Source organism: Diabrotica virgifera, chromosome 5 (assembly GCF_917563875.1).
Source record: "Diabrotica virgifera virgifera chromosome 5, PGI_DIABVI_V3a".
NCBI classification, from domain to species: domain Eukaryota; kingdom Metazoa; phylum Arthropoda; class Insecta; order Coleoptera; family Chrysomelidae; genus Diabrotica; species Diabrotica virgifera.
In genome coordinates this window covers 40370318-40603824 of record NC_065447.1, presented here as the reverse complement: position 1 = coordinate 40603824, position 233507 = coordinate 40370318, and the positions used below count along the sequence as shown (strand labels likewise).

The window sequence follows — 233507 nt, the reverse complement described above, 5'->3', positions numbered from 1 at the left end:
TAATTTAGTAGATTTGATTTTTACACAATATGTTAACATGTAGGTATTTTTTATAAAGGGGAATAAAATTAAAAAGTAAACAATATTGTTAATTAAATTTATAAATATGGAAACATTAAAAAATTACACAAAACTATTCATAAACTGTGTTATTATCTTCTTCTCTAGGTGCTGTCTCCGCTTCAAAAGTTGGCAATCATCAGAGAGATCTTTATTTTTTGAAACCGCGGCTCTAAATAATTCATTGTTATTACATCCAAACCAGTTCCTAAGGTTCTTCAGCCATGAGTTACGTCTCCTTACTATGGATCTTTTTTTTTGCATAATGACCTGGAGTATTAGATATACATCTCTCATCACATGTCCCATATATCTCAGTTTTCTTCTTATTTGTTAGTTCTTCTCGTTCCCTATGCGTAAGTCTCATTACCTCCACGTTGGCTATTCTATCTACTCATGAGATTTTTAGCACTCTTCGGTACATCTCGAATGTCTCTAGTCTCCTCACGCCAATGACTAACTTTTAACGAACTAAATTCTAAACCAAAACACAAAATAATGCACAAAAACGTTGTGAAACACAAGGGAAGTCGAATTCGAATTTCAAAATGACAGGTACACAAAATACTGACCTGAATAATTACCGTCACTTGACTCTTTGACACTTCTAAAAAATGGCCAAAATGGACGAAGTTTTCGTCAAATGTTCGTAATACGAGTATTTGATTGGCTAGAAAAAACGCGCATTCTAAATATCAACGAATCAAACGTAGGTTAGGAATAGACATCTTATGTATATAACCATTGTAATGCTGCATTATTTTTGTGTTTAATCACGGAGCTACCGCTTTTTCCGTCTCATCTAACTTAATGCATTAGAGAGAAATCGAAAAACTGTGACGCACTGAAAAATGATCATGAGAACAAGAATATCACTTTCCGCTTGTAATACATACAACATTTTTTCTACAACCACTTAAATAAATGAAACTATTTTTAAATCATCACCTTTGTTGTAACTATTTTATATCTGTCATTATAATGTCATAACATTAACTTTTATATCTATATCAGTTTGAATTTTCAATGTGTTTGTATTATATGGTTTTACGATTGTTGTGTTATATTAAATTGTGACGGTACTCGGTAAATGTCAACTTTTCGTTGCCATTGACAAGCAAAAAAGTCTTCTTTATCAAGTGATTGTAGAAAAACTAAATTACGCGCTAGATCCCGTTTAGTTACTAAATTATTCGCTAGTCGAAAGAAATACTAGCGTATAGCGAAGTAAAGGTTAGGCTAGGTAAATGAACTTCATCTGAACAAAATTACTGACTGACTATGTCTGAACCTACCCGTGTATGTGAAATTATATTATTTTTATTTTATTTTTAGAGTAACAGTTATTAGATAGAAAATATAAGTACATTTTAAATACATGGAGGAAAAAAGACCAGCTCTATCATTTTTTGATCGTCTGGATCAACTCATTAACCAAAAACACAATCAACTAAAACTTCGTAAAAAGTTCGGAAAAATAGATATTAATTTTAGGTAAGTAAATTATATGTTAATATTTGTTCTGAAGCTATTTTCTTGTTAGTCCTGTCGCCAGGGGGGGTACAACGGCCTCGTTAATTCAGATGGACTTACTCAAGTTTTTTTTATGTATTTTGACCCGTAGAACACGAATTTTTTGGGTAACAGTTGATCCGGATGTCGATAAGATTGTTATAGACCAAGAACTTGAGGAATCAAATAACAGCGATTTTTGGCAAAACAAAACAATATTTTGTATTTTTTGGGCCATTTTAAGTAAAAAATATTTCTACAAGTTTTTTCGTAGGATGCACAGTTTTCGAGATAAACGCGGTTGAACTTTAAAAAAATCGAAAAATTGCAATTTTTGAACCCGAATAACTTTTGATTAAAAAATAAAATAGCAAGTCTGCTTACCGCATTTGAAAGTTTAAGTCAAATTATATCGGTTTTGATTATTTGCATTGGTAAAAATTTATTTTTTTATTGTTTAACAAAGCTATAAACACGTAGGGTTTCCCGTGCTTTTACATGCGTTTTAACGCATGTAACGTAGAAATAGTCTTGATTGCACTAGTACCTATTCTACCTACTCGTTCGATTTTACATGAGAAATCATAGAAACATCACTCACGCACTAGTTGTTTGTAGCTTTGTTTAACAATAACACAATAAATTTTTGGCAAGGCAAGTAATCAAAACCGACATAATTTGACTTGAACTTTCAAAGGCGCTAAGCAGAATTGCTATTTTATTTTTTAATCAAAAGTTATTCGGGTTTAAAAATTGCAGTTTTTCGATTTTTTGAAAGTTCAACCGCGTTTATCTCGAAAACTGTGCATCCTACTAAAAAACTTGTAGAAATATTTTTTGCTTAAAATGACCCAAAAAATACAAAATATTGTTTTGTTTTGCCAAAAATCGCTGTTATTTGATTCCTCAAGTTCTTGGTCTATAACAATCTTATCGACATCCGGATCAACTGTTACCCAAAAAATTCGTGTTCTACGGGTCAAAATACATAAAAAAAACTTGGGTAAGTCCATCTGAATTAACGAGGCCGTTGTACCCCCCCTGGCGACAGGACTATGTGGCATCCTTTTGCAATTTAATATTTTTGGTGGAAATAAGTCACAATTTTACTTTACTTTACTTATGAGCCTCTTGAAGGTATGAAAATTTGTTTACAAAAAGAGCACCGAAATGAAAAGGTAATGGTTCGAAAATTACCATCCTATTGTTTATAACTTCGCGGCAAATGCTGGTTAAATTTGACCGGTTGTATCTCAGGAACCACTCATGTAAATTAAACTTTCTAATACCGTTATCTTAATTTAATGTAATCTAACAGCTAATATTCTATTTGTTTATGAGCCAAAGAAAATGTTGATAACTTTAAAACATTCCTGAGGCTCATCGCCTGATCGTTCATTCATGATTATTATTGAGACCGCAACTTGTTAATTAACAATTTAACTGTTGCTAGTATGTTTGTCTAACCCAAAAAGCTTTTAAATCATCAAGTTCTAATTATTGGCAAATAATTACTTCTTTTAGTTGAAAATTAAAGATTATTCTGGGAAAACCCGGATTTTTCGAGGAAAATATCTCTATGCATAATTAAATTACGGTGGGGTTTTCCCTATTTGGCTCATTTGCATGCGTATAAGTCGAGTTACGATGAAAAAGCTTAGAAAATACTTATTTTTTTAACCATTTTGCACTAATTTTACAATATCTCGAGTTCGAATTATTAGAGTAGTATTTTGTTTTTTTTTTGTTTTTTAAGTAGCAAATTTTATTTGAAAAAATGTTTGTTACCTATTTCTTTGAGTTCACAAGCTAGAGCCTTATAAACAATTAAATTGTTTATTCCACCACTGAAATCCACAGTCGAAATTCGTAATCATTAGCCAAAGATACATAGTGCAGCCGATATGTGAAACAATTGTGCATTTAATTATAGAAGTATATAATTTGGACCACATATACTACACATATAAAAGTTCAAATTTAGATATGAGGCCATCTCAGATTTTGCCTTATACAAAAATGGCGAGTGGCGAGCATTCAAAATGGCGCCTATACATATGTGACTAATAGCACGATAACTTTTGAACGAGACGTCAGATTTCAATCAAATTTAGTACGTAGGTTCTCTTTTTATGTATAAGATCGAGGTCTTAAACCGGAAGAATCGGTTTACCAGAAGATATGTTTTTCCTGGTTTTTATGTAAAAATATGTTGTTTTTTTTTATTCTTTCGCCCTGTATGTATTAATTTTTCAAAAAGCTAATACCGCCATTGGAAATAGCGTAAAAATATTTTTTTCTACGACCGTTTAATAACATGCTCATTATTCGCTATTTTTTCATAGTTAATAGCACCCATTACTGTACCCGTGAGTAATAATTCATTACTCACGGGATGAAGTTACTCACGGGTCATTACTCACGGGCTGAAGTTAGATTCAAGTGACGCATGCCACTTTTAATATTAATCGTATATACATTGCAAATAAAATTACTTCAAGTTGTTTATTTACTACAATAATTATTGTAATTTATATCAATAATTAACTTCGAAAAATTTTTAAACGAATTTTAACTGTAACAATGTCAGAATATTTTTTACGTTTATATCTTGTTTACTAAAAATTTTGACGTTTATCATTTATTTTAGTGACAGTGACATTAGCTCATTTTGTTTATTTTAATTAGAATTTATAACTAATATTGTGTTTATTTTTCAAGTTATATTGTGTTAAATATGTTATAACATATTATGTATAGTTATATTATTATATTATATATAGTTAAATGTAAATATACATTATAACTATTGAAATACGTCCACCGACAACAGACATTTCCTATTTATTAGATTAATTGACAGTAGGTACAAATTTAAGCTTATATTTTTTCGGAAACGAATAGAAATTATATTGACTATTTCTAGTTGTATTTTTACAATAAATAATAATTTGCTAATAGTAGGCAACCAATTATTCAGCCACGTACTAGGGGTAAATAGCATTTAGGTATTCTTGTAAATTATTATAATTTAAATCTCGAGTAGTTGATAATTACATTTTTTACTAATTAAAATAAAATAAAAAAGGTCGTAGAAAAAGTATAGTATTCTACTCGCATGTAATGACGGCTCGTGTCGCAAACTTCATCATCGTGAGTAATAGCCATCATTACATGCTCGTTGAATAATATACTATTTAGGAAATATTTTGAACTTTTTAGTTATATTAATTACCATTTAATAAATGCATAACGACGTATCTTCACATGAACCTATGTGAGACAGATTCGTGCAAATATTATAATAATTATTGTGTATTTAACGGTAGAAGCATATAATGTTTTACAAAAATGGCGGGCATTCAAAATGGAGACTATACATATGTGACTAATAGCACGATAACTTTCGAACTAGACGTCAGATAACAACCAAATTTGGTATATAGGTTCTTTTTTGGATGAGTAAGATCGAGGTATTGAACCGGAAGAACCGGTTTATCAAAAGTTGTGTTTTGACGTTGTGTTTTTTTATTTAAAAATATGTTGTTGCTTTTTCAACACTTTCACCCTGTATATATTAATTTTTCGAAAAAGTATTACCGCCATTGAAAAGAGTGTAAAAATATTTTTTAGGAACTATTTTGAACTTTTTAGTTATGCTGATTAGCATTTAATAAATGCATAACGTATGTTCGCATGTACCTATGGGCGGCAGATTCATTTTCAATGCCCGCCTTTTTGGAAAAGACAAAATCTGAGATGGCCCCGCATACCTAAGTTTGAATCTTTGTATGTGTAGTATGTGTATGTGTGGTCCAAATTATATGCTTCTACCATTAAATGCACAATAATTCTTATATTATTATTTGCACGAATCTGACGCACAGAGGTACCTACATGTGAAGATACGTTATGCATTTATTAAATGATAATTAATATAACTAAAGAGTTCAAAACATTCCCTAAAAAATAAATTTACGCTCTTTTCAACGCCGGATTACGTTTTTGAAAAATTAAAATATACAGGGTAAAAGAATTGAAAAAATAAACAACATATTTTTACAAAAAAATCAGGAAAAGCACAATTTTTGGTAAAGCGACTCTTCCGGTTTATGAGCTAGATCTTATACATCAAAAAATAATCTATATACCATGTTTATTTGAAATCGGACTCTGCGTTAAAAAGTTATCGTGCTGTTAGTCACATATGTATAATCGCCATTTTGAATGCCGCCTTTTTTGTAAAAGGCAAAATCTGAGATGGCATCATATCTAAATTTGAACCTTTGTATATGTAGTATTCTTCTTCAGCCTTCAGTAATCCAACTTTGGACATATGCCTCCCCCAATTCAATCCAGTGTTGTCTATTCTGCGCCACCTGTTTCCAGTTGTGTCCTCCAAACTTCTTTATGTCATCGGCCCATCTCATTTGTGGCCTTCCTCTACTTCTTCTTCCTAACCACGGTCTCCATTGTTGTATTTCGTGATTCCATCTTTTATCCTTCAGTCGCGCATTGTGTCCTGCGAAACTCCATTTTAATTTGGCAGTTTGTTCTCCTGCGTCTTTTACTTTGGTTTTGCTTCAAATCCATGTATTTGTTTTTTTGTCTACGAGCCTCACCCCGAGCATTGATCTTTCCATCGCTCTCTGTGCCTTTACCATTTTATCCATATTGGCCTTCGTGAGTGTCCACGTCTGTGAACCATACGTAAGTATAGGGAGGATACACTGATCGTAAACCCTGGTTCTTAAATATTGTTCTATTTTAGTGTTTTTCAAGATCCAACTCAGTTTTCCAAATCCTGCCCACGCTAACCTTATTCTTCTAGTAACTTCGGCAGTTTGATTTCCTTTGTTAACTTTCATTATCTGTCCCAGGTAGATGTATTCGTTTACTGTTTCTAAATATATGTCATTTAACGTTATTTTTGTAATGTTCGGTGTATTCGTCATTACTTTTGTTGTTTCCAAGTTCATCTTAAGACCTACTTTTTCTGAAGCTTGAAATAGTTGCGTCATCATGATCTGTAATTCTTCGAAACTTGTAGCGAATATTACAATGTCGTCAGCATATCTCAAATGACTCAGTTTTCTTCCATTAACATTTATTCCTTTGTCTACCCAGTTAATGTCTTTGAGCACGTCTTCAAGTCCCAGTGTGAACAGCTTTGGTGAAATAACGTCTCCCTGGCGAACTCCTCTGTTGATTGTTATAGCTTTGGTTTTCTCATCTATTTGTATTTTCATTGCAGCTTTCTTATAAATATTATGTATGAGCATTCTGTATCGACAATCTATCCTGCAGTTTTGTTCATAGCTTTCTCTATTGCCCAAAGTTCTATGGAGTCGAATGCCTTTTCATAATCAACGAAGCCAATGTATAAGTTCAAGTGATATTCATTGGGTTTCTCTATTAGCGTTCTGACTATAAGATGATCCGCTGTACTGTAACCCTTTCGGAATCCTGCCTGCTCTACCGGTTGATAGCTATCAAGCTTCGACGATAGCCTATTAGTTATTACTCTCATAAACAGTTTCTACATTTGAGACAACAGGGAAATTGGCCTGTAGTTCTTCAGATCTCCCCTGTCTCCTTTTTTGAAGAGAATTATTGTCAAGTTTTCTTTCCAATCATCTGAGACTTCTCCTTTGTGAAGGCATTCGTTGAAAAGATTTTTCAATTCTTCGAGAATAATTTCACTCCCCTCCTTTAACATTTCGGCAAGTATTCCATCTGGGCCCGGAGCCTTATTGCTCTTTAGTTGTGCCATAGCTTGTTTTATTTCGAAGGATTCTATATTAGTATATATGTGGTCCAAATTATATGCTTCTACCATTAAATGCACAATAATTATTATAGTATTTGCACGAATCTGTCGCACATAGGTACATGTGAAGATAAGTTATGCATTTATTACATGGTAATTAACATAACTAAAAAGTACAAAATATTTCCTAAAAAATATTTTTTCGCTCTTTTTAATTCCGGTATCACCTTTTTGAAAAAAAAATATATACAGGGCGAAAGAATTGAAAAAAAAAAACAACATATTATTACATTAAAAATCAGTAAAAACACAACTTCTGGTTAACCGATTCATCCGGTTCAGGAACTCGACCTTATACATCAGAAAAAGAACCCATATACCAAATGTGACAGGCTTAATGTTTTCGCTCCATAAGTGATATGAGTACTTATCAAATATTTTTCTGTTCAGACATATGGGCAGGTCCCATATGGGCGTATGTCTATAACTTTAATATAATTTAAGATTGTCATAACTATTTAATATTTGTTTTAGGGATGTCTGGAATAACACTCCGCTGCATAAAGCTGTAAAAAGGGGTGACCGTGAACTGACAAGGTTACTAATAAAGTCAGGAGCATCTGTTAATCATATAAATGATCAAGGTGACACGCCTTTACATGTGGCATCACGATTCAGAACAGTCGTTTCTGCATACATCCTTCTAAAACACGGCTCCGATATTAACAGAAAAAACAATCTTGGATTTACACCTTTGCACGAAGCAATACATGCCGAAATTGTTACAATGGCAAAATGGTCAAAAATAAATTATTATGATGGTATTAAAACTGATGCTAATAACGAGCCTCTAGGCTATCGTGTTCAATCTGATTATGATATTGCTGGTAATGAGTTTCTTGAATACTTTCCACATAATTATCATTTACCTATTGGTGAAATAGATAATACGGTTTTGGTTAGAATTTTAGTCGAAGCAGGAGCAGATGTTAATCAACAGACTGCCGAAGGGTGGACACCATTACATTTTGCTGTTCAAATCGGTCGTACAGATATTGTTGATATACTATTGCAAAAGTAAGTCACTAAGCCCAGAAACAGACGAACCACTCTGCACCGAGGGAACAATTTCTTTCCTCCTAAAACACTGACCGATTTCTTTGAGCTATCTTTTTTAAAAGTTACCATATCATATTAACATAAACATACCGCTTCACATATAAAGAAACGAGTTTTTTAAACACAACTCAATAATTTCTTACAGATAATTTCTTCAATACTAAGAAATGCATTAATGGTTAAATTTTAATTTTCTTATCCTAAAGTTTTTGTTTTTTAAATTGAAAACTACAAATATTTTGCAGTATAAGAAATATATTATGTTAAGTTAATCCATATTTATATTTGTGAACAACAAATTTTGTTGCAATCAAATACATATTTTAAACCACAAGAAATAATTCTTCAGAAATACCTTCTGTAGTAACTGTGATTATTAAATCCACAAGGAAAAGAAAAGGTTTTCCTGTAGTTGGCTGTATACCATCAATCACAAAATTGGAAAGAAATCCTTTGTAAAAGGTATAAATTTTTTTTTTTTTTTTAAATTTTTATACCTTTTACAAAGGATTTCTTTCCAATTTTGTGATTATTAAATAAAAACTTTATCATTAATGCCGAAATGTTACTTGCAAAGAGATTTTCTTCCACAAAAAAATTGCGCAGTAACCATTATTCACTATTTGTGATTTAATCTCAGTGTTTGGCAAGATGGCGTGGAATTAGTTCATTTTTATAGATGGATTTTGCGGATTTGATGGTGTTCTTTAAAATCTAAGGGAAAGTTTGAAGGTAGGTACATATAGGTATTAAATAAAAGTAAATTGATTAATTTAGGTAAGATGTAATAAAAATATTGTTGCATATCCGAATATGTGGTTCTAAAAGCAATATAATACTATCTTTATATGCATTTTAGATATTTATAATGCTGGACAACTCTGAAAAAAAGAATCTTATTCTAACTGGGAAATAAGCCACAATTTAACTTGAAAAATGATTTTATTGACGTTTCGACTTCTACTTCGGAGGGAAATACTACTATAATATTACTTAATCAACTAGGGGCTTCCATAAATGGTAGAACTGTATGCAGGTAAATTCCTTTATAAAAATGTGTATACTTATGTATAAACTATAATATGTTTCCAGAATGTATCGTCTTCTATATACAATCCTACAATTCAACGTTATATCAAACATGGTGTGTGCTTTATTTGTCATAAAGAAATATTAGTTAGTCTAAAAAAACATCTTAACGGTTAAGAAATTTAGTTAATATGTATAAAATAACTTATTTAAACTAATAATACTTTCCTGTAATAAAATTTCTTAATGATGAGGTTTCCTGTCACTTTTAGATTATGTAAATAAATAAAATTACAATATTATGTCTGCTTCAATGTTTTACATGGGTTGTATTTTTCTTCTTGTTTTAGCTAAACAATGTCTATTGTGTGACTTAATATTATACAGATAAAAACTAATATTTCATATACAAATAGAACAAAATTAACAAAGATGGTAGGATAAAAGCCATGTTTGAACTAAATATGATTGATTATTTGTTGAAATGCCAAGAAATTTTTTTGGGATTGTAGACTGTTTTACTGATACCTACCGTTCTTATACCAAAAAATTAACAGTTTTTATGTGGGCCCGTGTATTTTTTTGTATTTCCTTTTGTCTAAATAAGTATGTACCTACTTATATCCCTATCATTTTTTTTTATTAAAATAAGTTTACTCTTTTTACATAACGGATTTGTTTTAGGTAATTGCGGATATACAAAGTGCTATTAACAAAAAGAAGGAAAAATTAAGGGAGTTGGATTTGCCTCTCCATTCTTTTATTATTGTATTGCCAGTGGTTTTTCACCCTCCCACACTATCACAACGAATGTGGATAGGGCGACAAAAGCATTTGCGGCTAGCTTTTAAAACTAACAGTGGTGACGGAGTGGGTCCGTTAGCTAAAACTATTTAAAAATGATGGAATTTAGGGCGCCAGTCAACTCGTACTACAAATGCTACAAAGAATTCACCCGATTTACCAGTTGACCAATAAATCTCGTTATAGGTTTACTTACATCTATTTATTGAACAGTTGCAACACAAATAAGTATGAAAATAAACAAGTACAGTCATTGGTAGTACAAAGTGGCTAAGGAAACGAATATCAAATTAATTTAAATTTACGGACTAGAAATATTATAAATATTGGCGATACTAGTGCCTACTCTATAGTTGCCGCATGAGCTCATGAGTGCCACTAATACAAATCTAATAAGTAATGTACTATATTGACTGATAATAAGTTTTATGTATATAAAGTTGAATGTATGACTATCCCCAATAACTTCTAAAAATAAAAAAAAAATAAGACAAGAGAACACGTTAATTTGTTAACAAAAAAAAACCAAAAATGTTTACTATCATTAGATATATAAATTAAATAGAATAAATGAATTCAACTGTTTTAACATTGTTATAAAAACCAGATATCCTCCATAGTCTGGTATCGAACTACAAATGGTTAGTAGAAAACTTCTTCACCACATATATACTTGTATCCAATGACGACCATTAACATCCAAATATAACCAAAAACATCCACCAAAAATTAAACCAGAAACCAAATACAAAAATCCAAATATCCAACAAAAATCCAAAAACGAAAACTCCAAGTAAAACAAACTCCAAAACTCCAAAGAAAAAAATCTAAGTAAAACTAAAACCCCTAAAATAAAAAAAAAGGTAATTAGACACTTAATACAATGAATTTATTTAATCGTTTATTCTCGGTTGCTAAACCCATTGTCTACTCAATTCCCAATTGACAGTTGCATCCATCGAAGTAATATTGTCATCTCGTACGGTTCTATGAATCACTAAATCTATTCCATATCAATAAATATATTTCAACTAGGTTCTTCTCGTAACACCCTGTTATAATATCATAAATATTTCAATAAGTTTGTTACTGATTTTATTTAAACAGGCTTTTACCACTTATAACATAGCCTAGAAGTTAGCTTGCAATGTCATCTACATTTTAGGAGGCTTAGCAACAAATCAAGAATAAACCCTTAGCCAACGGGCTTCAATAAACACTAAATAAAATTAAGACACTGGTTGTCTGCCTCTCAATACATAAATAATCTAATCATTGCATGAATTACTTACCGCTTAAGTCTATCGGGGTTTTTACTACGGTCAATCACGCTACGATCTCCTATGGAGCTTCTCTAATACAAATAATATTCCCTATATAGACCTCATATATAGCGCTAGAAAAATAGAAGACCCACATAAGTAAACTGGGTTGATAGACCTTAAGATTGAACCAAAATTAATCGAAAATTATTCATACCTGCCTAGCGTGCGAAGTGACCACGTCTTTGAATAAATAATCCCTTTTCGGCTTGGGCTAAATACTAAAATATCCAATACACACTTCACCTATTATCTAGCCCCACTATGTGTAATAGGTAAATTTATCCAGGAAAGCCAGATGCCTCAAAATAATTAGCATACAAATGTTACCTAAATTACACGATCCAAAGACGCGTCCCCATCAAATTCAAAAAGGACGCTCGCCAGTCAGCTATGAGAGACGCCAACTTCCTCCCGAACACAGAAATTCAAAAACATAAGTACTCCCATGAACCATAGAACAACACTGCCTCGGTTTGACACTAGTCGTGACAGAATTTAAAACGACTTCAAAAGTAAAAGAAGCAGATTCTAACTTCTAACCTCAAATGATTAGTAAATAATATAATGAAAGCATAAACTATTTTACATTAAAAGGTGATAAAAAGTGAATAATAATTTCCTGGTTAAAACCGATAATTGAAATTGAAATTTGAAATTACTGAAGGTTTATTTTAACAAATTTATTGCAAGCAAGGATATTTATCTTTCTTATATTGAAATGAGGAAAAAGAAAGAATGCAGTCGGGATAGGAATCTTAAAATTGATCATGTTTAAATATGAAATACTTAAGGCAAGTAGGTTTTTAACATTATTTATTAATCTGTACTAAATGAAGCAGGCTTGCAACACAGGGTTTTCTGGGTAGATTTTTAAACGTAACAGGTTTAAGAGTGGAGAAATTATTTATATGTATTAATATCTAACGTTTTATATCCTGTTTTTATTATCTAATAAAGAACAATTTTACCTTAACAGAATGATTTATTTCGCCATATGTAATATCACTTTATTTTTAAGAAGTGTAACTTAATTTTAAATATACAATTATATCTGCGAAATATATTTCTTAACGTTAAAAACGTGCCAACGTTTTCCATCCCCGCTTAGCATAAACTGGTGAATATGTCTAAATTAGTCCTGTGGGGGAAGGTTATAGTCTAATGTGTGACTGCGCGTTACCGCCTGTTCTCTAATGACGTGCAGTCATCACTGTTGCGATGAGCGAGAGGGTAGTGCCACAGTAGTGCCACGATCGGTTGCACAACGCATTGTTATCAAATTCCTTGCAAAAGGAAACATTGGTACCGCTGAATCTTGGCGAAGATTAAAGGGGAATTAACACTGTCCAGTTCACAAGTGAAATTTTGGCATAGATAAGTTCGTGAAGGACGAGATACCGTGCAAAACAAAATTCATCAACGACGTCCAAAAATTGTTCGAAAAAGGCGAAAACTCGTTTGGCTACAGACAAAGTTTTAGCGACTGTTTTGAGATTATCGTGGCGTTTTGATGCTGGATTTTCTTCATGAGAGATGAACCATTAATGCCGCTTATTACTGTACTCTTTTGGATCGTGTTCGAGCTGAATAAAGAGGTCCAAAATACGGTTGATGTCCTATACGAGATGTGTTGCTCTTACACGACAATGCCCGACCATTTACAGCTGCCCTAATACAAGAAAAAATAGCGGAAATGCATTGGACTCTCATTGAACATCCTGCACACAGTCCTTATCTTTCACCATGTGATAACCACATGTTCAGTTCATTAAAAGATGCACTAGGCGGAGCGCGTTATGATGATGATAATCAAGTGTAGCAATTCGTGCGCAATTGGTTAGATACCCTCCGTCACTCTCTTTATCAAAATAGAATGCAGAAACTCCCTAGCCGCTGGGAACAATGCACACAGAAGGAAGGAATTTATATAGAAAAATGAGGTATTGTTTAATTGTTGTAATTATAATTCAATAAAAAGTTATTAGCAAAGTTATTATAAAAAGTTATTATATTTGATTCACCTCTCGTACATTAATTAATAATGGTAAGATAACAATATTCCTTACTAAGAAATATTATTGCTCAGAAAGAAGAGTTTTGTAATGCCAAGAAAATATATTCTTATGACAAATATAATTTCTTTCTGACAAATGGGTTTGCAGTTTGCAAGAAAGTGATAGTTCAATCATGTTTAAGATAAATTTCTTTGGGTATATTAAAATTTATTTGAAATATTTTAGAAAATTATATCTTACATACAAAGATATATTTCTTAGGTAATATGCCAAGTCGATCATTCTTAAATATTAATAAAGTTTCTTTATGTCAAGAATTTTTTCTCTCGGTTTGCAGCGATAATCTGTGGTGCCACAAGTAGCTTCCGATGATTAGCCGTAAATTATTATATGTATAAAATAAACGTGCCATTCCAGACGAGCGACAGTGGCCAGCCACTGTCGCCGATCCTCGCTGCTAGTGGCGTTCACTACAAAATCGTTGGCGCTACAAAATCGCCTGTCTAAGCCACAGAGTAGTGCTGTAGAGTGGCTCGTCTGTTTCTGGGCTAAGTATATTTTAATAGTAATAATGTATATTATACAATGAAAACAACAATAAAATCCCGTTCACGTGACAAAGCGATTAACGCGCTTTTTGGTAACGGACGAATACAATTATAACAGGTATAATGGATTTTGACAAGAGCTATGGCGTTGAAAATTTCAGATATTTTTGTTAATAAATCGGCATGATTCACAGCTCTTGTTAAAATTCAATACCTTAAAAATATAACTAAATACTAACTGTAAAAGACTTTAAAGAGTCTGAGTAAAAAATATATTTATTTAGCTATATTCTTTGTGACATTTTCAAGGCCATAGATCTGAAAAATTTTGACGTTTTGACGTCACACTATCACGGTCCACTAATTTTAAAGATGATACAAATTTGGAGGCAATTTTTAAAGAAAAAAAAAAGACAAGTCAATATTGAGAATTCTGGAAATTAACACCGAATAACTATAAGTTGCGTTTACTTGCTTTTCTTGTTGTTTGCTTGATCATACCTGTGCGAATCTTCATATTCAAAAATGAAATATGCAAAAAATGTTTAAATTGCTGAATAGAGCATTGAATAACCTTTCAAATGAGCTAGCACACGAACTTTATTCTTATTTAAAAAAATCATTGATTACGTCATCACACTCAGATGGATGACGCCACTAGTAGGTATAACATAAAAGTCAAAAAATCATAATTTAAAAATAAAAAATCGACCTGTTTCGAGATTTTTCCTTATAGTCGCCAATTTACCAAATAACGAATTTATTCCTTTCATTTCTATCATACTGTATATTACTTCACCTAGATTGCGGCCCGCAAGCTGTGGCAATAGCTACTATGTGGCCCAGGAAAAAAAAGGTTGAGTATCGCTGAGCTAGACCATATTATAGGTATTTATTGATGCTTTCTAGTATTTTTAGAAGAATTAACCAACAATAATAATTTATTTTCAGTTCAATTCAGTACTTTTCAGATTATTACTTATTTTAGTGGGGCCAGCGTTACCTTAACCGCGCAGAGCCTACCTGCACGTCTTCTACTCCAAATGCCAAGAAAGATTCGAATGTTATTTAGAATATGTTATAAAGTAATTAATGACGAAACTACAAATGTCCCTACTACTGGTACTACTGTATTGCATGAGGCTGCAAAATTGGATATAACGGATATAGCAAAAGTTATTCTAGATAAGGGTGCTGATATTAATGCACAAAATTCTCAAGGAAAAACTGCCCTTCATATTGCCGTGGAAAATTTTCAATATCATATGGTCATATTTCTAATATTAAATGGGGCCAATATTAATATAAAAGATAACTATGGACATATTCCTTTAGAGAATGTTTTTGTCTTAAGGGATCCTTCAGAATTTCCTTTTGATTTCGATTTTGACTTATATTTGGATTATCAACGAAAATTGGTTAAATACATTGTTTTATGGCAATACCACCAGGAGTATCTATTTATGAAAAGTAAGTATATTATACAACCATTATAACGCTAATATTACGTTATGGATTACAAAATTTTAACATTATTATATTATAGGGGCAAAATTCGAAAAAGTGGGTACATATTAAAACACAACAATTTTATGCGGGGACTTTAATATTAATTATGCTGTTGCTTGTATTACATAAATATCCTTGATCAACATATTTGAATCGTACGATTTAACAATGCACGAGAATTCTCCTACAAGGATTACAAAAACTACATCTCTGTAATTGATTATATTGTCTCAAATTTTTCACCCCTTGATGTCCCCTCTACAATTAACCCTTAACTACAGACAACCGGTATTTTTTACCGGCGGGCATTCCCAAAATGTGGATTTCGTGGTAACCTCACAACTTACAAGTTCATGTGTCTCTGTACCTCTCGGGCAGTTTGTATAACAATGCTAGTCAAAGCGTGTATTGTGTATTGTCAATATTTTCTTTTTTGGTACACATCAAAAATCTTAACCGGTAAAAATTACCGGATGTCTGTGTTAAGGGAGTATTTTTATATGAGTACTATATTTGTAAATCTGAAATGTTTACATTATTTTTTTGTGTTTTTGGGGAAAAAGTAAAGAAATGGACTGTGGAAGACATCCTGGACCTTCAATGAAGGTTAAATTTGAAGATAAAAATTTTGAGGCCACTTTGCCAAAATGGAATTGCCATTTAATTTTATTACAATTTTAGCCCTTGCAGATTTTTTTTCATGGATGTAAAAATTTTTGTGGATGCTATTTTATATTTCCTTTGTGATTCTATGTTACGTTTATTTGTTAAAAAAAGTTTAAATTTTTGTCCATAGCATTTATGGCCGTTTGTTTCAATAGACCAAAAATGTTACCAAAATTCTGGTTTAATAGATTATTCTTCAAAAATCTTGTCATTATATTATTAAAATCACTCACTTTACCATTTTTCCCATATCTAGAGACTCCATAAAAACACATAATGCAAAAAGTTTTTGTTTTTTATTATTAGCTTTATATTTTGACTCTATTTTACAATGACCGGTAAAAAATACCGGGAGTCTGTAGTTACGTGATAATATTGGGATGTCTGTAGTTAAGGGTTAATAATGCTGGATGGGTAAAACCAACTAATATTCAGGAGTTCGAAAAATATATTAATGATACATTGAAAGATACAACAACAACAGACATTAATATACTGAACAAGCAAATAATCACCACAATACAACACGCTCAAACTAAATACTGTCCAACAAACCAAAAAGATGAAAAACTAAGTCAACCTACTAAAACCCTTATAGAACTAAGACGACAGATGAAAGGAGATACACGTTCCAGCAAAGAAGCGCTAAATCAAATAAATAAGACTATCACAAAGTCAATAAGAAAAGACATAAGAAACTACAATGTAGAAAAAAACAAAACAAGCAATAGAGCAAAATAAGAACATGAAAGTTTTGAAGAACGTAAGCGTACAAAAAGGAAAAATAGAAATCAACAAACTAAGAAACAGAACTGGAAAAGAAACTACAAACAGAGATGAAATATTAACAATAGTCGAAGAGTTCTACACAGAGTTATACAAATCAAGAAAAAAAGATGACAATGCGCAACCTCCAATTACAGTAAAAACTGGAGTATTAAATCAAGGATCGGATTTAATGCCCGATATAACAAAATCAGAAATCAAAGAGGCTCTGAAGAAAATGAAAAATAATCGAACCCCAGGTGAAGATGGAATAGTATCAGAAGCACTAAAAATTGGAGGAAATATACTACTTGAAAAAATTAAACAACTTTTCAATATCTGCCTTCACAACGCCAATATTCCAACAGACTGGAACAACGCTACTATGATTCTATTACACAAAGCAGGAGACAAAGCCAATTTAGAGAATTACAGACCGATTAGCCTCCTCAGCCATTTATATAAGTTATTTACGCGAATAATAGTTAAGAGAATGGAAAGAAAGTTAGAGACTTATCAACCAAGAGAACAGGCAGGATTCCGAAAAAATTACGGAACAAATGACCATCTACAAAGTATAAAAACCCTGATAGAGAAAGTAGTGGAATACAATAAACCCCTAGTTCTAGTTTTTATCGATTTTCATAAAGCCTTTGATACAGTTGAACTTAGCAAAATATTACAGGCGCTTAAAGAATGCAGGCTAGATTATAGATATACAAAATTATTACACAAAATATACTTACAGGCAACAACCACTGTCAAATTACATACTAACAGTAATCGCATAAAAATAGAACGGGGGTTAGACAAGGAGACCCAATGTCACCTAAACTTTTTAATACGGTCTTAGAACATGCTTTCAAGAGTTTGGATTGGATGACAAAGGGAATAAAAATAGATGGAGAATACCTAAACAACTTACGTTTCGCCGATGATATAGTCATAGTAGCTGAGGATCTAGGTATGGCAAGAGAGATGGTACAAGAACTCGTTGTAGCTACAGAAAATGTTGGTTTAAATATAAACATCTCAAAAACAAAAATAATGACAAATTTGGTACCCAACCAGAACTCAGTATTGGTGGGAAGGAAATAGAACTCGTAGATAGATATAAATACCTGGGACATGAAATTACGATTGGCAGGGATAACCAGACTCATGAGCTGAAGAGAAGAATCGGTCTTGGGTGGGCAGCATTTGGAAAACTGAGAGAAACTTTTAAAAGTGAGTTACCCACATGTCTAAAGAGAAAGGTATTCGATCAGTGCGTCCTCCCAGTCTTGACGTACGGATCAGAAACACTTACCTTAACTAAAGCCTCGGCTACCAAACTAAGAGTCACGCAGAGAAGAATGGAGCGGTCAATGTTAGGAATAACTCTGCGAGACAAAATCAGAAGCGAAGAAATCAGGAGAAGAACAAAGGTGACTGACGTCATCGAGAGGATAGCCAGGTTGAAGTGGAGATGGGCAGGACACGTAGCCAGAATGACAGATGGGCGATGGACGAAGAGGTTATTGGAATGGAGGCCAAGAGAAGACAAGAGAAGCGTCGGTCGACCGCCTACAAGATGGACTGACGACTTAAGAAAGGTAAATATAAACTGGATGAGGGCGGCGCAGGACAGATGGGGTTGGAAACGAGGGGAGGAGGCCTATGTTCAGCAGTGGACTTTTGAGGCTGGATGATGATGAATGCTGGACTATCTGATCATGAAGCAGTTTATACGAAGTTTAACATCCTCAGCAAACCCTCCTCGAAAACCCGACGTTTAGACAGGATATTTTCCACCCGGAACTTTCGTAAATTCCAAACTTTATGCTTAACCCGTTGATGGACAGCACGTGTATAGACGTCTAATTTCCAGCGTTGTAATGTGACGCAACGTCTATAGACGTAGACGTTCCATTTTTCTTATTCTACTTTGCAAAATACATATAGTGTCACACACTTGCTTATACATTTGACGCACTGTCCGTCAACGTGTTAACCTCTGAGTAGCACTTTCCTTCTATGGACGTGGACTATATTTTCAGTGATTTTTAGTTTGTCTGTATCTTTAATAAAGCATTTCCTTTAATTGCAATTAAGCCGAAACATCGCAAACCCTGGATCACCAAAAGTATCCGAATATCAGCCAAGAATATGCGTTCTCTACTGTAGATCAAGAAATTTACTACGAACGTTTCTGTCACTGAATATATCACCAAGTACCGGGCAACCGATCTAAAACTTATAAAATTGCTAAAAAGGTACTAGGTACTATCAAAATCGTCTGAGAAGCTCTAAAACCCACACAGCTCTCACATTTTCCTTTCCAGACCCTGAAAATCTAAATGAATACTTTTTTAATGTAAGTAAAAATATTATATTAACTATTTTGCTACAACGAGATCCCATTTCCTATCCCCCTAGTTCAGGAAAGGTCTCGAATTCATTCTTTTATAAGACCAGTTGGTAAATCTGATGCGATCCAAACAATCAATAGTCTCAAAAGCAAATATTCCTGTAGTGCTGATGGTCTAGCGTTAAAAATTTTCTTAAATCTTCCAGACAATGTGTTGGAAGTCCTCATCTCACTAATTATTGATTCATTAATTTTATATTTCATTACTACCGGTACTCTCCAAAATTATTAAGAGAATCATAAAACCCCGACTTATGTCCTTTCTCGTTGAAAACAACATTTTTTCACAAAATCAGTTCGGCTTTTTAAATAATAAATGTACCACTGATGCCATGTTTTCTATAATACACGAGGTTTATCCAGCACTGAACAATAATCTTCACACTGCCACCGTTTTTGTCACTATGACAAAGCTTTTAATTGTGTAAATCACATTTTGATAAAAAAAACTAATTTTTTTTTCTCTGATTTTGGCCTTGGTTTAGAATTAGAACCTTTAGCCACGTAATAATGTGTAGTGTATGTGGTGAGTAAGTGTCCTGTTACTTTGCAAAGTCAACGTGATTCTCTTTGCAAAGAGACGCTAATTGTATACGAACGTCTGCGGTCCCTCCGGTGAGTACCGATCCCACAAGGACAGAAACTATTTTCATTTATTAATTTATAATAAATGAAAAAAAAATTTTTCATTTATTAATTTATAAAATACTAAATTTCTACGGAATTCGAGGTATTTCTTTGAATTTCCAATCTTACTTGGATAATCAGAAACAACTGGTTAGAGCAAATTATACCGACTCTAGTCCCAAAAACTTTGTATTTGGGGTACCTAAAGGTTCAGTATTGGGTCCTCTCCTTTTCCTTATCTTTATTAATGACATCACTAGTTTAAAAATCTATGGAAAAATCTTTCTTTTTGCTCATGATACCAGTATCACTTGGAGCAACTCAAATATTGCAACTATTCATGTTATTATACCTTCTGATCTACTTACAATAAAAACCTGGTCTACGTTCAACCCTAATTTACTTTCGTTTAACTTAGATATAACAGTAGCATTATCTTTTAAAAGAGCTCTTCAACCATTACTTCTTAATAACAGCCAGATCAGTACCGTTGATTCTGTAAAATTTCTAGGTATTTTTTAGACAGCAACCTTAAATGGTCCCTTTATATCGATTTGTTAAGGTAATAGGCGCAAAATGTTGCCTGTCAAAATGTTCAATATGATCAACTATTTTTAATGGGAAATAAGCCACAATTTTACCAAAAAAAATGAGTTTATTAACGTTTCGAAGCCCAAATCGGGTTTCGTTGTCAAAATACAAAATACTACTAAAATAAACAAAAATGTTGTTGCTAAGTAAAAAAAATTCTTCTATTTATTTAATCTGACTCGTTTATATTGGCAATTCAGACGTATATTATACATTTTAAAGTAGAAGACTTTAAAATGTGATATCGCCAATATTTATGAGTTGCGTTAATAAAATAATTTTTTTGGTAAAATTGTGGCTTACTTCCCATTAAAAATAGTTGATTATAAAAATGCCACATTATTAATATGTTTTAAATGTTTTCATTTTTGTCGAATCCTGAGAAAACTCATAGGTATTTTTGAAAAATTTAAACGTTGAATACAAGATTACGTTATTACCGAGGACCGAAAGTTCCTGAACACTTCTATAATGTTTATTTTAATAAGTTACAAGGGTAAAAAAAGTAAGAGAAAATTTAGTGTGACTTTAATTTTAAATATCTCATTCAAAAGAATTAGACTACAGGCCCACGTCCAAAATGGATGGGTCATATTAACCACCAGGTGACGTATATAGGACGATATAAGAGCATAAAATAATAAGATTCAGCACTATGCCGTCACTTGTAAGTAAGCAGTCCAACTGAGTGCTGGTGAGAATTCAAAAGTGCAGGTAGAGTGGGTACATTTTGGTCATATACAGGGTGTCCAGAAACTTTACCGACAAACGAAGACAGGAGATTCCTCAGATAATTTTAAGACAATTTAACCCAATTTACCTAGTCCTAAAATGCTTCTTAAGGGAGCTAGAGCTCTTTGAAGATGGCGTCATGAAATTAGTTTTTCTTAAATACCTCCAGAACGCTTAGATTTAGAAAAACGAAAATTGGTATGCCTATTTAGTTTTCAGAGATGAGTCGATTCCATCTATCGCAAAATTCTAGTACCGGTCATGGGCGTCCGTTTTGGGTAGAGCAACGGGTATTTTAACGCATAACTTTTTTGTTCTTTCTTAACTTTTATGAATTTTTGACACCGTATTATTAAATTGTGAGGTATTCTAATACTAAAAGGTACTCTTGCTTTAAGTCGGTAGGACACACCGTTTTCTAGAAAAATCGATTTGAAATTTTTCATTTTTGGAATTTGAAAAAAAAATGAAAAGAACTTTTCAACAAAAAACGAAGTATTTTACCAACATAAAGTAAGAGTAACTTTTAGTACTCGAATACCTCATAATTTAATAATCTAGTGTCAAAAATGCTCAAAAATTCAAGATAAAAAAGTTATGCTATAAAATAACTGTTGACCTACCCAAAACGGACGCCTATGACCAGTACTAGAAATTCGCAATTAATGAAATCGATTTATCTCTGGAATATAAATAAATGTACCAGTTTTGGTCTTTCTAAACAGTTTTTTTTTGAAAAAAATTTTTTTAATTCAAAGAGCGAAAAATTTTCAGATCGATTTTTCTAGAAAACGGTGTGTCCTACAGATTTAAAACAAGAGTACCTTTTAGTACTAGAACACTCCATAATTTAATAATCCAGTATCAGAAATGCATAAAAGTTAAAGATAAAAAAGTTATGTGATAAAATAACCGTTGCCCTACCCAAAACGGACGCCTATGATCGATACTAGAAATTTGTAATGGATGGATTAGATTTATATCTTGAAGATAAATACGCGTACCAACTTTTGTTTTACTAAATGGAAGCGTTCTGGAGGTATTTAAGAAAAACTAATTACAAGACGCCATTTTCAAAGAGCTCTAGCTCCCTTAGGAAGCATTTTCGGACTAAGTGAATTGGGTTAAATTAACTTAAAATTATCTGAGGAATCTCCTGTCTTCGTTTGTCGGTAGAGTTTCTGGACACCCTGTATATTTTTGTACGGCATTTTTACCATAGATAGATCCATGAAAAATAATAAGAAAGCGCGCAGTGCCGTACAAAAATGGCGAGCCAAAAAGTTGGTAAATTTTTTTGATTTCCTGACAATTTCCAGGGTAAATTTGGTCATTTGATTCTGTACGGCATCAGTTTCATACTGTTTTAATACAACTTCTAATCCATTATTCCGCAACGCCGTACAAAAATCATGCGACAAGGGGAAAATCGAGGGTTGCAATCCCCTCTCTTTCCGTGGTCCTGGGGGTGATTTGAAAAAGTACGGCTTCGGTTCCAAAACATTATCTAGCACTCAAAAGTACTGTTAAAAATAATGCCGTCAAAAAATGATTGTTCATTTGAATGTATATTAATACTTATGTTAATTTCATGGTTTACTTGATTTATAAAGCTAAAAAAATCATTTGACTCTGTACGGCAACTTTTTCTTTAACAATATGTTGTAAAATACAATTGTTATGTAGTATTGCCGTTCAAAAGAAACTGTTCTAAAAAAAATTATAGAGAAATACAAAAACAGAAATTTTTTAAAATATTGCCAAAGTTAAAATATTCATAGATTAATAAAATATAGCAATTTTATACATTTATCCTTTGTTTTAAATAGTATTAAGATAAATAAATTAGGAAAAAATGATGCCGTAGATTTTAATGCTTACCATATCTTTCAGGTTGATGATAATGACGCTACCATTTTAAAGGTAGTACTTTATGGTCATTTGATACTGTACGGTACACATATTTTTGAAGAGAACAATTATTATTGATAATATGATAAAATCATTATGACGTCTAACTGAAGTGAAAGGGTATGTAAGTATATAATATCCAAGAATTGAAACTGTAAATCCCAGTATCAACAGTTTTGTATGCTTTTTGGTTTAATATATACTTCAAGCATTATTGTTACATGTATATAATTGATTTGTTTCATTGTAATGATGTGAATAAATAAAACAACTAATATTTTTTAGAAAAATTATTACTAGAAAACGACTACTTAGCACACAGTACAGTATTATAGGCAGGTGTAGATATATGCCTACAAATGCTAAACGTCGTAACATAACGTTGCTCCTTAAGCGATATACAGGGTGTCTGCGTAACTTGGAACCATATGGGAAACTTTTTTAATATCAATTTTACGAAAAAAAGTCATTCTTTATAAAGTGCTCTGCATAGTCTAAAACCTAAGATGCAATCATCAGATATCAAATTTTGTCAACAGTATACGAGGTATGTCAAAAAATATTAATTTCGCTCAAGAGCAAACTACCTTTATATTTCAAAATATCAAAAAAATTTATTATGAAAAGTTATTTGTAATTAAAAACCATATTCAAATAGGCAATAACAGCCTTCTACTTGAAAAAAAAAATCTGAAATTTTCCTAATTACCGATTCCGAACATCATTTTTATCTATTTGACATGTAATAAGTCTTTTATTAATAATTTTAGGAAAAAAAGTTATTCATAAAAATATGTGCATGGTCTAAACCTCAAAATGCAACCATCAGTTATCCAAGTTTGTTAATTTTATACGAGGTGTGACAAATAATATGAATTTAGAAAGAATTTAGAAATTCATATTATTTGACACACCTCGTACAAAATTAATAAACTTGGATAACTGATGGTTGCATCTTGAGGTTTAGACCATGCACAGATTTTTATGAAGAATAACTTTTTTTCCTAAAATTATTAATAAAAGAGTTATGTATACATGTCTAATAAATAAAAATGATGTTCGGAATCGGTAATTTAGGAAAATTTCAGAATTTTTTTTTTCAAGTAGAAGGCTGTTATTGCATATTTGAATATGGTTTTTAATTACAAATAACTTTTCATAATAAAAATTTTTGATATTTTGAAATATAAAAGTAGTTTGCTCTTGTGCGAAATTCATATTTTTTGACATACCTCGTATACTGTTGACAAAATTTGATATCTGATGATTGCATCTTAGGTTTTAGACTATGCAGAGCACTTTATAAAGAATGACTTTGTTTCGTAAAATTGATATTAAAAAAGTGTCCCATATAGTTCCAAGTTAAGCAGACACCCTGTATATGTAAATTATATTTATTTAATATTTTTATTACTTTTTTATCAATATGAACTTTCATATTTGTACGGCGTTAACTTTTTATAAATTATTGCATTAAGTACAAATGAACTATCTAAATGCCGTATAAAAAAATATCGTCATAAACACCTTACATTTCGTTATATGAATTTTTCGTACATTTCATTCTGTGGATTTTTCCTTGAGCTTTTTTTTCCTACAGATCTTTGGACCAACGAAAATGTACGGCATGTAAAATAATGTTATCTATGCATAAAATACTTTCAAAATAAATTAATTTTATGTTGTTTCAAATCACCCCCCGGACCAGGGAAAGAGAGGTGCAACCCTCGATTTTTTCCCCTTGTCGCGTGATTTTTGCACGGCGTTGCGGAATAATGGATTAGAAGTTGTATTGAAACAGTATGAAACTGATGCCGTACAGAATCAAATGAACAAATTTACCCTGGAAATTGTCAGAAGATAAAAAAAATAGCAACTTTGTGGCTCGCCATTTTTGTACGGCACTGCGTGCTTTCTTATTATTGTTCACGGATCTATCGATGGTAAAAATGCCGTACAAAAATATATGACCAAAATGTACCCACTCTATCTGCACTTTTGAATTCTCACCACCACTCAGTTGGACTGCTTACAAGTGACGGCATAGTGCTGAATCTTATTATTGTATGCTCTTATATCGTCCTATATACGTCACCTTGTGGTTCATATGACCCATCCATTTTGGACATGGGCCTGTAGTCTAAATCCTTTAAGCTGTTATTCTAAGAGACATTCGGCCCTCGGTAATAATGCAATATTTCATTTTCGGTTTAAATTAAAAAAAAAATACTTATTAGTTTTCTCAGGATTCGAAAAAATGAATACATTTGAAACACATTGAAATTTTTGACAGGTGACATTTTGCATATATCGCACCTTGAAAACCATATGGCAATAACTGCAATTTTTTCATGAAATGACCTTTGAATGCAGTCTAATAAGAAAAAAAATCTATTTTTTAATGCTATATAGCAGAATCTGCAAAAAAATTTTAAGTTCGGCACCAGAAAGATACATCCCTATGGCTTTTATCAAAAATCGATTCTTCTTTTTATACCATCAGGCATTATCTGCAGTTGATGCTCTACGGTTCTAAAATTTGAAGAAAAACTTAGATCTATATAGCAATATGTGCAAAATGTGGCCCACGCTCGTAAAATAAAAGCGAGATGTACTAAGGAAAAATCTTTTAAATGCAACAAAACATACGAGTGCTGCAGAGAGATTTCATTGCAACACTGGAAATAAGCGACAAGACTATAACAAATTAATATACAACGTCGTACTGCAGATGGGTTTATCCCAAAAGAAAAGCGAGGAACTCATAAGAATGGAAAAAGAATCAACGAAGTCGTGAAACAAAACAAAATGATTTACATTGAGTCCATTCTTAGAGTGAAATCTCACTACCTAAGGAAACAAACTACCAGATAATTCGTCAGCGATGACAAAACTCTTGCTGATATTCATCGCGATTATTATAAAATTTTGCAAAGAAAAAGTTTCGGTGTTCGGAAATTACGCTACGATGATAACCATATTTCACACAGAATTTAATATACACTCCTTTAAGCCCAAAAATATCTTTGCTTGCTGTGAGAAAGTTACAGAAATTAATTAGATAAATCGACATTAGAAACAGTCTATAATACTCACCGTCAGGAAGTGGAACTCAATAGGAAAGAGAAATAAATGACTTAAAATCTTCAAAATCCAACAATTGCATCACTTCTTGTTTTGATTTACAATCATTACTACCGACGCCTTCAGGCGAAGTCTCTTTATTTTATTACAAAAGCAGATTATCAACATTATTTAATTTCACAATTTTTTACCGGACCACAAATGCACGACACTTCTGTCTTTGGTTCAAGCGAATTGCTAATCGTGATTCAAATGAAATAGCGTCGTTCCTGTTACAATTTCTGAGGAACCATGCCAGGGAAAAAGAAATAATATTATACTCAGATAACTACTGTGGGCGAAATAAGAACAAGTATATTGTCTATCTTTATCAATATGGAGTACAGAAATTGAAAACATACCTAAAATTACCCACAAATTTTTGATAACGGGTCACTCCCAAAATACGGTAGATACCGTGCATTCTTTGATTGAGAAACAAAAAGCTTTAAAAGATGACCAATTTACGTGGCTGCGCAATGATTCACAGTAGTTCAAACAGCGAAAAAAACAGGTGAACCTTATATAAAATTAATGAAAGGTGTACATCGGATATATTGGAATTGGACTTTAAAAACGATGTAAGGAAATGGGGAATAATTGGATAGCGCTTATCAAAAAGGTACCAACAGCCATTTTGCAGTTTTGAGTAAATTAAGATTAAAGATTTATCAGTTTTAAAAATCGGCATTTTATCATTTTTTAGGTTTCTCAATTTTTTTAGGGGAAAGATTGAGTTTAGATATTTGTCTTCTATAAAAAAATATAATAAAATAGTTTTTCTCTTTTTTGTAGTATGAAATGGCGCTTGGTTCTTTTTTGATAAAATCTAAATAATGTATTTGGATCTGTTTAAATACTAATTTTAGGATTTGGATCTTTTTATATAAAACTACTGTTTACTTGGATCCTTTTATTAAATAACAGAACATTAATAAGTTGTTCGTACCATTCAATTATAACCTTTTTTTAATAACCTGTCAACATTCATTAAGCGTTCATTACATTTTAATGTACATTTACACTGAAAGTCGATATATGTTTTTGTTCCTTCAATATTCCTTTCAGCGTGTAGTGTTTTTTGTTACCGTCTTTTAATTTTTTTTCTGGATTTAAAAGACTGTCCGGGATATTTTGCAAATCCCCCTTTCTTTAGTCGACCTGTTAGATGAGTGTGGTGTTGTGGTTCGTCTTCTTGTTCGTCATCTTGTTCTTGGTCTGTAGAGTCAAATCAGACTCATCAGCTTCTTTCATCATTTTATATATTTCAGCACTTCTTAAAGATGATGATTATCAGAAGGACTTTACGAAAACACTTTAATCAAAAGAAAACCAAATGATTGAAATGAAGAATGTCAAAAGGAATCCAAGCGACTAGAGCTGTGTAATTCGTGAACGAACTAGTTCAAAAGATCGACTCTCGTAACTGAACTAAAAGATTCAATCACAAATATTAAAAAGATCGAATCATATCGAACTAAACGTACTGACTGCAACACACAAACACAACGCAACGGACAGAGCGAGAGAGGCAACGATGGAACGATGTCGATATTTTCGATTGTCGATCTCGATCTTTCAACGATTTCAATCCATCTCGCCAACCGCAAGCAAACGTTTGTCGAGGTCGAGCTGGATCGAAGTAAATTAATATTTAAACATTATTTAAAGAAAAAGCGTCATAATTTAACCCCACGAGGAAGAGTGAGATGCAAATTCGGTTTACTGTTACTGAGTTTGATTGTTTGATTATTTGATTTGATATTTGATGGATTTAGTTACGACCTACTAGCGAAATAGAAGTAAAGGTTGCGTTAAGTAAGGGTTCTTTTTCTTTTTCAATTTATGAAAATGAGATGCATGGAGATGCGATGGAGGGTTAAAGAAAGAGATGCTGAATAATGTCCTATACTTTTAAATTAAATTTTTTAATAACCGTTATTTTATAAAACCGTTATATTGAAAGATTTATTTCGAGGAAAAACTGAAAACGTGAAAACCCAGATTTTAGTAAACAGTAACAAAACAAATACAATTTTATAGGCTACTTTTTATTTTTTTATATTTACAAAAATATTTAATGTCATGTGTCAAAATAAACGATTCCTGATTGATCTACTTTGAACTAATTTATATTTGATTCTCCCATCTTAAAGTATGTCGTATGAATCATCAGTGAACTAAATGAACTAAACGAACTACTCTTTTGTACTATTCATTTTAATGACCGAGATCGAAAGATCGAAATCCACGTAGTGAACAAAACTTCCCAGCTCTACAAGCGACATGCGACATGATAAAACTTTCGTCGCTTGGATCCGTTTAGAGATAAACAGAGTCCTATAATTCATAACACGCAACTTGGTAACCTTTGCCAAAAGAGGTCTCTGACGTTTAGTTGGTGCTTGGGACTTTTTAGATAAACAAAGTTGTAATATTATCGGCCAGTTAATGTAATTAAGTCAGAAATGGCAATTTGGCGCTTGGTACCTTTTAGATAAGCGCTATCCAATTATAACATTGACGAAGAAGGAAATCAGGTCGTCTGTCGTCTGGAATGACATAAGATGAACTAGGTGGGGAAGACATTTAAAAATAAGTTTCAGGTTAAGGCAAGCTTTAACGATACAGAGTTCAGAACCATTAATATAAGGCAAAAACAACGAAGGATGGTGGCTAAGATGGAACTAAGTAAAGCATATTCGCATCCACCAGGAATATGCAATCTCAAAAAACAAGATGTAGACTCTCACTATGTAAGGCTAATGTTATTCAAGAGCACTATCATAGGTTTTATGCAGATTTACACGTGACCAATGCAACAATAGAAGACGAACAGACAGATTATAATATGCAACACTTTGATTAACTGTTAACACTAAAAATTTGTAATAAATAAGTACAATCTTAAATAAAAAAACTGTTATTTGATATGCATTTTTACTGCGTCATTTGCAAAAATTGATATATTTTTTAAAACCATATGGCCGTATGTGCTAAAATACCTATTAATTTTAGCAAATTTTATGTACTTCTTAATTCATATAAAAATATGCAAAATTAAAGACAATTATACCAAATACCAGGTTTGTAGTTTAATTTTTGGAACTACAGGAAATAAAATTAACTTTACAAAAACTTAAAATGCTCATAACTCGATATTATGATTTTTGCAGTTACTGCCCTATGGTTTTCAAGGTGCGATATGCCCTTAAGGCAGAAACTATCTGTTTCGAAGGAAATCCATTAAGCATCTTCCAAAATAGCATATTTTTCTTTGTTCGAGTCACATCTTCGATATGGTCTTCCTTTTTGGGGTTCTGGTACAGCTGCCCAATCCGGTGTTATTTTCAAATTACAAAAAAAAGCAATAAGATGTCTGTTTGGCCTCAGAAGAACAACACATTGCAGAAGCTACTTCAAAGATCCTGGGATTTTAACACTTTCTTTTTAATTTATTTTAGAAAATGTTTCATTAATTCGTAAACATCTACATGCCTTTCCCCCAAGACCTAACCATGATTATTCCACCAGAAATTCTACCTTTGACGTCTATTTACCGATCCCGTCCTCTGAGTTAGTAAAGGAATCTATATTATATTCCGCAAAAAAAACTATACAACCATCGCCCTCTACAACTTAAATTCTCAAAATCTTTCCCCAAATTCTGTAAAATGATAAAAGCCTACCTTTTGGGTGTCATATGCAGCAGCTTAACTTATTAAACTTATTAATAGTTACTATCGCCCGATTTCATAATAAAGTTAAAGTACAGTGCAGTCACTAAAGGTTTTCACCTCCGATTTCGTTAAACCTTCATCGATTTTCATGAAAATTGGTAAGTAGTTAGAGTTTACCACAAGGAACAAAGGTGACATAACTCCAACTTGCGCTTATACCCTGGGGGTGGATGCCACCCAGGGGCGTAACAGAGGCCCCGCAGCGTGAAGCTTGCGGGGGGGCCCCAGTCGAGCAGGGGCCCCATCTTACCGTTTGATATTATGTAAACATCTGTTATAGGTACATGATTTTACTTTGTGCGTTTATCTTTAAACACGTAAATTTCTAAATAGGCGTATTCGGCAAGTGAATCATCTCATATCTAAAAACTTAATACTTTCCGGTCTCACGAACTTTTATGGATGGCGACAATAAACTATAATGTTTTGTACGCGACTATTAAAAGATTTGAGAATTACAATTTGCCGAATTTTAAAACAATATTTCTAAATTTAGAAATGGGTTTTCTCTTTAATCTTTACCTACGTTTAGTATTTCGATACAATTATCCAGAGGCGTAACAGAGGCCCCCTCAGCATGAAGCTTACGTGGCCCCAATATGTCAAGGGCCTCATCTTGTTGTCTAGTATATGTAAAAATGTGTTATTATATTATTTGCATACATACCTTTTTCAAGCAGTGCAGTATTGAAAATGAAGTTGTGTGCACGAAGAAAGTTGTTCATCTCATAGAATAATACTAATGTAATCATTTAGTAATTTTTGTTCTATTTTATTCTATACCAATAAAGATGAAAAATAAGTCGTCATAAACAATGCATGAATACACCAATAGCTCAGTACATGACAGTTTTGGAGTGAAATTATCAGCGTCACGACGGACGTCTTTGTTTGACAATTTGGATTTAGGTTCTAGTTACATTCCATTTCAAAGTTGGATTTATGCAAAGTTGGAGGGGCTGATACCCCTCCCTGGGGTGAAAAACATACGTTTAAAATAAGTCCGAAAATGTATAAATTAACTAATTATAAGCAACTTTTGTTCCATAGAGTTTCTTTATCTATGTTAATACTTTTCAAGTCATTGGCGAGTGAAAATGTTTATTTTTCAACAAAAAAACAACATTTTCAGACGGGTTTTTCGCAAATAACTCAAAAATAAGTATTTATCGAATTAAATATTAGATATCAAAAAAATATTTGTATCAAAAATGTAGCTTAAAAGATACAAAAAAAAATGTGTACTTATTCATGAAGTCTATCGACACAGTAAAAGCACAGTTGAAGCTCATGAAAAATTATTCTTATTCGTCCAATTCCAAATCGAATATTTCAACCTGAAATAACCAAAAAATGAAACAATTTTCGGGAAAAATTCATTAAAACTTTGTTTAAATGTTTAAAAAAAAGCTTTATTTTAATTTTTTTTAAGCTTCTAGTACCAAAATTAAACAAGTTACGCCCAAAATAAAGTTGCCCCCTTTTTTGGTTAAAAAACTATTTCGCACTCTAAAAAAATTTATCATTAGCGTTTTACCATTTACTTTAAATATTTATTGTTTAGATGATCTGTAAGTTTGACCGGTTGGAAGTTCTTATTTTTGAGAAAAATTGGTTTCATAGTAAAAAAAGTTTTTTTATTTTGGAAAAATGCCTTTTTTCAAAATAACTTAAAAAGTACTAGTGATACGAAAAATCTCACATATTAAAGAAATGTAGGTCTTGCTTTTATAAACATTCTGGCTTTATTTTGTTTTTCTGTAAGACAAAAATTGGTTAAGATATGGTTGTTTAAAATTTGCATATACTTGTGATTAGTGACTCGTTCAAGCCCTTTCAACTAAAATCCTTTTAAAAATAAGCACTTTGAACCGGTGAAACTTACAGGTCATACAAAAAAGTTAAGTAATTTATAAGGCGATAATGTTTAGTTTCATTTGAGGTGCTAAATAGGGGGAGATTTTCACAATTTTTTTAACAAAATATGGAATTAACTGTATTTTGAGCGTAACTGGCCTAGATTTGATGTTACAAATTTTGTAAAAAATAAAGCTTCTTTTAAACACTTTAAAAAGGTCTAATGAGTTTCCCCGAAAAGTATTTCATTTTTTGGTTATTACACCTTGAAATATTTGATTTGGAATTTGACGAATAAGAAGTACTTTTCATGAGCTACAACTTTTCTTTTACTGAGTCGATAGACTTCATTTTTGTTTCATTTTTTTATAAGCTAGATAGGTACATTTTTGCTAACAATATTATTTTCGATCGAATACCTATTATTTGAACTATTTGCGAAAAATCGCCTAAAAACGTGGTTTTTTTGTTGAACAATAAACATTACTCATAAATAACTCGAAAAGTCTTGAGTTGACTAATTCGGTGGTGACATTGAAAATTGCACGGTGTATCGCCATATTTTATGTTGATTTACTGGGCTGTAACACATATAGGTATTTGTTACACATGTCGCATTCTCGCGGGTGAAAATTATTTTAATAAAAATAATACCATAAGTCGATACAGGGACAAATTTTAAGAAATATTTACTATATGTTAACTTGTTAATACAAGTCAATACTTTTTGAGTTATTAAAGATCAAAAATTTTATTTTTTCCTAAAAAAAATGCATGTTTATAGCTATTTTTCACGTATAACTCAAAAACTATAAGCTTTTACAAAAAAGTTGTTATTGTCAAAACTAAGATAATAAAAAATTGAATACACGTCTTACTTATAGAACTAGACGAATGTTAATTAAAAGTGAGTTATGGGTATTACTCCATTAAAATGTTACATTTTTTTAAGCCGTACCTTGCATTTGTTAGAGGAGTCAATTTTATTTCTTTAATGTATAAGTTTTTGGGGTCACCACCCTTGTCCCCCGGCCGCCATCTTGGAAATGGTGTGCAAAGGGGTTTCGCGCTATAAGTCGTAAACTACCAACCCTACGGAAAAACTAATTAAACATAAAATGGAGCAAATTATATTTTCTACAATTTTATTTCTATTACATTTTATCGTAAAGTGAGCAACAAAAAAGATATAAACAAAAATATGTAAAAAATTTTTAGCAAGATTCCTTTTGGAGGTTGTAACTTTTTTTCAGTTCATTTTAAAATAAAATAATATTAAAGCAATTTTGTAGAGGGTATTTCAGCGAACAATTTTCACTATAAATTTGTTTAATTCTATTTATTTATATAGGTGTTACAGCGCTCCAAATTTGACCAGATTCTCGAATGCTCATAGGGATATAATAAAATTGGAAAGAAATCCTTTGTAAAAGGTATAAAAAATTTTTTATTTATTAAAAATCCCTTAAAAGGGCTACATCACAACAAAACGTTTTCGATTTTTATAAAAAATCATCATCAGTGTTCGATAAACTGGATGCTAGCTGAGCCACAAAAGAAAAATATCTGGGTAAAAACCCTTTACATAAAATATAGATGCCTTAAAAGTGCATACTTCAATAAAAAGGCCTGTGATGGTCACATGGCAAACAGGATAATGCCCTAAGGTAAAGTATACAGGTTTCCCAACACGTGGGATCCAAATTGAGTTGATCACATTTCAATGACTTAAAGGCAACTGGGATTTCTTTCCAATTTTGTGATTGATGGTATACAGCCAACTACAGGAAAACTTTTTCTTTTCCTTGTGGATTTTCGATATAATAAAAACAAAAGTTAGGCTTACTTTTCTATCTATATATATTTTTTATTCATACAATTTATTATGATTTTAACATTCCTATGCTATTATTAATCTGTTATTGACCTTTCTCCCCACTATAAAACTTATAACCCGAAGCATATATAGAAACGGCCCAAGAAGTTGTTTGAGGAGAAATTCGGCGTTTCAGAAGAAGAATGACGCAACCGCTTATTGAAAAATTCTTAAGAGGAGCAAAAAACGAATTTTTGGTTATCAAAATCATAAAGTATGATCAAAATTAGCCATTCACCACACCGTGGTCAGGATCTCGAGATATAGGCGTTTTTGGGGTGTGCCGCTTGTTTATGAAGTAACATAACTTTTTTACTATTGTATATTTTGACTTAAAATTTTCCAAAAAACTTCTTCATGAATCATATTTTATTGTTGTGTTGGTTAAAATTATAAACTAAAAAGTTTGTCACTCAACTTTTTTAAGTAAACATGAAACTAACGAAATATGATGACAAAATGTTTAAAAACTAACAACTACTTTTTTAATGTGTTTAAATATTTAGGACAAATCCCATTGTTATCTACACACTTCAGAGATTAAACAGTAAAATTTTCAAAAGCAAATAATATTTACAGCGACCAAAGATACAGCGAGGTAAATTTGAAAAATCATCAAAATTGATTTTCGGCATTTTTGTATAAAATTTGATTTTTGAACATGTTCCACCAAATCTAGATAAAAATAAACTTCATATTCGGATTCAGCGACCTCGAAAACATAAAAATAGATCATAATTGCTCATTCACCTTAAATTTGATTTTCGTGGTCGGCGTATTTTTTTTATTGTATTCCTACGAGAATTCGAGAATCTGGTCAAGATTGGAGCGCTGTAAAACCTAGATAATATATAAAATTAAACAACTTTATAGCGAAAATTGTTCATTGAAAAATCCTCTACAAAATCGCTATGATGTTATTTTATTGTGAAATGAACGGAAAAAAAGTTATAACCTCCAAAAGGAAACTTACAAAATTTTCTCATATTTTTATTTATAACTTTTTTGTTGGTCACTTGACGATAAAAAGTAATAAATATAAAATTGTAGAAAATTTAATTTGCTACATTTTATGTGTAATTAAATTTTCTGTAGGATTGCCAGTTTAGAAGATACAGAGCGAAAACCCTTTGCACCCCTTTTTCCAATATGGCGGCCGGGGGACAAGGGTGGCGACCCCAAAAACTTGAACTTAAGCTTCTACTGAACCCCCCTACATATTAAAAAAATAAAATTGACTCCTCTAATAAATGCAAACCTAAATGTAACATTTTAATGGACTATATAATTATTTAATGTATATTTTTTTCGACGAGTACTTAAATCTAAGTATTCAAGCTTAAATAACGGGAAAACATGCAATTTATAAAATATATCTTCTAAGTACTTGTCAAAGCACTTCGGAATACCTATCAAGGGAGCTCCAGAAGAAGTTAATATCAAAATTAAGCAAGTTATGATGAAAATAAGAGAACCCTTTCGAATTCTTTAGGAAAAAGTGAAAAATAAAACATACCATTTCCACAAAAATTAAAATTTATAGTAGTCGAGGAAATGAAGCTGAAAAAATGTCAAAACCTCGCAATTTCTTCGTCCAGCATCGATTTGTACAAAAATTTGGGATTAGGCTCATTACACCCTCTAGTTCATTTTCTATATTGAATCGTTGTACGCGTTTGGTTTTTTAAGGGCGAAAACTACCCCTAATTGTAAAAAATTATAAAATATCATTTTAAAATTTAATATTTTCAAAATTTGGTTCTTGTTATTTACATAATGATTGTTTTATGTTTTAAGATATACTATCATATTATTTCAACCCTTAAAACCACCCTTTTTGGAGCTATATATAAAAAATTTACTTATCCTAAAAGAATAATTTCGGTTTGCATCGATTTACATAAAAATTTGGGATTAGGATCATCTCACCCTGTAATTCATATTCTATATCATGCTTAAGGGCGTTGATTATTTTTAGGGGTGTAAACTACCTCTTATTGTCAAAAATTATATAAAAACATTGTAAACTTTAATATGGGTAAAACTTGGTTTTGATTGGTTAAATAATGATTGTTTTATACTTTAGGATATAATATCATAATATTTCAACCCTTAAAAACTGCCCTTAATAACATAACAGTTTTTATAAGTAGATATTTTAATAGATCTAAACAGAAAAAAAGTAGAATTAAAGAATTACAAAAACATTTATTTACACAAAAATACGAATTTACAAATATATGTTCAATTACAAATACAAATAGTTTTTTAGTCATTTTCCAGTATACGAACCGGTTTTGTGGTATTATACATACATTGAAAATTATCTATAAGCGGACTATCCGAATTTTTTGAAAAAAAAATCGTTTTATAAACATAGCTCCTTCATTTTTGGCGATGAAAAGTTTTTTCAAAAATGACTTTGTAGGATTTTTAAAGAATTATAAGACTATGTAAACTGAATTCCGTAAGATCCCTTGGTTTTTAATTAGGGTGGGTCTAAAAAGCTCGAATAAGGGGCAGGCGCGGATCCAAGGGGGGGTCAATGGGGTCAATTGCCCCCTCCTTGAGACTTCGCCTGGTATCGCATTTTTTTTAAGAAAGAGATAATTACGATTGAAAATAAATAGTGAGTTTTGTGTCCTGTTGACAACTGAATAACGGAATGAAACATAAAACAGAATTCCTTCTCTAAAGTACGTGTTCTCGGTCTTACTGTATGGTGTCGAGTCTTGGACTGTGAGTAAAGTCGATCTACTTACCTAAATCGGCTTTCGAAATGTGGTTCTATAGAAGAATTTTAAAAGTATCTTGGCTGAAGAAGATTCGAAACTCCATAATACTAGAACGTCTCAGCAAGACGTCTCAGCAATATTTAAAATTATTAACAAGCAAGCTCTTCAATACTTCAATAATTATGTCATTAAAAGATCACTTTTGTTAGGTCAGTATAATTTAAGATTTGATAATTATCATATTGAAAGGTTCAATACAAGTGCCATGGAAAGAACTCTTTTTGTTGAAGGACTAAGAATATAAATAGTCTACCATCTAGCATAAAAGATTCACCAAATGTTAAAGTCTTCAAAAGTAGGTTAAAAAAATTGTATTTTAAGAATTAGTTGATTTTTCGTTTTTAAGTTATAGTTATTTAAATATATGTAAATGTTTATTTGTAATGTAATAGCTAAAAAGCTAAATAAATCCTATTATTATTAAGACTACTGAGATTATAGATGGCATCAATAAGAGAAAAGTGGAGTATTTTGGACATATAATGAAAAGTTTCAAATATAGGTTGCTACAAAATATTATGCAAGTGAAAATAGAAGGCAAACGCAGTCCAGGACGAAAAAGCACTTCGTGGTTGATTTAGGGTGGCAGTGAATAAAATTAAGATAGCTATGATAGTAACCAACGTTCTGAAAGGACATGGTACATGAAGAAAAATAAAGTAACAGCCCATACCGAAAAAGAATCCTGCGTACGCGAGTGACGAGAAAATTTTTATTTCATTGCCCCCTCCTTGCAAGGTTGCTGGATCCGCCGTTGATAAGGGGTGTTTGCTCGTAAATAGAGGTTTTAAACAGCTATATCTCGCTAACTGTTCACTATAATGAAAATCTATGCACAAGAGAATTTTAGTTTATTAAAAAACTACAATTTAGTAGTCTATCATTTTTTTGGCATCTCCAGCATTTTCGGAGATATTTTTTGAAGTATAGGTGAAAAATGGGAAATTCCAAAAAAATTATTTTTCTTTAAACTTCAATTTTTCTAAAAATTAGGCCTTTTAAATAGGTCAAGCTTTTTAGGTGTATTGATAATACAAATGTAAAAGGAATTACAGATAGGTGAAGACCAATTTTTATTTAGGATGATAGTTAGGGGCTTGTTTTCACAGATTTTTTCATAGAGAAAATCAGTTACCGAACTTTTTGGATCATAAGTCGCTTAATCGTCAGGCTAGAAACTTTTTATTATTATTCTTTAAAAGGCGTAACTGTTTACTTGACAAAAAGATTATTTAAGTTTTCCTCGAAAAATGCAAAGTTTTTCCGTTATTTTTCTTTGAATATTTCAAATTATGCATTTGACGAAAAAAGCTAACTTTTAAAATGTCGTTTCTGGGTTTGTATTGGTCTTAAAGATATTACAGAAAAAGAATTTGGTTTATGTTACTAAAAGATACAATTTTGATACCTACAGTTTTTTTTATTAAATGCATATATTTCGAGGTGTTCTCAAAAAACCCTCTCTAAAAAGTCGATTTTTTTATCGAAAAACTATTACTTTCAAGCGCGAATAACTCGAAAAATATTAGTTTTACGAAGAAAATGTAAAAATCATTTTTTTCTTAAAATTACTTTTTACATCGATTTACATAGGTAAAATGTAATAAAAAATTCCCGCCCCCGAGATGGGGTGGCAACCACCCCCAAGGTTTTAGCGTACAGCAGCATGATATAGAAAATGATCCTTGGACTATTCCCTACTTTCTGTGAAAATTCAAGTAAATCCATGCTGGACGAAAAAATTGCGAGCCAAAATTTCCTCGACTATAAAGTAATCCTTACAAGAATGACTTCATATTATCAATAGTAATTATTTCAGTAATTTTGACTGGTTTATAATGAATGTTTTTGAAAAAAAGATGAAATTTAAAAATATCAGAGTTTTTAAAATTATCGTAATTTTGATATTATTTTGATAATAACTCAAAAAATACTCAATATATACGTAAGAACTGATATAAAACCAAATTTTAGTTTTTTCTGAATCAAGAGATAGAAACGCTTGAAGCTTAAATTTTGCTGCGAGAACCATGTAAATTTATTTACATGGTTCTATTTAAATTTATTTAAATTTACCCATTTATTTTTAAAAAAGTAACGGGTTTAAAAGATTAAATATGTGTTTTAGTAGCCCTTGGAATTAGCTTTCAAATAGATTTTAGGTGAATATGATATCATAAAAATTAAAAAAAAAAAACATAACATTTTATGGAAAAATTTTGAAAAGATAAATTTTGAAAAAATTTTGTATCATATAGATACTCATTTGGTAGATATTTATAAGTTCTTTGACAAATAATTAATGAGTTTATGTTATAAAATGCATCATTTTCCCGTTATTTAAGCTTGAATACTTAGATTTAGGTACTCGGAGAAAAAATATATATTCAATTACCCATAACTCACTTCATCAAAAGATACTTCTAGCAAGTAGTTAACATCAAAAGATACTTCTAGCAAGGAGTTTATTTGGTTTGTTATTAGCTTTAATTTTGGTAATAACTTTTTTTTTTAAATGTATAGTTTTTGAGTTACTTGTGAAAAATCGGTTAGAAACATGCATTTTTCTCATGAAAAATTAATATCTTTGATCTTTAATAACTTAAAATGTTTTGATTTATTTAAATAACTTTATATAATAAATTTTGCTTAGAATTTGTCCCTCTATCGAATTATGGGGTTATTCTTAATAAAATAATTTTTTCCCCTTGAGAAGGGGTGGCATCAACCCCCAGGGTAAAAGCGCAAGTCGGCACGATGTCACCTTTGTTTCTTGAGATATCCTCTAACCACTCACCAATTTTTATGCATATCGATGGAGGTTCAACGAATTCGGAGGTAATAGTTCATATCCACCTTCAGTAACTGCACTATAGATTTTAGATTTAAAGTTGCACGGTTAAAGTAAACTTTAAATTTAAAGTATACATTAACTTTATTACGAAATCGGGGTTAAGGTAGTTTACAAAATTTGAAATTTATTTAAATTTTGCAATCGACTGTTTTTGTTTTACTTCATTATTTTTTTAAATTGAGGACTTATGTAATATTAGTAAATTTATTTGTTATTGTTTTGTTTTTATGGTTCTTTGTAAGATTTGTCGATAAAATTGTACAATTTTCAATGATAATAATGCATACTATTCTGTTGTCTTAATTGTTGCTTTCAATTTTGAACTATTAAATTTATCGTTATCATAATATATGTTTTAGATTCTACAATACAATCTTGGTGGGACAATTATGAAGATACTATTCATAAAATGAAAGATTGTGTATTTGAGGGGAGTAATATTTCCTTGTACACAATCATCAGACACATCTTTAATAACCAACTGCTCGCAATATATCTAACAAATAATTCAGTAATCCAGTCATTGCACTGTATTGATAGATATTGTGCAATGTTTCCGGCGTATAAAGAAGTTATAGAGATACTTCCACATAAACTGAAATCTGCAGAAGAAAGAAGATCTTTATTAAATAAACTGATTTTAGTATATAATAGAGTTTTACCTCAATTACCGCTAGAAATTATTCTTCAAATTTGTAGTTACCTGAATAACTCCGATTTGAAAAAATTTGTTCTAGCGCTCTGTGATGTCAGTTGATAAAACTGGTTATACATTATATATTTCTATATTTTAGTATATTTGCAAAAATAAGGACAATAAAAAATTAAATCATAATGAAAACCTTTTATTTCTGTGACATTTCCACCACCCACAATTTTTAAGGGGATAGGCGCAAAATTTCCGCTCCAATGCTATTTAAATGCATTCATTTTCGAGTTCTAAGAAATCTTTAAGTAATAATAAGTATTTTTGAAAAATTTAAACGCCGAATGAACGATTAGATTATTACCGAGGGCCGAAGTTTCCTGAAAACTTCTATACCTAATGTTTATTTTAACAAGTTACAGGGGTGAAAAAGAAAAGAAAATTTAGTGTGATTTTTAATTTCAAATATCTCATTCAAAAGAAACGTTTTGTTTATTGTTTATTTAAGGGACTCTGTAGCCTCAGTAATAATATAGCCTTTCATTGTGCGTTTAAATTTTTCAAAAATATTTATTAGTTTTTTCAGGATTCGTAAAAAATGAACACCATATCCGTGGTGATTATTGTCCAAATCGAATATTCCCTATTTACACACAGAATGTTTAACACTTAATAGTTATTTATGATATAAGTGTTAAAAGTACACGTTTAAGGCACGCATGTGAAAGTTTGCAGAATGAGCGATAGCGAGTTCTGCCATTCACATGAGTGCCTTAAAAATGTATGCAAAGGCATGCAGAGGATCTGTTATACCATTCTCTCAGATTTTTAAGCCATGACGTCCTTCTTCGACCTGGCCCTCTTCTTCCGTCTACCTTGCCTTGTATTATTAAATGGAGTATATTATATTTCTCTGGGTGTCGCATAACATGGCCAAAATATTCAAGTTTTTGTTAACTGTTCTGATGACTGCCGTGACTTTTCCCATCCGGTGCAAAACAACTTCATTACGAACTCTATCCACCCAACATAATAATATAGTTATAATATAGATACACTGAACAATATCATGGAGCCTCAATAGAAAGGATGCGCTAAGGGTTCCATGGGTTGCAAAGAACAACTTATCATCGACTCAGTCATTTCTAATCAAGCATATTCCAAAAAGAGGAACTTATTTACTGCCTTCACTGATTACAAGAGGGCCTTTGACTAAGTGCCGTATGAATGGCTTATAGATACATTGAGAATATATAAAGTCGATGATAATATAGTGACTTTTTTACAGCATATAATGACAGAGTGGAATACTAAAATTCATCTTCAAATACCTGGTGAAAATAACATCGAAACTGAAAATATCGCCATCAGCCGGGGCCTGTTCTAAGGAGATTCCTTAAGTCCACTGTGGTTCTGTCTAGCTATGAACCCACTATCTCAGCTATTGAACTCAACTGACGCAGGTTTTAGCAACAAAAATAACAACAATGTGGTGGCGAAGCTTAATCATCTGTTGTAGAATCCTTTTCAAATGACATTAGTGTGCACTTCGGGCTAGACAAGTGCCGTGTTTTAAATATAGTCAGAGGAAAAGTACAGCCGGAGGATTCGATATGCAAAATGGCCAGAACATCGAGGCCATGGGTGAAAACGATATGTATAAATATCTTGGAGTAAAGCAGGCGCGGAAAATTGACCATAAAAAATGAAAACAGAGATAACTACTGAGTTTATACGAAGGGTAAAACAGCTCCTTCGCTCACACCTTAACAGTAGAAATTTGCTTAAGGCACTAAACACCTACGCATGTTCCGCATGTTGTTAAGTGGACAAAAACGGACATAGAAAATCTTCAGCGAAAAGTAAGAACGCACCTCACAAAGGCACAAAAACACCATCCTAAAAGTGCAGTAGAAAGAACGACATTACCACGAAATCTAGGAGGAAGAGGATTCATGGATACAGGTGAGCAATTAGATAAACAAATTGCTAATTTAAGAACTTATTTTCAGATGCAAACTGAGACATCTAATCTACATCGTGCTATCTGCGCAGTAGATCACACAACAGCGATCAAACTGAGGGAACCAGAAATGCGCATAAACTACCTCACTAAAGACAAAAAAATGCGCACCTGGATGGGTAAACCTCTGCACGGGCGACATCGTAATGAGGTCAGCCAAGACTATGTCGACAATATAGCGTTGAACTATTGGTTGACATCAGGAAAGATGTTCCCTGAAACGGAGGGTTCATTACTGGCCATTCAGGATCAGGTTATACCAACCAGAAATTACCTGAAATATATCGTCAAAGACCCTCAGGTTCAAAACGACAGATGCCGATATGGATGTCAAGCGCAAGAAACCATCCAACATATTACAGGGAGTTGCCAGGCATTTGCTGCAACTCAATACAAGGAACGGCATGACGCAGTGGGAAAAATCCTTCATCAGGAGATAGCTATTAAGCTGGGACTTCTCCAAACGGACCATCTTCCATATTATCAATACGTCCCTGAGAGTATACTTGAGGATGGCAACTACAAGCTATACTGGGACCGCACTGTGCTCACAGACCACAGTGGCACATAATAGACCAGATCTCGTACTAGTTAATAAATTAACCAGACAACTAACAACAATAATCTACGTAGTAAATTTACTGAAAAGATCGCCAAGTACAGAGATCTGGAAATTCAAATACGAAGACAATGGAGAATGCAAAGTACCCAGACGATACCTATTGTTATGTCTACTACTGGAGTCATTCCGAAGAACCTCCTCGAAAGCATAAAACGGCTGGGTCTAAATGAACATATTTTCAATACCATGCAGAAAGGTGTACTACTCGCAACGGCCAGGTGTGTACGAAAATTTTTGGGAGATACACCTGCATACCAAGTCACCTAGGGCTCGATAACATGGAAAGAGTCCCACCAGAGCTCAATCCTTTTGATACCGTAGGTATCTGGAATGACTCAATTTTCCCCTTAGAGGGAGTGAGAGCCGTAGGGCTAATTCTGGATCTAGATAATAATATAGTTATCATAATTGTAATAAAATGATGATAATTGTATATTAAAACATAGTTTTTAATTCCAAACAACTTTTCATAGTAACAGTTTTTGATATTCTGGAACATAAAGGTACTTTACTCTTTAACAAAATTCATATTCAGACTTATAAAATTGGTAAAATTTGCTATCTGACGGTTAAGTTTTAGATTTAAGAACAAGCAGAGCATTTTATGAAGAATAACTTTTTTCGTAAAATTGATAATAATTGTAATGCCATATTCGGATTCAGCATAATCAAAAACAAAATAGAAACATATTTGGTCAAAGTAAAATGATGAATTCAACGATACTTTTAAAATTATTTATACAAAACAATTATTGTTATTGTTTAAACAATTAGCGGCAAAATCTGTGAGTAGAACTTTTTAATATAACATGTATATGAACTAACAAAAAAGTTTTAGAAAGATTTAAGCTTGTTTGAATTTTTCCGAAACAGTGCATGTTTTCGTTCTATATTCATTCCCCTATGTATATATATTTATTATCAATGTATATATATATATATCAATTATTTACTATCCATGTATTCCTTTATTCAGGTATTGCAAAGAATCAAGGAAGGCAGTATTTTAAAATTATCATTATGCAAATTTATGGAATCTGTCAGTTAAATCAAAAGTTCAGTTAAATTACGTACGTACTCTGTATCTGTAGAGTAGGGAGGGTGCGTCAAGTCCCACAGCACTTTGGCCACAATTGACCCATTGTGCATCCTCCCAGGGGTTGTCGTCCTTAGTTCATTATCCATCATGCCATTTCCAGGAAGGCGGACAAATCACCAGGTGACATCTCCCCTATATCGGCAGGCGTAGGCTAAGGCTCGCCGAACGCATACTCTCGTATTGACGATATCTCCGGACATTCACATAGGACGTGCTCGATAGTTTCGTCATCTCGTTCACACCTACTGCATAGAGGTGTGTCTACTAGCCCCAGTGTTTGGAGGTGTTTTCTTAGTTGACAATGGCCAGTTAAAAAACCAACTGTCAAGCGTAGGTTTTTCCTGGTTATTCTCATTCTCAAGTACTTTTCTGATGCTTGGTGTTCCCAGGGCTCCTTAGTGTTACCTTGACAAGTCTACATCTTGGCCCTTCTTCCCATCTTTTCACGGTTTGCGTGTGGGAGTGATATCTGACAATTTTCGCGATTGTTGCAGTTGACCAGCCAAAAAGAGCACCAGGTCCTAAGAGTCTTAGGCCCGCTGCCTTCCTATCTAGCTGGCCAGCAATGCGGTTGCCTTTATTTACGTTCTGTCCTTTAACCCAACTCAATATGATATTACCATTCGAAGCTTGGGCTGGTGATTCATGACACTCCATTACTAGCCCTGATATGACACGTGGTCTTTTCAGGGTTAGTAACACTTGTCTACTCTCTGTGCAGATTATTGTGGTTTTGCCGGCTATATCTTTCCGCGTTATCCCTTTTGCGGCTATGGATATACCAGCCAGTTCAGTCTGAACTACGCTGTCACTTTTGCCATACCCCATTTTATATTAAGGTTCAGTAATCTGGAGTATATTCCACATCCTGAGCCTTCTTCCGTTTTGGAGTCATCGGTGTAGATGTAATATGCATTTGCCATGTTTGACTCCCCATGTTGTCTTGTTTCGATTTTGTATGGTTTGTCGAAGACAAACCTAGGTTTAATTGAGTCGCATCCATGGCCCACGTGTAGCTGGGGCAGCGCCTCCAGCTCACCTCGCCAGAAGCGACATATCAATTCTACCATTCCAAATCAAGGTTTGCGCCCGCTGAGCGTAATCTCATCATCGTCATCAGCGCCACCTGTTTGACATATATGTCTAAAGGGGTGATGCCAATGAGCAACTCCATTGCAGCAGCTGGTGTTGTTTTCATGGCACCTGTTATATTTAGGCAAGCCATCCGTTGAATATGGTTTAGTTTGTTGATCGCTGTTGCCTGTAGCACTTTTGGTACCCAAGTAATGGCTCCGTAAGTTAGCATTGGCCTAATGACAGTAACGTAGATCCAGGCGACCGTTCGCCGACAGTGTTCATAGGCAATATATGTTCTTTTAGCTCTACTATCTAAGTGAGAGTTCCATGTTAACTTCCTATCAAGGGTAATACCAAGGTATTTCACCTCTTCAGAGAAGTTCGGACTGCAGTTTATAATCCTAGGGCATAGGCGTAACCAGGATGATCCTAAGGGGGGGGGGTTACAACTACCTAAAAGGGGGGGGGTTACAACTACTGGAAGGTCTCTGAGGGCTATGGTGTTAAGCGTATAGAGCTCAAAGTACATCCCAATGGGGGGGTTACAACCCCCAAACCCCCCCCGGTTACGCCTATGTCCTAGGGCGTATTAAGCCCGTGATCCTTCTTTTTATGGTGAAGAGGACCATCTCAGACTTTTTTGGATTTATAGACAGTGAGTGTTCCTGACACCATGTTTCTATGGGTCTGAGAGCAACTTGTAATCTCTCACATAGTGTGTTCTCAAACTTATCGCTTTGCAAGACGGTTATATCGTCTGCATAGGCTATTGTGTAGAAACCGTTCTAGCTAAGTTGGTCAACTAGGGTATCCAAAACTATGTTCCACAGGAGTGGGGATAGCACCCCCTGTGGACATCCCCTCGTAACCATCCCTCTAACCAAAAGGTCTTCTACATTTATGCTTATTGCTCTATTGGAGAGTATACTAAATATCCATTCGCTCACGGCCAGGGGGACGCTCCATCAATGTCTATGCATATACCTAGGGTGGATTCTTAATTATCCAGCGATCTTTCAATTCTTCCCACTACCTGATGCAGTGCAGAATCGGTAGATCTTCCCGAAGTATATGCATGTTAATTTGGATGAAATGGGTTATGCACCAGAACTTCATCCCTTATGTACCTCTCGCATAGACTTTCCACCGTTTTCAAGAGAAAATATGTTAGGCTAATTGATCGGAAAGCCTTCGGTAGGGTGGAATCCATCCTACCTGGTTTTGGTATGAAGGCCACACGTACCTCTCTCCACTCTCTAGGAATATATCTCAAAACCAAGAAGGTTCTGAACATTCTCACAAGGTGCGGCAAAAGGATATCCAGTCCCCACCGTAGTAGGGCTGGATATATGCCGTCAGGCCCTGGTGACTTAAAAGGGGCGAAGCACGATTTGGCCCATCTTATCTTTTCCTCACTAATTGATGTTCTGGCCAGATGCCAATCATTTGGTGTGAATATAATTATTTCTTCCATCCAGTTCGGTTCTTTTGAAACACTAGAACCGGGGAAGTGTGTTTTCATCAGGACCCCAGCACTTTCGCAATGGTTGGAAGTTTTGCTTCCATTTTCCTTTGTTAGTATGCTGATATGCCGATGTGGATCTTTTGAAAGCCCTTTTGGTAGCCTGGAAGCTTGTGGAAAACCTTCGATTTCCTCACAGTAGGCTCTCCAAAACACTCTTTGTTTTTGTCTGCAGATTTTCTTAAAGAGGATTGGGATATTTATCAAACAAACCTCAGAGAGTTTGAGTTTGGTGTGTTTTGCTTTATTAAAAGTAGTTTCTGCTGTCTTTCTAGGGTGTTCCTAGAACTTAGCACCAAGAGTTGGTTTTGCGACTTTCCTGGACCATCCTTATCGGATAGGAATTTTTATAAGCGTACCTTATTTTATTTTGTATAGATACCGTGTACCTTTCCAATTCTGTATTAGTTCCCGGAGTTAAAACCTTTTCATTCCGCAGAGCATCTTTTAACCCTTAAACGCCCAAGGGTGGGTAAAAAATGTCCACCTAATGCGTATTCCCTTGTAACATACTTATTGCGTGTTTAAAAATTTTCCAAAAATTATTTATTGTTAAAAAGACAGCTTTTTATCGGATGTTAAATTGTATCTACCGATATTTTTGAAAATAAAAGTAATAGCTTGAGTTAAATATGGGTGGGCATAAAAAGTACACCCTTGGTAAAACTTGTTACTAAAGGTTTCTATATAATTTCTCGTTGGTAGGAACATAATCCATATAATTATCGACGTATAATTACATAATCGACATAATTATTCGCCAATGAGGAGGCAGAAAGGAAGAATATGGAGAAAATCGACAAATTGGAATTACTGGCTTTTACTGGTATGTTAATTTTGATGTACATTGTAATTTTGTTGTAAGGTTTGTAAATTGTTTATGGTTCGTCCACATAAGTAGGAATAACAATTTTTAATTTTCTTGTTTTTGTAAAGAATATTTTAATTCATTTTCTTTTCAATATTATGGGACACCCCGTATATACGAGTAGGCCAATACCTAATTCAGTGAGTATGTATTAATTTTTATCATTATTTTCAAGTAAAAACCTTAAAGTTTTTTGTATGTAATTACCTGCCTACTCGCCTCATTTTAAAAAGACAATTCGCCAACCAACTCTCTTGGTTAACAGTCACTTACAATCATTCCGAAAAGTGTATAGAAACTCAATATAGTCCTCGCGAGTGATTTATACTTTATACTACTCAGCAATAGCAGTACGAAAAATAGCCGGCCTGCTCCAGCTTGTGCAACGAGAAATGACAAGGTAGGAAATATTTTTATTACAATTTACTTTAAGGTCTGGTTTTTTTACTGTTATTTTTTTTATTCTATTTTAAATTCACCCTATGCTAAACAGTCCACTAATAAAGCTCACTGAGTTAGTAATCTCCTCCAAGATGATTTATTGATCCGTTACGAGCCTGATAGATCCATTTTCTATATTTTTTTCTTGCATTTTTCATTTTTCTAAGAGGGTAATATAGTCGGGGAAAGTTTCTTTTAAACCTGAATTGTTTGATTTTATTGTCATACTTTGCTAATTTACAAAGATCAGAATCAAATTCAGGTTATTTAACCGCATTTCCTTTGACTTTATTTTTTGTTATTCTTTAACATAAGGCGATAAAATATTCTTTACAAAATTAAAATCACGTATCAATTAGTACATTGGTTTTTTGTTTGTGCCGATCGTTAGTGGTACCTATACCTCAGTTAATGTTGTTTTTTAAGTAAAAAAGGAACACATTAATGTAAAAGTAATTATTATTAAATTGTCAACGTCGGCCAATAGACAAATTTTGTTATAATAATTATTATACAGGTTGACTCTATTATAGATGAAACTGTGTGTTTATTTTACACAGTAATTTTTATTTAAAGGGTTTATGTTTTATAATTATTTTTTGTCTATAAATATTCAAATAGCAGAGGACATAGTTTTCTATTTTATTAGCACAAAGTTCGGTTGTATTTTATTAATTTTCGTGTGGTGAACCTATTTTATTTCCTAACGCTAATTTCATATTTTTCTAAATTTATTAATTCTACATTTAAATTTACAAAATGGCAGATAAAATTAAAAAATATCAATCTTTAAGACAAGTTGAAGTGCAAAAAATGACTGAAATTCATGATGTTGCTTTAAAGGTAGCTGCTGACGATAAGAATTTTTACCCGGTTTTGGAAGTTATGTATGAAGGATTGGAAAAAATTCGTGACAATTTTTATGATCTTCATAATAAAATAATTATGTTAGTTTCTGAGCAAGATAATGAGGACGCGCTATTTAAAGTCGAAGATGATTGCCGTAGTAATTTTGACAAATTATATTATAAAATTAAATTAACATACGTGCAAGCCTTTAGAAAATCTTCAACATCAAGTCAGCAAACTACATCAACTTCACCGTCTCAAAATCCTTTACCTATAAATTATTTTAATTTACCGAAACCGGAATTGCCATCTTTCAGTGGAAAAATAACTGAATTTAGAAGTTTTATAGATCAGTTTGATGCTCGCGTTCATACTCTTACTTACTTACAACCAATTGACAAATTTAATTTGTTACTATCGTGTTTAAAGGGTGCAGCGCGCGATGCTGTGGATCATATTGACATCACAGCAAACAATTATCCAATTGCCTATGATCTGCTTTGTGAAAGGTTTAATAATGTTAGGGTAATCGGTGCCAATTTATGGAATAACCTTGAAAGTTCACCACAACTGACTTCAGAAGATCCAAAAGAACTACGCAAGTTGTTAGATACATTTTCGAAAAATGTGGCATCTCTAAATAAGCTAGGACTACCCACAGTACATTGGGATTTTATACTTGTTCAAATGATTTTAAAACGATTAACTGTTTCTTTAGTAACACGTTTTGAGCTTTTTCATAATAATTCAACCATCCCAAGCTATAAAAAACTGATTGATTTTTTAAATCAAAGTTGTCTCGCTTTAGATAATATTGATTTTCACACTAAACCAAAATCTAACTTTTCTAAAAAACCTAATTCTTCCAAATCTACATCATTGCTTGCTCAAACAGAACCTGAACCAAAATGTTCTATCTGTAAAACTAATGATACCCATGCCATTTATAAATGCTCCGTTTTTTTGGCAAAATCTCCTGTAGATCGATTTCAATTAATAAAAAAGAACAAGATGTGTATTAACTGTCTTGGATCACATCGTTCTAGCCTATGCAAATCTACATGGACTTGTCACTCGTGCCATAAAAAACATCATACACTCCTTTGCTTCTCCTCTTCTAAGAAAGAAGAGAATGTTCAAGATTCGGCGGCATCCACTTTAAATTCAACGACTGGATCATCCGTTTCTGTGTGTTTTTCTTCCGCTGATAAAAGTACTTTGCTTTCCACTGCATGTATTGAGGTGCTTGATTGTCACGGTAACTACCAACCTGTTAGGTGTCTGTTAGATTCGGGAAGCATGACGTCCTTCATCTGTCAAAAGACCCTTAGGCGTTTAGGTTTACGTCCCATGAAAACTTCAGCTAACATCCAAGGATTAGGTTCTATGCAGTCGACCACTAATTTAGGTGGGGTTACCATTTCTTTTAAACCAGTACGTAAATCTTCTCCTATTTTGACAACCGATGCGTTAGTCTTGACAAAAATATGTGAGGATCAGCCTTTATGTAATTTAGAAGTTAATACTTGGCCCCATATTGCTAATTTAAAGTTAGCAGATGATAACTTCTTTCGTAGAGGATCCATCGACATTCTTTTAGGAGCTGATGTATTCTCTACAATTCTTTTGGATGGACGTATTTACGGCAATCAAGATCAACCTGATGCAATTAATACTATATTTGGCTATGTGCTTATGGGAAAAGTAAATATTTCAAAGGCACCTACTCTTACTTCTTTATTTTGCCAAGTTGAAGATACGGTTTCTTTGGATCAGCAAATAAAGAAATTCTGGGAATTAGAAGCAGTCCCTGAAGTTTTTTGCTTAGCTCCTGATGACGCTAAAGTGGAAAATATGTTTATGAATACTTATACGCGTGAACAATCAGGACGCTTTGTAGTAGATCTACCTTTTAAGGAAGAAAATCCTGTCTTTCCTAATATTAGATCACTTGCTCTTAGTAGGTTTTATTCATTAGAAAGAAGGCTTCAAAAATCTCCTGAACTTTATGACCAATACCGCACCTTTATGAAGGAATTTGTTGAGCTCGGTCACATGGAACCTGTCCCATTGAATAACTTCGATTCACCTTATGTTTACTATTTATCGCATCATTGTGTTTTAAGACCTGAAAGTCTAACAAGTAAATTAAGGGTCGTTTTTAATGGTTCCGGGCATCTTCCAAATCAACCCTCACTCAATGACAAATTATTCACTGGTCCTAAGCTTCAGACTGACATCTGTACAATTTTGATTAATTTTCGATTGCATGGTTATGTAATTACGGCCGATATTTCTAAAATGTATAGGCAAATTTTAATTAATCCTACTCAAACAGATTATCAAAGAGTACTTTGGCGTTCTAATAATTCTGAACCTGTTCGAGATCTTCGTATCAACAGAGTTGTTTATGGTCTCTCTTGTTCTCCTTATCTTGCTATTAGATGTCTACATCAGTTGGCTAATGATGACGGGGATTCGTTTCCTCTAGCAGCCGAGGCACTTAAAACTGGAACCTACGTTGATGATATCATTTCTTCCTGTCCTAGTTTCGAAAATGCCTTAGCACTAAGAGACGAACTTATTGCCTTACTTGCCAAAGGAGGTTTTGAGTTGAAAAAATGGTCCAGTAATGTACCCGATTTATTGAAAGGATTAGCTGTATCAGATTTAGCAATAAAACCTCTTACATTTAATGATGATATTTCGTCCAAAACACTTAAAGTATTAGGGTTGGAATGGGACGCTTCTTCGGATACATTTGCTTTTAAAGTTCAAGTTTTAGACTCTTCTTGTACAAAACGTCATCTTTTGTCCAATTTAGCAAAAATATTTGATCCTCTTGGATTTTTATCTCCAATAACATTTCTAATTAAACACCTTATTCAAAGAATATGGACTCAAAAGATTGGTTGGGATGATGCTCCATCAAAAGAAATTATCCGTTTGTGGAAAAAATACATTGATGATGTAGCATATTTGAGTAAATTAAATTTACCTCGTCGTTTATTAATTGACGATATTTTACGCTTAGAAGTTCACTGTTTTGGTGACGCTAGCGAGAAAGGTTACTGCGCTGTTTTGTACTTTCGATGCTTATCACCTTCAGGCCAACCTTTTGTTTCTTTTGTTATAGCTAAATCTAAGGTCGCACCCATTAATAAGGGACTTACTATTCCCAGATTAGAATTGTCTGCTGCGGTTTTAGTGGCTCGACTAGTCTCCTTTGTTTCTTCTGTTATTAAAGATAAAGTAGAAATCAAGGAAATATACTGTTATTCTGATTCTGCTGTTACATTACGTTGGTTACAATCTTCCCCTCATCAGTGGAAAACTTTTGTGAGCAATAGAGTAGCTTATGTGCAGGAACGAGTAACTTCTTCATGTTGGCACTATGTTCCTTCTGAAGAAAATCCTGCTGACATTGGTTCAAGGGGTTGCTTACCCTCTGAGTTAATTAACTGTTCCAAATGGTGGGCGGGGCCAACCTTCTTACAATCTGATCCGCTAACGTTCTTTGAACTTAATTCAAAGGAGTCTACTAATGTAAATTTGGAAGTGCGGACTGTCGCATTGATTGCTGAAATTCCCAATAATTTTTTAGATATTTTATTGGATCGTCATTCGTCTTTAAATAGGTGTGTTCGATGTTTGTGTTACATTATTCGTTTTTTCCATTATGTAACCAAAAACCGATATGGTAATCTGGAAATAGGTTGTTTAAGTTTATTGGAGCAACATAACTCCTTACTGGTTTTTGTTAAACGAACACAGCAGATCTTTTTTAATACTTTAATAAATTTTATCCAAGATAAACAGCTGCTTCCAAAAAATTTAAGAAAGCTTTCACCTTTTATCGATGCAAAGGGAATTCTACGTGTAGGTAGTCGCCTAGCTAATGCGCCCATTTCGTATGATCGCAAATTTCCGGCATTACTTCCTAACAGTTGTAAATTAACTGATATGATTATTGAATCTACTCATCTGCAATATCTACACGCCGGGCTTCAAACTGTTCAATACCTAATTTCTCAGCGTTTTTGGATTATATCTTCCAAACGAGCCATTCGTAGAGTACTGTCTAAATGTGTTAAATGTTTTAAGGTGAATCCTTTGTCCCCAGTTCCGTTAATGGGAAATCTACCGCTAGCTCGAATATCTCAACTAAAACCTTTCAGTAATGTTGGAGTTGATTTTGCGGGCCCTTTTCCTATAAGAGCTTCCAAACTTCGAAAGTCTCAAACTCTTAAAGCGTATTTGTCGCTTTTTATTTGTTTCTCAACAAAAGCTCTTCATTTAGAGCTCGTATCTGATTTATCCACTGACGCGTTTTTAGCTGCGTTTAAGCGATTTGTCAGTCGTAGAGGCCGATGTCAACATGTTTATAGTGACCATGGCACTAACTTTGTTGGAGCCAGAGCAGAACTTAACAGATTGGCATCACAAGCTGCTTCTCATGAATCTATTCAATGGCATCTCATTCCCCCTTCTTCTCCACACTTTGGAGGTTTATGGGAATCTAATATTAAGACGGTAAAGGGTCATTTAATTCGCACAATTGGAGAACAAGTACTAACTTTTGAAGAGTTATATACTATTTTTTCTCAAATTGAGGCCATCATGAATTCGAGGCCAATATGCCCGTTAAGTTCAGACCCAAACGATCTTAGTGCGTTAACTCCAGGACATTTTTTGACCATGGAGCCTTTGAGTGCTCCGCCCGAAGAAACGTTGCTCGATGTTCCGCACAATCGGTTGAATCGTTGGCAATTATTAAATAAGTTGCACCAACAGATTTGGGAACGGTGGTCTAAGGAGTACCTCCAAACTCTTCATCAAAGGGCTAAATGGAATTCTCCGTCTCCAAACGTCCAACTAGGTACCTTAGTGGTAATCCGCCAAAATAATATTCCCCCGCTACAATGGCCTTTGGGCCGTATAATTGAGGTTCATCCTGGATCTGATGGTATAGTTAGAGTGGCCACAGTGAAAACTAATAGTGGTATATATAAACGCTCTATAGTAAAATTATGTCCTTTGCCTTTTGAGCCGTAACAATACTGCGTATTGTGGTGGGCGGTTGTGGTTCGTCCACATAAGTAGGAATAACAATTTTTAATTTTCTTGTTTTTGTAAAGAATATTTTAATTCATTTTCTTTTCAATATTATGGGACACCCCGTATATACGAGTAGGCCAATACCTAATTCAGTGAGTATGTATTAATTTTTATCATTATTTTCAAGTAAAAACCTTAAAGTTTTTTGTATGTAATTACCTGCCTACTCGCCTCATTTTAAAAAGACAATTCGCCAACCAACTCTCTTGGTTAACAGTCACTTACAATCATTCCGAAAAGTGTATAGAAACTCAATATAGTCCTCGCGAGTGATTTATACTTTATACTACTCAGCAATAGCAGTACGAAAAATAGCCGGCCTGCTCCAGCTTGTGCAACGAGAAATGACAAGGTAGGAAATATTTTTATTACAATTTACTTTAAGGTCTGGTTTTTTTACTGTTATTTTTTTTATTCTATTTTAAATTCACCCTATGCTAAACAGTCCACTAATAAAGCTCACTGAGTTAGTAATCTCCTCCAAGATGATTTAGTTTATATTAATATTTTACAAGATGCTGTGTTTATTAAGCATAAGATCCTTAATTTTAATCCATTTCCAACAACTCTCAATAAATATATTAGCTATTCTCAAGGTGGACATTTTTTACCCACCCTTGGGCGTACATGGAACCTAAAAAAGGTTGGGCGTTTAAGGGTTAAAAGGCGGTTGTAGAGTTCTACATTCGTTCTCCTAGGGTCGCGAGATTTGATAAGGCTTTTTTCCAGACTAATAATATAGGTCAACCACTGGTGATCAGACATAGAGATGTCCTATGAGACCTGCCAGTTCTGAGTTTCATTAGATATTTCTGCTGTTGCTAGCGTGATATCTACGACTGTTTGGCTACGAACATTGATAAATATAGGTTCCGTGCCTCTATTTAAGATATATAAATCTTTACTAATAATATAGTCATAAAGAGACTTACCTCGAGAGTTGTTATCTTTTGCTGCTTCAGCCTAGATGGTGAGAATTTGAATCGAAGCTGATAATAAGTTCTACCTTCTGGCTTAGACAATGGTCTACCAGATCTTCCATCTCCTTTGTTGGTGGTAGGGTGGCAGCATCTGAGGGTAGGTAGACCGATGCTAGTATCTACTCTCTGTTTTTGCCTTTTTCCCATGGGCATTTTACTTTAACAGGAATTACGTTTGAGGTGCAAAAACTACACCAGGGGGAGGTTTTGATTCTTCCGGTTAAGGGCAGGAACTATACGGAGAGGGGGACACGAATAATTAAAAAGTGGTATATTTGACTCAAGTTGCTAATGTCGGTTCTCTTATTTAGTGAACTTGGAAGTATAAAACACATCTCCAAAAGCTGTCTTTTAGTTTATTTTGATTACTTACAAAGAATTTTAACCTCTTTAAATTAGCGCTGAGTTTATATGTGATAGCATGTGGTGCTAAGGCGCAAGAATGTTTGGATAGAGGTCCCGTCATTTGGGATGTCACTAATTTTGCATATTTTTGGTATAAAAGTCAAAATTTCAAGTTTTTCCTAAGCCACGGCTTAGTACTAAACAATTTCAATTCTCAGTAATAAAATTTCAATGTCAGTAACCAATCACCAACTTTAAAGATGATTTTTAGACCACTTTTAGATACGCCATAATATGAAAATTAGTCCTTTGCCAAATGACGGGACTTCTACATTCATATCATCACGATGTGAAGTTAGTCTATCATTAAGTGAACGCACAGTCTGCCCTATGTAACAAGTGTAACATTCTGCACAAGGATTTGTTCAGGGAGGAGGGGGGAAAGAAAACAAGTATTGACAATATTAGCATTCCGGATAATTAGAAAAAACATAGTTCTACTCGTATACATCTACCGGGTGGTGAATTGGAATAGGAAACTCAATGTAAAATTCTAAATTGTTGAATTCCTGCTTCCCTAATTATTTTACATCAAAAGTCATCAAAAACTATTTGTAGAGGATTAAAATCTGTATTAAAAACACAAGTTAAAATTGATCTACGATTTAAACAGAGTCCAAAATTTTGAAAAATGGAATACATTTGCCATACCTAAGGAAGTGCGTAAAAGTAAGGCCAACCGTTACTATTTCTGACAGTACCCAAACTATTGACTGAATAAAACATCTTAATTATTACTACTTTCTCCTCAACTGAGGACATCTTTTCGACTTTATTGTTTCTTAAACATAAAAAACGATAAAATAAAAATACTGACAGTTAAAAATATTGTTAATAACTTTATTGTGACTGAAGGCAACCTTGTACACATTCTTGCACTGTGTGTAGCCTAAATTTGGCAAATACTTTGATAAAATTTATTATATTTTAAAAAATTTTGAAATGTATTTAATTCGTAGAACAATTTTAATAATTGTTTTCAATGAAGATTTCAATCCTCTACAAATAGTTTCTCATGTCTTTTGATGTAGAATAATTAGGGAAGCAGGAATTCAACAGTTGAGAATTTTACATTGAGTTTCCCATGGCCCGTTTTCCAATTCACCACCCTGTATATAAATACACAAGCTATACGCTCCCGAGGAAGCTGAAGCTGTTTTCACTTGAAGATCCTTTTTGTGGGGGATCATCCCATTCTGACTTAGGTTTTACAGTTGCTGGTGTGCCTTCGCTGTTTCCACTACCTTTTTCCATTTTTCTCTCTCTTTGATTTTCCTTCCTATATTTCTAATTTCCATACTTCTTAAGTTTTCTTCCACTTGTTGTCTCCATCTGAGTTTAGGTCTGCCTCTGTTTCTTGTACCTGGTGGTATCCATTCGGTTATAACTCTTAATGGATTTTTCTTCTCTCTTCTCATTAGGTGTCCATACCATCTAATTCTCTGTGCTTTTATTGCTCCAACTATGTTCTCTTGACCCATCCATTCTTGTATTTCATGGTTCATCCATTGTCTTGCATCCTTTTCGTTTTCCCTCTTTGGTCCCAAATTTTTTCTCATAATTTTTCTCTCAAATACTTTCAGCTGCTCTTCTTCTCTTGCTGTTAATGTGAATGTCTCCAAAGCAAATAGCACTATTGGTCTTATGGTCGTTTTGTAGATTTTCATTTTTGTGTTTCGACTTATCTTCTTATCTCTGAAATTTTTTTTATTTCTGTAGAATGCTTTGTTTCCCGCTTGAATTCTTCTTTTCATATCTACACTTTCATTTCTTCTGTTGACTAATACTCCCAAATATTTAAACGTTTCAACCTCTTCGAAGCTGTGTGCGTCTATTGTCATTTATGTCAGGTGTGTCTTCTTTTTCTTGTTTACATTCTTGTATTTTGTTTTATTTTCATTTATTTCTAGTCGTCTTAGTTTGGATTATTTTCTATTTCTTGGAAGGTTTTCTTTAATGCCCTTTTATCTGTTGCTACTATGGTTATATCGTCCCCATATCCAATTATTTGTACTGCATTTTTATTTATAGTTCCTGCGTTTGAAAACTTGGTAGAATAAATAGTACCGTCGAGAGAGCATCTCCTTGTCTTACTCCATTTTTTATTTTTATTATTTCTGTTCTTCCTCTTCCGGTGTCTATAGTTGCTTGGGAATCTCGCATGGTCATTTTTATCATTCTTATAATTTTATTTGGTATTTTGCTCTCTTGTAAGTCTTGGATCATTCTTCTTCTACTTAGTTTGTCAAAGGCCTGTTTAAAGTCTAGGAAAAGTATATGTGCTTCTCCGTTGTACTCGTATGTTTTCTCTATCGCTTATTTTAGTGTATGGATAGCATCTATCGTAGATCTTCCTTTTCTGAAACCGTACTGGTAGTCCCCTATGGTTTGTTATGTGTATATTGTTAGTCTGTCTCTAATTACACCAATCATTACTTTATATGTTACATTGAGCAAATTAATTGCTCGGTAGTTTTTACATATCCTGTGGTCTCCTTGTTTTGAGATTGTCACAATAATTCCTTTCTTCCATTCTTGGGGCATTGTTTCCTTACTCTATATATTCTGTATTAGTTCATAAATCTTTCCGTATAGTGCCTCACCTCCGTATTTTATAAGTCCTGCACATATTCCGTCATCTCCCGCTGTTTTCCCGTTTTTCAATTTGCATATTTTATCTTTTACTTGTGTATAGGTCAATTTTTCTTCTTCACCTTGTTCCGGGTTTTTTATTGTTTCTCTTTCTTCTTCTATATCCGTTTCTTGATACATTTCTTCGAAATAATTCTGCCATGTTTCTGCTTCTATGGCTGCATTAGCTGTCCGTTTTCGACTACCTAGCTTTAAGTATTGTTAAAGTGGTTTTGAATTGTGTCTTTTATTTTCTGTTTCAATCTCGTCCATAATTTCGGCAACTTTTTTATTTTTCTTTGATTTAAAAAATTTCTTTGTCTTTTTCCTTTGATCTTGGTATTTTTCTCGTTCCTCTTCTTTGCCTGTGCTTAGCCATTTCAATCTTGTTTTATTCTTTTCGTCCACTGCTAATTTGCACTCTTCGTCAAACCAATAATTGTTTCTTATTGATTTTTGCATTTTTCTAACCGCTTTCTCTGCTGCTTTGTTTATTCCTTTTTTGATTTTTTCACTGTTCCTCCATTTCTTCTTTTTACTCCTGTCTCTTTATACTCGTATACACCCACCTTTTATTTTATCTTAAGATATTTACATGAAAATGTATTCATTCATATTCAGTCGGGCAAATATAATGTACTATAAACGGATCAAAAGAATCCAAGAAACATTTTCTATAAAACAACAGGTACAGACTGCTCATTTTTAAAGGCTTTTCTTTAGTTCAATCGTTTGGGTCAAATCTTTAGTCGTTAATTTGACTGCCTTTTCTTCAATGCAAATGAATGAAAATTTGCAGACGTATGCCTTCGCGGGAACAATACACGAATAGTCAATAAAAAAATTTGTTTATGTTTAATAATTGTGTAAATAAAAACAACGATTTTAATGGAAAACACTTAAATTCTCTTGTTTTTTACAATGTTGAAACTTGAAACTTTTACAGATTGTAGCTAATTATATGAACTATACATAATTTCACACGACTAATGCTGCCCTTATTATTGTCGTGGGCTTCGACTGTTCATAAAATGCAAGGTTCGACTGTTCACTACGCTGTCGTGAACTTGGGCCCGAAAGGGCTTGCAGAAGAACAGTCTTACGTTGCATTGAGCCGAGTGCGAAGAATTGCATTGCGAGAAATTAACAGGGTCTACACCGTACAATAGTAAAGCATTTGAAGAGATGGAAAGACTGCGAAAACTGTAATAGGTGTAAATAATGATTTTGATTTAAGAAATGTATGAAGAAATTACAGAAAATATATGTATCAACTGTTGAAATAAATGCAAAAAATGTGTCTATCATATACATCCTTTTTTCACATGACGATATATTTTAGTGTTTCAAAAATGTAAGACTAAAAAGTAAAAATTAAAAAAATATGAAAAAAAAAATTTAAGAAACGCTTTTCTTTAGTTACGAGTGACTAAAATTATAAATATTAAAAAAATCAACCAAAAAGCAAAAAATAAAAAATAAATCAAACTCGAAGGAATATTCGAAAAAAACTGTTACGACAGATTAACTATACAAAAATCTCCCACATTCGTTAAAAAATTGAAAAAATGTAACACATTCGTTAACGAAAAGCATGGGACGCTAAAACCGTTTATTCGATGAGTATACCCACGCTTTTTTTTAACGAATGTGTTAGATTTTTTCAATTTTTAACGAATGGGTGAGATTGTTGTATATTTAACGACGTTCTACACCTTCATTGCGGGGTATGCCTCTCAGAGGAAAGGGGGGAAACTTATATGCAAGCGAAAGTTGGTAACAATGCATTTATAGCAGAATATTCAAATCATGTGTTTCAGTATTGAATACTTTATAAAAATAAATTATAATAAATTACGGAAATTACGGAATAAATTACGGAATTAATTATAATAAATAAATTAAAAATAAATGGTACGGTAAACAATCCTCTCATTTTTTAAAATATGTTATTCCTTATAAAAAACGTTTAATTTAAGCACAAATAATTAAAAATCGTAAATTTGGGTCAAACGTTATTAACTTTTTAAGAATTCCCATAAGAGCCCATGTTAAAACTTACTTTGACCCTTAATAGTAATTAAACAGCACGGTAAATCAATTTTTAAAAAATCAAGTTTTAGTTTTTTGAAGTAAACTATAACATACTAAAATTTCATGCAAATCCTTAATTCTTTGCCGAAGGTGTAGAACGTCGTTAATCTGACTAACAGTTTTTTTTGAATAATCCTTCGAGTTTGATTTTTGTTATTTTTTGCTTTTTAGTTGATTTATGTTAATATTTTTAATTTTAGTCACTTGAAACTAAAGAAAAGCGTTCCTTAAAATGTTTTTTTCATATTTTTTTTATTTAGTTGTGTTCCCAACGGTTGGTTCGCAGTTTTGCTCAAGTTAACGTCCACTTTTGGGCAAATTCTTCATCTCAGGCAATATAGATCTATCTATCTTTATTGTGCAAGTAGGTACTGTTGCTACCTGATACAGTATAATTTGTTTTCTACGATATTGTTGACTTAATAATATTTAATGGGACATAATTACCATTTGTTAATACTGCTAGTGGAGTGATGTTTATTCTGTTTAACCGATACTACATACATAAGGAAATCTCTATTAATATTTGGTTTTTGAACGTATTAAGTTTACAGAAGTAAATATGATTGACAAACAAATAAAAGCAGATAGTAATAACCAACGTAATAGTTCATAGTAATTGTTTAACCTTCAAAGTTAAAGACGATATTTTCAATAAATTTAATATGTGCATTATTGTTGTATGGCAACAGTGTACCTGTTTTGATTGCCGTGAATTTTACAATAAAACACTGAAAACTTTTATTTTCAACTTTCACAAAATCTATTACAATTTATTTTCACTGTGCTGTTTAGACAGATTGCCTTTACAGTTTTGGTTAAAGGTTCTACCAGTTTGACCGATGTAAGTTTTTGGACAGTCAACAGTATGTGTTCGCAATTCAGCAATAACTACATGGCAATGTATATAATATAACTTATTGTTGCATTAATATTGGTGACCAAAATGGGTAAACTACAAAATATAACAGTATGATATGTATGTTATCTTAGTGTTACATTATAGAATATGGGTTAAGGGGAATTAAGCTACACAAGGATATGTAGTATTATGAAAAATATTTAACTTTTTACTTATCTTACTGTTACACTCAACAGAAAGCTTTATTTCGAATCATTTGACATGGATATCACAAAAGTCATTTTTCTGCATATCCTACTAGTGTTCTGAGTCGACGATACTACTGTGGGTTAGTTAGTGGGTAATATATGGGTGAGGTAGTAAACTAAAAAATATTGACCGCATTATATTTTTTCGTGTTTAAGTAAGAATATTTCACACATATCACAATTGTTTCTCTCTACATCTTCACCCAATAATATATGAAAAAAGAACGACCCGCCGTCGCACCCCGTTTACCATCTCTCCCCTAGTTACCTTACTGTTTTTAATGTGATTTTAGCGTACCTCGACATGTTTAATTTTGATTGGATTTTGGTAAACATTCGGTAAAAGCTTTTTAACAGGAAGTGACATAAAAAACCGGAAAATACATTCGTTCTCATCTTGTCAAGACGTGTCGAATAATATATCGCTTGTACTATTTCAGCGACTTTAAAACAGTACTTTAGTTTGCAACTCTGGAACCGAAAATCTGACGTCAAACTTCTCAACTCTAATACCATATTTGGGTTATAAGCTCTTATGCTACACCTCATTTTTCATTATATTTGTTTTAATGAGGGAAGAGTTATATTCGTGGATAAACAGACGGACGGACAGACAGGCATGAATACAGAAGTATATATTTGTTCGTCGAATAATATATAGCCTGCAATTTGTAATATTTCGGCAACTTTTAAACCGTACTTCTGATTGAAACTGGAAAACCGCAAGTCCCATGTGAAATTTCTCACCTTAAAAACTTTGATTGCGATATAACCTTTCATTCGACACTTCATTTGTCACTATATCTGTCCTAAATATAACTGATATTTTAAATATAAGCAACAGGAAGGTACGTATACTCAGCATGACTGTGTAGTCCAGGCCGGATCTGTTTTGAGATGGACGTTGAGAGGTGACTCAAATTTTTTTGCAGAAATTGCTTGAAAATAACTCAAATAATAATATTTGAGTTATCCTCCCTCTCAAAAAGGTCCGGAACATTGTTTAAATAATCAAAATGTCAAGAATTGTAGGAAAAATTCGATTTTTTTCTTCGTTTTTGATTATAACTTTAACAGTATGCATTTCCGAGAAAAGTTGTACTGACATAAAAGTTGCGTAATTCAATGTACTATAATATAGAATTGGTTAAAAATTTAAAAAATAGTCACCCTAGTTGCAAAATAGCAATAATTGCGAACAAACCATACAAAAACAAGTATTCGCATTTTACGTTTTTCAACCATTTATGCTAGACTTAGGACCTTCATATTTCTCCCAGAAAAACTTTATGATACAGTAAAACAATACTGTAAATTTCATTAAGATCGGTCTAATAGATTTTGCAAAATACATTTTGCAATACAGCTTTCTCAAAAAAATTCATTTTTTCAAAATGTTACAGGACTGAAAATAAAGCAGATAGCAAGTTGAATTTTTTTTTGCTTATAGAAGTGTACTGTACCTATTATTTGCAATTTTCAAAATTAAAATCGATTAATTACCACGGCGTCAGAAAATTTTTGAAATAAACAATAATTTTTGGTGCTACGCGCAGGACAGCGGTGTTCGATTCACACAGGTTGATTTCCACCAAAATTTCTTCCAATCTTTATCTAATATATTATTTTCTTACTCTATATTTTGTTGTATTTTAATTTTTTAATTCCACAAAAATCAAACTAATTTTATTATTGTTTGTGAAATATTGTTTAAACAATTGCATATGTTTAAAAATAATAAACTTTTATTATTTAAGTTAAAATATATGAACAAAGAAAGTTTTTGCTAATAAAAGTGTTATTTCAAAGGATAGAGTATGTGTTTTTATTTTGCAATAAACAAATTTATTTATTTATATCGAAATGTCATAAAAATTAAAATGTATCAATCATTATCAAAGGTCATTGGAATGATCAATCAGAGCAACCTATCCGCTGTCCTGCGCGTAGCACCAATAATTAATGTATATTTAAAAAAAATCCTGACGCCGTGGTGTTACGCGATTTTAATTTTGCAAAATTGCAAATGAAAGGTACAGTACACTTCTATATGCAAAAAAATTTTCAACTTGCTATCTGCTTTATTTTCAGTCCTGTAACATTTTGAAAAAATGAATTTTTTTTACGAAAGCTGGATTGCAAAATTTATTTTGCAAAATCTATTAAACCGATCTTAATAAAATTTACAGTATTGTTTTACTGTATCATAAAATTTTTCAGCGTGAAATATGAAGGTCCTAAGTGTAGCATAAATGGTTGAAAAACGTAAAATGCGAATACTTGTTTTTGTATGTTTTTTTCACAATTATTGCTATTTTGCAACAAGGGTGACTATTTCTTAAATTTCCAACTGATTCTATATTGTAGGAAATTTAATTACGCAACTTTTATGTTAGTACAACTTTTCTCGGAAATGAATACTTTTAAAGTTATAATCAAAAAACCAAGAAAAAATCGAGTTTTTCCTTAATTTTTTGACATTTTGATTATTTAAACAATGTTCCGGACCTTTTTGAGAGGGAGGATAACTCAAATATTATTATTTGATTTATTTTCAAGCAATTTCTGCAAAAAAATTTGAGTCACCTCTCAACGTCCAAATGTACTAATATTTTTACAGATGCGCCCTGGTCTAGTGAGAGAGATGCGGTATATTATAGGAACACGGCTCACGGCAGAGGGTAATCATTGAACAAGCGCTTGATCAAAAATAAAAAAAAAAGGTTTAAATTAACATTATGAACTAAAGTGCTTCAGGATTTTGTTAATGGATATTTGAAAAGTATTTATGACCTTTGGCAATACAAATTTTCCATTTTTCATATTGTTTTTCGGAGTTGAAAATGGCAATTTTTGCGCTTTACCATAATTTAAATCGTTTATAACTCAAAAACGGCGTGTCTTAGAGAAAAGTTAGTAAAAACCGTTTTTGTTCAGAATGATTTAAAACCTCCAAAAAAACTTTGTCCGAGGCTTATAGACCGATTTTAATAAAAACCATTTTTGTTCAGAATGATTTAAAACCTCCAAAAAAACTTTGTCCGGGACGGAAAGACCGATTTTTGGAATTTGTTTAAAAAAAAATTGTTTAAACAATTTTTGCGCACTTTTAGACCTGACAATATGCAAGTTTGTTAAAAGGGGTCCTTTTTGAGTAACATTGTGCAAAAAAAGTCAATCAGAATATTCTTCCTAGCGGATGTGCAGTGGCTTCCTGGACTACTAAATATTTCTGTTAGTCCAGTGAATAAGTGGTTAAGTCGATTTTTTGCTAAAATCGGTTAAGTGCACTAATTGTTACAGAATGACTTCTCAGATGTTGTGAATAAGTAGTTAAGTTGTAAGCGAACTCTAGCCAAGGTTATACGTATGTGTATTTTTGCCCATCTTTGAAAGTGATGTACTATTTAGATTAAGTCGACTTAAGTAAAAATATAATAAAATAATATCTTGGGAAATAAATGGTTAAATTCACCTGCCAAGTTATGAACAATTATCGTTTACTCTGCTTAACAGGTTAACTCAAGTTGACATCTTTTGTTCCACTGTGTATAACTGGTTAGCTATAATATAGTTACTATTACGCGACATTTCTTCGCTACTTTACGATCTAAAACAAATATCTTCAGATGAGATACAGCGTAGTTTATAATACTAGTCGTTATTGCTGATCCGAATTATTTACCACATCCTGGATATTTAGCTCTTTAGATAAAGGGACCTCCAATCCTATGCGGACGAAAAAAAAAACAAAGGACATCGCACACATCTTATGGAAAATATAATGTCACTCAAATTCAATAAAATTTATACGAATAGATTCGTTTTAAATTAACGGTCAAATCTTATCATTGCGCCAACTCTGTATTTTCAATAATTAGAGCAGAAATTGATATAAATAAATCTGAAATCAAATGAGTACGTACATAAGTTGGAGAGAGAAAAAATATTTTAAAATACCCAGATTATCAGTACTCCATAAATCAGCGGATTAGTTTCACTAATCCGCTTAGGCCCAGCGGGGTTTAAGCTGTTTTGAATAGCACTCAGAGCAATAATGATTGTAACTAACACTTTATGGACTCCTAAAATGTGATTTCGATAAACTTTAATTGCAATTTACACCGTAATTAATCATAATTAAGAGTTGGCGCAATGATAAGAATTGACCGTCATTTTAAAACAAATCTAATCGTATAAATTTTATTGAATTTGAGTGACATTATATTTTCCATAAGATGTGTGCGATGTCCTTTGTGCCAAAAAAAATCAATGAAAGCAATTCTTGTAACACTGAAATTATGGAGGTAAAAACTGATAATGATGAAAATATATTGAAAAATGGAGATCCAGACGTCAGCGGGCTGAAGGTAAAAAAATGAGAAATTTAGGAAAATCATAAATATATAAACAGAAACAGGGAAAATAATGTCTTAAAGAACAATGGGTAATTTAAAACCAAGTAAAATGAAATGCAATCACATTATAACAAATAACAAATAAAAAATCCACTTTCCCAAAAAAATAACAAATAATTATAAAAAATATTGCTTCTGAAACTATTGGAATTGGAAGTAGAAATAGGAGGGCCAGTTTTATTGGTTCTTTGATATAAATAAATGACAAAAAGCCTAAAAAACTTTTATTAATCCCAAAAATATAAGTCATGCAGTTGCTCATACCATTTATTGATAAACAAAAAATAAAAGTATGCAAAGATTGTTTTTCAAAATATATTGTGTAGATTTGTCCAACTATTAATAGAAAAAAAGAACAATTCTGCACGTGGTATAATACAAAAACACCGATAGGTATGGCCTCGCCTTGAAGTAAATGGAGCTTATTTTAAATAGAGCCATATTTTCTCCTTCCCACTTACGAGAGCCACTATTATCGAAATCTAACTAATAAAAACATTTTACCGTCCAGTTTGACTATTTTAAAATTATTTGATTTGTATAAGGAAGGACGAGCATCTTCCGTTTGCCTAACTATTTACACTAAAATCTTTCGAGATTTAGTTTTAGCTTTTAAAAAACCAAAGCAGGACACATCTCATAAATGTGACAATTTTAATATCCAAATTAAATTGTCCTTGGGAGTTTTTTCTACAAGAGACAGCTATAGAGCTTTAACCTCACGGTGTATGACATGGTAACAGACAAAGCAACTTGCTACTTGTGGGATGAAACCATATCTAGCAAGGGACCCAATAATTTTTAACACACTTGTCCTCTGAAAAACGGAAATAACATTTTATTCCGATACGTGTGGTGGTCAGATTAAACATACTGCCATTGCATTCATATTTCTTCATTTTCTGAATCAAAAAGCAAACCTGAAGATAAACCACAAATTTTTGGTTAGTGGTCATATGCATATGGAGTGTGATACTGACCACTGCGTTATTCAGAGGGCCAGGAAAGAAACCAATTTACAAATGAATCATCTTAACGACTGAGCACAGTAGTTAATCAATTGCTAAACTGAAAAATCCCTTTAAAATTATCATGATGTTGAACGAGTAATTCTTCGATATCAATTCACTTGTGAAGAATCATGGTCCTTGCATTATTAAAAAAATTGATGATGGTGAATGGTTTCTGTGGAAACCTGCCCAATGTCATCAATATGAGCAAACTGGCGACCAAATTTCATTTAAATGCTCATTAACCTTTCAATAACATGGCATGATGGTACATAAAAGGTAACGTCGGACTCACAGTCAGCAAATCCAGAAAAGGTCCAAAAAAAATATTTCCGGAAAAACTGTCTGAGATCTTGTCATATATTTAAAATAAACAAAAAACCCATTTACACAAAAATTTAGTATCATTTGTATATAAACTCATGCTTTGAAAATAAAAGTTAACAGATATATCTTTTTCACATTTTGGGTACTATAAAACACAAAAACCCAAATTATACAAATACAAAACAACTATTTCTAAGAAATTACACAGACTTAATAAGAAACAAATGTTTGAGCTGAATAGTAGATACCTATACATGTAATGAAATGTGACACGCTTAGTGGAACATCCAAGGCTTCTGAGATTGGCTCCTTAATTTTTTTCCATGTCGACGACGTGGTCCTATATCTCTTCGAAATCTCCTTACAAACTAGCATCGTCATGGACAAGGTTCAACTTCTGGCTCAGAATCAGAGAGAAATTTCGCATGAAGCTTCACAAGATATGCTTGCTGCTTCTCAAAACTCATATTCAAAAAAACCGTAAAAAAAATAAATTTATAATATCATTCATATAATATACGTAACACATAATCAGTATATCACTCATAATTATAAATTAGATAGATGTTTTTATTTACCCCGGAAATAAAATATTTTCTAAATCGATCTTACCTGAAGATTTGTTACAACTTGTATAACGTGCGGACTTACAGTCCGCAAGTCGATATAACATCAGAACTAAATGCACTAGACAAATCTCACATCCCCCTGAATAAAGTGCCCCCTTACTTGAAGCTATCGTTAACTCTGAAAGGTTAAAACAAGAAGTTTCTTTCAAAACAATAAATTACATAACATTAACAAGGATCACTGCCTAGAGCAATAGAAAAGTAAAAGACTTATTACCTTTATTGCCCTTAATATATTCTTCATTCCACGCATTTTGTCGAAACTTTAAAACGAAAAATGAAGTCGTCAATGATCATGACCTGGAGAAATTGTATCAGACCAAGACACACAAACTAATTCAGAATTAATGTTTTTTTAAACATTATAAAACACAAATGTTAATTTTTTTTTCTTAAATTTTAAATAAGTAATTAAATATTATTTCTTATGTTTAAGGCATTAAATCAAAACATAAAATACGTAGATTAGCTTATTTTCATTAATCATTAACATATTAAGGTGAATAACTGGGTAAGTCGACGGTGAATAAAAATGATTAAGTCTCAGATCTCGTTATACCCCAGGCTGTGGGTGAAAAAACGTGATATAATTCAGGAATTTTTGAAACCGATCAGGTGTTGTAAAGGACGATGCCAGAAATAACTCATACTAAAATGTAACCAGAAATTTTGTGCGGTTTTTTATTTATGACGGTTTTCATTTGTTAAATTTGCAATTTTTAAAGATAATTTTATAGCTTATAATATCCATTTTAGAGAAAAACTTTTAAATAGAAAATTCTAGTAAATCAAAAACCTACAATTTGAGCTATTGCAAGTTTAATTTCGTTAATACATTATTGCAAAACAGCCTACGAAAGGTCCAAAATGGCCGTTTTTTGCAATTGCCTTATTTATTGTAAAAATAACTTTTATGTATTTTTTAGGCTTTAAACTGAAGATCTTTCAATACTAAACATAAAAAAAATCCTATAAAAAGATTCATGAGAATACAGTTCATGGGGTTCAATCTCGAATGAAGGTTCATTCGAGATTGAACCCCATGAACTGTATTCTCATGAATCTTTTTATAGGTTTCTTACTTTTTTCATTCAAAAACCAAATCCTTCGTATCGTAAGGGGTATGTTTAGGATACTGTAATCCATGTCATAAAAAAAATTGTAGTGACCGATTGGTAAACTTGTTGCTTAGATATTATAATTTGTTTATCCCAAGAGGTCAAATGTCCAAGGCTATAACTTTTTGAAAAAAAATCATACAGAGTTAATTCAAGATCCACTCTCCTTCTTAAGACTTATATTTTCATATTCTGATACAAATAAATGCGTATAACATTTTTCAACCTCTTATTTCAGGTTTGAAAATAAGGGGGCAAATTTCGTTATAAACATTTAGAACTGAAGCCGCCCCTGTACATCCTATGAGTTTCTAACTTGCAGGATATTGTTGCAGAAGACAAAATAAAGATTCAAAACCAAATAAAAATTTTTTACTACCAACTGAAGCTGAGATAATTGTTTTTGTTTTTTTAAATCTTAGTGACTTTATTTATAAAAATTAAGAAATTATTTCACAGTCATTCACTAAAGAAAGACTTATATTATCTTAAAATTAATATTATTTTGAACAAAAATTACATTTAATCATTAAAAATGAATTTTAAATTGCAGTGGAGATTTATTTATCGGTACGAATGTGATTTAGTTTGTCGGTTGCCCTTAGCAACGGCTAGCAACTTATAATACATTGAATCACGGTTTTTGCTTTAAATTTTAAAGCACTGCTTGGATTGACATGAAATTTGGTAAACACATATATACCATGTTAAAGAATAAAAATGATATTGGGCCTCTGTGTGTTTTTGTTCTGGGGGTGAGTTTCAACCCTTATAAGGGGTGAAAAAATATATGTTCAAAATAAGTTCGGAAATCGATAAAACGTCTAATTCTAAGCACCTTTTGTTCTATAACATTTTTTCACCAAGTTAATACCTTTCGAGTTATTTTCGAGTAAATACCTTCATTTTTCAACAACAAAAAAAAAACACGTTTTTAGGCGGTTTTTGACAAATAACTCAAAAAGTAAGTATTTTATTGAAAAAAAGTTTTAACAAAATTATAGCAAATTTAAAACTGAAAAAAATGATGTATGCATGAAATCTCTAGACTCAGTAGAAACAAAGTTCTAGCTAATGAAAAATAGGTTCATATCTTTCAAATTTCAAAGTGAATTATTTCAACTTGAAATAAGCAAAAAATCATAGAAAAATCATTACAACTTTTTTAAAGTGTTTTAAAAAATATGTATATCTGTTTTTAAAAAAGTTTATATCATCAAAAGTAAGCAAGTTACTCTGAAACTAAAGTTGATCTCTTTTTTTTTGGTTAAAAGACTCGGGAAAGTCTCCCCCTAATTAGCATCAAAAATGAAATAATCCATTTTACTTCAATGTTGTTTTACTCGTGTATGTGTCGTTTATGTCTGTAAGTTTCGTCGGTTTATTGTGCTTATTTTTTAAGGGGCTGTAGTTAAAAGGACTTGAACTAGTCAATAACCACGAGTGTATGCAAATTTAGAACAGCCATATCTCAACAAATTTTTGCTTTTAAAAAAAAAGCAAAAAAGCCAAAATATTCATAACAGCAAAAACTACATTTTTTTACTCTTTGTGATTTTTGGTCACACTAATAAATTTTAAGTTATTTAAAAAAAACATTTTTTCAAAATTAAAAATTAAAACAGATTTAGTTTAAAACCAAATTTTTTTAATAAGCTTTTTGAACCGATGATACTTACAGATCATATAAACAATATATGAGCAAAGTAACTTGTGAAGCGGTAATGATTAATTTGATTTAAGATGGTAATTAGGGGGTGACTTTCCCGAGTTTTTTGACCAAAAATAAAACGAGATCAACTTTATTTTCAGCGTAACGTGCTTACTTTTTAAACTTTTTAAACTTGCTTACTTTAAAAAAAAACAGATATACATATTTTTTTAAACACTTGTAATACATATTTTGTAAAAAAGTTGTAATGATATTTCTCCAAAAAGTGCATGATTTTTTGGTTGCTTCACGTTGAAATAATTCACTTTGAAATTTGACAGATATGAACCTATTTTTCATTAGCTAGAACTTTGTTTCTACTGGTCTAGAGATTTCATGCATACAACATTTTTTTCAATTTTTTATTTGCTATATTTTTGTTAAAACTCTTCTTTTCAATAAAATACTTACTATTTGAGTTATTTGTCAAAAACCGCCTAAAAACGTGTTTTTTTTGTTGTTGAAAAATAAAGGTATTTACTCGAAAATAACTCGAAAGGGGTGAAAAAATGCTATAGAACAAAAGGTGCTTAGAATTAGACCTTTTATCCATTTCCGAACTTATTTTGAACATATATTTTTTTTCACCCCTTATAAGGGGTGAAACTCACCCCCAGGACAAAAGCACACAGAGGCCCAATATCATTTTTCTTTAACATGTTATCTATGTGTCTGCCAAATTTCATATCAATCCAAGCGGTGCTTTAAAATTTAAAGCAAAAACCGTGATTCAATGTATTATAAGTTGCTAGCCGTTGCTAAGGGCAACCGACACAATAAATCACATTCGTAACGAAAAATAAATCTCCACTACACTTTAAAAATCATTTTTAATAATTAAATGTAATTTTCGGTTAAAATAATTTTTATTTTAAGATAATATAACTCTTTCTTTAGTGAATGACTGTGAAATAATTTCTTAATTTTTATAAATAAAGTCACTACGATTTAAGAAAACAAAAACAATTATCTTGACTTGAGTTCGTCGTAGAATTTTTTTTGGTTTTTAATCTTTATTTTGTCTTCAGAAACAATATCCTGCAAGTTAGAAACTCATATGATGTACAGGGGCGGCTTCAGTTCTAGATGTTTATAACGAAATTTGCCCCCTTATTTTCAAACCCTAAATAAGAGGTTAAAAAATGTTATACGCATTTATTTACATCAGAATATGAAAATATAAGTCTTTAGAAGGAGAGTGAATCTTGGATTAACACTGTACGATTTTTTTTTTTCAAAACGTTATAGCCTTGGACATTTGACCTCTTGGGATAAACAAATTATAGTATCTAAGCAACAAATTCACCAATCGGGCACAACATTATTTTTTTTATGTTTAGTATTAAAAGATCTTCATTTTAAAGCCTTAAAAAATACATAAAAGTTATTTTTACAATAAATAAGGCAATTGCAAAAAACGGCCATTTTGGACATTTCGCAGGCTGTTTTGCAATAACGTATTAACGAAATTAAACTTGCCATAGCTTAAATTGTAGGTTTTTTAATTTACTATAATTTTCTATTTAAAAGTTTTTCTCTAAAATGAATATCGTAAGTTGCAAAATTAAAAATCTTTAAAAATTGCAAATTTAACAAATGAAAATCGTCATAAATAAAAAACCGCACAAAATTTTTGGTTACATTTTATTATAAGTTATTCCCGGCATCGTCCTTTACACCTGATAGGTTTTAAAAATTCCTGAATTATATTCTGAAATCGACCTATTTTTCACCCACAGCTTGGACTATTATCCTAATCACTTAGTAGGTACATAGTTACATAATGAATGAGACCAATAATACGTTTGTATTCTATCTTAATTATTTTTTGTAAAGTTTTAGCATTATATCATATAAAACCCATTTATGACATGTTGCCAAACCTGGTAATTCGCCTCCTGAAAACTATGCAAAATTAAATTAACCACTTGTTCACTGGAGTAACAGATTTTTCCTTAACTCCACGTCAACGAAATAATAGAGATGCAGTTGCACATTACTCACATATCGATTCGCTAGTTTTGTCGCCTCTTTGGCGAGTTCCTATTAATCGCTATCTAATTTTAGTATGTAGTCATATATTTTACAAAAATTACGTTGTGTGCTTCGTTGTTATTAATAACAAAATAGGTTATATTTCCTATTTGTTATAGTGTTTTGTGGCTACAAAATTGCAGGTAAACCACATAATATTCTGTTCTAAGTATGCGTATTTTGTCCTTGCCGGTTTTTAGTAAAATATACAAAACATTGGTATATTTAAATTCACACTATTTACATTTTATCCTTCTCTCATAGTAATTTACTAGTATCTATACTGCCGTTCTCAAATAAAACGCGGTAGGTGCAGCCAACTTAAAACCGAGAAATCGGCTCTCAAAGATTTTTCTCAGGACTATATGTTTTGACAAATTTTTAATGCAAAACATGTTATAATAATAGTTGAACATTATTTAAAAATATATTTAAAACAAGCTGAAAATGCGAGCATTGTTATAACGAAAACTTTGTATATTTACGTATTTTAATTCATAATATGAAAAATTTCTGTTATGAAAAGTAGTTTAGAATTAATAATTCTGTTTTAATGTGCCATTATATCATTCTAATTTCAATGTTATGAACTATAAAGGTAGTTTACTCTTGATCGAAATTTATATTTTTTATATACCTCGTATAAAATATAAAATTTCATATAAGGTGTCCCAAAAGTAGTGGAAGGGTCGAATATTTCGCGAACTAAACATTGGATCGAAAAACTGAAAAATACTTGTTCAATCATTTTCAAAAATCTATCCAATGACACCAAACACCAACCTCCACTACACCCCCTGGAGGTGGGGTGGGGGGTAACTTTAAAATCTCAAATGGAAACCCCTAGATTTTCTTGCAGATTTGGATTCGTTACGTAAAAGTAAGCAACTTTAATTCAAGACATTTTTTCGAACTGTGGATAGATGGCGCTATAATTGGGAAAACCGATTTATCCTGATACCATGGGTAAATTATAGAAACGGTCTAATATCTCGAGAAATACACTTCCAAATAAGAAATCAAACAAAATTTTTTTAATACTTTTCGAAACCCTATCGAATAACACTAAACCTGACCCTCCAACCCACACCCTTGAAGTGGGGTGGGGGGTAACTTTAAAATATTAAATAGCAACCCCCACTTTTTATAACAGATTCGGATTTGTCATGAAAAACTAAGCAACATTTATTCGAAACATTTTTTAGGATTGTTGATAGATGGCGCTTTAATTGGAAAAATACGATTTATTAGCGCCATCTATCAGCATTTTTAAAAAATGTTTCGAATAAATGTTGCTTTATTTTTCACGACTAATTCGAATCTGCACTAAAAAGTGTGGGTTGCTATTTAAGATTTTAAAGTTACCCCCCACCCCACCTCCAGGGGGTGGGTTGGAGGGTCATGTTTATTGTTTATCGATAGGTTTTCAAAAAATATTAAAAACCTGTTTTTTGGTTTCTTATTTGAAAGTGTATTTCTCGAGATATTAGACCGTTTCTATAATTTACCTATGGTATCAGGATAAATCGTTTTTCCCAATTATAGTGCCATCTATCCACAGTTCGAAAAAATGTCTTGGATAAAAGTTGCTTACTTTTACGTAACGAATCCAAATCTGCAAGAAAAACTACGGGTTTCCGTTTAAGATTTTAAAGTTACCCCACCCCATCTCCAGGGGGTGTAGTGGGAGTTGGTGTTTGGTGTCATTGGATAGATTTTTGAAAATGATTGAAACACGTATTTTTCATATTTATTTTTCATATTTATATATTATTATATATATATTATATATTATTTATATATTATTTATATTTATATATTAATTTATATTTAAATTTATATTTATAAGCAATAAATTACAACAAAAAAATTTTGACAGATTTGTGGTTTGAAAGATGTTAGAATTTTTAAATGTCAAAGTTATAAAAATTGTGGAATAGAAATTAATTGCAGTGACGAAGAGTTACAGTTTTTTTATATGTTTATCTTAGATAAAATATTGTATGAAAAATGAAGATATCTCTAAAACTAATAAATTTAGACAAAGGCAATGTTATGCAAAAATTAAAGTACGCTAATAGTACTTTTCGATAGTGATATAAAATACACAGTGTTTTATTTAAAATTACTGAGAAAATAATGTACATGCCTTTTGACTCACCCTGTATCAATATAAAGAAAATTAGCAATATCAATCATTCATGAAAATTTTGACAATAAACAAAAAATATGGTATCAATAAACCATTGCCGTTGTGCTTATTTTTATTTATACAGGGAGTTAAACTTGTTACGATTTTCATATAAAATTGGTTATAACTTTTTAAATACCCTGCAAAACATACTAATAGACCGGTCTAGTTAGACTCAAAAATAGGAGTGAGACTACAATAATTACCATCATGCTGAAAATTGGCAGGATTGTTTAAAATACCATCATAAATTAAATCTAAAAAGTCCTCATAAATCCTACCCGTGCTAAAAAATTTACGCGGTGTCAAAGGTCACCAAATATGGTTTTTAGCGATTTTCAGCGAAACGGTAAGTTTTATCGTAAAATTAGTTCTAACAAAAAATGTAAGTTAGATAATTATCTATAAAAAATATTTTAATAGTTTTTTTCCTAAAAGCCACTGTTTTTGAGATAAAACGATTCAAAGAGTTGAAAGACTTCTAATCGTCATAATGTATGTATTAGTACACCAGGTATACATCACTAAAGCTGTAATACAAGTAAACATAATATTCTATCGGTCAACTTAACTTATATTACACATAATAATATAAGATTATAAATATGATAATGTTTCTACTATACAGCTTGCGGTCTACCGAGGGATGCAATGTATAAGCTGTATTATATTACAGTGCCGACAAAAAAATCTTTACAAAGTTAATGTAACGCGAAAATAATAAGAATTATTTGAATTTTACGGCTTAATCCTAACAAAAATAGTAAATTGATGGGTACGGCGTTATTTTGGTCGCAGAGTTACTGTCGTATTTGATGATTTTACGAGAAATATTAAAGCTGCAGAACAACGTCGCGTAGAACTTCAGCAACATCTTCATCTTCTAATATTTTATTTGATTAATCTATGACAGTATATACCACTCAACATAAATTTTTTGCAAATACTTACAACAAATCTCGGTTTATTTCAATGCTGAAAGATAAGTTTATTGCTGAAAATATATCGGAAAAACAGGCTAATAATGATGCTGACGTAATGATAATTGAAACAGCCATAGAGCAATTAAATTTAACAAATACAACTATTGTTGTAGATGAAGATGTAGACTTGCTAGTATTACTCACTGGTAGAACTCCAATCAAAAAAACTATCTTTTTTTTTAAACCTGAAAAAGCTCAACACCAATCGTAAATATTATATTCATCGAAAAGTTTATCTACTTTTGCAAAATGTCAAAATCATATAATATTTTTATACGCAATAACTGGCTGTGATACGACATCTGTATTTTTCAGGAGGGGTAAAACGACTGTTTTTGAAATATTTGAAAAGCAAGATTTACTTGAATGTGCTGAAGTTTAAAAAAAAACTAATTCAACTCCACAAGAAGTTATTTCCAACGGAATTAGATTTCTTCTCTCTATGTATGGAGCGCCTAAGAAAACTACGTGCTTAGATAAGTTTCGTTATGCATGTTTTTTCTAAAAGTACTCGAAACAAAAAACAAGTGCAGTTATCTTGTCTTCCTCCAACCTCAGCGGCTGCTCATCAACATATTTTTCGGGTATATTACCAAGTTCAAGTGTGGCTTGGTTATCAGCTACATCCAAAAGACTGGGGATGGATATTAGTCGCAGTTCATTAGAACCAATTCAAACTTTACTCCCCCCTACGCCGGAAAAACTCCCGAACACAATTTTTTGCAACTGTAAAAAGGGATGTAGCGCTAAATGTGGTTGCAAAAAAGTTTGACTTTTTTGTTCGGTAGCATGCACTAATTGTCAAAACCTGTCGTGCTCCAATGGTGAATCACCAACAATTGAGGATTCATTTGATTCTATCGAGGAGCCATGCGATGTGTCATTATTGGGACAATTTACTTGCACCCAGGATGAACAAGAAGAAGAAGAAGAAGAAGAAAAAGAAGAAGAAGAACAAGAAGAAGAAGAAGAAGAAGAAGAACACGAAGAAGAAAAAGAAAAACTAGAAGATGAAGAAGAGGAAGAAGAAAAATGAGAAGAAAAACAAGGGAAGCAGAAGTATTAGAAAATTATGAACCAGTTTGATAAATTTCCCTTTTTTTTTTAATTTATACCGCTTTATATATCTTTTATCATTTTTAACCCTTGCCAATATCAATTATTAAATAGCTTTAAATTAAACAGAATCATAACAGATCCGTAGAATAGGTCTACTGGGGAAAACACGTTAAAAAAACGCGCTAAGTACACTACCTCAAAGTTGGTGTGGAAACGTGTGCGCATATTATGACCATTACCACTTTTTGAATCGTTATATCTCAAAAACGGTGGCTCTCAGGAAAAAAAGTAGGAAGACTTTTTATAGATAATTATCTAGTCTACATTTTTTGTTAGAGCTAATTTTACGATAAAACTTATCGTTTCGCTGAAAATCGTTAAAAACCATATTTGTGACCTTTGACCCCGCGTAAAATTTTTAGCAGCGGTCGGATTTATGAGGACTTTTTAGATTTCATTTATGATGGTATTTGGAACAATCCTGCCAATTTTCAGCTTGATGGTAATTTTTGTAGCCTCGGATGCTTAAGTTGACCGGAGTATAAACCATCATATTTTTGTAATAGAGAAGTTAAGAAGATTTCAAATATAAAATAAAATACAGGGTGTTCCATTTAAAAAAACACAACTTTGATCTGCCACTATGTTATCGAACACCCTGTAACATTCTAACTAATTTTGTATTATGAAGTTCAAAGTTAGCTACAATTTTTGTTATTAACTTTTATCGCAATCCATTACTATAACGCTATAACGGACGGATATACGTATCAGTTTTTAGTTTGTGAAAACTGTCATTATAGATAGCAGTGCCTGAAGGATTTAATGTGCGCGTGAAGTCACAATGTATTTTTAATGGGGTTTACTTTTTCGCACTGTATTTTGGCACACGTTCATATAATCAAATATCCGTAACTTTCGCGTTGACATATAAGCAATAAATTACAACAAGAAAATTTTGACAGATTTGTGGTTTGAAAAATGTTATAATTTTTAAATGTCAAAGTTATAAAAATTGTTGAATAGAAATTAATTCCAGTGACGAAGAGTAACAGTTTTTTTATATGTTTATCTTAGATAAAATATTGTATGAAACTGTGCGTGAAGTACTTTTTGCGAACTTACGCGATATATAGCACTCGCTCCGCTGTCGCTCGTGTTCTAAACATCGCGTGCATTTGCATACTTCACGAACTGTTTCATAAATAACTATTATCTACTCTATGTCATATTATGTATAAGTTTTTAGTTTGTGAAAACTGTCATTATAGATAGCAGTGTGTGAAGGATTTAAAGTGTGCGTAAAGTAACAATGTATTTTAAATGGGATTTACTTTTTCGCACTGTTTTTAACTTTGAGTTGTCATGGTGACAATCCTTAACTTTCGCGTTGTTATGGTGATGGCAATATGAACAATGAATTACAACAAAAGTTTTGACAGTTTTGTGGTTGGAAAGTAGTTAAAATTTTTAAATGTCAAAGTTCTAAAAATTGTTAAATAGAAATGAATTCCAGTGACGAAGAGTTGCAGCTTTTTTTATTTGTTTATCGTAGATAAAATATTGTATGAAACTGTACATGAAGTACTCTTTGCGAACGCACGCGATTTTTAGAGCAAGAGCGAGTGCTACAAATCGCGTAAATTCGTGAAGCATACTTCACGAACTGTTTCATAAATAACTATTTTATAATAACACGGTTTTGTTATATACAGGACACAACATGTTTCGAAAGAATAAAATATGAATTTTTAGTAGGTTTATTTACTGTTAAAATTATAATTTCAAAAATTACACTAGTATAAAAAAAGTACTTTTTATAATACCACGGTTAATTAAAATGGTATATATAATATTTATAATATTGTAGCGTTTGAAAAAACTCCAACATTAATTTAATATCCCAATTCCCAAAAAGAATGTCTATTTTTTTAATTTATTTTGTGAAGTTCAATATCATTATAAGATCCCAAGCCGTCCCTGTATACAGCCATGAAGTATTGCACAACATTTCAAATGTGTTACAATTTGTAAGAAGTGCTGACAAAAGTACAGTTCTGATGCGTAGAAGAACTTTCTAGAAGAAATGTTGAACTGAAAGTTGAGTTCTTGTCAACTAAGCATCCCTAAGGATCAAAATCGCTCGGTACTTCCGTCGTATTTTTCCCTATCAGGAGCTTCAGAGCGAAGCGCAAATTAGTCCAGCTTTATGTCCCGAGGTGATAGCGTCTTCTCCTCGGCTGGTACTCGCTTGAAGTAGGGCGTAGTCCCTTTGTTCCCCGCCGGTAAAATGTAGAATGGTCGCTGTGAAGATCTGAATGTGTGGTGAGTGCTCTGAGAGGATTTTTTTCCACATAGTGATGGATTTAATGGAAAATCGAAGCCTCTTGAGAGTCAAATACGCAGTTCTACAAACCGGCATTGTTGCCCATTGTTTCCTGTCTTAAGTATGATGGTCAAGCCCTGATTTCATCGAAGAAATGTCGTTCCTGTTCCGTGATGTTTTGTTTCCAGTTCCCAGAAATGAAGTCTCCAAGTCCCCATTGTCCCGAAATTGAAGATTGAAGCCATGTCCTCCCTTGCCCCAGGTCGATGACCCCGTTTTGTTTTTGTTTGTGTACCCCGTGTGACAGTAAATAAAGGTATGATACATTTGCTAATTTTGTTAAATTTCAAGAGGATAATATACTAAAGTTTATTGGTAAAGAGTTTAAAAGTATAATAGTCGCTTTCAAAATGGAAAAGTTTCTTGTAATAACGTTTGTTGTTAGTTTGATATCTAAAGATCCCGTAATATAATATTTAAAAGTCCTGTTTTGCTATGATAGTTGTTTAAAATTGTTTTGTTTGAATATAAATTTGCATATCATGTAATAAAAATAAAATGACAGTGACTTTGACATTTGACAGCTACGTCAAATCTTGTGTTTGTTTTGAAATCGTTGAAATACACTGCTAAACAAAGTTAAATTTTGTTGTATTCAAGAAAAATAATGTAAAATTGAAGATATTTTGTACGGAATTAATGTAAAAGCTTTGTGGACATTTTGTCCTGTAGTAAAGTCAATAAGTTTGAGGTTTTAAATAAATGTTTGTGAAAGTGTACCTATTTTATTTCTCTTATATAACCCTTTGGAGAAAATTATTAACCAAATGTCTAATGCAACTGTATAAGTTTTAGTACAGAAGAAAGAATATGGCATAGAAGCCAGTAAAAGAAAAGATGTTGCCCAGTCTAACCCCAAAGAGGAATCAATGATGAATGTCCCCCCATTTGGTACCGCGTAAGTGAGAAAAAAGTCTTAGTAAGTACCCATATATGAACCAGAGGATTTGTTTCGAACGGCGTCCTTTTTTTTTAAATAGTCGAAAGATCCTCTAGTCAGAGTAAGTACCCTGTAGTATTTGGTTATGGTAGTTTAGTCATCTTAACACCCCTCCCCTTCCCTAACGAATCTACGACCTAGCTCCCGCACAACAAATGAGCTGCCGTCTTGCAAAGAAGGTTTGCATGTCTGTTCCTTCTACTAGGCCCATTCTGACCCCCCAGTATTTTTATAGTTAGTTCTTTCCTTGTCCCCATATGAGCAGACATGTTAAACGCTTCAAATGTCGCCCAACGTGTGAGGCCGATTCATTTTTCTGTCTCCTTCAGTATCCAGTAGTTGTCTTGTCCAGTTGAACGCTTCAACTGGCACCCAACGTGTGAGGCCGACTCATTTTTAGCCTCCTTTCGGTCTCATTTGTACTACAACTGTTAGGCAGTGCCCGTCTTGGGCAGCCGATCTCAGTTTGTGGTGCAAGTGTTTCCGACAACATGGAAGCTTGACTTCTGTCATATTTTGTGTACGCCCACTGTTACAATTCTAGCTTGTAGACATGTTCAACTAGTAGTTAGCCTATCTACTAGTCCCCAATGTCTTTAGCCACCCCCCACTTAGTGTTACATTTGTAACATACACCCTGAAGTTTGACCCGAGTAAATATCGCCCCAGTCTTCCCATGTAGTTTAGCCCAGATTCCTCTTGTCTTGCCCCCAGAAACTGTTTCATGTCTTTTAGTGCCCCCGAAACTGTTTCAGTCTGTTAGTCCCCATGAAAGAGCCCATTTTTGTAGTTTTTGTTGCAGAAGTTAATAATTTTTCCAAAGAGGTGTAAGTATGTACACATTTTGTTGTGATGTTGATTTGGTCATGCTATTGATTGTATGGGCATGTACCATTTCATACATCATAGTGTATTTAACTTGTAACCCCATATGTATACTGGTATTGTATTGTATTGTAAGTATCGTAGAACAGAATTGTATGTTATTGTAGCGTACTAACTGTATTGTATTGATATTGTACCCATGATGAAAGCATTGATTTGAATTTTTTTGAAAATATTGATGAAATATATAGACAAACAGTTGAATAAAAAAGTAACGTAAAATTTTTTTGAAAATTTTGGTAAAAAGTAACGTTAAATATTTTGAATATTGAATCCACTTATGAAGTATAACAGTATGTTGTATTTTTTAGCATGTATTCCTATAGATCAACAGTTTTTTACAGAATAACCGTTTTTTGTGATTTATTGATTTGGTCATTTGAGTAGATGTGTAATGTTGTTGGTATGGTCCGTGTATGAGCTTAGTCCCGTATTGTCTGTGAAAGTTTTGTCATCCCATTGAGAAGTCATCCCCTTGAGAAGTGGCCCCGTGAAGAAGTGAAGAGGGAAACCGTGGAGAGGCCCCCCACTTGTTCAGGAAGTCACCCCTTGAGAAGTGGCCCCATGAAGAAGTGAAGAGGGAAACCGTGGAGAGGCCCCCCACTTATTCATGAAGAAGTGAAGACGGAAACCGTGGAGAGGCCCCCCACTTATTCAAGAAACCCCCCTCTTGTCTGTGTTGCCCCTTGTTTTTTTGATTAATCTATCTTTGTAGGTGTCAAAAGGATGCCAGAGGTTAGTTGAAAACAGCCCGTGAAGTGAAGTAGAAGAAGTCCCCCCGTGAATGAAGTATGTCTTTTTGTATCTGACATGTCACAAGTGTAATACTCGTGATGAAGGAAGTGTTGTTCAGCTATCTGTGAACACTTTCATTAGTAGTCGGAGCAAGAAATGTCTTATCCCGTGTGAGCTCATATAGGAACCAAATTTCAATATTGTTTGTGTTTGTAAGCCCCTGAGTATATCTAGAAGTCATTGAGTATGTCGTTGCCTGTTTGTTTGTCTATCCCTGTTTTGTCTGGAAATTTTAGAGCCCGTTGTCTGTTGTCCCGTGTTGTCTATTAGCCCGTGTTGTCTATTAGCCCGTGTTGTCTATTAGCCCGTGTTGTCTATTAGCCCGTGTTGTCTATTAGCCCGTGTTGTTTGTTAGCCCGTGTCCGTGCTGGAGTTTGATTTTTTTTGGCGAATAGATAGTTGACCTCTCTTCTGTTTGTTGATTGAAAGTAGGCCAAGAGCAGAAGCTGTGACAAGGCTGGTGAGGTTAGGATCTGGCCGCGTTGAGTACAGGTGAGGCTTGCTTTCGATCGATGAATGGAGGCGGTTGTTTGTCAGAACTGTCATACTTTCTACAGGTCCCTTTGGTCTTCCCCTTGCGTGTTGCTTTCATCCCCTGTTTTGAAAAAGTAGCCCCCCCGTTTTGAAAAATAAAGTCCACCCCCAGTCTTGAGAAATGAAATGCCCCCAGTTTTGAAAAGTAAGTCTATCCCCAGTTTTGAAAAGTAAAGCCCAACCCCCCTGTCTTGAAAAATGAAGTCTATCCCCTGTTTCGAAAAGTGAAGTGTAGCCCTGTTTTGGAAATGAAGTCTTCCCCCAGTTTGTGATTTGTAAATGAGAGAGTTGTCTAGTGAACGTTCATGAAAGGTTCTTATGTCCTAGATTGGACTGTTGACTGAAAAAGTAATGATGTAGTGTTCTCTATATCATGTGTTGCGTTCATTTCCCTTAGTCTTGTTTAAAAAGTTTGATATCCCGTTTGAACCCAGTATACTAGTCTTTTTGGTCTTTTATTGTTGTCACACGTATCCCCTCTCCCCCCTTGTTAATATTGTTTTGATTTTAGTCCTTGTTGTTGTCATATACCCCTTTGTCTAGCCCTGTCTTGTTTGAATGAGTTGTTGAGGTAAGTTGTTGGTGAGATTTTGTCTCACTGAGGTGTTTAGACTGGATTGTCTAAATCCTCATTTTGCAGAACCGTTGCCAAAATGTCCCGTGAAACTCGCTAGGTGTTAGCTGAGTTTGGGCAGATGTATATCTGTCATATTTTTTTAGTTTTTGAGAACCGCTCGCGGTTAGGCAACGAGGTGATAAGGCTGTGTCTGCCCTGGTATGTCACTTGTGTTACTGCTGTGGATGTCAGCGAGGTCCACACAGGGCACAAGTTTAGTTTCTTTCCCAAGGCACAGAAACTCTTGTCACCTACAGTTCTTAGTAGAGTCATAAAACATTTAAGTCTACTCGACTTTAAAGAGTCTGGCGATTGATGGCACGCTAGCCCAATCCCTAACGACCTTTTTGTTTTGTTTAATCCCCACTAGCCATTATCTAAATATTTTGATATTGTTGTCCTGTCACACCTAAGATGTCCATGTTGGATTTTTTTCTGTTTGTTATCGAAAACTGGATAATCTTATCCAGGTTTCTCTTTTGCGCGGAGGCTTTGTAGCGTTTGAAAAAACTCCAACATTAATTTAATATCCCAATTCCCAAAAAGAATGTCTATTTTTTTAATTTATTTTGTGAAGTTCAATATCATTATAAGATCCCAAGCCGTCCCTGTATACAGCCATGAAGTATTGCACAACATTTCAAATGTGTTACAATTTGTAAGAAGTGCTGACAAAAGTACAGTTCTGATGCGTAGAAGAACTTTCTAGAAGAAATGTTGAACTGAAAGTTGAGTTCTTGTCAACTAAGCATCCCTAAGGATCAAAATCGCTCGGTACTTCCGTCGTATTTTTCCCTATCAGTAGCTTCAGAGCGAAGCGCAAATTAGTCCAGCTTTATGTCCCGAGGTGATAGCGTCTTCTCCTCGGCTGGTACTCGCTTGAAGTAGGGCGTAGTCCCTCTGTTCCCCGCCGGTAAAATGTAGAATGGTCGCTGTGAAGATCTGAATGTGTGGTGAGTGCTCTGAGAGGATTTTTTTCCACATAGTGATGGATTTAATGGAAAATCGAAGCCTCTTGAGAGTCAAATACGCAGTTCTACAAACCGGCATTGTTGCCCATTGTTTCCTGTCTTAAGTATGATGGTCAAGCCCTGATTTCATCGAAGAAATGTCGTTCCTGTTCCGTGATGTTTTGTTTCCAGTTCCCAGAAATGAAGTCTCCAAGTCCCCATTGTCCCGAAATTGAAGATTGAAGCCATGTCCTCCCTTGCCCCAGGTCGATGACCCCGTTTTGTTTTTGTTTGTGTACCCCGTGTGACAGTAAATAAAGGTATGATACATTTGCTAATTTTGTTAAATTTCAAGAGGATAATATACTAAAGTTTATTGGTAAAGAGTTTAAAAGTATAATAGTCGCTTTCAAAATGGAAAAGTTTCTTGTAATAACGTTTGTTGTTAGTTTGATATCTAAAGATCCCGTAATATAATATTTAAAAGTCCTGTTTTGCTATGATAGTTGTTTAAAATTGTTTTGTTTGAATATAAATTTGCATATCATGTAATAAAAATAAAATGACAGTGACTTTGACATTTGACAGCTACGTCAAATCTTGTGTTTGTTTTGAAATCGTTGAAATACACTGCTAAACAAAGTTAAATTTTGTTGTATTCAAGAAAAATAATGTAAAATTAAAGATATTTTGTACGGAATTAATGTAAAAGCTTTGTGGACATTTTGTCCTGTAGTAAAGTCAATAAGTTTGAGGTTTTAAATAAATGTTTGTGAAAGTGTACCTATTTTATTTCTCTTATATAACCCTTTGGAGAAAATTATTAACCAAATGTCTAATGCAACTGTATAAGTTTTAGTACAGAAGAAAGAATATGGCATAGAAGCCAGTAAAAGAAAAGATGTTGCCCAGTCTAACCCCAAAGAGGAATCAATGATGAATGTCCCCCCATTTGGTACCCCGTAAGTGAGAAAAAAGTCTTAGTAAGTACCCATATATGAACCAGAGGATTTGTTTCGAACGGCGTCCTTTTTTTTTTAAATAGTAGAAAGATCCTCTAGTCAGAGTAAGTACCCTGTAGTATTTGGTTATGGTAGTTTAGTCATCTTAACACCCCTCCCCTTCCCTAACGAATCTACGACCTAGCTCCCGCACAACAAATGAGCTGCCGTCTTGCAAAGAAGGTTTGCATGTCTGTTCCTTCTACTAGCCCCATTCTGACCCCCCAGTATTTTTATAGTTAGTTCTTTCCTTGTCCCCATATGAGCAGACATGTTAAACGCTTCAATATATAATAATTAACTTATAAAATATGAATTTTAAGTATATCAACTTTTAATTATTTATTAAAAAAATTAAAAAAAGATACGCAACAGCCGTGTTCGAACTAGGGAACTCTCGATCTGCAGTCTAATGCCAATGACTCACCATCAATTTGTAGATATCGATTTATTAAAGTATGTACTTTAAAATATCATTGCATTAGTCATATTTTTAAAATACATAGTTTGAAATAGAAAAAGTAATTCATTAGTGGGGTAAAGCTCCGTAGATGCGTTCTAGTAATAGATAGCATTAAAAGTTAATAACAAAAATTTTAGCCAACTTTGATTACAGATTGATAATCAGTAATCGTAAATAATTGTCAGTTTTCGACAATTCAGTCATGGCTTACTTAAATTTGGATAGATTTAGACCCGTAATTAATAATTTGGTCTGAAAAATGAAAATATCTCGAAAACTAATAAATTTAGACCAATGACCAATGAATGTTGTTGAAATGTTGAATTTATTTCCTATCGTTTTAAGTTTCTCGGATAGTCCTTTTATATATGGTATTGTTATTTTCCTCGTATTATTTCTTGTGAATGTTGTAGGATCCCGTTCTAAGTTGTTCTGTTCCATTCGATCTAATCTTGTCAATTCCTTATTTATAAACGATAAAGGATAATCATTATTTAATAAAACAGATGTTAACAATTGTTTTTCTTCAAAAAATGAATTTTCGTTAGAACAAGTAATTTTGGCTCTATCATATAAGGATTTAATGATTCCCTTTTTAGAATAGAGCCAAAATTACTTGTTCTAACGAAAATTCATTTTTAGAAGAAAAACAATTGTTAACATCTGTTTTATTAAAAAATGATTATCCTTTATCGTTTATAAATAAGGAATTGACAAGATTAGATCGAATGGAACAGAACAACTTAGAACGGGATCCTACAACATTCACAAGAAATTATACGAGGAAAATAACAATACCATATATAAAAGGACTATCCGAGAAACTTAAAACGACAGGAAATAAATTCAACATTTCAACAACATTCAAAACAACAAACACATTGAGATTTATTCTATCTAAAACTAAACCTAACAATGAACAAGAAAGAACAAAGAATTGCATTTATAGAATACCTTGTGAATGCGAACAATTTTATTTAGGTGAAACATCAAGACCATTAAACGGTAGAATAAGTGAACATCAGTCTTATATTAAAAACAGAGAATTTGATAGATCTCAGATATGTCAACACGCATGGGATAATGAACATAGAGTTCAGTGGAGAGATTCAAGTATAGTCCTGAAAGAATCAGATAGTAAAAAGAGAAAAATCAAAGAAGCGGCTCTAATTATACTAAATGAAACCAATTGTGTCGCAAATTCCTCGGTAGAATGCAGTAGGATGTGGTTACCCATACTGAAAGAGGAAGTCAATAGAAAGAAAATACCACGATTAGTAAGTCAATAACATATCGAGTTAGTACAAATTTTATATTTTAGTATTACTTATTGTATATCTATGTAATATTAATATTATTTATAATTTAAACATATTAAAGTCAGAATTTGGTATTAGTTTTTTGAAGGTAGATTAAATGTAAGACCAAATACTTACAATGTCGGGATAGTATCACGAGGTTTTTTCCTGGTTTTCCCTCGTGATTTACTATGGAATCTTTAACGCGAGAATTTTACTGTCATCGTTGCATTTGGTTGTCTTTTTAAAGACAGATCACATGCTATGATTTTTTTGCGACGGATATTCTTGAGTTGGGATTGATTTCATGTAATCGAATGAACTATCTTTTAGTAAAGTCGTCCCAGGAACGCAACTCATATATATTGGCGATATCATTTTAAAATCTTCTACTTTAAAATGTATAATATACGTCTGAATTGCCAATATAAATGAGTCAGATTAAATAAATTATTAGAAGAATTTTTTTACTTAGCAACAACATGTTTGTTTTATTTTAATAGTATTTTGTATTTTGACAACGAAACCCGATTTGGGCTTCGAAACGTTAATAAATTCATTTTTTAGTAAAATTGTGGCTTATTTCTCATAAAAAATACGTAACTGACTACGAGAGGATCCATTTTCGTTGGAACTTTACCGCGCTGAGCAGATGGGACGTGAGTTATAAATTGTAAAATTCTCTCATCTTCTTTAGTCTCAGCATCCGTTATGACTTGCATTGTTAGAAGGCTTCGGAGGTGTAACCAGAAAATGGTCCCAACAGTTTTAATCTGGTGGAAGGTAAAATAATATTTTAAATTTTATTTTATGCGCTATTAGATTAAATCTTAGACTCTTTTCTAGCAGATGTCGCTAGGTAATCCCTGACATTTCGCTCGTTGCAATCTGTGACTGGATGCCGGGGATTATTCTGGTTCAGTCAGAGAGAGCTGCATATGTGCACTTCCTTACCAGAAACTAGTAAGTTAGTAAGTCTAGAAACCGGTAGGGGTGCTTGTCGCAATCTCGAAATTGAAAATGTTGACTCATTTTTTATTTTTTTTTATGTTTTATTTTATTTTTAGAATAATTATTATTAGAAAGTAAGCAAAAACATAAATACATGGAGGAGAAAAGACCGGATCAATCTTTCTTTAAATCCATTAAACAGAAATACAATCAGCTGAAACTTCGTGTGAAGTACGGAAAAATAGATTTCAATCCTGGGTAAGTTACATTATATTTTATTCACATTCGGTTAGTATGTATTATAAAATAGGTATAAAATAGACTTAGTACATTCTTTCACGGTTTTTGCTCTAAATCTTAAAGAACCCCTTGGATTGACATGAAATTTGGCATACGAATAGCTTACATGTCAAACAAAAAAAGTGTTATTTTGCCGATGTGTGCTTTTGCCCTGGGGGTGACTTTCATCCCCTCTTGGGGGTGAAAAAATATATGTCCAAAATAAGTCCGGAAATGAATAAACTGATTAATTTTAAGTAGCTTTTGTTCTATAGAGCTTTTTCGCCAAGTTAACACTTCGAGTTATTTGCGAGTGAATATGTTCATTTTTCAACAAAATAACTACCTTTTTAGACGGATTTTCGCAAATACCTCAACAAGTAAGTATTTTGTCGAAAAAAACATTCTTAGCAAACATATAGCCTGTAAAAAAGTAAAAAAATTGTGTGCGCGTCAGGTCTCTTGACCTCGTAGAACCAGAGTTATAGCCAATGAAAAATAGGTGCATATTCGCCAAATTTCAAATAGAATATTTCGACGTGAAATATCCAAAAAATTAAGCACTTTTTGGGGAAAATCAATTATAACTTTTTGAAAGTTTTTAAAAAAATCTTTATATCTGTTTTTATAGAAAGTTTCTAGCATCAAATTTAAGCAAGTTACGCTCAAAATAAAGTTGGTACCTTTTGTTTTTGCAAAAAAAATCGGGAAGACCACTCTCTAATTAGCAACTTAAATGAAATTAATCGTTACCGCTCCACAAATTATTTTACTTATGTTGTGTTTATAAAATATGTTCTATAAGTTTCATCGATTCAAAGTGCTTATTTTTGAAAAAATTTGGTATTAAAGTAAAATTTTTAAAAATGTTAATTTTGCTAAAAATTATGCTTTTTTTCAAAATAACTTTAAAATTGTTAGTTACCAAAAATCTCTCAAAGCCAAAAGAAGTCAGCATTGCTTTTCTGAATATTCTGCATTTTTTGTTTTACTGTATGACAAAAATTAATTTGGTGTTTCTTAATTTGCATGCATTCGTGATCAGTGACTCATTCAATCCCTTTTAACTATAGCCCTTTCAAAAATAAGGACTTTGAACCGATGAAACCTACAGATCATATAAACAATACATACACGAGTCAAAAAACTTGTGAAGTCGTAACGATTAAGTTCATTTGAGATACTAATTAGGAGGTGATTTTCCCGATTTTTTTATCCAAACAAAAGGACTAGCTTTATTTCAAGCGTAACTTGTTTACTTTTGACGCTAGAAATTTTTTTTATAAAACAAAAATGAAACTTTTTTAAACACATAAGTTTTAATGAGTTTTCCCGGAACTGTTCTTCATTTTTTGTTATTTCATGTTAAAGTATTCCATATATGGAATTTGACGAATATGAACCTATTTTTATTAGATATAACTCTGCTTCTACTAGGTATAAGTACCTGGTATATACACCATTTTTTTAATTTTCTACAGGCTTTTTTTTAATAACAATGTTTTTTTCCACAAAATACTTACTTTTTGAGTTATTTGCGAAAAACCGTCTAAAAGCGTGGTTATTTTGTTGAAAAAATTAACATATTTACTGGAAAATAACTCGAAAAGTATTGACTTAGTGAAAAAACACTATGAAACAAAAGTTACTGAAAATTGGACAGTTTATCCATTTCCGGACTTACTTTGGACATATATTTTTTCACCTCCAAGAGGGGGTGAAAACCACCGCCAGGGCAAAAGCACACATCGGCACAATATCATTTTTTTTTCTTTGACTTGTTAACTATGTGTGTGGCAAATTTCATGTCAATGCAAGCGGTTCTTTAAAATAGGTTTTGCAATATTTTACCGTTAAAGAATGTACTAATATTGTAATAGCTGGGAAATGAACTCCCATGGCCCGATCAGAAGTTTAGCGTCGCATCCACGAGACTATTTTGGCGATTATGATTTAGTGAATAATTACGAAAACAAACACAACAAAAATAATTACGAAACGATTAGAAAATAAATTGGAATTTTATCAGCCCATATAACAGGCGGGTTTTAGGAAAGACTAAGGAACGAACGATCACCTAGTGGTAATAAAAAATCTTATAGAAAAATATTCTAAATCTAATAAACCACTAGCTTTAATATTTGTGGACTATGAAAAGGCCTTTGACACCATCAATCAACACGAAATGTTGAAAGCCTTGACAGAACGCTTTGACTACTGGTATATAAATATAATTAAACAGATATACCAAAACGCAACAGCCAGTGAGTGGATGATGGGCAAACCCAGAAATTTCCGATACAACGTGGAGTACGTCAGGGGGGACACCATATCGCCGTAACTACTCACTACGCTTTTGGAATATATATGTATGTAAAAGGGCCAAACTGACCGAAAAGGACATAAACATAAACTGAGAAAAAAAAACACAAACTCCGCATGACTCCATATTGACATAAAATTCCACATACGATTAAGATATAGAATATCGAATAAGTCAAGGATGAAAAGGTATAAAGCAGCTGAATGGAATTTGGTGGAGTAAAGGACTGCAAAATCATACAGAGAAAATAATCTACCAAACTATCGTGGAAAGAATTGTCCTGTGCTACTCGGAAGTGTGGGAAGTAAGAGACCAACAAAATAGAAGCTTTAGAAATGGACGCGTTTAGAAGAACCTGCAGAATATCTAAACTACAGCATATTATGCCAAACGATGAAATAAATGGAAGAATGCCAGTACATTGAAAGAAGACGTGTCCGGAGAATGAGAAGATGGCCCAAGAAAATGATCCAGTATGCACCACCCGAAAGAAGAAAAAGAGACAGACCGAAGAGATCATGGATACAAGATATAGAGAAAGCAATGAACAGCAGACAAGTTAACGAGGAAGATATTTATTCGTGACAGAAAAGCATGGCGAATAGAAGCTCGATAAGTCGGATTAATTACGACCGTGGCCAACCGGGTTATCGAAAATCCGGATTAGCCTGAGAATATGGTAATAAGTAATAAAATACGGAATACTTGCAGATAAACTCCATTATAATTGCAAAAACATGAAATATATTATGTTTAGGCAATACGTAAAGTATCCTTAACAATAGTAACCTATACTTATTGTACGGTTATAGAGTATATTCCCATAGGTAAGCTGGTTAAGAGTAGATAACGATTTTTCATATGTAATTTAAAGTATTATCTGCATAAATGGCACAAAGAATATTTGCTACGAGAGGTATATGGTTCAAAATGCATACAGTATCACGACTAATAAGTTATGTTCACATACATGTAGAGTACTTACAGTTTTATTCCTTGATGACGTGTCACATCAGAGCTCTGATTGAATTCCATAATCCATTTGGTTCATTTGTAAGGCACTCACTAATACGCTAAATAAATCATCGTCGATAATACTGAGCAGATTGAATTATCTGAGCGGTATAAAACGATAGCAAAAAAAGCCGGTAAAATGCGGCCTTTTTACGAATAGCGGGAGCGTCGATAGATTAGAGATGATTCTCGTTAGGAAGCTTTTGACGATCTGCCCCGGCGAGGGGTTCAAATGCGAGTCTCAACAATAACCTGGAGTTTCCAGAAAGGTTACATAAATACTACTTGAATTTTAAGTAATCAGTAGTACAGGGGCGTAACTAATTATTTTAGTGAGCCGTGTATAATATATTTATTGTACATATTGCCGGGGGCGACAGGCGAGAGAGATGGCCTATATCACCTCGAAGAGAGGGGATTGGCAAAGATGTGCACAACGATAAGAAATGTTTGAAGAAATTAGAGTTTATATACACAAGGGGTAACAACGATAAAATGGAGGAAAACGATAAGTTTTCCCCCTAGGGATAGATTTTAATCTTCCAGGGGAATCACAGCGATTTTCGTAATACCACGAAGAAAATCACCGTGAGTAGTGTGAATCTTGACAGTACGAACTAGACCATCCTTACCAGGCAATACATCTATTACCCTGGCAGTTGGCCATAAGAGTGGAGGAGTACCATCCTCCTTCAACAGAACCAAATCCCCGATCTTGACAGGGTCAGTAGGGTCGGTCCATTTATTTCTTTGCTGCAGGAGGCAAAGATAGTCTTTTTTCCACAATTTCCAAAATTGCTGTTGAATTTTACTAATACGCTGAAAAAGATTCAACCTATTTTCAGGTATCTCTGAAACACTTGGTTCAGGGGGCGCGGTTAAACTTCTTTGAACTAAGAAGTGAGCTGGAGATAGGAAAGCGAAGTCATTGGCGTCAGACGACATCCTAGTGATGGGTCTCGAATTTAGAATAGCCTCGATTTGGCATAATACTGTGTTAAACACTTCAAAGGTGAAGTGGGAATTTCCTATAATTCGATAGAGGTGATACTTCACACTCTTTATTCCTACCTCATGGAGGCCGAATTGATGGGGGTTGCGGGGAACACCCATCTTGAAAGTTATGGAGTTTTGAGTACAGAATTCCTTAATCCGTTCCGAATTATTTTGATTTAAGAAAAAATCATAGAATTCGCGCATTTCATTTTTTGCCCCATGGAAATTTGTGGCATTGTCGCTCCAAATAATACTGGGCGTGGATCTTCTGGCAATAAACCTTTTCAGAGTAAGAATATAGGCTTCTGCGCTTAATCCTGTGACGAGTTCGATATGAACACATTTAGTGCTCATGCAAATGAAATAGGCTACGTATGCTTTGTAAAGCGGTGCCTTCCTCAAATGTGAGGACTTAATTAAGAAGAACCCCCCATAGTCCACTGAGACGACTTGGAAGGGTCTAGTGGGGAGTACACGATCGGGATGCATATCTGCCATCTGTTGAACAGAATTGGGTGTCATGAATCGGAAACAGTTTACACACTTACGAATTAAGCGTTTAATCTGTCTTAATCCGTCAATTGGCCAGTACTTCATTTTGACATACGAAAGTACTGTTTGCGCGCCTGAATGTAATAACTTATGATGAGCTTGAGTCAAGATTAGTTCTACAACTCGACATTTAGAAGGAAGTAGAATGGGGTGTTTTTGATTATACGATATGGGGGCGTGTCGGAGACGTCCTCCCACACGAATCAGCCCATCATTATGTTGTAGGAAGGGGTTGAGTTTACGAATGGCTTTATTGGTCACGAGTTTAGCATTTTTCAATTCAAGAATCTCTTTTTTAAAGTAGATACTTTGGATATACCTGATGATCGCGTGATCAGCGATCTCCATTTCGGGTGGCGTCAATATATCCGTATCTCGTGGAGAGTTATTTATTTTCTTTTTAATATTACTGATGAATCTAAAAAGATAAGCGACAATTCTTTGAATTTTACGAAAAGAAGAAGATTTAGCGAATAGATTTTCAAAGGTGTCGTTGAGTTCGTGATTTGTTGCTATGTTTGAGACAACTAACTTCCTTAATTCAGGAAGATCATCCTGAAAATGAGGAATTTGATGAAGAGAAAAATCGATGGGATTGTCTCTAATAAAGCTAGGTCCGCATAACCAGTCTTCGGTGGTCTGGGGATTATCAAAGACATTTATCCCTCTGGAAGCGGGGTCAGCGATGTTTTCGTGACTTCTGACGAAATGGAAATCACAAGGAAAAGTTTCCAACAAGGAATTGACCTTTTGAATTCTGTTTTGTACAAAAATGTTCCAAATGTGTTTTTTAGAAAGTATCCAAGACAAGGCAATTGTAGAGTCAGCAAAGAGATGAGATGAAGATATACTCAAATTTTTCTTGAAGATGTGAAAAAGTCTATGAGCCAGAGTGACTCCCAACACTATTCCACAAAGTTCCAATTTGGGGATGGTGAGTTTATTTTTTAGCGGAGAAATTTTGTTTTTAGAAGCGATAAGCCGCGACGATACAGAAAAGTCTGAGTATGTCGCTTTGAGATACACACAAGTGCTGTATATTTTTTCCGATGCGTCGGTGAAAATAATTAATTGAACATCAACAACTTTCTTTTGTAAAAGTAAGCATCGAGGTACCTTGACCTCTTCTATAGTTTTGAATGTCGATAAGAGGTTTTGCCAATTTTTCATAATGATGGGTGAGTCAATGGGTTGATCCCAGTCCAATTTCTGGGACCATATTTCCTGTATCAAGAGCTTAGCGTTCACAAGGACAGGGGATAACCATCCTAGCGGGTCATACAAAGTAGCAATGTAGGAGAGAATAGTACGTTTAGTAACAACATTAGCCAATTTGAAGATAGGAGTTTTAAACGAAAAGTGGTCGCGTTCTGAATCCCAGAATATGCCTAAGACTTTATCAGATCCCGTGAAGTTAAGACTGACTTCAGAGACGGGATTTAAATTGTGTTGAGACAGAAATTCTGAAGAACTGCAGTTCCACTTGTGGAGGAGGAAACCATGGGTTTCTAGCAAAGAAGTTAATTGTTCGAAAAGACAACTTAATTCATGAAGACTGTCAGCACCGCTGATCAGGTCATCCATATAGATAGATTCTTGCAGAACACTAGTAGCAAGTTCGTGGGTATGTTTGTTGTTGTCAGCGATGTGCTTGATAACTCTTTGAGCGATAAATGGGCTACTTGGGAGCCCGAAGGGTAATCTTTGAAATTGATAGCACCGTAAAGGCTGCTGAATATTGTCCCTAAAGAGAAAATTTAACAGAAATGTTTCAGTGGGACAAATGGCGATTTGTAGGAACATAGCCTTGATGTCGCCTACTAGTGCGAATTTAAACTGACGAAACTTAGCGAGAATGTCAAAAAGTTCATGTTGGACGACATAACCTTTGTCTATGACGTCACTGAGGGAGATTCCCGTAGACGATTTATTGTTTGGATCGAAAACTATACGAGTGGAAGTAGTAGAGTTGGATTTGAAAACGGGAAAGTGAGGGAGAAAGTAATTAGGTTTACCTGAGTCATTTAGCATTTTTAACGGCACTTGAATTATTTGTCCGTTATTGAGATATTCCGATATAATGTCCTGATATTTTTCCAATAAATCAGGGTTGAGTTGAAAACGTTTCTCGAGACTGAGAAAACGTCTTTTTGCCGAGAGAAACGAATTTCCCATGTCTATATCTTCGATAGGGAGTTTGAGATTGAGTGTGGACTCATATCGTCCATTGGGGAGAACATTAACATGTTTTACAAAATTAATTTCAGCGGGGTGATCATTAATGAGATCGGTGTTCTGAGGAGCGGCTTCTTCCAGCTCCCAGAATTTTTGTAAATGATCGGATAGTTCCTCGTTGGACACTACCGGCTCATTTACGGCGGAAGGAGTGTTATGAGAACAACAAGTAACGAGAGAGTTTGAATAAAATTCCAAAGCCTTTTTAGTATTTTTCGACTTAAGAGCAAAGTCTGGAACTGACCCTGATATCGTGTACCCGAGTAGAGTGCGTTGAAGAACGGGAAGACCTTTTCCCAAACGAATTATTTCAGGTTGAATGATATCGTTATACAGGTCTGCACCGAGCAGGATACCAATTGGGGATGTTACATGGAACATCGGATCACCTAATGGTATCTCTGAGGGTATGTTTAGTTTGCTCGCCGAAATAGAAATTTGAGGAAGCGGATTTGTTATCTTTGGGAGTACAGAGCACGAGATGTCAAAAGGAACGTCGTTAGCGACAGCGAAAATTGTTGTATCTACAATAGATTGAGACGAGGATGAGGTGGAGTTAATTCCATTGATCCGTAATTTTCCATCTCTAGTGGTGAGTGACAGTTCCTTTACGAGGTCAGCACTAATAAATGAAACCTGTGAGGCCGAGTCTAAGAGTGCCTTTGCGAAGACCCTCTTGCCGCTAGGAGCGACAAGATAGACCTGGAGTGTGCTTAATAACACCAAATGATTATCAAGCGAGGCTGCAGATAGAGCCATTGAATGTGGAGTCGAATTTTGAAGATTAACTTCCGTTTCAGGAGCTCTAACATGTGAGGGCCCCTGTTTTGAATTACCCTGTATATGGGAGTTATTTGAGATAGCGGTTTTATTATGATTATTTGAGTTGTGTTGGCCAACAGCCGCGGAAGGGTTACTATGACCCGTTTTGTCGAAATGGAGCAACGTGTGATGACGAAATTTACAAACTATGCAAGAGAATTTGGATTTACACTGATCGAGCATGTGAGACCCAAGACAATTAATACAAAATTTATTTTGTTTGACAAAACTAAAACGTTCTTTAGAATTCAACTGCTTGAACTGAGGACAAGAGTAGATCGAGTGAGAGTCGTGGCAATAGGAACATTTCTTAGGACCTAAGCGAGGCGAAAGGTTACTGGTAGAAGTGTCTGAGGCTAGGTGTAAAGAGTGTCTGGAAGTAGTAGTCGATTTTGGTTTTGATTGAGAGTGAATATTCTCAAGATGAACAACGCGTGTCTCGATTTCCCCTAGAAAATGGACAAAATCAGGGGTAGCTTGGCTACCACCGGATTGGAACTCAAGAGCCCTAATGGTAGGTGCGTCGAGCTTCTGAGTAGCGATATGTATGAGAAGTAAATGCAAGAGATCTGAAGGGGGCCTATTCAAGTTCAATAGGGCCTTAAAATTATTTGACATGACCGTATGAAAACTTCTTAATTGTGAGTGATTTGCGTTTCCAGAAATAGGAGGCGCATCAAGAATTTGAGAGATGAGAGTTTTGATAAGCGATTTAGAGTTGGCGTACCTTTGTGTCAGGTTATCCCGGGCTATTTTGTAATTGTCACCTGTGAGTGGGATATGCTCGAGAAGCGTCAAAGGCTCGGAAGTTAGAAAACTTTTGAGGTAAATGAGTTTTTCCAGATCACTTAATGTAGTATCAGATCCTATTATTGTATCAAAGGTCTCAATGAATGAATTGTATTCAGTAACTAAGCCACTAAATGGTTTTAACTGAATACGAGGGAGGTTTACTGTTCGTTGCCTAGCCATAGACTGTGAGGTTAGAGAAGAATTAGGGTCAAATTGGAGGGAGGGGGTAGCAGTCACATTAGAACTTTCAATGACCTCTAATCTTTCTTCCAATAGAGAAATTGTATCCAAATATTTATCAAAAACCACAGAGGAATCAGTAGAGGGGGTAGGTTCCTCGGGGATCGTCTCCAGCACATTTTGAGCATCGCGGAAAAGTCCGTAAGAATGTTTGAGTTGTGAAATTATTTCACGAATTTTATATTTGTTTAGAGAATTAAGAGTTGTGGGAACCGAATCAGCCAACTTGGTTATATCAAGTTTTGCGGTGAGCCTCTGTCGGTTATATTTTGATCGGTCAGCCATGTTGCGAGAATGTGAGATTAGATAGATTATTTGCAAATGTCTAAACCTATAAATCGATGCGAAAATGAGAGAATATGTACAATATATTATATATTACACGTTTAATAGTGTGAGATTGGCTTAATAGTATCACCCTGTATGAGCGCAGATTAGTATATGAAATGCAAAACTATAAAATTTCAAAATATATGCAATTTTCCAAAATGGGTATTTTTCAGCAAGTGTGAGACACCCTTAACAAGTATTTAAATTAATTAAATTGAAGGAAAAAACAATTATTTATTTTCTATAGTTTTCTAGAAGTGTAAAATGAGCTTAAGCGAAGCTAAATGTAGCAAAAACTTACAATTTATGCAAGAAAACAAAATTATTTTTAATAATTTTTGTAACCTGTGAACCAGGCTTAATCGGATTCAAAATTATAAATTTAATTTAAATCAAAAGGTTGAACAAACAATGTTAAAATTATAACACCCGTACTATCAGCCAAGAAATGAGTACACTTTTTGTATACTATAAACAGAAAAATATATTTACGAAAATAAAATAATGTAATATATGCAAATATTTTTTCATACAAACAAAACGACTCCTTTATTTGAACAAAGCAAGTAGTTTCTGAAATTGCACGTGTAGACCGGGCTTAACAACCTACCAGCTATTGTAGAGACGTGCTGGGTTAAATACTGAGAATTTGAGTGCAGAAAGAGAGGAATATTTTATTTTTGTGCCGGGGCGGCGTGGCTTGGAAATTTCCAAATGCAACAGAAAGACACTATAAATGAAAAACCGTTATTCTCAGAATAGAGATTATCAAAATATGCAAATACGAAGGACCTTGAGGATTTAATTAATAAATAATTAATATGATACGGCTCGATGGAACAGAAATGTTTAGGCAATACGTAAAGTATCCTTAACAATAGTAACCTATACTTATTGTACGGTTATAGAGTATATTCCCATAGGTAAGCTGGTTAAGAGTAGATAACGATTTTTCATATGTAATTTAAAGTATTATCTGCATAAATGGCACAAAGAATATTTGCTACGAGAGGTATATGGTTCAAAATGCATACAGTATCACGACTAATAAGTTATGTTCACATACATGTAGAGTACTTACAGTTTTATTCCTTGATGACGTGTCACATCAGAGCTCTGATTGAATTCCATAATCCATTTGGTTCATTTGTAAGGCACTCACTAATACGCTAAATAAATCATCGTCGATAATACTGAGCAGATTGAATTATCTGAGCGGTATAAAACGATAGCAAAAAAAGCCGGTAAAATGCGGCCTTTTTACGAATAGCGGGAGCGTCGATAGATTAGAGATGATTCTCGTTAGGAAGCTTTTGACGATCTGCCCCGGCGAGGGGTTCAAATGCGAGTCTCAACAATAACCTGGAGTTTCCAGAAAGGTTACATAAATACTACTTGAATTTTAAGTAATCAGTAGTACAGGGGCGTAACTAATTATTTTAGTGAGCCGTGTATAATATATTTATTGTACATATTATATGCACAGTACATATAAATTACGAAGAGTTGTATACAGTATTGTTTATTTCTTGGTAAAAACTCAGTCAAAGTGAAAAAAATGTTTGTTTTGTCTGATGAAAATCGTTTCGGGTTAACCGGACTTCCAGGTTATCGGAGGTCGACTTATCGGAGTTCCACTGTATTATACAGTGTGTCCAGAAACTCTACCAACAAATGAAGACAGGAGATTCCTCAGATAAATTTAAGACATTTTAACTAAATTCTTCTAGTCCGAAAATGCTTCCTAAGCCCGACCGCACATCAAAGAAACATGAAACGTAAATTACGTTTCATGGAGATAAACCACTGCTAAATAAATATACGTCCGGCCATTTATGAAACTCTCCGAAAATAAAAATGTGTCATGAGCATGAATCACACTCGTTTCATCGGTAGGCGGATTTTGAGATTTGTTTAGCAGTGTTTTAGTTTCATGAAACAAGTTTTTTGTTTCATGTTTCATGTTTTTCGTTTCATGTTTCTTTGGTGTGCGGCTTGGCTTAGGGAGCTAGATCTTATTAAGATGGCGTCTTGTTTGTAATTAGTTTTTCTTAAATAACTCCATAACGCGTTTATTTAGAAAAATGAAAATTGGTGCGCATATTTATCTCTTAGAGATAAATCAATTACATTTATTGTGAATTTCTAGTACCGGTCATAGGCATCCGTTTTGGGTAGAACAACGGTTATTTTATGGCATAACTTTTCTGTCTTTCACTTTTTAGCATTTTAGACACTGGATTATTAAATTAGGAGGTATGTTAATACTAAAAGGTACTCTTGCTTTAAGTTGGTAAAACACACCGTTTTCTAGAAAAATCGATTAGAAAATTTTTGAATGCCCAAAAAAAAATTAAAAAAAAAACAATTTAGGAAAACGAAAACTGGTACGTTTATTTATATTCCAGAGACGAATCGGTTTCATTAATTGCGAACTTCTAGTACCGGTCATATGCGTCCTTTTTGGGTAGGTCAAGGGTTATTTAATCTCATAACTTTTTGTCTTTAATTTTTAAGAATTTTTGACATTAGATTATTAAACTGTGAGGTATTCTAGTACTAAAAGTTACTCTTGCTATAAGTTGGTTAAATACACCGTCTTTTTTTGAATTTTTTCAATTTTCTTTTCAAATTCAAAAAACGAAAAATTTTCAAATCGATTTTTCTAGAAAACGGTGTGTCCTACCGACTTAAATCAAGAGTACCTTTTAGTACTGGAATATCTTACATTATAATAATCCAGTATCAAAAATGCTTAGAAGTTAAAGACAACAAAATTATGCGATAAATTAACCGTTACCCTACGCAAAATGGACGACTATGACCGGTACTAGAAATTCACAATGGATGAAATCAATTTACTCTGAAAGATAAATATGTGTACTAATTTTTGTTTTTGTAAATAAAAGCGTTCTGGAGGTATTTAAGAAAAACTAATTACAAGACGCCATCTTCAAAGAGCCCTAGTTCCCTTAGAAAGCATTTTCGGACTAGATGAATTGGGTTAAAAGGTCTTCAAATTATATAAGGAATCTATTGTCTTCGTTTGTCGGTAGAGTTTCTGGTCACCCTGTATAAAGATATACAAACTTTTCAAAAAATCCCACATCGTACACATATTTTTATTTAAATTTAAAAATTGGATGCAATTAATTTAAAGCCCCTTGTTGTCTGTGAACTATCATATAAATAAACGGTTCAAATAGTTGTTCTGGAGCTATTTTCTTGTGACATTTATAAATAGGTTTTTAAATAAATAGGTTCAAATAAGCTTATATTTTAACAATTAACGTTTATTTCTCAGTGGGACACAGAATTAACATGTTGCTGGAAGAAATCCACTGCCATCGGTTTAAGTCAAAGTATTTTACTGTATTTACTATTACCCCAGGCTGTGGGTGAAAAATAGGTCGATTTCAGGATATAATTCAGGAATTTTTGAAACCTATCAGGTGTTGTAAAGGACGAAGCCAGGAATAACTTCTACTGAAATGTAACCAAAAATATTGTGCGCTTTTTTTTTAATTGTGATTTTCATTTGTTAAATTTGCAATTTTTATTGATTTTTAATTTTGTAGCTTAGGATATTGATTTTAGAGAAAAACTTTTTAATAGAAAGTTGTAGTAAATTAAAAAACCTACAATTTGAGGTACGGTAAGTTTAATTTCGTTAATTGGTTATTGCAAAACTGCCTGCTAAAGGTCCAAAATGGCCGTTTTTTAAAATTGCATTATTTATTATACAAATATTTTTTTTATTTTTTAAAGCTTTAAAATGAAGATCTTTCAATTCCAAACATAAAAAAAATTGTAAAGCCAGATTAACGAATTTGTTGCTTAGATATTATAAATTGTTTATCACAAGAGGTCAAATGTCGAAGGCTATAACTTTTTGAAAAAAAAAATCGTAGAAAGTTAGTGAAACATCCAATCTCCTTCGAAAGATTTATATTTTCATATTCTGATGTAAATAAATGCGTAAAACATTTTTAAACCTCTAATTTTTGGGTTTGAAAATAAGGGGGCAAATTTCGTTATAAACATTTAGAGCTGAAGCGGTCCTGTACATCCTATGAGTTTTTAACTTACAGATTATTGTTGCTGAAGATGAAACAAAGATTTATAAAAAAATTAAAAATTTCTACGACCAATTGAAGCCGAGATAATTTTTGGGTTTGCAAATAAGGGGGCAAATTTCGTTATAAAGATTTAGAGCTGTAGCGGCCCTGTACATCCAAGGAGTTTCTAACTTACAGATTATTGTTGCTGAAGGCAAAACGAAGATTTATAAAAAAATAAAAATTTTCTACAACCCACTGAAGCCGAGATAATTGTTTTTTTTTCTTAAGTCGTAGTGCCTTTATTTATAACAATTAAGAAATTATTTTACAGTCATTGACTAAAGAAAGACTTATGTTATCTTAAAATAAAAATTATTATAAAATATAATTACATTTAATTATTAAAAATTATTTTTAAAATCGGTGTTTTGCGAGCGGCCGAATTTTGCAAATCGCCCGGCTCGCTTCAAATCCGCGCGGTCGGAAAATTTTCACGTAACTTGTATTAAATTTTGACAGAAAACAATTTAATAATATTACCGTTATAATATACAATATATTTACCACTGTATTTGTTTTTCTTATTCACATATATACTTTTATATGTGAAATTTTATTTCTGAAGAAATAATATTACAAAAATGATACATATATATGAAATATATAACTATATTTTTAATTTTTTAATTGTTATATAAATATAATAATAATAATGTTACTTCTTACTATAATATACATAAAACTTTTTCTTCTTGTAGTGACTATTCTTTTTGGATTTCACATATAAAAGTTTATAAAGAAAAACAAATGCAGTGGTAAACAGACTGTATATTATAATGGTAATATTATTAAATTGTTTTCTGTCATTTAATACAAGTTACGTAAAAATTTTCCGAGCGCGCGGATTTGAAGCGAGCCGGGCGATTTGCAAAATTCGGCCGCTTGCAAAAGCACCGATTTAAAAAATAATTTTTAATAATTAAATATAATTATATTTTATAATAATTTTTATTTTAAGATAATATAAGTCTTTCTTTAGTCAATGACTTTAAAATAATTTCTTAATTGTTATAAATAAAGGCACTATGATTTAAGAAAAAAAAAACAATTATCTCGGCTTCAGTTGGTTGTAGAAAATTTTAATTTTTCTATAAATCTTCGTTTCGTCTTTAACAACAATAATCTGTAAGTTAGAAACTCATAGGATATACAGGGCCGCTTCAGCTCTAAATGATTATAACGAAATTTGCCCCCTTATTTGTAAACCCAAAAATGATCTCGGCTTCAGTTGGTCGTAGAAATTTTTTATTTTTTTATAAACCTTCGTTTTATCTTCAGCAACAGTAATAAGTAAGTTAAAAACTCATAGGATGTACAGGGCCGCTTCGGCTCTAAATGATTATAACGAAATTTGCCCCCTTATTTTCAAATCCAAAAACTAGAGGTTTAAAAATGTTTTACGCATTTATTTACATCAGAATATGAAAACATAACTCTTTCGAAGGAGATTGGATGTTTCACCAACTTTCTACGATTTTTTTTTTCAAAAAGGTATAGCCTTCGACATTTTACCTCTTGGGATAAACAATTTATAGTATCTAAGCCACAAATTCGTTAATCTGGCTTTACAATTTTTTTTATGTTTGGAATTGAAAGGTCTTCATTTTAAAGCTTTAAAAAAAAATTATTTGTACAATAAATAATGCAATTGTAAAAAACGGCCATTTTGGACCTTTCGCAGGCTGTTTTGCAATAACCAATTAACGAAATTAAACTTACCATAGCTCAAATTGTAGGTTTTTTAATTTACTACAACTTTCTATTTAAAAGTTTTTCTCTAAAATCAATCTTTTCCTAAGCTACAAAATTAAAAATCAATAAAAATTGCAAATTTAACAAATGAAAATCGTAATAGAAAAAAAAGCGCACAATATTTTTGGTTACATTTTAGTAGAAGTTATTCCTGGCATCGTCCTTTACAACACCTGATAGGTTTCAAAAATTCCTGAATTATATCACGTTTTTTCACCCACAGCCTGGGGTATATGTAGTTAGAACTTTTAACCCAACCAGTGGTTGGCATTTTGGCTATTTTGCAAGGACACGGAGTTCACTGATGATGGACTGATAAGTCTGAGAAAGTTCTGAAAACTTCACAAAAAATTTTATACCAACTACAACATAGAGTTTTTACTTCACATTAAGTTAAATTCAATAATATTTGTTTTAGGGAGATCAAGATTAATACCCCCTTGCATAAAGTTGCAGAAAGTGGCGACCGTGAACTAACAAGATTGCTACTAAAGTTATCTCCTGACGCAGAAGCATCTGCTAATCGTGTAAATAATGATGGCGACACTCCATTACATGTTGCTATAAAAAAAATGTGGCAACTAAAACATAGGAATTGTAGAAATAACGATAATGTGGCGCTTTTGCTAATAGAGTCAGGAGCATCTGTTAATTGTGTAGATGCAAATGATGATACGCCACTGCATGCTGTTATAAAACAAATGTGGCAACTAAAATATTGGCATTGCAGGTGTTACGAGAATTTGGCATGTTTGCTAATAAGGTCAGGAGCATCTGTTAACTGTAGAGATGCAAATGCAGACACGCCATTACATGCTGCTATAAAACAAACGTTGCCACAACAACCTATCAGATATATTGTAGCACAAGAGTTAATAATGTCAGGAGCATCTGTAAATTGTGTAAATGCCAAAGGTGATTCTCCATTACATTTGGCAATAAGATTTTTTGTATTACAATTCGAATATGTACCTTGCGGGACAATAAACCTACTTTTGGGACACATGTCCGATGTTAATAGTACAAACAATAGAGGGTTTACACCTCTGCATGAAGCAGTACAAGCAGAAAATGTGAAAATGGCAGATTGGTTAATAATAGAATCTAGAAATGAGAATTTTAATGATTATGAACCATATTATACTAATATATCATTCAGAAAATATAAGCGCCGTGTGCCCTTTCGTATGCAATCTGTTTACGATGATGCTGGTAATAAATTCCTTAACCGGTTTTTTTACTCAGTAGAGTCAGAAGACACTACGTTTTTGGTGGATTTGGTTAGAATGTTATTAGAAGCGGGAGCAAATGTTAATCAACAGACTGCCGAAGGGTGGACACCATTACATTTTGCAGTTCAACGAGGTCTAACAGATATTGTTGATATACTATTGCAAAAGTAAGTCAGTAAGTCTATTTTCATAGTAATAACATGTAATACTGTATACTGTATACTTTACAGTGAACACTATTGTGTAAGAACACTCCACCAGGTTGCTTTATTCTTCTTCTTCTTACGGTACCTTATCGTTAAGGACGCTGACCATTACATTTGCCCATTTAATCCCTTTTGCCGCCGCCGTGAGTATTCCTATGGAGGTTATATTCATCCATTGTCGTAGGTTCTTAAGCCAAGAGTTGTCAAGTCTCCTTCCTGGTCCCTTTTTCTATTGTTTTGCCTTCGATTAAAAGTTGGAGTAGTTCATACTTTTTATTTCTTGCGATGTGACCAAAACATTGTGTTTTCCGTTTTTTTTTATATGCATAAGCTCTAGTTTCTTGTTCATCCTCCGCAGGACTTCCGCATTTGTCGTATGGATTATGTAGGATATTTATTTTTATTTATTAATTTATCGTATGGCATACATACAATATAGTCCAGAAAGCCACTGCGCATCCGCTAGGAAAAATATTCTAATTCGAATTTTTTGCACAATCTTACTCAAAAAGGAGTCCTTTTAACAAATTTGCATGTTGCCAGGACCAAAAGGTGGTCAAAAATTTTTTAAAGGTTTTTTTTTGTTTTTTCCTAAAATTATTTTTTTTGCATGGAACAAAGTTTTTTTTTAGGTTTTTTGGATCATTCCAAACAGAAAAGGTCTTTAGTGACTTTTCTCTAAAAATGATAGTTTTTAACATATAAGCGATTAAAAATTGAAAAACTGCGAAATCGGCCATTTTTAACCCTCAAAAACTATGTGAAAAACTGAAAATTTGAATGTTGCCAAGGCAGGTAGTTATTCTTTAAACATCGATTGATTAAATCCCGAAGAGTTTTTGGCAATATAATATTCAAAACTCCTTTGTTTTTAATTTCTAATCACGCGTGCGCGACAATATTTTCCACCGTTGCATGTGTATACAGTATGGTGCAAATGAAAGGAATAAATTCGTTATTTCGTAAACCGGCTACTTTAAGAAAAAACCCGAAACAGGTCGATTTTTATTTTTAAGCTGTGATATTGTGGCATGTATGGTATACTAGTGACGTCATCCGTCTGGGCGTGATGACGTAATCGATTACTTTTTTAAATAAGAATAGGGGTCGTGTGTTAGCTCATTTAAAAGGTTCTTCAATTCTCTATTCAGTAATGTAAACATTTACATAATTATTTATACAGGGTGTTCAAAAAATTTTTATTAAATTAAATTATTTGACAAGAAAAGAAGTAGAAGGACACCCTGTATAAATAATTATATAAATGTTTATATTACTGAATAGAGAATTGAAGAACCTTTCAAATGAGCTAGTACACGACCCCTATTCGTATTTTAAAAAATCATTGATTACTTCATCACGCCTAGATGGACGACGTCACTAGTATACCATATATGCCATAATATCGTAACTTAAAAATACAAATCGACCTGTTTCGGGATTTTTCCTTAAAGCCGCCGGTTTACGAAATAACGACTTTATTCCTTTCATTTGCACCATACTGTCGGTGGAAAATAGTGTCGCGCACGCTTGATTATCAATTAAAAAACAAAGGAGTTTTGAATACTGTATTGCAAGAAACTCTTGGGGATTTCATGAATCGATCTTTAAAGAATATCTACCTACCTTGGCAACATTCAAATTTTAAGTTTTTCACATAGTTTTTGAGGGTTAAAAATGGCCGATTTTGCAATTTTTCAATTTTTAATCGCTTATATGTCAAAAACTATCATTTTTAGAGAAAAGTCACTAAAGACCTTTTCTGTTTGGAATGATCCAAAAAACCTAAAAAAAACTTTTTTCCATGCAAAAAAATAATTTTAGGAAAAAAACAAAAAAAAAACGTTCAAAAAATGTTTGACCACCTTTTGGTCCTGGCAACATGCAAATTTGCTAAAAGGAGTCCTTTTTGAGTAAGATTGTGCAAAAAATCCGAATTAGAATATTTTTCCTAGCGGATGCGCAGTGGCTTTCTGGACTAATAAGATAATTAAAAAAAAAAGTATATGATTCAATAAAATTGTGTTTTGACTAGGAAAGTTTTGGGGTAGTCCCGATTTCTTTCACTATATATGGATTTTGGGCTGCTGAATCTGAATATGAGGTTTGCGGAAAAAATTTCCTGCCGGAACATTGAAAAAATCGCGAAAAAATCGAAAAATTTTAGCAGTTTTTCGCTTTTTATCCGCTTTTTTGCTCAAATCTCGAAACCTATTAACTTTTAGTAAATGGTCTGTTAACAGAAATTAAAGTACTTAAAATTATCTACAAATATCACTATTTACTTCTTTTTTCGGATGAACCGTTCAAGCTACAGTACAAGTTGAAAATTGCCAATTTTTAACGGTCTCGGCTAAACCCACTTTTTATATTCCAAAACTTTATTTTTTATTAGAATGCTGTTATTTGATAAATTTCTCCTAGTTTTCTGTACAAATAATAAATTTTAGTTCTTAGGTATGGTATGTCTCTTGTGACAGCTTTCATTAGTCCATTCCGTCCTAAGAGACCGGTAATGTCTCTGCTTTTCCCTTAGAGCCACAAAGGATCAGGCACAGATGGAGTCACAGTTTCAGTTGGTGTGAACATTTCCTTCGGATCTGTTATCTTGATTTCTGATAAACCTTGAGGTTTTGTTCTTTTAAAATGAATTATTTGAACAGCTCCCTGAGTTCCATAAACCACAGGCGCGGGTTTCTTTTTATCCCAGGAATGGATTGCTTAGGAGCTACTGCATGTTTTGGCATGTAGATTAAAATCAGCGTTATCGTACACCTGCTGTGTAAACCACGGCAGGTCATCTTTCTGCGGATCGTCTGCGAATGCTGACACTTCCAGGCGAACAGCTTCTGTATAGGATGAACAAAACCCCAAAGAGGAAACTACATCAACCTATTTTCTTGAGCCGTACTTTTTGTAGAGAAAAGGGCCAACCCTGCAAGGAATGGTGAGACCAACTATCTGGGCCTTACTGCCGCTACAAGACTTTAAGCAAGCGTGTTGCTTATCTGGAAGTGTCAGCAATCTCAGGCGATCCGCAGAAAATTGACTGGCCGTGCTTTACAGACGAAAACGCTGATTTTAACCCTTTCTATGCCAGGCCTTAATTTGCATGTTGGTCTCTCAATCTTGAAGGTTTTTTCATGCTTAGAGTCCCATTGCCTTATATATACGTCGAATATAAATAAACAAATAAATGACCAAAACATGTTTTTTAATGAGTTTTTTTTTAACCAACTTAAACGTTTTATTTCAAAAGTATACTCATCAGAGAGCAAAACCAACTTAAAAAAAAACTGTAATGTAAATTCACATTAAAAGTTTTCTTTTGTGTGGTACTCTTCAAAACATGACACTACGCAAAGGCCGACTCCGCATCTTGCACACATGTATTTCGATTCGCTTCTTTTTTTTCTGTTCTTTTCTGTGGCTAAAAACGCTTCACTTCTAGCAGCTACCTATAAGCGTTGCCACCAGTACTACAATATAGCATATATCTAAAATATGTGAACAAATATATACGGCAATGGGTCCGCATGACCTGTCTTAGGTGCCAACATTTTGAGGCTTTGGGAACAATAATCTAACATTTTCGGACATACTTCTACGACATTGGAAGTCCAATGAGTCTAAAATTTTATAAGCAACGCATATTTTCGGCTTTGTTAAATTGAGACCATAACACCTTAAACGTAATATATACGGCGGCTGGGAATACGTACCCACTTTTTCAAAAACATGTATATGCAGCGTTGGGACAGAAAGGATTAACGTACATACAATTGACGGATACCACACTTTTTACGTCATGGATGGCAATCCATTCCTCGGCTAGAAACTAAACCCGCATCTGAGGTTTTGGAAGTCAGAGAGCTGTTCAACTAATACATTTTGAAAGGACAAAACCTCAAGGTTTATCAGATATCAAGATCCGAAGGGAATGATTGTGCCTGATCTTCTGTGGCTCTAAGAGAAAAGCAGAGTCATTCTCGGTATTTTAGGATGGAATGGATTCATGGAAGCTGTGAGAAGAGACATACCATATTCATATTATGAACTAACATTTATTATTTGTACAGAAATCTAGGAGAAATTTATCAAATGACAGCATTCCAATAAAAAATAAAGTTTTGGAATGTAAAAAGTGGGTTTTGCCGAGACCGTTAAAAATTGGAAATTTTCAACTTGCACTTTAGGCCGAACGTTTCGTCTGAAAAAAGAAGTAAATAGTGATATTTGTAGATAATTTTAAGTACTTTAATTTCTGTTAACAGGCCATTTACTAAAAGTTAATAGTTTTCGAGATTTGAGCAACAAAGCGGAAAAAGCTAAAATTTTTCGCTTTTTTCGCGATTTTCTCAATGTTCCGGCAAGAAATTTTGTCCGCAAACCTCATATTCGGATTTAGCAGCCCAAAATCCATACATAATGAAAGAAATCAGAACTACTAAAAAACTATCCCACTATAGGGAGCTCGTAGAGTACAAATTCACTGAATCAATAAAATATTACATGAAGTATCACAAACGAACATCTAATGTATTAATATAATGTAAAACATTTTCGGTCGCATTCAGGAACTCATCGAAAACTCCGGGCTACCGCCTTCGGGGGCATTCCTCAATAATGTGACGGACGATCTGCCATTGCGCACCACACTCACACTCAGGAGTAAGGGCCTTTCCCCATCTATACAAGCTGTCAGCACATCCACCAGTACCTGTTCATATTCTGTTCATCGCCGTCCATGTATTGCTGGGCAGTTCAAAGCCTGGCGGTTTCTGATCGATACAGGCTATTTGATGGGATTCCTGTGGTGAGTCACTCTCCCATTGTCTTCTCCAAACGTTGGTGAGGTCGAAATGTTCCTGATGCAGGGAGGTGGCTCTTAATAATGGGGGATATCTGGAGCGCAGTCTGTTCATTTCGATATCAAGCTTATCATGGTGGATGGCTAGTTGATGGTTAGCCTCGATTTTTCGATATTCTCTGAGAAGGGAATGACTTCTTCTTAGTTTCGGCGGTGGAATGTGACTCAGAATGGGAAGCCAATAGTTCGGTGTTGGTTGAATTGTACCTGAGATCATTGGCATTGTCTGGTTTAATTGGGTGCCAATGATCTTCGTGTGTTTGCTACTGAGCCATACCGGCGAAGCATATTCAGCCGCCAAGTATACGAGTTCGAGAGCGGATGATCTGAGTACGGAGGCTGAGAACCCCATGTGTTGTTACATAGCTTTTGGATTATATTATTTCGCGTCTTCAGTTTTTCTGCCGTTCTTTGTAGGTGTTCCTTAAAACTTAAAGTTCTGTCAAGAGCCACTCCAAGATATTTTGGTGTTGAGTTATGAGTGAGTAGTCTGTTTTCAAAGTGAACGGAGAGTTTTTTGTTGGCTTGGGCATTATTCAGATGGAAACAGCATACTTCAGTTTTCTTTGCGTTGGGCCGTAGCCTCCATTTGCGAAAATATTCACCCATAACAGCAAGGTCATCCGTCAACATTCATGTTATTATGTCTTGCTGCAATGGCCCAATCGTCAGCGTAGCCAAATTTCTGCGAAGCTGTCCTAGGTAGGTCCGCGATGTATAAATTAAAGAGTAAGGGTGCCAAAACAGATCCCTGTGGCAGTCCATTGCTGAGCTTCATTTGGACACTTCTTAAGTTGCCCATTGTGACGTGAAAAGGTCTGTCGGTGAGCATGATATCAATGAGTTTGGTTACTTTTTGGCATGGGATGGCACGGATCAGTTTGCAGATTAGTCCTTGCCTCCAGACGATGTCGTATGCAGCTGATCCGTCAATGAAAGCAACGGACGTTTTTTGCTTTCTTTGAAAACCTGCTTCAATATGTGTTGTTAGGGATAGGATCTGATCTGTGCAGCTGCGGTTAGGTCTAAACTCTGCTTGCTCAATAGGTATCACCCCAAATATGTTGTTACTAATTCTGTTGTGGATTAAGCGTTCCAACAGTATACAGACACAGCTCAGCAGTTCAATCGGTCGGTAGTTTTGGGGTTGATCATTTGCTTTTTTAGGTTTCAATATGGCTATTATGGAGGCCTTTTAAGGGAATGGGGGATTTCTCCTGATTTTAATATATCTGTGTAGAAATCAGCCAGCCATTTCCTAGCATATTTGCCACAATGGAGTAAAAATTGAAGGGTCCGGTCGTAAAACTTGTTAAGTGACAAAATAAAAAAATTCATATATCACACTTTGAATCAAAAAACTAACAAAATAAATTTTCTTGAAATCAGCCGTCATATAAAATATTTTAGAAATATAATGCTCTCATATTAAAATAAAAAGACATTGTTTTTTATCAAATTATATTTTTTTTTTCAAATTTTAACAAGAAGAAATTTGGAAAAAATGCTACTTAACAAGTTTTTATGCGTCTTAGTTAAGGAAATAAACATCTGTTACGAAAATATAAAGACACTTAACATGTTATTAATCACTGGGTCAAGTTAGCATAAAATTGTTTAGTTGATAACTTTATTTGAGCAAAGTTTATAAGAAAACAAGAGATGAACAGAATTTAAACAATAAATGAACATAAAAAATAATTTTAAACTGTTAAATCTTGGGATTTCAGTGAATAGTATAAAGAATGATGTACTGGTGGAATCCATTGAATGAAAAAATGCCAGAACTTAAAAAATATTTTGGATCGCTCATCTGATATTGTCTCAAAACATTTTCTTTCACATGTACATGGAGGCCCAACAGCTCTCTTGGTTACATCACCACCACTTCCTCTGTATTTTTTATATTTCTCTCCAGAATCTTTTAATAGTTTTGCTTTCTTTTGTCTGTTTATCTGTCTCTTTCGTTTTCTTCCCTTCTTTACAATAATATTCTAAAAAAATGTAAATTTAGTATGTTAAATAATGTCAAGTACTAAGTAATATGACTAGCTATTTCTGTATTAAGTAAAACTTGTTATATGTATCATATCACTTAACAGATTTTACTAATATAATAAATAAATATTACTAATGGCAAGTAAAACGTGGTATCTGCCAGCACTTAACATATTTTTCATGCAGTGTTAGAATATTAACCTAAAAACTTACTTTTTCTAAATCGGAACTTTCGATTGAACTTTCTTCGTCACTATAGTTTGGATCCGAATCTGAGCCCTTAAATGGCTCTTTTGCTGAAGAAACATAACTATTTTTCGACATTTTTGAGCGTAAAATAAAATAAAACAGGCAACTTGTTAAGTACACTTATAGCCTGCTCACTGCAGTTCACAGGTTTTACATGCAAATAAAAAAAAATGAAAAAAAAAGTTTTTAAGAAACGCTTTTCTTTAGTTAGGAGTACCTAAAATTAAAAATATTATAAAAAATCAACTAAAAAGCAAAAAATAAAAAAAATTGAAAAAATCTAACACATTCGTTAAAGAAAAACGTGGCGCGTCTTCATCGAATAAACGGTTTTCGCACCACGCTTTTCTTTAACGAATGTGTTAGATTTTTTCAATTTTTTTTTATTTTTTGCTTTTTAGTTGATTTTTTATAATATTTTTAATTTTAGGTACTCCTAACTAAAGAAAAGCGTTTCTTAAAACTTTTTTTTTTCATTTTTTTTATTTTTTACTTTTTAGTCTTACACTTTTCAAACATTAAAATATATCGTCATGTTTATTAAAATATGTATAAAATATATGATCTAGGTACAAACATGAAAAGTAGTCGGAATCGGCAAAAAATTTGAAACCTTATTGCATAACGTAAACAATTAACGTAAAAAGTGAAATTATGTATAGTTCATATAATTAGCTACAATCTGTAAAAGTTTGAAGTTTCTTCATTGTAAAAAACATGAGATTTTAATCATTTTCCGTTAAAATTGTTTTTTATATAGACAATTAATAAACATAAACAATTTTTTTATTGACTATTCGTGTATTGTTTCAGCGAATGCATATGTCTGCAAATTTTTAGTCATTTGCATTGAGCAAAAAGCAGTCAAATTAACGTCCAAAGATTTGATCCAAACGATTGAACTAAAGAAAAGCGTTTAATTAATAAGCCAAAACGAATCCGTTAATGTTAATGTAGCACACCTCTCTACCGGTGGTTTTTCTAAGACTGCGATAAAAACAGGATTTTTTTTAATTCGAAGTTTGGTTGAGCGATAGCTTAGTGTGAAAACCTCGTATCTCATTGTACAGAAAATTTTACATGAGCGACTTTAAACTGAATTTCTGCATACTCTAACCCAAAATATATATGTATGTGTAATGATCTAAATATACCTACTCAGATTCAAAAATATGTAAACATATTTTTTTTAAGTTATAGTATGCAGAAATTAAGTTTAAAGCCTCTCCTGTAAAATTTTCTGTGAAATGAGATACGAGGTTTTCACACTAAGCTGTCGTGAAATTTTGTTTCGTATCATATTGAAATTTGACACGAATAATAGGGGAGCAAAGTATGCCGAATTTGCAGTCATTCGAGCGTTATGGGGACCTATTGGGTTGTGATTATTAGGTCCTAAAACCAAAAAAAGTTAAGTAAAATTTTCCATTTTAGTGGGAACTTTCCACTTTTTTATTTAAAGAATCCAAATCTGTAATAAAAATTTGGGACTTTCGTTTAAGATTTTTAAAGTAACCTCCAACTCCACCTCCGTGGGAGGTCATGTTTGATACCATTCGATAGAGTTTTCAAAAACATAATGAAATTGTATTTTGCAGTTTTTCGATCTGATTTGTGTATCTGTGTATTTCGATCTGTGTATTTTGCGAAATATCGCGGGTTTGAATTTAAAATTTTAAATTTACCCCCCAACCCTATCCGTGGGGGGTCATGTTTGGTACCATTCAATCGATTTTTGAAAAATATTGAAGGTGTATTTTTTAGTTTTTCGATCTGACGTTCAATTCGCGAAATATTCGCTTTTTTTTGTGAAACTTTTTTTGATTCACGCATTTCCTTACGCCCTGCTCAAATCGTCAGATTTTTGAAACATACACTGTTTTGCATGTACTTAACTTTCCTTATGTTGATCTGACAATTTCGAGTATTTTTAAGGATATATTTTTTTTCGGGCCCCCATAACGAACTTCCCTGTGTTAAGAGCCAATATATGGCAGAGGTACATCTGCAGTGTACCAGGTTTCTCCCCATATGATAATCTGACGCGCTCAAGTAACTGCAAAAATCCCCGCTTGGGCTCCAATACCATAAGCGCCTATTTTTATTTAAACAAATATGAGCGTTCAAAATTTGAAACTTCATTGTTTATCTATGAAGCATAGCGTAAAAAATTAACGTAAAAAGTGAAATTATGTATAGTTCATATCATTAGCTACAAAAGGTAAAAGTTTCAAGTTTCTACATTGTAAAAAAAAAGAGAATTTAAGCGTTTTCCATTAAAATCTTTTTTCATATAAACAATTAATAAACATAAAAAAAATTTTGTTGACTATTCGTTATTGTTCTAACGAATACATATGTCTCCAAATTTTCATTCATTTGCATTGAAGAAAAGGCAGTCAAATTGACGTCTAAAGATTTGATGCAAACTATTGAACTAAATAAAAGCGTTTAAAAATCATCGATTACGTCATCGCGCCCAGATGGATGACGTCACTAGTATGACATATATGCTAAAATATCGTAATTTAAAAATAAAAATCGACCTCTTTCGGGATTTTTCCTTAAAGTCGCCTTTTTACGAAATAACGAATTTATTCCTTTCATTTGCATCGTACTGTATAAACAAATATATGAGTGTCCAAATTTAAAACTTTATTGTTTATTTATGACGCATAACGTAAACAATTAACTTAAAAAGTGAAATTATGTATAGGTTATATCATTAGCTACAATCCGTAAAATTTCAAGTTCCTACATTGTAAAAAACAAGAGAATTTAGGCCTTTTTCCATTAAAATCGTTTTTGTTTTATTTAACCCGCCGTTACACGCGTCTTCTATTGTGACGTGGTTGCACGCGTATGAGCGTCGCCCTCACCTACATAAATTCGACTTATTTCGAGGAAAAATGAATGTCAACATGTAAAAATATCAAATAGGCTGTACTCATATATTATAGAAAGTCTCGTAAACCATTTTTTTTTATTAATTTAACAAAACAAAAGTAAAAATAATATAGATCAATAGCAAGTTTTCTTAATTTTCAATTTCAGCAAGCCACTGAAGAAATTAACGTTCTTTACACGAATTCATTTGACTAAAAATACAAATTAAAATTAACAACTGTTCTGAAGCTATTTCTTTGTGGCATTTTTGTAATTAACTATTAATTTTGTATTTTGATAACGACGTCGAGGTGGAATTCGAAACGTCAATAAAATCAATTTTTCAAATTAAATTGTGGCTTATTTACCAATTAGAATAGGTAAATTTAAAAATGGGTTCTTAACCAGCGGCGCACCTAGAATTTTCCTATGGGGGGAGGGGGGTTTGCTTGAGCACCGAAAGTTTTTTGTATTATTTGTGAAAGACAAGTTACATTTTCCTACCTTCTTTTATATATATTTCTATATGCTCTGGGTGGGATTTTAACCCCCAAACCCCCCCTCGCTGTGCCACTGTTCCTAACCTAATCCAAACAATAATATTTTAATTAAACCTACCTAAATATTAAATAAAAACCTAAAAGTTTCTTTGAGATAACAGAAACGTGATTTCACCGTGATTGCACGCGCAGTGAGGAATTCCCTCACTTGAAGAGGGATGTCTCTTCTTTCAACTATCACACAGCACACTGACCGCCTAAAATATTCTATAACTTTTTCATACCCTCTCATGAACCATGCTAAAGGCATTCCTGGGTGCTTAAGGTTATCGTACTAGTTTACACAATTTCATTGGTTATAAACAAATATGGTGAGGGATTCCCTCATAGCGCGTGTAATGGCGGGTTAAACAATTAATAAACATAAGCAAAAATTGTTTGTTGTCTATTCGTGTATTGTTCCCGCGAATGCATATGTCTGCAAATTTTCATTCATTTGCATGGAAGAAAAGGTAGTCAAATTAACATCCAAAGATTTGACGCAATCTATTGAACTAAATAAAAGCGTTTAAAAACATAATATTAGACAGGTAACAGATTTTGACGATGTGAGGTACTGACATCTATGAGTCAAATACCCAATTTTGCAAATTGAAATCTGTAATATGCTTACTTAACAACTTTTTCATGCAAAAACATTTAAATCGTAGGCAATGTTACTTAACATGTTTTACGACCGGACCCTTCAATTCTATTATGGATGTATTTTATCGGAGCCGGGTGCCTTTAGAACAGTGCAAATAGCAAAAAAACAATAAAAAATTAATAGCAGGATGAGACCAATTCCAAATGAAAGTACACATATTAGATAACATGTGAAACATTTTTCACCAAATCTGGATGAGGGGAACATGGGTTGGGGGAGCGCTTTTAGGGGTGAAAACGGTTAATTACGATTTGCGGCAAAAGGCACATCCTATCGAAAAAAGTTAAATCGCAAAGTTGTAGGCTATAAGAAGATCTACAACTTTTGTAAATAAGCATTTTTCACATAACCTCAAAATGTCCGAGAAAATTGGAAAATTCGATGTTTTTGATTTTATTTTTTTTCTCACTGAAAAAAAATTTTTTTTACCAAATGTGGTGGAAACTTACCTCTTTATGTCCCAAACACGCTGTAATTTTTTTGTATAAAAATATTTTTTAAAACTCTTATTATTTATGTTTAAGGGAAAATGTAAGCATTTTTTCAATTGAAAAATCTCCCGAAATTTTTTTAGCTTTTTTAAAGAAGTTGGCATTTTTTTTGTTTATTGAAACCTCTATTTTCTGATGGTGTAAAAAAATATATACGTTACTGTGGAAAATTTTGTCACAAAAGGCAAAAATCGGAAATTTAGTTTCAACCCCTCACCATTTTCAGATTCTCAGACGTAATGTAAGTTGCATAGCGAGAGGGTGCAGCCCAGCCAGACGCCGCGCCGCGCCGCGCCGCGGCCATTATGTGTACCATGTCGAAAAACCTCCAATGTAGAAAAACCATTTTTTTTTTGATATTAATGAATATGATGACATTATGGATGAGAAACCGACGCCAAATGAAGAAAATGTAGACGAAGACCATGATGGTCTAGACTAGAAGATTTAGAGGAAACTGCAGAATCTGTAAGCATTACCGAATGTGATGAATAAATGCCATCAAAGAAGCAAAAACTTAATTAATTGATGAAAAATTGGCCATTAAAATTATAATAATTACTTTCTTTTGTATTAAATAAACTTTTTCGTTAAAAAAGTTGTTGCGACTTTTAATTTGGTTCATGAGAAAAAAGCATAAAAAAATGTAGTTTATAGGTAAGTAGGATTTACTGTAAAGAGACCGAAATCATTAGACCGAAAGCAGTAGACCGAACTCATTAGACCGAAAAGCACTTTACCGAAACCTCACTAGACCGAACAGCAGAAGACCGAAAAGCAGTTCTTTTTACTTGTCGCAGTAAAAGAGATAAGACTAATGTAATTACAACTAAATTTTATTTGGATGGTTATTATAAATAGTTAAAATGGTGTTAACGTCACTCTACCCTTAATTTATTTTTACCTTCACTAATTTGTTTAACAGAGTAACAATTTACACAGCCTATATATAAAATAATACAAAAAAAATACAATAAACAAAAAGACAGATATACAAATTCTTAGCATAATTTACTGCAAACTTTTTAAATTTATTTACCATTTCGGTCTAATGCTGTTCGGTCTAGTGAGGTTTCGGTAAAGTGCTTTTCGGTCTAATGAGTTCGGTCTACTGCTTTCGGTCTAATGATTTCGGTCTAATTGTCGTGTACCGGTAAGTAGGCCGACTTTTAAAAAAAAATATAGTTTAAAAAAAAATAAAAAACACGGTTTTAAAGCACTAAAAATTTAAAAATAAACTTTTAAAATTAAAGCTAGTAATATTTTATTTTTAAATTTTTAGTGCTTTAAAAGCGTGTTTTTTATTTTTTTTAACTATAATTTATACACAAAATTAAAAATCACAGACAACGGCATTAGTGTAGTAAATTTTTAACAGAGGTTTGTTGGTTCCTGATCGCTATGCAACTTATATTACGTCTGAGAATCTGAAAATGGTGAGAGGTTGAAAATAAATTTCCGATTTTTGCCTTTTGTGACAAAATTTTCCACAGTAACGTATATATTTTTTACACCACCAGAAAATAGAGGTTTCAATAAAAAAAAAATGCCAACTTCTTTAAAAAACCTAAAAAAATTTCGGGAGATTTTTCAATTGAAAAAATGCTTACATTTTCCCTTAAACATAAAAAACAAGAGTTTTAAAAAAAATATTTTTATACAGAAAAATTACAGCGTGTTTGGGACAGAAAGAGGTAAGTTTCCACCATATTTTGTAAAAAAAAATTTTTTTTCAGTAAGAAAAAAAATAAAATCAAAAACATCGAATTTTCCGATTTTCTCAGATATTTTGAGGTTATGTGAAAAATGTTTATTTACAAAAGTTGTATATCTTTTTATTGCCTACAACTTTGCGGTTTAACTTTTTTCGATAGGATGTGCCGTTTTGCCGCAAATCGTAATTAACCGTTTTCACCCCTAAAAACGCTCCCCCAACCCATGTTCCCCTCATCCAGATTTGATGAAAAATGTTCCACATGTTATCTAATATGTGTACTTTCATTTGGAATTGGTCTCATCCTGCTATTAATTTTTTATTTTTTTGGTCCATTTTAGAGCTATCTGCACTGGTCTACTTTCCATACTTAATTTCTGATATTGCTAAGGTAATTTCTTCTGGAGTAAACTCGTCAGAGTATTCAGATGTAGGCGGGCATGCAGACTTTAGTATTTTTAGTTTTTGTTTGACTTTGATGGTGTGGTCACGATCTCTAGGTGCCCTTGAGTTTGCTACAATGTGGGAGGCCACTCTGTTGGAATTATTGGTACTTTGTTTCTAGTTGAATGTCTGCTACTACCAAGTTTTCTAAGTAAGGACCACGCTTTTCTGCTTGATTTACTAAAGTCTAGTTTTTCCACAGTTTTCATCCCTTTTTGCCGGCTTGCTGCATCCAAACTGTGCAGCAGTTCGTCCGCAATTTCTCGGTATTGACTTTCGTTGTATTCTTGATACAATTTTTCGCATTTTTCATCCCATCCTGGGACATAATCTCTACGATATCCTCTGGGTATAGTTTTCTTTGCTGTAGATATAACCGCGTGCCAACAAATCTCATATATACTCCGTCTACCCAACAGACGGAGTAACCACGTGAATAAATCACAATATTTCTTCAAAATGCCTTAACGCACGGCCTTCTACACAATACCGATAACAAGGTATAAGGTAATTGGTGTTATCGGTATTGTGTACAAGGCCGTGCGTTAAGGTATTTTGAAGAAATATTATGATTTATTCACTTGATTACTCCGTCTGTTCGGTAGACGGAGTATAGTTTGTACGTGTTGGGGTTATCCATCCGAGACATTTGTCAAATCTCGCAGTGAAAGTCGCCCAATCTGCTTTTTTAAAGTTCCACTTTTTTAAAGATGTTATTATTGGTAGGATTGTAGGATATTAGAGCATTTCACGATAACACCAGCGTTGGAATGCATTGATTCTTTTTTGTGTTACTTCTGTCATTGTTAAGATTTCAACACCATAGGGCGAGGTGGAGAAAACTTAGTACTTATGTATTCTAGTTTTCAATGGGATAGGTACCCTACTGGCGGTTGCATAGAACATTTTGCATTTTATAAAACTCTGTATGTGCCTTTTTCAGACGTGTTTTTATCTCTAGTAAGTGGTCCCAAGTTTCATCAAGATTACTTCCAACTACCGTTATTCTTGTTACTCTTACCAGATCTGTTTCATCAACATTGACTTTCACCCTTCTGTTTTGGAACTTGCTGATGCCCATCGTTTTTGTCTCCTTTATATTTAATTTCATTCCAAATTATCTACAGGCTGACGTTACTCGGTCCATTAGGCGTTGCAGTGCTTCAGCATTATCTGTCAAAATGACCGTGTCATTAGCGTATCGCAAGTTACTTATGCATTGCGCGATTATAATTATTATACCATCAGAACATCTGTTAATAGTATAGATGCAAATGCAGAAACACAATTACATGCTGCTATACAGCAAACGATGCCACAAGAACGTTACAGAGATAAGGTTGCATGGAAGCTAATAATGTCAGGAGCATCTGTAAATTGTGTAAATGCCAAAGGTGATACGCCATTACATTTGGCAATAACATTTTTGTATAACAATTCGAATATGTAACTTGCGGGACAATAAAACTACTGTTGGAACATATGTCCGATGTCAATAGTAAAAACAATAGAGGGTTTACACCTCTGCATGAAGCAGTACAAGCAGAAAATGTGAAAATGGCAGACTGGTTAATAACAGAATCTAGAAATGAGAATTTTAATGATTATGAACCATATTATAATATTATATCATTCAGTAAATATAAGCGCCGTGTGCCCTTTTGTATGCGGCCTGATATCTCAGAAGATAATAGGTTTTTGGTGGATTTGGTAAGAATGTTATTAAAAGCAGAGGCAAATCTCAATCAACAGACTGTCGAAGAGCGGACACCATTACATTTTGCGGTTCAACGAGGTCTAACAAATGTTGTTGGTATACTATTGCAAAAGTAAGTCAGAAGTCGATTTTCATAGTAATAACATCTAATAACGTATATTTTACAGTGAAAACAATTTTGTAGAAACCTTGCTTTCTTCCTCTTCTTACGGTGCCTCATCCTTAAGAGTGTTGGCCATTACATTTGCCCATTTAATCTTATTTAAAGCCGTCCTGAATAGTTCTATGGAGGTCATATTCATCCATCGTCGTAGGTTTTTAAGCCAAGAGTTGCCAAGTCTTGTTCCTGTTATTTTTTGCTATTGATTTTGCCTTCGAATAAAAGTTGGATCAGTTCATATTTTTTATTTCTTACGATGTGACCAAAATATGGTGTTTTCCATTTTTTTTATTATAAGCATAAGCTCCTTTTCCTTGTTCATCCTCCCCAAAAATTTAGCATTTGTCGTATGGCTCATGCAGGATATTCTGAGAATTTTACGGTTACACCAGAGTTCGAATGCTTGGATTCTTTGTTGTGTTGCTTCTGTCATTGTCCAGACTTCAACACCGTCAAGCGAGGTGGAGAAAATATAGCACGTGAGTATTCTAGTTCTGAATGAGATATCCAGCTGGCGGTTGCATAAAACCTTTTTGCATTTGGTAAAACACTGTACATGCCTTTTCCCGACGTGTTCTTATCTCTAGTGAGTGGTCCCAAGTTTCATCAAGATTTCTTCCAAGGTAAAAAATTCTTGTTACCCTTTCTAGATCTGTTTCATCGACATTGACCTTCATATAAGATGTTATGCCCTTCTTAAAGATGCCAACACAACAACAGGGTCCTCATTCAAAAGAAGGTATTAAGTCTAAAACATCTATTGACTTATTATTTAATAAGGAAATTTGGCCACCTGGTGTAAACATTAAATGGTCTACAGAATCCTCATGCTCCGAACCAACAACTTCATCTGAGGCAAATATGAAACCGAAGCACATCAGAAGCCCAGTTAGCTTGGAAAATCCAATTACCATTCCAAGTAAAAACAAAAATGAAGTTCAAAACACAAATATACTTACTGACAAGCAGGCCATCGAAATTTGCAAATCTAAAGATCCGTTCCGTTCCCAAATTAATTTCATTAAGAAAGATACTTTGGAACCATCCATAAATTTGGATCCTTTAACACCACCAAGAGTTAGATTAACCAATAACTCAAACAGTCGATATCTTCTAGCAAGATTAAGGGAACCGGATATATTAAAAGCAATTAAGCTACATCTTGCTTTCCTACACGACCAGGCTGCCTCAGTATTTTGTGATGGATATACCAACACCAGTGTAAAACTATTTTTGGCTTCCGAAGGACTACCTACCAAGACTGAGGAACTAAATAAAAATTTTCTAGAATTTAATGATGCATATGGAATTGGTCCAGCTGAGGTGGAAGCTGATCTTGTTGCTTATATGTCCTTTCTAAGTTCTTTCTAGCTCTCCAAGACGAAATTTTTAAATAACACGACGTGTTCTGAAGAACTAGAAATCTCGAATAATTTTAGTGATGACAACTTTATTATGGTTCTGATTAATATTCGTTCTATAAGAAATAAAACTGACGAATTATTTTTGTTTCTGGAAGAATTAGGATTTCCCCCGATAGTTGCGGTTACAGAGCACTGGCTTGAAGTCAACGAGCCTTTTTTTGTAGAAAAATATACCACAATTGCTAGGTATGATCGTCCAAGTTCAGCTCATGGAGGCACCCTAATTCTTTCTAGAAATAATGATTTTTCCCTGATTACAAAATATGACTTTCTGTTAAATGAAACCTTCTTTGAGTTTTCCCTAGTTTATAATAAAAATCTTAATCTTTACATTATTTTCATCTATAGATCACCTGACTCCCCTGTGAAACTATTTTTTCAGAACCTGCTAAATTTGTTAGATGACTTGCCTCATAGAAGCAGAAAAATTCTATGCGGGGACTTCAACATTAATTATGATGCTGTTGTGCTACCCAAATGTCCTTGGTCAACATATTTGAATCATATGGTCTCTCAATGCACGTTAATTCTCCTACAAGGATTACAAAAACTTCATCTACCATAATTGACTATATTGTCTCAGATTTCTCACCCCTTGATGTCTGCTCTACAATTATTAATGCGGGATTATCAGATCATGAAGCAGTATTTACGAAGTTTAACATCTTCAGCAAACCCTCCTCGAAAACCCGACGTTTAGGTAGGATTTTTTCCGCTCGGAATTTTCATAAATTTCAAAATTTATGCTTAACTTCTGAGTGGCATTTTCTTTCTACGGACGTGGACTATAATTTCAACGATTTTATAGAAAAGCTTGTCTCTATCTTCAATAAGGCATTTCCTTTAATTTCAATTAAGCCAAAACATCACAAACCCTGGGCTACCAAAGGTATCCGCATATCAGCCAGAAATATGCGCTCACTATTGTATATCAAGAAATTTGCTACCTACGTCTCTGTCACTCAATATATCACCAAGTACAGGGTAACCTATCTAAAACTCATCAAATCAGCTAAAAAAGCCTACTATCAAAATCGTATGGAAAGCTCTAAAAGTGTTGCAAAAGAAACTTGGTCCATAATAAACGATCTTCGAAATAGAACTCAGGCAGTTCAAACATTTGCCCTTCCAGCCCCGCAAAATCTAAACGAATATTTCGTTAATGTGAGTAAAAATATAACTTCTACTATTTTGCCACAAAAAGATCCCATTTCCTATCTCCCCAATTCAGGAGTGTTCTCGAATTCATTCTTTTTAAGACCAATCGATATATCTGAACTGATCCAAACTATCAATAGTATCAAAAGCAAATCATCCTGTAGTACTGATGGACTATCCATAAAAATCTTCTCAAATCTCACAGAAAATGTGTTGGAAATCCTCGTCTCACTAATTACTGATTCCTTTGAAAGAGGCAAATTCCCAGAGTGCCTAAAGATAGCCATTATTATTCCCCTTCATAAGGGTGGTGAAAAATCTAATGCTTGCAACTATAGACCTATTGCCTTACTACCGGTACTTTCAAAAATTATTGAGAGACTCATAAAAACCCGTCTTATGTCCTTTCTCATTGATAACATCTTATCCCAAAATCAGTTCGGCTTTTTAACTAATAAATGTACCACTGATGCCTTGTTTTCTGTGCTTTATGAGGTTTACCAAGCACTAAACAATAATCTTTATACTGCCACTGTTTTCTGTGACTGTGCCAAAGCTTTTGATTGTGTAAATCACGACATTTTGATTAAAAAACTAAATTTCTCTGGGATTTGAGGTATTTCTTTGAATTGGTTCCAATCTTACTTGAATAATAGGAAACAACTAGTTGGAGCAAATGATACTGACTCTAGTCTCAAAAACATTGTATGTGGAGTACCACAAGGTTCAGTATTGGGTCCTCTACTGTTCCTTATCTTTATAAATGACATCACTAAATTAAAAATCGATGGAAAAATTTTTCTTTCTGCTGATGATACCAGTATCACTTGGAGCAACTCAACTATTGCATCTCTTCATGCAACTATAACTTCTGATTTGCTTACGATAAAAACCTGGTCTGACTCTAATTTACTCTCTTTTAATGTGGATAAGACAGTAGCATTATCCTATAAAAGTGCTCTTCAACCCCTGCTTGTTAATAACAGCCAGATCTCTACCGTTGATTCTGTAAAATTTCTTGGTATTTTTTTAGACAGCAACCTCAAATGGTCCCTTTATATCGATTTGTCAAGTAAGAAACTCGCCTCAGCCTGCTATGCTATAAGATCTGTTTCGAAAGAACTCCATTTAGCATCTTCTAAACTAACATATTTTTCCTTGTTCGAGTCTCATCTTCGATATGGTCTTCCTTTTTGGGGTTCTAGCACAGCTGCCCAATTAGATGTTATTTTTAAATTACAAAAAAGAGCAATAAGGTATCTGTTTGGCCTCAGAAAAACAACACATTGCAGAAGTTACTTTAAAGATCACAGCATCTTAACCCTTACACCTTTATATATTTTAGAAACTGTTTGCTTAATTCGTAAACACATGCATATCTTTCCAGCAAGGCCCCGTCATGACTACTCCACCAGAAATTCAAATTTTGATGTCTATTTACCGATCCCGTCCTCTGAGTTAGTAAAGAAATCCATATTATATTCCGCAAAAAAACTATACAATCATCTTCCTTTACAACTCAAATCTGCAACATCTTTCCCCAAGTTCCGTAAAATGACAAAAGCTCATCTATCTAAAAGACCATATTATTCAGTAGAAGAGTTTCTTAATGACTAACTAAAAAATTACAGTAATGTACAAATAACCAAACTTATCTATATTTGGGTGTCACATGCAGCAGCTTAAACTTATTAGTTCGTATGTCTATAAATAATTTACTTTGTTGTATATTCACTTTGCAATTTCTATAAATTGTTGCAATATATCGATTTTGTTTTTTTTTCTTTACTTTATTAACTTATTTATGTACTTTATATATTTTGTATTTATGTATATTTTTTTTTATATTGACGATTTATCAAATTTCAGAAAATTATATTTGTTATTGTTATTGTTAGATATTATTTATTTATTTTTTCTGACTTTAATTAAGCTTTGTCCATAAAAGTTGTATAATTTTCAGTGACAATAAAGCATATTTCTATTCTATTCTATACACCCTTCTGTTTTGATGCTTGCTGATGACCATCGTTTTTCGCATAGAATTTTTCTGTTTTTATGAGGCAAGTCATCTTTTCAGATTATTGCTTGTTTTAGAGGGGCCAGCGTTACCTTAACCGCGCAGAATCTGCCAGCACGTATACTACTTAAAGCGCCAATAAAGGTGATGGTAAAGAATGGATTAATGTTTAAAGTAGTTAATGACGGTTATGTAAATTTATACTCTGGTAATACTGTTTTGCATCAAGCTGCAGAATCGGATATAACGGATATAGCAAAACTTATTTTAGATAAAGGTGCTGATATTAATGCACAAAATTCTAGAGGAAAAACTGCTCTACATATTGCGGCAGACAATGCTAAATATCATATGGTCGAATTTCTAATATTAAATGGAGCCAATCTTAGCATAAAAGATAACTATGGATTGGTACCTTTAGAGAATATCTATACAGGTCCTTATGAATTAGTAACTGCTGCTACTAAGAAATACTATGATGGTGATGATGATGATGATGGGTTTGATGATGAGTCGTATTTGGGTTATCGACGAGAATTGCTTAAATATATTGTTTTATGGCAATATAACCAGGAGTATCTATTTGTGAAAAGTAAGTAAATGTTAATTATTATGTGTGTAGTTACAACAATTGTAAATTGCAAAATTTGTTACTCGTCCCAAAGATAGGTTATCCAAAGGATCAAGTTATGGCAAAAAAAATTGACAAATCCGAAAAAGTGGGGAGAGCTTGCCGGTTTATTTTTATACGCAAAGCATCCCTATGAGGTATGCTATCCCAAAATAAGAAAGATAAAAAATTTCAGGAAAGTAGATAAGGGCAACTGCCTTGTTATTTTAGACCAACAACTTTACATCGACAAAGTCACTTCTTTCCTAGGCACCAATAACTTTAATCTTCTTCTTGTTGATCCCTCTAAATCTTTTGTTTCTAAGATAAAAAACAATCTTAAACAGTTCAGTGATTTATTTTCTCAATATACGAAGCTCCATATGGCAAAATTCCATCAAATCACTCAACCCCAGGTTATACGGTTTACCAAAGATACACAAAGTTGACATTCCTATTCGTCCCGTTGTCAGTTTCATCAATACTGCAGTTTCTATTTTATCTAAATTCACTCTTAACAGTATTAAAAACTTCATCAACTTCACCCCACAATTTACTGTTTTGAATTCTCGTCAATTAGTTGAACAACTTCAACTTATCAATCTTAATCCGAATATTGTCACGCTTTCTTTTGATGTTAGCAATTTACTCACTTTAGTGCCCAAACATGAATCTATTAGTCTGGTTAACTCATTCCTTTTTACCTTCCGTGACTAACATTGGGTCTCTGAGACAGACCAGTTAGAGTTTTTACGATTATATCCAAATCATTTGTTATTAATCTTCGCCGCCATCAGTAGCTGCCTGATTTAGGTGCCTGTTTTTAGTGTTGAAGTTTGAGTCTTCAGTGTCAACTAATTATGCAATTATCGGCAAATCTTGTCTCAGAGACCCATGTTGGACCCATGATCTACTCGATGAAAAAATATTTAGATTAACGAAAGACCGTACAAACAAGTGCTGATAATTTAGTAAGCCAATTGCCAGGAGTAAAAAGTGAACCTAGGTACAAGAAAACAGCAATGGAAATATTGAGATTGTTTTTGACAAATCAGATGTTATGTGATTATTTTATTTGCTTTGGTACCTTGCTAATGTTAAAGAGGTTTAATAATTTAAAAATATTTATCATTTATGTTTAATTTTACTCTTTCAGGGAGTAAACACAATCCTAGGCTTGAAAGTGTGTCAATGAAAACATTTGTTTGTCTGTCTCTGAGACCCATTGTTAGCTTTAATGTTTAGAAAACCTATGTTAGTTGCGGAAATATAACAATTCTGTCACTTCCATTAACACTTCGTCTATTATAAACATTCTCGAAATTTGTCTATTTCAAGATTACTTTGTTTTCAACAACAACTTCTATTTAACAACCTGATTTAGCAATGGGTAGTTGCTTATCCCCTTTCTTAGCTGATGTTTTTATGGATTATTTAAAATCCAACCATATCACAAAAAATGCTGAGATTTTACACTGGTTCCGTTATGTTGATGATTGCTTAGTTTTCATATCAGGTGACTTAGATTCAGCTCACAACTTACTTCATAAAATCAATCAAATCCATCCTAGAATCTATTTTACTATGGAACTAGAATCTCTAACTCCATTTACTTTCTGGATTTATTTATTACCAGACTAAGTGACCACTTTAACTTTGGTATCTACCATAAACCCACATAGACAGATCATGTCATCCATTCAAATTCTAGCTACCCTCTCTCACACAAGCTCTCTGCCTTCCGCAGTTTTATGCACCCATTAAATTCTATTCCTATATCTGCAACTGAATTCAACAATGAATTAAACATTATCAAACAAATTGCGCACAATAATGGTTATGACCCAGACATCATCCACAAACTTAAACAAAAAAGAGAACTTAAGTTATTCCAACAATCCACTCGCACTTCATCATCCACAACTACTCCAATTTATGCCTCCTTGCCATTTAATAATTTCAAATTATCAGAAAGAGTCAACCATATCATTTCTAAATCTTGTGACAACATCAAAATATCATTTAAAGTCAATCAAAACAACAACAAAAGCTCATTCAACACCAAAGGCTCAATCCATTTTATGAACCGTAGTGGGGTATATAAACTACCTTGTTCAGACTGCGATGCTACTTACATTGGTAGAACTTACAGATCTCGTTTCACCAGATCTGCAGAACACACTGAGAAAGAAACCACTTTAGCCTTTCCACACCATTTAAAAGTCAATAAACATGAACTTAAGATTCCCGAAGGTGTTGATACAAAATATTCAACAAAAAAATACACTCCTTTAGACTTATATGAGGATTTGGAAATTATCTAAGACCCGATGAAAAGTCCCACCTATGTCAATAGACAAACATACCTTAACCGAAATTTTCTCTTCATCAACGTATTAATCCAGAGATACTTAGATGTGAATTATCCGTATTCATTTAATTTCCTATTTTCTCCCACTCCCAAACTTCGTCTTTCAATTTCTTCCTCATATAGTCCTCGTGGTTGGTATTATATTCCTAACGAAATCAATTAGCTTCTACATGTCCATTTCGTAAACAAAAACAAGTAAAAATAAACAACTGGTAGTGAGTCATGCATGCCACGGCCCACGAAAACTGTACGCCGATGACAAACCTTCCCATATGAGACTTGCGAGTGCATGCACTGATCGTAGGGTGGGTTCAATTTGCTGTATCTCGCCTCTAAGCGTTCTTCACAAAACTGTTTACGCATTTCGCCGGTGCAGGTTGTGTCTCGCTTAGGTTCAATTTGCGCCAGAGCTAAACCGGCCTGTCCAAAGTGCACCTGCGCGCTGACAACTCAATACAAAGGGTTATTCACACATGGACTCAGTGCTGACTCCGGAAACCAGCCTGCACCTTGGACATGCTCCTAGGAATAATAATTGTGGGTTAAGTCTTTGACGATTTTATTATAGAGGTAATGTTTTCGCTTTAAGGTATATGCACATTAAGGTGCATATAGATATGCGCGCCGCGCACTTCGCGCCTTGTGTTCGCCGCGAGTTTTGGCGCCGACAGAAGTTGGATCGTGATGCGCTGTGTGCGCGCCGTTTGTGTGTCCCTTGAAAACGTACTAATCTAACAAAGATCTAAAACAGAACGATTTCATAATCTCAGCCATTTTTTAAATGAATGTATGGGGGTAGTTACATATAAAAATATCGAACTATTAGTTACATTGTAAAAAGTAACAAAAAATTAACATGTTTAATATATTGATGTCTATAATTGCTTTCATTGATTAATTTTAAATTTAGTCCTAGGTTTCATTCTTAGTGGTGGTTTTCGGTGGTTACATTATTAAAAAAAAATAAGTGTCAGATTTCTTACACTCGAAGGAAATAAATTCTCCTATTACGATCCAAAAGAAAAACAAATCATGTTTCTTGACCATATTTAAATAATCTTTGTATAGGGGGTTGTTTTTAAGGGTTGTGAACTGTAAAATATCAAAATATTAAAGTCATGATTCAAAACAATCAATATTTAACGTCTGAACATAATTGTAGCCCATTTCCGCTTTAATTCATTAGTTTTCAATTTATTGGAGTAAGGGGTAGTTTTCGCCCCTTAAAAATAAAAAGCATACTTTGCGACCAAGTCAGTTTTCAAGAGGAAGATAAAATGAACTTTATTCCAAATTTTCAAGAACGCAAGATCGATAAAAGCAATTAGAATTGTGAGTTTTGGATCTATTTTAAACTTGAATGATTGTACTATTATGTTGCCAGAATGTTTCTGGCTCTGGCGCCGACAGCGACAGAACTTGAATCGTGGTGCGCTGTGTACGCGTCATTTGTGTGTCCCTTCAAAACATATACTAATCTAACGAGCAAACCACAGACGCGCAGCGTACACACGACGCGAAGTGCGCGGCGCGCTTATCTATACACATACCCTTACAGAAACAGAAATGTGCTCGCTGAAATTAAAAGCTCATTTTTGACAATTTGTTTTACTCTAAATTGTTGCGTTAACTTTTAAACTGTTAGATTTATTTTATCGTATTTTTTAGATATCCACGATGAAGAATATACTATTTCTAACTGTATGCCATTAATAACAAGTAAGTTTAATGAAAAATTCTTCTTGGTAAACGGTATATTTATTATTTAAAAAGCCCATAAAAGGGATATAACTATTAAAACAAAGCGTTTTCGCTCTGTAACGAGAGCATCATCAGTGTTACCTAAAATAAGTATAACCGTATTAATCATTAAGACAAAAAAATGTTTTTTTAAGTTAAAATGTTGGCCAAGGTAAAAACAAAGTTTGGTTATACTTACAAGAACAAGTTAAGCCACCCAAAAATACTAAGATTAAAACCTTTTAAAATTATACTGTAAAAAAACACTGTATTAAAGGTCGTAAGATATTCCTAGTCGAATTGAAATGAGAAGACAGCATAAGCAGACGGGTACTGATCATGGGTATCGGAGACCAAGATCCGGCAGGAAAGGAGTCAGGGCTTTTCAGGTCATCAACCAGCGAAATCCCTGCCAGAAAAAGAAAAAAGCAGACCGTGAATTTAAAATTGCAACGTGGAATGTAACCAGCATGTTTGAATCAGGAAAAACCCACAATGTAATCCAAGAAATGAAAAGAGTTGACATCAATATTTTTGGAATAAGTAAAACCCGATGGATAGGAAATGGAAAATGTCAAGTTAGAGACCATACGATGTACTATTCTGGTAATAATGACACACAATATCGACATGGCGTAGCAATTATACTGAACAATGAAGTCTCACAACACGTCCAGAATTTTCTACCACTTTCTGAAAGAGTTATGCTACTACAACTAAAAACGACAGACATAAAAATAAACCTAATTCAAGTCTATGCCCCAACGGCCGAAAAAGATGACGAAGAGGTGGAATCGTTGTATGAACAAATTCAAGAGGCATTGTAACTACCAAAGCATGTGACGTCACAGTAATAATGGGTGATCTAAACGCCAAAATTGGAAAGGGTAGCACAAGTAACGTAGTGGGAAATTTTGGATTAGGTGATAGAAATCAAGGAGGAGATAGGTTGATACAATTCTGCCAAGATAATAATATGATTGTTACAAACACGTTCTTTGAATTACCTAATAGACGTTTGTACACGTGGAAATCGCCAAGAGATAATGAACATCAGATAATGAGAAATCAAATAGATTATATAATGATCAAAGAAAGATATCGGAATAGTATTACAGCAGTCAAAACACAACCTGGAGCAATATATCATCTAATCATAATCTCTTAGTAGCTCACATGAAAATTAAAATGAGAAGAATAGAGAAAACAGCAAAAGAAGAATGAACTGATATAAGTGCACTAAGAAATCCAGAAATCAGAGAAAATATCAAAGAAAGAATTAACGAACGTCTAAACACCGTACAGATTGAGGGGGAGTACAATTAGTCCTGTCGCCAGGGGGGGTACAACGGCCTCCTTAATTCAGATGGACTTACCCAAGTTTTTTTATATATTTTGACCCGCAGAATACGAATTTTTTGGGTAACAGTTTATCCGGATGTCGATAAGATTGTAATAGACAAAGAACTTGAGGAATTACCTAACAGTGATTTCTCGCAAAACATCTTTTTGTATTTCTTGGGTCATTTTAAGCAAAAAATATTCCTACAAGTTTTTTCGTAGAATGCATAGTTTTCGAGATAACCGCGGTTGAACTTTCAAAAAATCGAAAAATTGTAATTTTTGAACCCTAATAACTTTTGATTAAAAAATAAAGTAGCAATTCTGCTTACCGCATTTGAAAGTTTAAGTCAAATTATATCGGTTTTGATTATTTGCATTGCTAAAAATTTATTATTTTATTGTTAAACAAAGCTATAAACACCTAGTATGTGAGTAATGTTTACTATGATTTCTCATTTAAAATCGAACGAGTAGATAGAGTAGCTACAAGTGCAAGCGAGGCAATTTCTACGTAGCATGCGTTAAAACCTATGTATTAGGCACGGGAAACACTATGTGTTTATAGATTAGTTTAACAATAAAAAAATTAATTTTTAGTAATGCACATAATCAAAACCGATATAATTTGACTTAAACTTTCAAATGCGGTAAGCAGAATTGCTACTTTAATTTTTAATCAAAAGTTATTCGGGTTCATAAATTGCAATTTTTCGATTTTTTGAAAGTTCAACCGCGGTTATCTCGAAAACTATGCATTCTACGAAAAAACTTGTAGGAATATTTTTTGCTTAAAATAACCCAAAAAATACAAAAAGATGTTTTGTATTGCGAGAAATCACTGTTATGTAATTCCTCAAGTTCTTTGTCTATAACAATCTTATCGACATCCGGATCAACTGTTACCCAAAAAATTCGTATTCTACGGGTCAAAATATATAAAAAAAACTTGGGTAAGTCCATCTGAATTAAGGAGGCCGTTGTACCCCCCCTGGCGACAGGACTAAATGAAGAAAATATCAACAAAAACTGGGAAAAAATAAAGGCTGACTTAATAGAACCTTCAAGAAAGTATCCACGCAAACCCAAAGAAACGAAAAAAGATTGGATGACAGACGAAATACTAAACTTAATGAACAAAAGAAGAGCACATAAGGACAAAAATAAATCGTTATACCAGCAAAAAATTGGTTAGAAGAAAAATGTGATGAAATAGAAGCGCTACAACGGGTCTACCCCAAAATCCCGACAGCCAAAATCCCGACAGCCACAATCCCGACGGCCAAAATCCCGACATGCCAGAATCCCGACAGGCCAAATTCCCGACAGGCCAGAATCCCGACAGGTTTGATAAGTTTTTTTAACATATAATTACATTTAGTTCTTGTTTTTTGTTTATGGCCATCTGTTTTTTAATTTTTGTTACTAAACAAAATGTAGTGGTCGGAATTTTTACTTATGCGAGGATTTTTACATGTCGGGATTCTGGCTGTCGGTATTCTGGCCTGTCGGGATTCTGGCGTGTCGGTGTTTTGGCCGTCGGGATTTTGGTTGTCGGGATTTTGGCTGTCGGGATTTTGGCTGTCGGGATTTTGGGCGGCACCGCGCTACAACATAAACATAACAGCTTTAATGTACACAGGAAAATAAAAGAATTCACTAGAAAACCAGAATACAAACAAAATATACTAGTTGATGAAAATGGTGACATAGTAATGGATACAGAAAACAAATTGATGGTATGGACAAACTATATAGAACAGCTGTTTAACGACAACCGAGACACAATAGATAACGAATATTTCGTTGAAGAGACTGGACCAGAAATAACAGAAAGTGAAGTAAAACACACCATTAAAGAACTGAAAACTGGGAAAGCTGTAGGACCGGACGAAATACCGACAGAAATATTGCAACTTATAGCCGACTGCAATATAAATGTAATTGTCGAATTATTTAATATCATATACAGAACTGGTATATTACCTAAAGAATGGCTTCTATCAACATTCGTGACTATACCGAAAAAGAGAAACGCCAGAAAATGTTGCGAACACCGTACCATCAGTCTATTGTGCCACATACTCAAAGTATTTCTAAAGATTATTCATCGTAGAATATACAAAAAGTTAGAACAAGACAGTTGACAAACTCAGTTCGGATTTAGAAATGCTCAAGGAACCAGAGAAGCATTATTTGCAGTAAATGTGCTAATACAGAGATGTTTAGATGTAAACCAGGACATTTATGTCTCCTTCCTAGATTATAACAAGGCATTCGATACGGTGAAACATAATCCGTTAATAAAACTCTTGAGAACAAAGAACATCGACACACGGGATATAAGAATAATAAATAATCTGTATTATGAACAAGAAGCTGCCATAAGAATAAATAATTTGAACACCAATAAAATAAAAATCAAAAGAGGCGTTAGACAGGGTTGTGTCTTGTCGCTATCACTGTTTAATGCATACTCAGAAGAAATATTCAAAAAAGCATTAGAAGATGAAGTAGCAGGCATAAAAATAAATGGCCTACCCATATGTGAAATTAGATACGCCGATGACACAATACTAATAGCAGACACTAGTACAGATCTACAAAGAATTTAAGATAAGGTTGTTGCAACGAGTGAAGAATTTGGTCTGTCACTAAACATAAAGAAAACGAAATTCATGGTTATATCAAAGAAAAATATTAGAAACATCAATCTACACGTAAATAGTAAGACGATAGAACGAGTTCAGAATTATAACTATTTAGGGACGAACATTAGTGAAACAAACGATTATACCAAAGAAATCCCAATTAGAATAGAAAAGGCTAGAAGTGCATTCACTAATATGAAACAAATATTATGTAGTAGAGACCTCAGCCTAAATCTTAGAAAGCGAGTACTAAAATGTTATGTATTTTCTGTTATTTTGCATGGCGTGGAGACATGGACCCTCACTAAACAATGCCTCAATAGATGGGAAGCATTTGAGATGTGGATGTATCGAAGAATGCTGAGAATCTCCTGGACAGACAGAATAACCAATGAGGAAGTACTAAGGAGAATACAGAACAGCAGGGAGTTACTGGATTCCATCATAATAAGAAAACTTCAATACTTGGGTCATATGACACGTGGTGACAGATATGAACTCCTAAAATTAATTATGCAGGGAAATATTCAAGGAAGGCGCAGTATAAGTAGGAGAAAAATGTCCTGGCTGAATCTCAGAGAATGGTTTGGATGCAGCTCAACTGAACTCTTTCGGGCTGTAGTGTCCAAAGTTAGAATAGCAATGATGATAGCCAACCTTATCAAAGAAAAATGGACTAAATGTCTTTCATAAATTGAAACATTATAAAATCGAAAGGATGGATATAATACCTATGGATATGTCATTAAGGCAACATATGACTCCCACACGTGGTACGTGGGTTGTCTTAATTAATACGGTTATACTTATTTTAGGTAACACTGATGATGCTCTTGTTACAAAGCGAAAACGTTTTTTTTTTAATATTTGTAACCCTTTTATAAAAAAAACCTAGAAGATGCTCTTTCTTTAGACCAAGTAGATAGTGACCCTGAGAGCACTTGGATCTATCTCAAAGATAAGGTAATCGAGGCTGCAAAAAACTGTGAGGCAGCGGTTTTCACTGGCCGTAAGCCATGGATATCCGATAATACGTGGACTGTGATTCAACGCAGAAAAGAACATAAAACTAGATACGGAACAAACGATGAATACAGAGCGTTATCGAGAGAAATCAGAAAACAGTGCCGCAAAGATAAATCTGATTACATCTCTCAAATATGCAGAGAGATAGAGGAACATGCCTGTCGAAATGAACCGAGGGACTTATTTCAGAAGATCAAACTTCTTACCAGAGAATTTAAATCTCAAACGTGGTCTGTAATAGATAAAGAAGGTAATTTAAAGACCGATACTGATGAAATATTGGAAACATGGCGAAACTACTTTGGCGAGCTATATAAAAATAACGAGGTATCAGCAGAAAATCAGTGGCCTTCTGATTACCCTAGAGAACCTACTGTCTTACTCGCTGAAGTCAAAGATGCAATTAAATCACTAAAGAGAAATAAATCCCCAGGCATTGATTCGATACCATGTGAAATACTACAGTTACTAGGTGACAAAGGATTACATATCATCCATTCTATCTGTGTCGCTGTTTGGAATTCAGGAAAATGGCCATCTGATTGGTGTACCTCAATTTATATCCCACTACACAAAAAAGGAAATACTACCAGATGTGAAAACTACCGCACACTGTCACTAATAACACATGCTAGTAAAATCTTGTTGCATATCATCAAAAACAGATTAAAAACCTATCTACATTACCAAATACCTCAGGAACAAGCGGGGTTTGTAAAGGGTAAAGGTACAAGGGAACAAATCCTGAATTTGAGACAACTCATTGAAAAGTCTAGAGAATTTCAAGTACCTATGATTATATGCTTCGTTGACTACCAAAAGGCATTTGATTGTGTAAGCTGGATAAATCTGTGGTCAATTTTAATAGAAATGGGCACACCAATGCACCTGGTGACACTTACTAAAAATCTGTACCAGTCTAATATAGCGACAGTGCGACTAACTCAGAAGTTCTCAAACCAATTCAAGACCGAGAGAGGTGTTAGACAAGGATGCGTGTTGTCACCTGACTTATTTAACATTTATGGTGAACATGTCATGAGGATGGTTTTAGAAGGATGGGCCGGTGGAGTAAGAGTAGCTGGTAGGAAAATCTCCAATTTAAGATTTGCTGATGACACTACACTTATAGCAGCAAATGAGCAAGAAATGTTTGATCTTCTGCGAAGAGTTGAGTATGAAAGCAATAGAGTTGGTCTGAAAATCAATAAAGCTAAGACAAAAATAATGGTGGTCGACAGATTTGACACTATTCAACTGACTAACATGTTACAGGAATACCAGATAGTAAACACCTTTGTCTAGTATATCGGGTCTCGTATAACTAACGATGGTAACTGTGAAGCAGAAGTTCGGAGACGTATTGGTATGGCAAAAAATGCGATGAGTCGCCTAACTAAAGTTTGGAAAGACAGATCTATCTCTCAAAATATCAAGATGAGACTGGTGAATGCCCTTCTATTCTCAATATTTCTATACGGAGCAGAGACTTGGACTCTTCGCGCATGCGAGCGCCAAAAAATTGATGCCTTTGAGATGTGGTGCTGGAGAAGAATGCTGAGCATACCTTGGACAGCTCATAGAACAAACGTTTCCATTCTAAGCCAACTCAATATTAGAAAAAGGATGTCCACAATATGTCTGCAACGAATTCTGCAATTATTTGGTCACGTGGTTCGCAGAGGTGACGACAGTTTGGAGAGATTAATTGTTTCTGGAAACGTTTCGGGGAGAAGATCAAGAGGACGATCACCAACTAGATGGTCTGACCAAATAAAGCATTCAGCTGGAAACTCATTCTGCGAAGCTCTTAGAGCAGCTGAAGATAGAGACCAATGGAGAAACATTGTCAGGAATATTGGAAGAAATCACGATCCTCAGTAATGGAGAAACGAGAGGAGAGAGAGAGAACCCTTTTATGGGCTTTTTAATTAAATATACCTTATACCAAGAAAAATTTTATATTAAATTGAATTGTATTTTTTAGATTTTACAATACAATTTTTGTGGGATAAATATGAAGATACTGTTGATAAAATGAAAGATTGTATATTTGAGGGGAGTAATATTTCCTTGTACACAATCCTCAGACATATCTTTAATGACCAACTGCTCGCAGTATATCTAAGAAAGAAATCAGTAATCCAGTCCTTGCATAGTATTGATAGATATTGTGCAATGTTTCCGGAGTATGAAAAAGTTATAGAGATACTTCCACATAAACTGAAATCTGCAGAAGAAAGAAGTTCTTTATTAAATAAACTGATTATGGAATATAATAAAGTTTTACCTCTAGAAATCGTTCTTCAAATTTGTAGTTACCTGAATAACTCCGACTTGAAAAAATTTGTTGTAGCGCTCTGTGAAGCCAGTTGATAAAACTGGTTATATGTATTTCTTTATTTTACTATATTGGCAAAAATAAGAACAATAAAAAATTTAAGTATATTGAAAATCTTTTATTTCTGTGACATTTTCACCACCTACTATTTTAAAGGAGATAGGTGCAAAATTTCGGCTTCAGAGCTATTTAAATGCATTCATTTTCGAGTTCTGAGAAAACTAAGTATTTTTGAAAAATTTAAACGCAGAATGAAAGATTACATTATTACCGAGGGCCGAAGGTACCTGAACATTTCTATACCTAATGTTGAAAGAGTTAATACAAATGCTTTATATTATACTATTTAAATTTAGATGAGCACACTGATATAAGTTGTACTTATGCAAAACAGCGTAACAGCAAGTTACTTATACAATCTTTACACTTTTTTTTACCACACGGTAGTGATGTTGATTATAGTTACTTTCGAGTATTTTAGTCCAGGAACTGAAGCTTTTCACCTCGCAATTTTTACAGAATGGATCGATTTGCTTGAAAATTTGAGACTAAGTAGTGGATAGTCAAAGGATCAAAATCTATATGATGTCGAAAGGCGCTTTTACCATGGGGTGGTTGCCACCCCATCTCCGGGGTGGAAATTTTTTAATATATTTTGACCGCAAAAGTTGATAAAAATATTCATTCTAAGCAAAAAATGTTCTATACCTTTTTTTGATAAAATTAATAGTTTTCGATTTATTCGCTATCGAAAGTGTTAGTTTTATATCTAAGAAATCAATGTTTTTGGTATAGATACTCATTTACAATTCACTCAATTTGTGCCGCAGAAAAAATTTTTTCAAACCAAGTTCTTGGAAATTAAATAATCTACAATTTCATATTGAATCATTTTTTCGTATCTCTTATGCTAATCTTTCTATTCTGAAGAAAATGACATTTTTTACCAAACTACAAAAATTCGTTATTCACTTTTGACTCCAGTTTTTTAAAAACTAATCATTATAAGCCAGTCAAAAGTCTAGATCCTATTAATAAGAATCTAATAAAGAAGAATGAATAAGGCCAATGATTAAAAACACCGCTAAGTTACATTATTATGCTTCCAATTGGATTTCTCTTGTCTTTTTTTCAAAAAATATATTGATTTTTTAACCGTAACCTTTTAATTTTTTATCTTAAAAAGTTTGGTGAAAAAGAATTTTATAGGTTTTTATGAGATCTATAAGGCTGTTAATATTAAATCTTTTTAAAGTCCTCAGTCTCAAAAAGAGGTGACTTTGAAAGGGTTGGTAAAGGTGGTTTTTGCATGTTATTACAAGCTTTAATTGTCAATAGCTCACTCAATTTTTACCGTAGGAAAATTTTTTGTAAACCATTTTCTTGGGAATTAAATAAACTACAATTTCGTATTTAAACATTTTTTCTTATCTCTGATGCTAATCTTTCTATTCCGAAGAAAAGGGCATTTTTTACCAAACTACAAAAATTAATTATTCGCTTTTAACTCCATTTTATTAAAAACTAATAATTTTAAGCCAGTCAAACTTCTAGAACCTATTAATAATACATAAATAAAGAAGGCAAAATAGGGCCAGTGACTAATGTTAATTAGGCTGGTGATAAGGGGGTTGTTTCCGATAAATTTTTTGCCGAAAAAAATAGGGACTTACATTCTTTTCATTATAAGTTATTTAATTTTTGAGCTAGAGACTTTTTTTATTTCTAGAGATAGATATTTTTAAACACTTTAAATTAGTTTGAATAAGTTATCCTCGAAAAATGCATAGGTTTCCCGTCGTTTGACTTTGAATCTACAATATTTAGCATTTGACGAAGAAGAGCTAACATAAAAAAGTATAGCTCGATTACTATTGGTTTTAAAAAAAATTTAAAAAACCAGATTTGTTTATTTTTTCAAAAGGTACATTTTTATTAAGCAAAGTTGTTTTGATAAAACGAAAACTTTTTGAGTTATTAGCAGAAAACTGATTAAAAACATTTATTTCTTCGATATAAAACTAACACTTTCGATAGCGAATAAATGAAAAAGTATTGATTTTATCAAAAAAATGTATAGAACGTTTTTTGCTTAGAATAAATGTTTTTACCAACTTTTGCGGTCTAATAAAAAATCTCCACCCCGAGATGGGGTGGCAACCACCCCCATGGTAAAAGCGCCTTTCGACATCATATAGATTTTGATCCTTGGACTATCCACTACTTATTCTCAAATTTTCAAGCAAATCCATCCATTCTGTAAAATGTTCTATTCGAAGCTTCATTACTTGGACTATTTATTACAAATCGTTACTTTTGTATAAAGTAATCATTTACAGTATTCGTTACTTTGATTACTATGACTACTTTTGCTACTTTTGTATTTGAGTACCGGTAATCATATCGAGAATCGTATTTCTCAGTAGGTAGGTATTTTGTATAAAGTAATCATTTACAGTATTCATTATTTGATTACTATTATTAATTTTGTTACTTTTGTATTGGAGTACCGGTAATCATATCGAGAATCGTATTTCTCAGTAGGTAGGTATTTTGTATAAAATAATCATTTACAGTATTCGTTACTTTGATTACTATGATTATTTTTGTTACTTTTGTATTTGAGTATCGGTAATCATATCTAGAATCGTATTTCTCAGTAGGTAGCTATTTTGTATAGGTATTCCAAAATAACTACGACCGATCTGTTTAAGGTACAAAAATGATTTGATTACTATGATTACTTTTGTTACTTTTGCATTTGAGTACCGGTAATCATATCGAGAATCGTATTTCTCAGTAGGTAGGTATTTTGTATAGTCATTCCCATATAATAACGTCCTTCACGAAGTACGAAGTAATCAGAGTAATCAAAGTAGATATAGCTACCTCAGTAGGTAGCTATTTTGTATAGATATTCCAAAATAACTACGACCGATCTGTTTAAGGTACAAAAATGATTTGATTACTATGATTACTTTTGTTACTTTTGCATTTGAGTACCGGTAATCATATCGAGAATCGTATTTCTCAGTAGGTAGGTATTTTGTATAGTCATTCCGATATAATAACGACCTTCACGAAGTACGAAGTAATCAGAGTAATCAAAGTAGATATAGCTACCTCAGTAGGTAGCTATTTTGTATAGGTATTCCAAAATAATTACGACCGATCTGTTTAAGGTACAAAAATGATTTGATTACTATGATTACTTTTGTTAGTTTTGCATTTGAGTACCGGTAATCATATCGAGAATCGTATTTCTCAGTAGGTAGGTATTTTGTATAGTCATTCCGATATAATAACGACATTCACGAAGTATGAAGTAATCAGAGTAATCAAAGTAGATATAGCTACCTCAGTAGGTAGCTATTTTGTATAGGTATTCCAAAATAACTATGACCGATCTGTTTAAGGTACAAAAATGATTTGATTACTATGATTACTTTTGTTACTTTTGCATTTGAGTACCGGTAATCATATCGAGAATCGTATTTCTCAGTAGGTAGGTATTTTGTATAGTCATTCCGATATAATAACGACCTTCACGAAGTACGAAGTAATCAGAGTAATCAGGGTAATCAAAATAGATATAATAGTCGTTACTCGCTTTGATATGATTGGTACGAAGTAATCAGAGTAATCAAAGTAATCAAAGTAGATACAATTGTCGTTACTCGCTCTACTACGATTGGTATGAAGTAACGAAGTAATCAGAGTAATCCAAATAATCAAAGTAGATACAATAGTCGTTACTAGTTTTGATACGATTGGTACGAAGTAACGAAGTAATCAGAGTAATCAAAGTAACGATTTGCCTCTCTGTATAGTAATCGTTACTTTCGGTATTCGTAAGTAACCAGTACTTTGTAACGAATAGTTATTTTTTCAACATCACTATATTTTCATTATGTTTTATGTTCAATATTTTTCTACATTCTCCCTTAGTACTTCATGTTCATTATCACTTAGATTAACAATTATGATTTATCATATTTTCTGTAGACTGAACATTATTCATCATTAACTCGATCTTCTATAATCTCAGTATTTTACAAAGTACTATTTTTAATACAATGCATTTATCAGCCAAATCCACGTTTTCTTCTCTCACTGCACCCGCAGATATGGTAGGATAACAATTTCTTATTTTTTCAGTAAATTATTTAAATGCCGTCAGAGGTGTACCATTTTTTATTGTATCAAAATTTCTAGGATGTAGAATGCTATTATCATCATAAAACGATTTGATTTGTCTTGATCAAATCGTTTTTCGATACTTCCAATAATTCGGTCAAAAATTTTAAGACGTTTTTCAATTTTTTATTCTGCAGAGTACATATATGTTTGAAGAAATTTCAAAAACCATAAAAATGTATGAATAAATAAATGAATGAAACCATAATAGACCAGTAAGGATCTGCGAAAAAACGTCTATTTTTGGATGTGAGAGGTGGCATTCGGATTTTTGCAGATAAAGTTGTTAGGTGACACCTTCAGTAATAATAAATTACTTATGCTCCTTCTCAAATATGCCCGGAACATTAATAAAAAAATTAAAATATTTAAAAATTTCAAAAAACATCGATTATTTTCTGCTTTCTTTGCTTATAACTTTAGAACGATTCGTTTTGGAACAAAGTCGTAGAGAAATAAAATAAAGATAATTGAATTTTGTATGATATACGACTGGTAAAAAATGTCTTAAGGTATTACCTTTTCTGCAACATAGCAATAAATACAAAGCAAGGGGGCAAAATAAGTCTGTTGTTATTCAATATTTTTTAACCACTTTGGTGGCACTTAGAACCTTAGTAATTCGCTTAGGAAATTCTTTGTAATATACTTAAATCGTGTACAGAATTTAATTAAAATCGACCTAATAGTCCTGTCGCCAGGGGGGTAAAACGGCCTCATTAATTCAGATGGACTTACCCAAGTTTTTTTTATATATTTTGACCCGCAGAATACGAATTTTTTGGGTAACAGTTGATCCGGATGTCGATAAGATTGTTATAGACAAAGAACTTGAGGAATTACATAACAGCGATTTCTCGCAAAACAAAACATCTTTTTGTATTTTTTGGGTCATTTTAAGCAAAAAATATTTCTACAAGTTTTTTCGTAGAATGCATAGTTTTCGAGATAACCGCGGTTGAACTTTCAAAAAATCGAAAATTTGTAATTTTTGAAACCGAATAACTTTTGATTAAAAAATAAAGTAGCAATTCTGCTTACCGCATTTGAAAGTTTAGTCAAATTATATCGGTTTTGATTATCTGCATTGCTAGAAATTTATTATTTTATTGTTAATCAAAGCTCTAAACACCTAGTATGTGAGTGATGTTTTCAATGATTTCTCATTTAAAATCGAACGAGTAGGTAGAGTAGCTACGAGTGCAAGCGAGGCAATTTCTACGTAGCATGCGTTAAAACGCATGTATTCGGCACGGGAAACACTATGTGTTTATAGATTAGTTTAACAATAAAAAAATTAATTTTTAGCAATGCAAATAATCAAAACCGATATAATTTGAATTAAACTTTCAAATGCGTTAAGCAGAATTGCTACTTTATTTTTTAATCAAAAGTTATTCGGGTTCAAAAATTGCAATTTTTCTATTTTTTGAAAGTTCAACCGCGGTTATCTCGAAAACTATGCATTCTACGAAAAAACTTGTAGGAATATTTTTTGCTTAAAATGACCCAAAAAATACAAAAAGATGTTTTGTTTTGCGAGAAATCGCTGTTATGTAATTCCTCAAGTTCTTTGTCTATAACAATCTTATCGACATCCGGATCAACTGTTACCCAAAAAATTCGTATTCTACGGGTCAAAATATATAAAAAAAACTTGGGTAAGTCCATCTGAATTAAGGAGGCCGTTGTACCCCCCCTGGCGATAGGACTATAATAAATTTTGCATAATAAATTTGCAATCTAATTGTTTTTAAAAAAGTTCAAATTTTTTAAAATATTTCTGAACAAAAAGTAGACCATTTAGAAGTTGGCTAATTTTTTACACATAAAGAGGTGCTCTACCTATCTAATACACTTTACAGAATTAAAATCGGATTATTTAAGGGGCCTCAGCAATGTTTTTTTATAAACAATTTTTTGGCTTATAAACAAATAGCTTTGTTTAATAATAAAAAAATTAATTTTTAGCAATGCAAATAATTAAATCCGGTATAATTTGACTTAAACTTTCAAATGCTGTCAGCAGAATTGCTATTTTATTTTTAATCAAACGTTATTCGCGTTCGGAAATTACAATTTCTCGATTTTTTTAAAGTTCCACCGCATTATCTCGAAAACTATGCATCCTACTAAAAAACATGTAAGAACATTTTTTGCTTAGAATTACCCAAGAAATACAAAAAAATGTTTTATTTTGCGAAAAATCGATGTTATGTAATTCCTCAAGTTCTTTGTAACAATCTTATCGACATCCGGAACAACTGTTACCCAAAAAATTCGTGTTATAGGGGTCAAAATACATAAAAAACTTGGGTAAGTCCATCTAAATAAAGGAGCCCGTAGCACCCCCTCCTGAACACAGCACTAATTTGTTTATAAGCGAAAAAATTGTTTATAACCTTAAAACATTGCTGAGGCTGCATAAATAATCCGATTTCAATTCTGTAAAGTGCATTAGATAGATGAAGTACTTCTTTATATGTAAAAAAATTGACAAAGCTTTGTATGTTCTAGTGTTTGTTGTGCAAGATTTTAAAAAATTTTAATTTTTTAAAAAAGTTTAGATGGTAAAATTATTATGCAAAATCTAGTAAGTCAATTTTAATGAAATTTGGTGTACGGTTACATTACAAAAATTTTCTAAGCGAATTAGGAAGATTTCAAGTGTAACCTAAGTGACGGAAAATCATTGCATAAAGACAGGCTTGTTTTGCCCCTTATTTTATATTTATTGCTATTTTGAAGCAAGGGTGATAAATTAGGACATGTTTAACCAATTGCATCTGATAGAAAATTTAATTAGCTTATGTTCCGGGCATATTTGAGAAGGAGCATAATTCAATGATTATTAACGAAGTTATCACCTAACTTCATCCGCAAAAATATGAATGCCACCTCTCACATCAACCTAAAAACAGATCCTTACTGGTTTATAAATAAATATGTATAAGTAAGTATGAAAATAAATAATATTATAAGTAGCAATCTATGTATTTATTATGTGTATATGTTTATAGTCAAAGCCCGAATTTCAGGCACTCCTAGGTTTGACTAGGCAATCCTCAGGTCTGACTGCCGGTCTTAGTCAAAGACGGAAATAAATTACAGTTTCGGCCTTTGACTAGTCAAACCTAGGAGAGACTACGTTGGTCAGGCAAAGGTCGAAATTTAATTTTATGAAATCGGGGTTTGACTAGTCAAATCCCGATCAGCTATTAAAATGTCGTAATTTGTTAGATTAGGTTTAATAAAACGTCATTTTTTAATTTTAATGTTTATTATTTTTATATTATCGTAATTAAAATAAAAAAAAATAGTGTTTATTCTCACATGTTGAGGCATGATGGCATTTAGCGTTGCACAATATGTTACACTTTTTACATTTTTGAAGAGCATTTCTTCAAAACAACATCTTCGAAATTAAGAAAATTCTCTTTGCATTCTCTTTATTGATTACTTATTTGATTTCTTGAAACAAGTTTGTTTATAGTTCCGTATTTCGTACCAACTCTATTATAAACCGTGAATTGTTTTATCTTGTGTGATACTCAAAATATTTTGAGCGTCTCCTTTGGCTCTATCAAAGCTGGGATGGGTGTTGTTACAGTTTTTCCGATCGAAATTGGAGGAAATTTTTTTTTCGCTTAATTGTTTCTTAGCGTAAACCTGGGCATGAAGACCTTCAGCGCCTTTCCTATATGTATTTTAATCTTTACTGTCCTGTCTGTATAACAATGGGTGCGTTCGGACGACCATAGCGGCTGACTGTCAGCAGAAATCGGCTGAGTGGTTGTGGTTGTATCCAATCCAGCCGTGATAGGGAAAGCTTAGGCTACGGCTCCACGGGCTGGAAATTGACGCTAGCAGTAGCCGCAAAACGAACTTAAGGTTCCGCAGAACGGAATAGGAATAGCCGAACTGTACCGACTACAGGACTTGTGCGTAGTCGGTTCAGTTCGGCTATTCCTATTCCGTTCCGTGGAACCTTAAGTTCGTTTTGCGGCTACTGCTAGCGTCAATTTCCAGCCCGTGGAGCCGTAGCCTTAGTAAATCTCTCAGCGGCTGACTTCCAGCGGTAACGTCTGATAGCTACTGCTGGCTCAGCTCTCCAGCCGCTGTGGTCGTCCGAACGCACCCATTATCTATCCCCAGCTTTGATATAGCCAAAGGAGATACTCGAAATATTTTGGGTATCATAAAAGCTAAAACAATTGACGGTTTATATAGAGTTGGTACGAAATACGGAACAATAAACATTCTTTTTTCAAGAAATCTAATAGAATGCAAAGCGAATTTTCTTAATTTCGAAGATGTCCCAGACGTTAAGCTGTCTCTAAGAGAAATTAGTACAAAAGATTCTAAATTTGGAGGACAAGGCTTTATAAAATGCTACTGCAATAAGAAATGCTCTTCAAAATTATGTAAGTGTAAAAAAGGTCTAAGGTATTGTGCAACTCTGAATGCCATAATGCCTCAACATGTGAGAATAAACACTATTTTTTTTATTTTAATCACGTCAATATAAAAATAATAAATATTAAAATTAAAAAATGACGTTTTATTAAACCTAATCTAACAAATTACGACATTTTAATAGCTGATCGGGGTTTGACCAGTCAAACCCCGATTTCATAAAATTAAATTTCGACCTTTGCCTGACCAACTTAATCTCTCCTAGGTTTGACTAGTCAAAGGCCGAAACTGTAACTTTATTTCGAGCTTTGACTAACACCGTCAGTCAGACCTGAGGATTGCCTAGTCAAACCTAGTACCTGAAATTCGGGCTTTGACTATAACATATACACTATAGAGTCTTATTGATTTACTTAAACTATATTTCACAATTAAAAAAAAATATTTTTTTTTGTTACATCTAAAAATTTCTGTGAAAACCCATTTGTCCAGCCTTAAGAGAATTTTCGCCGCGGCCTTTCGGTGATTGCACCGATTCATTTATAGGGCCATCACGCCACTGTTGTACACAATCCTCAGACATATCTTTAATAACCAACTGCTCGCATTATATCTAACAAATAAGTCAGTAATCCAGTCATTGCACTATATTAACAGATATTGTGCAATGTTTCCGTAGTCTAAAGAAGTTATAGAGATACTTACACATAAACTGAAGTCTGCAGTAGAAAGAAGTTCTGTAATAAATATACTCATTTTAGTATAATAGAGCTTTACCTCAATTAAATCTAGAAATGCTGTTTCAAATTTGTGCTTATCTAAATAACTTCGATTTGAAAAATTTCGATGTAGCGCTCTGTGAAGTCAGTTGATAAATCAAAAATGAATAACCATTTTCAATTTCGTTGCAACATGAAACTACAGCCGCATTATTATTCCAGTTCAATCAGAGAGTGCAGCAAGCACCCCTACTGGTTTCGAAACTTATTAGTCTCTCATCAGGCAACATATGCCGCTCTCTCTGCAACATATGCAGTCACGAATTGCAACGAACGAAATGGCAGGGATGCTCTAGCGGCAACTGCTAGCAAAAGACTAAGTTTTCAATCTAATGGCACATAAAACAACACCAAAAAATGCTGTTCCACATTCTACCAGACTGAAAACAATGGGAACCTTCTCTGGTAACACCTAGTTGTAAGCCATAACGGATGCTGAGACTAAAGAAGATGAGGAAATTTTACAATTTATAAAATTTATACTTTACCGTTCTGAGCCGATGGGACGTGAATTATAAATTGTAAAATTCCCTCATCTTCCTTAGTCTCAGCATCCGTTATGGCTTGCAAATTGTAAAAGCCTCGGAGGTGTAACCAGAGAAGGTTCCCATTGTTTTCAATTCGGTAGGATGTAGAGTAAGATTTTTTGATATTCTTTTATGTGCTATTAGATTGAAAACTCTGATTGGACTAGAATATGGTTCGGCTGTATTTTCGTTTTGTAACGAAATTGAAAATTGTTATTCATTTATGATTTATATTTACTCGGATTGGAGTATGAAGGGAACCATTCTCGTTGGAACTTTACCGCGCTGAGCAGATGGGACGTGAATTGTAAATTGTAGAATTCCCTTATCTTCCTTAGTCTCAGCATCCGTATGGCTTGCAAATTGTAGAAGCCTCGGAGGTGTAACCAGAGAAGGTTCCCATTGTTTTCATTCTGGTGGGATGTAGAATAGCCTTATGTTGTTTTATATGCCACTACAGTTGCCGCTAGGGCATCCCTGCCATTTCGTTCGTTGCAATCCGTGACAACTGCATGTCGGGGTTTGTCCTAGTTGGGACAGAGAGAGCAGCATATGTGCCTCATGATGAGAAACTAATAAGTTTCGAAACCGGTAGAGGTGCTTGCTGCACTCTCTGATTGAACTGGAATAATGATGCGGCTGTAGTTTCGTGTTGAAACGAACTTGAAAATGGTTACTCATTTTAGATTTACATGTTTACTCTGATTGGGGTACGAAGGAAACCATTCTCGTTGGAACTTTAGCTGAGCAGATGGGACGTAAATTATAAACTGTAAAATTCCCTCATCGAAGCACGTTGGATGCCAATGTGTGACGGATAGCGTCTCATCTGTAATAGGGCAGTCAGTTAGGGTATTGGGCTCTGAATTATATCCTACGAGATCGATTTACTTGATATTTTCACAGTAAATGTGGAAAAGCTTAATTAACAAAGTCTACCCTATATCCTATGGCGGTTTATCTTAAGAGCGGTTCCCACACCTTCAAGGGGTGGAACATTTTTTGGTTAACATAACTACAGAAGTGGTTAGGTGACCTAATTCTAAGCACAAGCTGTTTTATAACTTTTTTTTGACAACTCAACACTTTTTGAGTTGTTCCAGGTTGAAAATTGGCCATTTTCATTGAAAAATGACATGAGTGGTTAGATAACTTAATTTTAAGGATAAACTGTTTAATAAATAATTTTTTTTTGAAAACTCAATAAATATTTTTGAGTTACTCGTTGTTGAAAATTGACCATTTTCATTGAAACATAACACCTTTTTGGACGGTTTTTTGCGAACACATTAAAAACTATGCATCTAATTAAAAAAACTGGATAAAATATTTTTGTAGCTTATAAGAAAACAAAGAGATCCATTGCTTTATAAATCTTCTAGTTATAATATAAAAAAGATATATCGCACGTCTAATTCTATAGGGACGTATGTCAAAAACTTAACTTGTTGGGAAATCGCAAAAAACGCTTTTGCGTGTCAGCCATGCTTTCTTTAAAAATTATTATTTTTGTTTATAAAACACCTATTCCTAAAATTTTTTCTTGATTGTTAAGTATGAGAATTGTTCTATAAAATACGGTAAGAAAAAAATTTATGTCTTAATTCAAAGTAGTCTTTTTTTTTCGATTAAAATCAAATAATGTATTATACGTCTCTATTGAATTAAAAATGTAATAAGAACATTGGCCACTATTTTGTATGTACCTCTATTGAAATAAAATTGTTTGAAGCAGGTGTGTCTCATTGCGATATCCGTCAGTATTGAATTAATAAGAAATGACCAAATAACTCATTATGAAGAAATGTGTCCCTCTAGAACCATAAATTAATTTCGACTTTTATATTATAATGAGAAATGTCTTCATAGAATTAAAATTAAAATAAAATTTTCTATTTGCATTAAAATTTGGGTCTCTATTGAATTAAAAAGTACTCAAGTTATGTGAAATAGCATGTGGTGTTTTATCTTTTACAAGTTTATATTTTCAATATAAATAAAAAACCAAGCTGAAAAATAAACATTTATTTAGAACTTAGTAACTAAAAAAAATAAACAAGGAAATATTAATTCCGATACAAATGTTTTCTTAATTAATAATTTGTTTTTGTTTCGTGAATTAATCTTGTTGTTACCTATTCTATTTGCAGTATGTCATTATAGTAATGTGCATAAAAGTCCGGGATAGGATTTTTATTGAGACGGTCTCTTAGATCAGTTTTTTTTGTGTTCCGATAGTGGAATTCTTTGCAAGTACGCAGGCTGCAAATTTAGAGTTTCCAGAGGCTTCAGTTTTTTTGCTTTAAAGCTTCTCACAACAACTTCTTCATAATTTTCTGCGTTGTGAGATTCTTTGTAAACAAACGATGATGGATTGTTTTTTCGACCTTAATTACTTTAATGTTGTTACATTTTACTACATTGTCACTTTTGTTTTTGCTGAAATTACTCCCCCCACTCCTCTTGTAAACTTTTTAAATTATAGAAACTTTCACACGATAATTCATGTACCATGAATGGTTTTTCAGTTTTTCGCGAATTTTTTATCAATGTTACATACTGCTCCGGTGTATAATAGATGGGGCCAGATTTCAAATTACGCTTTATTTGTTTTTCGATGAGACTATGAACGTTATCGGCTTCGTTCTGTGTGTGACCGGTGATCATAAATTTATGTGTAATTGATTTAATATTGTAGTTTAGGACGGCAAACCTGTAGGCAGTAATGACAAATTTGTTCTTCTGTTGTCCGCAGCAGTTATCAGATAAGAATATTATGTCCAAAGGTTCCTGACTTTGATCACTGCATTTTTTCAAATATTGGAGCACACAGGATCCAATTTCATTCGCACCGCGTTTAGCTGTGACCTCAGTCCACAAAAAACAGTGGACATCGCCGTACGCCGACTTGCTCTGTTGTGGGTTTGACAACTCCGTCATTGTGAAATTGTACGAACTGTGCTTACATTTATAATAGAATGAAGACACATCACCATTGGGACACTGGAACACTGTTTGCAGGTCGTAAACTACTACTTTATTTTTTGGGGTTATGCCTAGTCTGTCCGCTTCTTTTTGCAATCTGCAAGCCAGTTTCTCTTCATGATGTTTGCCATATTTCTTATCCATTTCTTCTCGACTTGATTGATCTGCATTACCATATGCGACACAAAGGTCGCATTGATCTTTTTTAGGGGTATGAAATGAAATATTGAATTCTTTGTTGAGCACGTGATAATATGTATGATAGGTGCCTGCTTCCTTATGTTCAGTTTCTTGTTGTTTAAAATCTCGATAGAGGTCAGCCACTGTTTTGCTCCCATCTATATATTCACGAGAAGTGGAAGCTCTCAAATAATGGGATTCCACTCGTGGGATTGAATTTATGTGCCTCTTGATGTCTTCTATTAGAACGGGGTTGATGGTGTGATGATTTTCGTGACGTCCACGCATATCTTTCGTGACTGTACCAGATGAAGACTTCTTTGCTAAAGCAGTGCGAATCATTTTTCAGAAATGTCTAAAATGTTGAGAAAGAACTGCTTGCATACTCTCACTTTAATACCTTTCACTGTAAGATGATAAGCTTTATTCGGATTTCTGGGCGTTTCTGTGTTGCTGTACGTGTACATTGGTGTCACTTCTATCGTACATGAAGTAAGGTATATTCTTTGTAAATTTATGTCACCTTGATCCCAAAACTCTTGAAATAGTTTCAATCTCGTTGCATGGTCAAAAATTAATTTCATGACTAACAAATTCTTACATAACATCAAAGTCACTACAAAAACGGTCAAAAACTTACTTGTGTTGTTTTAAGTAGACCTAATATGCGACGACTTCTTCCATCTTTATTTAAGTTTATTCTTTTACGTTTCATTGTCGAATTCATTTTCGTGAAAAACAATACAGTACCTATATTTTTCTTTTGATTGCAAATATTTACATATCACATTGGGATTTTTTAATTCTATGCAGACACAATATGGTTTACTTCGAAGCAATCTGAAGCTTTTTAATTCTATACAAATTCATATTAAAATGAGGCAGAAATGGCATATAAAAAGTGTTAGATATTTAACACAACACTATCGGAATTCCAAAAGCGACCTCTGAATGATATTATACCTTAATTCTATATTGCCATATTTTTATTTATGCACAGAAACAGAGTTTCGTTTTAATTCCATACTGCCACTTTACGCATTACATATTAAAAAATTAAAAAAATTTACTTCTATATACCTGTATTTCGAAATATGGCTGTCTAGTCTCAAATTATGTCGTCGTACTGGCTCGCTCTTTTGTATCAACACAGCTACTTCTTTGCAATGCGACAGCTCGTACACCAGCACTCACTTCGAAGGCAGACGCAACACTAATACGCTCTGTATAGAAATAAATTTTCGTTAAAGATCGTTTATTTCGATAGAGACCCATATATTCAAATCTATGCGTGGGAGTTAGATAGAAGCTAGTTTTTTAGATTGAACGATAGGTGGCACTACATGGAACACAATGGCATCCGTAGTTTGATTTAGCCACATTTTGAGATACGCCCCTATAGAATTAAACGAACGATATGATAGGTGAAATGAGTTTGTTTTTTGGAGCATGCTCAAATCGGTGTATTCAACTTAAAATGTCAAAGAAACGGTTGACTTTATGTGTATAATGCTACCAATACCTTTTTTTAGAGCTTGAAAGGGCCTCTAAAATGAGCAATATTAGAGGTCGATTACATTCAAACTAAGCGAGGTCTGCTCCAAAAAATTGATTGATTTTAAGAAAAAAATTATAAATATATTTAACCCCTCATCCACCAGAATTTAAATGCATTGTTTGCTGCCCGCGAGCTGCTTGATAACATCAAATATAGAAAGATGGCCTATTTTGGACACGTAGTAAGGGGAGATCGGTATAATATTCTTCAACTTATTATGATGGGTAAAATCGAAGGACGCAGAGGAATTGGTAGAAATCAGATCTCTTGGTTAAAGAATATCCGGGAGTGGACAGGAATAACGAAAGCAGAACAACTACATATTTAGAATAGCTCGAGGCAGTTTCGCCATGTTAATCGTCAACGTTCAGGGGGCTTAATAGGGCACGTTAAGAAGAAGAAGATTGTTTTCGTTTTACAACATCCTTTAAGTACTATAGTATTATTTCTATGTTCAAAAAGTTAGATGGGTTTAAAATGACTGGTTTTGAAGAAAAAAAAATAAGATCAAATTATAGAGCGCATTTTTAAATTTTCTTAAAAATCTACTTTTCTCCATGTAACTCGAAAATGATAACAGATACGAAAAAAGATACAATACCAAAATGTAGGGTTTTTTAAATAAAATTCTTGTTTTTTTTTACTATATCTCTTATCATTTTCAAGTTACATGGGGAAGAAGGAAGATATTTAAGAAATTTTAAAAATGCGCTCTATAATTTGATTTTATTTTTTTTTTTTTCAAAAACAATTCATTTTTAAACCCGCCCAACTTTTTGAACATAGAAATAACACTATAATAAAAGGTATTGTGGAAGGAAATCGATGCATTTAAATTCTGGTGGATGAGGGGATTAATATACTTATTATTTTTTCTTAAAATATATTAGTCCTCAATATTTTTTGCAGCATATGTCGTTTAGTTTAAATGTAATCGAGATTTAATATTGCTCATTGTAAAGATCTGTTCAAGCACCACAAAGGATATTGGTAACATTATACACCTACAATTTACCGTTTCTCTGTTATTTCAAATTAAATACACTGATTTGAGCATGAACCAAAAAAACAAACTCTTTTCACCTGCTATATCTCTTTTTCTATTACAACTAGAAGACTTGTGAAAAAACGAATCTCTTTGTTTTTTTTATAAGCTACAAAAATGATTTATCTATTTTTTTTTTTTTTAGTTAGATGCATAGTTTTTAAGGTATTCGCAAAGAACCGTTCCAAAAGGTGTTACGCTTCAATGAAAATGGTCAATTTTTAATAAAAAAATTATAAAATAAAAAAAAATAAAAAACAGTTTTTGCTTATAATTAGGTTCTCTAGTGATTTCCGTAGTTATTTTAAGCAAACAATTGTCCAACCTCAAGAAGGGATGGGAACCGCCATAAAGATAAAAAGCGCCATAGTATATAGGGTAGACTTTGAATTAGGAGATAAGTCGAGGCTATTTTCAAAATCTCATTAAAATCCATGCAGTAGGATAGAATTCATGGACGGACAAGGTAACCAACGAGACCGTATTACGAAAAATGGGGAAAAAAAGAGAGGTGATGTATACCATTAAAAGGAGAAAGTTAGATTATCTCTAACACATAATGAGAAGCGGCACTAAATACAGATTATTAAAGGTAGCCCTTCAAGGTAAAGTATTCGGAAAGCGAGGAATTGTGAGAAGAAGAATACCATGGTTAACCCGCCATTACACGCGCTATGAGGGAATCCCTCACCATATTTGTTTATAACCAATGAAATTGTGTAAACTAATACGATAACCTTAAGCACCCAGGAATGCCTTTAGCATGGTTCATGAGAGGGTATGAAAAAGTTATAGAATATTTCAGGCGGTCAGTGTGCTGTGCGATAGTTGAAAGAAGAGACATCCCAAGTAGCAATTTTTCGACGCATTGGTTGTCAGTACAAACAAATGCACTGTATATAGCGATGTGAAATTACGTGTAATTTCAGAAATTGTAAGTTACACGTGTAAAATTACCCAAAAATTACAAACCAGATGTAATTTATGTAACTTATGTAATTTATGTTCATTGTATTAAAAAATCAATTGTTTGCATTCATATTGAATATAATAAACACAAAGTAACTACATACTTATGAAATAAAGAAAAGTGGATAAGAAATACATACAAATAATAAAGAAATGAAAACATAGGTTCTTTAGTTTTGTTTTAAGCGGCTTTTATAAATCACAACTTCCTTTTTCGCAGACAACTGGAGACCTTCTTGTTATAAAACGTCGAAGTTTCAATTGTTTGCTCTTCCAATGAGCCTTGTGTAATTTTTTTTATCTCCGGCAAATCCAGAACTGCATCCTGAAATTAAATAGGAAAGTGTAAACATAGAGAGTAAAAATAATGGGTTTATAATATAATATATACAGATCTAACTACCTTGTTTTCGGCATCTGAAGTATCCTTCTCGACTTCCGTTTTTTTTTGGGGTTGTTCTGTGCCTTTACCCTGAAATTGATAATTTTGGAATATAAACAATAAATATGTATGTGTTTACACTAATTTACCGATTTCATTAAGACGTTTTCTAAAATGTTCACTTTGCTTTGTCTCAAAATGCGTGCTGGTCTCTGTTCCCTAGTTTCCATTCTTTGATCAATTTCATCATCGGTCATTGCAAAGTCAGCAAAATTAAAATCATCGTCGGAATTTCCATTTCCTGTTGTATTTGAATGCCATGATGATATTGTCTGAAAACATAAGATTTATAATTTTTTATTCGAAAACGGTGGAATGCATTGGAAAATCGGAAAAGAAGCAAACTGCATATATCACATGCACATATCACATATCTAAAAAATGCCTAAATTTAAAATTACCTCGTCTAATTCTTCCTCTTCGGAAATATGGTTTTCAATTACTTCTATCTCCTTCTGTAAGTTTCTACCTTCTATCGAAACGTTGTTCTGTACAGTCTCTTCTATAGGATATTGACTTTGTATGTGATGTTGTCGTGAACGTTTCAGCAATTTTGAATTATATTGTATATAATTTAAATTTGCTGCCCTTTGAGTTGTTAGGCGATTTCTTCTCTTCGTATGAATGCTGCTCTGGGAGCTAAAGCTTCTCTCTGTTGCCGCAGAAGTGCACGGCATTGTCAATATCCTGACTGCAACTTTGGAGAGGCATGAATGTCCACAAAATCCTTTCCACCATGTAACCAAAGAGACATTATCGAGTATGTTCCATAAAAATGTTTCGCCAAAAAAGTCTGTTTTAGCTAAATAGTTTCCTAAATCCTCAGTAATCTTTGACACTCCTTCATCACCAATCTCTATCGTGGTCGTGGTTGACATAGTAGTAATGTATTTCATCGCTTCAATCCTTTCGGCTGATGATAAATTTGCACCAACAGACCGAGGGTTTAGTAAGTCTGCGGCAAAATGGATCGGTTGAAGGGCGTATTCCTTCCTTGATATAAATTTATCCATCGCTTCTGTTTTTTCGCAATCCGTTAGTTTCACGCATTCTAAATGAGTAGATATGTTACTACCGATTTTCGCGAAAGTTTCACAAACCAAATGAATTGACGAAGAATCTCCTTCAAGACGTGTTATTGCTTCAGTAATTGGCTTAAGCAATTCAACAAGAGCGCTAGAATTTATCCAGAATCCTTCATCAAGTAAATTTGCTTTTGCGCTGCGTATTCTATCTTGAATTGTTTTATCTGGAGATATTGCTAGACGTTGTAGGACGGACTTGCATTTAGTCAGATCTTGAAGACATTTTACATGTGAACCCCATCTTGTTTTTACAGGTAGGCTAAGAGACACTCCACACTTCATCTCATTTCTTATTTCTGTGAATTGAGCTCTCAGTACTTGACACTGGTTAATAGTTTTAACGATATGTATAATATGTGACAAATGTGTCTCTATTGAAGATAATTTCAAAATATCGCTGCACAATAAATGTAATGTGTGCGCTAAACAGCCGTATGATACAAGATGGGGATACATCTCTTCACATTGTCTCACAGCCTTCCTCATATTCTTTGCGTTATCAGTCACAATAGCGAAAAATTTTTTAGGTCCATACTCCTCCAGAACTTCAACCATTAATTTTGTTATATATTCTGCGGTATGCTTCTCTGCTTTTGTTAGTACTGATTTGACAAATAACGGTTCGGGTGTTGTAACAATGAAATTAATTACACTTTCATTTCGCAAGTTGGACCAACCATCGCATTGCAATGATAAATTGTCAGCTTGCTTAATTTTATCATTAACTTGAACTTCAACTCGCTCGTACTCTTCGGTCAGGAGACGATTTGATAACATATATCTCGATGGTAAGGTGTATGAAGGTCTAATTTTTTTAAAAAACAATTTCCAATCTTCATTCTCGGTAATTGAATGTGGTGCTGAACTGGTGTAAATAGCTCTAGCAAGCAAAATATTCAATTCGTTATTTTGTTCGTGTGTCATTCGATCACAAAATGATTGTATTCTGTTGATTTTTGTGCAAACAGGTGTTTCCACATGAATGTTATCAGAAGCAGATGTTGATGCTGTGGAAACCGTTGATGATGTACAAGCAGCATCAGTGTTATCGTTATCCAATTTTGCCGATGTGATCTTTTTCATGGATGTTTCAAATGGAAATTTAGAGTGATTCCCCTTTGACTTTGGAGTTAAAATATTGAATTTAAGTTTTATCATATGCGGCACATAAGTGCATTGTTGAAGATGAGATTTCATTCTTGTAGCATTTTTTGCATGTACACTCTTGCAAAATTTACACCTCACATTTATGGTCTTTTGATTAGAAGAACCCGCAGGTAACACTTCAAAATAAAGCCAGATATCTGTCTTACGTTTCACCATGTTTTATGACCTAAAAAAAATATTCAGGTAGACTTAAACATTAAGAAGGGAAAAAACATTATTTTTCAAAGTATTTGATGGGCACGAGGGCATAAAAAATTGTTAGGCATCCTTAAATAGAAGAAAGATTAAAATTGAATCTGTGTAACAATTTAATGAAATTCGAATAAGCAGAATACTGGATCGGACAACTACATTATTTTGCCCTCAACGTTATCAAAATTTTTTATTTAGTAAGTTATGTCAGTGTAATTCAATTACACATGCTACATGCACAAGTACCCCGTTGCTCCTATCATTCTTATAGTTATTGTACAGTAAACTAATCTAAAAAATCGAATAAAACTTGGTAAACCGAATTCAGAATTAAGTACTGTAGCCACATATAAAATGACGCGCGTTAGATTTAACGTACAGTCGATATGCGATAGGCCCGCCCCTGTGTTTCCCAATCTAAGGTTGCTATGGACATCACCGGCACGTGTTTTGCTGTTTGTAGAAATAATATATTTCTTACCTTATAGTTTCTGTGCTTCCTTATAAATAAATGTAAAGTAACCAACGCTGCGTGAATGAATAGAGAAAGAACAGTCGAAAACTAACTTATACATACACATTACACATACAATAACAGAAATGTAAACATAACCTGCCTGACTCAGACTAAGGAACGACTAACGAGCGACGAGCGTAATAGCACCCACTGGTTCGCGCGCGCCGGCACCGGCGCACCGCACTTACGACAATTGCGCGCGCATAAGTTGCCATAATATATGTAATTTTACCAGTAATTACATAAATTACGGTAATTTATGTAAATTTATCATAAGTTACGTTAAATTTCATAAATTACGTAAATTCCAAAAATTACATAAATTACATTAAGTTACGGGTATCATGTAATATTACCGTAAGTTACGTGTAATTTATGTAACGTAAGTTATGTAATTTTACAACTCACATCACTAACTGTATATAACGTTGCCACAGTGGAGTTTCAGTTGTTTCGGCCAACGACTACTAAGTCGACTGACATTACGATGTTACAACGTTAAGTAATATCTTTAGTTATATGGGCAACTAAATTATTACTATTGTGACAACTACATATCACAGTTAAGTTTTTTCAACAATCGCAACTACTTAAAAACGTTATAATGCTAAACTAATTTACGCCCATGGGTTTTCTGGCCGACTAGGTAGTTGTCTCTCACGACCCCAGGGCCTTTACGTATAGTTCTATAGATGTGTTTCACGTTTACGGCAACTTCAGGAGCAAAAAAAGAATGTACTTTATAACCTTACTTTTTTCTTATTATTTTATATTTTATTTTGCTGGAAATTTTCGATTTATTTAACAACCTGTTTATTTGTTTGTTATTAGCTGGTTTCTCCATTGTCCATTGTTTTATCAGTAGATTTGATAAGCTTAAATCTTTGTATCAGCTTTGCTAGACAGGTTTGCCAGGTCAGTTCTTACTCTTTCAGTACTATATCCGTTGCAAGATAATTTGGCTGAAACTCCGACAAAATATGTACTTTTTGTACATATTTTGTCTGAATTCCATCCGAATTATCTTGCAGCGGATAGTAGTTTTGCTTTCAAAAAATCAATAGAAATCAGTAGCTTTTTAGGCCCTGTAAATACAGTAAAATCTGTGTTAACGGTTACCTGTCAAAATCACCCGGTTTCATAATCAACTTAAAGTAAACATTTCACTTTAAAGTTGACATTTACCCATATATGAATTGTGATAAAGGTAGGTACCAACTTACTTAAAATTTAAAAAACTGATTATGAAACCGAGCGTTACAATCATTTTGAAAATTCTCCAAACCAATTATATGAAGATCTCCTTATTTAGATCTGGTATTTACCAGTTTCATTTCTCTGTCCATCTATTATCATCATCTACGTCCTGAATCTTATTTTCGGTAATGACATTGGGAAATTGTAACAAAATGTCTGAAAATTAATTTAGAAATAGGGTGAATACTATTAAAAAGCAAATTTTATTTTAGTGATAACAAAATATTGAAATATACCAAACATCTAATAAAAAACATTGCCTACTAGAATTTTTTAAATAATATCAAAAATATACCAAAACAGTAGATATCTACTAAATGTGGCAACGCTGTTAAGGAGAATGATGCACTCGATGCACTTCATTGCACTGGTCACATGACCTCTGTCACCCAATAAGAGGGTGCGTTCTAAAGTGGTTGGGATAGTCGGTCCAGGCCGTGTTTGGTCGGCGATTGGACTTCTCGGTTGTCTCATCCGTCTATGGTTGGTAATAAGGTATATTTTAAGTAATATTGGTAATGTTGTTTAATGCACCATTTTGGTTTTTTTTGGGATGTAAAGAAAATAAAAACACAAAATATAAAAAATGCAGGCATTTTCTAATACCTTTAAAAGCACCATCAATACATTAAATTTATACAAAACATCTTTAACATAAATTCTGGCTTTTATATTAAAATTAGATTTTTTAAATTTACATATTTTTTGTTAAAAAGGTGATAAAAATTGAGCGCGTGTGTTTTTTAAAGGTGGAATATCCATATTTGACGGTAATCTGAGATGCGTTTATAAATTTCACATCAGGTAATTTTGTTTAAGTCCTTATTTATGTATTTATATAAATTTAAATACCTGATATGATGTCAAAATAGTTTACTTTTTATATAGGGTAAGCGATATAGTTATTGGCCTCTTAAGCCATTCTTTCTCTTAAAGAAGCTATAAAAAGTATAATATTATTGTTTAGCAACAAAATATTAGATCAAACTCTAGACCAGTTTATAGGGTTTCTATATCTCATATCGCTTATTTTTTATTTTTATTTATAAAATAGAAAAAAACATATTTTATAAAGTAATGTATGTTTGACAGTAATTGGCCCCATAAATATAGATATTGGCCACCAAATATATATAGTTATTGGCCCTGTGATTATAGATATTGGCCACCAAATATTATAGTTATTGGCCCTATCGATATAGTTGTTAAGTTGAAGAAAATACAAACAAAACGTCTAATTATTGAAGTTTTATTAATAATATGGTCGATACCAAAGCTAAACAGAACAAATGAGATTCTTAAAAAATTTTTACACACGTAACTAAAAGGAACCAAACCCTAACTTTTCTTAGTTTTTTAAATCGAAGATGAAGTACCTACCTATCTACGTGCGGTTAGCTTAAAGTTTCAGTTTATCCTTTTAATGACTTAAATTATAAAGGTAAATTTTTTATATGTTTAGCATTATTTAAACAAGTTTTGCATGTAAAAATATTAACGTTTGATTTGTGCAACGAATGTTTCTCGATACATTTAAAGTGATCAGACCTAGTACAAGAATTACATTTGATGTCAAGTGATGTCAAATTTATATTAAGTACACATGAAAAACACAAACCACTATTTATAGGCTCGTTGTCAAAAGACTGATAAGATAATGAATTTACATTTGGAGTCGCAATTTTGGATATGCTACATTCCACAGAAGCAAAAGACAAGTTTATTTTTACTTTTTCAATTTTATTTAGTTCAGAGCACAGATCTTTGTTAATTTTAATCTCTAATAAAATGTGGACTTTACCGCTTTCATTTAAATCATTTTTCATCTTTCTTTTATTTTTTGTATTTTGATTTCTTTCTGTTTTTTAAACTTTTAATTTTCTTTATCAAGTTTTTCGGCTTCTCTCTTCTTTTTCTTATTTTCTCTTTCTCGACTTTTGTTTTCTTGTTTTCGGCTTCTCTCTTCTTTTTATTATTTTCTCTTTTTTAGATTTTCCACAGTCCACCTCATACACGTTTTTGGCACCCCTGGGTACCAATACCTTTTTGTTTTGGGGGCAGAGTTGAAAATTAGTCTCGTCGCCATTAAATATTCTTTGCGGATCATTTAAAATGTCTGTGTACATCTTTTCTTGTAAGTATGAAAAAATGTGTTTAAACCAGTTCCTAATATCAGTTTCGCTGACTTTAGACAATGCATTTGTTACGGCTTCTGATGTTCTTAGAGATATTTCAGGATGTCGTCGCATAAATGCTTTATACCAACCAGTTTCAGGGTAGTTGGCTACAAAAGGATTTTCACGAGATGATTCATCTAGGAACTGTTTTACTGATACTTGGATATCTTCGGATCTTCTTGGAAATCCTTTGCGGTGGCAATCGAGTATCCACTCCACTAATTGTTTTTCTTCTTCAAACGATAAGACAGGAAGAGGACCGTGTGACTTTTTTACAAATTTTTCACTTAATCGAAACTGCAAAGTGGCTCTTGGTACTTTATATCGTCTGCACGCCTCTCTTTTCGGCAATCCCCTTCTTACAGCTTCGATCGCTTTTTGTAAACTTTCTTCTGTATATTTTTTAACATAATTCTCGTTTTCAGACGTTTTAGGCATTCTGAAACGAAAATAAAACATTCAGTAAACGTCTGTATACACGAACTCAAAGCGTTGATTGAAAAAATATATTTTATATTCAATTATCAAAGAAACAATCGTTGTCGGAACATTCAGGCTGATGATAACTTTTTCGTTAAAAAAAAATTGATTTTGTAAATGTGAATAAGGTAGTTAATACAAAGCAGAGCATATATAGTGATTGGCCCCTGTTTTTTTATAGTTATTGGCCCCGGCCAACTACTGTTTAAATTGTTGGCCGGGTGGCCAATTACTGCATTTTGTGTACTTATTACGGATTAGTTATTGGCCCCATAAATAAATAATTTCGCGCCAAATTTTACACAATAATTCAAGCTCCTCTAATAGTTTATTATAATATTTCTTAAAATTAACAATTGTTTCAAGTGTACTACCTTACATATTACGTTAAAAGGATGATATTAAATGTCCCTCGCTTACCTGATTCACTAAAAATTGCACAAATTTCACTGATACACAACAACCTTCGACATAGAACACGTTCCTGTAAATGTTATCAATAAACTGAGAACTGTTCTTTCGGCGACGGCTGCAAGGGAAATTGCCGAGGTTGAAATAGGGGTTGCCAGATCTGCGGTATAGTCGGAATTCTTAATAATACATATTAAATGTGAAACGGCCAATTACTGTATGGAGGCCAACAACTGTATCGCTTACCCTAGGTAAAAAAACATAACCAGTCCGACTCTTTGAGCAACCATTGCACGCAGGCACTTTTTATGGTCGTTTCAGTTGTCTTATGCAACGCTTAAGGTTGCCTAGGCAACGTCAAGACAACTCAAAAATCGTCCACCAAATTAGTGCAGAATTGGGTCGTCTTCTAGGCAATAACAACGTTGTAACAAAACGTTGCCACGCGGTAGACAACGTTGTCGCGTCGACAAATTGCTACTTGGGATCCCTCTTCAAGTGAGGGAATTCCTCACTGCGCGTGCAATCACGGTGAAATCACGTTTCTGTTATCTCAAAGAAACTTTTAGGTTTTTATTTAATATTTAGGTAGGTTTAATTAAAATATTATTGTTTGGATTAGGTTAGGAACAGTGGCACACCGAGCGGGGGGTTTGGGGGTTAAAATCCCACCCAGAGCATATAGAAATATATATAAAAGAACGTAGGAAAATGTAACTTGTCTTTCACAAATAATACAAAAAACTTTCGGTGCCCAAGCAAACCCCCCTCCCCCCAGAGGAAAATTCTAGGTGTGCTACTGGTTAAGAACCCATTTTTAAATTTATCTATTCTAATTGGGAAATAAGCCACAATTTAACTTGAAAAATTGATTTTATTGACGTTTCGAATTCCACCTCGGACGTCGTTATCAAAATACAAAATATTAATAGCTAATTACATAAATGCCACAAAGAAATAGCTTCAGAACAGTTGTTAATTTTAATTTGTATTTTTAGTAAAATGAATTCGCGTAACGAACGTTAATTTCTTCAGTGGCTTGCTGAAATTGAAAATTAAGAAAACTTGCTTTTGATCTATGTATATTATTTTTACTTTTGTTTTGTTAAATTAATAAAAAAAATTGGTTTACGAGACTTTCTATAATATGTGAGTACAACCCATTTTATATTTATACATGTTGACATTCATTCTTCCTCGAAATAAGTCGAATTTATGTAGGTGAGGGCGACGCTCATACGCGTGCAACCACGTCACACTAGAAGACGCGTGTAACGGCGGGTTAAAGAACCTGGGGAAGTGGTTCTCCACAACAACAACTAGTCTATTTAAATCATCAGTTAACAAAATAATTATAGCCAGAATGATCGCCAATATTCGAAACGAATAGGTGATAAAAGAAGAGGATATAATTCGGAGGTATATAATATCCTCTTGCTCTCATTGACTGGCGTATAAAGGCGTTGGGTGCTATTCGTTTAACAGTAAAGCACCACAGATAATTGAAACACTATTGTAAAATAACAATATTTCAATCAACTACCATAGCTATCGTTTAGCTGCTTTAGCTCAGTCTCTTAGGCAGGCCGCACATCAAAGAAACATGAAACCTAAAACATGAAACATAAAACGTGAAACACGTTTCATGAAAATAAAACAATGCTAAACAAAGAGAAGTCCGCATACCAATGAAACGAGTGTGATTCATGCGTGTGAAACATGTTTACCTTCCGAAGGCGCACACCAAAGAAACATGAAACGTGGTGCAACACGTTTCATGAAAATAAAACAATGCTAAACAAAGAGAAGTCCGCATACCAATGAAACGAGTGTGATTCATGCGTGTGAAACATGTTTATCTTCCGAAGGCGCACACCAAAGAAACATGAAACGTGGTGCAACACGTTTCATGAAAATAAAACAATGCTAAACAAAGAGAAGTCCGCATACCAATGAAACGAGTGTGATTCATGCGTGTGAAACATGTTTACCTTCCGAAGGCGCACACCAAAGAAACATGAAACGTGGTGCAACACGTTTCATGAAAATAAAACAATGCTAAGCAAAGAGAAGTCCGCATACCAATGAAACGAGTGTGATTCATGCGTGTGAAACATGTTTACCTTCCGAAGGCGCACACCAAAGAAACATGAAACGTGGTGCAACACGTTTCATGAAAATAAAACAATGCTAAGCAAAGAGAAGTCCGCATACCAATGAAACGAGTGTGATTCATGCGTGTGAAACATGTTTACCTTCCGAAGGCGCACACCAAAGAAACATGAAACGTGGTGCAACACGTTTCATGAAAATAAAACAATGCTAAACAAAGAGAAGTCCGCATACCAATGAAACGAGTGTGATTCATGCGTGTGAAACATGTTTACCTTCCGAAGGCGCACACCAAAGAAACATGAAACGTGGTGCAACACGTTTCATGAAAATAAAACAATGCTAAACAAAGAGAAGTCCGCATACCAATGAAACGAGTGTGATTCATGCGTGTGAAACATGTTTACCTTCCGAAGGCGCACACCAAAGAAACATGAAACGTGGTGCAACACGTTTCATGAAAATAAAACAATGCTAAACAAAGAGAAGTCCGCATACCAATGAAACGAGTGTGATTCATGCGTGTGAAACATTTTTATCTTCCGAAGACGCACACCAAAGAAACATGAAACGTGGTGCAACACGTTTCATGGAAATAAAACACTGCTAAACAAATAGACGTACGCATATCTATGAAACGAATGTGATTCATGCCCATGAAACATTTTTATCTTCTTGAAATGCGTTTCATGAAATAGGACGTGTTCTATTTTTCGATATCAGTTTCATTATTTTAACTAATTAATTACATGCCTAAAATGAATGCCGACCAAGAATTTAATATTATTGGATTATGTGGAGCAGAACGGAGAGTTGTACAATCATTATAACCTGAAGTGGTACTGAAAAGGCAACTCATAAAGAAATAAATACTTTTTACGAAGATCTTAAAAAAGCTATCGACACCAACAGAGAATCAAAAATAATAATAATGGGAGATTTTAACGCCAAAATTGGAAGTAAGGTTGAAGACTCTGAAAGCAAGATTGGGAATTTTGGATTCGGCACAAGAAACACAATGGGAGAAAAACTTATGGAATTCCTGGAACAAGAAAACATATATGTTATGAATACCTTCTACAAAAAGAGACCATACAGAGAGTGGACATGGGTTGCACCTAACGGAACCACCAAAAATGAAATAGACTATTTTCTCTTAAACAACAAAAGAATATTTGAAGACGTAACAACAATCAACAACGTAACAACGGGTAGTGACCATCGTATAGTTAGAGCAAAAATAAATATTAACATGAAAGAAGAGAGAAAAAGAATATTTAAAAAAACAACGCGAATAGATGCCTTTAAAGTAAAAACAAATGAAGAGCAATTCCGAGAGGTCTTAGTGGATAAGTTTAAATATGATCCTTTACATAATCAAGATGAAATTGACGAAATTAACAAAAACATCAATAAGAACCTTCTCGAAGCCGGACTACAGGTCGCAAAGAAAACAAGTACTAAAGAAGACAAAATAAGCAACGAAACTAAACAACTAATGACGGAAAGACGACAACTACTAACGCAAAACAAACGCCATACTCAAGAATACATAGAACTTAATAAAACAATTAGAAAAGAACTAAAACGCGACTTAAAAAAAATGGAACGAGACCTTAATAGAACGCGTTATTGAAAACAACAGAGGCTTAAAATATCTAAGACCCGCACGGGGTGCTCAAAAAATCATCAAAATTAAAGACGCCAATAGTAAGGAAGAGAAGGAAAAATATAAAATAAAAAAAATAGTCAAAGATTTCTACAAAAGCTTGTACAGCTCGCAAAGCCAGCCTAATGAATCAACAAAGGAGAACGTCAAAAGAAAAAGAAAAAACGTGGGATAAGAAGTTCTACCAAATATAAAGGGATTCGAAATAGAAAGAGCTTTAAAAGAACTAAAAAATAATATAGCTCCAGGACAGGACGGTATAATTGCCGAGCTCTTGAAAACAAGCAGAACAGTAACAATCCCTATACTAACAGAGCTATTTAATAAATGTCTCAATAATAGCAAGATCCCTAAAGACTGCAACGAAAGTCTGGTAATACTTTTACACAAAAAAGGGGACAAATGTGACCTACAGAATTATAGACCGATATCGTTGTTCAGTCAAGTATGCAAACTATTCATGAGAATTATTAACAACCGGTTGACCTACAAAATGGACAATTACCAACCAGTTGAACAGGCTGGCTTCCGCAAAGGATATAGTACATCAGACCATCTGCTGACAATGAGAACATTGATAGAGAAGGCAAATGAATACCAACTACCCGTATTCCTTGCCTTCGTAGACTATGGAAATGCGTTTGATAGTATCGAAATGTGGGCCATAGAACAAGCTATTAATAATTGTAGAATAGATTCGAGATATAGACAACTAATACATAATATATATGAGAATGCAACTATGATAGTACAACTAGACGAAAATTCAAATCCCATCCCTATTAAGAGAGGCGTGAGACAAGGAGACGTAATATCGCCAAAGCTTTTCAACCTAGCACTAGAAGACGTCTTCAAAACGACAAATTGGTCAACCTATGGCATTAACGTTAATGGCAAGAAGCTAAACCACCTCGCATTCGCTAACGACATTGTGATTATAGCGAGCTCATTCGAGGAACTGCAAATTATGATAGAGGAACTCGCAGGCAGCTCCCAATACGTCGGCCTGAAAATGAACATGAAGAAAACAAAAATAATGACAAACACAGATGACCCCAGACGTATAACTATAATTGGCAGTGAGATAAAAAAAGACCAAGAATATATCTACCTAGGCCAAATCCTGAAACTTGACAAAGAAACCCAAAGTGCGGACATTAATAGGAAAGCAAGACTAGCATGGGCAGGATTTGTAAAACTTGGTTGGATACTTAAGAACCGCAAAATACCTCAATATTTGAGGACCAAAGTGTTCAACCAGTGCATCCTTCCTATCATGACATATGGGTGTCAAACCTGGACCCTAACCAAGGCAAATATGAATAAACTAGCCACAACACAAAGAGCTATGGAAAGAGCAATATTAGGTATACGACTGTCAGATAAAAAGAGGAACGACTGGGTAAGATCAAAAACAAAAGTCGAGTACATAACAACAAAAGTTGCCAAACTTAAATGGAGCTTCGAAGGCCACACTGTTAGACAAAAAGACCAACGTTGGAATGCAACGATACAACATTGGAGACCTTACCAAAGTAAACGACCGAGAGGAAGACCACAGATGAGATGGGTTGATGATATTAAAAGAGTAGCCGGAACGAATTGGAAATATGTTGCTCAGGATAGAGGCCGATGAAAGGAGTTGGGAGAGGCCTATGTCCAAACGTGGACGGCAAAAGGCTGAAAAGGAGTGGTACTGGAATGGACAACAACAAGGAAATATCGTTTTTTTAAACCAGGACCCACAATAAAACAATGTAAATGTTTGAATACTCATTCTATAAAATGATTGAAATTTAGCAAGATGATTATTTAATTCGTTTGCAACCAAATATTATGTACTGTGGTTATGATTTTTGGACAGTAATAAAAGAGTTGCCACAACAGCAACGACCTCGTCATCACCACTTTCCATTATTTACTATACAAATTTTATTTTTCTTTCTTTGATTAGTATATTAGTGTAGGAAACAGAGATTAAACTTCTCAAACTCGACACAAGTCAGGTATTATTTTTTTCTGGTATATCAAGGGGTGCTTATTATGAGACTAATTTTTTTAAGATTTGCCCCGGAACACCCATTTTCATTCCTTTAAAGGGGGTAGGGAAAAATACTACTCCATCAGTAGGGTTTTTTATAAATACATTGATATGTTATGGCTATTGCAACATCTCTGCGCAAACTACCCCTATCACTGAAAATAAGTTTGGCGAGCATGTTTTTACGATTTTCTCATTACCTATATATTTTTGAAACAACGCTTATACAGAATTAAAGACCACTATTTGCTCTACAAATAAGGTCCTGTGCATTTTTTTCGTTTAAGCAACCGTTACGGCACAGTGGCGCCGCAAACCCCAGAAATGCTTTGGCGGGCTCCAGTTTTTGTTTTTTTTTTTTCATTACCTATTCATTTTATTATTAATATACTTATGACAAATAAAAGAACACACTGTCTGCTACATATTATGAGCTATATATATTTAACTTTCTTTGCGCCTTACAGCCATAGTGGTGGCCCAGAGTCAATTTTTGCATATTTTCTTTATTCATTTTCTTTTTTTTTTGGGGTGGTTTTGGGGAAAATATGGAGGTGAATTATACAAATTTGTAAATAATACTTGTACATGGGTAATCGCTGAAAGTTTCTTTACGCTAGCATAAGCGGTTCAGATGGTATATATAAAAAGGGACTTTTTAAAATTTAACACCCTGTAATTCAAAAATGGACAATTGCCCTTAAATGAAACCTATACCAAAAAATCAGACATTTATTTGTGATTAATTGCCGCTGTTGTTTCTTGCCCATCCCATTACGGTTAGGGAAAAATAATTTTTTCTTAAAACATCTTTTTTAAAAGCTTGTCAACTTTGGGGCGACACCTCCGCTAAACGGTGTGTGATAAATATATGCTGTCGCGGAATAAATTGTAGGAAATATAGTCCTTTTCATATTTCTATTGAGGAATTTTTTGCAATGACGTACAGGAAGGGCTACGTTTCGCAAAAACGACAAACTACCCCCTTAAGGGATGAAAATGGGTGTTCCGGGGCGAAATCTTTTAAGAAAAAGTTAGTCTCATTAAAAGCACCCGTTGATATACTGAAAAAAAAATATAACCGGACTTATTTGCGAAGTTCATCCTTTGTTTCCTACACTATGTAATATGAAACGGTTTCGTTCTTCACAATTTATTTGTTTGATGTTTCGAGTTTCTTTGATATTAAAAAGCAATTAAAGAGCGGCGCCGACAGCAACGACCACGTCACTATCCATTACCGACTACAAATTTTATTTTTGGTTTATCGATTAGCTGGTTAGCTTATCACATGAAACGGTTACTTTTTTACAATTTATTTGTTTCATGTTTCACGTTTATTGTTTCACGTTTCATGTTTCTTTGATGTGCTTAGGTTGTGCTTACGCCTTGTCTTAATGAACGCTGAAAATTTAGTGCCGAGTATAATAAATATAAAATAAGAAAATCTACGGTTTCGTTTTGATTAAAATCTGTCTTCCTCCATCCCCCGATAGTACTATCTCTAGGTCTACCTGTTGTCAAGCAGGCTCTAAGGAAGACAGATTTTTACCATTCCGATATAAATTTAAACAATTTCTATCACAGTATGGATAGAACGCCCTCTAACGGGGAATAAGCGAAATGAATTTCGACTCAATTCAAGCTTTCTGCTTAACCCAGGTATAAACATACCAAAAGGCACCGCCAGGAAAACATTCCACTTTGCGGTTCAGAGAGCCCGTATGAAACGAGTCTTTGTACTCTATGCAGAGTATGGCATAAACAAAATAAGAAAATCTACGGTTCCGTTTCAATTAAAATAAGTCTTGCTCCATCCCCCGATAGTACTATTTTTAGGTCTACCTGTTGTTAAGGAGGCTCTAAGGAAGACAGATTTTTACCATTCCGACCGTAGATTGTCGATATAAATTTAAACAATTTATATTGCAGTATGGATAGAACGCCCTCTAACGGGGAATAAGCGAAAATTTATATCGACAATCTACGGTCGGAATGGTAAAAATCTGTCTTCCTTAGAGCCTCCTTGACAACAGGTAGACCTAGAAATAGTACTATCGGGGGATGGAGGAAGACAGATTTTAATCAAAACGAAACCGTAGATTTTCTTATTTTGTTAATGCCATACTCTGCATAGAGTACAAAGACTCGTTTCATACGGGCACTCTGAACCGCAAAGTGGAATGTTTTCCTGGCGGTGCCTTTTGGTATGTTTATACCTGGGTTAAGCAGAAAGCTTGAATTGAGTCGAAATTCATTTCGCTTATTCCCCGTTAGAGGGCGTTCTATCCATACTGCGATATAAATTGTTTAAATTTGTATGGACAATCTACGGTCGGAATGGTAAAAATCTGTCTTCCTTAGAGCCTCCTTGACAACAGGTAGACCTAGAAATAGTACTATCGGGGGATGGAGGAAGACTGATTTTAATCAAAACGAAACCGTAGATTTTCTTATTTTGTTAATGCCATACTCTGCATAGAGTACAAAGACTCGTTTCATACGGGCACTCTGAACCGCAAAGTGGAATGTTTTCCTGGCGGTGCCTTTTGGTATGTTTATACCTGGGTTAAGCAGAAAGCTTGAATTGAGTCGAAATTCATTTCGCTTATTCCCCGTTAGAGGGCGTTCTATCCATACTGCGATATAAATTGTTTAAATTTATATGGACAATCTACGGTCGGAATGGTAAAAATCTGTCTTCCTTAGAGCCTCCTTGACAACAGGTAGACCTAGAAATAGTACTATCGGGGGATGGAGGAAGACTGATTTTAATCAAAACGAAACCGTAGATTTTCTTATTTTGTTTATGCCATACTCTGCATAGAGTACAAAGACTCGTTTCATACGGGCTCTCTGAACCGCAAAGTGGAATGTTTTCCTGGCGGTGCCTTTTGGTATGTTTATACCTGGGTTATGCAGAAAGCTTGAATTGAGTCGAAATTCATTTCGCTTATTCCCCGTTAGAGGGCGTTCTATCCGTACTGCGATATAAATTGTTTAAATTTATATCGACAATCTACGGTCGGAATGGTAAAAATCTGTCTTCCTTAGAGCCTCCTTGACAACAGGTAGACCTAGAAATAGTACTATCGGGGGATGGAGGAAGAAAGATTTTAATCAAAACGAAACCGTAGATTTTCTTATTTTGTTAATGCCATACTCTGCATAGAGTACAAAGACCCGTTTCATACGGGCTCTCTGAACCGCAAAGTGGAATGTTTTCCCTGGCGGTGCCTTTTGGTATGTTTATACCTGGGTTAAGCAGAAAGCTTGAATTGAGTCGAAATTCATTTCGCTATAATAAATATGTTGATTGTACTACTTCAGTGACTTTAAAACCGTACTTCCGGTTGCAACTCTAAAACCGATAATCCAAGGTCAAGCTTCTTCGCTTTAATATAAATCTTTGGTAATAAGATAAGCTTTCATTCGACAAATCATTTGTCATTATATCTGGTTTAATGACGGAGGAGTTGTGTTTACGGATGAACATACAGACTTGGATAATTCATTTTCGTAAAATGGGCGAAAACAATACTTTTTATCCTTCATCATCCAGCCTTCTGCATCCAAAGTTGAACATAGGCCTCCCCTAATTTCTTTCAATTTTGTCGGTCTTGGGCTTTCTGCAACCAATTCCCAGCAATCCTTTGGACGTCGTCTGTCCATCGTGTAGGTGGTCTACCTCTACTTCTTCTGTCTTCTCCTGGTCTCCACACTGTATTTTTTTGGGTCCACCTCCCGTCCTTCATTCTGGCTACATGGCCCGCCCAATTCCACTTCAGCCATGCTACTCGCTCTATGACATCTGTGACGCCTGTGACTTATCATTAAATGCAGTAATTGCGCATTTGCTTGTTACATAAGTAGCAACTAAGGCGAACCAAAGTAGGTAAATATTTTTCCTTATTATTTACTCCATGTCAACGAAATAATAGACTGAGATGCAGTGTTGCACGTTATGCACATACACACAACCAAACTTAAATGGAATCATCTGATATTTCTTATTATTTCGTGCGAATTTTAAAAAAGGAAACAAACGAAGTTAAACAATATTTATTTTAAAGCAATTCAATAACAAATACATAACAATTAAATAAAACAATAAAGTATTTAACAAAAAAATTTAAAGTAGTTGTTTTAAAGTAATACAGTTTTAAAGTCAGCATACAAAATTTCAATGTAAAACGAATAATCTTTAAATTGTTTTATTTATTTTTTTTTGTTATTTATTGTTTTATTTATTACCTCTAGTCCTTATGCAAACTTCAGTTTGCGTGGGCACGCTCCTAATCAAACTATCAACATTTTGTTGTGGTAGGTTGCTCCATCCTTTAAGAGCAGCTTGTACTAGCCGTGCGGTATTTTGGGGATTATCCCGGCGAGCTCTAATTTTTCTTTTAATATCCCATAAATACTCTATAGGGTTAAGCTCGGGTGAGCAAGCAAGCCACTCCAAACAACGGATACCTTCTGATTCAATGATGTCTCTAGTCACTCTAATGGTATGTGGAGGTCCATCATCATGCATGATAATTAAATTTTCTCCTGTTTTACTTTTCCAGTGCCTAACTACAGGTTATCGACATACCTGTGAGCAGTTAGTTAATTGGATGGAAATTAAAGGAGTTTATTTACTGATCACAATTCCTCTTCAGAACATTACACTTCCCCTTGTATATTTGTGAACAGATCTGGCAGTTTTCGTTCTTGCTTGTCTTCCTAGACCTCTAAGTACACGATTTCGTGGGTCATCTGATTTTACACAAATCCTGACTTTTTCTGAAAATAGCAAATTTTGTCAATTCCCAATGTTCCAGTTTTTGTGGTGAAGATACCAATTTAGGCGATCAATCTTGTGCTGCCTGGACAACTCGGGAACTCATAACTGTCTTCTGCTGTAGACTTCTTGGTACGAACTTTTCTTTTTATCGTTTCAACTGAAGCAGATACACCTGTAGCTTCCAAAAGCTGCCTTTGGAGCTACAGGTGAGAAATGGTTGGGTGTCTTCCAGCTGATTGGAAAACTAAACGATCGTGGCGAGCCGTTATTACTTTTTGGTGACTTTCTCTTGCTTTATTTTTGAGCTTTCCTAGTTCCTGTTATCTAGCATAGGTTTTGGACAGAACGCCCTGTGTTACGCCTAGCTCTACAGCTATGTCCCTCTGAGAACATTACTTGCTCCACAATACCAATTATATGTCGCAGTTGTAGGTTCTATAACTCCACATGAGGCATATTTTCGTTTTTGGACTCAAAAGTTAGTTTATTTATTTTCGTTCAATTTGCAACTCAAGCAAATAAACTAAAATACAATCGTATACCATTTTTATTCAGTTGCAATGCGAAATCAAAACAATCTTATTTTTCACTTAGAACAGGGAGCGCAGTACAGCAATATTAAAAATATTACTAAAAGATTTTTAACAGCCAGATGGATGCTGCAGTGAAGACAAAGGGAGGGAATTCTAAAAAGTTGCAATTCACAACCCCCGTCTGCAGCTTGGTAAAGTTCCAACGGAAAATGGACCTAGTTACTCTATAGGAGTAATACTAATATAAAATAAAATAAAAATGTATACCATTTTTATTCAGTTGTAATGCGAAGGCAAAACAATATTATTTTTCACTTAGAACAGGGAGCGCATTCCAGCACTCTGAATCGACGATTTTCGACTCTTATTATTGGAGTCATGATGGGAGAGGCGTAGGCCTGCTGCTCTCTGCTCGAAGTGACCAAACCTTAAAAGTTTATCCCCACACTGCAACTGACGTGTATGGATTAGGTGACTAGCGTCATCTGGCAATTGAAAGGTAAAGTTTTCAATCCTAATAGCAACATTAATAATATTGAAAAATATTAAAATATTTTTAAATTGAAAACTTATTGGGCCATACTCCTGGTAACACCTCCAATGCTGCTAAAATTTGCTTCTAAAATTTTCAAGCCGGATGGATGCTGCAGTGAAGACATAGGAAGGGAATTCTAAAAAGTTGCAATTCACAATCCCCGTCTGCAGTTTGATAAAGTTCCAACGGAAAATGGACCTAGTTACTCTATAGGAGTAATACTAATATAAACTAAAATAAAAGTAGTATAGCAGTAGGCCTACGCCTCTCTGATGATGACTCCAATAAAAGTCGAAAATCTTTGATTCAGAGTTCTGGACTGTGCTCCCTGTTCTAAGTGAAAAATAAGATTGTTTTGCCGTCGCATTGCAACTGAATAAAAATGGTATACATTTTTATTTTAGTTTATATTAGTATTATTCCTATAGATTAACTAGGTCCATTTCCGTTGGAACTTTACCAAGCTGCAGACGGCGATTGTGAATTACAACTTTTAGAATTCCCTCCCTTTGTCTTCACTGCAGCATCCATCTGGCTTGCAAATTTTAGAAGCCTTGGAGGTGTTACCAGGGAAATGAACCAATAAGTTTTCAATTTAAAAATCTTTTAGTAATATTTTAAATATTTTTCAATATTATTAATGTTGCTATTAGGATTAAAAACTTCAGCTTTCAAGCAAATAACATATACCGTACCGAGCTGTACTATCTGATTGTCTTATCGATTTATTTATTTTCAATAAAAACCTTTATTCTTCGCAACAATAACAATATTTTTCAAAAGAAATAAATATTAAATGAAGTAAAGAAACACAGACTTACTCAAAATCATTTAATACTACTTCGACGACCGGTTTCGATCTCTACAATATTCAGATCATCTTCAGGTCGGCGTTACAAGTAGTTAAATGATGCCGTTACAAGGGATGCTTTGTAAGTTCATCGATAACATGTTTAAACGTCCAAATTATGCTAATAGGATAGCTAGGTGAGGGACTGGGTAAGCGGACATGCTTCGTAGGTCAAAACACAGTGAATTGGAATGGATCCTGAAGGCAGATGTGTGTTGTGAAACAGAGACAGATGTATTAGTTATGAGAAAGAAAATTCACTGTCAAAATTCCCTCTCAAAGATGACACAAAAAAATAAATTTGAGTTTTAGAAAATTAAAAATCGGTAATTTAAGTGAATTTTACAAATGTAGTGCTACTTCCCATCAAAATTTAAACCACTTGTTGTTTTGTTTATGTAGTTATAATAATCTTATGTGTTCTGTGTTAATTTATTTATTTATTTTAATAATTTCTCAATGTAAGTGCCTACACCCTGTAATTATTTATTCAATATTTCTTTCTGAACATACACTATCATACAATAGCTTAAACAAACCCCTTCCTTTCTCAGATCACCTTTAATATTCTACAGTTTTTCAACCAATTTTTAATTTGACAATCTTTCTTATCTAATTAATTTTCTTATAATTCTCTACATTTCACAGATTTCCAAATGTTAGGCACCTACAATGATACCAAATAACTGACATCCCGTAGTCCTGTGGCCGGGAACAATACAAACTTGAATATTTATTCCTATTTGTCATTTTCCTTACTTCGACCTTTGACCATAGCTCAAAACATCTAGAGAAAAGACCTTCACAATCGTACAAGTGTTTACAATAAGTCAGTTTACACCTTAGCTCCATGTATGGAGATTCCCACCCGAACGTTGTCTTTCTCATAACTAATACATCTGTCTCTGTTTCACAACACACATCTGCCTTCAGGATCCATTCCAATTCACTGTGTTTTGACCTACGAAGCATGTCCGCTTACCCAGTCCCTCACCTAGCTATCCTATTAGCATAATTTGGACGTTTAAATATGTTATCGATGAACTTACAAAGCATTCCTTGTAACGGCATCATTTAACTATTTGAAACGCCGACCTCAGTACAATAAACGCAGCGGAGATGAAGCAGCTAAGAAAAATAGCAGGAAAAACGAAATTGGACAGAATAAGAAATGAAGATATTAGACAAAGACTGAAACAGGAATCGATAATAACCAAGATACAAAAAAGAAAATTAAAATGGTATGGACACATTAACAGAATGGACCAGGGAAGACTACCAAAGCAGGTGATGGAATTGAAAAGATATGGTAAAAGAAGGAAAGGGAGGCCAAGGAAGAGATGGATCTATCAGATTATAGAAATTGGACAGGAAAAAGGAAAAACACATCAACAAATGAAAGAGTTAGCAAAGGACCGCAAGAAATGGAAGAGATGGATAGAAGATGAATAAAACCTCCGACGCCCTGAGGGGCATAAGGAGTTTCGAGAAAGAAGAAGAAGAAGTAACGCCGACCTGAAGATGATCTGAATATTGTAGAGATCGAAACCGGTCGTCGAAGTATTATTAAATGATTGTGAGTAAGTCTGTGTTTCTTTACTTAATTTAAAATGAACTCACATATATGCAACCCATTCAACATTTAAATAAATATTACTTTGAAATACATGGCGATTCGATATAGACCAGTAAGGATCTGTTTTTAGGTGGATGTGAGAGGTGGCATTCAGATTTTTGCGGATAAAGTTAGGTGATAATTTCGTTAATAATAATTGAATTATGCTCTTTCTCAAATATGCCCGGAACATTAATAAAAAAAAAAAAATATTTAAAAATTTCATAAAATTTCGTTTTTTTTTCTAATTTTTTTGCTTATAACTTAAAAACTATTCATTTTAAAACAAAGTCGTATAGAAATAAAACAAAGATAATTAAATTTTCTATCAGATGCGACTGGTTAGAAATGTCTTAATTTATCACCCTTGCTTCAAAATAGCAATAAATATAAAATAAGGGGGCAAAACAAGCCCGTCTTTATTCAATGATTTTCCATCATTTAGGTTACACTAAACCGTACACCAAATTTCATTAAAATTGACTTACTAGATTTTGCATAATAATTTTGCAAATTAAACTTTTTTTAAAAAAATTTTTAAAATCTTGCACAACAAAAAGTAGAACATACAATGATTTGTCAATTTTTTTACATATAAATAAGTACTCCACTTATCTAATGCACTTTACAGAATTGAAATCGGATTATTTAAGCAGCCTCAGCAATGTTTTAAAGTTATAAACAATTTTTTGGCTTATATACAAATTAGTGCTGTGGCCAGGAGGGGGTGCTACGGGCTCCTTTATTTAGATGGACTTAGCCAAGTTTTTTTATGTATTTTGAACCGTAGAACACGATTTTTTGGGTAACAGTTGAACCGGATGTCGATAAGATTGTTATAAACAAAGAACTTGAGGAATTACATACCATCGATTTTTCGCAAAATTAAACATTTTTTGCATTTTTTGGGTAACTCTAAGCAAAAAATGTTCTTACAAGTTTTTTCGTAGGATGCATAGTTTTCGAGATAAACGCGGTGGAACTTTCAAAACATCGAGAAATTGCAATTTTTGAACGCGAATAATGTTTGATAGGGGAGTGCATTTAGATTTTCACTTCGGAAAAAATCAAACAAGATAAAACTTTTTGTAATTTCATTAAGAAATGTTTAATAAACAACATATCAAAAAGTTCTACTCGAGAAGTGGGTGCTTCATTTTTTATTAAACAAATGAACAGCGAAGTTAGATGTCTTTTAAATAACTCCGAAAATATAATTTTTAGAAAAAAACTGACTTGACCATTGAAAAATTCAGAAAATTTTACAAAAAAAACCTTATATAAAGATTTTTCTAAAATTAAATCTCTAGCTTCTGTAATTTTTTATTTATAACGCTAAAGTCACCCTTCTCACACACATTGGCGCAATGTAAACTAGCGTTGGAAGAAGGGCACGGTTGAGTTTTTTAAATGTAACTCTTTAACTAATGGATCAAAAGAAATTTTACAAATTGGACATGAAAGATGATAAAATAAGCTATCTTATGGTTGTAATAAAAAGAAATAAAATGTATGGACATAAGTACGGTGTGGGCGGAAAGTGAGTCTTACATGAATTTTGTTTAAAAATGATTTAAAAATGTGTAACTAATACAATTTTACTTACAAAGCTCTCAAATTTGCACAACTTACCGCTCAATCATCTTACTAAACGATGTTTCATTAAAAAAAAATCTCAAAAATTTAATTCAAATAATACGCTGTCTCAAAAAATGTAATTTTTGAAAACTTAGTAGTTCTACAGAATTCCCACCACTTTAAGACGGTATTACTCAAGTTTGAATAAATCTAATACAATTTTTTTAATATTTTTTTAAAGCCTAGGATGTAATCTTTAAAAAACACTGAATTATTTTAGATTAAAAATGAAATAAACAATTTCTTTTTGAGAAAACTAAGAAAGATAACAAAAATGTAATACAAAAACCGAAAATTACCAGCTGAAAAAATGTATATACAGAGTGATCAAAACTTTTTTCTGTAAAACTTACCTAAAATTAATTTAACAATAAGCTTCAAAAATAATAAATGTTCAACAAAAAAATTTTTTTAGCTCTTATACAGTATGTCTGCGTAACTTGGAACCTATTGATAACTTTTTTAATATCAGTTTTACGAAAAAAAGTTATTCTTTATAAAATACTCTGCATCGTATATAACATAAGATGCAACCTTTAAATATCAAATTTTGTTAATTTTTACGAGGTATGTCAAAAAATATGAATTTCACTCAAGAGTAAAGTACCTTTATATTTCACAATATCGAAAATTTTTATAAAGAAAAGTTGTTTGGAATTAAAAACTATGTTCCAATATGTAGGTAATTATATCCTTCTAATGGAAAATTTGTTTTTTTTTTAATATCGTTTCAAATTAATTATACCAAACATCATTAAATTTTCACTTATTATTTATGATAACTGATTTATTATTAATTTTATGAAGAAAGTTATTCCTCATAAATAGCTGTGTATGGTCTAACACTTAATACGCAAATATAAAATATTATATTTTATCAATATTATACGAGGTATTATGTAAAAAAATTGCATAAAAGTGTAATTGCATATTGACACATCGTTTTTAATTCTGAACAACTTTCCATAATAACAATTTTCAGTATTATGAAAAATATAGGTATTTTACTCCTAACTGAAATTTTTATTTATTGACATATCTTGTACAAAATTGATATTTTATGATTGCATTTAAAGTTTTAGAATATGCAGAGCTTTTTACTAAGAATAACTTTTTATTTATGATTCCATTGCAACAATTTTTTGAATATTGAAGAGATAGATTTTGAATAATTGGTTCTTTCTTTCTAATAAATTTTAATTTTTAATATTTTTGTGAAAATTATTTGTTTATCTTTTTTTTGTGAATGAAATTCCATATTTGTTTGATTGGATTCTACTTCTTTTTCATTTACATATCCGCCATTTTGGATCCGCCATTTTGAAATTTAAATTTTTAATCTTTAATTCAGATTCAACAACCTGTTAAAAATAAAGACAATAAATGTTTTAGAAAAATGTTCTTTTTTATGTTCTTTTTAGAAAATCCGCATTTTGGATCCGCCATTTTATAGTTTATAATGTTAACATTTAAGTTAGGTTTATCAAAGCTCTCAAAAATAAATATATGTAGAAATAAATACATTTTGTAAAGAAATTATGATTTTACAACTATTTTTTAAGTTATCCGCCATTTTGGATCTGCCATTTTATAATTTAAATTATCAAAATTTGATTCAGGTTCAGCAACCTCTCAAAAATATCCACATATATGTAAACAAACACGTTTTATAAAAAAAAATTCGGATTTTACAACTGCTTTTTAAGGAATTTTAGGAAAAAATCCGCCATTTTGAATCCGCCATTTTGAATTTGCAAATTGTAATGTCTGATTCGGGTTCAGCATAATGAAAACTAAAATAAAAACATTTTTTTATCAAAATAAAATGTTGAATTCACCCATATTCTTAACATTATTTATACAAAACAATTGTTATTGTTTAAACAATTAATAAACAATTAGCGGCGTAATTTGTGAGTAGAACTTTTTACTTTAACATATTTATAAACTAAAAAAAAAGTTTTAGAAAAATATAACCTTGTTTGATTTTTTCCGAAACATTGTATCTTCTCGTTCTAATTGCACTCCCCTATGATTAAAAAATAAAATAGCAATTCTGCTGACAGCATTTGAAAGTTTAAGTCAAATTATACCGATTTTAATTATTTGCATTGCTAATAATTAATTTTTTTATTATTAAATAAAGCTATTTGTTTATATGCCAAAAAATTGTTTATAAATTTAAAACATTGCTGGGGCCCCTTAAATAATCCGATTTTAATTATGTAAAGTGTATTAGATAGATAGAGCACCTCTTTATATGTAAAAAAATTAGCCAACTTCTAAATGGTCTATTTCTTGTTCAGAAAGATTTTAAAAAATTTCAACTTTTTTAAAAACATTTAGATTGCAAATTTATTATGCAAAATTTATTAGGTCGATTTTAATGAAATTTGGTACACGATTTAAGTATGTTACAAAGAATTTCTTAAGTGAATTACTAAGGTTCTAAGTGCCACCAAAGTGGTTAAAAAATATTGAATAACAGCAGACTTATTTTGCTCCCTTATTTTGTATTTATTGCTATATTGCAGAAAAGGTAATACCTTAAGACGTTTTTTACCAGTCGTATATCATACAATTATCTTTATTTTATTTCTCTACGACTTTGTTCCAAAACGAATCGTTTTAAAATTATAAGCAAAGAAAGCAGAAAAAAAGCGATGTTTTTCGAAATTTTTAAATATTTTATTTTTTTTTATTAATGTTCCGGGCATATTTGAGAAGGAGCATAAGTCAATTATTATTACTGAAGGTGTCACCTAACTTTATCTGCAAAAATCCGAATGCCACCTCTCACATCCAAAAATAGACGTTTTTTCGCAGATCCTTACTGGTCTAATATAAGTTTGGCTGTGTGTATATATAGGGCTTTTCATCGATTGTCATTTGTTTCGAGCTTCTGTCATGTGTCACATAATATTAATATATCTACGCCATACGTCTTTGGTTTGTATCATGGGTATTACCAATAACGTATGACGTAGATATATTAATATTATGTGACACATGACAGAAGCTCGAAACAAATGACTGTGAATGAAAAGCCCTATTGCTTGTACCTACTACTTCAGTTATTTTAAAACCGTAGATACTTCCGGTTGCAACTCTCAAACCGAAAATCCAAGGTCAAACTTCGAGAAAGGACTAAATATATTAAGGGCTGTAAGTTCTTACAGCTGGGAGCTGATCCAGAAATGTCCCTGTTATTATATAGATCATTTATTAGATCAATTCTTGATAACGGATGCTTTCTATACTCCCAAGCAGCCTCCAGTAACTTAAAAAAGATAGATAATTTAGTAAATAAATGCCTACGATTGTCCATTGGAGCCTTTAAAAGTACAACAGTTTCAAATCTTTACGTGGAATGCTGCGAAATGCCTTTACAGTTAAGAAGAAAATATCTTTGTAATAAATTTTTGTGGAAAATTTTATCTAAAAATAGTAGTCTAGTTAGTAAACTTCATAACCTATTTATAATGGATTTGACTAATAAGTACTGGAAGAAAAAGGAATCACTTATTTTATGTGAATCATATAAAGACTGTTTAGAATATAAAGAAACAATGTATAGAAACGAAATGTTACCAATATACCAAACAAACTTAACTCATGTGCCTGAGATAGAAATACGATTTCTAAGAGATTATTCCATGTATCCGAAGTCGTTAAGAAATATGATGTTTAATTCAGACATAGAAAATTATTTTAAAAATCATCATATCGTATTTACAGACGCATCTAAAAAAGACGATAAAACGTCTTGTGCATTTTGGGACCCTATAGAAAACTTTTTCGAGGCAAAAAGACTTCTATGTAAATTTTCAAGTTATTCAGCTGAGCATTTGGTATATTAGAAGCCTTAAAATATATAAAAAATAGTTTATTTAGTAAGCAAAAATTTTTAATAATATCAGATTGTAAAAGTGTTTTAGATAAACTTAAAAACATATCAACTAATTGTAATATTAATTATGTCTTACTAATTATTTTAGTTACTTTTAAAAACTTGCACGAAGAAGGAAAAATAGTTAAGTTTGTTTGGGTTAAAGCTCACTGTGGGATTATCCATAATGAAAAAGTAGACATGCTCGCCAAGGAAGCATTAGATTCTGATAATTTTGTAAAATATTCATTCATTCCAGAAGACCTATATACTATTTCCAAAAATATAATTAGGCAGGAATGGATGGATATATATATAGTCATTCCACCAAAGGACTTTTTTATAAAAGTATTCAGCCGAAAATTCCTACTAAACCATGGTTCTCTAATAGCATTGCAAAAAAAGATGTAATTAGAATTATTTGTAGAATCAGATTTAATCATTCACTAGCACCTTCACATTTATTTAAATTAAAAATGGTAAATTCCCCAAACTGCCAATGTGGAGAATATAGCACACTAGAACATATGATATTAAATTGTAATAAAAATAGAACGAAGATCAATATGTTTATGGAATTAATTATGAAAATGAAATTTTTAGTAAAACCAATCAACCTTTATGAATTAATAGCGTCGAACAATTTAGAAGTTTATAAGTTGTTATATCAACACATAAGCAGTTTAAATATAAGAATTTGAAGTATTAGTTTATAAAGAAAATGTATACCAAAATTGTACTACATAATTGGAAAAGATAAAAAAAATAAATAAAATAAAAAAAATCATTTTAATACAAAAAAAAAATTGGTTAAAAATGATAAAAAAAATGAGACAAAAAAAAGTCCAAAAAATCAATAAATAAATAAATAAAACAAAAAGAATTATGAGCTCAATCAAAAAATATAATAAAAAAATAATAAAAAAAATATTTCAAAAAAATCAATCATTGGAAGCGACACTGGACAATACGGGAGAAATATAACCACTGGATTCGGAACTGGATATGGAACTGGATAATATTGGAAAACTGTGTACGAACATTATTATTCTATGATTTGCAAGTTTGCCAATTGTAGGATGTAGAATTTTTTACCATACTGATATTGTTTAAAAACATTAATATTATTGATATAAAATGTTAATAAATTTTATTTTTTGTTATAAGAATCAAAGGTAAATATGATTAGGCTAATGAAGCCTTAGGTTTCGCAGTCAATATCCCAACCACACACACACAAGGTCAAACTTATCAGCTTTAATATCATTCTTTGGGATATAAGATAAACTTTCATTCGACACCTCATTGTTGTCATTATATTATCTGGTTTAATGACGGAGAAGTTGTGTTTACGGACGGACATACAGAGTTGGATAATTAATTTTCGTAAAATGGGCGAAAACAATACTTTTTATCCTTACTTATCATTAAATGCAGTAATTGCGCATTTGCGTGTTACATAAGTAGCAACTAACGCAAACTAAAGTAAATATTTTTCCTTGATATTTACTCCACGTCAACGAAATAATAGACTGAGATGCACTTGCACATTATATCGATTCGCTACATAGTTTTGTCGCCTCTTTGGAGAGTTCCGATTAATTTAATCATCATCTAATTTTAGTCTGTAGTCAAGTATACAAAAACTGCGTTGTGTGCTTCAATGTTATTAATTAAACAAATAGTACAAGTACATATTTCAGTTTACCCATTTGGTACACCTAGTGTTTTATGGATGTGAAAGTGCAATGAAACCACAAAATGTTTTGTGCTGTTAGGTTAGTATATTTTGTCCTTGCCGGTTTTTTTTTTTGTAAAATATATGCATATTTTTATAGTAATTTACTAGTATAGTATACACTATATTATACAGTATGGTGTATAAGGTATGGTATACCCTATTCCACGAATATATTGTAGTATATTACGACTCTTTGGGACTATCTCGACAACTAATATTTTACTGTGCAAAATATGAAGAACGAAAGTAAATTGCAAATTACATTGTAGGCCAGGAACCGAAGCTTTTCACATTGCAATTTTTACAGAATGGATCGATTTGCTTGAAAATTTGAGAATAAGTAATGGATAGTCCAAGGATCAAAATATATATGATGCCGAATGGCGCTTTTACCATGGGGGTGTTTGCTACCCCATTTCGGGGGTAGAAATTTTTTATTATATTTTAATCACAAAAGTTGATAAAAACTTTCATTCTAAACAAAAAACGTTATATACATTTTTTGATCAAATTGACAGTTTTAGATTTATTCGCTATCGAAAGTGTTAGTTTTGTATAGAAAAAAAAAAATCAATATGATTCGATATACTCATTTACGATTCACTCAATTTTTGCCGTAGAAAAAATTTTTTTAAACCAAGTTCTTGGGAATTAAGTAACCATCAATTTTATATTGAAACATTTTTTCGTATCCCTGATGCTAATCTTTCTATTCTGAAGAAAATTACATTTTTTAACAAACTACAAAAATTCGTTATTCGATTTTAACTCCAGTTTTTTAAAAACTAATCATTCTAAGCCAGTCAAACTTCTAGAGTCTATTAATAATACATAAATAAATAAGAATTATTAAGGCCAATGACTAAAAACACCTCTAACTTGCATTATTATGTTGCCAATTGGATATCTCCGTTTTTTTCAAAAAAAATATATTAATTTTTTAACTGTAACTTTGTATGTTTTATCTTAGAAAGTTTGGTTGAAAACAGTTTTATAGGTTTTTATAAGGTCCATAAATCTATTAATATTAAATTTTTTTAAAATCCTCAGTCGCAAAAAGAGGTGACTTTGAAAGGGTTGGTAAAGGTGGTTTTTGCATGTTATTACAAGTTTTAATTGTTAATAGCTCACTCAATTTTTGCCGCAGAAAAAATTTTTGCAAACCAGTTTCTTGGGAATTAAATAAGCTAAGATTTCATATTTAATAGGGGAGTGCAATTAGGACGAGAAGATACAATGTTTCGGAAAAAATCAAACAAGGTTATATTTTTCTAAAACTTTTTTTGTTAGTTTATAAATATGTTAAATTAAAAAGTGCTACTCATAAATTTCGCCGCTAATTGTTTATTAATTGTTTAAACAATAACAATTGTTTTGTATAAATAATGTTAAGAATATGGGTGAATTCAACATTTTATTTTGATAAAAAATATTTTTATTTTAGTTTTCGTTATGCTGAACCCGAATCTGATATTACAATTTGCAAATTCAAAATGGCGGATTCAAAATGGCGGATATTTTCCTAAAATTCCTTAAAAAGCAGTTGTAAAATCCGAATTTTTTATAAAACGTGTTTGTTTACATATATGTGGATATTTTTGAGAGGTTGCTGAACCTGAATCAAATTTTGATAATTTAAATTATAAAATGGCAGATCCAAAATGGCGGAAACCTTAAAAAATATTTGTAAAATCATAATTTCTTTACAAAATGTATTTATTTCTAAATATATTTATTTTTGAGAGCTTTGATAAACCTAACATAAATTTTAACATTATAAACTATAAAATGGCAGATCCAAAATGCGGATTTTCTAAGAAGAACATAAAAAAGAACATTTTTCTAAAACATTTATTTTCTTTATTTTTAACAGGTTGTTGAATCTGAATTAAAGATTAAAAATTTAAATTTCAAAATGGCGGATCCAAAATGGCGGATATTTAAATGAAAAACAAGTAGAATCTAATCAAACAAATATGGAATTCCATTCTTAAAAAAAAGATGAACATATAATTTTCACAATAATATTAAAAATTAAATGTAATAGAAAGAAAGAACAAATTATTCAAAATCTATCTCTTCAATATTCAAAAAATTGTTGCAATGGGATCATAAATAAAAAGTTATTCTTAGTAAAAAGTTCTGCATATTCTAAAACTTTACATGCAATCATAAAATATCAATTTTTATCAATTTTGTATAAGATATGTCAATAAATAAAAATTTCAGTTAGGAGTAAAATACCTATATTTTTCATAATACTGAAAATTGTTATTATGGAAAGTTGTTCAGAATTAAAAACGATGTGTCAATATGCAATTACACTTTTATGCAATTTTCTTTTACATAATACCACGTATAATATTGATAAAATATAATATTTTATATTTGCATATTAAGTGTTAGACCATGCACAGCTATTTACGACGAATAACTTCCTTCATAAAATTAATAATAAATCAGTTATCATAAATAATAAGTGAAAATTTAATGATTGGTATCATTAATTTGAAACAATATTAAAAAAAAACAAATTTTCGATTAGAAGGATATAATTACATATTGGAAAATAGTTTTTAATTCCAAACAACTTTTCCTTATAAAAATTTTCGATATTGTGAAATATAAAGGTACTTTACTCTTGAGTGAAATTCATATTTTTTGACATACCTCGTACAAAATTAACAAAATTTGATATTTGATGGCTGCATCTTATGTTATATACGATGCAGAGTATTTTATAAAGAATAACTTTTTTCGTAAAACTGATATTAAAAAAGTTATCAATAGGTTCCAAATTACGCAGATACTGTATAAGAGCTAAAAAATAATTTTTTTGTTGAACATTTATTATTTTTGAAGCTTATTATTAAGTTAATTTTAGGTAAGTTTTACAGAGAAAAGTTTTGATCACTCTGTATATACATTTTTTCAGCTGGTAATTTTCGGTTTTTGTATTACATTTTTGTTATCTTTCTTAGTTTTCTCAAAAAGAAATTATTTGTTTCATTTTTAAACTAAAATAATTAGTGTTTTTAAAGACTACATCCTAGGATTTAAAAAAATATCAAAAAAATTGTATTAGATTTATTTAAACTTGAGTAATACCGTCTTAAAATGGTGGGAATTCTGTAGAACTATTGTCCAATAATAAATATTCAGAATTCATATTCTATATTGAACAGAATTATTTTATCACCCAGTAGACCGCACGAATTTATTTATTTTATATTCACGCACGTAGATTAATTAGTTTAGATACAAATTGGTCAATTATCAACAATATAATTTGGAAATGTCACGAAACTGCTGACAAAAGTAGAATTATTTACCTTAATTAGATATACAAATCACGGGGGACTAGCGTCACCTATGACCCAATTTAAGCTTCTATAAAACTAGGCTCTTGGGCCTAGAAAGAGAGTTCTCATTCAGTCTTCAGCTAATCGCGTATCATTTATCAGTTACAGTGTTCGGCGGTTCTCCCTGGATTGAAATATATCCTTGTGTTAGTCTATATCAATAAACGTATTTATCGCTACTTACGTCTTTTACCTCCTACGTATTTACACATGGTCCTTATCGAGAAAAAAAGGAGGCCTACAAGTACAGTCCACACCAATCGAAATCAGTAGCAAATAGACGACACTAGGCCCGGGAGAACAGAACCAGAGCGAAGCAGAAGCCGTAACCAGAAAAATACAGGTCAGAAGCCGTATCCAGAAAACTACAGGCCAGAAGCCGTATCCAGAAAAATACAGGTCAGAAGCTGTATCCAGAAAACTACAGGCCAGAAGCCGTATCCAGAAAAATACAGGTCAGAAGCCGTATCCAGAAAACTACAGGTCAGAAGCCGTAACCAGAAAAATACAGGTCAGAAGCCGTATCCAGAAAAATAACGGTCAGAAGCCGTAACCAGAAAAATACAGGTCAGAAGCCGTATCCAGAAAAATAACGGTCAGAAGCCGTAACCAGAAAACTACAGGTCAGAAGCCGTATCCAGAAAAATACAGGTCAGAAGCCGTATCCAGAAAACTACAGGCCAGAAGCCGTATCCAGAAAAATACAGGTCAGAAGCCGTATCCAGAAAAATACAGGTCAGAAGCCGTAACCAGAAAACTACAGGCCAGAAGCCGTATCCAGAAAACTACAGGCCAGAAGCCGTACCCAGAAGAGTTACTGCAGATCCAGAAAGAAAACTGCAGGTCAGAGGGCATATCCAGGTGCACATGCAGAGCCAGTCCAGAAACATAAAAAAGAAAAAAAAACCGTAAGTTTTTGAACAAATTAACATTTTTCCAACTATTTCGTATCGTATAACGCAATATTCTTTCCAATTTTAAACCGAATTGTTCGACCTATACATATTTACAAAAATTTTAGTGCATTCTATACAATAGTTGCCATTCAAATAAATTTAAATATTTACTAACTATTTACTCTTTTATTTTTGTTAACTATATTTGCCTATATTTATTTATTGATTCTAACTATATTTGCCTTATATATTAACTATACTTTGACTATATAATAATAATAAACGGTTAGCCCTACAAATATTTACTACCTACCTATTTATTTATGTTACAAGTTGATAAAGAAAAAACATTATACCCTAATAATTTCATAGTGCTTGGTATTTCATTTACATAATTTTAGATCGCATTATTTTAAATACTCATCGTAATACAGAGGTTGTATTCTTATTATTCTATTTATAACTGTGCAACATAATACTTTGATTGACATTAACCCACATATAACACTGACCTACAGATAAATAAGCAAACCTCAGCAAGGTCTACAGAATTACTATTTACGATTCAGCAAAAGGTGAATCACAGTAAATTGAAAATATAAATAGTTACGAAAAAATACGGTAAAAACATTTATTACTGCATAAAATAGAAAGTAAGTGGATTTAAACATGGAAGCGTTACAGAACAAGCAAGCTGAGCTTGGAGGAGAGATTTCTAAACAGGTGTCGTCTCTTAAGAGAGACCCTGGATCTCGCAAGAATCAACAATACATTAAAGAGCGTCAGGATAGATTAGAGGATTATTGGACAAGGTTTGGGCATAACCACGAGAAATTATTAGATAGCGGAGTAACGAAAGACAAGTACTTCGAAACAAAATACTACGAGCAGGTTTTTAAGACATATATTGAGGGAAAAACCCTATTGGAAGAATATGGAAGAATATTGAAAAGAGGAAAGACAACAAAAGGAAAGGAGATACAAATAAGAAAACAAAAAATCGAGGAATTATTAAAAGAATATGAACAGGAGTTGCAGTACGATGAAGAACTGCAAGCAGAATTGAAAGAACACATGGAGAAAATAAACACACTCATCATAGAAGCAACAGTAAATGATGAGCTAGACGTTATAGACAGTGACGAAGTAGAGAGGATAGATCAGCTAAGGAGGAAGGTCAGGGAAACGATAAAGAAAATGCGGCCTGCAATGCAACGACCAGACAGCACACAGAGAAGAGAGGGAGTAACATTACCGCAGGTAAAAATCCCTGTGTATGAAGGAAGATATGAAACGTGGAGAACTTTCCACGATCTGTTTACAAAGGTAATACATGAAAACGAACAGTTGTCGAGAGCAGAGAAGATGCAGTACCTCAAAACACAAGTAAGAGGGGAAGCCCACAGGATGATACAACACTTGCACATATCCGAAGCCAACTACGAAGTGGCATGGAACATGTTAAAGGAAAGATATGAGAATCCGAGGATGATACTGTTTAAACTAATAGACAGGATGTTACTAGCACAGGAAGTAAAGGATTCTTCCGCTAGAGCACTGAAATCACTACATGACACCTTCCATGAGTGCCTGGAAACCATAGGAGGGTTGGGAACAGACACGGAAGCGTGGAGCCCATTGATAGCGCGAATTAGCATCACAAAATGGGACAATGAGACAAGGAGACTATACGAAAACCACAGCGGAGACAGTAGAGAGATACCGACGTTCAAGTCAACACAAACGTTTCTACAGCGACGATTCCAAACACTGGAACTGCTGGAGTCAGAAAAGAGACAAGAGAAACAAGGAGGAACGGTTAAGAAAACAAGAATGGGTTGCGTGATATGCAACGGAGATCACGGAGTACCATACTGCAGAGAATTTCTGGAACTCAAGGTAAAAGACCGGAACAGGATAATACGAGAAAAAGAATGGTGTGCGAATTGTCTAGCACATAAGAAGGAGAAACAATGCTTTTCACAGGTTAGGTGCAAACACTGTGGCGGAGACCACCACCAAACGTTGCATTATGAAACAGGAAACACAGGCAACAGAAGAAACACAAATGAAACAAGAGGAGAACAAATACAGGAAAGAAATGGAAGAGAATCAAACAGTAGAAGAAACGGGTACCAATCGGACAGGTACAGAGGAGGAAATAATTATTCCAACAACGCCAGAGAACAAAATAACGGAAGACGAGACAATACGCAAGGGAACAATGGGCAAAGAAACAACAACACACAGCAAAGAGGACAGAACTCAGTTAACTGTGCAAGCCATAAGGAAGGTGAAGCATTACTAGCCACAGCAGTGGTACGCGTAAGGGATGCGAATGGAGAGCCTCACATAATGAGAGCATTGATCGACCAAGGGTCACAATGTGCATTTATAACGGAACAAGCGGCGACGGCGCTAGGAAAAAAAAGGCAGCCAATACAGGCGACCATATCCGGAATAGGCTCGTCAGGGGAAAAGACAGCCAACTGGAGTATGAAACTATTGATCGGAAATCATTACCAAAGTGACTTCGAGATGGAAATAGAGGCACTGGTACTACCGAAAATAACAAGGGATTTACCGGAACAGGACATAGTCCTACAGGATTACAACGAGAAGAATGTGCTACTGGCAGACCCAAGATACTACAGGGTAGGAAAAATAGACTTATTGCTAGGAGTAAAAGAATATAGTTACATATTGACAGAAGGGATGCACAGAAGAAGTAATGGACTACCAAGTCAAAACACCAAACTAGGATGGATAATTTCGGGGATAGCGAAAGAAAGGGAGACTACTAAAGCAGAAGTATGCTGCATGATATCCAGACAAGAAATGGACATACAAATAAAGAAATTCTGGGAATTAGAAGAAGTGAATCAAGAAACAAGTTTATCAGTAGAAGAGCAAGAATGTGAAGAAATGTATCGTCAGACAGTAAAAAGAAATGAAGAAGGTAGATACGAAGTGAGAATTCCGTTTAAGGAAGACGTCACAAAGTTAGGAGAATCTAAGCAGCAGGCATTCGCCAGATTGATGCAACTTGAAAGGACGTTCACAAAAGACAAACAGTTAGAAACGAATTACAGACAATTCATGGAAGATTATGAAAACCAAGGTCATATGGCAATAGCGGAAGTCCAGGGAGGAGGTTACTACCTACCTCATCATCCAGTGAGAAAGGAGGACAGCACTACAACAAAAATAAGAGCCGTGTTTGATGCATCAAGTAAAAGCTCATCAACAGTAAGCCTAAATGATATTATGCACACGGGGCCAAAATTACAACAGGATTTGACAGATATACTATTGAGATGGAGATCCCATAAGGTAGCATACTCAGCGGATCTGGAGAAAATGTTTAGACAGATCAGAATGGCAGAAGAAGACCAAATGTATCAAAAAATACTCTGGAGAAAGAACACAAAGGATCCAGTGCAAGAATATAAATTGAAGACGGTGACATACGGCATGACCGCAGCACCATTTTTAGCATTAAGAACAATACAACAGTTACAAGAGGATGAAGGAGGGAATTTCCCTACAGCAGCGAAAATAATAAAAGAAAATATGTATGTAGACGATATATTAGGAGGAGCGGAGACGTTAAAAGAGGCAGAAGCAGCCCAAAAGGAACTAATACAAATTTTTAAGAAAGGTGGATTTACACTTAGAAAATGGTTGAGCAACGAAGAAAAAATAATGGAGAACGTACCGGAAGAAATGAGGAATGTAGACTCAAAAGCATTTAAGCAAGAAGAAATACGAAAGACGTTAGGAATACATTGGTCACCCAAAGAAGATACAATCAGATTCAAGATAGAAATAACGACGACAAAGAAAATAACGAAAAGACACATACTGTCAGAAGTAGCAAAACTATATGACCCATTAGGATGGATAGCACCAGTAGTAATTCAGGCGAAAATGTTCATACAAGAACTTTGGGAGCAAAAGACCAGTTGGGACAAAGAATTAACTAGTGCGCAACAAAGCCGGTGGAAAGCATATCAGGCACAATTAATAAATCTTGAGAGAATAACATTATCCAGGTGGAACAATTTAAATAAAACAAACAGAGTAGAACTACATGGATTCGCAGATGCGTCTCTGAAAGGATATGGAGCGGTTATTTATTCTATGGTATTAGACCCGGAAATTAAAACAAATCTATTGATAGCAAAATCTAAAGTCGCACCATTGAAAGGGAAAACGACATTACCAAGATTGGAATTGTGTGCCGCGGTACTATTAGCAAATTTTAGTGAAGAAAACCCTACAAGCATTGAACAGGGAGAACATGGCAATATATGCATGGTCGGACTCAACAATAACCCTGGCTTGGATAAAGGGATCATCAAAAAGATGGAAAATGTTCGTCGCCAACAGAGTAGAGGAGATAAAAGGAGTTATAGCGCCAGAAAATTGGCATAAAGTGGATACGAAAGAAAACCCAGCGGACATCCTCTCACGTGGAAGTACCGCTTCAGAGTTATTAGAAGCAGAGTTATGGTGGAAGGGACCAACTTGGCTAACGAGTAAAAAAGCACTGAGGTTACCGGCAGAGGATATACCTGAAACAAATGAGGAGGAAGTCAAAACGAAAGTAACGACGCACATGGTAACGATAAAGGAAGACATATGCGAGAGATTCTCGAATTTAGAAAAAATGAGAAGAGTGGTATCATATTGTATGAGATTTGCAAACAACTGCAGAAAGAAGGACAAAACTCAAGGACAACTTACAGTCCGAGAATTAGAGGAAACATTGTTAAAAGTGATAAAACTCACACAAATTAACAACTTCAAGCTAGAAATAAATAAACTGGAAAAGAAACAGCAACTAGACAGGAAAAACAAATTAGCATCATTGGTACCGTTCCTGGATAAACAAGGGATTCTAAGAGTCACCGGAAGGCTAAGGCACACGAAGCTACAGTACGCGGAAAAACATCCTATAATTTTACCTAAGGACAGCGCATTAACAAAGTTAATTATATCGGACAGTCATACAAAAAATCTACATAGCGGACTACAACAGACATTACAATACATAAAGAGGAAATATTGGATAATAAACGGAAGAAGAACCGTGAAAAGTCAGTTAACTAAATGTATAAAGTGTAGGAGGTATAAAGGACAAGTAGCACAACAGTTAATGGGAGACCTGCCGGAGGACAGAGTGAACCCGAGTCATCCTTTCACGAATACAGGGATAGATTACGCCGGGCCGATAAAAATAAGTACTACGAAAGGCAGAGGACAAAGGAGTTATAAAGGATACATTGCAGTATTTGTGTGTCTGTCAACAAAGGCAGTACATCTTGAGGTAGTAAGTGATATGTCTACAGATGCATTTATTGCGGCGTTCAAAAGATTTACGGCACGCAGAGGACAGTGCGTCAACATTTACAGTGATAACGGAACCACATTCGTAGGAACGGCAAACTTACTAAAAAAAGAAAATCAAAACCTAGAGGACGAGATAAAACAAGGATTAATTGCACTAGGCACCCAGTGGCACGTCATACCTGCATATGCGCCACATTTCGGAGGATTGTGGGAAAGCGCCGTGCGAATAATGAAATATCATCTGAAAAGAATCATAGGGGAAACAGTACTGACATATGAAGAACTGAGTACGGTGCTAACACAAATAGAAGCCTGTATGAATTCGAGACCATTATGTGAATCATCAGAAGACCCAGAAGGAAAAATAGCAATCACACCAGCTCACTTCCTTATAGGGAAAGAAATTGTATCACCGAATCGGGAAGAAGAGCTCACGACGTACTTGAAGATGCCAGCAAGGTGGCGAATATTGGAAAAAATAAAAAGGGATTTCTGGAAGATTTGGAGGCAAGAGTACCTGCAACAGTTACAACAAAGGAATAAATGGCATAAAACACACCCAAACATAAAAAAAGAAGAAATAGTCGTAATTAAGGAAGAGGATACACCTCCAGGTAGATGGCCACTAGCAAGGGTAATAGAAACACACCCTGGAGCGGAGGGATTAACCAGAGTAGTGTCAGTGAGGAAGGCTAACGGGAAAATAACAAAAAGACCTATACATAAGCTGATAAAATTAGAAGAAGAGAAACAGGAGAAACCAAAGAATTCATCAGGATCAAGATGGAAGAAAATATTAATCGCAATAATGTTTTTAACACTATTGAAACCCATGAATGCAGAACTGTATAAAATATATAATCCGGAACCAGGGTTATTTACTGAAGACCTTGGAGAGGTTTACATAGATCGAGGAACATTCCGAATAAAAGTGCTAATCGAAAAAGGAAGAGTTCAAAAGGAGCATCAACTGATAGGAAGTATGATACAAGGCATACGGGATCTGTGCCAAGAGACAAAAATCGTAAATTGTAAGGAGATAAGAGGGAAGTTAGAGGAAGGACAAAGGAAGGCGGAGTCAATAAGTGAAGCGTTGACAGTAGAAATAAAAGGAAGAGAAAAAAGAGGAATATTAGGCACAATATTAACCTCCATATTTGGAGTGAACGACGAAGCCTATAGTGACATTGAGACACTAGACAAAAACCAGAGAGAATTAATAAAGGGGTCACAGCATCAGGCAAAGATAATATTAGAGACAATAACGTCAATAAACCACACGGAGATGAGGATAAATGAACAGATGAACAAGTTTAACAAAGCACTATTCACAGGCCTACAAGAAATATCAAAAGGAATCAATGAAGTAGAAGACAAAGCATTAAGACTAGAAACCGAATATAGCACGTTACGAATACAAACCATAGCATTACAAGTTACGGAGTTCATAAACGAATATATTCAATTTTACGAGGGAATATTAAACCTGCACTACAACCACGGCCATTTCGTTGATATAATAAAGCCGGGTCAAATAACCAAGTTAATAGAAAGAGCGGGGAAGACACTACCACAAGGAGTGGAAATACGACGACAACCCATTATAGAAACAGAGGTCAGCCATGACGACAAGTATATAAAGGTCATCGGCTACTTCATAGTGACAGGGAGAAATAATTACAGCATGCTCAAGATCACCGCGATACCACTTAAGGTCGAGGGGTCAGTGTTGCATTCGTTTGTCGCCCCAAGAAATCTACTGGTTGTAGATTATAACACTCTCCACTACTTCGAATTGACCGCAGAAGATAAAGCAAGATGCTTACAGCTGGCACGGGCACAGATAGCGTGCTCTCCAACGGCCGTAATGAACATGGATACCAAACCAAACTGTATACTGGAAGAAATTTATGAGCGATCTAAGAATAGCACATGTCCAGTGGTTACCCGGGCAATACATCAAGCTCAGTGGAGTAAGATGGGTACACCCAACCTTTGGTTAATAATCACACCGATTCCGATACACCTGTCCATTATCTGTGATGGAAATCGGAACGAAAGAGTTCTGGAGCGAGTCTCATTTCTGAAACTCTCGCCCCGATGCATCGCCCGAACGAAAAACATTACATTACTCCCCACTAGCAGCGGGGTGGAGACAGCGATAACCAGCTACCTGAAGACTCCGATCACTCCTGTAGCGCAGTTGCTGACGATGCCAAGACATCTGTTAAATACGATTCAACCCACACACATTAACACACAAGGCGATGAATTCCGTACTATACTATTGGACGAAGAAAGTCTGGAGCAAGAAGTAGCGCATACGCCCTGGCGAAAGATACATGAGTCACATTGGACTTATTTAACGGCCACCGGGGTCATTACTTCGATTGTGGTGATTGGTCTGCTCATATTGTGGAGATACTGTCCTGGTATACGAAAATGTCGCTCAGGCAAAGCACTTAGGCAGACACCCGACCACGAGGTAACTTCTTTAGCTCGTAACCGGAAAGACGCCTCCCCGTCGACTTCCAAAGCCGACATCCCCCTCAACACTTTTTCATCTAGTAGTCCCAATTTTGATCTAAATATAGAGTCGGACGGTGAAAGCTAAGTTAACAGTTGGAAAAATATTGATTATTCTTAAACTACTTATTAATAAATTATGTATGTTGTCATATTGGAGATATGGTTGTTATATTTTATATTTATGTTATACTTGTAAACCTCGAACACTGATACTTGGGACAGCTTCCGGCGGGCAGTATGTCCAATAATAAATATTCAGAATTCATATTCGATATTGAACAGAATTATTTTATCACCCAGTAGACCGCACGAATTTATTTATTTTATATTCACGCACGTAGATTAATTAGTTTAGATACAAATTGGTCAATTATCAACAATATAATTTGGAAATGTCACGAAACTGCTGACAAAAGTAGAATTATTTACCTTAATTAGATATACAAATCATGGGGGACTAGCGTCACCTATGACCCAATTTAAGCTTCTATAAAACTAGGCTCTTGGGCCTAGAAAGAGAGTTCTCATTCAGTCTTCAGCTAATCGCGTATCATTTATCAGTTACAGTGTTCGGCGGTTTTCCCGGGATTGAAATATATCCTTGTGTTCGTCTATATCAATAAACGTATTTATCGCTACTCACGTCTTTTACATCCTACGTATTTACACAACTATGAAGTTTTCAAAAATTACATTTTTTGAGACAGCGTATTATTTGAATTAAATTTTTGAGATTTTTTTTGAATGAAACATCGTTTAGTAAGATAATTGAGAGGTAAGTTGTGCAAATTTGAGAGCTTTATAAGTAAAATTGTATTAGTTACACATTTTTAAATCGTTTTTAAACAAAATTCATGTAAGTCTCATTTTCCGCCCACACCGTACTTATGTCCATACATTTTATTTCTTTTTATTACAACCATAAGATAGCTTATTTCATCTTCTTTCATGTCCAATTTGTAAAATTTCTTTTGATCCATTAGTTAAAGAATTACATTAAAAAAACTCAACCGTGCACTTCTTCCAACGCTAGTTTACAGTGCGCCAATGTGTGTGAGAAGGGTGACTTTAGCGTTATAAATAAAAAATTACAGAAGCTAGAGATTTAATTCTAGAAAAATCTTTATATAAGGTTTTTTTTGTAAAATTTTCTGAATTTTTGAATGGTCAAGTCAGTTTTTTTCTAAAAATTATATTTTGGGAGTTATTTAAAAAAACATCTAACTTCGCTGTTTATTTGTTTAATAAAAAATGAAGCACCCACTTCTCGAGTAGAACTTTTTGATATGTTGTTTATTAAACATTTCTTAATGAAATTACAGAAAGTTTTATCTTGTTTGATTTTTTCCGAAGTAAAAATCTAAATGCACTCCCCTATAAATACTTTTTCGTATCTCTGATGCTAATCTTGCTATTCTGAAGAAAACGCCATTTTTTCAAAACTACAAAAATTCGTTATTCGTTGTTAACTCCATTTTTTTTTAAACTAATCATTCTCAGCCAGACAAACTTCTAGAACCTATTAATAATACATAAAAAAGACCAAATAAGGTTAATGACTAATTTTAATTAGAGTGGTGATTAGGGGGTTGCTTGCAATCACTTTTTCGCTGAAAAAATGGGGACTGACATTCTTTTCATTATAAATCACTTAATTTTTGAGCTAGAGACGTTTTTTATTTCGGGAGATAAGATATTTTTAAGTACTTTAAACTAGTTTAAACAAGTTGTCATCAAAAAATGAATTTTTTCCGTCTTTTGACTTTGAAACTACAATATTTAGCATTTGACGAAGAAGCGAGCCAACATATAATAAAGTATAGCTCGATTACTACTGGTCTTAAAGAAAATTTAAAAAAACGGTTTTGTTTATTTCTTCAAAAGGTACATTTTTGTTTAGTACAGTTGTTTTGATAAAACGAAAAAATTTTAAGTTATTAGCAGAAAACTTGTTAAAAACATTGATTTTTCGGTATAAAACTAACACTTTCGATAGCGAATAAATCTAAAACTGTGAATTTTATCAAAAAATGTATAGAACGTTTTTTGCTTAGAATGAAAGTTTTTATTAACTTTGCGATTAAAATATAATAAAAAATTTCCACCACCGAGATGGGGTAGCAACCACCCCCATGGTAAAAGCGCCATTCGGCATCATATATATTTTGATCCTTGGACTATCCATTACTTATTCTCAAATTTTCAAGCAAATCGATCCATTCTGTAAAAATTGCGAGGTTTTGTCCTGTTTTAAGCTTCATTACTTGGACTATTGTTGCTTATTGGAATATATAATTATAGTATTTTTACTACAAAAACGATATTACGTAGGTCAAAATTTTTGACGTAAGAGAACTGTCAAAACATGAGAATGTGACTTTTCATTATTGCCATGTTTATTATAAATGAAATATGCATGGCAATAATGAAAAGTCATATTCTAATGTTTTGACAGTTCTCTTACGTCAAAAATTTTGACCTACGTAATATCGCTTTTGTAGTAGAAATACCATAGATATAACAGAATAGATTAGGCCAGTTCGAAAAATAGCGTAACGCGGAACAGTTCGGGTCGGTGGTCTATCTATCTCTCTCTACCGGCGCTTAGCTTTCTCTCTCTAGCATATGATGGCCGCCGCCTGTGTGTCACTGTCGTTCCGTTATTCCCACCTCTTGGTAGATACGCTCACACTCGCACGACAGACAAAGATAGCTAGACCACCGTACTTGATATCGGCGTTACACCCCGATGCATTGAGTGGCATATGACTAGCCTGATCTATTTTCTTTACATATCTCTGAAAAATACTATATTAGAGCAATTTACTTTCGTACTTCATATGTTGCACACTAAAACAGTCGTATATTCGTGGAATGACCCATAATACATATTTATATATTTTAACCGAATGTTTGTTGGAAACTGGTTGGTTATTGTATTGTTGTTATCAATATATTTTTTTTATTTTACATAGTCGCATTAATCAAGGTTATTAATAATTTATTTATAAATAATGTTCAATTTTGTTTAAATTAATGACACAGAAATTTTGCATATTGGTGGTTTTTAAATGTAATATAAATATGTTTTTACCAAGTGTTTTTACCGTATTCAAAATTATTTTCAATGCGATTATCATAATGTTAGGGGAGCCCAAACGGAGATATTTGCAGTTACTCGAGCGCGTCAGAAAATCACATGAGGAGAAAGCTTGTACCCTGTAAATGTACCCCCACGGTATATTGGATCTTAATAAAGGGTAGTTCAAGGGGGGTCCGAAAAAAAATCAATCCTTATAAAAATTCGAAATCGTCAGATTAAGATAAGGTAAGGAAAGATAAGGTACACGCAGAAAAGTGTATATTTTAAAAATCTGACGGTTTGAGCGGGGCGTAAAGAAATGGGTGTTATAAAATTTCGCAAGAAAAAAGCAAATATTTCGACAAATACCTAAACCTCAGTTCCAAAAACTAAAAAAGGCGTGTTCAATATTTTTCAAAAATCTATCAAATGATACCAAACACCACCCCATGGAGAGAGGTGGGGGTAAATTTAAAATATTAAATAGGAACCTCCGATATTTCCCGAAGTGAACATCAGATCGAAAAACTGCAAAAAAAGTATTCATTATTTTTGAAAAATCTATCGAATGACACCAAACACGACACCCCACGCAGGAGGGGTGGGGGTTACTTTAAAATCTTAAATAGGAGTCCCCATTTTTCATTGCACATTTGCATTCCTTACGTAAAAATAAATAACTTTTATTCGAGACATTTTTTTCGAATTTTGGATAAATGGCGCTATAATTGAAAAAAAAGGATTGTTGGAAATGAAAAATTAAATTAAAAAATGGAAAGTCCTCAGTTTAATGGAAAATTTTACTTAACTTTTAGCATACTTTCCTTCCCTACTATAATATCCATCACAATTTTTTATAACCGATTTTTTCAATGAGCTTGCACATTACATTTGTTAGTGAGATAAGTTCTGTATGTGGAAATTTTAGTTCGTGGACTCTTTAGGATCTTTAGTTTGAGATTTGGGAATAGTGAAATTATTTTCAAATTTAAGTGAAAGTCCCAGTGATTGGCTGTATACCATAGTTATACAATTTACTTAGAAGTAAAAAACTTTGCTTTGTATATTGGTATAAAATTTATTAAAAACTTTAAAAAAGTTGTAAAAGTTTTACTCTTAAATTTTTTCCAGTAATTTTATGAAATCCAACTTTTCCTTCATTAATAGATTATTTACAAAATTATATCGATATAAATTCATAGCCACTTAAATTAATAATAAATTAAAAAACAATATTAATTCATAAAATAAAATTAAATTTCAAAATTCAAAAACTACATTGATATCAGTCGTAACCAAAAACTGACTAACTTGTCATGTCATCTTTATAACTTTAGATCTTCACATCCTGATTTCAAGGCCGTAAGTACGATGCTGGGGGATCCGGGGCAAACGTGATATGGGGCCCCCAACTGTGGGGTTAGGAAAAATGTTTGATATTTAATTCCTTGAAAAGGCATTTTAATGCATTCCCTGACTGAAGTTTCTTGTACCTAACATATTGCTATTTTAGTTGACCAACACAAAAAAATTTTGAAATCACCTTATTTTAAGCTAAATAATTTTGCAAGTATGTACCATCAATATAATATAACATTTTTTCTGTTTTCATAAAAAAATATACTATAATGTTAATTATATTGTTCGGCTACAATGTAGGTTTGTAATCGCATTATATTTCCTATAGGCAGTATTACTGCTACGCGTTCTATTGCCTATAGGCAGTATAATATGGCGATTACAAACCTACAGTGTAGCCGAACAATGTAAAGGACAATTTGCCTTTTATACAAATATGTTGTTATTATCGAGAGATTTCTATTATTAATTGTAATTTTATTTTACCATTTCTATTTTATTAGTTTTGAAATCTCTTGAGACACAAGGTGAAACGTAGTTTAACATACACTTTATATACCACTCATTACATTTTGAAGCTTATTATTCAGTATGTTTAGAAGTGTTCTTAAATTATTCTTCTTCTTCTTATACTTGCTGTAGATTTGTCGATCTGTTAATTCCGACGTTGAAGTATTTTTTGAGAGGTAGACTGCCAGCTATCTCTCCATCTTTTTGGTGGTCTCCCCAGTGGACGCTTGCCTGCTGGTTTTCCTTCTAGAGCAATTCTTGGTAGTCTGTGCTCCTCCATTCTTTTTGCATGACTGAACCATTCTCTTCGTCTTTGCCTGCCCCATCTGACTACATCTTGCACTCCACATTGTTCCCTGATGATGTTGTTTCGTATTCTATCTCTTCTTGTCTTTCCTGTTATTGCTCTTAGTGCCTTCATTTCGGCTGTTCGTAGCATGCTTTTGGTCTTATTTGTGTCTTCTCTTGATTCAATGCTATAGGTCATAACAGGTCTGATGCAAGTTTTATAAATTCTAACTTTGCTGTCCATTCTCATATATGGGTTATTCCAGACCACATCTCTCAAACATCCGGACAAGACAGCGGTCTTGTTAATTTGTCCTCTTAGGTCTCTGGCTGGGTCATGATTTGCTGGTTTAGCTCTTCTATGGGTTTCCCCTCTTCCACTAGCTTTCATCTAATTGGGTCTTTCGCAATGGTAACGCATTTTGTTTTCTGCGTGGATATGTTCATGTTGAGTCGTCGACATGCTTGATAGAATCGATAAAGTTGTCTTTATAGGTCAGCCTTGTCCTCTGCAATCAGGGCTGCGTCATCCGCGTAGCACACTACACTGATTCAACTGTGACCGCGTCTGTATCCTAGTTGTAGCGATTCCACATCTTCTATTATTTCATCCATTAGCATATTGAATAGAAATGGACTGAAGCTATCTCCCTGCCTGATTCCTCCCGGCCTTTAATTTTTGTCGTGTTGTTATTGTTCATTTGTTTTATGACTTCAACAATGTTTGCCGGTATCCTTTTTTGCTTAACTTTCTTTATTATATCGCTAAGCCTGACTCTATCAAATGCTTTCGTTAGGTCTACGAAGCAAATATATACAGGTTTGTTATATTCTATCGACTTCTCTTTTACTTGTTTCATGACAAATATTGCGTCCGTCGTCGACCTGTCTTTTCTGAATCCTTGCCGTTCTTCTCTGTTTTTTATCTGTGATTCCAATTTATCCTTGAGTATGCCTGTGAATAACTTCATTGTCGTATTTAAGAGAGATATTCCTCTGTAGTTGTCCAGGTATGATCTTTGTCCTTTCTTAAAAATCGGTATTGTGATACTGGTATGCCAATCTTGTGGTATCTCTGCTCTGTCTAAGATTTTATTAAACAATGTTGTGAGACAATTGGTGAGTTTCTGACCGCCGTATTTCAGCAGTTCGTTAGGTATTCCATCAGTAACTGGCGATCGTCTATTTTTTAAGATCTTCATTCTCGCTTCTACTTCAGTTTATTTAGTGATATAATACCTGTCTTCTGTATTGTAATCGTGTTCGTCATTGGAGTCTTCACCTTTGTAGAGTTCTCTGAAATATTTTTCCCATGTCTCATGTTCTTAAATTATTAAAGTACAAAATGAGCAACAATCACACGCAAAAATCGAAGATGTAGCTTCTTTTATTTTAACAAATAGAAATCATGATTACATTTCAACATAATATCATTTCATTATTATTTATGATTTTGAAATTTTATTATTCAACCAAAAACAACAAAATGAACAGAAAGTAAACCAAAAAATAAAAACCTTATTTTGTAAAAGGTATATGTATTTAAAATCCCTAAAAAGGGCTGTATCACAAAACGTTTTCTGAATCAATATTCCATCATCAGTGTTATCATAGGTTTACATGCTTTAAGCCACCAAAATGTACGGGTAAAAACCCTTAAATTGCTTTTAAACAGTTGGGGTTCTATTATATTATTTGGTTTTGAAAGATGTTTAAAATATTTCCAGATTTACCCCTGGCATCAAACATCAACCATATTGGTTGGAAAATTGAAGGTAGACCTTACATGGCAGAGTTTAGGTGACAACTTTAGCTGACATTTTTTTCCTTGTGATATTGGAAAGTAAACCAAAATGAGAAAAAATAATGAAACAATAAGAAGAAATATCTTGAAACTTCAAAACCGAGTAAAAAAATATAAAGATGTTAAGGTTTATTTAGATAAAATGCAGTGAGAGGTAAACCAGATTGCTGAGGAAGTACATAAAATTGAAAAGGTGGAAGAAAAATTCGAGAATGCGATAAAATTCGATATGGAAAAAGTGGATTGAAGGAGATAGGAAAATGTCAAAAAGGATGAGACCGTCGGGAAATAATTGTGTACATCTCTAATGAGAGCAGAATCCAATTTCGCAGAGATATTAGAAAACGACATCCGGTACCTGTCATTAAAATCTTAAAAAACAAATTCCAATATAATATGCAGAATATTGCAGAACTTCGAAGACTGCAAATAAATTATGAGAAGCCATCTAAAAGACGCAGCTGCTTTGTGGTTTAAGTGCTGCAGATGAAACAGGTTAAAATCGACCATTGAAGTAGTTAAAATTATTAATATGCCGTGTACCTACTTATTACAACCGGACAACTTGAAGTAGAACTTGACTGAAAAGTACTCTGAAAAGTAATTTGAAAAGCCCCAATGGTAGTTACGGCCCTGTCTGGTTTACTTCATCCGGTCTGTGACACTCGTCTTGACAAGTATGGTTTGTTCAACAGTAAATGGTTTGAATTCGATTAGTGCGGTCGTAAATATTATTAAATTTATCTGACCTGGCCCATTGTTAAGACCCACCCGGAGCGATAAGCCACCGAGGTAGACAGAGTTGGTCTTTTGCAATTAACACTGACTAGACGGTACTCCCATAATAAAGCCTAAAATTAATTTTACCTGAAACCGGGCCTTTTATACTATTATCGGTTAACCCGGGCTGTTTATAGTGGTAACTAATTGAACTTAACCATTTACTAAATAAGTACGGCACTCTTCTCCAGACAGTGCCTACGTTCTTTCCGATGAAGGCTCCAATAAGAGCCGAAAATCGCGATTCAAGGGACTGGACTGCACTCCGTATTCTAATTGAAAAGTAAGATTGTTTTGCCTTCGCATTGCAACTGAATAAAAATGGTATACATTTTTATTTTTATTTTATAGACTTATTACTCCGTAGAGTAACTAGGTGCATTTTTCCGTTGGAACTTTACCAGCTGCAGACGGGGGATGTGAATTGCATAGTGTAGAATTCCTTCCCTCTCGTCTTCACTGCAGCATCCATTTGACTTGCAAATTGTAGAAGTCTTGGAGGTGTCACCAGGTAAGTGTACCAATAAGTTTTCAATTTAAAAATCTTTTAGTAATATTTTTAATATTTTCAATATTAATAATTTACTATTAGGATTGAAAACTACTTCGTCTTAACCATTTACTGTTTAACATAACATACTCCTTCAGCTTTTCGAACAGGGAAGCCATGCTGCTTTTAAGTACTACCTACTATTAAAATCCGTTACCATCGACATTGTGTCGCCTTCAAAAAGTATATTGTTATCAATAACTCTGTTATTTTGAAGACTATAAATATACATAACTAGAGGGCTAGTTTTAGTTACTACACAGAATGCCACTGAATGATCTGACTAGATCGAAAACCTTCTGATGTTTTTCTTTAATCCGCTTTGATGACCTTTTTAAAGTTTTTATTAAATTTTATACCATTATACAAACCGACGGTTTTTACTTCTAGGTAAGTTTTGAACTTATTTTACTTTATTTTATTTTTAGAATAACTGTTACCAGAAAGTAATTAAATACATGGAGCAAAAAAGATCTGATCAATCTTTTTTTAAATTCATTAACCAGAAATACAATCGGCTGAAACTTCTTATACAGTTTAGAATAACAGATGTCAATTCTAGGTAAGTAAAATTATATAATATATTTTATCGCCAACCGTCACTAAAGCCATTCATTATTGTACTCATTTGCCCTCATTTGCGGCAGTAAAGTCACACTTTATTGTGCTGAAAGAAGAATTTTACTTTACCTGGCGCCATTAATCAAATTAACCGAGATTGAATGTAAGTGGTCAATGGCAGTAATCGATTATTTATTTAAGTGAACTTAAAATTTATTTACTTTAATTATTAAAAATATTGTACAAAGTTTACGTTATTATTAATTAAATTTATATCAAAAAGTGATTTATTAATAATTATTCAATATTGATAACTATTGATTAAAAATCGAAAGCAGCCATTATACAAAATGCATATGTCATGACTGTCATATAAAATTTTTAATTTATGTTTGTGTGGTACAACAAAAAGTTTAAAAAAACATGACTATTTTTTAGTGTTTTTTATGGTTGGCGACAAAATTTTGGATGCACCACGTCAGTAAATATTCTTTATCGAACTAATCTGTTACTCATCTCGCTCGCTTCGCTCGCTCTGCTCGTAATAGGCTCATTCAATAAAGAGCCATTTTACTGAGTTGCTACATAAATAACTATGGGAATAGAATGGAAATATGCTTTATTGTCAATGAAAATTATACAATTTTCTGAAATTAGATAAATCGTCGATATAAAAAAATATACAAGTTAAAAAAGTGAAGCAAAAAACAAAACCAATATACATATTGCAAAATTAAATAAGAAAAAATATACTTTAGTTATTTGTACATTACTGTGATTTCTTAGTTACTCATTAATAGAGCTCGGGAGATATCCACTTAAAAAAACCTAAAATATGCATGCAAATATGCACAAAAAAAGAATGTGTGTGTACTTTGTACGCACGTAAGAAGTTATACTTCTATTATATAATTTCAACGAAATAAATAGTATACTTAAAAGGTTAATTGTATTTAATTTAAATAACAAACTAACTTTCTTACCTACCACTTTCAAAAATTTTTTATTAAAACAACCAAAAATTAAAGAAAAATATGAATCATCCGGGATTGGAACCCGGGACCTCTCGATCTCTGGTCCAATGCTCTACTAACCGAGATATCGAGCCCCTTCTAAGTGACGGCTCGGATATAATTACACAACACGGTGACAAATAGATCAAGTGAAGTATAAAAATGTTATACCTAATAGATATTTTATTATCTTACTAGCGAGAAAGGCAAATCCAAAGACACAAAAATTATAATAAATAATACATTTATTAAAAACACTAATATATTCTTTTAATGACTTAGTTGAGCTGATATATACATATCTATCTTGAAAGATTAGCAACGAACTACATACTGTCTATGTGCGCATGCGCCAGGGAATTATAAAATTTCGCTCTCGATCGTAAAGAAGTATAACTTCAAAAACAGTTGAAATATGCACTAAAATATGCTCTTATACATTTCATGCATATAAATATAAAACGCAGGAATCTTTGTATTGAAGGTATTTAATTTATTTTATGCCAAACTCCCAAAACTATTTCTTGAAATTTCTATCACCTACAGTTAAGTCCCTGAATCTTTACCCGTGCGTCATCATTTTTAAAGCATACGAAATAAGTCGATAATAAGTCGGAATTGAAATTTACTAAACGAAACAACAAGTGACAGTAAGTGACTTATGCTTTAAATGATGACGCACGGATAAAGATTTAGGGACTCAACTGTACATCATTTTATCCATGTATTCTTTATATTCATCATCATCATCATCATCATCATCATCATCATCATCATCATCATCATCACTATTTATTATATTATTGTTAAGTTAAAACTATATATAATTAAATGCTTTTCTAAATTTTCTAGAGAAAAACTGTGCCATCTATCTGATAATAATTGTATATACGCGGAAAAACTTCTTTCTATTTCACCCCTGTTGAGCTAGCACCCCCATCTTGTAGAAACTAAAATACAAATAGCGCTAAATTACGAGATATTTATGAGCTTTCATATACCATAGATTAAAAATTTTGGGTTCGTTACACTGGCAGGAATTTAATAAAATAAAGATATTTAGTCGGTCTTTGCCGCGGACTTACGAGCTATTTATGAGCTTTCGAAGGGATATAGATATATAAGTTTAGATTTTTGAGCTTGTTCCCTTAACCCTCAAATAGCCATTTAATTGATTCATCTCAAAAGAAAATGTCGAGGAAAATTAAGATATACCGTATCGCGGACATAATTCGTATAGCGTATAAATTCTAAGAATAAACTTTTAAAATACGCGCATTTCGATTACTGAGCTACTACCCATTCGCAAGAAAACCTCCCATCTTTCCAACTTAAGAGAGAATTGCACTTAAAACTAATAAAATTAATTATTTTGCGGCTACATACTTAGCGTATTACTAATTTATGAGCTTGAAAAATACGCGCATTTCGATTATTACATTGCAATTTCTTTTCTATAGTGCAGTCACTGAAGGTAAAAATCAACTATTATTTTTAAGTTCGGTAAACCTCCATCGATTTTCACGAAAACTGGTGAAAACTTGCGCTTTTACCCTAGGGGTAAATGGCACCCCCTCTTTGTGGGTGAAAATTACTTTATTAAAAATACCCTCATAAATCGATAGAGGGACAAGTTCTAAGGAAAATTTGTTATATAAAGTTATTAAAATAAATCAATGCTTTTTAAGTTATCAGAGATTTTGATTTTTGGCGATAAAATGCATGTTTTAAAGCGATTTTTCCTAAATAACTCAAAATATGCACTTTTAATAAATGCATATGCTCTTATAAATTTTATCCAAAATATGCAAATATGCACTTAATATTCATTTTGCATATTTCCCGAGCTCTACTAATTAAGAAACTCTTCTACTGAATAATATGGCCTTTTAGATAATAGGTATATGAGTTATTCAAAATCGGTTGATAATATACGAATTTTTGACATTTAAATCAGTCAGGAAGTGACTAATTAGACTATCTACTTTCTAAATCACTATAAAGTTCAGGAAAATTAGAAAAATTGTCCCTGTTTATAACATCTCAATAGTCGGGTATTTGACGAGGTTTTTGGTTATATGGTGGAAGGCCCTTATGGAATAAATTTATTTCTGGCCTTATAAAACATTATAATGAAACACTGAGCAAGCCTAGTATAGTCCGAAAGCCTTAATTTCAATGGAACACCCTGTATATTTTTATACTTTTAACAGCTGCTTAACAACCTGATTTCAAGGAACTATATATCATGTAGAATGTAGGTTGTGTTATGAATAATATAGGGTGAAATTTTGAAATTATAAAGTATGAAAATCCCTTATGGAATATATTGTACATGCCTTATACATGCTCTATAATTGTATAATAAAGGCATGTACATATATGAAATTAGGTGGAATTAAGACAGGATCATGATAAACAGAGGCTATTATAAATTTACAAAAATCTTACCAAGTCCTGTTTGTCACTGTTCTCATCTGTGTTCGCTAACACGTATGCCGTTTCACAAGCGGATTAACTGGTTTTAATTGTTTTTAATGGATAAACGGAATATCTTCTTATTATGCGGAGTTGTATTGCCAAAGAAAGCTAACATACGAGTGAGTTATTTACACGTTTTGCTGCCTTGCGTGCCAGCAAAGAGGAGTTTGAACCCAAAAGTAAGGTTCAAGTACTTCGATTGATCTGTTCTCAGTGGCGAGTGACAATCAATAGAGGCAGAGATAGATTAGCGCGTGGCTTCGTCTCAGCAATAATTGTCTGTAATGGAAGGGATGAAAACTTGCTAGGGATAATTAGTAAGGATTGAATTAAGGGGTAATTTATAACTAAGGATTTTAATTATGTCTTTCATAAAGTAAAAAATACAAGATAATTTTTTGTATGTGAAAAATTGAACAATAATTTAAGCCATTAAGTATAATATTACGCCAATGAGAGCAAAAACAGAATATTACCTCCGAATTCAATCCTAATTTAATGAAATTTTGGGACTAGCCTCTACTTATCTCCTAATTCAATGTCTACTCTATAAATTATGCCGCTTTTATATTGGGGGTGGTTCCCATCCCTTCTCGGATGCGGAATATTTTTTGGTCAAAATAACCACGGAAATTGGCAAACCACGTTGGCAAAAACTATTCCATAATTTTTTGTGAAAACTCAATACTTTTTGAGTTATTCCTGGTTAAAAATTTGCCAGTATCATTACAAAAATGTCACCTTTTCGGACAGTTTTTTGCGAATACCTGAAAAATTATGCATCTAACGATATTATATCGTTATTATATCGTTTTATTAAAACATTTATAAAACATGTTTTAAGAAAATTGCTGATGAAAAATCAATGAGATTCGTTTCTTCATAAATCTTCTAGTTATAATATAAAAAGATATGGTAGGTGAAAAGAGATTTTTTTTGGTGCATGCTGAAATTGGTGTGTAACTTAAAATAACAGAGAAATGGTGGATTTTAAGCGTATAATGCTTCAATTATTTGTTGTAGTGCTTGAAAATACCTTTAAAATGAGCACTGTTAAATGTCGATTATCCATATTCAAACTAAGCGAGATATAGTACAAAAAAATTGATGACTAATTTATTTTAAGATAAAATGCAAATTATATTTCACCCCTTAACCACCAGATTTAAATACATCATTTTACTTTTTTATTATAATGTTATTTCTATTTTCAAAAAGTTGAACGTGTTTAAAATGTATGGTTTTTGAAAAAAATAAAAAATAAGATCAAACTGTAGAGCGCATTTTGAAATTTCCTTAATAATCTTCCTATTTTTCCATGTAACTCGAAAATGATAAAGAAATACAGTAGGCAATGAAAAAAAAAAACAAAATTGTCTTTTGAAATAACCTTACACTTTTATACATTGAAGATTTTTAAGAAATTTTAAAAATGAGATCTATAATTATTTGATCATATTTTTTTTTCAAAAACCATTCATTTTAAACCCGTTAAACTGTTTGAAAATAGACATAATACTAGAATGAAAGGAAGTGTAGAAGGTAAACGATGGATTTAAATTCTGGTGAATGAGGGGTTAAAATATACTTCTCATTTTTGCTTAAAATACATTAGTCATACATTTTTTTGCACCATATCTCGTTTAGTTTGACTGTAGTCGGCCTATAACAGATCCTTTAAGATCATTTCAAGCATTACAAAACGTATTTGTAGCATTATACCCCTAAAATCGACCATTTCTGTTTTATTTTAAGTTGAATACACCGATTTGAGCGTGCACTAAAAAGAAACCTCTTTTCACCTACCATATCCCTTTTTGTGTTATAACTAGAAGATTGATGGAAAAATTAATCTCTTTGATTTTTCATACGCTACAAAAATGTTCTAAGTGTTTTTCGTTAGATGCATAATTTTTAAAGCATTCGCAAAAAACGTCCGAAACCGTGTTATTTTTTAATGAAAATGGCAAATTTTTAACCACGAATAACTCAAAAAGTATTAAGTTTAAAAAAATATGTGGAACAGTTTTTGCTTAGAATTAGGTTCTCTAACCAGATCTGTAGTTATTTGGACGAAAAAACTTTCCACCCCCGAGAAGGGTTGGGAACCATCCCAAGGTAAAGGCGCCATAGGACACAGGGTAGACTTTGTTTCTTGAGCTATTCCCTACTTACAGTGAAAATATCAAGTAGATTGATGCAGCTGGATGGAATTCGGAGCCAAATACCCCCACTGACTGCACTATATTCAATAATATTTGTTTTTAGGAATATCTGGAATAAAACTCCCTTGCACTTTGCGGTACTGCCTGGTGACGAAGAACTGGCAAGGTTGCTAATTAAGTCAGGAGCATCTGTTAATTGTGTAGATACAAATGGTGATACGCCATTACATTGGGCAGTACGATTCGGCAGTGTAGACACGGTAATCCAACTTTTGAAACACAGATCCGATGTCAATAGTAGAAACAATAACGGATTTACACCTTTGCACGAAGCGGTATATGCAGAAACTGTGAAAACATCAAAATGTCCACTAGGAAGTAATGCCTACCTTAACGTCCGTATACCCAGGGGTCTGAAATATATATATGATAACGTTGGTAATGAGTTCCTTGTAACCAGCGCTCCTACGCTTCACTATATTTACGATAATGCTGGGAATGAGTTCATTAAAATATATCCTTGTCATTTATCCATTTTATCAACCGACACTGCTTCGACTTTGGTCAGAATTTTAGTAGAAGCAGGAGCAGATGTTAACCAACAGACTGTCGAAGGGTGGACACCATTGCATTTTGCTGTTCAACGGAGCCTTATAGATGTTGTTGATATACTATTGCAAAAGTAAGTCAGTAAGTCTATTTTGATACAGTCAACACCACGAATGAAGACCGCTTTTTCATTCATCATCATCAATCAGCCCTGATTTGTCCATTGTTGAACTTGGGTCTCCTCCAGATATTTTCATCTTCTTTTGTTCTACGCCTCTAATATCCAATTGGTCACAATTCTTTTGAGGTCGTCGGTCTACCGCGTTGGGGTCTTCCTTGTCCTTGTCAAGCGAAATTATCCTTGGTCAATTAGCTTGCTGAACCAGCTATAGAAGCTTTTTATTCGAATACTGACAAACAGACTGGAAGCAAAACTCGATTTCTATCAGTCGGAAGAATAGGCAGGATTTCGACCGGGACAAGGCACAAATGACAAGTTTCAATGCCTTAAAAGTCTAGTCGAAAAGTCTAACCAATTTAATAGACAACTTGCTCTTATAAAAATTGAAGAAAAATCTTCTGTGTAAAAGGTATATTTATTTTAAAAATCCCAATAAAGGGCTAAAATACAAAACAGAACTTCGCTCTAAAGAGAGCATCATCAGTGTTATTTGCCTAAAATAAGTATAACCATGATTAGTGAAGACAAAGGTAAAAATTTTTAAAGTTGACCAAGATAAAAAAATTAGGTTACACTCACAAGCTCTTAATGCTAAGCCACCAAAAATATATGGGTTAAACCCTTAAAATGTCGACTAAAATTCTTACATTGAAATATTATATAGGGTGAGGCAGATAACTGGCCTATTAGAAATATCTCGAGAACTAAAGGCAACAAAATCATGAAAATTGGAATGAAGGGGTTTCGAAGGATGATCTATTAAATGAGAATATTTTCATCTCTTTGCAACTTCCGGTTATACCGGAAGTTGCTTGTAACTTCGTTTTTTAATGGGACACCCTGTATATTTTTACATTTTTGGATTCTCTTCGATATCTTCTTTGTTAAGATATGAGGTTTTGTAATATTATACAGAGTATTTTAAAAGATAATTACGTTTTTTATTAATTTCGCAGCAATATTCACACCCTGTAGAATTGTAGTACTTTGACATCTAAAACTCTACTTACGTTTAAATGATTTTTAATATACTCTACTATTGTTAAGAATCATTAGTATACTTAAATTTTTAATTTTAGTATACAGGGTTGGTCGAAACTCGGAATGAGTATTTTCTGAGTTTTCTTAAATGGAACACCCTGTATTTTTGTATTGTAATAAAATGATATTTTATAGTACTTTTTTATTTCCTAAGCATTCCCTATACTTAACTACTTTAATTTGTGAGTTATTGGTGATTCAAGCTAAACATTAATTGCACCAAAAAATACGTAAAATTTTATTAGGTTGGCCGTGAAAATACTCAAGCCCAAATAATTTTTCAGAAATAAATACAGATTAATCCAGACTGGTCCTTAAAATTACCAATAATGCTTTAACTATCAAAATACCTACGTAGTTAAGATTGTTGGTGCGATTAACAATTAAGCACAAATTAAAGCAGTTAGGTGTAGGGAAAGCTTAAGAAATAAAAAAGTACCATAAAATATAATTTCATTACAATACTAAAATACAGGGTGTTCCATTTAAGAAAACTCAGAAAATACTCATTCCGAGCTTCGACCAACCCTGTATATTAAAATTAAAAATTTAGCTATACTAATGATTCTTAACAATAGTAGAGTATATTAAAAATCATTTGAACGTAAGTAGAGTTTTAGATGTCAAACTACTACAATTCTACAGAGTATTAATTTTGCTACGAAATTAATAAAAAAAACGTAAGTATCTTTTAAAATACCCTGTATAATATTACAAAAGCTCATATTTTAAGAAAGAAGACATCGAAGAGAATCCAAAAATGTAAAAATATACAGGGTGTCTCATTTAAAAAAACGAAGTAATAAGCAACTTCCGGTATAACCGGAAGTTGGAAAGAGAAGAAAATATTTTCATTTAATAGATCATCCTTCAATACCCCTTTATTCCAATTTTCATGATTCTGTTGCCTTTAGTTCTCGAGATATTTCTAATAGGCCCTTTATTTGCCTCACCCTGTATACTAAATAAAGATACCCTAAGGCATTATGTGACTATTCAGCGAAGCACGTAGGTGGTTGAGTCGAAATCTATGTCTTCACAAAGAGAAAGATGAAAGCCAAATAAATTACAGGTGTAAAAGCATTTCTGACTGATGACAGTACGGGACAGACAGTGCAACTTGAAGTTCTTGAAGTTTTGTGAATTGATATATAGTTAGGTACACTATCCACTAGTTTTAAAAAATTATTTGTGGTAAAATTCAATAATAAACAACAAACATCGTGTGCTGGGATTATAAGTATTCCATATTAAGCTAACATGAATCATATAAGGAGTGAAAGTAAAGGTATTTAAAACTAATTGTCTTATTATTATATAAATTTAAAACTAATTTTTTACCTTTGTCTTCACTAATCATGGTTATACTTAATTTAGGCAAAGAACACAGATGATGCTCTCTTTACAGCGAAAACGTTTTGTTTTGTAATTGTAGCCCTTTATTGGGGTTTTTAAAATAAATATACCTTTTACACAGAAGATTTTTCTTTTTTGTAATTAATGGTATACAGCCAGCTACAGGAAATTTTCCCTTGTGGAGTTGCTCTTATCTTTGTTGTCTTCCACAAATCATTTAATACAGTGGAAACAGTCTCTATCTTAAAAGCACTATAAGAATGCGAAATAGACACAGGTATGCGAATATTATTCAAAATATTTATGAAATTGCGACAACAAATCTTAACCTTTATTGCATGACTGAGAAGATATAAATTGGTAGAGAGGTGCGACAAGGTCCCCAAAACTATTTATAACAGTCATGGAGTACGCATAACGACTGGAGTGGGAATCAAAGGGTATTAGCATCGATGGAAAGATATTAAATCATCTCCGATATGCCGATGACATTGTTCTCATAACAGACGACTTAGGAGAAGCTACAATTATGCTACAACGACTACAGCAAGTAACACAGAGAGTAGGTTTAAAGAAAAATTATGGAAAAACAAAAATGATGACCAATCCCGTCCCCAATGCGCTGATAGAAATCGAGAAATCTCCCATAATACTTTTGGAAAAATATGTGTATTTGGGTCACGAAATAAGGTTAACTCGAGATATCTAATCATCCGAACTACTCGGAAGAATAAGTTTAGGGTTGGGCTACATTTGCAAAAATGAGAGACGTGTTTAAAATAAGTATACCTATCTAATTACCAGTGCGTTCTACCAGTCCTCACATATATGGAGAAGAAACATTACCTCTCATAAAAACATCACTTGAAAAATTGAGAAAATACAACGATATATCGAAGGAACAATGCTTGGAATAAGCTTAAAAATAGATTAATAAACGAGAAACTTCGAAGACAAACTGAAGTGGAAGATATTATCGCAAGTATTGCAAGACAAAAATGGAGATGGGTGGGACATGTTGCAAGAATGGAAGACGACACATAGACCACGGGCAGACAGAACAGTCGCTGTGTAAATGTTGAGTATTTTAGCTTTAGCGCCTCCATCTATGATTTCACCAATCTTCTTGGTCTTTATTTGCCATCTCCTCTAAGAAGGTCGACAACCATCATGGCACTTCGCACTTTTGATACCACTGCTCTAAAGAGATCATCAGGAGTGCAGTTAAATTAGGCTCTCAAATTGTTTAACCATTTCACCAATGCAAACCACCAAAGTTTCAACCTAGAACACAGTTGTATATTTACCTAGGCTGTAAGATTTATTAATATTGCATGTTTGACCAAATACTTCTGATCCACTACCATCGCAGTTTTAGATCCATCAGTGAACCATATTAAGTCCCCATTAATATTTTCAATGTTTGAGACTTTTTCTTCTCTAGATGGTATAAGTGTGTTAACCTTCTGAGTAAAGAATATTTCTGGTGTCATCATATAATATATTACGTCATTAACATTATATAATATACTTACATATCATGTATGTAAGTTTATCATAAAGATAAATTCCTCAAGTATAGGCCCAGTTATGTTTGTATGGCTATTCAATACATAATTCAGCCTCCAAGTATTGTTTTCTTTGAGTTTCATGATGGCCATAAAGGCTACCGCTAAAGTCCATAATTCCAGATGAGGGAGGCCTGTAATAGCCTCCAACGAAGACATTCCTCTATAGACCAGGGCGCATCTGTAAAAATATTAGTACATTTGGACGTTGTGAGGTGACTCACATTTTTTGCGGAAATTGCTTGAAAATAACTCAAATAATAATATTTGAGTTATCTTTCCTCTCAAAAAGGTCCGGTACATTGTTTAAATAATCAAAATGTCAAAAAATTAAGGAAAAATTCTATTATTTTCTTCGTTTTTTGATTAAAGCTTTAAAAGTGTTCATTTCCGAGAAAAGTTGTCATGACATAAAAGTTGCGTAATTAAATTTGCTACAATATAGAGTTGGTTAAAAATTTAAAAAATAGTCACCCTTGTTGCAAAATAGCAATAATGGCAAAAAAACCATACAAAAACAAGTATTCGCATTTTACGGTTTTCAACCATTTATGCTACACGTAGGACCTTCATATTTCAACCAAAAAAACTTTATGATAAAATGAAACACTAATTTCATTATGATCGGTTCAACAGATTTTGCAAAATAAATTTTGAAATCCAGCTTTCGCAAAAAAATTCATTTTTTCAAAATGTTACAGGACTGAAAATAAAGCAGATAACAAGTTGAAATTTTTTTTGGCTATAGAAGTGTACTGTACCTTTCACTTGAAATTTGTAAAATTAAAGTGGATTAACTACAACGGCGTCAGGAATTTTTTTAAATAAATATTAATTATTGGTGCTACGCGCAGGACAGCGTATAGTTTGCTCTGATTGGGCATTCCAATGACCTTTGATAATTATTGATACATTTTAATTTTTATCACATTTCGATATAAATAAATAAATTTGTTTATTGCAAAATAAAAACACGTACTCTATCCTTTGAAATAACACTTTTTTTCGCAAAAATTTTCTTTGTTCATAATATGAAAATAAAATGAATATTTTAACTTAGAAAATAAACGTTTATTAATTTTTAAACATATGCAATTGTTTAAACAATATTTCACAAACAATAATAAAATTAGTTTAATTTTTGTGGAATTTAAATATTAAAATACAACAAAATATAGAGTAAGAAAATAATATATTAGATAAAGATTGGAAGAAATTTTGGTGAAAATTCCACACCTGTAATTTTGAACCAATCAAAATACGTTATTTTGACAGATCACCATGGCAACGGAGGTATTTTATCGGAAATTTTTTGCTCGTGGGGTACCCAACAGCGAATTATAGTGGAAATTTTTTGACGTTTACAATAACAGAACATTTTTGACAGACTGGTTTTTATTTGTTCACATAATTTAGTTTTGATTCATTTTCTATCACTTGTAGTTACTCAAAACTTATGTAAAATTGAAGAATATACTATTTTCTATCTTGAAATGGTATTCCCATGCAACTACAATGAGTAGAAATTACGAATTTGAAAGCCTAAATAATTGCTGACAAAGCTATGGCGCGCTATTAATCTGTTCATGCAGCTTTGGATTTTCAAATGCAAATTTGGTGTGGAATTTTCTTACCGAATACCACGCGAAGTCAAATTAATATCCGGAAATTTTTTTTGATCATGAATATTTTAGAAAATTTCCCTCGTCTGCGACTCGGGAAATTTTCAAATTATTCATGGTCTCAAAAAAATTTCCGGAAATAATTTGACCTCTAGTGGTATTACTAGTGAAAATCAACTTGTGTGAATCGAACACCGCTGTCCTGCGCGTAGTACCAAAAATTAATGTTTATTTAAAAAATTTCCTGACGCCGTGATAATTAATCGATTTTAATTTTGCGAATTGCAAATGCAAGGTACAGTACACTTCTATAAGCAAAAAGAATTCAACTTGCTATCTGCTTTATTTTCAGTTCTGCAACATTTAAAAAAAATGATTTTTTTTGCGAAAGCTGGATTACTAAATTTATTTTGCAAAATCTATTGAACCGATCTTAATGAAATTTACAGTGTTGTTTTACTATATCCTTAAGTTTTTATAAGTAAAATATGAAGGTCCTAAGTGTAGCATAAATGGTTTAAAAACGTAAAATGCGAATACTTGTTTTTGTATGGTTTTTTTCGTAATTATTGCTGTTTTCAACAAGGGTGACAATTTTTTTAATTTTTAGCCAATTCAGTATCGTAGGAAATTTAATTACGCAACTTTTATGTCAGTACAACTTATCTCAAATCACAAGATACAACCTATCTTATAACAGGAATGAATAGTTTTAAAGTTATAATCAAAAAACCAATAAAAAAATCGAATTCTTCCTTCATATTTTGACATTTTGAATATTTAAACAATGTTCCGGACCATTTTGAGTGGGAGGATAACTTAAATATTATTATTTGAGTTATTTTCAAGAAATTTCTGCAAAAAAATTTGAGTCACCTCTCAACGTCCATCTCAAAACAGATGAGCCCTGGACTACTATTATTCAAGGCTTCTGTTATATCTGGAAGCACTTGTCTTTGTAGGGTTTGTAGGGAGGTCGCACAAGATAGCAAAGCCGTTTTCTTTCACCAAGTACTGAACCTTAAGCAACTGTCGTGTTAGCAATATTATTCAATCAACACGTGTCGTTAATGTTTACACCGTCATTTACACTGGTGCCGCCCAAAATTCCGACAGCCAAAATCCCGACGCGACGGCCAAAACACTGACACGCCAGAATCCCGACAGGCCAAAATCCCGACATCCCTCCCAACAATCCTCGCATAAGCAAAAATCCCGACCACTACATTTTGAATATTTATTGTTTCCTTTTCAAATGCAATACCAAATCATATTATAGAGTATTGAAATTGAAAAATTAATTAGTAGGTGTGTTGCTGGAATTAATTGAAATGAATGTAATAAAACGAACGGTAAATATTTATTTTATTGTTGTACAAAAATGTGTTTCGCTTTGGTCTCGGAAGAAAAGGTCGATATTAGCGACAACCAGGGGTGTGACCCGATGTGTTTGTCTGCCGAGTTGTTACTAAAGAAAAAAACCACAAACGATAAATGTTTGTGTTCCTTTTCCTCTGACCAGATGTCAATAAATCACTAGGTCTGGAGTATACTTTTGCAGTTTTAAGAAAACAATCTCGAATGCATTAAGTGAGTTGTTGACATAATGGTCTGATATGGTAACTAATTTATGTGGGTGAGAAAACAGATGGTGACAGGGTAAAGCCATGTCTCTCTAACATTTGTATTTGAATGTGCATTTCGAATGACTAACGTTGTTTCGTTTTTGAGAAAAAATATTAAAATTAAAATTAGCAAAAATAGTAATTAAAGCGTAACGCTATAGTTGTAAGTGCATGATAATATATATTATATGAAAGTAAACTTGAATTCAGGATTTGATTATACATATATTATTGGACTATATTGGCGAAAAAAATAATTTAATTCATGTACCCATGTTAGAAATTTTATTTAGAAAATTAGTTCATATTAAATGGCAAATACTTTTGTTTAGCAACAAAAAATAAAAAACAGATGGCCATAAACAAAAAACCAGAAATAAAAGTAATTATAGGTTAAAAAGAAATTTATCAAACCTGTCGGGATTCTGGCTGTCGGGATTTTGGGGTAGACCCTATTTAGTCGGTCTTAATTTGCTCGATTATTTTATCAATAATTATCAACTCAAGTGTTGTCCGTCTTCTACTATACGTACATGTGTGGTAGGAAATTGTCCTTCATTGAAATATAGACCATATGGGTACGTCTTGCCACTCTCTAGTATTTTCAGAATAATTAACAAATAATATTGATGAAACTTTATGGTATTTTACTACTACTACTATCGGTTTACAGCGTTCTCCGACGCCTTCCGACTCCTGACCGCCATTCTTCTCTGTTTAGCCATAGACCTGGAGGGATTTCTCTTTCCTCTAGTCCTTTTTCAATTTCCTCCCTCCAGCTTCTTCTCTGCCTTCCTTTTTTACTTGTCCCTTGTAGTGTCCATGCCAAAATCTCTTTAGGGAGATTCTGTGCATAGCCGTACCATACTTATAAATATGGTACGACCATACATGGTATTTTACATTTATGTTATTTATTTTCAGTTCAATTCAGTACTTTTTCAGATTACTACTTGTTTTAGTGGGGCTAGCGTTATCCTAACAGCACAAAATCTTCCAGTACTACTCCGAATGCCACGAAAGGTGCGAGCATTATACGGAATCTGTTATAAAGTAGTTAATGATGACAATATGCATGTAGACTCAGGTAGTACTGTTTTACATCAAGCTGCAGAATTGCCTACAACGGATATAGCAAAACTAATTTTAGATAAAGGTGCTGATATTAATGCACAAAATTCTAGAGGAAAAACTGCTCTACATATTGCCGTAGAAAATTCTCAAAGGGATATGGTCAAATTCCTGATTTTAAATGGGGCCAATATTAACAAAAAAGATAACCATGGAAAAGCCCCTTTAGGAAATAGTTTGGATTTATTAGATTTTAGTTTCGATAAACAAATATGGATTAAATACATTGTTTTATGGCAAAAGCGCCAGGAGTATCTATTTATGAAAAGTAAGTACATAAATACAGCAATTATTACGTCTATAGTCGATTGTGGATTAAAAATTTTTTTCTACAACCGTGTTAAAAATGCAATTTTTAGCACTCCATACGAGCGTTAAAAATGCTACTTTAAGGCACTAGTGCTTTAAAATTTTTAAGGCACTGCAGTTTGTATTGGCCGTATAGGCAATTTTGATGTAATGTCAAAAAAATATAAAAATGGAATGTCAGTCAAGTGCAAGTAAAAGTTTTTGTAGATATTGTCCTGTAATTACGTTTGTAGAAGAAATATTGTATGATATGCATGTTAAAAAATATATTTTTAAGGCACTCATGTGAATTGCAGAGCCCGCTTCGCTCATTCTGCAAACTTTCACATGCGTGCCTTAAACGTGTACTTTTAACACTTGTATCATAAATAACTCTTAATCCACATTTAATTTTAATGAGGTGTCACGAGGAAAATGGTCCAATAGGTTTTTCAATTAAATATCTTCTAATAGTTTTTTATGATATAAGTTTTAAAAGTTAAAAGTTAAAAGCGTTTAAGGCACGCATGTGAAAGTTTGCAGAATGAGCGAAAGCGAGTTCTGCAATTCACATGAGAATTTTTAAAAATAAAAGGTGCAGAATTGCAAAGTTAAATCGCAAAAATTAAATGAAAAAATTAAAAATTTATCAATTTGATCACGTCTACGTTAAACTATAGAGTCCAAAAAAGTGTTATGGGGAGGTTTAGATCTAGACATGATATAGAAAAAAAAAATGGTAAAACTTTTAGTTTTAAGAAAAACGTTGTTTTTGTAAATTAATTTTTGTAAAAAAGTTAATTTTTTTAATATATGCAAAAACTTTGCCAAACTTTTTATGCATAGTCAAATTTGATTTTTTAATAAAAAATTAAGTAATCGTGTGGGGAAAAAATAAATAAGCCATTTTAATTGGCTATTTGTCTAATTTGTAAAATTGATATTAGAGTTTTCAAAAAGCGTATACAGGGTGAAATTTTTTCTAAGACCCAAACGAACTATGTAATTTTTTAAATACGGGCCTGACTTTTTTCTAGTTTGAATAAATCAGTTGATTGGGTGGTAACATAAATTAAATATTTGGTAAAAAAATAATTTTTGTAATAAAAGTTAATTTTTTTTAAATCTATGGTTCACTTTACCAATATTAATTATTCATAGTCAAATTTGATTTATTTATAAAAAATGAAGTAATCCTGTGGGGAAAAAATAAATATGCCATTTTAATTGCCTATTTGTTTAATTTGTAAAAGTCATATTAGAGTTTTCAAAAAGCGTATAAAGGGTGAAAATTTTTCTAAGACCAAAACGAACTTATTTTTTAAATCCGGGCCTGATTTTTTTCTAGTTTGAATAAATCGGTTGATTGGGTGGTGATATAAATTACATTTTTGTTAAAAAAATTAATTTTTGTAATAAAAGTTAATTTTTTTAAATCTATGGTTCACTTTACCAAACTTATTTTCCATAGTCAAATTTGATTTTTTTATAAAAAATTAAGTAATCGTGTGCGGAAAAAAATAAATATGCCATTTTAATTGCCTATTTGTCTAATTTGTAAAATTCATATTAAAGTTTTTAAAAAGCATATACAGGGTGAAATTTTTTCTAAGACCCAAACGAACTAATTTTTTTAAAGCTGGACCTGATTTCTTTCTAGTTTGAATAAATTAGTTGATTAGGTGGTAATAGTGTAACGATTGATCAAAATAAGAGACACATCGATCTGACGGTTCAAAAATTATGACGAATAAAAATTTCTGTCAAAATGTGAAACTCGCCCTGTATATTATTAAATAATGGAAGCAGACACTTTTTAATGGTCATTTGTTATTCCCCATAGGGGCCTCTATACGAGGTAGGATTATGTACAGTTCCTCATGACTCACCCTGTATGTATTGAAAATACGTAGTGGTGATTTTTATTTGCGATTTTAGTCGTTGGTGTACGAATACACTGGCGCCCGTAGTTAAAGGGTAGCTAATATATTTTTCTGAGAGTAAAGAAACAATAATTATAATTTTTCTTTCCTTTCTGAGTGATAATTTTTTTTGGTAATTATCAATTTCTTTACTTTGAATATGCTGACGTCCCCCATGTAGAGTTGTAAGAGAACCTAGATCAGAAACGGTGCTTTAATTTTTAAGCCAATATGTATATGTATTAATTCTCTCGTATATTTTTTAGGTTCTCTAATAGATTCTAGAATGCAAACCTGGTGGGACCATTGTGAAGATACTGTTAATAAAATGAAAGATTTTTCATTTGAGAAAAGTAATATATCCTTATACACAATCCTCAGAAACATCTTTAACGATCACCAAGTTGCAGAATACATGCAAACTAAATTAATAAACCTATCCTCCCCGGATTGGATCTGCATTGATATATATTGTAAAAGGTTTCCAAAGTATAAAGAGGTTATAAAGATAATTCCACATAAGTTGAAGGCTGCTGAACAAAGAAATTCGTTATTAGATAAACTTCTTTCGGAATTTAATGGAATTATGCATCAATTACCCCCAGAAATACTTCTTGAAATTTGTAGTTACCTAAATAACTACGATTTTAAAAATTTCGTGCTAGCTTTCTCTGAAGCCAGTTGACAAAATTGGTTGATATGGCCATTATAGATATATTTTATTACATTAGAAAAATAAAGACAAGCTAGTTTGGTCTAGGCATAGGTCCTGAATGCGATAGGATGAACTAGTTACGCGATAGGATAAACTTACGAACTTACCCTAGGCTAAACTAATGTATCCTGATATTAATACGGACACGGCAGCATAAACTAGTACGTCCTAGCATGGGCGTCCGCAGGATCAAAACTAGGGGAGGGCAGATTTGAGAAATAAAAAAATTGGTTAGATAAGCAATAATAAATATAGACGTAAATTGAGAGTCTTCAAAGAGGGGAGAGGGTGAAGGGGTTTCCTAAGAAAAGCTTTGAAAATAACGTTTTTGGAGCCAAAATTATAACTCAATGACTTCATACAAAAATGAAGCAAACTAAATATAATTTAAAAATTTTTTTAATGATTTTTACAAAAACGTGATACAAATTTAACAAGTTTATTTCCTTCTGGATAAGTCTTCGATTTGTGAAGCAAGATAAATTGTCTGTTCCTAAACACTATTATTTAAACAACAATTTACGCGGGTCAATTGTAAATTCTTGTAAAACTGTCTCTACAAACTCTTTCTTTTTTGGTAATATTTGTTTTCGATGAATGCTCATTAGAGCTAACCCATTAAAGCGATCTTCGACCATTGTACTCCGCAGCCATGTTTTTATACTTTGAAGACTGCTGAACGACCTCTCAACTGTACACGTAGTGCAAGGAAATGTTACGAGAATTTCCAGCAAAATTTTTGTTAACGGATAAAAAGTAGTGGACGCTCGAACCAGTTCCAAAATTTCAAGGGTGTTGAAGATGTCTAACTCATTGCGTTTTTTATTCCAATGTTCTACCCGTACTTCTAGCTCTGCATCTATTCCATTTCTTTCATAGTGGTTTAAGGATTGTCTCAGTTGTTCTAATTTAAGGCCGTTTAAATCAATTTTTGATAAATGCTTGGGATGCAGAAGAGTCAGAGCGAAGTCTGGCGTATTTTCTTCGGAAAACCGTGTCTCTAGAGAAGATATGAAAGAATCATGGATCGCCTCCAGTATTTACTAGGCGTATCAGCTGGTTGATTGCTTCTATGCTGTTGCTTGTCTACAGTTCTAGGGGTAGATAATTCCAAACCGCATTCTTCGGCTATCTTATTGGCTTCATGCAATGAAGTGTTTGTTACGTTCTCTGCGTTCTGTCTGTGTTTTTTAAAAATATCCATGATTTGACGAATATATTCCGCTACCTTTAAAACATTAGTTTGCGCAGATTGTACGCGGTTGACTATAGGCTCTAGGTATTCAGAATATTTTGCAATCACAATGACAGCGACGATAAATCCTGACTTGCATGCCACAGAATACAACTGATAAGATGTTTTTCTAGTGACCAATTTCCTTCAACGGATAGGGATTGCAAGGCCTGTACAATTTCAATGAAATTTTTTCGAAAAACCCTAATTACTTTGTATTTCTCGAACCACCGCGTTTCGCAGAGGCTAGGGATATTTGCTATCGTATTCCTTCTTAATACTGATTCACGGAAGAAATTGTTTGTATAATTAATAGTTGCAATAGTATTTCCAACTTCATTTAAGCTATTTAAATCGTTCACAACTAAATTTAAGCTGTGTGACGCACAGTGAAAAAAAAGATTCGAATAGAAAGAAAATACGAATTCAGGGGTGGTTGCAGTTGCTTGCAGATTTAAAAAAATATTAGGTAAATAAAATAATAGCAGATTTCAAATTTTCATTAAAGTTTTGTTAAGTTTATGTGGTTTTTTCATCCCAGCTAGAATATAGAAACAGAGTGGTTGCATTCAAAATCAAGATTAAGTTACAAATTCGTATTTTTCTATATTGCTTATTCAACAATATTACACTCGCCTCGTCCTCTCTAGGGGGGGGCAGCTGCCCCCCTCTGCCCCTCCCTGTGGACGCCCATGCGTCCTAGTATAAACATTATATCTAGTGATCAAAAATTATTGTCATCATAGTGGGCTCTGAAGAACAGAGATATCTAAACAGTGCATGTCTACGATTAATTCAGATATAATTCAGTTTATGTCAATTTTGACTTTTCAAGTTTTAGTATAGAAAATGATTATTAACAAGCTGAAAATGCGAGCATTATCATAACGAAAACTTTGTATATTTACGTATTTTAATTCCTAATAATATGGAAAATTTCTATTATGAAAAGTAGTTTAGTAATAAATTAATAATTATGTTTTAATGTGCAATTATATCATTCTAATTTAAATGTTATGAACTATAACGGTAGTTTACTCTTGATCGAAATTCATATTTTTTATATACCTCGTATAAAATTAATAAAATTTTATATACGATGGTTGCATCATAAATCTTAGAACATGAAGAGCTTTTCATGAAGAATAACTTTTCTTCGTCAAATTAAAAAAAAAGAGTTATAAATGAAAATGTTGTTGGTATCCATAATTTGAGAAAAATCTTCAAATATTTTTTTTCCATTAGAAGGATGTAATTGCACATATCAGACCATAATTTTTTATACCAAACAATATTATTTCATATACTGTCGGTTCGCTAAACTCAGACAATACTGGCTAGTGCTTTTAGTCAATAATTTTGCCAATTCGACAAAAAAATAATTTATAAATAGTTTACATTTACTAAATAATTAGTAAGTAATTTTCCCAATTTCGGCAAAATTCCCAAAAAACAAAAAATTACCTACTAAAATCACTAGCGTTGTGTCGAGTTTAGCGAACCGACTAGGTATATTTTAATTTCATAGCAAATGGAACAGTCCATTTATCATAAAGAGGAGGCCGTATACTAGTATAAACCTTTTTAAAACTGTTAATAAATGATTGCTTTTAAAATATTTTACTCAAATTGTATTTTTAAACACCTTTATTTTATATAATAATTAAATTCACTATCAAATGTCATTGATGTTTTATTAATACTTAATTTAACATTTAGTTTGACATTCTCGAAGTGTCAAACTCAAATGTAAATAACCTATGCTTTGCTTAACAAATCGAGATTTAAAAACTAGCCTACTTAATAGCAACGATTTCAGCTGGACGTGTAGTGTGCAGAGATATGTAAAGAGAATAGATCTGGCTAGGGATATGCCACTCAATGCATCGGGGTGTAACGCCGATATCAAGTACGGTGGTCTAGCTATCTTTGTCTGTCGTGCGAGTGTGAGCGTATCTACCAAGAGGTGGAAGTAATGGAACAACAGTTACACAGAGGCGGCAGCCATCATATGCTAGAGAGAGAAAGTTAAGCGCCGGTAGAGAGAGATAGATAGACCACCGACCCAACTGCTCCGCGTTAGACTATTTTTCCGAGTTGGCCAAATCTAGGTGTATAAGATCTTTGGTAGTGTGTCGGTAGAAAATAAACCGTTTGTGACGTCACATTTAAGATTTTGATGTCGATTATCTCGAAGACGGTTAGAAATATCGAAATGCCATTTTCAGACTTGGATTCAGAAGAAAAAAACTACATAAGAATCCATCAATAAATCTGATCTGAATATTGCAGGAGCGGCAACGCAATAACACACACACTTTTGCGAATTTATAAACGAAATGTTTTCGTTGAAAATTGTTTTCACGGATGAACAAAAGCGATCTATGCTTGAAATGTATTATAAATAAATAAGGCTTTTAATTATTATGTTAATAAAGTAACCAATATTTTTTTCATTTGGCGAAAAATTTAATTATTGATGGAGTATAGTGAAGTGTTTTTTATCGTCAACAATAGATGGAAGAGTCCATTTATTATTAGGTACTCCCGTTAAAGGGGTGGCCGTGTACTCGTACAAACCTTTTTAAAGTTGTTAATAAATTATTGCTTTCAAAATATACTCAAATTGTATTTTTAAACATCTTGTTTATTTTATAAACTAACTAAAATATAACAATAGTTTGACATTGACCGAATGTCAAACTTCAAACGTAAATAACCTACGCTTTGCTTAACAAATTCAGATTAAAACAAGAAATAGGCAATAATTTGCTTGGATAACTTTGGTGAAAAATAATTGTGGATCGCTCGATTAGGATACGTACAAAGTCAAAATAAGTAGATAAACTGAGGCATGCATAGCTTCACTGAAGAGGCATGAGGATGCTGAAATCTGAAATAGCTATATGGAGATGGTGGTCCAACTCTGAATCGAATATAAACAAAAATCTGCATTTATCTGATTAAAATATGTTAAAAACCTTGTTCTGATCTAAATGAAGCTCTCGTAGCTGCAACCCTTAACGATATTTTAGAGCCTTGGTTTACATCTGCTACCTCTAAAAAATTTTGGCATTTTTGCTTCCTCTAATAAAAAACAAATTGGCTTTGTTAAATGGAGCTGCAACAAAAACTGTTCCACAAACAGATGTAAGTGTAAGAAGATAATGATGCTCCAAAACTATAAGTGGCACTAAAGCACTTCGTCATCCTCATCATCATTTAGCCTATACTTGTCCACTGCTAGACGTAGGCCTCCCGTAGTTCACCCCCCAAATTCCTATCCTGAGCCGCTTGCATCCAATTTTGGTATATTCGCTTCATCTGTCCATTTTGTTGGTGGTCGTCATATGCTTCGAAAAGCGTCCCGTCTGGGTCTCCACTCGACGTCCTTCGTTCGCGCGATATGTCCTGCCCAGTTACATTTTAAGGTCGATATGCTTTTGATTGCGTCGGTTACTCCTGATCTACGGCGTAATTCTGTGTTGGTTATTCGGTCTCTTAGGGTTAATCCCATCAAGGACCTATTCCATTACCGTCTGTGTTGTTCGAATTTTGTTTGCGGACATCTTAGTGAGCCTTTAGTATTTCCGCACCTAAGTTAAAACTGGTAGCACAAATTGATCAAATACCTTTCTCTTTAAACATATGGAAAGAACTGATTTAAAAACGTCTCTAAGCTTTCCATAGGCCGCCCAAGTCAACCCAAAGTACTCCACGGAAAATTAATTATATTTTTTATAATATCATTGTTTGTATTACCAATGGTCTATGAGTTTTATCGAGTCCTTTTCGTTTTAATAAAAATAATTATTTTCTAATTACAGAGTATTTTATATAGTTTATCTATTTATTTTGTCGTTATAGGTATACTATAATAAGGTTTATACTAGGCCTATTAATTTATCCTGCGGTGCACGTATTATTACTATCAGGATAAAACTAGTTTGGCCTGGGCTGAACTAGTTTATCTTATCGCGTTCAGGACAAATTAGTTTGGTCTATGCCAAACTAGTTTGTCCTACAATCGGGTTTGGCCGGTATTGTAACATATATTTTTAATAAAACAGTTAAAAATGTAAGGATATAATATGCATTTTATATAATATATATTTTCCCTTCATGAGATTAAATTTTTTAATCTTATGTATGTTTTGTAATATTTGTATTTTTTGTAATTTGCTATTATTGTTAAGACCTTTTTCTAAGAACTAGCTTTTTTGGATATTATTTTTAATTTTCTTCTTTTTGCTTTGTAAAAAATTTTTTATTGGGTACCTGTATTATTTAATTTAGTACCTATAAATATTTTGTTATTTGGGCCACATAAGCTCTGCTTTGGCTCGATATTATAATAACCATAATAGTAATAATTATATTATTATTATAATTTGTACCGAATATTATTAAGTACGAACCAAAAAGCTTTTTAGGCTAACAAGTGGCAGTTCGTAACCTTCCTGATATCATTTGTTTTAATAAAAATTGAACAGTTTATTTCTGAAACCCGTCAAGTGCAATAATATAAATGTCAGTTTGGTTTCTGAAATAAACGATAATTAATTTATATAAATTACCTTGTAAATAATCACTTATGCTGGATTTAATTGAGAACCTTAATCTTTTTTTATATAAGAGTATTATTGCAAATATATCCCCCCTTTTTTTAAATAAATACATTTTTCCGAAGTTCTTTTCGTATGACGTTATTTAATTGCTTGTTTTTTGCTTTATATAGGTAAGCAGATTAATATTTTTAAAAGCTTAGCTTAATTATTTTGATTTAATGTTTAATTCGAGTCTACCACTTCTTCTTCTTTAGGTGCCGAGTCTGTATTCTCTATCGGCTGCTGCGCGAAATAATTCTTCTACTGTGCAACCACACCATTGTCTAATATTACGCAGCCATGGAAGTTTCTTTCGACCAATCCATCTCTTTCCCTCCACTTTTCCTTGTATTATAAGTCGAAGCAGATGGTATTTAGGTCCTCTAATTATATGGCCGAAATATTCTGTTTTTCTCCTCTTTATGATGCTTATGAGCAGACGTTCTGAATTCAGCATTTGAAGAACATCTTCATTGGAAGTGTGCTAAACCCACGATATCTTTAGGATTCGTCGATAGACCACAATTCGAATGCTTATATTTTGTTTAGCATTGTGGTTTTTAACGTCCATGTCTCACAACCATACAATAGGATAGATCACACATAACATTTCAGCACCTTCTTTCGAATATTCATCGACAGGTTTCTGTTACATAAAACTGGTTTCCAGGTCATAAAAGCCTTCCGTGATATTTCGATCCTAGTTATTATCTCTTCATCAGAGCCACAATTTACATTTAACCAGCTGCCAAGGTACTTGAAATGATTTACCCGTTCTAACTCCTCTCCATCAAGAGAAAGCTGACCTTGATCTATATTAATCTTTCCAACTGCCATCCACTTTGTCTTTGAGATGTCGATTTTAAGGCCTCTCCGATAACTTGCTTCACTCACTAGATTTAATAGTGTCTAAATCTTGGTAGTCACTGTATCGTCAGCGTATCTAATATTGTTGATTAATTCTCCGCCTAGCCTTACTCCCTCTTGTCTGTCATCCAAAGCCTCCCTAAAGATTTCTTCAGAGTACAGATTAAAAAGGGTGGGTGATAAAACACAACCTTACACAACCCAACAGTACGACTGTTTCCAATTTGGATAGAGGCTACTTGATTGTAATATAAGTATTTCAGCAGTCTTATATCGTAGTGGTCAAGTCCTGCTGCCTGCAGGCAATCGAAAAGTGTATCATGTTGTACTCGGTCGAATGCCTTCTCGAAGTCGATGAAACAAACATAAACGTTTTTTCGGAATTCACAACTTTTTTGTAATAGAACGCGCATACAAAATAGTGCTTCTCTAGTTCCTAAACCATTTCTAAATCCAAATTGCTTATTACCCATTCTAGTTTCGCACAGAAGGAATACTCGGTTTTGTATAATACGTAAAAGTATCTTAAGTCTGTGACTCATCAAATTGATTAGTCTAAAATCGCTGCATTTGGTGGGCCTGCTTTTCTTTGGTAATGTTATAAACAGTGACTCCAACCAATCATCTGGTATTTTTCCTTCGTTGTAAATTTTGTTAAAGAAAGTAGTCAAGTAGGTAATGTTTTCCTCATCTAAAAGTTTAAGTAGCTCAACAGGGATTTGATCTGGTCCAGGTGCTTTATTGTTTTTGGCTTGTTGTATTGCTTTTATGACTTCTGACTTCAGTATACTGGGACCTCTGTCTAATTGGTTGTTACGGGTAGTATTTGGAGTATTTTTTCGAGAAGCATCGTCAAAAAGGTCACTGATGTGTCTCTCCCATTCTTTGCACTGTTGTTCGTAATCACAAATTTATCCGTCTGCGGTTTTAAGTACGTGAGCATTTTTCTGTTTTCTAATTTCGGAGGTACATTTAAGTTTCTTGTGGAGGTTGAAAATGTCATGCTTTTTTTGGAGGTCTTCTATTTCTTTACATGAATTCTCGAGCCAGGAATCTTTGGCCTGTTTAATTTTTCTTTTTATGAGTTTGTTGATTTCACGGTATACCACTAGATGCCATAAAAATGAGTGGCGTACACAACATTCCAGCTGCAAATGAGCTGATATGAATATTACGTGGCTCAAAAATGTATTTTTATATTGATGGAAAATAAAACTCTAGTTTTAATTTGAAAGATTTTTCCATATTGGCTAAATTTTAGGTAAAACATGCCACAAAATGGTAACTTTGGTACAGTTTGCAGTTGAAGCTCTTTTGTGGCGCGTTTTACTTCAAATTTAGCAAATATTATGGAAAATTCTTTCAAAATAAAACTAGAATTTTATTTTCCATTGAAATAAAAATACATTATCGCGCCACGTAATATTCATATCAGCTCTTTTGTAGCTGGAATATTCTGTGCGCCACTCATGTTTAACGCCTTAGCGGTTTTTTATTTCTGTATTAGTAATTTTTTTAACTTTTTTATAAATTTAATGTTTGAACTTGAATGTAAAGTTTCTCGATTACACGTTAATCGTTCTAAATTATCGCCATTATCGCTCAAATGATCTAGTAGTTAGGACACCAAACTTATGATAGGACAATTCAAGTTCGTATCCCAGCCATTCCAATACTTTTTTTTCAATGTGTGTCCATCGAGCGTAGGTATATTTTATATATTTTTTTATATATTATTGTTGTGTACCGTTGTGTACAAATCATTGAAAAGATAGAAAAACGCATAGGTAATTATGTAAATATTTTATAATTGTTTAATCTGAAACAACAAATAAATACACGTAATATTGTGTATCATTTTGTCAATCAAAGATAGAATAAAAATTTTATTATTTTTTTTAATATAACGCGGGCACATAAATTTGATACACCCTGCATATTGATTTGTAACTATTTATTATAAGTTAGTTTTTAAGCAGTGGGTTTATCCTTAATGAGTTTTTCCCTGAAGAATTAAATACATTAATAACTAAAGTGATATGAATAGACAATTTGTTTCGGGATGATAATTTTAAAACGGTTGCTTTGTTACGTGCGAGGCTAAAAGCCACAGGTAATTATTATATTTGGAAAAATAATGTAGAGAAAGTTGGATTTTTAAGTCTCTTTGTTTAAGCCCCAAGTAAATTTGTAGAACTCCCGAAAAGTAATTATCATGAGTAGAAGTAATTGTTTGTAAGGATGCATGGGTTTTTCGAATGAAAAAAGTGGAATGGAGATGAGAGAAGGTGGAATGTTCAGATAGTGTGGAAAAGGAGATTATTATGTGACCGGCATCGCAGAAGAGCAGTCAAAGTTTTCGTGAATAGTTCAGAGGCAAGTACCAGTGGTTGTTAGGTAGTGAAGAGTGTAACTGAAAAGTGGAACGAGAGACAGATAAAATTGAGAAGAAATACCTCTTTGATTCTGTAAAGTTGAAGGGAGAGAATGTTATTGTGAGAAAGAGAGGAGAGAATTTTGGAGTTTTTTTTTAACGAGTACTGGTCAAAAGAGGCCTGGCTCGTGTTTTAGAGAATTAGTTGCTGGTATGCTGCTGGATTGATGCTGAGAATGGAGAGGGTTTTGATGGGTAGCCTAACATAATCAACAAGGAAGAGCTGTTTGGGTCAAGAGGAGACATCATTGTGTGTGAATCAAAAGGTCAGTCAATAATTTATGTGATAGATTTTCTTTATGTTCAAAATTTAATTTTTTTGAATAAAAGCATATGAACTAAGATTCTAATATTTCAAAAATTTAATAGGAACCTTTATCAATGTTTTTATCAATGTTATCAAGAACAAACCGATAAATATTTGTTCAATTAAAATTAATTTATGTGGTAAAAGTTTCATTGGGACAGTTATGCCCACAGGATTTAATTGGTAAATTTTCAGGGTATTACATTTTGATAATAAAAGATATTTTTATGTGCTTATTTATGGTATTTCTATTTATTTCCTTTTCCTATTTTATCCCGATAAGGATCAACTAAGAGATACTGAAACCACGGAAAAGGATAAGTATAACCTAAGATACTTTAGTTATTTTTTTTTTGTATGATAAAAAGGCACCCTGAGATTTTTCTTAATTTTTATGTATGATTTGCGACAATTGACTAATTAATTAAATAAATACTAATTAAAATTAAAGTAAGAGAAAGCAGATCATAACAGTATATTTAGAAAAAAAAAATAGTGCAACTTTTTATACATTTTATATATTATTGTACCTACATAATATTTTATATATTATAATTGTTGTATACCATTGTGTACAAATAATAGAAAAATTAGAAAAATTCATAGGTAATTATGTAATTAGGTTATAACTGTTTGATCTGAAACAGCAAATAAATATACGTAATATAAAAAAAATGTGTAACTGTTTTATATATCCATTTTCCTTACTAATTTGAGAGAAAAAATAATAATAACTTGAGAATGCTGAATAATTTATTATATACAGAATCTATTTGGTTCCTTACCATTCTCCCTTCTTGATCTGCAGGCGACTAATGGTGAAAGCAAATAATAAAAAACACCAGAAAAATCTGACCCCCTGTAGTCAAGAACTGACCTACTACTGAATTTTTCAAAAATATTTCGTAATTCCTGATAATACCTTTGTAAATGCGAGTGATAAAATATTGATAACATGATTTTGGATCAACTTTTTTTAATGCTTTTGATGAGCAAGCTCAATCAGATTTGATTTGCTTATAGATACTTCAAAAACGTGTATATAGTGTTTATAGCTCTCATCAAAATTATGTGTAATCTATAAATATTAAACATTTATTGCTTTTTCTCTAACCATACCTCGATTCCACAACCAATCAATCAACCTTGAAAAACCATTTAGATTCATCAACTATATTAAGAAGCATGTCTAATGCGAGCTGATATCCATAATATAATTTGACTTAATATTCGTAATAGTTTCATTGTGCTTTTGAATAAATATAATTAAGAGGTGGGTATCTAAATTAATACCGGAATAATTTACACAACTAAATGTCTTGTACAGATAGGTATTTGAAGGTACTAAAAGGTACATATGAGGGGTAACTGATTGGTGAAGTTACGTTTCACATTGTATCAAATAATATTCTGGAAACAAACTATCCGATATTGCTATGCTAAAAATAATATAAGGGGTCTTCTTCTTAACGTGCCCTATCAAGTCCCCTTGACGTTGGCGATTAACATGGCGAAACTTTCTCTGTCTCGAGCTATTCTAAATAGGTGTTCTGCTTTCTTTATTCCTGTCCCCTCCCGGATATTCTTCAACCAAGAGGCCTGCTTTCTACCAATTTCTCTGCGTCCTTCGATTTTACCCATCATAATAAGTTGAAGAATATTATACCGGTCTCCCCTTACTACGTGTCCAAAATAGGCCATCTTTCTATATTTGATGTTATCAAGCAGCTCGCAGGTAGCATGTGCTCTCTTAAGGACTGCCACATTTGTCAGCATAACCGTCCATGGTATTTTCAGAATACGTCTGTGAAGCCACATTTCAAAGGCCTCCAAACGGTTAATGGTGGATATTTTTAATGTCCATGCTTCGACACCATACAAGGGGACTGACCAAATGTAGCATTTAATCATGCGCTTTCGAAGTTGAAGTTGAATATAAGGGGTACGTAATATAAAAAGACACAAAAATTATAATAAATATTATAATAAAAAGTAGTAAACTTTGTATCTAGGGCTTTTCGTTGTTTTCCTCGTTTTGCGAGAGATGTCGCTAGATTGCGTCTTAAAAGTTGGAATCATTGTACGATGGTTTCCCTTAAACACAGGGTTGCTAATATTCGCTTCAGAGTTGTGACTGCGTAGCTTCACTGAAGATGCATGATTCTGAAATAGCTATATGGAGATGGTGGTCCAACTCTAAATCGAATATAAACAAAAACTGCCTTTATTATTCATCTTCACTCAGAATTGAGTATTTATAAACTGTCTTTCGGTCCTTTTCCTTGACGAAGAGAAGGTAAATGCGTGGCCACAGTGTCCTATTTGCTTTCTCCTATTTTCGTCGTCTCTTGTGTTTACAGTAGGAAAAATGAAAGAATACCCATGAACGAACATATAAAACACGCTGTATTTTTCTGTCACCGTGTCAGACAAAAAATTGGCCAGCGCAAGTACATGTAATAATTATTATTACATGTACTTGCGCTGGGCAATTTTCTTTGTGACACGGTTACAGGAAAATACAGCGTGTTTTATATGTTCGATCATGGGTATTCTTTCATTTTTCCGACTGTATATATTGTAAAAGCCAAAGATACAGGATGCAGCCAGAAAGCAGTTTATTAACGAAAAGTCTAGGATTTAAAATATTGTTTATAACATTTTTATTTCAATTATTCTAATTGTTTAAAAAGTAGTAAACTTTGTATCTAGGGCTAGAATGCGCTAGATTGCGTCTCAAAAGGTGGAATCATTGTATCGCGATGGTTTCCCTTAAATAGGCAGGGTTGTTAATAT

At 33.1% G+C, this 233507-nt stretch overlaps 2 protein-coding genes across 3 annotated transcripts; both read left to right on the top strand.

Moving 5' to 3' along the window:
- The first annotated feature begins 1389 nt into the window (after positions 1-1389).
- LOC126885697 (putative ankyrin repeat protein RF_0381) lies at positions 1390-40479 on the top strand. Of its 2 annotated transcripts, none has more exons than XM_050652409.1 (4): positions 1390-1554; positions 7877-8419; positions 15171-15652; positions 39998-40479. In XM_050652409.1, the coding sequence occupies exons 1-4, from the start codon at positions 1439-1441 to the stop codon at positions 40393-40395; spliced, it is 1539 nt and encodes a 512-aa protein (XP_050508366.1). In that variant the 5' UTR covers positions 1390-1438; the 3' UTR covers positions 40396-40479. The 2 variants fall into 2 exon arrangements, with proteins under 2 accessions (XP_050508366.1, XP_050508367.1); XM_050652410.1 differs by lacking the exon at positions 39998-40479 and adding an exon at positions 16255-16580.
- A 31848-nt stretch (positions 40480-72327) lies between these two features.
- On the top strand, positions 72328-224181 carry LOC126885351 (uncharacterized). Its single transcript, XM_050651908.1, has 14 exons — positions 72328-72513; positions 87539-87680; positions 103297-104277; positions 124731-125245; positions 129303-129353; positions 136380-136766; positions 180898-181025; positions 187472-188047; positions 188114-188773; positions 193428-194627; positions 203473-203606; positions 209368-209946; positions 218169-218605; positions 220814-224181. Exons 2-14 carry the CDS (start codon positions 87577-87579, stop codon positions 221230-221232), a joined length of 6171 nt encoding a protein of 2056 aa, XP_050507865.1. The 5' UTR covers positions 72328-72513; positions 87539-87576; the 3' UTR covers positions 221233-224181.
- Positions 224182-233507: the final 9326 nt, after the last annotated feature.

Excerpts from the sequence above, each read along its gene's own strand:
- LOC126885351 (XM_050651908.1), top strand. The coding sequence starts at position 87,577 with ATGGAGGAGAAAAGACCGGATCAATCTTTCTTTAAATCCATTAAACAG. Across the intron at positions 87,681-103,296 it reads AAAATAGATTTCAATCCTGG|GGAGATCAAGATTAATACCC; the intron begins GTAAGTTACATT and ends TATTTGTTTTAG. Across the intron at positions 181,026-187,471 it reads CATTAGATTCTGATAATTTT|AACAAGCAAGCTGAGCTTGG; the intron begins GTAAAATATTCA and ends GAAGCGTTACAG.
- LOC126885697 (XM_050652409.1), top strand. The coding sequence starts at position 1,439 with ATGGAGGAAAAAAGACCAGCTCTATCATTTTTTGATCGTCTGGATCAA. Across the intron at positions 8,420-15,170 it reads GTTGATATACTATTGCAAAA|TGGGGCCAGCGTTACCTTAA; the intron begins GTAAGTCACTAA and ends TACTTATTTTAG. Across the intron at positions 15,653-39,997 it reads GGAGTATCTATTTATGAAAA|ATTCTACAATACAATCTTGG; the intron begins GTAAGTATATTA and ends TATATGTTTTAG.